Raw genomic sequence first — 288358 nt, 5'->3', positions numbered from 1 at the left:
GAAATTTTCAATTGCCCATAGGGTAGGAGAAATCAGAGGAGATTAAGTTCTGGCAAGAGAGTGCTACTAAGCTACCTTAGCATCTGGGGAGAACCACATGTGGGTGATCAATGAACCAGAGCCCATCTCTGAACCGTCAAAAACACTACAAGAAGTTGAGGTTGTCCTAGGAGATTCGTCAAAAGTATTGAAGATAGGATTAGCACTCCCGACTTTGGAAAAAGAGAAGATGTTTTCCCTCTTGAGGGCAAACCAAGATGCGTTCGCGTGGAAACATGAGGATATGCTAGGGATTGATAGGAATATCATATAGCATCATCTCAATGTCAACCCAGAATGCAAACCTGTGCAGCAGAAGAGGAGAATATTTGCACCAGAGCGCAACCGAGCAGCAACTGAAGAAGTAGAAAAGCTACTGGAAGCTGGTTTCATTAGGGAAGTCTTCTACCTAGATTGGCTAGCAAACGTGGTAATGGTAAAAAAGAGCAATGACAAATGAAGGATGTTTGTTGATTTCACAGACTTGAACCAGGCTTGCCCGAAGGATAGCTTCCCGTTGCCAAGGATTGATCAACTGATAGACTCAACCATTGGGCACAAGCTCTTAAGTTTCATGGATGCATTTTCTGGATACAATTAGATCCTCATGGACGAAGAAGATCAAGAGAAGACCTTGTTTGTCACTAGCCAAGGGTTGTACTGCTACAGAGTTATGCCCTTTGGATTGAAGAACGCAGGGGCCACATACCAAAGATTGGTGAACTGCATGGTCTCTCACCAAATCGGAAGGAATGTGGAAGTATACGTAGACGATATGCTGGTGAAAAGCAAGGACGAAGCCAACCACTTGGACGATTTGAAAGAAACCTTCAGCATACTATGTGAGTACAATATGAAATTAAACCATGCAATGTGTGTTTTTACCGTTTCTTTAAGAAAATTCTTGGGATTCATGGTGTCCCAACGAGGCATAGAGGAAAATCCAGACAAAGTAAAGGCAATAATTGAGCTTAAATCACCAAAAACAGTGAAGGAGGTTCAGAGCTTGACAGGAAAGGTTGCAGCTTTAAACAGATTCGTCTCCAGGGTAAAAGATAAGTGCATGCCATTCTTCAAGATCTTGAAAAAGGCCTTTTAGTGGACTGACGAATGCGAATAAGCCCTTGCAAAATTAAAAGAGTATCTGATGAAGCTACCATTACTAAGTCCCTCCGTGATGGGAAAAGAATTGTACCTCTACTTAGTAGTGTCTAACACTGCAGTAAATTCGGCATTGATCAGAGAAGAAGAAAATGTCTAGAAGTCGGTCTACTATACCAGCCAGGCATTCCAGGGAGCAGAGGCAAATTACCCAAGGATGGAAAAGATAGCTTTCGCATTGGTGGTCGCTTCCAGATACTTCGTCCTTACTTCCAAGCACACTCCATCGTTATCATGACAGACCAACCAATAAGAAAGACGATGAACAAGATAGATGCAGCCGGAAGACTCATCCAATAGGCAATCAATCTGGGCCAATTCGACATCAAATATCGGCCTCGAGTGGCAATAAAAGCCTAAGTACTGGCGGACTTCGTCGCAGAATTCACCTACCCCTACAAGGAAGAAGAACTCCCCATGGAAACATGGATGGTTCAAATAGATGGGTCTGCCTCGAAGAAAGCAGGAGGGGCATGAGTAGTGCTCATATCTCCAGAAAAAGAAACATTGAAGTATGCAGTTAGACTGTAATTCTCTGCAAACAAATAATGAGGCTAAGTATGAAGCATTGCTAACAAGATTAAGTCTAGCAAAAGCTCTCAGAGCAAAGAATCTAATTGTCCAAGTTGATTCTCAGCTTATAATTGGACAGGCGAAGGGAGATTATGAAGTCAAAGAAGAGAGAATGCAGAAGTACCTGAAGATCGTCCAACAACTCTCGCAGCACTTTGACAGCCTAAACTTTGTGCAAATCCCTCGCGCTAAAAACATAGAATCTGACTTCCTAGCTAGATTGGCCTAGTCAGACGACTACAATGTGCCTTCCAAGCTATGTATCGAGATAAGGGGGCAACCAAGCACAGAAGGATGACTCCCATCGTCCGTTATTTGAAAGACAAATGACTCCCAGAAGATTAAACAAAGGTAAGGAAGATACAAATCAGAGCAGCCTGCTTTGTCCTTATTGACAATATACTGTACAAATGAGGTTATTCACTCCCATACTTACGATGTGCTAACTCAGAAGAAGTGAATTATGTGCTCTGCGAGATTCACGAAGGAATTTGTGGAAATCATGTCGGAGCAAGGTCTTTAGCAGGAAAGACACTCAGAGCAGGATACTATTGGCCAACTTTACAGTAGGACGCACATGACCTTGTCAGAGCATGCGATAAGTGTCAACACTTTGTAAATGTTCAGACGAGACCGGGAGAGAAGATGACACCCATATCTTTGCCATGGCCCTTCGCCCAATAGGGGATTGACATTATGGGCCCATTCCCTTTAAAGAAGAAGCAACTTAAATTTCTGATAGTTGCAATTGATTACTTCACAAAATGGGTAGAAGAAAAACCAGTAGCAACGATAACAAAGGCTATAATCACCACCTTTGTGTGGAAAAACATCATCTGCAGGTTTGGAGTCCCATGTGTCATAATATCAAACAATAGAAATCAGTTCGACAATCCCAAGTTTCGAAAATTTTGCCAAGACTTAGGAATCAAGAACCACTACTCTTCTCCATGACATGCTCAAGCTAATGGTCAGAAAAAAGTGATGAATAAAAGCCTGCTCAAAATTATAAAACTCGGCTTGAGGGGGCAAAAGGGGCATGGTCTGAAGAACTACCTAACGTCCTTTGGGCATACAGGATGACCACAAAAGTTCCAACAAGAGAAACGCCATTCAGACTGACATTTGGCACTGAGGCCGTCATACTAGTGGAAATGGGATTGATGAGCTTCCAAGTCAAAACTTATGAAGGTCAGAAGAACTAGCAGGAGCTTAACAACAACTTAGATTTGATTGATGAAGTCAGAGAGGAGGCCATGAAGTGAATGGCCCAACACAAGGAAGCAATGGCCAGATACTACAACAAAAAGGTCAAGGTAAGAAGGTTTAACAAAGGAGACCTCGTCCTCAGGAAACGTCACAGGCAACGAAGGACCCATCCCAAGGAAAACTGGGACCAACCTGGTAAGGCCCCTACAAAGTAATCTGTTACTCCAGAGAAGGCTCCTACTACCTAAAGTCTTTAGATGGCCTAGAACTACCTCGACCATGAAACATAGAACATTTAAAGAAGTAAAACCAGTAAGCAATCTTGTACATTTCAAGTTGCCCAATCTTCATCTCAATATGTACGTTAGTTATTACTTTCGTCATTCATAGATCAATAATACACAAAGAGCATTGTCAATGCGTATTTATCAATAATTATCTGTGAGTTATTTACCAACAAGAGCACGTGTAATATTTAGGAGATCATTCTTGGGAGACGTCCCAAGAATCTCCGTCATTATCACTCCAAATCAAGACCTGTTTATACATAGCCAACATCGTCATAGCCATCAAAGTTGTTAATACACAATTACCAAAGTCGATTAAATCAATAGTTGTTTAAACACAACTATTATGATCGTCATTCAAATATGACCGAACAAAAAATTGGTTAACCTAAAGACGCTCCAATAGCATGACTTTGAGTCGTAAGCACAGTGCAACATCGTCATTCAAACATGACTCAATAAAAAGCTGTTCAAACATAGCTAAAAAATTTGTTGAAACACAACTAACATCGTCATTCAAACATGACTCAATAAAAAGCTTTTCAAACACAGTTAAACATAAAAATTTGTTCAAACGCAGCTAAAAAAGTTGTTGAAACACAACTAATATTGTCATTTAAACAGGACTCAATAAAAAGCTGTTCAAACACAACTAAAGAAATTGTTTGTACGTTTTTAGACCCCTTAAAACAACCATATTAACCTAGTTAATTAGCCAAGTGATTACTTTGTCAAATTAAACAATTCTAGGTTAACACAAATATATCATATCATTGTAAAGTGCGAAAAATAAAGAACACAATGATATGATAACCCAGGAAAACCAAACCAGTAAAAAACCTGGGGAGGATTTAACCTAGCTATCCTCAAGGTAAACCGAATCCACTATGAAAGAATTAAAGTTTACATAATAGCGACTTAGACCACTAACATCCTATTGCTACCTCGAGTAGGAAACTTACTACCACGATCACGTGACAACTCTAAGTCCACAGACTGCTTTTTTCTTGGATTACCAACAAGCACAAGCACTCTTGCTTGTATATCTTTAGGCTCTTGAATCTGCAACTGAATTGATCACAAAGCTGTTGACATCAATCTAGACCTTGATAACCCTAAGTGTGTGTGAAGGCAAACACCTTTAGATCTCACAAGAGATTCACACACACAACATAAAGAGCAACCTCAAAACGTGGCTAGGGTTTTCCCTTTTATACTTAAGACAAAACATAAAACCCTACACGTCAAACGGGCTTGGGCTGAGTTGGAAAATTCTGCAGAAAAACAATCTGCACAAGCTTCGATCGATCAAGTCTAATTTTCGATCAATTGAGCCAGGCATTTTTACACAATAAATCCTGCAGTACACTCGATTCCAACTTTACACTTAAACATACTTTGAGCAAGTCTAAAAACAAGACTAAACGTTTTGATCATGGTTTGGCAATATTACAAAATGAAGTTCTAATACATTTGAACCTAAAGTCTTAGACCCAACATTCTTCAAACACAACTAACGTCATCATTCAAACATGACTCAATAAAAAATTATTCAAATACAGCTAAGCATAAAAAGCTGTTCAAACACAGCTAAACATAAAAAGTTGTTGAAACACAACTAACTTCGTCATTCAAAGATGACTCAATAAAAAGCTGTCAAACATAGCTAAACATAAAAATTTGTTGAAACACAACTAACATTGTCATTCAAATATGACTCAATAAAAAGGTATTCAAACACAACTAAACATAAAAAGCTGTTCAAACACAGCTAAACATAAAAAGTCGTTTAAACACAATGGAAATCATCATTCAAATATGACTCAACAAAAAGCTGTTCAAACACAACTGAACGTAAAAAAAAACTGTTACCATTCAAGCATGACTCAATGAAATCATGAAAAGTTGTTTCAAACACAACTAAAGCATGAAGGTATCCCAAACACAACCACAGTCGTCATACGAACACGATAGAGATTTACTTATAAAAAAAAATTACATGTCAGCAATTCATAAGAAAAGTTGTCATTGTCAGTAAGGAAATGCATGCCCAAAACACATAGCCTAAAGAAATTGTTCAATTGCTTAAAACAATGAGACCATGAAAGATATTGTTTTTATCTTATATAAAAAAAAAAGAACTGGAAAGAAAAAAATATAAGTTACTATTCGTCAGGTACAAGATTTGTAGGAGTTGTGGTCGCGGCCTCTTCTGTTACCTCGGCTGTGGTCGCAGCTTCTTCCATCACATTCTCGGTTATGACTTCGGAGGGATGATCAAGTAATTCATTCTCAACCTCACCCATGACGAGGCCAGAGAGGTCTAAATCCAAGTGATGCTTGGCCATCCATTTCCTAAAGAGTTCAAAGCCCTTCACGTAATACTCACACAACTCGTTTGAGTAAGGGTTAGAGTCCTTGAACTCCTGCACCGCCGTGGCCCCAGCTTTCTGCAACTTCAACTCCATATCACCAATCTGCTTGTCTTTTAGCTTGCAAAAGTCCTTCTCCAATTGTAGGCTCTTCTCCAAAGCTGCCACACGTTCTATGTCATTTTCAGCTTTGACAGTAAGGATGACAACCTTGTTCTTAAGTGTCTCATTCTCAGCAGAGAGGGATTTGATCATAGGCTTAGATGTGGTCACCTTCTTCTCCAAATCCAGAAGCTTCCCAGAGACAAACAAGGACTCCCCCAAAACCTACCAAAAAAAAAAAAAAAATCCCTCTTAGCAAAAGCAAAGTAAAAGAGAAAAGGCAACCTACATTATCAATGTATACCTGCACTAGCTTCTGAATATGAGACGACATCACCTCGTTGGACGACTTCACCATTAAAGGACTTAGGTCATCCACAGAGAGCTCCTCGTGAGCCTTCAGAGCAGCAACATTAGCATCGTCCCAGAAGGTTGGGAGGAAAGACTTGCCAGCCACCTTTTTCTTTTTCTTGGTTTCTTCCCTTAAAGCAATCACCTTCAAAGACAAGGTAGGGGAGGCAGGACGCTTAGCAGGTGAATGGGCAGGAGGAGGAGTCATAACAAGATCATCCTTAGAAGCATCACCCACCTTTAAACGCTTCTTCACCAGGAGACCACTGACGAGGCCACCTCTTGCCTTCTTTTCCTGAGCCTCAGCTAGATTTTGCTTGCTAAATCTGGTCATCAGCCTGAAAGGAAGGAGAAACTATTAAAAAAGAGAGAGAGAAGAAGAAGAAAAAGGAACACTCACTTTTCTTCACTACTTCGCGGTTTTTCCAAACCTTACTAGACGGTTCTGGACCTAAGAAATGGAGGAATAGCGATTGGGGAGAGACGAGTTCGTTAAAGTCTTTAATGGTCTCTAAATATTCCTTCACCTTCTCAATATGAACGTGGTATCTTTTCTTCAGACAAGGGCATTAAGGAATTGCAAAAAAAGTATATTACACATCATCGTCACTCACAAAGAGCAAATAAAAAAGAGAAAGAACAGAAGAGAAAGACGCACCAGACACAGGGATTCCCCAACTATGAAAAAACTTGGGGGCATCGTCCAGGTCCTCACCAGGGATGAACTCCCAACCATTGCCTGAGACAAAAAAGAAATTTGGTTTCCAATTTTGGAGGGAATAAGGATAGTCAAGTATTAACCTAGAAGCCCTATCCCACAGCTTAAACTCATAGTAGCTAAGGTCTTTGGACTTCCTCAGACGGTAAAAATGGAGAAATTCGTCTTTCTTGATGACATCTCCGTCATTGGCGGACATCCACACCACCATACAAGAAATGATGATCCGCCAAGAATTAGGCACTAACTGTGCTAGAGCAAGGTGCAAATACGCAAAAAGTTCTCGAATAAAAGCGTGAACAGGAAGACGAATACTACTAGTGAAATCTGCCTCGTAGAAACAAACTTCATCAGCGTAAGAGTGACAGGCCCTATCCTCGTCACTCGGAATCCTAATCTAAACTTAATCAGGAAATTGAAACCTGTCCCTGATCCGCTTCTCATCTTTCCTTAAGTCGGCACAAGGGATGTTCCAAGCTTTATAAGGAGTAGAAGGGGAAGTAACCTTGGGAACCTTGCGAACATCAGACAAGGATAAAACCATTTCCAACTCAGTGGACCTAACCTCCCTAGACATCTTTAGAAACCTAGCTACTTTAGCAAAACAAGAAACTAGAGTAAACAAATAGGAAAAGACAAACCTATACGGACAGTCCTCCCCCACGAAGAAGCTAACCCACTCAAGACACTCTCCTTCCACAACCTCAAGCAGACAACCTAAACGAGCAAAAAGAAAGGCTACTGAAGGACAATCAACCCTAACAAAAAAATAATCTACCATGGAAGAACAGAAAAAGAGACAGGAGCACGAAGAACTTACTAGGGAACGCAGAACAGAAAAAGGAAGCTTGAAGAAGAAACAAACCCTAAAATGAAAACTGAATAAGGAAAGATTACAAAGGAAAGGAAACAGGAGGGAAAATGTGAAATAAGTTGCCAAAACACGTGCGGGAAAACCGAGAAACGTCTGCACATCAGGCGCATCCTGACCATACACATGGCCATCAATGAATCAAACCGACTCGTCATAAATGCACCATACACGGAATACGAAGCATTAAACGACTATGTTTTCATCTCGTCTAATAGACAAAATTCAAACAAGGGGGCAACTGACGAGTCAGAAATTTATGATTGTCATTTAGCTAAGATCGTTATTAACCAAGAGAAGACGGCACGCATTTACGCTCAGTAATGACAAAACGTAACGGATGGAGCAATGGTCACAGAATGAGCTGTGAATTTCAGACAAAGATTTTGTAACACACTAGCTGTTGAGTATAAATACAGCTATTTATCACCTATTAATGAGGCACACAACTATAAAAGAGAAAGCAACAGAAGTTAAAGGTACACACAAATACTCTACAAAAATAGCTCTTTAGTACATTCTCTCAAAAATCTTTCTCCTTTACTGACTTAAGCATCGGAGGCAGTTTGGCTGACGCCACACCGGCGTGTTACTCTTCCACCCACTTCATTTTGCAGGTTTTCCTTCAATAGAGACAACCCCAATCACAGCGTCGTCCATCCACTACAACGAGGAGCTCAATTGTTGATTTCTTGCATCATCAATACTCACAAACTGTTTTAGTAGCAAATTCTTATTGATTCACATATGGACCCACTACTCACATCATTTTTTTACTTACCAGTAATTACTTATCACATCAATAATTTATATAAAAGTTTTTAGCTCTAGCATTTTCCTCATTTTGGTGACCATAAAAAAATTATATCTTTAAAATATAAAACAAAATATAAAAGCCCAAAAAAAAAAGTTCAACAACAAAAATTACCAATAGTAAAACTAAAAAAAATTAAGTTCAATTAACTAATTTTATCCAAAATAAACAACCCTGCTCTTTAAAAAATTCTAAACAAAAATAATTTTGTTCTTACCCATACAAAAAAAAAAAAAAAAATCTCAGTAGCTAAGTAGTAGCTGAGTTAGAGGTAGAAACCGCCTCACGCAGCCAATAGGAAAACTGCCCCCTAAACTCAAGTTTTGGCTTTGTCCCTGCCAACACTCTTCGTTGAAGTGTACTACAAGGTTGTTTGTAGATACTATATGGAAGAGGAATCCTTTTCAAAATTAAGCAATGTTGATTAGCGCTTTCTAATTGCTTACCAACTATCTATGGCTTTTGTTGTATATGACTATGACTATGTTATCCGTATTCCGCTAGTTGTAAACGTTAAATGTAATATAATAATAATAATAATGTATAAATGTACCATCAATTATTTTTATTAATTTTTTTACTTACCAATAAAAAGAAAAAAGCAAAAAAGTGTTGTTGCTGTTGGCCTAAAAATCAGGTGACTATAGACGAATGGATGGCTCGTTATGTTATTAAAGTTCTTTTTTTAAATTATAAAAGCTAGAGTGGGGGGAAAAAAAAGGGGTGGGGGGGAACAAAATAACAGAGAAATATATGTGTTTAGCATTCAATATTAATTAAAGTTGATTTTGAATTCACATTTGATGAATTTATAAAGATCTGAATAAGGTGGTAAAACTTCAGCGTCTTTTTTATCTAAACATGACGTCTCGAGCTTTCTCTCTCTCTAGCGAAGAAGAAGATACCCTCTATCGTAGCACCAAGAAGATTAAGGAAGGCCATGATCCTCTGCCTGTTGCTTCCCCAGTCCAAAACTAGAATCTCAGCTATAAGGTAAAGTTAGGACATCTCCCTGGTGCCTATGAAAGCGCCTTTAGCCTCGCAGACCTTATGCAAGAAGAAGTTGATTCTGACGTTGAGGAAGATGATCTTGAAGAAGGAACAGTTGCTGTAGCCCTTTCAAAAGAAGAAAAGTCTTGTATCCGATCCCAATAGTTGTATGCACTCATCATAAAACTTTTGGAAGAATTGTGGGTTATCAGTTTCTATCCCAGCGTGTTCGTGAACTTTGGAAGCGCAACAATAGACTTGAACTAGTTGATCTTGGCCAAGAATTTTTCCTAACTCGCTTTTAGTCCAACAAGGATCTCGACCATGTCTTGAAGAATGGCCCTTGGTTTATAGGGCAACATTTTCTGGCCATAAAGGCATGGAGCCTGAATTCAAAGCCACCAAGGCTAACTTTTCGCAGATGGCCATATGGATTCTCCTTCCTCAACTGCCTATTGAATTCTATAACCCTGCAATCCTAAAAAAGAATGGTTTAAATGTAGGACTAATCCTCAAAATTGATGGACACACCACCACAAACTCTAGAGGCCGATTTGCCCGCCTATGTGTCCAAGTTTGTTTAGATAAGCCATTAGTTAAAAAAATCCTCATCGGGAAGTTCAAGCAACTGGTCACTTACGAAGGAATTCACTCCCTCTGTTTTTCATGTGGTCGTTTAGGCCATAAGAAGGAATGTTGTCAATATACCATCAGGGAAGCCCCCAAATCCTTTAGCCAAGTGCAGCAAAATCTTGATAATGCATGCCTTAGTAATACCCAGCCATAACCAACCTCCCACGGCCCCAAACTGCCTTCCATGGAGGCCTCACCGTCTGAGGAAAAGACGGACTCTATAGGACCATGGCTACTGGTGACTAGGAAAAAACCTACTGCCAAGAAACGGCCTACTCCTACAAGCATGTCACTTCAGCCACCAAACCATCCCGTTCCTTCCTCCACACGACAAAGTCCCATCTCTCAATCCAACTCGTCTCCTCATAAAGTAAACGGACTAGAACTAAGTGCCAACAAAAGCAAAAGGAAACTAGTCACCCCAACTAGCCATTTTCAAAAATTGACCGTTATTCCTAAACACAAGCCCTCCAATCTCTCTAAAGGCCCCACGGCCCAGCCCATTAGCCAAAATGGGAAGCAGGCAAGCCCACATGCTTCCTCCCTTCCCCAAAGGCCCAAACAAACCCTATCCTTTTCTCCAATAGCCCATGACTCAGCTAGATGCTCAAATTTAATCTTTTCCTTCCAAGCTCAAGTTGAACCAGCAATGCTGCTCTCCCTAACTGCATCTTCTCCAGCCTCAACCTCTCCACCTGACTTTTGTCTTCTAAATGCCTTGGGCTATCTCGCATGAGAACAAGGCCGTAGAACTGGGGGACTCCATGATTAACAATATACGATGGGACCAATTAACGATCTACAGGTGGACGGATAAAGATCTGATGGAAGCTTGGAGTTTTATCTTCCCATTGACGGAAAAGAGCATGATCAACGGATGCCTTCCTCTGACCGATCTGGCATGGTATTACACCCCAAACCCGTGGTGGCGATTCACTCTAGATCGTCCACCTCTGCTACCCATCGGAAGGAGGACCTCCAACAACTCAAAGATTCTCTTGGTGACCGACTTCTCCGAAGCATCGCTTGACCTAATGGAGAGAGAGCTAGTGCCGTTGGAGATATGTCAGAGGAAATTCTTGACTAGGGAGTTAACTGGAATTCTGATTTAGGGCACCCTCTCACAGCTAAAACTAATCCAAACCGTGGTAGCAACGACAAGCTTCACCATTGGCACTCTGACCAAACAAACTCAACTGAACCTACTAGAACACTCTATCACTCTGATGCCAAGAATTCATGTGGGCAGGGAGGATCTATGATAGGTGGGATGGAATTGGATGAATTCCAAGAGGGCTTTTGCCCTTGAATGTGAGTCCTCTAAACATTATTTATCTCCCAAAATGAATATTTTAATATGGAATTGTAGGGGGGCCATGAAACCCTCCTTCAAAAGCTCTATTCGTGATCTAACTAAGTTTCACTCTCCTAGCATTGTGGTTGTAACTGAGACCCGTATTAGAGGATCTCGAGCTGGAGATATTCTCTGATCCTTGCCCTATGATGGTATCCACACTTCTGACCCTATCGGCTATGTTAAGGGTGTTTGGCTTTTACGGCAAAAAGATATGGCCGACTTGGAGGTTCTTGCGGTCATTGAGCAAGAGATTCACGCCATTGTTAAGGTAAATAATTTTGATCATCCCTGGCTCTTTTCTTCAATATATGGTAGCCCTAGATTTGTTGAATGTAAGATTCTTTGGGAAAATTTGTGTTCTATTTCTACTTTCCACAAACTTCCCTAGGCCATTGTGGGGGATTTTAATGATGTTCTCAACGACTCTGAAAAATTGGGGGGAAATAAATATAACATGACTAGGGCCACAGCTTATAGTGATTGCATGAGTTTTTGCAACATGATTGATCTCGGGTTTTCAAGGCCTATCTACACCTGGACTAATCGCAGATATGCCAATGGGCTTATCCAAACCAAAATTGACCATTGCTGGGCCAACCCTTGTTGGACTATCGCTTACCCTGAGGCAAATGCAACTCATCTTCCTCGGATAAGTTCTGACCATTGCCCTCTCCTTTTAAGCTTATCTAGAGCGAAGCACAACAAGGTTCAAAGACCTTTCAGATTCGGAAAAATGTGGCTCACCCACCCAAAGCTCCCTACTATCGTTGATAGGGCATGGGATTATGCTCCCTCTTTTGCCCAAGCCATCTCCTCATTCACAAACTATGCCACTACCTGGAATAAGGAGATTTTCGATAACTTATTTCCCAAAAGAAAAAAAAAAAATTCTAGCTCGTCTTATAGGGGTTCAAAAAGCCATTGCAGCAAAGCCCTCTCCTTTTCTTCTCTCTCTTGATCAAGAGTTATCTCTGGATATTCTGAAATTCTAAATCAAGAGGACGATTTTTGGGCCCTCAAATCTCACTTAGATTGGCAAATTCAAGGAGACAGAAATATTGCCTTCTTTCATGTAAAAATCGTAAATCGTAGGAAGTTTAACAGAATTGATCGATTGAAAAATCACCTTGGCGAATGGTTGACCAATGAACAGCAAGTGATTGAGCACATTCTTAATGGGTTTCGGGTGCTTTATACAACTTAACATCCCAATTCTGTTATCCACTCAGATTTTGAGGTTGATTGGGCTGTCACACTCGTTGAGGAAGAATCATCCCTACTTTCCTCCAATGTCTCTTCTCTGGAAATCAAGAATGTCATCTTTTCCCCGAAGCCTTTCAAAGCTCTAGGTGTTGATGGCTTGCATGCCGAGTTTTTCCCAACATTTTTGGCCCACCCTTGAGCAATCTGTCACAGAGGAGATAAAAAGCATCTTTGCTTCTGGTGCGATGCCAGCTTACCTAAACCAGACTCTTGTTGTTCTTATTCCTAAGAGGATTAGCTTTGAGCTCCTTGGGCACTTCAGACCGATTAGCTTGTGCACAACAATTTACAAAGCAATGACAAAGATAATCGTCAACAGAATTCGGCCTTTCAATCATCAGCTGGTCTCCCCCTTTCAAACAGCCTTCATTCCTGGCCAGAAAGGCTGTGATAACATGATAATAGCCTAAGAAGTCCTCCATTCCATGGGGGAAAAAAATGGTTGCACTAGTGTTATGGCCTTTAAGATTGACCTTGAGAAGGCTTTTGACAGGTTGGCATGGATCTTCATTAGGGAAGTCCTGATCCACTTCAATTTTCCTTTGAATCTTATAGCTTTAATCATGGAGTGTATCTCAACCTCTTCAGTTGCAATCCTCTTCAATGGAGGCAAGCTTGAGCATTTTCTCTCTTCGCGAGGAATTTGTTAGGGAGACCCTATCTCGCCGTATATCTTAATCCTTTGCCTTGAATACCTCGGGCTTCTCATCCATGAAAAGGTTAATAACAAGGCTTGGAAAGTAGTCAAGGCCTCCAGACTGGTCCGGCTTTTACTCATCTCTTTTTCGCGGATGACCTAATCCTCTTTGGCCAGGCCTCACTCTCCACAGCTAGTGCAATTGATGATGTGCTTAATCATTTTTGCCAGCTCTTTGGGTAGAAGATAACCAATGATAAGTCCCAGATTCTCTTCTCAAAAAACACCCCCTGCAATTCGAGACAACATTTGCAACACCCTAGGTTTTTTGGAAATGTCCAAATTTGATAAATACTTGGGCTTTACCCTTAAATTTTTTGACCATGGTAGCAAGGATTTTGATTTTATTATTCAGAGGACCCAAGAAAATTGGCGGGTTGGCAAGCTAATTTGCTATATTTTGCTGGTAGATGCATCCTAATTCAAACCTCTTCCACTGCAATAGCAAATTATGTGATGTAGGGTGCCCTTCTGCCTAGTAGAGTCTGTCAAGCACTTGATAGGGCAAATCGTAACTTTCTTTGGGGCTCCGCTCCTGAAAAAAGGAAAATGCACATGGTAAATTGGGATATGGTCACTCTCCCTACTGATCATGGAGGTCTTGGTATCCATGCTTCCCATCCTAGGAATCTATCTCTCTTGGCCAAGCTGAACTAGGAAATTACAAATGAAGATAACTCTCCTTGGGTCAGAGTTCTAAGAGAAAAATATCTCTCCAACCATGCAATTAATAACCCTTGGTCCTCCAAAGGGGCTTGCTCTCGTACTTGGGCAGCATGTAAGGCCGCAAAACCTTTCCAGGACAAGGACTAAGGAAAGTCATCAACACGGGTAATTCTACATCCTTTTGGAATGACAATTGGTGCTCTATAGGTCTTGTCAGGTCCATCTGGGTCCCCTCAATGTTTATGAAGAGAATAAAATGGTTTGTGATTTTATTGATTCTAATGGTTGCTGGAATTGGGGAAGCCTCTCCTTCTCCCCGCCCCCCCCCCCAACCTTTTCTTGATATTATCCAAGCCATTCCCACCAACCTCACCTCCCCTCTCGGTGACACAACTGCATGGTCTCTCTCAAGGGATGGCAATTTCAACTTAGCCTCGGCCTATCTTTTAGCTGAAGGGTGAAATGCTTTGAACCCACCTACTTTCACCTCTAACTGGATCTAGAAAATGAAAGCCCCTCAGAAAATAATTATATTCATGTGTCGTTGTTCTCAAAATAGCATCCTAGTCAGAGAAGTCTTGGGTTCAAGGGGTTTTACCTTAGATCAAGCTTGTCCCCTCTGCCATAGTCATGTTGAATCAATGAACCATCTCCTTAGAGAATGCCCTTTTGCTATAAGTTTCTGGAAATAGCTCGGCGTTCCTTTAAACGTCATTCAATTTTTTAGTCTTCCCCTTCTGGACTGGTTGCACCTCAACAGTACCTCCAACATCCTCTCAAGACGTCATCATATGCCATGGAAAGTCATTTTCTATTTTGGTCTTTGGTCTATCTATTGTTCATCAACGGAAGCAGACAACCCCCCTGTTATTAAAGATTGCATTGCGAAAGTTGCAGAATTTTACTTCCTCTCTCAAGGAGCTAATCCTAGAAGTCATAAAAGACACTTGCCTGTCTCTTGGGTCAAACCGAATCCTGGGTGGCACAAGCTTAACACGGATGCCTCTGTTTTGTTGTCTTCAAGCGTTGCGGAGCGGGGGAGGCCTTCTTAGAGATTCATGTGGTACATGGGTGAAAGGCTTCACCAGAAAAATTGGCACTACTAGCTGCCTTTTGGCTAAACTCTGGGCCTTAAAAGATGGTCTTTCTATGGCTAGAAATATGTGTGTTGAAAAACTCATTGTACATGTGGATGCTCTAGAAGTTGTTAACCTACTATCTAACACAAAAGCCACCAATCGGCTAACCCAACCCCTTGTGGATGATTGCAGGAACATTCTCCAAGCTTTCCAAGAGGTCCAGCTGCAGCATTGCTATAGGGAGACCAACAAAGCTGTTGATTTCCTTGCTAAACTAGGCCATAGTCTGTCTGACTCTTTTGTTTACTATGTGACCCCCCCTTCTTTTGGTGTTATGGAGGTCTTATCTAATGATGCTAATGTTGTTTTGTATAACCGAACCACTAGGGTTGTAACTACTGATTTTTATTAATATATCTTTCCTCTCTATTTACCTATGAAGCACGGGTGCGTTTCGGGATTCGGGTGTGGGTGCAGGAGCGGGTGCGGGTGCGGGACTCAGCAATTTTTGAAAAAGTAGGGTGCGGGTGCGGGTGCGGCGGGGTGCGGCGATTAAAAAATTATTAAAAATATTTTTATTTATATTTTTAATATATTGCTAAACATAATTTTTTCACATTATTTAAATATATACCAAATTTAAGAATAATAGGATATGGAAGTGGAAGATTGCTCAAATTTAAGATTGACCAAATTTAAGATTGCAAGTTGAAGAAACACTTCCTGCCAATCCAAGTCCAACAACATGCTCCAGAGACATTCAACAGCACCTATTCTCTCTACTACACCTTTTTTTTTTTGAATTTCGGCCGGTACCGGCCGATTTCGTCTGGTATCGGCATATTTCGGCCGGTATTGGCATATTTCGGCCGGTATCGGTTTGAGCCCGATATGGACCGATTCGGGCCGAATCGGCGCCGTATCGGCGCGAGTCGCGCCGAAAAAATGGTTTTTTTAATGCCTGACGCGGCATGGACGCGCAGGCAGCGACGTCGCCTACGCGTCCCCGCGTCAGGCCGCGTCGGACGCGGGTGCGGCGGCCCAAACGCCGCACCCGTGCTTCCCAGCTATTTACCAAAGAAAAAAGAATAAGGTGGTAGAGCACTGAAGATTATGCAAATCTGACATCTTTCGCTTCAGATTGTAGAATTGAGAATTAAAAACAAAAAAAATCAGATCTTTATAAACATTTTGATAATAGCCTGTGATGTTTAAGTTGCAAAACTTCAATTTTTGAAAATTGAAATTACCACTGAGATCAAATTCTTGCTAGGGCTGCCTAGAGGGGTTCAATTGGACTAACTAGTTGTGTGGTTGAGTGCTTGGGATATTGTCTGAGATTGTGCCGCATGGAGAGGAGCAGTGAACCTGTAGTTTGCGTGCACTGCTTTTAAGTAGGCACTTGTCGTAGATCCACTCGGATAAATTTGTCAAATATATATTTTTGGTTAAGTTAAAAATGAAAATAGTAAATAAGTGTTAACCTCAAACTCAATTTAAAATATTGTGATTATTTTCTAACAAAGTATTCTTGATAGAGTATATTATATTTTCTAAATTAAGTTGTCTATATTTGTTATTTGAAAGTATTTTAAATTTTGTAAGTTAAAAAAAAAACAATGCATTTTATATTCAATTATTAAATAAGACAAGATATTTTGTAAATAATGTAATATGTGGTTGGAACCCAAAACATCACCAAAGTTTACCGAAATGAATTGAAATAATCCAAAAGGGACCAAATAGACCAAAGTGGCCCAAAATGACTGAATGGACCAAAGTGCTATGCTGATATGGCTTATTAGGTTCGTAGCAACTAGCAACTACTACGCTTCAAATTTTAGATATTACAAGCAAATAAAACTGGCACACAACACCTAAAGCAGCAACACCTAAGAAATAACATCAATAGTAGCTACCACCCCTGATAGGACTGACGAATTCAACTTCCCTGGACGAGATCAGCATTGTCGACGAGGTCATTCCCAAAGACGAACCCATCGAATGTCTAAGTCATTGACGAAAATACCCAAATTATTTAATACGGGCAATAATGTCTCGGACAGTTACAAAAACAGTTGTACAGACCGTTGAATGCCTATTGAAGTCCACATTACAAAGCCTAAGGCGTTACCAAGAGAGGCATTAAAGCCACAATAACTACTACAACGGCTACGGGTTGTAATATAAGGTCCTCACCATCGCCAGCACAAGGTACATAGACATTAAGAAATACTACTTGCTTTTTTACTATATTGCTTGATTCTTTCCCTATACTAACTTTGGCATCGGAGGCAGTGTGGCAGGCACCACACCAGTGACCACGATAGGGGAACAACTCATCGATTCCACCTCTGTGGAAGCTAGGGTTCGACTTCATCTGGACACATCCATTGTGACTGACGATTTGTGCTTCATTAGTTTGGCACCGTCTATGGGGATGACATTTTCATACTCAAATTCGAAAACGTGGTTTCTACCAACTTCAATATTCAGATGGAATCTAACCAGGATGCAACGGCTTTAGCTCAGCAAGTCCAAGCTCTTGCAGCCACCATTGAAGAGCTCACCAGGCAGAATTTGGAGATGAGGCTATGGCTTCAACAGGAAGAGAACCGATCCAAAGCCGGTCAGGAAGATGAAGGAGATAGCCATGGAAGAAGTGACCATTGAAGGCCCACTACTCCAGATGAACAGAACTCTGATCTCCTCTGAGAAATGAGAAAGGAGATGGACGAGCTAAGGAATGCCGTCAAAGAAAAGACGGATCGGAGCTTAGATAGGATGGTCAGAGCAACGGACTCTCCTTTCACTACGGCAGTCTTGGAACGCCCGGTGCTGTCAAAATTTCGATTTCCCCAACTTGAACTGTTTGACGGACTTAAGGACCCTCAGGATCACCTCAACACCTTCAAAACGACATTAGGCCTTCAACAGCCTCCTGATGAAATATTGTGTCGTTCCTTCCTTACTACTCTTAAAGGAGCTGCAAGGGAATGGTTCACGAGATTGCCAACTTCGTCCATCGACAACTTTGAACAGCTAAGCAGCGCCTTTCTGCGCCACTTCGTTGGAGGACAACACCTTAAAAGGCCTGCGGACTACCTACTCACTATTAGGCAAGGGGAGAAAGAGACCATGCGGTCGTATGTAAAGCGATTTACTCGAGAAACCCTAGAGGTAGACGACGCCGACGACAAGGTACAGTTGACGACCTTTAAGGCAGAGCTAAAGTCTAGAGAATTTGTGGTTTCACTTGCAAAGAATCCACCTAAGACAATGACGGAGATGCTCCTGAAGGCGCAAAAGTATATGAACGCTGAAGATGCGTTAGCAGCTATAGTGGACGAAGAAAAGACAGGAAAAGAGGGAAGGAAGGAAGACGATCTTAGAGGACAAAAAAGGGAACGTCTAGGTCGTTGACCCGCCAGTTAGACTTCTTGGTGGTCGACTGCCCATCGTCTTACAAAGTGATCATTGGGAGGCCCACACTAAATCGATGGAAGTTGGTCACGTCCACCTACTGCCTAAAAGTAAAATTCCCAACTGAGGACGGTGTTGGTGAGGTGAAAGGAGATCAGGTCTTAGCCAGGGAATGCTACCAGGCTGTGTTAGCAGCAAAGGAGAACCATACGTGGACGATCAAGGAAAAAGAAGAAGATAAAGTGGAAGCATTGGAAATAGTGGAACTGGTCGAGGGAGAAGTAACTTAGATGACCAGAGTAGGGACGACCCTAAGTCCCGAGATAAGGACAAAGCTCGTTCAATTTCTCAGGGACAACCTGGATGTTTTCGCATGGAGTCACGAGGACATGCCCCGCATATCCCCGAGAGTCATCCAGCATAAGCTGAACATAGATCCTGAGAAAAAGCCTATCCAGCAAAAACGCCGAGTCTTCACCCCTGAACGAAACAGGGCAATTACAGACGAGGTCAATAAACTGTTGCTTGCAGGCTTTATTCGGGAGGTCTACTATCTTGATTGGCTCGCCAACGTCGTACTGGTGAAGAAAGCAAATGGGAAATGGAGAATGTGCGTGGATTTCACGAACTTCAACAAAGCTTGCCCAAGGGACAATTTTCCACTGCCGAGAACAGACCAGCTAGTGGACTCTACAGTGGGGCATAAGTTACTAACGTTCATGGACGCCTTCTAGGGGTACAACCAAATAAGAATGGCTGACGAAGATCAGGAAAAAACTTCTTTTGTCACAAGTCAAGGTCTGTATTGTTACAAGGTGATGCCCTTTGGGCTGAAGAATTCAAGAGCAACTTATCAGAGGTTAGTAAACAAGATGTTTAGTAAGAAAATTAACAGGAACATGGAGGTGTATGTGGACGATATGCTCGTCAAGAGTAAAGAAGAACTGGCGCATCTGGACGACCTGAAGGAGACATTTGCCACCCTCAGAGAATACCAGATGAAGTTAGATCCCAACAAGTGCGCCTTTGGTGTAGCCTTAGGGAAATTCCTAGGATTCATGGTGTCCCAAAGAGGAATGAAGCAAACCCGAAGAAAGTACAGGCCATAAGACTGTCAAGGAAGTCTAAAAGCTCACGGGAAGGATTGCGGCTCGTAATAGATTCGTCTCAAAAGAAATGGACAGATGTTTACCCTTCTTCAAGACGCTGAAGTAGGCATTCGCTTGGACAGATGAATGCAAAGCCGCATTTTAGGAACTTAAAAGTTACCTAAGCAATCCACCCCTCTTGAGTCCATCCAAAGAAGTTGAAGACTTATATTTATATCTGGCAGTATCAGCCACGGCCGTAAGCGCAACCTTAATTCGAGAAGAGGGCAAGATGTAGCTCCCGGTCTATTATGTCAGTCAAGCCTTCTAGGGTGCCGAGGCCAAGTACCCGAAGATCGAAAAGATCGCATTCGCATTGATAGTAGCCTTGCGCAAATTGCGACCGTACTTTCAAGCGAACCCCATCTTAGTTATGATGGACCAACCTATCAAGAAGTCCATGGACAAGTCTGAAGCAGCAGGGAGAATGGTCCAGTGGGTAATCGAACTCAGTCAGTTCGACATTAGGTACCAGCCTAAGAGAGCCATTAAGGTACAAGCCCTAGCAGACTTCATCGCTGAGTTCACCCTTCCGAACGAGGACAAGATCACTGAAGGGGCAGAACGGTGGACAGTACATACTAATGGATCGTCAGCCTAAAAGAGGGGGGGGGGAAGTAGGGGTCGTCATAAGCACCCCTGACGGAGAAGTACTCAAATATGGAGTTCAACTGAAATTCTCGGCAACTAATAACGAGGCAGAATACGAAGCGATACTGACAGGGTTGAGGCTTGGAAAAGCACTTGGAGCTAAGAACCTACTAGTCTAGAGTGATTCGAAATTGGTGATCGGGCAGATCAAGGAAGACTATGAAGCAAAGGAGGAAAGAATGCAAAAGTACCTCAGGTTGATGAAGCATTTGATTCAAGAATTTGATAAAGTTGAGTTTCGTACAGATCCCCAGAAGCCAGAATGTCCTTGCGGACGAAGTCGTAAAGATGGCATCATCGGAAGAAGGAGCGGCAAGTACAAACTTGATGCAGGAAACACAGAAACGTCCCAGCATTGAGGAGATCCATACATTTGCAATCCAGGGCGCAGGTAGCTGGATGACACCGATCATAGCCTTCCTCTAGGATGGATGCCTCCCTGAAGACATTGCGGAGGCCAGGAAGGTCAGAAAAAGAGCAGCCAGGTTCACGATCCTGAACGACACACTATACAAGAGAGGTTTTTCCATGCCTTACTTGAAGTATGTGGATGAAGAACAGGCAAAATGTATTCTAGAGGAGATCCATGAAGGAATCTGTGGAGACCATGCAGGCCCCAAGTCACTGGTAAGTAAAGTTATCAGAACAGGTTATTTCTGGCCTACAATGCAGGTAGATGCAAGGGAGCTCGTCAAGAGGTGCGACAAATGTCAAAGGTTCGAGAATGTCCAGCGCCTTCCAGCAGAGAAGCTGACTACAATATCTTCCCCCTGGCCCTTCACACAATGGGGGATCGACATCGTCGGCTCACTGCCCCAAGGTAAAGGATAGGTAAAATTTCTGCTAGTCGCCATTGACTATTTTACAAAGTGGGTCGAAGTAGAAGCACTAGCAACCATCACTGAGGCCAGAATCCAGAACTTCGTCTAGAAAAACATTATTTACAGGTTCGGGATTCCACGAACGATCATATCAGATAATGGGCGGCAGTTCGACAGTCAGAGCTTTAAGGATTTCTGTTCAGGTTTGGGGATCAAGAACTAGTTCTCATCCCCAGGACATCCACAGGCAAATGGACAGACAGAGGTGACGAATCGGACACTGCTCAGGATCATCAAGGTCAAGTTGGACGACGCGAAGGGCGCCTGGTCTGAAAAGTGGCCCAATGTATTGTGGGCTTATAGGACTACAACAAGAACCCTAACAGGAGAAACCCTTTTTAGACTCACCTATGGCACTGAGGCAGTTATCCCGGTCAAGGTGGGAATAACCAGCATGAGGCGAGAAATGTTCCACGAGGAGAGTAATGACGAACAGATACGAGTCAACCTGGATTGTCTAGATGAAGTAAGAGAAAAAGCCTCCGAGAAGATGATGAAGTACCAAAAGAAGATGATTGAATACTACAACAAGAGAGTGAAGCTTAGATGACTTGACATAGGAGACCTCGTCTTATGCAAGGTCACCCCAGCAACCAAAGACACCACCCAAGGAAAGCTCGTGTAACAACCCAAGGAAAAGCGCTAGCCACATCTGCGCTATACCTCAAAAGGACTAGTCACAATTGAGGCTTCTTGTAGTTGTTAATAAAGCCAAGTTCAACCCAGTAAATACTCGATGTGGGACTCATCACACACCCACACACATCACACAATTAATCAAATTGGGGCATCACAGCTCGGCCCCACATGGGAAGGCCCCTACCGGGTCGTCCATTATTCCAGGCAAGGCAGCTACCATCTGGAGACCCTAGACAGACAAAGACTCCCATGACCCTAGAACATCGAGCACTTGAAGAGATACACCAATAGATGTAACAGACGATTGTGTTATTCATTCTCGACAGCAATAAAGAAGAATTATTCAGCCAAATGTTCTAATGAGTGCAGGTTTTTAAATGCAAAAAAAAAAAAAAAGGCTAAGTAATAAGATTCTGTATAGACGGATGTAAATTACTGACGAAGCCAAGAGAGTGACAAGATCCCTAAAAGGGTGTAAGTTACAACAAGCCTCAAAAAACGGCTAAGCAATAAAATTCTGTATAGACGGATGTAATTACTGACGAAGCCAAAAGAGTGACGAGATCCCTAAAAGGGTATAAGTCACAACAAGCCTCAAAAAACGGCTAAGTAATAAGATTCCGCATAGACGGATGTAAATTACTGACGAAGCCAAGAGAGTGACAAGATCCCTAAAAGGGTGTAAGTCACGACAAGCCTAAAAAAATTGCTAAGTAATAAGATTCTGTATAGACGGATGTAAATTATTTTCGAATCCAAGAGATTGACAAGATCCCTAAAAGGTTGCAAGTCACAACAAACCTCAAAAAAGGGCTAAGTAATAAGATTCCACATAAACGGATGAAAATTACGGACGAAGCCAAGAGATTGACAAGTAATAAGGAAGCATGTTCAACAGAAAGCATCTTTGAAAAAGACTCGGGCTAAACCTGAATCCCCACACGAAAACAAATTGTTGACGAAGAAAGGAAAGATCACGACTGAAAATTCTCTGCTAAAGTATTGACGCCAAAAAGGAAAGCACAAACAAGTAAGTACACTATTATCAATTTAAACCTAAGCCCAAAAACAGCGGGCACCATTGTTTCTTCCTTTTCGATTATGACCCATAAAACGCTGGGACGACGATATTGTTCTTAAAATAAGCTTACGAAAAGCCCAAAAACATAAGGGGCACCAAAAAAAGAAAAGAAAAAAGAGAGATTGAAAAGAATTCTTCTAGTAAGTTCAGGAACCAGGCACGGCGTCATCTCTAGCCGGGGCACTCTCGGGAGCATTACTTCTTGGAGTCGTGGACTGAGCAACTTCGTCAACCACCATCTCTTTGTCCACCTCTTCCAAATCTAAGTTCTCCAAGGACACTCCGGTGGGATGCTTAATGAGGTACCTCTTCAGGAGCTCAAAGCCCTTGAAATACCAGCTGAAGAAAACAGGATTAAACTCTCCAGTTTGCTAGAAAGCCTCAATAGCATCAGTAGCGATAGTTTTGATCCTCTCCTTAGCACCCAGAAGTTGCTCGTCCTTCTCCAGGATTAGTTGACGCTCAGCCCTAAGGTCGTCACCTAAGGTCTTGACTTTCTCCTTTAAAGTAGTGGACTCGTCCATAGACTCGATAAGTTTTTTCTTCAGTGTCGAATTCTTTGCCTCCAAAACCTCCATCCTGGATACTAGAGACGCCACCTTGGCCTCCTGAGTAAGGTACTCAGAGATTATATGAAGGCTTTCTCCTAGCACTTTAAAGGAAAATAGAAGCTATCAATGCGGCGAAAAGGAAGAGGAGCGAAACTAAAAGTAGCACGAGGTCTTTACTTGAACAAGTTTATGGACATGACGAGTAGCAATCTCATTGAAAGGCACGTCGGAGAAGACCTTCAAGTCCTCGGTAGAAACGACCCCATATGCCCTTTCCACCACCAGTTTTTCATCATCCCAGACAGAAGGCGAGCGAGAATCCATTTTCTCCTTCCCTCTGTCAGGTAATCGCAACCTTTTTGAAACAGGAGTGGGGATCTCCTCGATTGAGGTGGTTGGAGATGCTGTCCTCGTCGTTTCAGTGCCTGAAATGATGGAAGTGTTAGAGGCCATTGGAGTGACGGAGGGGCCTTTCCCAGTGATGCGCATCGTCCTCTTCCCAAGATTGGGCAGTGGCTCATCCTTCTTTGCCCTCATTTTTGCATACAAATCTTTGTTAAACTTGGTCGTCATCTCTGCAATAAGGAAGACACTTATTTAAAAGAAAAAAGAAAAAATAGCGAGAGATTATGCAAGAATCAACACTGACGAACTTGAAACTTACTCTTTTGCTTCTTTTTCTCCTCAAAGTCAAGGTTGCGCAGGACAAAGGTGGAAGGCTCTAGGCCAAAACAATAGAAGGAGAGAGTCCTTGGATCCACTAAGTCGTCCCAATTTTCAATCGTCTTCGCATACGCGATCGCTTTCTCCACCCGCTCCTTGTATCTACTTTTAAGCTTGGGTCGTCTCTTAACTGCGCAAAAACAAGTAACAAAAGAGTTACCAACTATAAAAGTAAACACAGTAAAGCTCAAATGACGAGAGGAAACAATGACGCACCTAAGGTTAGGGTTCCCCACCGACGAAGTAATCTCGGAAGATCACCCCAAATCCCGCCAGAGGGAGTCTCAAAGTCGTCCCCAGACACAAAGAAAAACCTAGACTTCCAATACCTGAAAGACGAAGGCAAACCCCTGACGACCCTAGTCCTTCTCTCCCAGGGCACCAATTCATAATACCCATATTCCTTAGACTTCTTCAAGCGGTACAGGTAGATGAGCTTGTCTACTTTAAGCATGCCTCCATCCGTAGCAGCCAGCCATATCCTTATACAGTTTATCACTATCCTCCATGAATTGGGCATAAGTTGCCCATGAGCAATACCCAAACGGTCTAGCAGTTCCATGATGAACAGGTGGACAGGAAACCACAACCCACAGACGAAGGCAGACTCATAAAAGCACACCTCCCCAGGAAAGAAATGACAAGCCCGATCCCCATCAGTGGGTAAACGAACCCTAACTCGATCTGGGAACTGGAATATGCTCTTAAACCTACCTAAGGTATCAGCGTCTAACCCACACACCTCCTCGAGGGCATGAAAAGCCCTAACCTCTCGAAGTGTAGAGACGCAGTGTCTTCCTCCACCGGGTCACCGCTAGATGATAGCTCAGTCTCGAGTTCACTAGACCTAACCTCACACATTATTTCCTGCTCTTTCACCAGACTCTTGAACCAATCAATCGATTGACGAAGCAAAGGCAGCAGATCAACCAAGGCAACGTTTAGGCTGTTGCCCTCAAAAACAAAATTCTCGAGGTATGGGAAAACTCCTAAAGACCCCTCTAAATGTGCAAAAAGGAAAGAAATCGAAGGGCAAGATGTCCTGATCTCAGAGCCACTAACCATGGAAAAAACCAAAAGAACCAAGGAAAAAGGTAAAGTCCTACAATCCCAGAAACAAACACGAAAGAAGAAAAAGAGATTAGAAATTCAGCGCGATGTAAGCCTATAAGAAAAAAGAATCAGGAAAGAAGATGGAAGACATACCTCAAAACGGAAAAACAGGAAGCTCCGCCACGCACCGGCCGGAGGAAAATCACAAAGGGAAAGCAGAGGAGAAAACACCCAGAGCAATGATTGGAAACTTGGGAAAGTGAAAAGAAAGCATAGGGAGAGGAACAATTTAAAAACCAAAGCCCAAAAAACTGAAATTCAGCGAGAAACCCAAGGGTCAAGCAAACTGGAGCATTAACTCCACCAATCAAAGTGGGATACATGGCCACGATGCGTGTGGTGCCGCCACTACGCCATTAATGCAGAGCGAAATTCCAAGAGTCATATACAATCAGAGGACCTTTCAAATTCTGTAGCCGTCACTAGCACTTCATGACGACCACAGAATCCGGGGGGCAGCTGATAGGACTAACGAATTCAACTTCCCTGGACGAGATCAGCATTGTCGACGAGGTCATTCCCAGAGATGAACCCATTGAATGTCTAAGTCATTGACGAAAATACCCAAATTATTTAATACGGGCAATAATGTCTCGGACAGTTACAAAAACAATTGTACAGACTGTTGAACACCTATTGAAGTCCACATTACAAAGCCTAAGGCGTTACCAAGGGAGGCATTAAAGCCACAATAACTACTACAACGGCTAGGGGTTGTAAAAGCATATATAAGGTCCTCACCATCGCCAGCACAAGGTACATAGACATTAAGAAATACTACTTTCTTTTTTACTATATTGCTTGATTCTTTCCCTATACTAACTTTGGCATCGGAGGCAGTGTGGTAGGCACCACACCAGTGACCACGATAGGGGAACAACTCATCAATTCCACCTCTATGGAAGCTAGGATTCGACTTCATCTGGACGCATCCATTGTGACTGACGAGTTTGTGCTTCATCAACCCCTATTTAAAAATAAAAATAAAACTTACTTACGGTAACTAATAGGTTTCCCAATTGAATTGATTAAAAAAAATGGTTTCTTAATTGAAAATTATTCTTGAAAAGATAATGCTATTCTTATCTTATTGATTAATGCAGCTAGGTATTTGAATTTAATATATCATTTTTTTTTATAAAAGTTTTGAGAAGAACTATATCTTAGTTTTACTTTTATCCAAAAAAATAAAATTGAGCCATGTTTGCTTTAATTACAAGTTTACCGCTGCTTGTAATTAAAGCGAAGTCGTTAATAGTTTTAAATAGTACTCAAGATCATGGAAATTGAGTATTATTATTATTATTTTTTTTTAAAGAAAAGGAACTCGTTTTTCAAGTTTGCCACCGCTTATAATTTATTGGTTAATATTTACTATTGCAAATGAACTAAGCTATTTGTGAATAGCTCGAGCTCGGCTTCGGGAAAAGCTTAGTTATGTATGTTTGTTTAGAAAACAAGCCAAGTTCTAGCCTTAAGTTTAAGCTCAATTCTTAAACAAGCCAAGCACAAACATAATGATCTATTTGTGAACAAGCTTGTCAACATAAAAGCTCTATTTAACTATATGTAATAATATATTTTTATATGTATACTTATCTAAAAAGATGTTTATATAGCCTTGAAATTGGATTGTTTAAATTTGTCAATAGATTCATATGATATTAAATTATTATTTGTAAATTATTGATGATATAAATAATTAAATAGTCTATTTGTAGTAAAAAATTTATAGAATTATGAAGAGAATTAAGTTAATCAAGTAACTCTTGAACAAACTAGAGCTTGCTTGACAATAAAATAAGCTAAAATTGAATATAAAATCTTTTTAGTAATAAGATGAACTTGATTTATGTTTTTTTTTTAAAAATGAACAAGTTGAACTTTTAATACTATGCTCGAACCTAACAAACTCGATGTTATTATTCAATAATCTAAGTATATATGCATGTAAATTTTCCTTATTGAGACTTTGAACTTTGATCCTGACCTCAAAGGTCCTTGATAGTAATATCCTAGTTTTTAGATAATGATAAGCTTGAACATATTAGGCATAAAGGTTGGCTTGGAAATTAGTATACTGTATTTTTCCGCGTCAATCGGACGGTGGGAATTGATTTGATTCAACAGCCAGAGAGAGTCCCAACCAGAAGATATATATATATTCGCGTTCCTTGTTGGGTCTCTAAACTTTCTCATAGTCTAGGCCATAGCACAGCAAAAGCAGAAGCAAAAAAAGTCATGACTATGGAGAACGGTGAAATTCCCGAAAACGCCAATGAGCGTAAGATGTTTTTTTTCCCCCTCTTTTTATTTTCATCTCCTTAAACCTTCCAAAAAAATCACTGGGTTTTGTCAATTGGGTAACCTCTAAAATTCATTCTTAAATTTTGTTTGTGTTTATGTTTGATATCAGATTGTCCTGGTACCCAATCAGAGTCAGCAGGAAAATCTGACGCTTGTGAAGGTTGTCCTAATCAAGAAGCTTGTGCTACTGCCCCCAAAGGCCCTGATCCAGGTTCTCTCTACTTCTTTCATTTTTTTTTCCCAGTTCTCTAAAATTCTACATTTTTGTTTTGTTTATGTTGTTGTGGTGGTTATTTATGTTCGTGGGTAATGGGTATCTTCCTACATTAGTTAAGTTTCACTGCCTATATACCAAACTAGCATATGATTAAGCAATACTATGTAATTAATTGTCCATTTACTAAGTACACAGAAAAGGAAATCACTACAATGAACTTTTGACAACTTTGGGCAAATTATTTAGAGGTGTGACAATGAGAAGTATTTGTTGGTTAAAAGAAATCTTGAAATTTTATGTTAAAACACAAAGGAGATAGAAGGGTTTATCTTACTCTTAGAAAAGAAAAGGAGGGAATTGAGATGGTGCGCAGAGCGAGCTCGATTAGAAAAGGTGACTTATTTAAGTTCCTGCATTGTTAGTTCTCTTATCCTGGCAGCTAAGCATGGTTTAGTTAGCCCTTGATATTAATATCCATAGAAAGCATGTGGCACAGTGCCAACTTCTTTTTCTTTTCCCTGATAAGGTGTTGGCTGGTGATGAGCATTACATTACTTGATTTACCTGTTTGCCTAAACATACACTTAGCCAAAAAAAAAAAATCACAATTAAAACTAAGTGAAAATTCCAAAAAGAGCATCGCTCTTTGAAATAAAAGAATGGTATACATTTGGATTAAATATTCAACGATGGCATTTCATATATGCATAACATGTTTAAAGTGTAGCTAAATCCGTTTTAGTTTTTATTCTGCAAACGTATTTTATGTCACAGATGTGGTATGCCTTTTGTCTTAATGTCCATACGCTCTTGTTTCTGCAGACTTGGTTGTTATTGCAGAAAGGATGGCCACTGTTAAGCATAAGATACTTGTTTTATCAGGGAAGGGTGGAGTTGGCAAGAGCACATTCTCTGCTCAACTGTCATTCGCCTTAGCAGCTATGGACTTCCAGGTAGGTCTACTTGATGTTGACATTTGTGGCCCGAGCATCCCAAAGATGCTTGGCCTAGAAGGTCAAGAAATCCACCAGAGCAACCTCGGCTGGTCTCCTGTCTATGTTGATTCCAATCTTGGGGTCATGTCAATTGGATTCATGCTTCCTGATCCTGATGAAGCTGTCATATGGAGGGGTCCTCGCAAGAATGGGCTCATCAAGAATTTCCTGAAGGAAGTGTACTGGAATGAACTTGATTTTTTGGTTGTTGATTCTCCTCCTGGGACCTCAGATGAGCACATCTCAATTGTTCAATGCCTTGGGGCTACTGGAATAGATGGTGCAATTATTGTCACCACTCCACAGCAAGTCTCCTTGATTGATGTGAGGAAAGAAATCAATTTCTGCAAAAAGGTTGGTGTTAAGGTTCTTGGGGTTGTTGAGAACATGAGTGGCTTGTCCCAGCCTGTGATGGATTTCAAGTTTATGAGGACGACAGAGACAGGTGAACATATAGATGTTTCGGAGTGGGTTAGGGAATATTTTAGAGAGAAAGCACCAGAACTTCAAGATTTGATTGCTTGCAGTGAAGTGTTTGACAGTAGCAGTGGTGGTGCAGAAAAAATGTGTAGGGAAATGGGTGTGCCTTTTCTTGGGAAGGTGCCATTGGATCCACAGCTTTGCAAGGCAGCTGAAGAAGGTAGATCCTGCTTCATTGCTCAGAAATGCGGGGTGAGCGCTCCTGCACTGAAGATCATCATAGAAGAGCTGATTGAAAATAATGGATTCTCAAGAATGTTGCTAAGTAGTGCATAGGCAAGTTAGCTTCAGCTCATGGTCCTTGTGTGGATCAGAATTTTGTTTGTGTTTTTCTGTCCCCTTTTTATTTCTAATAGCATGGATTCTTTAGTTTGAATTACTAAATATGTATTTGTTCAAAACATGGCTGCTACGTGAATGTAATGATACTTAACCTCTGGGGTTTCTTAGCCATGCGTTGTGCATAGGCCTCTGATATGTTTACAAGTGATGATGCTTTTTAGGGATAATCTATCTCTGATGCACACCCTAAGCATTTGTTCGCACTTCAAAAACAACAGAATTCTCATTTGAGATATATTGGTTCAAGCCAAATTGCATCCTGACCCTATGGGGGTTGTATTTAATGGCCAGTGGCCAATATCAATTCCTGACCAACTGAGGGTAACTAGAGAGGAGTTGAAGCTACTAATTAAGGGATTCAAATCCTCTAGATTTATAAAGGTCCTCTACCAATAGATTTTCTTAAATCCTAATAACTCTTTTATGATATAAGAGTCTAGATTCTGTCATGTCAGCATTCTACTAACAATAATCTTAATTGTTTTGTTTGCAACAACATTATTTTATTATTTTAAAAGTATTGTTAGTGGAATGTTGACATGACAGAATCTAGACCCTTAAATTATAAAAAAGTTGTTAGGATTTAAGAAAATCTATTTGGTAAAGTACCCTAGGAAATCTAACAGATCTGAATCTCTAATTAAGTACTAAGAATGCATACATCTTCACATCACCCTGTTTCAAAGGAAGGACTAAAAATCGTTCTTACTTGCATTCATTGCCATATCAGGACTAAAAAACCCTCTTTCGTAGTGACTTTAGGGCACCAAATGAATTTGTACTCATTATCTAAGGCATTGATCAAAGGTGGGTCAAGCGAATTAACACATTCATTTAAAGGGTTTTTTTATAGATATTGTAGAATTTTAACCTATGACGTCGGCTTTATAATAATTGCTCTTATCATCATAGAGTAATCATCCAAAACATAGAATCCACTGAAGGATAAAACTTAAATATAGGTTTGAGGTGTAGTATATTATGTTTTCAAATTTGATTTAACTATTGAATTGACCAATAAAACATAAATAATATTATCTTTCTTAAGGGTGATTGAATTCAATTCTGTTTTACATTTGAATTTAATTAGTAAATTTAATGTATTACACCTAAGAAAAAATACTTAAGATTTACTCCACTTAAAAATGATTGGGGAGTAATGTAGAACCAACCTCATTCAAAAAATTGAAGTTATTATTTGGCAAGACAAGCTAAGCATAATGTTGATCTACCAAAAAAATAACCAGGAAAATCGTTTACAAATGTCTTTAGTAAGCCGAACATAATTGAAGAATTTGTTTGAACATTCTTGTAATTTTATTTTTGTGCATAAAACAAAAAAAGAAAAGAAAAATCCAAAATTATTAAAATCGATCACAACAACTTAACAAATTTGTTTGAGTTCCGATGGATGCTAAGATATCTCTCATTCCCCAAAATAATAATAAAGTAGTATTCTAGACAAACCGTAAAACCAAGGCACTATAACTATCATTCCTCTAAAGCTATACAATCCAATTTAACTTATCTGCCAACCCGCCAACTTGCTTAGTAATATTACGGAGATGTAAAATGTTTCTCCTTAACCGGTCTTGAGCAAAAAGTACACCAGCCACCAGGTGAAAACACTTATTGATGTACAAAGATACAAAGGAGATACCCTTTTTTTAATGCATTTTCTTCATTCGAAGTACTGCATAGGTTCCTTTTGAAAACCCGTTTTTGGTAAAGAAGTTTTAACTAGTTACATTGTTAAGAGGCACTAGAACATTGCTACGTTACTTTTGAACTCAATACACACATGCAGGAACGTTAACGTATATGCATAAACATGCGGGCAATGAGAAAAGGTTGAAGATTATGATATCTATAGAGAGGAATGAGATCGATCACTTTTTGTGGGAAAGGATATATACTATATAGCAGGCAATAACATACATAAATATGAATTAGCTTAGTTGAAAACCATTGCAAAATCTTTGCTATAACAATTTTCTTCAATAATACTTTCTTGATCATTTGAAACAAGGAAAGAATTTCACTGGAGTTGGAGAGGTTTCCCTCTCTCACACACACACACAAACACTGAAATCTCTCTCTCTTAAACACACATATGCAAGCGTGCACACACACTCCTATAGTTACCATGGTAAAAGCATCCTCATCAATAATGGTAAAAATTTTAGCATTTGCAATTTTAAAACACTACTTTTACAATTTTAACACCTCATTTTACAATATATCAAACATCAAACATTCTATTTTTTTTTTTAATTTTATTTAAATATTCTTTATTTAATATTTTTATATATTTTTTTACGACTTCATTTAATTTTTATTCTTTCTTTAAAATAAAGCGGGCCCTACCTGAATAAAAAAATAATATAAATTTTACAATTTGTGAACAATGCCGTCTCAAATTTGAAATTGTACTATTCATCAATGCTAAATATTATGGCATTTAAAACACTTGATGAAAGTAATTTTTTAGAATTTGATGTGTCAAATGCCAAATATTTGATATTTGACACACTTGATAAGAATCCTCCTAATTGAATTCCATAAAATAAAGCTTTTCATCATCACCATTCCCAGTTGAATCAAGCTTTTGCCCATGAGCCTAGATACTTGTCTAAAATATTCTAATTAGATCTTTTCTCACTGAATTCTGATCAATGCTTAAATAAAAAGCTTCAATTACCCAACCCACTCTAAAATGATATTAATTCAAGCACAATCAACAAAGGAGAAAATATTTAATCAATTAAGCAGGATGGAGAGGAAAAAGGAAGAATAAAGAACTATTGAATCATACCCATCATTATCATCATCACTAACTATGCAACACACTATATAAATTGTCAAAACAGTTCAACTATTCTTAAGATTAATAACAAGCAAACAAAGAAACAGTCTCATAATTTTTCTTAGAAAAGAAAATTATTAAAAACCCTTACATTAACACTAACTTAATTACTAGATTAGCCTGCTATGTCAAAACCCCATTAGGGATCTACAGTTTCTTTATGACCTCATCACCTTCTTCCCGCAGACCTATCATTCATCGGTTTCGTCGCTATGTAAATACTAGCAAGAGACCGATATTTCTGTTTCTTTGGCCGATACTCCTCTCCTTCATCACCAGAGATCTCTTCAATCTTTACTGAACTAGTTGTTTCACTCCTGAGTTCATCAACCTCTTCTTCTGTCTCCGGCTTCTTCATCTTGTTGTTGTTGCTGGTGGTGGTGTCTATGTCGCTTAGCTGCATGAGTTGCTTAACGGCAGTCATGTCGGTCTCCATTAGTGCCTTCTGGGGATTAGTTTTACGTGTAGAAGATGGTGATTCTGCCATTGAAATGCTGAAGAAAATTGGATAAGAAAGGGAGAGATCGATCGGATATGAACAACTATTTCTCTCTCTCTCTCTCTCTATTTTTTTTTAATGGTGTTTGGACGGTTTTGCTTTTAAAGGGTTTTGAGGTTCGTGTTGTTTGAGTTTGATTTGTGAGAGAGAGAAATTGCAATGAAGACGGCTGGAATATATAAATCCGTACCATATTTATAATTATTTATTATTTTTCTTGACTCTATGGTCTCCGTCTTATATTTTTTACACAAAATTATAGACAATTAATCATCGCATTTGATTATCAATGACGGCTTGAATTTGTCTCATTTTTTTTCTTTTTTTGTAAAGGCTAGGATTTGATTTTCAGTATTTATTTGGTGTGTGTATATGTATTATAAAATATGTTGTTATTTAAAATTTTAAATGATGTGATATTATATATACCTTTATAATTGTAATATTTAATATAAACCATAAAATATAACTACCTTTTAAATTGAAAGGCTCTTTTTTTTTTTTGGGACGTTATGGTCCATAAATTTCCTTCCTAACTTGATTTCTTAAAAGGGTCTAAGTCCTTGAACAAGACATAATTTTTTGTATTAAGTGTATTTTTTTAGTAATTTGATAGATACAGTAGAATTTAAACTTATAAAATTCACTTTATAATGATTGCTTTTATCATTACGATCGCCAATTGATTTTTGTCTTTTGGTATATCTAGGGCTTGACTTCCTAAGGGTCTGTGTCCTTGAATAAAACATAATCTTTTGTAGTAAGTGTATTTTATTTATTTATTTGATAGACACGATTTAAATATATACATGATGTCCACTCTATAATGATGACTTTTATCATCATGATTAAGCTAAGACACTAATTATTTTTTGTATAACCAGCCTTCAAATCATAGATCTTTTATTTGACGACAAGAGATTTTACCAGTTGTATTAAGTGTTCTAAAGATTGTATAACACTAATTTATGAGTTGGTTTTATTTTTCATTGAAAACACCAAAAAGTGTATTACAAAGCTTTTGACATTCCTTATGAATATTTGCTTGTTATTTACTCTTTTTATGGCGGGAAGGAAATGGAAATTGTCAAGTTTTTAGATGATTAGAACATTTGTATTGCATCAATTTGTCTAAAATTTTCTATCTATTTTAACATAAAAATCTAATTTTTTATTTTACATAAGTACCCTGCAAAAACACTTATATCAGATTATCTATTATACACTCTAGTTTCTTTACATAATCATTTTTATTCATTTTTTATTATTTCACCTACCCACATCAAAACACACATTCCCTCTGTCATGATGTCACTTTCATTTATGAAATTTCTTTCTCTTTCTCTTTCTCTACTCGTCATTTTTTCTTCTTCTTCCCTTCTTTTTTCACATAAAAACTCCATAAACAAACCTCCAAACTTCACTTCAACACAAACCCATATCAATCCAAATCTATTTTTTGCATTTGTAGACAAATTTGAGGCAAACCTGACCTTTGAACCAACCATCACAGACCCGATTTGGGTCCTTTACGGTATGGTATGAATCTTCACTTTCTCTCTCATGGCAGTGGCAATAGAAGCGTCGTCTTGGGGTTTGGGTTGATTTGGGTTTTTCAAATGGGTTTTCTATTGGGATTTTTTTTGGTTGATTTTGAGTTGGATTTGTGATGAGTTTTTAAGTTTGTTTAAGTTAGTTTGTTTTGGGTTGATTTCTTCTTCTTCCTCCTTCTTTTTCTGGATTGAAGAGTCTAGGGAGAGAGAGAGAGAAAGAGGAAAAAGATTTAAATAATCAAATAGAAAGTTACAATAACCATACATAGTTACTGTAGCAATTTTGTATATGTACAATATTATAGACCCATTGATGTGGGTATTTTTTTTGGAAAAAATGTATAAAATTGGCCATTTTTTATATTGGCGAAAACCACATTTTCGTCCTTATATTTACACGGGATTCTCACTTTAGTCCCTATATTTTATTTTCACCACTTTTAGTCCCTGTTTAGAAAAATGACTTCCATTTTAGTCCTTTTCGTCAGTGCCCTAACGGCACTGACCTACGTGGTAGGCGGAACTATTAAAATAATAATAAAAATTTTTATTTTGGCATTAAAAAATGCCACGTCAACATCTAAATTAAAAAAATTAATTTATTAATTTTAACTAAATAAAAAAATTAAAAATAGAAATAAAAACAAAAAATTACATTAATTGAGATCAAAATGTGTCTTGAACAAGAATAACAAGAACACAAACCCAAAAACCCAGATCTAAGAATACATTCGTCACTCGTGCAAAGATATACAGACTAATCCTTGATGCAAACCTATACTGATAGTAGTGATGCCTCCATTTGTTTTCACACACAGCAAATCCGTTCACACCCTAACCCATCGTCTTATCAAATCATTCAAAACAATTCCTAAGCACAAAAACCCATAATCCCAAATCCCCAATTTCACATCCAAAAACGCCAAAACACAAAATCATGAAATACCCATTTCTCAAAACCCCAAATCACAAACAACCATGATCACCAAAACCCACAAAACAAACAAAAAAGAGGATCACAAACAAAGAGCTCTAACTTATTTCTGGTACCCTCCACCATGAGTATCCAAGTCCTCCTCCATTGCAACAGCGAGAAAGGGTCTGGGAATGTCTTTGACATCGAAGGTGGTGTCCTTCATCATCTTCTCCACATCAGCTTTCTTGAGGACAGTCCAGCAAATTGGAGGGCGGTTGCGACGCTAGTCGCGAGTGTAGTACTTGATGTCGAAGACGGTCTCTGGTTTGAAGTGGGGACCCATGGCTTGACCTTGGTGGAGGCAGGGCTCTCCACGTGGTACTGGGTGGCAGGGAGAATAGCATGTCTGAATTCTAGGTGGGATTGTGGGCCAGTGAACTCCCATGGCTTCTTGATGTAGCGCTTCAGGTTGTCGAAGATGGATGAGGCTGGCTTCTTCGCCATTGGAGGAGAGAGAGAGCAAAGGAAGCAAAGCAGTTGCTTTGGTTTTGTTTTGTAGTTTCTTTTAGATCAAAAGGAACAGTAATGGGAAAATGGAAACAAGACAGGTCGATGCTGTTTTTTCAGTTTTGTAGTTTCTTTCGGATGTGTTCTTAGATCTGGTTTCTGACGTTGTGTTCTTGTTGTTCTTGTTCAAGACACATTTTGATCTCAATTAATGTAATTTTTGGTTTTTATTTTTTTTTATTTAGATGCTGACGTAGCATTTTTTAATGCCAAAATAAAATTTTTTATTATTATTTTAATAGTTCCATCTGCCACATAGGTCAGTGCTGTTAGGGCATTGACGGAAATGACTAAAATGGAAGACGTTTTTCTAAACAGGGACTAAAAGTGATGAAAATAAAAGATAGAGACCAAAGTGGGAATCGCGTGAAAATGTAGAGACAAAAATGTGGTTTTCGCCTTTTATATTTTATAATGACTAGCATGGGCGGCTTGATGCATTTGGGGGCTTAAGACGAAAATTGATTATCTTGTTTTAGATGAATTATGTTGATTTTTTTTCTTTTTTTAGAAATTTTATATACAAAAAAAATTTGACAATATTTTTCATACTTGTTGATGTAGCAAATTGATAGTGGTAAATAAAAGAGTGGTAATACTAAGTTAGTAGTAGACTTAGATGAGAACTAATAAATGTTTGCTAAATCAAATATTATTATTATTCTTTTTTGTAGAAGTGCAACATTCACAGTATTTTTTTACAACAAATCCTAGATTTTAAATTGTTTTTTGTTTTCTATTTGAAAATATCACAATAATTATTTTTTTGTCATCAATAACAGGCTATAACAACTTACTACTCAACATTAGTTGTAAAAGTGTTGTAAAAAATACTGTGGACGTTGGATTTTTCTCTCTTTTTTTATTTTTTTTTTCATCTGGTAAAAAAATATTATTTTATTTATTGATTATAAATAACCTTATTGGTTAAAATTTGGGGGCCTTGTTTTTACTTGGGGGCCTTAGGCAACTGCATCTCTTACTCTAACGTTCAACCGACACTGATGACTAGCTAGTGTAAGTGCTCTTATAATATGCGGTTTATGTAGAAACTGCTTGGGGAAACATGGCCCAGAGATTTTTGAACTTGTTGAGAATTTGCCAGCCGTAATGGCTAATGGTAACAAGCAGACCAATATTTTCAGGTAAGGATGGAGACAACAATTTTGGTAACCATTGCTTTTTCTGGAATAAGATTTAAAAAAAAAAATTAAGGTAACTTTATTATAGGAGAAACTTTTCTAATTAAAATGTTATCACTTCATTTTAAAATGAATTAAATAGATATAAAAATAAGAGAAATGCTATGTCTATAACATTTTCACAATATTTTCACAACAAATCATAGATGACAGGTTGTTACTAGTTGTTATTGTTGGGGAAAAAAATAATCTCAGTGGTAAATTCAAATTTGAACTAATAACAAATAATCACCTATGAATTGTTGTGAAAATGTTGTGGACGTAACACTTCTTTAAAAATAATGATATATAGTTTTTTTTTTTTTTTTTAATCAATGAAATGTTAAAATCTAATCTACTGTTTCAAAATAAATGGATTTTTTTTTAAAACCTCATAATTTGGGTGTTAGTGTTATGGTAAGAATGGAAGTCCACCTCTCCAACCATTTATACATTTTAGTCAAAGTTGGAAAGCTGCGATTTGTTGATCAATAGGAACGAGTGAATCTTTATTCCTTTCTTTTTATACAAATTGAGAACACTTACACTTTTTTTAATGACATTACATGGCCAACTTTGATGCCGAATCTCTCAAACTTCACATGAGCTATAAAGCATCGTCACCTATCCACTGGCAAGCACTTGGTACAAGCCTAAGCTAATTTGAAACATAAAAATAGACATTTAATATTGTAATAACCTCTTAATGGATTCAGGATTGGTTGATACAACAATATCATGTTGGATATATTTCAAAATTTTACTTTTGTGATAAAGCAAAAAAAAACAATACACAGATCTAAAAATAAGCAATAACACAAATAGATGTGATAGGCAAAGGCAATAACCAAATAATGAATATATATATATATAAAGAGAAATCTGCAAATAATTAAACTCACAAACCAAATGCGTGAAGGATGAACAATTCAGATCAAGTCTTGTGTTTGGCACAATCTCCTTAAAGCAGATTTCGCCCCTCACACAATCATTGTAGTGCTTTGAGACTCACGGACGTCTGCCTCTTAGGATAAAATGATCTACAGCACGAAAACAAAGCACACAAAGTCATGCTCTGCGAATTACTCAATGTCTTTTTCTCTCTCTTTGACACAAAATGAATACACAAAAAATTCTCACGGGAGAGTTTTCCTAAAAGTAATTTTTTATGAATGAGGGACTATGTAAAAAATTATACATTACTAAACAGGCACTCTATTTCAGTAATAAATACTGTGCACAGACTAACTGACTCAAAAATTAAAATAATAAAATATTATTATTTGGACAAGTAGGCCCAGTCCACTTATGCCAAAAGCCCAACCTAATGTCCAACTCATGAGTATATAAACTCATATATTATCTATTTCATTTCCTATGTGTGACTCAAGATTTTTTCCACTGTAATAACATCTTCAAGTGAACATAGAAAACATCAATTGCTTATTCACTCCATGTTATTTTCCAACAATCCCCCACATGAACAGAAATTGATAAACACAATGCAAATGATGATGCAGACACAGAGAGAGTAGAAGAAAAGTTACTGTATTGGGAAAAGTAGCTTGTGGCTTTGAATTTTCCTTTGTGAAAGACTATATACTAGCTAACCAGTGAACATGATGTCTTGAACTGTTCAACCGTTTGTGTATACCAAGACAATAGAATTCACACAGCTCATTTTCAGACATATTTCGTTCTTATAGATGTGTTCATTTCGGCCCTGAACATATCCTGGTAAATTCATGAAGTGCTTTAGAGAATTCAACCTTGAAACTCTCATGGAAGCGGCCCACTTCACACTCATATAGGTGATTCTTATTAAGAGTATCCTGCTATATACCACTCGGAATTCCAAGATATAAGAATCATTAAGAGCAAAGCTTACCCTAAACATCGCTTACAGGCATCACTATTTCATTATAGGAACGGGCGGGAGATGTAATCTCCATAGTGATAAAAACTAATCTCCACAATTTTGTTGTCCCTTTGAAAACCTAGATATTGGGATCTCTAGTCAACTAGGTGGGGTTACTATCATGGAAACTTTAGGTTATAGGTTTTAACCCCATTCCCCTCAATAAGCGGTTTAATTGCTTTCTACTCAAAATTTTGATTAACGGATCCGCTATATTCTCTTTCGACTTTATGAAGTCAATGAAAATAATTTCATTAGAGAGCAACTGCCTCACGGTATTATGTCTTCGACGTATATGTCGAGACTTACCGTTGTACATATGACTCTATGCCTTTTATTCTTAGTTAGATGTAAATTTACATCTATAGGTTTTCTCACTGGGCTGTCATCATATTTCTTGAATTTCTCAAGAACTTTCTTAACATAATGTGATTGAGATAAGACAAGTCCATTAGATTTTCTATAAATTTTCATTCCTAGTATCACATCTGCAACACCTAAATCTTTCATGTTGAACTCACTAGTCAACATTCTCTTGGTAGCTTTAATGATATTATTATTACTACCTATAATGAGCATATCATAACATAGACACACACAATGACATAGCCATTTGCAGAATCTTTAATATACACACATTTGTCACACTCATTGATTTTAAACCCATTTGACATCATCGCATTGTCAAATTTCTCATGCCATTGCTTTGGAGTTTTAATTCATAAAGAGATTTAATAAGTCTACACACTTTCTTTTCTTAACTAGAAACAATGAACCCCTCTGGTTGTTCCACATAAATCTCCTCATTCAATTCACCATTCAAGAATTTTGTTTTTACATCCATTTGATGTATCTCTAGGTTATGCAACGCTGCAATAGCTATCAACATCCGAATGGATGTTATTCTTGTAACAGGTGAATATGTGTCAAAATAATCCACACCTTCCTTTTGTTTGTAACCCTTTACAACAAGTCTTGCCTTATACTTGTCAATAGATCCATCAACCTTTAATTTCCTCTTGAATATCCATTTATATCCTAGAGGTTTACAACCTGGTGGAAGATCCACTAGTTCCCATGTATGATTTTGAAGGATGGATTCTATCTCACTATTGATAGCTTCTTTCCAGAAAGGCGCCTCAGGTGTAGAGATAGCTTCCTTGAAGCTTTGAGGTTCATCTTCTAACATATAAGTTAGAAAATCCGGACCAAACGATTTTGACGTTTTAGCCCTCTAACTACGTCTAGGCTCAACCTCATTCCTCTCTTCCATCAACTCTTGATCATGAGAAGTACTAGACGTAGACTCAAAGTTTCTCTTATGAGAACTTGACTCTTGTGTGGATTTGTAAGGAAATATCTCCTCAAAGAATGATGCATTCCTGTATTCAATAATAGTATTGACATGCAGGTCAAGAATGTCAGACTTATAAATTAGAAATTGATATGCAGTACTGTTATGAGCATAACCGATGAAAACACAATCAACGGTTTTTGGTCTCATCTTTATCCTTTTAGGAATAGGAACCACCACTTTTGCCAAACACCCCCACACCTTTAAGAATTTATAGGAATGTACTCTATCTTTTCATAATTCATAGGATGTCTTATTGGTTTTCTTTTAGGCAATTTATTAATAATATAATTGGCAGAAAGAATAGCTTCCACCCACAAGTTCTGTGGTAAATCAGAACTTATCAACATTGCATTCATCATTTCTTTTAAGGTTATATTTTTCCTTTCAGCAACTCCATTTTGCATGAGGTGAATAAGGTGCAGTGGTTTGATGAACAATACCATGATATAAACAGAACTCACCAAAAGGTGATTCATATTCCCCATCTCTATCACTCCTTAGAACCTTAATCTTTTTGTTGAGTTAATTCTCAACCTCATTCTTATATTGCATGAATGCCTCAATTGCCTCATCTTTTCTCCTTAAAAAGTACACATAACAGTATCTAGTGCAATCATCTATGAAAGTGATGAAATATTTCTTACCACCTCTAGTTTGTACAGATTTCATGTCACATACATCACTACATATTAAATCTAGAAGTTTAGTGCTTCTTTCAACTGATTTAAAAGATGTTCTAGCCATCTGAGTTTCCACACAAGTTTCACATTTATGATCAAAATCAATTTCAAATTTAGGCAATAAATTTAAATTGATTAGTCTATGTAAAGTATGATAATTAACATGACCCAATCTACTATGCCATATATTAGATAACTCAAGCATGTAAACAGAAGATTCACCTTTATTATTATCAATAACAGTCATTACATTCATCTTAAATAGGTCATTGCTCAAATATCTTTTGCCCACATACATTCCACTCTTAAAGAGTGAAAATTTATCAGACTCAAAAACCAATTTAAAACCATTTTTGCTCAACAATGAACCAGATACAAGGTTCTTTTGAATTTCTGGCACATGCAGTACATCTTTCAAAGTAAGAAACTTGTTCATAGTCATTTTGAGCACGACCTTTCCAATTACTTCAATCTTAGAGGTTGAGGAATTTCCCATAAAAAATTTTCTTCCATTACCCACAGGATTATATGTAGAAAACATTTTCTTTTCTGAACATACATGACGAGTAGCCCCAGTATCTACCTACCATTTCTTAGTATTTCCTCCTACCAAGTTCACTTCGGAAATCACAACAAAAAATGTTCATGTTGGTTTGAGCCACAGCTGGATTCACAACAATTTTGTTTGATATCTGTGTTCAACAAATTTCAAACAAATTGAATCCTCAAAACCAACCAAATTTAAGAAATAAATAGAAATATTTACTTCCAAATGTTACTGTGCAAAAAGGAAAGTCAAGCCAACTATTATTATTATTATTATTATTATTATTATTATTATTATTATTATTATTATTTCTACACTAAATTGCAGAAATAGAGCAGCACAGTAAACACAAACTAAACATTAGAATCTCAAAACCTGAGTCTTTTGGGTAAATATTGGTAAAAATGAAGTTTTTTGGGTTTATAGTCACTGTTCGAAGTTATTTGGGAAAATGAGGAGAGAGAGTGAATTTCGGCAACAGTGTTGCCGAAATTCGAAGAAAAGTATGAGAGAGAAAATCCAAACTGAGGAGAGAGAAATTTTGAGAATTTCGGCAACAGTGTTGCCGAAATTCCTTCTGCCCAAACCCTGCCCGCTTCACTGAGTGCCCATGCGCGTGAGTGCCAAAAGGAAAAAATAAAAAAGGTTTGTGGCAATCCCATTGCCGAAAATGGAGGGAAAAGAAAAAAAAAAAAAAAAAAAAAAGAGAATTACAGCAATGGGATTGCCGAAATAGGGGGGAAAGAAAAATAAAAAAAAAAAAAAGTGGCCATGTAGTGCCGAAATAGGAAAAAAAAAAAAAGGAAAATTCGCAATGGGTTGCCGAAATAGGGGGAAAAAAAAAAAGTGGCCATGTAGTGCCAAAATAGGAAAAAGAAAAAAGAAAAAAGAGGAAATGTGACAATGGGATTGCCGAAATAGGGGGAAAGAAAAAAAAACAAATGTGGCACTACATAGCCACCTTTTTTTTTTTGCTCTCTCTCCCCTATTTCGGCAACCCCATTGCCAATTTTTTTTTTTTTTTTTTTTTTTTGATTTACCCCCAATTTCGGCAACCCCATTGCCAATTTTCCTTTTTTTTTTTTTTTTTTTTTTTCCTTTCCCCCCTATTTCGGCAACCCCATTGCCAATTTTCTTTTTTCTTTTTTTTTTTCTTTTCTTTCCCCACTATTTCGGCAACCCCATTGCCAATTTTCCTCTTTTTTTTTTTTTTTTTTTTTTTTTTTTTTTTTTTTTTTTTCCCCCTATTTCGGCAACCCCATTGCCAATTTTCTTTTTTTTTTCTTTTTTTTTTTTTTCCTTTCCCCCTATTTCGGCAATCCATTGCCAATTTTCCTTTTTTTTTTCCCCCTATTTCGGCAACCCATTGCGAATTTTCCTTTTTTTTTTTTCCTATTTCGGCACTACATGGCCACTTTTTTTTTTTCTTTTTCTTTTTCTTTCCCCCCTATTTCGGCAATCCCATTGCTGTAATTCTCTTCTTTTTTTTTTTTTTTTCTTTTCCCTCCATTTTCGGCAATGGGATTGCCACAAACCTTTTTTATTTTTTCCTTTTGGCACTCACGCGCATGGGCACTCAGTGAAGCGGGCAGGGTTTGGGCAGAAGGAATTTCGGCAACACTGTTGCCGAAATTCTCAAAATTTCTCTCTCCTCAGTTTGGATTTTCTCTCTCATACTTTTCTTCGAATTTCGGCAACACTGTTGCCGAAATTCACTCTCTCTCCTCATTTTCCCAAATAACTTCGAACAGTGACTATAACCTCAAAAAACTTCATTTTTACCAATATTTACCCAAAAGACTCCTCAAAACCTAGCCAAGCAATAAACCCAAAGAGACAAAATAAATCTAATATTATATAATATATTATAAGTCAACTAAATATCAAAACCAAATAGTGCAGGAACAATTCGCACAGACTAGCAAATATATGGAGCATAGCCAGTCAAACAAAGATTCAAGAAGACAAATATCTTAATATAATATAATATAATATAATAAAACCCGTTGTCAAACATTCAATCAACTTTATCAAATGGCTGGAAAATATCTAAGACATAGTACATATGAGAAAGGTTCTAGTCTAATATAATAATAAAAAAGAAAGAAAGATCAACTAACAAACAGTATGTATAAAGCAAATTTTGCAGCACAAAAATCAATGTAATCAAATGCCAAAAACTATATAAGCGACCGCGGTAAACCGAATACCTAAACTAATAAACACGATTTTCATTTTTTAACCCAGAGAAGAAAATTCACAAATTAACGCAGACACACACAATTATGAATCCTTTCACAGTAATCACAAAATAAATTAAAATATATTTGACAATCTGCTTTAAGACTATTGGATATATTTCAACAATTTACTTTTGTGATAAAGCAAAATGAACAATACACAGATCTAAGAATAAGCAATAACACAAATAGATGTGATAGGCAAAGGCAATAACCAAATACTGAATATATATATATATATATATATAAAGAAAAATTTGCAAATAATTAAAAACTCACAGACCAAATGCGTGAAGGATGAACAATTCAGATCAAGTCTTATGTTTGACACAATCTCCTTAAAGCAGATTTCGCCCCCTCACACAATCACTGTGGTGCTTTGAAACTCACGGATGTCTGCCTTCCAGGATAAAATGATCTACAGCACAAAAAAGAAGCACACAAGATTGTGCTCTGCGAACTACTCAATGTCTTTCTCTCTTTGACACAAAATGAATGCACAAAAAATTCTCACTGTGAGAGTTTTCTTAAAAGTAGTTTTTTATGAATGAGGGACTATGTAAAAAATTATATGTTGCTGAAAAATATTATTATTTGGACAAGTAGGCCCAGGTCACTTATGCCAAAAGCCCAACCCAATGTCCAACTCATGAATATATAAACTCATATGTTATCTCTTTTCTTTCCTATGTGGGACTCAAGATTTTTACCACTTTAATAACATCTTCAAGTGAACATAGAAAATATCAATTCCGTATTCACTTCATGCTATTTTCCAACATATAATTCATCTCATGTGGTCACAGGTCAAAATATGAGGCTGGGAAGACCTCCATCTCATCGAGGACGTGTAGGAACAATCTCAGAAGACATTTGTTTGTGCTTTTTGGGCAGAGAAAACACCAAGAAAATGTTTGAATACTAAATTCAACAAAATAGCGATGTAGCTACTAAAGGCGTCAAATGTTTGAATTGATACCCATGTAAATAGAGGAAAAAGGATCAAGAGTTCCTGAATATGCAAATCTCTATATTCGCTTATATTCAGATCATATTTGTTTGTATATGGGACATACAAAAAGAGTAATAATATTAATGATAGTGTTCGACCTTGGAGCCTTGATTATTTATTGAAACAAGTTTTTTTTTTTTTTTTTGAAGAGTTCTTGAAACAAGTTTAATTGATATACATTGAGTCAAATCAATATTCATGCCCAAACATATGTACATCATAACAATAACATATATGCTAACAGTAGGTAGGCATTATTACTCCCAAGTCCTAACTTTTTGGAAAGGTTGAATCTTGGACTTTACCTACAAATTACAATACATTATTTACATAGAGAGCATTAAATATTTCATGCCTAAACATATGTACATTGATGATGTCGAAAACGTCACCAGTTAGTTGCGAGCACTCTCCATCTGATGAGGGTAAAACTAACATGACGGTCTTGCTGGTATTAAGGCGACGGGCAATATGGCTTAAAGAGGACGGATCTATGGTAGACGGACGGAAAGAATTTATGCATCGCTCTCCAGGCTACCTCAAACCACGCTATGAGATTAGGGCTGACATGGCCTTGAGTGTGATTCACGCAAACGTAAATACGAATAATTCTTGCGCTACACATTAGCCTTAATCAAAGGAATTTTATAAGGAAAGAGTTTTGATCATGAAAGGAAAGAGCTTGGTAATCAAGGAAAAAAGGCCGACTCTACACCCCTATAAATACATCCAAAACCCCCTTGACTAAAGGTACGCACATTTGACTCAACTCTAATACTTTAGGGTTGAAAAGAAATTCTAACTTGACCTTCGGAGGGTTTTTGGCCGGCACCACACCGGTGCTCTCTTTTAGGTCTCTTTGTTTCTGTTTGCAGGTCTGGTTCCAGCTGGAGAGTGCTCGCAACTAACTGGTGACGTTTTCGACATCATCATACATCATAACAATAACATTAGGCATTATTACTCCCAAGTCCTAACTTTTTGGAAATGTTGAATCTTGGACTTTACCTCACAAATTACAATACATTATTTACATAGAGAGCATTAAACATTACCAAGACTTGATCTCTATTCCATATGAGTATATGCTGTGGAAAATTTCAATTTTTATTTTTTTATATATCTTCAAGGACTAAATCTGGCAAATGAGTGGGTCAATCGGGTTTAGGTTGAAATTTGTTGAACTTTTTTTTTTTTTTGAAAGGAAAAGATAGACATCAATTGGGTTTTGGATAAATTTGTTGAGCTAAAATGGTTATTGTTCTTATAACTTTTATCCAAGCTTTAACAGGCTGGGTCAATCTAAAGTGACTCGCATTTTTTCACACCAAAAAAAAAAAACCTTTAATATACTTTATAACCCTTTTTGTGTGTGTATTTATATCAATACAAATAAAAGAACAACAACGAATAAAACTTAGAGGACAAAAGTCGAATAATACATAAACCCTCAGGATTCTAATCCAATGTTTAATTATGATAGTCTACTAGTCTAATAATTCTACAAAAGAAGGAAAAAAAAAAACATATACATGAAACATAAAATAAAGTTACACCTATAAGTGTGCATTTAGATTAGATTTTTCTATAAAGTTTATTTGCTTCTTTGTTGAAAGTTGGCAAAATTATATACTTCAAGTTTTCTTTGAAAAAAGAGGAAGGAAATTTATAATCAGTTTAAAAAACTACTCAATGTTAGCAGTAGCTAGGATGACCGAAATCAGTGTAATAATTAAGTTAAACACTCTGTGCTCAAGAGCTTGATGAACTAACCAAAAACTGTGCCTCTGCAAATTTTGACATTCCTTTCTCGGAGCTTATGAATTTGACATAGGTTAAACATTGTTAGATACCGCTACGCTACTTTTGAACTGATCAATACACACCTGTCCTAAAAAAAATAAAAAAAATTATGATATCCAATGAGAAGAAGGAGATCACTTTGTGTGGAAAAGGGATAGCAGGCAGTAACGTATAGATGTGATTAAACTTAGTTGGCTATGTGAAAATCATTGCTGGCTTCAAATATTTAATTAGTGTGCTATCTATTGAAAAATATTTAATGTGCCATTGATATTCACAAAGAAAAATGTTAAAACTACTACTGATTAATTTTACCATAGAAAGCTTATAAATTTAAAAATGAATTTTAATTCTTCAAGAAAAAAAAAAAAAAAAAAAAAAGAGATTTTAATTCTTTGCAATAACAATTTGTTCAAAGTTCAAACTTCAAAAAAATTCTTCATTTGAAACAAAGAATGAATTTCACGGGAGTTGGAAAAGTCTCTCCATCCTTTGTAATCTATACCTAGCTACTGGAAAACCAAGCAACACAAATATTGGCCTGAACACATTCTTGTGCCCCATCTATGGCAAGTTAAGTTACTCTAACTTGCGTGCACATACACAACATTAAAGTCTCTCTCTCTCTCTTACACGCACGCATGCGTCTGCACACACACAAATTAAAACCCTCTCTGATGTCTCTCTCTTAAATGGTATAAAACTCATAAGTATATTGTTGCCATAGTAAACAAAAAAGAAATAAAGTTCCATACAATAAAACTTCTCCATCACTACAATTACCACATGCAACATTAATTTAAACTTGTCTATGAGCCAGCCTACTTGTCTAGCCTATTCTAATAAGATCTTGTCCCACTGAATTATTATAAATGCTAAGTAAAGCTTAAGTTCTCCAATCCACTCTCTATAATGATATTAAATCACTCAAAGGAACCAATCTAATAAGGAGAAAAATATACAATCAATTAAGCAGGCGGCTATGGAGAGAAAAAGAAAAGAACTGAATCATCGATCTCCATCACCATCACCAACTATGCAACACCCACTATATATGTTGTCAAAAAAGTTAAACTATTATTGAGATTAACAAGCAAACAAAGAAACTATCTCTAATTTTCTTTTCTAAGAAAATTATGAGAACCCTTACATTAACACTAACTCAAATACTAAATTACCTCCTATGTCAAAACCCCATTAAACTAGTTTAAGACCTGATCACCTTCTTCCCATACCTATAGCTTTCATCGGTTTCGTTGCCATGTAAATACTAACAAGAGATCGATATCTTTGTTTCTGTGGCCGATACGCCTCTTCTTTTCCGAAAATCTCTTCAATCTTTGCTGAAGCTTTTTCACTCAGGCGTTGATCAACCTCTCCCTCTTTCTCCGGCTTGTTCCTCTTTTTGTTATCTTTGTTGTTGTTGGTGTTGTTATCTTCATCGCTTAGCTGCATGAGTCGCTGAACCGCAGTCATATCCCTATCCAATAGCACCTTCTGGGGATTAGTTTTACGTGCGGAAGATGATGATTCTGCCATTGAAACGTGAAGATATTGGACAACAAAGCTAAGGAGAGTGGATTTGAACAACTCTCTCTCCCTCTCAGGTTTTCTCTCTCTTTATGAATTTTGGACGGTTTTTGCTTTAAAGGGTTTGGCGTAGAGCGGGTTTTGAGGGTACGTGTTGTTTGAGTTTTGTGTGAGGGATCAAAAAACAAAAGAAACTGCAGCGTTGGTTCTATGAAGACGGCTGGAACATGTATATGTGTACTATTATTTAATTCTTTATTTGCCTTTTATTTAATTTATTACATTTCATTGATTCCTGTGCTCTCAATCCTATATTTATACACAAAAACACAAAATTATAGTCCGTTGATTAATTCAATATGACATCACTGACTTACTTCTTCTATTTGATTATCAATCCGACGGCTTGAATCTGTCCTTTTTTTCCTTTCTTTTTATTTGTTCTTTGTTTAGTAACCGTTAAGTTTTTATTTGGTATCTACGCGTCGGGTATCTATGTGTCGTTTGACATTTTAAAGCAACCACACAAACTTATGGATAGTTTTTTAAAATATAAAAAGTGTTTAATTTTGTTTATTTTAACAAAAACCCCCCACATCAGTTTTTGTAAAAATGTCTAAATACATATAATGGTCTTGTAAATGAACAGTAACCATGCATATATACACGGTTACTGTTTACTATATAAATTTTTTTTTTCTCTCTCCTTACACTCTTTTTCTCATTTCCTTTCTCACCTCACTCTTACGATTACTGTTCATAGTGTTAAAAAAATGAATATTTTATTTGAATAAATGAGTATAATAAACAAACTGATATGGGTGTTTTGTAAAAATAAGTGTGTAAAATAAAAAAAATAAAAAAAGTAAGTTTTAGATGTGTAAAATGGAAAAAAAAAATTGCACATACTGATGTGGATGCTCTAAACCATTACATGGATGCATTTCAAATTAAAAAATAAAAATGATCCATTTCCTATAAGTTTATTTCCTATAAGTGTATGGTCCTTTATGAATTTCCTTCCTAATCTGACCTTCTAAATGGTTCAAGTCCTTGAATTGGACAAATATAATCTCCTACATTTTGTGTACTTTTGACGATTTTTTATTTGAGTAATATTATAGTCACAAACTATTTTACAATATTTTCACAAAATGTTGATGTGGCTAACCTCTTATTAGTTTTCATCTAGGCCCACTATTAATATCACTTTTTCATTTAATTACCAATAATTATTCACCACATCAGTAGTTTGTAAAAAATTTTGTAAAATAATTTGTATCTCTAGCATTATTCTTTTTATTTTACTTTAAAATTTGATAATTACAATAATGAAGGAAGGTGGATTCGAATTTTGATTTTCCTTATAAGAAAGAATAATTAATGTCTTGGACATTGTTTTTTATCCAATTTTTAAATTACTTGTTTTTTTAGGATATTTTTTTATAGGAAAATAAATAATGGGATCCTTATGAAGTTATGATCAGCGATCACTTCTGCAAATGTAATAGTTATGTTTAATTGAACCTAGCTAATACTATAAATTTATTACACATATATATCAACAATTTGTATGGACAAAAGGCATCCTTAACCATATTACAAATTTTCTGGTTGTATTAAGAATTTTTTTTCTATGTTGAAATTTGACTTGGACTAGATGAAACTTTCTCTGGACACAAGGTTGTCTTTTTCTCTCCATGTTATTTTAACAATTAAGTACATACCACCCTATTACATTTCTGATTCCTAAACAACTTATTTTCGAAGCCTATAAGAGATTCTTTATACCTATGGGCTTTATTCCTCTCCTTCAACTCCCTCCTCATAGTGTAATATATGAGATCCATCTCAAGTCTCTTATTTAATTATACAATATTTTATCATTTAAATTAATTGACTCTAACTTATAAAATAATACTGCACAAAATATAATTTTTAAAATTATTTGGGGAGAAATCTCTTATACACGATAAAACATCGACGTGCCTCACATTTCCAAATGATAGAATATTTATGCAATTCGGACCAAAGTATTAGTATGCAAAACCAGTCTTTCAAAGATAACATTGACAATCTTTGACCAGTCAAAAAGTAACTCGTTCTAATTTTCCTGCGATGGACTGTAAAAAGTAGTGGAATTGACTTAAAAGGTCAACCTGTGAAAATCTGAAAGTGCTTCTTAGAAATTAATTCACAATTTCATAAGTTTAGTTTAAACCTGTTGTTGAGAAAAGAACAAAAAACCAATAGAAAAATACGAAGATAGATTCCACCTGTCGGAGCTGTGTTCCTTCTTTTAACAAATACGGCAATTCTGTATCTCTTTTGTGGAGTGGCTCTTACGAACAAAGAGCAACTACCAAGTGTCGCAGTGATTTATCACGGGTAGTAGTACACTTCGAGAAAAGAAGAGGAAAATGATCTATTATTCTCTTGGAAAAAGGTGGTGGTGAGATCATATATAGCAATATGACTTTTCTCCATTTTTTGCTACACATGATTTACTACTAGAACCTAACTTCAACCAATGTAAAAGACTGAGCATATTCTGCAGGTTAATTACGAGAAAAACAATAGAAGAATAAAGAATGGAAGTATACTTAGAAGCATGAATTTGTTGTTTTCTTTAAGATAATATTTGTCTCCACTCAAATGAGTTTTTTTTTTTTTTAAGAAAGCAAATGAGTTTGTTAAAGAGTTATAGGAAAATCATTTCTAGAATATAGGATATAAATAAACTAGGATCTTACAGATTCTACAAATAATAAAACTAAAGACTCCTATGAATTTTTCTAAAATAAACGCAAAAATTTTTTTTTTTTTTTTAAACCGAGTATGAATGATTATAATCAATAAAAAGATATGAAATGTCATTTGTAAAGAAACATAACCTTCGAGTTTTTGTTATGACAGTTACTAACAATTATGAACATAAAACATTAGCTTTGGCTTCTTTTTTTCTTTTTCTTTTTTTGTCATATACTTGTTTGTTGTTAGCGATTTCGATTGAGTGAACCTTTCAGTAAACTTATAAATTTTCAAATATAAATTTCTCCTCATTAATTTGATTGTTACTTGCTTGGGCAACTTCACTCGAGCAAAATATATCTATATTGCAAAACTATATTTTAATGAGTGAAACCCAAAAATATGTCTTTCTTTTATCCAAATTCTTCTTTCATTCTTCCATTTCTAAAGTGAGATCTTCTCACATATTACAATTCACGCACGCTTTTATATATATATATGTATGTATGTATATTTTTTGAGACGATCATAGGCAACTGTACAATACTTCCATTAGTATTTGTACGTGGGTGAAATCCAGGGGACACGATGGAATTGCTACGAGGACTTTGCAATTCCAATCGAAACTATGATAGAACTTAGCTTCTGACAGAATTAGTGGCCTGCTAAAGAAGAAGACCTTCGACCAACCAAAACCATCCAGAATAGGGCAAACATGGAGGATCCAATGGTTATATCAGAAACCATTAGAGAAGAAGATAAGTGAAAATGACAAAGCTGCTATAGAACTTGCCTTGCATACATTCTTTTGTTGAATGAAGAAGTATTTATAAAGCATGGGGGACATGTTTTGTCCAAAAACTAGGCAGTAGACTTGCACGTTGGTTGTCCTCTGAAATCAGCTGAAGGGATGTGTGTTAGGCCGGCAAAACCAAGTTTACAATGCAATGATAAAGTCCATAAAATCTTTCATTTTCCGATTGGAGTTGACAAAACCGATCAATTGGATTTTTCCCTCTCTCTCACTCTCTCTTCATCGCATTTCACTTCCTCGATGTTGTGGTTCCTATTGATTGGTCCGCACTGACCAAGCTGCACCTTATCAAACACAATATATCTGTTCACAATCTTGATCAACCGCATCTTGGTAACTGTAAAGGTTTACCTATTTCTCACGTTTGCTCGATCTCTATCCGTACCCCTTGTTCATCATTACAGTTATTTAATGTTCTACTTCTACATGTACCCTCCATCACTAAATCTTTACATTTTGTCTATCGTTTGAACAAATATAATGGTATCTTCTTTCAATTTATCCCTCACATTTTCTTACCAAGTATCAGGTCACTAAGAGGGTTTTGCTTTGCGTCAAAGAAAAAATGACTGTGATCTCTACAAGCCTCCTTAACCACCTCTTTCAGTTTGAATGCTCATCTCACTGAACTAGAGAACTCTACATCCTGAGATCATAGACTTGGTTATCATCGTCGCCTTGCTTTTCACATTTAAGTTTGGTCTTATAGGAACCTATACCCTCAGATGGCCATTGTTATTTCAAGGAATCTTTTTGGATGGTTATTCAAAATTTCTTTGGTATTATCCTCTGTCTAAAGAATATAATGGTTTTAATGTCTTCCTCCAATTTAAATATCTGCTTAAATAATAAATTTCCAGCACCATAAAAGCATGCAATTCAATAGATATATAGGGGCGGTGAATTTCGTAAGATTCCTCTATTTTTCCAAAAATGTAGTCAAGTTGAAACTCTTCTCCTGTGAACCTTTGACTTGAGGGGCGTATAATATAATGTTGTGAATTTGTGATTGAAGTTTGCATTTTGATATATATATCTTTAATGCTTACAACAAGTGGAAATATAAGGATTGTTCTTCCTTGTGAAAGAACCAGCAGGCAATATGATATGAGTGAGATACACTGTTCTTGGTTTGTATTTGGAATTAATTGTTGATTTGTTGAGATTTATCTTATCTTCTACCTGCTATTATAAATACTATCTCTCTCTTAATTTACATTAACGTCATTTATGTTTTAACTCACACACACAGCACAGCAGATACCCACTTTGCTATCTCAACCATAACTATTACTGTATTAAACATCGTTACCACATTAAATCATGAATACTCTCCAAAACTTTGCTGTTGCTTGCAAGCAATAAAAAATCCGGAAAATTAATTTCTACAATCAATTTTAAAAAAAAAGCCTCAACTTTATTAATATGCAAACAACGAAACAGAGTCTCCAATTATAAAAAGGAAAATTAGTGAAAATCCTCTATACAACAAGTCGTTAATTACTAGATTTCATCACTCTCTCCTAAGCTAAAACCCCATTAGGGGTATTGTAAGATCTCACCTTCTTTTGAAATCTAGCATTCACTGGTTTCGTGGCGGTGTAAATACTAACAAGAGACCGATACCTCCTCTTCTTGGGACGATACACCTCTTCGTCTTCTTTCCCGAAAATCTCTTCGATCAAAGCCGAGGTTATTTCACTTCGACTCTGACTCTGATCATCAACCTCTTCATCGTCTGAGCCCCTCTTGTTGCAGTTTTTTTCATCGTTGTTGCTATCTTCGTCGCTAAGTTGCATGAGTTTCTGAGCCGCGGCCATTTCCAACTCAGTTAGACCCTTCTGGGGATTGGTTTTACTTGTAGAAGATAATGATTCAGCCATTGCAAAATGCTGAAGATATCTCACAAATTGACAACAAAGGACCGGTTCAACTCTCTTTGTGTGTTTCACTATCTATCTATATATGTTGCTTATCTCATATGGTTTTGGAAGAGTGTTTTTTTCTTTAAAAGGGTTTGGCGTAGAGCGCGTTTGAGGGTACGTGTTGTTTGAGTTTCGAAAGAGAGAGGAAGAGAAGAAAAAGAAAGTGCAACGTTGGTTCTATGAAGATGAGTGGAAGATGTAATATTTATATATATATTGTGCTTTATTGCTTTTTTGATAAACTGTTGTGCTTTACTATTAACTTATTCCATTATCATAAATTCCGTAGTCTCATTCTTATTTTATTACATTATTAAAATATTACAATCCGTTGGATCCATTAATTATTACAACATTGACTTCTTTTGGGATTTTGATGATGAATCCAACGGTTACAATGTGTTGTCATTGTTGGTAGTGATATCTTGGTTTTCTTAGGAATGAATGATATTTCATATTTGACAATATGATCTTGTGATCTTGTGGCCCATCGTGTATTTTTTTTTTTTTGATGAACGGCCCATCGTGTATATATTTTGCCTCGTAAGCCAAAGGTCCCACCAGATATTGACTGTTGCCCTCTAATTAGAATTCATCTTCTGTATGTAATTCACTGAACCTTAAGGTAGGGCTCCACTAATATAATTATAAGTAGGATTTTGAGCCGTCGATATGTATAAAATTATTTTATATATATACCTTAAGGTATAAAAAAAGAGTATGTATTGCTTAAAAAAAAAAAAAAAGTAGGTACTTTATCTATAGTCTATAAGGTACACATGTTTCTTGCTTGCCGTGATTTGGGAACTATTTGGTATGATAGTTTAAGCAATATTTTTTAGTTTTTAAACAACATTACATTTATTTTTACATACTTTTTCATCCACACATTTTTAAAAAATACAAATAACGTTATTAGAATAACGTTAACCTTGATTTATAAATTGAGTTATGAGTTATGACTTAAATCACATTGGCCAAGTTTAAGAGGAGAAGAGAAGGGTCAACAAAAATTAGAGTTGACCCAGCTCATACAGATAGCTACGTAGTAATATATATGTTCCTCTTTTTTCATCTAGTCCTTAAGACCAAAGTACGACAACGTTTGATGGAAGACATTTGTGTTAAATTGCTTTTCTTATTAATTTAGTGGGAAGGCTTGGAAAATTGTAGACACGGCTAGCATTGACAGGATTAGGACATCATTAATTAATTAAGAAACAAATTATGAATGTACGATGGAACAAAATTATATGATTTTTTTAAGATAATAAAAAACTTTTAATTTCACAAATCTCAAGGTATACAAGATTAGTTGCACCTAAATATTTAGGTGTTTAAAAAAGAAAAACACCAATAGATTACAAGATTATTGATAAATTCTTACAATCAAATCTTTGTTATGAAATGATTTAGCATTTTTTTTTAGTTTAGGGGTATTTTTATCAGTCAGTGCGAGCGATTTTGTAGAGTAAGAATTTTGATTGGAATTGAGCAAAAGATCTCTCATGTAGAAGCAAATTTCTTCTCCGAATTATTTGTTCGTATCAACTACGATCCCTGACACTCTAATAAACCTCTTTGATAATTTTGTTAATTGAAAATTTGAAGCTTCATTGAAATCTTGTTCAATTAGTCGTGAGTGTGACTAATGGGAAGGGAAATTGATAATATTGTCAGACATCTAGATTTCAGGTAAAGGAAATGGGAAAACCGAAAGAAAACAGTACGAAAAGAACGAAATGTTTACATTTTGAAAACCAAATACTTAATTTGTATATATGTGTAAGCAGCACCAGTTTTCCACAGAAGCATAGGCTGCATGCGAATAGTCCAAGAACCCAAAAAAGGCCAAAACTAAGGCATGATAATGTTAAGACCAGTCAACACATGATTCTTTCCGCTTTCCCTTTTCCCCTTTCCTTCCCATGGACAGTCAAAAGAGAAGTGGAATTGACTTCAATTGGTCAATTGGGCCAAAATATGTACTTCTGCTTCCTAGAAGTTTAACCATGAATTTCACCGTTAAAAAGCTAAATGAATCATGTTGTATAATCACAACAAACAATTAAATGTAATTTTTTTTTTTTTTAACTACTCTCTTTTTTTTTGTAATTATTAACATAACTTATTGTGTCACACAAAAGTGATGATACTCTATTTACAACTTATCATTTTATTAAGTTACAAAAAAATTATGAAAAATTACATATCTAAAATTGCTCGAACAAAAAAGAAATGCTTCATATATAAGAATTGAAAAGAAAAAAATAGAATATCTACTACCAGTGTAACAGGAGCCAATTCCAGCTATTTGAAATTTTCAATTGGACGGGAAGCATGATGAACCAAATTCTTATATCGTTCCATCTGCTTCAGTTCACGCATCAATGACTTTTTACTTACAACTTAGAGAAGATTACTAGGCAGTCCTCTTTTTTTTTTTTTTTTTTTATTAGTTTGTAAAATATGATTATTTTCCCTTTTAACTATTTTTTTCCTGGCTTTATATTAGAAGTTCTTTGATAGTGCAACCTTAAGTATTATGGTAAAGGGCAAAACCGCAAGAGATACGACTTACTATTGACAGTCAACAAGATAGAAACGACTGCTAAACTAAAATGTAGTCATCAATTTAGGGGAAAGAAAAAAACTTTTAAGTATGCAAATCTGTTATGCAAGTTTGTAATGCCAGATTTTGGAAAAGTTTTATGTACAAAGCTCGCCTATTATCAATGTTTCAGAGAGAAAATCAAAAGCTATAAAGTGGCGAAGTTCAGGAACAATATTAAAATTTCAAAAGTTTGGTTGACAAACAAACATTTATCAATTACTTCAAGCATATTTTATAGGTAAAATTTAGACAAAACACTTTAGAGGCGGTTCATTATTTCCACAATTAAATTCAAACCGATAACCATATTGAATTTAATGTTATTGGATAACATTATTTGTATTTTGTTACTCAATGTAACTATGTGTTTAAATTTAATTTAAAAAATCTAATGTATTGCAATTATAGCATTGTGCAATTGCATATAGCATTACCTTGACACTAAGCTGGCCTATTAAGTCTATTTGAAATCTGTTTATTTTGCTGAAACTGAAAACTTTTTGCTGAAAATACTGTATATAAATGTAAATATTAGTTGAAATAGTACACTAAAACCCATATATAGTACCAAAAAATACAGTAAAACCCATCAAAAAATAAGCTAGCCAACAGACGCTAAATGTGTTGCACAAATCATTAACTTGTAGCCATACTCATGCCAATCGTATTACCAAAACGAAGATGACACGCAATTCACAGTGCTGTTTCGAAGGACCCACTGGATACACAATTTAACTTTGACGCAGTTTCATAGTTTTCGAAGGACCCACTGGATGCACAACTTAACTTTGACAAGGTTTCATAGTTTTGTCAATTGTCATCCAAAAACTGTTAGGATTAGTGCCCTTAAATCCTATTGTATGATGCTATGTATGATATTATGTATGACATTATGTATGACTTTATATTGTGATTGATAAAGTTATTTTATTATTATCTAAAATAATGGTAACGTGAATATGAGACATTATCATATAGTCCATGAGATGCATTGTATGTGATTTATGTGAAAAGTCACAGAAGATGTAAATCACAAGTTCTTTGTAAACTCAGAATTTATAGTTCGTAGTCGGTGATAAAATTGGGCATTTCATCTGCGAAGACTATAACATGTCAACTAAGATGATTTGTCTTGATCATGGAAGTGGAAACTTCTAATTGATATGTTTTAAGAGTTAAAACATATTGAACAGGATCGCTGTGAGATTTATTATTCTTCTAACGACTGTCAAATGAATAATAAATCTTACGACTTCTATTTGCATGAACTCTTAATCCTGAGAGAATAATGGACCTGATCATGAAGTGTAGGTTGCTTTGATATATCAGGAGTGAGATCTGAAGTGACGGTCAAAACCTCAGTATGTTGGGCAGCCACATTTAGTGTTGGTGGAACATATATTCTCAATATGGAATTCATAGTCTCTTGATGGAGATATAAAATATTCCCTTGAGATAAGTTTAATGGTTTCAATTATTTAGAGAATTAGGTCTAACCACTTTAGTAAGAAATTACTAAAGTATATATTTATGAAACTGGATTTCATAAATATATAATGAATAACTTTAAAGAATTAAACCGGGTACTCAAGGATAAGATGTAGTAATTTACAAAGTGGCAGTCTACATTTATGACTTTGTGTTACTACGAATATTTTATGAAGGGGTTACGTGTATAATAAAGTCTTGGGATATAATTTATTAATAAGGCCTAGAGTGCAATTATATTTATATAGTGGTATTAAATATAATTAATGGTAACTTTGGACTTGTCAAGAGTTGACGGAAAAGCCCAAGGCCCATTGGAGCTAGTGTCTTATTGGTCCATTTTGGTCTCACTCCAAGCCACACACTAAAACCCAATTGGAAAGGTCCAATAGGCCAATCCAATTAGATAATCAGTTAGTTATAAAGGGAGAAACATACAGAATTTTTTTATTAAAAGAAGAGATTAGAAAAGAAAAAGAAACGGTGTGAGAGAGTGTGAGACACACTTTTATTCTCCCTTTGAAAAACTGATTGAGAGACCACACATCTTGGGCGTAAAGTGGAATTAGAGTGAAGATTAAAAGTGTTCCCAAGAGCTTCTAATCTTTGTTTTGAATTTCTCCACGCTATCTTGTTCTTAAATTCTGAAATTTATGTAGTGCACGTTATCAATCATGAATGAAATAGATCCTAGTTCGTTGCTTCCGCTGTGGGTTTTATATGAGATACAAAACCAGAATTTTTCTCCTTCAAAAACAAGTTCATAGACTGTCAAAATTTTAGTAAATACCAGTTAACTCAATTGGTAAAATCTTTTATCATCTACTATGAGAGATGAGGTTGAATACACCATAAACCATTTAATATTAACTTGAAAATAAATAACAATCATCAAGACAAGACACTAAAGGTTAAAATACTATCACATGATTCATATCTACCTAAACAAAAAATTTGTTAGCATAAAAATAAGACGAATACACATAATGAGACTTCATGCTTATGTTTACATTGTAATAAATTTTCTATTTGCCTACTTTGAATCTTTCCTTTTTTATTTTTTGGGAAGAAGCCTGCTTTGCATCTTAAATCCAGCTTGTAATTGCTGAGAATGACTTCCCAATAACAGAGTATAATTAGCATGTGGATGTCCAGCTTTATATCAATAAACTGAATGACAGAAATAAAATAAAATAAAAAAAATCAATAACATTTAGAACTCCAAATCGAGAAGATACACAACGAAGTCCAAAGTCCAGTGTATGAGACAAACAACACAGACATTTAAACTACACATCCCAACTTAAAGGGAATAAATTATAATTCAATACTCTTTGTAATACAGGTACTGAATTATTTGCCCTAAAACTCATAGGAATGTAATAAAAGAATTGATGAAACCCTATAAAACGAAATAATAATGTGTCAGCCCCATGCCCTTTTGTATCTACATATCCCCAGACCAAAACTTGCATCCCACAAATTCGTGCAACTGCATGAAAGTCTCAACCCACAAAACAAATCTCTCTTCTGCAACACCATAACTATCCCTGGAAATTGTAGTGGCTGAGAAGCAATTAAAGCTTTATTTGTGTTTCCTACTTGTCACAATTCAACCCACAAACCTCTAACACAGGACCATCTCTCGACACAAATGGGTTGATTCGGACCCACATAAGAGTTAGGATCGAGGCCAGCAGAATCGACCAGACCAAAATAATGGTTGGCATCCGATCTTGTTTCCCTAGTAAACCCTTGAGGAAGGGGTAAAGGTGGACAATGACCCAAAAGGCAAAAAATAGCCTACCAAAAAGTGGGCCCCATGAATCATACCCATTATTGATGGCATCTGAGATCCCAACAACCACCCCAACTATGTTTATGATCAACAAAGTTGTGGGAGGGATCAACAATGATGTCCACTTGAAGATGTAAAGCTCAGAAAACTCTCCATCATCTGCCCCTTTAGAGGTAACTGTGAAGTTTGTGCTGACACCACCCAAAACCTTGAGTAGACCTTGGATAAGGGCAAAAAGATGAGATGACACACCTCCAATCACCCAGAACTGCTCATTTCTCCACCAGTCATCGATCCCAACTCCTCCCCACTGCATTTCAAGGATACCAGTTGCAGCTATAGATATGAAAAGGGCCATGAATACTAGACTCGCATAATTGCTAATCTGTAAATACAAAGTTAAGAACCCTGAGTTAGCACAAATATGAGTAGAAAAATAGCAATTAAACCAGCCATGAGACAACTTAATCTTTGATCACAAAATATGTTTAAGGGGTTTAAGTGAAGTAAATAACAAATCAGTCAACCTTATCCATACCAAGAGTACTTTCCAATCGTTTAAATGTGAAACTGTAAGCAAATGGACTAAAATTAAGAATCACAGCCATGCATTAAGCTCTCAACAAAAATTTTATAACAAAATGATGCAATGTGAAACATCCACCCAAGCCCAAGGATCTTCCAAAGTGAGTTGCATAAAATGTTTATGCCTGACAGACAAAAGTAGATTATGATCCAAACAGCATATTTTTTGCACAAGTGAGTAGCAGCCTGTACATCACTACCCAACAAGGTTTAAGATTAAACGATTTTGACTTGGTGCTATAAGTTAATTTTTTATTCTTGAAAAACCTTGGAATCTTGGGATTGAAATTTAAATGCAACCCAAAACATCCATTATATTGTCTTAATTACACTTTTCTGACTTAACAGTTGAGTGAAAAAATGGGCTTTGAGAACAAGAAGGTTCACAACATGATGCAAAGGAGTGTTACCTCAGGAACAATGAACTGTCCAGTGAGAAGACAGATGGCTGGCAGAGTACAGTAAACGATCAAGGGAATGGATGTCCAAGGATACACAACGGAGTTTATATAGGAAAACCGTTCCAACCAATTCAAACCACCCCCATAGCCATACCAGATTGGACAATGCCTGCTCAAGAAAATCTCAACAGATCCAAGGGCCCACCGAAGAACCTGGTGTAGACGATCTGAGAGGTTGATAGGAGCTGACCCCTTGAATGCTGGCCTCTTGGGAATGCAGTACACAGACCGCCAGCCATGGCAGTGCATCTTAAATCCAGTCAAGATATCTTCAGTCACAGAACCGTATATCCAGCCAACCTGTTTGACGTTCAAAAATTTAGGGGCCAATATGATGACAAAAGTAGAATCTGGAGAAGAAAGGTCCTAAAAAAATTTGGAAGATCTTCACTTTTGCTTACCTCCTTTCCCCATTCTGTTTTATCCTCATAACCACAGCTGATGACTTGGATGGCTTCTTTCAAGAGTGATGCAGGACTGACATTCTGAGGAACTCCACCATTTTCCAACACGGTGGAAGCTACAAACACTGGAGACTGCCCATACTTCTTTTCCAATTTCATTTGTGACATATTGGATAATTTCTCAGTGTTTGGTTCTGCAATTGCAACACAGTTTAGTCTTATTGTCTTGATATTCTTCTTTATTATATAACAATATGACACTCAAAATGGCAATCAACTTTGTTAATGAATCCTTACCATCTTTTCCCTCTTCAATATTTTCAAGTGCATGTATCTGTTTTGATGCTTCCCTGTTCTTAGGTTTCTTCTTTTTCTCCTTCTTTGTCTTCGCATTCTTCTTTCTAGAGCCACAACACAGGCAGCACCATTTTGGCCAACAGTTACAGGTTTTGCTAGGGGCCTTCTTCTTGGTAGGTGCGTCAAATCCATAAAGTGCTACCCTTCTGAAAACACATCCAGTTCCGACATATATGGGTCCTTGTAACCCATCTAAGCCTTTCATGTTGATCTGTTTAAATTTGGGAAATTAGACTTCTCAATGACAGAAAAGAAGTGCATAAAAACATGTATTAGACATACAGATATAATACCAACAAGAAGCATATACATACATCAAAGAATACAACGTTCCGATTTGAGTATCTATCATGACGATCAATCCCATCAAATCTTTGAGGAAACTGTACATAGCAAACCTTCTTCCCTGATTGGGGGTCCATCATGAAACACATGGCCTCTCTTAGTGCCTTACTATTGTTTATATAATGATCACAGTCAACGTTCAGAAGATAAGGAGCATTTGAAATAACTGCCGAGACCCGTACCTTCAGAAGTTATAAATAAACAAATATCAAAATTGCAGGCCATGCATTTATTGATAAAAAGTGCATGAAGCAAAAACCAGAAAAGGCAAAAGTATAAAAATCAGAAAGATAAAACTTAAGCCTTACCAGGGCATTCATGGCTCCAGCCTTCTTATGATGGTCAAATCCTGGTCTCTTTTCACGAGAAACATAAATCAGACGAGGTAACTCATTTCCTTCCACATCACAAACACCACTATGGCCGAGGAAAACCTGTAAAAGCAAAATTTTGTTTTTAATTGGCAGAAATCACACCTAATCCTGCCTCCTTTCCCCAGGGTAACTTGAGGTACCAACCACTAGAGATGGTGGTTTTACTCTGGCCCAGTAACAGTTGGACCAACACATCATTACTCCATGAAACCATGAATGAAAAAATTAAGAAACACTGACAATGTGGCATAAAGACCACCTTGGACACAAAGGTATGAGAAAGGCACATAATTAGAATCAAATGGCATCTCAACCAAATTTTCTATTAGTTTATGTATTTCAAAGGGTATACAAGACATGTAGCAGTTTTCAGGTTTCACATTAACAATACTGTCACCCTTGGTAAGAGAAATACCACCTCACCTGAATCATGCCAGGATGGTCCCGCACATTGTTGCCAGGCCATGGAGTCCCATCCTGCATTGTCCAGCCATCCTCAGGAACTTTTTGTGCTGTGGCTACAAGCGCATTTATTTTAACCTTAAATTCTTCATATTCTCTCTGTTACATCAAAAAAGATGAATCAGATAATATCATTCAAGAATCATAATAAGTTACTTGTGACTTATTTTTAGACCAGATTCAAAGAAATAAGGTATACATATATTAAAATTATTTGGTATTCTAGACATTATTTTGAAACTTGAAAATTATTTATATAAGAAACTGCATGAAGAGATATCAATACCTTCATTGCACGTCTTTCTCTGACAAATGCTGGATAAACTTTGTTTTTCAGATAGTCCATCTTCTGTGAAAAATACCATTCTGGGGCCCTTGGCTCAATATTATATTTTTTACAGAAAGGAACCCATTTTCTTGCAAATTCTGATGTCTCAGAAAGTGCTTCAAAAGTAAGCATCGCAGCACCATCATCCGAGACATAGCAAGCAACTTTATCTACTGGATAATCAACCGCAAGAATGGAGAGAACCGTGTTTGCAGTAATTAAAGGAGGCTCTTTCGATGGATCAACTGTACTCACAAAGATGTCTACACTGGCCAACTCAGATGGCTTCCCTTCTTTTTCATACCTGAGTATAAGTTGCAAAAGATGAGTCAACAAATCCAATATGAAAAGTTGAAATGCCAAAATTGGAGGATAAAGAATGTCTGCAGACAAGACTAGAGGTAATGATGACATATGAAAGAAGGAACTAGATAAAACATACTAGCCCATTTACCTCAGTGATAGCCGGTCAAGGTATGTTTCTCGTTCTATTGGGTACCATTTTGGGAACTGATCTAGAATCCATGATACAGCAAACCATATTTCGCATATAACTGACGTCAACCACAAGCCATATGCACTATTAACTGGATGGAGAAGTCTATAATGAAAAAACAACCCAAGGATAACAAGACGAATTATTATAATCAGTCGGTATGGATTTATTTTGCTTGAAGGAATGGGTAACTTCCTTGAAAGTGGTTGCCTGCCTTCATCCATCCTGAAAAATAAATATCAAAATTCATAAGTAGTTGAAAAGGTAAATCAATAAATGAAGAATTCATTACAGAATATAGGAAACATAAACTTATTTTCAAAATAATTTCATAAATGATATTGTAACACCCTCTTAATAGACTACTAATAATTTTAAGCAATCTGTCTGCACCGAGTGCTACATATCAATTATATAAAGGTCATGCACACAGTACTAATGCAGAAAAGACAGTAACAACCAACTTCCCCCCACCCCCCAAAAATATAAGGAATTAATGAAAGATTCATATTAGATTTTATATGTATTTACCTGGATGCAGTCCATGGACTCTAATATTAATATTATTGTAAAGGAGGTTCTAGCAAGAACCTTTCTATCATATCAAGTAACCTTTTTAGGTATTTAAAACAGATGTTTCTTCTCAGTAATCCTAATCGACTTTCTCCTTGGGAAAAAAATGCTCATTACTTAACAGAAAACTTTTAGTTTTGGGTCCAAAGAGAGAACCAACACCATTGTAAACACGAAAAACAAAGAAGAGTCACTTACATGGGCAAATCAGGATCATCATCTAGTTCATTTCCACCGAAGTTTCCCCCATCATTGTCTCCTTGGTGCTGTACAACCTGAAGTCTATCATTCTGCCTTTTCTTCCAGTCCTCCATCCGATCCTTCCAAGCCACACTCCCATACCCATATACTGCAATATCTTTCTTAGGAACCATTGGTCTTGGTTGCACTGTGACACAGATATCAAAAGCACTAAGCTCAATGACTAAGCTAAAATAAATTCTAAACAGCCACTAGACGAAAGATACACAATCAATTACTCAAGGAAAAATGACTTGCATGGTATAGATGGATCAGGAACGGGCATTGGATGGATTCTGTTTCCATGACCCATAAATGGAGGTACAATAAGAGCATGCCGATCAGAAGAAATCTCAGAATCCTATAACAATAAAAGGCACCATTAGAAGCTGTTCATCAGATCACATATTTCCACACATGCACATGAAAATGTGGAGATGCAAGGGCATGTGTACAAGAGAGAGGATTCACACTGATTTACCTCCTCGCCATAGGTCAACAGAGGGATGTCAGGACTAAGGGGAGATGTCTCACGTTCTGAGAATGTGGGGATACCAGACGCATTAGAGTGATAACCACGGCCAGTGTTAAGGCGTGCAGAGAGCATTGCCTCTGCAGCTTCCTGAGGCCCAAGACCATCAAGGTTTCCATAATCAAACTCATTGTCCAAATCATCAATGTCATCTTCTTCCTCGTCACCTTCAACTCTAGGACTCCCTGCAATTGACATCACTAGTTAGAAACTTAAAAATTTGTGGGAATTCAATAAATAAGCAAATAGAAGACTGCAGGACAATCTCACCTTTGAGGCGCTTGTATCTGGTTTTACACTGAGGACAAGCCTGATTGCCCTCTCTTCTCTCATATTCATAGCAAGGTCTGCACACAGGGAAAGCACATTCGTTGCAAGCAACAAAGAGCTCTCCATCCACTGTAAGCTCCACTTCATCCCCACAAATCTGACATATTTGCCCACTCAATTCTTTCACAGACTTTATCTGCAAAGACCCAGAAACCATAAACTCAGTGCTACAAGCACCTAATTACAAAAGGTGAAAAATCTAGCAAGATAATGAAGTTAATGAATCAGTGTACTTCAAGTACAACTTGCTACTTACCAAAACAAACAATAAATAAGAACAAGAAAAGTACAGTCTGCTGAATTTTATAAAATTAACACGCTCCTGAATAAGATTATAAATTTTACAAAAAATTCAACTTAAGTCCAATTAAACAAGGGTGTGTCTGGTAGGGGCATTAAGCTCTTTTAGGGTCCTTAAGCTGAAAGCAGGCTACGGCTGAAATTTGCAGCTTATATGAAAAAAGCTATATAACTCGCTATTCATGCTTTATAAACCCAGAACTTTGAAGCACTATTTACTATAATTAGCCAAACACTCAAAACACTGGACAGCTTTTTAGTTATAAAGCTCTATATCACCACAGCTCTGCTACTAAATCTCTACCGTTAAAGCTCTACTTCCTACAGACAGGCACAAATATTACCATCCTCCCTTCCAACATTTCATAAGCTTATCATTTTTCTAGTGGGCTTAGATTACAGTAATGTACGTGGATCCTGAAGAATAGATTAATGAAATCTCCTATAAAGAAATTTATTTGATGAATCCATCAGCATTTCCAACATACGCAGAAATCCCAACAGCATTCCCAATTATTTCACAATCTTATAGTACACAACTTACCTAACGGTTTCCAGAAATTTTGGAGACACATCAAGAAACATGACAGTCAGAAAGGTCAAACAGTTCATCAGAATGAGAATCTTAAGTTGTTTCCAAAATCAATACCAAATTCAAAGAATTTAACCAAACGGAAAACACCCTTCAGATGCACTTATTTATTCTAACCCAGGTCCAGAAAACCAAATCAATCACCGACAAAAGCTGTAAACAGTTTTTTTTTTATAGAAACAGTGAACCTGAATCAGAAGCATGGATACTCATATTGCATCAAAATACTACTAAGTCAAAATGTGAGCAAGAAATCTAAAACTTCACAAAAGCAAAAATCTCATCAGCCAAATCAGAAGCAAAGGTACTCCTATTGCATCAAAAATCCACCAAAAGCCCCATTTTTTTTCACATTTCTAATAACCCCCAGATTTGAACAAACAAAAAATGCAAATGGGTAATCCAAAAATAGAAAATGAATTAAAAAAACAAGTACTCTTAGCTTCTTACCTTTCCATTCTCATCTGCATTGATCAGAACGAACTCGTTCCTATTGTGAGACCCAGCAACAAGTCTACCCCTTGTGTCCATCACTGATCAAACTCACCACAAAAGCACAGCAAAATCTCGCACACTTCAACAAATGCTACACAAATCCACAAAACCCAACTGAGAAATCAATCTGAAACCGAGTCTGCTTGACCCAACTCAGCCAAAAGATCCAACTTTGCCGTCCTCACCACTATGTTCAACACCCATCACACAAGAAGAAACCCAAACCCCACGTATAGAATAAGCCACCAAAACCAAAAATAAAGAGCAACCCAATTGATAAAATAAATAAAAAATAATAATAAGTGGGTCTATTAATTTTTTTAAAACAAATATATAGAGAGAGCAAACCAACAAAGAAAAAAAAGTCTTTGATTTTGATTCCCTAGCAAGCCAAGTCTGCTCTGTTACCTGGCTGGTCTTAATCTATTATGTGAGTGAGAGACAGAAAGAGAGAGAGAAAGAGCGAGTAATGTATATGTGGAAATGTGGACGCGTAGAGTGAGATCAATTAAAATCAATACAAAGATGATAGAAAAAACTCAAAAGGTTAGAGAGAGAGGGGAGGGTGGGGCCCAGAAAATGTTGGTGGCTTCTGGGATATGCCCCCACCGGAGGGGTTAGTAAAAATGAATATAGAAAAGCTCTTTTCTTTTTTCTTTTTCTAAAAACAAAAAAAAAAAAAGTAATGATTTTTTTTTCCTGCAGAGCTGAGAACTGAGAAACTGTTTTGGGTTACGTTCGGTTTTTGCTTTTGTTTTTGTTTTTGTTTCTAAATGTGGTGTGAGAGAGAGTCTGTGACTGTGTTTGGGAATCTAGTGGGTTTTGGATTTGTTGTTTTTTTGTTGGGACCTTCTGACTCTCTTAACTCACGGTTTTGGTGTGTATAAGCAAAAGTAGGTGTGTGTACGTTGAGTGAGAGAGAGAGAGAGAGTGTGACACTTTGGTTTGTTTGGTATTTGAGAAGAGAGAGAGAGACCTAAGAAGTAGGATCTGCTCACGCGGCTTTAGATCGTGTCTTTACTTTTCTTCACACTCACACCCTCTCTCTCTCTCTCTCTCATCAGTATTCTGTACTAAGATACAGTAGTAAATAGTAACTTAAGCTGTACTTCAACGCGGGTATTTTTTACAGTTCTTGTGTGTCTGTGCGCGCGCGTGTGAGTGAGTGTGATAGGATTTTTTTTTTCTATATTTTATTCTCCGTATTTATTTAGGGTGTTGTATACTTGTATAAGTATTGTATTTTCTTTGCCAGAAAATTTTGTTGGGGAGTGCAGCTTTTTCTGTACTGTCTTTGTTGACTATTTGGAGTGTTGACTATTTTGTGCAATGACACATGTGCCCTCCCATTTTTGTTTTTCTGATCTGGGTCTCGGACTTTTTGATCAAACGGGAAATTATCTAAATTTTAAGTGGGTAATACCATAACTTAGGGATATTACCATAAATTTAATTAGTGAGACTTATAATTATGGTGGGATCACTAATTAAATTTATGGTAGATTCATAATTCATGTAAAAAGAAAGAGTACACTTTATAGTACTCCCAAAATATTCAATAATTTTTCATTTTAAGTTACCACCACTAGGAATCTAGAACTGTACACGAGAATGTTTATAAAAATTTTAAAAAATGACTGTACACGAGAATAATCTAATTGATTATCAAAATTTTAAGATTGATTTATATTGCATTATTCAAACACAAGTTAGATTTGAGTTAATCGCCAAACTATATTAAATATTTAAGTGTTTTTTTCAAATAAATTCGATTTTATTTACAAGTTACTTAACTTATTCTTTTTCTTATATAATTACAACTTTTTTTTTTTTCGCTTTAGTTATTTGAATGAAAAATATCCAAAATGTCATTACTAAGCCTAATGTTGTTTTGGATATTTGATTGGTGTGCATCATATATCCCATCAAAAGATCCAAAGGATTCCTAAAAAAAAAAAAAACCAAAGGATGCCTCTTGAGTTGTGAGAAACCATCTAAATTTTATTAAGATGTCACAATTTAATACTAATTTATGGTAAATTAATGCTTGTGTATATATAGTTATATACATTGATTGTACAAACGTGTAAGAGAGAAATACAACAAATTATCTGTTGTCATCTTGGTTTTTTTACAAGAATTTTTCGTAGTCTTTTATTTTATCAAGAAAAAAAAAACTGTAAAATCAATTATCTTTTAGGTCAATGAAATAAAAAGATCATAAAAGAAGTATAGCAGCCCAAAACTTAATTCCAACTTCACATTTCCACTAACTTGCCAAGAGACTCTTCTTTGTATAACAGAAGAGACAATGAAGACTCTTCATTGTCATCTTAAAATATTAACATAAATTTCTCTCTCCCTTTCATTAATTAGAAAAAAAAAATAACATGTCACATTAGAATACATGAGATTCATAAATACTAAAGAGTTTCTAGTTTTCCATGACCTATTTATTGTGTGTAAAATGTAATCACAATTTGAATCTATACAAAAATTTCAGAATTAGAACTCCTATAAATAAATAAATAAAAATAAACAGACTGCCCTACTTCAGTAAGTTGATCTGTTTATGGGATTTGGCACCATTTAAAATCTTTAAGATATGTGAAGCATAGGTTGAATCATTTTAGCAACCACAGCAAAGACTGGAGATATATGAATAGTGTGTAACTTTCTATAGCTTGAAAGGTTTTACCATAAACATTGAGTTCTGATTTTTGAGCCATCGTTATCAAGAGGTTTCAATTTTCCAACTAATACAATTAGCTTATTTTGTTTTTTATTTTTATTTTAAATAATGTAATGTGTCCAATTGTATGGTAGATGGTAGGTTTCAAATCCTGCCTCAGATAAATATTAAATGTGAACCCTTCTTTATCACCCAATTATATATTAAAATGGTTCCATCAAATTATATTAAATATATAAGATTGAATTGACCAATATGCAGTTATGTAAACAATTGTGGGTCTCAATTGGATTAACAATGAAATATAATATGCTTCAAGTTATGGCCTCAAGTAATTAGGAAGTAGGACAAGACTTTGTAGTAGTTGTTAAAAGCTTTTGCTGAGATGTATACGTTCTCTTCTTCTATTTAAAGGTACATAGAAAACCATAATTTTGGTCATTAAAAAAACCCCCATACTTTGTTAGGTATGGTAAATTCTCTTGGCATGGTTAAGAGTGATTCATACCCATATCTGACTTAATAAGATTAAAAGAATGAGAAAGCTTATCACATTACAAAGCCTTTTGTCACCATTTGAGAAAATAAGTTCTTCTATTACCTAAACATTTTCAATAAACAACTCTTATTGTACAAATTAACCCAAAAAAAAAAAAACATTGTATATATCTTTCTTAACTATTGAGGTAGCATGATATGATTAGATTATATAATAAACATAGCTTCCCATCAATAAATAAATAAATAAAAATAAAAGTAGTTTCAATGATTGTTCTAAATAAAAAATCATTTATTATAATCACAATTTACCATCTTAACAAATCATAAATAAAAAATGCAATGTTCTTTTCTTTTTTCTTTTTTAAATGAATTGAAGTTTGTACCTAATCTTTACTCAATCCAACAAATCTCTGTGATATGAGCGACTCTTCATGTTGATTGCCGTTCTACAAATCTCTTAAACTTCCTTGTCCACCTTTGTCAAATCAAGGTTACATTTTTAAGTAGGATTATGTCATTTGATTTGAGAGCAATATTTGTGTTCCTTCTGGTAGGCTCCCACTCCACATGTCTTTTATATTTTGTCTTGGTTGATAGTGTCAAAGTTGTATGGTTATGGTGTGCCATCATTGCCACATGGACATCAAAGTGTCGGTGGATTAATTAAAATGCGTGCTTGTATATTAAAAAAATATTTTTATTTTATTTTATTTTTCCTTTTCTTAGTTTTGGATGAATAAGAAAGTATGATTATGAAAGTTTGCGTTCCTACCATAAAAAGAGAACTCTGCCTTTTGATTTGGGTTATTTAACTTCCATGATTACACTATGAATGCAAGTTATCAATTTTAATTTAATAAAAATATACAACTTTTACTTTACACTTGGCAATCGGTAACTGGTGTAAATCCTCCTGAATTATTATCATATCAGATACGTGTTACTCTAACTTGTTACAGTATTTTTTAGCCTTTCATTAATCATTTCTGGCTACTTGATTAGCAAAAAGAAAATAAAAGAAACCTTCATGTTACTCAAGAGCCTTTGCACAACGTGAATTGTAAGGAAGGCGGCGATAATGCATGCGAAGAAAATTTAGATGCATTTTGGTACCAACCTTCTACTATAGTCAATCCAAATTTCGAGTTTATGAAAATGACTAAGACCGATTTTTAATCTAATAAGCATACCTCAGGAAAATACGTTGGTTACTCAAAATGATGAAGTTTTTAACTTCTTAAGAGTATATTTTCTTTGAAAATGATTAGCTAAAAAAAAACACCCTTTTTTAGATACATTTTTAAGTGAAAAAATAGGAATGTGAACTTAAATATTTTAATTGAAAGTACAAGAAGATGTCACCTAACCTAAACTCATTTGCAACCCAAACACACACTTAGATTTGATTATTTTTTTTATGAGGCACACTTTGATTGTTAGTACATCTATAATATCTAATAAATTATTGTAAAAAGATAATTTATTATAAAGATGTTAGTAGAAAAAATTGTATAAATTTACGTGCATTTGTTAAAAACTTAAGCATAATTTATGAAACGTTTAAACAAGGGATTGAGTCCTGGTCAATCATGTTTGGGTATTTGTTAAAACTTCTCATCTCTCCTACCATGGTTTATTTATGATTTAAATTATGTTAGATTATCACCAAACGTAGGGCCTAATTATTGCTTAGAAAGTCTCACTAATTGAAACAAGACACGTGGTAGGCCATGTGAAGTTGGGGTCCAGAGACAATTTTAATTAATAAAAAGTTCTAATACGTGTGGGTCAAATGGGTCCTACCCATTTAAGTACTGCACTACTATTCTTATTATTTTGATGATGTGGGGTCCCTTTGAAGCTAAGCCCTTGATAAAGACTTTTGTGGAGCAGAGGAAACAGCTGGCACCCGTGTTTGCTTGGATGGAAAGTGAAGTGGAAACCCACAATATTCCCAGAAAAATCTAGAGAAGAAAATTTTTAGGGTCGTAGGATTGGATTGTTTGGGCAGAAAATGAAAAGTAGACATGCCCGAGATATCTGATTGGTGGACAGGTTTCTAGGGTTACAGCCTAGCACCAGTTCATTCACTAAATTCACTGTTATTGTACTCTATTCGTACGAATCTGTATTGTAATATGAATACTAATATAGCCTTTAGTTGATTCTCAAATAAAAAAAAAATATAGCCTTTAGTCCTCTAAAGTCAGCTTCTCAAACTCAGAGTTTTGATCCAAATTTCCAATTGGAGAAATGGGTTTTTGAATTCTGTGGGTCTAAAACCCATTTCTCTAATTAGGAAGCCCATCTAAATTCTGCAAATAATAAAACTTACTTTTAAATGATTTATTAGTTCAATTTAAGTCTATTGGGCCTTTTTTAATTTTTTTTAAAAACATTTTAAAATGATTTAGTTGGAGTTTCTATAAAATTTACTAAGCACAATTGTTCAAACAAACATACTTGCTTCATTCTTGTTGGGAATTTATATCTTAGCCTGGCCTGGGTTAGAATAAGTTTTTGGTCGAAAAAATTATTTGCATAATTGTTTTGAAAGTTGACAAAACTATATTTGTATATTTTAAAAAAGGAGACTTAAAAGCTATACACAAAAGTGAAAAACTTTAATAACCTAACGAAAAAAGTTAATTCAAGGACATAATAATTGTGCTGATCTATTAGTCAAGAAGGGAATGCTGTAAATTGAAACTTTTGTAGTATTTCTGTGTTCCTCATGAAAAACGCTGTCCTTCTTCTTCTTCTTATTTTTTTTATTAGTATAAACGTTGCCCTTTGTTCAACATTGGTGTTTATAACTTATATTACAACTATATAGTGGTATAATAAGTAATTCATTTTATTAAAAAGCAAAAAAAAAAAAAAAAAAACTCATTTCATAATTAAAAAAGGAATTGATTTGAATATGAACTTATAGAGAAATGGTTCGCGCAAGTCTACTCTCACTCAAATTCACATACAAAATATACGCAATGGAAAATCATCGGATCTATTTCACTCGCAATAGATAGCATGTACTGTGTAAATTTCAGAATTTAAGAACAAAAGAGCGTATCTTGGTGCGGTGAAATTCAAAAATCAAATATTAAAAGTAATCAAGAACACTTTTAATCTTCACTCCAATTCCACCTATGCCCAAGAATTGTGGTCTCCCAATCAGTTTACACGTATGTGTTCAAGGGAGAATAAGAGAGTGACTTACACTCACATACACACCATTTTTATTCACACAAAATTCTGTATGTTTCTCTCCTTATATCTAATTGATTTTTTAATTGGACTAACTTTTTGGGTTATTCCAATTGGGTTTTAGCACGTGGTTTGGAGTGGGACCAAAATAAACAAATAAGACTCTAGCTCCAATAGACCTTGGGCTTATCTGTCAACTTTAGGCTTATCTGTTAACTTTTGACAAGTCCAAAGTTACCATTAATTATATTTAATACCACTATATAAATATAATTGCACTCTAAGCTTTATTAATAAATTATATCCCAAGACTTTATTATACATGCAATCTCTTTATTAAAATATTTGTAGTAATACCCACTTTGAAGATTATTATATCTTAATTTTTGAATACCCAGTTTAATTCTTTAAGTTATTCGCCATGTATTTATGAAATCCAATTTCATATATACATACTTTAGTAATTTCTTACTAAAGTAGTTAGGTCTAACATTCTGAATAACCAAATTCATTAAATTTATCTTAAGAGAATATTTTATATCTCCGTTAAGAGATTATGAATTTCATCTTGAGAATATATGTTCCATCAACATTAAATGCTGCTGCCTAACATACTGAGATTTTGATCGTGACTTTAGATCTCACTCTTGATATATCAAAGTAATCTACATTTCATGATAATGTTCATTATTCTCTTAGAATTGAGAGTTCATGTAAATAGAAGTTATGAGATTTATTATTTATTTGACAGTCGTTAGTAGAATAATAAATCTCACAACAGTCCAGTTCAATATGTCTTAACTCTTAAAACATATCAACTAGAAGTCTCTACTTCCATGATCAAGACAAATCATCTTAGTGGATATGATATAATCTTCACAGATGAAATATCCAATTCCATCACCAACTATGAACTAAAATTATGAGTTTATAAAGAACTTGTGATTTATATCTTCTATGACTAAATCACATAAATCACATACTATGCATCTCATGGACTATATGATAATTTCCAAATATTCATGTTACCATTATTTTAGATAATAACAAAACAACTTTATTAATCATAACATAATATCATACATAATGTCATACAATAGGATTTAAAGGGCACATATCCTAACACTACCCATGAATATTTGAGCATACTGTTAACTCAAGGGTGACTCCATATAGGTCGGGTTGTCCACGGATCGGGTTTGGGCTCTACCCAAACTCGACCCAATCCTGGCGGGTAACAAAATAAAAAAGACATGTTGCCGATTGATAACTTTAACGGGTCAGATTGAGTTGGTTGTTCCACTAGTTGAATTGGTTTCAATCGAAACTGATAGAGGTGGCGACAATCTCGATTTTGTCAAAAAATGAAGAAAGGTCCAATGAGATCTTGTTAAATCCGATGGAAATCTCATCGGATCTAGCAAGATCTCTCAACAGATTGGCAAAAACTTGCCAAATTCAATGGAAAACTCACTAGATTTGAAGAGATTTTACTAGATCTAATAGAAAACTCACTAGAGATCTGGCGAGATATCACCATAGCGAGGAAATATTTTTCGTCACTAAAAATACAGCTTTAGTGACGAAATATGCATTTCGTCACTAATAATGAAAAAAATTATAACACTTAGTGACGAAAAATAAATTTCGTCACTATTGTGATCTAAAAAATGGCCGCCGGGAGAGGGAAACTTTGGCGTGAGTTTAATTAATCTATAGTGACGAAATCTTGTCACTAAAAGTTGAAATTTTTAGTGACAAAATATTTCGTCACTGTAGGTTTTGCACTTACATATTTTTAGTGACGAAATCACAATTCGTCACTAAAAGTATGCTTTAGTGATGAAATATGAGTTTCGTCTCTAAAAACCTTAACAAAGCCTTGGTTCTATAGTGACGAAACTTACATTCGTCACTAAAAACATAAAAACCTGATACCTCTAGCGACGACAAAGTAGGCATTGGCGACAGAAAAGGTTCGTCGCTAAAGACCTAAGTATATTAGGTCACTTAAAGACTTTTGTCCCTTTCTATTCATTTTTAAGATAAGGTTCAACTCCCAAAAGCCTCCTAAAAGCCAAATCCACTGAACCACTAACCTATTTGGACGATTCCCATCGGCGAGACGACGACGCTTCCTATCAGCAACACTTCCTATCAGCGACGCTTCCCATCTTGAGGATCTTGAACCTATTCGTCGCTGATTCTCGAACCCATTCGTCGCCTAATCTCAACGCCAGTGACGCTTCAGCTCTCCAATGTGATGCTTCAACTCCCAATCGAGACGATTCAGACGCCAGTGACGCCCCGATTGCGACGCTTTAGCCCCCGATCGCCGGCGACGCTTTAGTCGCACCATCCAGCGACGCTTCAGTTCGCACCATCCGGCGACGCTTCATCCTTCGCACCATCCAGCGACGTTTCCGGCGACGCTTTCGGGTATTTTTTTTCCCTTTTGAGTTAATTTTTTTGTTAATTTTTGTTTCTAAATGCTTGATGTTAATTTTTCTGCTTGATGTTGATTTTTTTTTCCTTTTTGTTTTTTTTTCTTGTTTGATATTTGTTCTCTGTGGTTGGACGGTTTGTCTAAGTTTGAATAGAGACTGTTCTCATTTTGTACAAATTGTTTTGAATGAGGGCTGTGCTGTTATTGTTTGTGAACTGGAATGGTGGTTGTGGTTGTGGAATGCTGACTGTTATAGCATTTTGGTGACTTTGATGGTACCCTTTTTAGGTTAGCTAAAATTGTTGTGAAATGTTTTTGGGTCTCAGTTTTGGGTCTTCACTTTGATAAAGCCAGAGATGTTTACTCAAAACTTATTAGAGCTTTGGGTCTTCAAATGGGTAATATTTGGTGTAATATTTGAGCTGTATTTAGATTCTGAGAAATTTTCTTTTGGTTTAGGTGAGAAATTTGATTGAGAAATGATAGATAGGTAGTTGTCATTGTGAATAAGAGGAGAAATTATATGGGGTCTGAGAAAAAAATTGTTTGCTATGATGCTGGTGTTAGATTTATGTGGTTTAGTTAGTTTTTAAAAAAAAAAATTTTTTTTCTTTGTTTTATGGTTTAGTTAGTTATTTTAAATTATTGTTTGTGTTCCTCAATTTTCAATTTTGTTTCTCTTTTTGCAGGAAAGCATTTCAACAATAAGTGTCCCTTTGGCAAAAACTAGTGATTGATCACTCCTGATCTGGTACCTTCGCTTCTTTTTATTATTAGAGGATCATTTTCAAGACTAAAGTACTTATAAATTTAACTTTTCTTTTGCAGGCTAAATACACATTGCTTGCAATAACTTTGGATTTATTCTAAAAGTTGTAAGCATAGCTTGAGCAAAGTAAGTAAATTTTAGTTGAAAACCTTATAAAACTCTATACTTGTGATGTTGAAAATTGGTTTAGTGGTGGGTTATTGTATTGGAGCAAGCGGGTGGCTTGCATGGTGTTATAAGGTGGTTTAAATACATATTAAGAGTGTTTTTCAATTCTTGCAAATGTTAGTGAGTATTGTTGATTAGATGTGATGAATAATATTTTATTTCATTTCAATACTTGTAAAACTCTATACTTGTGATATTTGTGATTGGTTTTGTTGTGGTATGTTGTGTTGAAGTAAGCAAGTGGCTTGCATGGTGTTATAAGGTGGTTTAAACTAACATTGGGAGTGTTTTTCATTTCTTGCAAATGTGAATGAGTATTGTTGATTAGATGTGATGAATAGTATTTTATTTGATTTCAATACTTATAAGCATTATAGTTGTGATGTTTATGATTGGTTTTATGGTGGGTTGTTGTGTTGGAGCAAGCGGGTGGTTTTGATGGTGTTATAAGGTGGTTTAAATTCATATTAGAAGTGTTTGAGTGTACAATGTATATTTGTTTAAGTATTAATATATACTTGTGCATTCATGAATGAGAATAGAACTTTATCTAAGTAGCTTATAGACTTAGATGTTAGAATACATTATACATGAGTTGTTTTTATTTTACTAAAGTAGCATTTACCTTATTGTAGTCAAACATGGATAAAAGTTGGATGCCAATGGCTAAGACACTTGATGGCAGATTAAGTCGTCCATATATTGAAGGGGTCAATACATTTATTAATTTTGCAAGATCGGTTGTGGACTTGAGTGGTAATATTCTGTGCCCGTGTATTCACTGTGTGAATTGCTATCGACAATCTCTTCAAATTGTGCATATCCATTTGCTTCATCGTGGGATTATGAAATCTTACATTAATTGGTATAATCATGGAGAACCTCGTGTATTGAACGAGAACATTCATGATAATGAAATGTCGGATGGTGATCATATGGATGGTATTGATGCCTTGGTAGGTGACCGAATTAGAGGGGAACCAAGAAATGTAACCGAAGATGAGGAGGTGCGTCATTTTGACAAACTTGAAGAAAATGCAAAGCGTGAGTTGTATCCGGGTTGCACTGATTATAGTATCTTGAAGTTTGTTATTGAGATGTTGAATGTAAATGTAATGACCAACTTGAGTAATAAGAGACTTGATATGATGCTAGAATTGCTGACAAAGGTTTTACCGAAAGATAACTTGGTTCCAAGGTCAACTTATGAAGCAAAGAAGATATTATGTGACTTGGGCATGTCATATGAGCATATAGATGCATGCAAAAATGATTGTGCACTATTTTGGAAGGAAAATGAAAACCTTGATAAATGTCCGGTGTATGAGACGCCTAGGTAAAAGGATACACGTGCCCAAGGTAAGAAGATTCCTCATAAGGTATTGCGTTACTTCCTGTTAAGGAGGAATGGTTATGATGACGCTCTTACCTATGGGGGTGGTTCGACTTCAAGTTAAAACATTTTTTGGTTAGTACTTTCTTTTAGCAATTGACCCATATTACATAGTGTGACTACTCTTAATGCATTATTAGAAATGTTTCTTATAACATAATTAATATTTTTACTTTACGATTTTAATGTAGTATTGTTTTTATATTTGTGCAGATTTCTTATTGGTGGCTTTTAGGAGATTTACTTTTGGCATTACTTGAAGACATATGAAGACATCTTCTGTTAGTTCTAATTATATTATGCTACACTTTTTGTATTGTTATAAAATATCTTGAGTTATTGTATATGTTGCAAACAGTTATTGTATGGAAGAAGTTTGAACTAGATACTTGTTTTATTTTTTACTTGTGGAATGTATGGATCTTTTTTTATAAATGTGTTGTTGAAATAAATGTATTATTCAAATGTGAGGTTTTAGTAATGTAATAACAGGTTATAGGTTAATATCAAAGCCATGAAAAAAATAAAAATAGAAAATAAGTTTTAGTGACGAAATATTTCGTCACTAAATGTAGCAAAATTTTGTAAGAAATGGTTTTAGTGACGAAAATTTTCGTCGCTATATGTGCATGGGTTCTCTTAAAAATAGTTTTAGTGACAAACTTTTTCATCACTATATGTACCCGAAAATAGTTTTAGTGACGAAATTATTCGTCACTAAATATGATATAATAAACTAAAGTATTTTTAGTGACGAAATATTTTCGTCACTGAATGGTGTTTTTAGCGAGGAAAACATTTAGTGACGAAACGTTTTCGTCTCTAAAAGTTTAAAAAAAAAAATCAAATCAGACTTTTAGTGACGAAATTTTTCGTCACTAGAACTTTTAGTGACGGGGTTTCAGCGACGAAATGAGTTTTGTCACTAAAAGTCTGATTTCGTCACTAAAGGTTCTTAGTGACGAAAAACTGGACTTTTAGTGACGAATTTTTTCGTCACTGAAAATACATTTTGTTGTAGTGATATTTTGGTTGGGTTTTCAGTTAGGTTGGTTTGTTTGAGCTTTGGGTTTTGAAGTTGCCAACTACCATTGCCATCGGATTAGATCGATTTCAATCAGGTCACTTGGGCAGGTTGGTTTGTCGGATCCCTTGGATAGCTCTAGTCGCTTTACTACACTAACTTGGGAAAAAAATTATTTATTATATATAAAATTTAAAAATTTATGATTTTTTATCTTTAAAAAAAATTTGTGACAAACCGAAATTTTTTTAGGCTCAACATAATTAAATTTTGGACAAAGTTTGATGACAAACTTAGTTGTAGACTAAGGTTATAACTCCACTTAATTATTTTATTATTAGAAGTGAATTTTAACAAATTCACCATTAGATTATATTTTCTTCTTATATCCTTCATGTTTGCAAAATTTCAATAAGATCAAAGACCAATAGCAATGTCTTCAATCAAATATTAAAATTTCAAGTTTTTGTAATCTAAAATTATATATAAAAAATAAGTTTATGGATCGAATAGTAAATAATATCCAATTGACATAGATTTTGACATGTGTTTTAAAAATATAAAAAAAAGAACATACAATTTAAAGGTTAGATTTTCAAAATATGTAGTCAAGTTAATTTTGTTTAGCCCTAGGCTACAATTAAATTTATAGCCAAACTTTCTTCCCCTTAACAATATATTAGGCCCTTACAAGCAAAAAGGAAATGCATAAATTTTTTTTTATTGAACTAAAATTTTAAATGAGATGTAGCTTGTAATATTGATAATGAGATTATCATGCAACTATTTCAAAAAAAAAAAAAACTTGTAGGAGGAAATTTTAAGACTTTATGTATTTTTGTTTTTTTTTTGTCAATATATAAAATTGTCTTTTTATTAGATTTTATATAATTTAAGATTCATAATCATAATGATCACCTTCAAAAAATTCTTAAAATTGCTACTGTGATAACTTTTACACTGATCATGAGTTGATCTTTAAGTATATTGTGAATTTTAGTGTGGAAAATAACCTGTCGCTAGCATTATCTACCTGTATTGGAACTACGAAAACTGAAAAAAAGAAGAAATATATATCTCATATTAACATTACCTAGAAACCCAATAAACAAACATTCAAAAATATCAAATTTACTTATGATACCATTGCATTTTGAAAATAAAGTACAACAAACTTGATTAAATTGTAGTATGTTAAAATAAAAATGATAATTACATATCTGGTATTTAGTTAGAGAGACAACTAATAATATTTTAATTCCATGCTAAGGTGGACCACAAAAGCACGCGTAAGTTACGTATAGCTCAGTTCTTAAAATGTATGGTCAGCCAAGCTTAAAGACAAACAAGTGGTTGGTTCTTTAGAGTTTAGTCACATGTTGAACTGCAATTTAGCGATTAGTAAATGGATGTGGCTTTGCGTTGAGTGTACAACCACAATAATAAGATTCTTAAAATAAGAATGTGTCGGTCATATATCCTATTCAGTTCACAAGATTCCCAGCCCAAAAAAAGATTTAAAAAATCAGTGTAGAAGAGTCTCACCTTTAGCGAATATATTTTGAGTTAAAGATTTGATTTTTAAGAATATATATGACGTCAGATTATTTAAAATTTAAATAAGGTAATACTAATTTTTTAAGGAAGGGATTCTTTGTTTGGTTTCTTTTTTTTTTTTCCTCTAAAAAACTTCCTTTTCAATTTTTATTTTTTGTAAAAAATAATTCATTTTTAAATTTATTACATCATATGAATACAATTTTTTTTTTGGTTTCTAACAGTATTTCCTCAAAACTTTCAACTAGTGAATTATCACTGTTCGCCACGGATCATAAAAAATCTGGCAGGAGATTTTTTTGAAAGCTATTAGAGAGTTCCTAGTCAAACCTAAGACAGCTACTTTGAGACCAAGTGCCCAACTATTTGGCCAACTCCATTGGGTTATATGAATACAAATTTACAACTATGAATTATCACTCCAATAAAAAAAAAGCAGCTTATTAGAAATATATTGCTTATAGTAATACGTTAGGACCAAACCATATAATTAATTTCCCTTGCTTCCACTCTCTCATTTTTTCTTTAAATATTTTTTTTCTTAAATTAATTTTAACATGATATCAAAGATTCAAAGTCATCTGTCTCCAACCTTCACTAAATTTCAAGAAGATTGCCAACCATCACTTAAATCAACAATTGACTGCATTTGACCACCACAAGCCGCCATTGAATAACTACTGTTTTCTTATGGACATATCACTTTCCTACTATATTTTTTGCGTAAATTTTCGATTTTGGGATCCATTTATCTATTTGAGGCTCCAAAGAGGGGCAGCGTTACTAATGTTTTAAGGGATTCATTTGATTCCCCTGACATTATATATATATAAAATTTATATCTATACAATATTATTTTAGTAGTTTAATTTACTTTTAAAAATATTTTTGTGTATTCTAACTTAATGAACCCCCTGGCTTTATATATAAAAAAATTATATGTATACAATATTATTTTATTAGTTTAAGTTACTTTTAAAAATATTTTTGTGCATCCTAACTTAAATCTTGCACATTCTAACATAAAATTAGTTCAACCCAAAACTAAATAACATAAATTAGACCATCCCAAAGCCAACCAGTAACATAAATCACAAATCTCTTTCATGAACCTCTTTTCTTTATCTAACTATTGGTATCTCTAATTTTAGAAGTAAATAGTGAGTGTTTGTGAGTTATAAGAATATATATTTTTATTATAAATTTATATATTATTTGTGTGATTGCGTGTCTATACTAACTGTGTACGTTATTTATTTATTTATTTATTTTTGTTATAATATTATTTGTGTAAATGTGTGCATGTATAAGTAAATATAAATTTATATATTATTTGTGTGATTGCGAGTCTATACTGATTGTGTGTGTTATTTATTTATTTTTATTACAATGTTCTTTGTGTGAATGTGTGCATGTATAATAAAATAGAAAAATGCTAACGAATGCCCTTAGTTAATGATCCATTTAAAGAAAGTTTTTATGAGAAAAAAATTAATATTTTGACAGTTTTTTTCATTTCCCATAAAAGCGGTATCAAAAATTCCCAAAAATGGACTGTTAGGCAATGTCTAAGGGTACTTGTTAACATAACCTAATAAAATATAATATAATTTTATATAATTTAATAATTAGAAAATCCAGAGGGTTTGTTATATGTGTGTGTATTGTTATCATGTTATAAGTGCTCAGCTTATTGATTTTTTTGGAAAGGGAGGGTGTGCGAGTTGTTTATTTCAAGAATATGCTGAATAACATTTTGTTATAAATTTAGTGATTAAAAAAATTAGTGATTCGTCAAACATTTCTTTTGAGGGGGGATTCTTCAAACATTTGTTTGATTAAGTAGACACATAGTGTATTATTTATATATGTATGGACATGTGTGACTCTTTGGGCCAATAATTAATACATTAGTGCATGTGGGTTAAGTTTTGTCATTTAGTTTAAAATATTTTTATAAAAACAATGACAAGTTGATAACGGCAATTACATAAAAATACAAAATGTTATAAAAACTTTACAAAATAAAATGGTTACACCTATCTACATTGACAATAAATAATGAAAACTCATAATGATGTCAAAATATGAAACCTTATAGAAAGAAATACTAAAATGTTATGTATTCATGTGATTTTTTTTGTCAATAATTCAATATATTCAAATTCTTTTTTTTTATTAAATTTTGTTTAATTTAAGTTTCTTAATGACCCCTCTGAAAAGAAATCTTGAAACTGCATTGCTCCAAAGTTACCCAACAACTCATTCTTTTGGGGTTCAATATATGCGAAATTTGTCAACCTCCTTACATGCTTCATCGTGACATCTTTTTCTGCCAAACTATACAATTTTCCTTACTTCCGCTCTTTTATTATTCGCTAAATATTTTATTTTCTTACTTTAATTTTAATATGAGGGATATATAAACTATATAAATTTCATAAGCAAATTGATTATGACAAAAATATCACATTCGATCTCTTCTCAAAAAAAAAAAAAAAAAAATCACATTCGATCTAGAATGACATAATCCATATTTTAAGGTGGCATCTATCAAATCTTCACGTCATTTGTGCTTGCATCATCATCCTGGAAAAGAAAAACTCATGAATTGAATTGTCACGCCTCTTATCACAAATTAAACTTAGGTACGAAAGCAATTATAGCTACTGGTCTGTTAGGATAATTAATATTTTCTCAGTTATTAGCATCAAATCAATAACTTTTATTGTCAGACCATATGATATAATTTTCCTCACAGGCATGCACTGGTGTGGCCTAGGCCTAAAAACTTATTGTAACAAATTTAAATATAAATAAATAGAGACTCGAAAAAATTCCATCACAGGTGTCAGATCGCTGGTAATGACGCTGGGCTCTCCTGCTTTATTTGTTTGTATAAAATTTTATATGATTAACCAAAAAGAATAAGAAGAAGAAAAAAAAAAAAAAACCTCACACACTCATAAGTCATAGCCTCTCTCACTAAATTCGAAACACAGGAGAATGAGAGATTACTGTGGGCATAGGAGAATTGGTAAAACTAGTCTACGTACTACAACGAGTTGGAGTAGTAGTTGATATGTGTTGGCCTGTGGCATTGTGTAAGATTGGCAAAACTCCTTAATTTTAACCTTAAAAAATGTGGATCGTTCACGATCACTAAGAGTACAAAGACAACCCTGTATATATATATAAAATAATAATAATAATAATAATAATAATAATAATAATGGAGATAATGGGTTTTTGCATTTTTATTTATTTATTTTGATATCCAATAAAATGTTCTTGTCTGAAATTATTTAGAAAAATGCCTTTGATTTAAAACTCGATTTTCTAAAAATTGAGTTTCAATTTAAAACTCAATTTTTGGACAATCAAGTTATAGCGAACTGAAAATTAAAAAAAAAAATGTGAAATTCGAGTTCCTTGAAAATATTCAAATGGAACTCGAGTTCCATAAATTATTTTTTCTAAGTCCAATTTCACTATAACTTGATTGTCCAAAAATCGAGTTTTACATTTGAAACTCGATCTTCTAAAAATCGAGTTTAAATAAATGGACATTTTCCTAAATAGTTTCAAACATGGGGTATTTTGCTGAATATTTTAAAACAAAATGACAAAAAACCCATTTTCGCCATATAATAATAGATGAAGCTCAGAGAATGTCCAATTAGAATTTCAAATTAGAGTCCAATTTCGCATCATGTGTCCTAAATTATTTATTTTTAGAGAGTTTTGTTTTCTAATTTTAGAATCAAATGTGGGACCACATGATTCTCAAAAAAAATGTGGGACCATATCATAAATATTCATCCAAGTATAAATCACAAAAACCAAAGATTCTAAAATAAATGAATCGTAAAAAAAAGTGCTTCATAATAAAATAAAATAAAATAAGCATGGACAATATATATTTTATACCCAATAAATTCTTACAAGACTTGTTAAAGAGTTAACAAAATATAAAAATGACTATCAACAATATATGAATTATATTATGTATCTTATTGTCTATGCTACTATTTAAGAGGCTTTCCCCGTTTGGACCGGATTTTTTTTTGTTCCAAAATACCCCTACATCCCTAAGTTTAAGTAAAGATAAAACTAAAGGATAGTTTGGTAAAAATATATGTCTAACTTGCACTAAAACATTACCTATAAAATAGAAACACTTTTCCACTAACCCACTTCTTCAAAGTAACTATACGTTTATTATATAAAAAAAATAGAAAAATAAGTTAAACAACCCACATTTGCTATTTTTTTTTCCTTAAAAAAAACCATGTTTATCCAAAAACAAAACAAAATATCCACACAAAAAAAACTACTAATAGTTAAAAAAAAAAAAACTAAACCACTAAATAGATATATGCATTTTTTAAATATAAGTAGATACATTTTTAACTGCCACTAAAATATTACTTACAAAATAAGACCACTCTCTTGATGGTTTTCAAATTGCTCTTCTATTTTTTTTTAAATTAATAATTTGCATCAATTATAATTTGAAATTACTTCATTTTTCAATCACATAAATACCTATGGATGTGATGAGTGTTTTGCGTTTTGAATAAAATAATTTACTCATCACATCCCAAGGTTTTTCGTGATTGAAAAATGTAATAATCTAAAATTATAATGGATTTAAATTATTAAATTTTACAAAAAAAAATAGAGAAGCCTCTGAGTACGCACGTGAGTGCATGGTCAGAGGCTAGTATAATTTTAAGTGTATCTATGCATGTACATGTGGTTACAAACTAGTATATATAATAAGAGGAATTTCAAAAAAAAAATGAGATACATTAATTTTATCACAAAATGATCACATGGTGTCATGCACTGGTTTGGTATCTTTTGTACTTTGCTTCGCAAGAGTGACCTAGCTAAAAAGAAGAATACGATGTAAAGGCCGCATGTTACTATGTTTTAACTGGAAAAGACTTTTACTGACTAATATTTCCCAAGCACGGCATTTTTCATCACTGTGACCATGTGTGTCAACACATGGTCTCATTGTATATGGCTAACATTAACATACATATAAATTCCTGTCGGGTTCGAACTTCGAACTAGTGAAAGGTCTTGTTGTGAAATTTTATTATTAAAAACAAAAAAAATTGTCGGACCAACGAACATTTTGGCAAATAGGGATGGCATGTTTGATCACTGTGAATACAGGACCATATATATATATTGTGAAAAGTAAAAGTGTAAAAGAAATTTGACCCTGAAGTGAAGGGTCATACACTTATTGTAAGGATAAAAAAAGAATTGTGACCTTGTGGCACTAGTGAAGGTCTTTATTGTAAGATGCAAGGATTTTAAAAATATATATATTGTGAAAAGTAAAAGGGTAAAAGAAATTTGACCCTGAAGTGAAGGGTCATACAATTATTGTAAGGATCAAAAAAGGATTGTGACCTTGTGGCACTAGTGAAGGTCTTTATTGTAAGATGCAAGGATTTTAAAAAGTATTATGACAAATTTTGTGTGGCTGCTGGGATTCGAGCCCAGGTCTCCACGGCCACAACGTGGAATTCTCACCACTAAACTACAGCCACTTCTTGTGGAATATGCTTCCTTTAGATATTATATATACATACATATGTACGTACGTACTCCACCTAAGATCACCAGTACCACCCACAATAAATGAGAAGCAGCAATGCAGGTCCACTGGATCAAAATTAAAAGATCCTACTTACAATTAATTTTTTTTTTGGAGAAGCTACTTACAATTTTTTTTTGGAGAAGACCCTACTTACAAAATTTAGAAAAAAGAAATATAAACTATAACTTGGCGGAATGCAATTTTGATATTAGACAGGTTTATTTTTGGGGGTAATGTTGCCTTGAATAAAAAGAGGCAATGTGCAAACACACAACACAACTAGCAAGAGTACTTCCTAGCCCAAAAAGAAAGCAAAACTTATGTATTGATTATTGCCGCATATCCCCTTTTTAGTATACGTTTAGAAACAACTTATTTAGCATTTTGTAGCATGTAAAAACTATATTTGTAATCTAAAAAAGTGAAAAAAATATAAAAAAAAGTGAGGTTTTAAAAAGTTGTATATAAATTAAAAGATAAAAAAGTTGAGTTTATAAGATTTAGCCAAATAAACACTTTATTGACTACAAAATGGAATAATGTACTCATTTGATTTGACGTTTTGGGCCTAAAACGTGTGTTTATCAACCCAAAAAGTGAAAAAGTGTGTTTGGTAAAAAACATTTAAAAGCACGTTTTCTCCCCACACCGTGTGTTTTTTTGCATTTTCATGTGGCTGCCTTTGAACTAGATGCACCATTTTCCTAAATTGCCCACAATTTTTTTTTTTAAGAACCCAACTTTATCCCTCTATTCTAAAGACAAAAAGCACAAAAAACCCAATAACTGAACACAAATTAACATTAGAAAATCAATGTTGCTATTGACCAAACTCTTTGCTGGACTTGCCAAGCCTAACACCTCATCGAACATGCCTCTCTCTCTCTCTCTCTTGAGAACTCTCTTGAATGTCCTCACCCCCCAAATAAGTTTGTTTACCAAATGCTCCATTTAAAAACAAAAAAGAACCTAGTTTCATATTGTACTTTTTGAAATCACTACTCTTTCTTGGACTTGCCAAGCCTAACACCTCGCCGAACATGCCTCCCTCCTCTCCCTCCCTTTCTCTCTCTCTTGAAACCACAACTTTTTCAAAAAGCACAATATCAAAAAATTGAATCAAACTCACCCAATATCAACAAATTGATTCTCCTCAACCTAAAAAATAAGTTAAGACAATGCTATATTTTTTGTTTTTTTTTAACACTTTTTCATGGCTGTTGATACTTGACATGATTTTTTGTAATTTGTATACTGAAAGAGAAGGATGGCAACAACATCAAATAACCAAAACCAAAATTGACATTGATTTATTTTGGACAACTTGTAACTTGGTTTAACAAAATTTGACCCTTAACTTAGGCTACTTTACTATACATTTTTTTTTTAAATTACGAATTTTCTATCATCCAACAAGTCATTTAAGTATGACACATATATACATAACATATCAAACGCATTTGAATAATCAGAACTCCCAATTTATGTCTTAGCCAATATAACAAAATTTAAACAATCTTTACATTACTAAATTTGTAATCAAAACCATCTCAACATACATACGGCCCATACGGGTATAATGACTGGATTGTTTGAAATTTCAAACCCAGATTTGAATTTGTCCAAACTCAATTTCAGCAAGAGTTGTTCAGAATTGGTTCTTTTGGAATTGGACAGACAAAAAACTGTCACCCCTTAATACATCAATGGATATACTTAAATTTAATACAGTAAATAATATAAAACAAACTAGTAGTTGTAAACCACAAAAGAATTATGGCAGTGTTCTTAACAATTAAGGCAGGAGAATTAAAATTCTCATTAATCAATAACTTGTAGCCAGAGCATTGCAGCATGTTGGGAGCTTGGAATGGAATTTCAAGAAATCTCTCTAATATGGAAAAGGTTTCAGGAAAAAATTGTGCAGGAAGAAGTTGTCAAATCCAAATTGCTGGCATAAGCTGAAAAAGGTTTATTGATTTTGTTCTCATGTCTTCCAAACACGAATGGTGCCATCGACGGAAGCAGTTATCATGCAGCTGTCCTTTGGGTGGTAACTCACACTTGTCACCTGCAAAATGAAACCCATACGCTTATAGGCCTAATCCAGTAATCTTTTAGTTGTTTAGCAGAAGAAAAAGATTGATATTAGTAATAAATTTTTAGTGGAATTTAAGCCAGTTACTAACATGACTAGAAGACAAGAAAATAGCTAAATGTGAAAATTCATGACTCTGGAAACTAGTGATTACTACAAATTTTAGATGTCTTGTCAATTTATAGTCAACTAACTGAGGTTTATTTATTTATTTTTTGGATAAGTAAGGAGGATGATTGGGAAAGGGAAAAATACCTGAGGATATTCACAAAAGATCTGCACATTGTCACAAAATTTGTGTCTCTACCATTCAAAATTTTAATTTTTAAATTATATGTATACCATTGGGCTATTAAGATATTTTAGATTGATATGTGTAATCTTTTTTTGATAAATAGATTGATATGCATTATCTAGGACTCCAAGAGCTTGTGACTCTACTTCAACACATTAAGCATCACAGCCACATTGATGTGAGCAAAGAACACGTTTTGGTCACTAAACATTTCAATAAGCTTATCCAACTACCTTCAATAGAACAGTTCAATATCTGCAGAAGGAAAAACCCTTTTGAGGATGTTAGTGGTACGAGTACAGGATATACCATGACCATTGAGCACCATCATATAAAGCGAAAGGCATTTCACAGGAAATGGGGAAAGAGATATGGAATGGGGGAGTACAGATGAATTTACCACTGAGGAATGAGCACGGAAACTTGACACTACAGATGCATCTACCAGATCCCAGAAGTAAATGAAGCCATCCTCAGATCCACCAGTTACATGTGCATCAGTGTTGGTAAGGCAGCAATCCAGTTTGTAGGACTGATATGAGAGCACACAATAGAAATGAAAATATGTCATTAGCTAAAAAAAAATCAATAAGTTATTAACTTACAAAGCTCATTATGGATTCAATTTAGGGTACCTCAAAAGCTCATTATGGATGCACCTTTGAAACATAGGAAGATCTTTAAACCATTATAAGCGTGAGAATAAATGGACAGTAGCTTATCAATGCACATAAAAATAAATGTACAAAACTTTTATGTAAACATCTTTGGTAAATAACCATCATTTCCAAAGAGGACTGCATTTCTTGATTAAATAAATTTAGGAAGGCACCTTGATCAAGTGTAAGAAATGAGAACTAAGAATTTGAATGCTAACCTTACAAGTATGGCCTTTATATTCTTGCAATAGTTCACCAGAAGTTCTGTCATGAGAATGAACCAGTAAAAGGGCAGGCAAAGCAGATAAGATATCTATTGTAAATATATATCATTGCAAATATCAGAAACAGCATAGGAGTTTACCTGTCTAGAAGGCGTAAAGTAGAATCTAAGCAACTGGCTAATATGCAGTTACCATCATTTGACATTGAGATACAGTTGACTGGTTGCCCCAAGTCATCAGATATTTCTCTATATGAAGAGGCAAAAAAAAGTATAAGAAGCTTCAAATATAAATAGACTGAGTTTGATGTACTACAAAAAGGAAATACCAAAAAATTGTAAGGAAAAGCTACATCTTATTCACAAAAAGTAAGACAAACAAACAATGTCCTGATATTAAACAATTCTGCAAGAACGTCAAAATGTGAGTTTTATGAAATTTCCACTAGAGTGCTACGTACCTACCAATACGTATGTCAAATGTTCGAACAGTTCCATCAACACTTCCACCAATAATTTCACTTTTTGTTAAACAGACAGACATAACACTGTCTGAAAATGAATCAATAATCTGCAAATCCAGCAGCGCTATTGAACATTAAGCCAACTTAAAAACGAATAAAGAGCAGCCATGAAAAAATTACTGAAAGAAAAATAAATGTAAACCTGAATTGGCTCAGTGCTGTGAGATCTGCAGTCCCAAGCACGCAATGATTGATCATAGCCTGCTGAAACTACGACAGACGAATACTCATTGAACTTTACAGCATTCACCTGAACCCCAAAAATAAAATAATAAAAATAGTGAAAGTTAGAAAACAAAGCAATGACTAAATTTTTTTTTTTTTGACAAGTAAGAAAGATGTTTATTCAAAAAGCTACTTTATGCAAGAAGCACAAAGCAAACCAAAAATAACAAAGAAAAGAAAGAAACAAAGAAGAAAAGAAAACAAAAAAGAAAATTAATTACAAAGGAGGAGAGAGCAAAGGAACGAAGGGAGAGAATAGAGATCAACTAAATGAAGTAAGCAACTGGTCTCTGGAACTATCCAAGTCCTCAAAAGTCCGCCTATTATGCTCCTTCCACAGACACCATAATAAGCACAACGGAACTAAATTCCAAATGTTAGACGAGTGCTTCCCCAATCAATTCCACCAACCAAAAAGTAGATCAGGAACTGTTCTTGGTAGGACCCATGAAATCCCAAAAGATTTAAAAACAAAACTCCATAACCGATGAACCTTCTCACAATGAAGCAGTAAGCGATCCACAGTCTTCCCACAATGACGACACATAATGCATTAGTCAACAAAATAAAAACCCCTAAGTCTCAACTTATCACCCGTAAGAATCTTATTGTAAAATGAACGGATGTCAAACTCTACATTAGGCTTCAACTTCCATCACATCCGGTCCCCAATATCTGTTGAAGGAATATTGGATACCAATATACAAAGAAAGTCCTCCCCTACAGCCAACTCCCAATCATTAAGATCCTGAATGAAACGAACATCCCAACTTCTCCTTTCCCTTGACCCCAGTCTTGTCAATGAAGACTCAACGGAAGCCTCCCTATCAGTGGCAGTACCATACAATCCTAGGAAAGCCAGTTGGACAGGTTGATCCCAACACCATCCATCTTGCCAAAATCTCACTCTATTCCCCATCCCAACAACGAACTGAGTGTTTTTGCTAAAATCCTCCCAACCCATACACATAACTCTCCATAAACCACACCCATGATTAAAATTTCTACAACAACAAAGCCTTAGTCCCAAAACTATTGAATCAACTATGGATTCTCAACAGACTGATTTGAATCATGCACACACACACACACACACACACACATATTTGATAAGTAATAAACTTCATCGAAAAAAGATGTAAGAAAAATAAAGAGGAAAAAAGCACACAGGCAGTGTGCTAGAGGCAATAAAGAAAAAAACTAAGCAACAAAAAAAGTAAAAAAATCAAGCATATCAGGTAAAGAAATGAAAGTAAAAACACCCGAAGCATTTGCACAATCAAGCAAAGTCTGAAATAGAGAAGTTTCAACTCATAAATTGATCTTTCATTCCCTTCAAAGGTAAGTGTATTCATTTCCCTCCAAATGACCCACATAAGACAGTGAGGGATCATTCTCCAAAGCACCATAGTTTTGAGTCTAATTATTCACATATATTCTTCTTTACCATTCTATAATATCCAAAATCATACTCTTTGTCACCTCCTAAATTAACATATCATTTCTTACTACTTTTATTAGCGTTATTTTAGATCTAATAGTCCTGACTAATATCAAATCACTCTTAGTCACTAATCGCTCTCCTTTGCACACGACCAATATCTTAACCAAACTCCCTCATTTTTACTGTACATCAACGAAGCCGCTCTATCTTCAATAAAAATTTCTTCATCCCATATCCTATTCTTCCTTCTATTTCAACTCATCCATCTTAACATTCTCATGTTATGTTTTAGCTACGCTAATTTTACATCAAAGTCGTCAAACTTAATGTAAAAGATACAACCTCAAAATTACAGGTTTTCTTTCTGATAAACTTGAAAAACAGTTAAAAATAAATAAATAAAAAAAGAAAACAAACCTCGCCATCATGGCCACGAAATTTACGAATAACACGACCCGTTGATACATCCCAGTAAAAGATTTGTCGGTCTCCACCACATGAACACAGCTTCGAATTATCCCTTAAAAAAAAAAAAAAAAAAAAAAGAACAATTAGGGATTGAATTAACAAGAAGTGGTTGAGAGAGAGAGGGAGAGAGAGAGAGAGTACGGGGTGACGTGGACGTCGCGGACTTCACGGGCGTGGGATTTGTAGGTCTTGATGTGGATGCCACGGTGGGGATTCCAGAGGCGTATGGTACGGTCTTTGCCGCAACTCAGACAATAGTTTCCGTCGCTGTTGAATCTCGCCGCTAATACTGCTCCCTCGTGACCTTTCAGCACGTTTGCTTCCTTCCTTGGAACTTCAGATTCGCTCATCTCTCTCTCTCTCTTTCTTTTTAAGGCGGGAAGGGACCTGCTGGCTAAGCTTTACTACTACTACTACTGTGTCTGTGTCTGTGTCTTGCTCCTTAGGCCTAAGGCTTGAGTTCCCCGTTGTTTTTTTGCTTTTTGTAAATTCCATAAAGTTGATTATTTATTTATATTTCAAAGCCATTATTGTAGCAATTCTTTATAGTTGTTAAGTCGACACTTCTTCATTACATATCACAACAATCTTTCGTAACAATCTAGTAGAAAATGTTACCATATACCCCTAACACTCCAAGCTTTTACGGGAAAATACAAAAAATTCCCACAATTTCATCATCGTGCCGGGACACATTATTTAAGTATTTTTAACCTTAAAAAAAAATCCCAAACTTCTAAGTTTTCCAATTTTTTTACACAAAAGTTTGCTATGTTTGGCCAAGGGATTTTGGGGAGGGATTTTATTTAAAGTAATAATTTCGGTATATACAACATTTTTTTTTCCTTTTGTTTTAGGCTACATGGGAGTTTTCTAAAAATTGTTGAGATTTTAAGCATCAATGGACCAAATCTCAAATTCAATTTTGATAGAGAGCATGTTATCGTACAAATTTTACAAACATTAACATTTTCACACCATCACCATTATCCTTTATGATGATGCACGAAAATCGTCAATGAATTGTGGACCCAAAATCGTGCTAATAGACACCTACAGAACAAGGACATAAGGATCAAACAGAAGGCATTGACGTGGTATCGACCAAAAGCCCTCCGAAAATCAAGTTAGTGAATGAGAAATCTCTAAGAACTCTATAGTGAAAGAGCTAGAGATTTTCTGCGTACTTGAGAAAAGAGGAGGTTTGGTACTTATGTAGGGGTGAGTAGCGAATTGAAGTCCCTTTAGAGTAGGGATTTTTCTTATAGGGAAGATCTGATATTTAGGATTTCGAGATTTTAGGGTGTTTTTTTCATATGAGGGAGATATGGGAGAGTAGGGGGTGTGGTGGGCCTTTTTGAGATTGTGGGTTGGGCTTTCTCCTGCCATACTTCGGCCCAAAGGTTCTGGGTAAGAGAGTTAGTATCGGTCTGATTGCAACTCACCTCAATCCAACTTGTGCGCAAACTAGAGCCCCTTTGTTAATACTTTGGTCACATGCCCATGGCAGACGAGATTGTTACAAGAAAGTTATGGCGGACAAGTATAATATAACAACAATAAAGGAAACACGCTTACTGTTAGCTAGGACAAGTAAATAATTCCCAACTAAAATAAAGAAAAGAACATTATGACAATAAAGACATAATATAAGTAAAATGACAGTAATGAAGATGAGATAACATCGATATTAAATTAGTAAGAAAACAAAGAAGAAATGGTTAGTCTGCTGTACTTGGTTGTCTTATGGAGTTGAGACCAAGGAGGGAACCACTTCTTCAATATGGGTAACCTCACAAGAAGGTCCTGCCACGGAAATTACCCACTTTGAGAGAATGACCCTGAATGACTTATGCTTAGAAAAAAAATTTTTAATCATCAATAGAAGGTAGGCTTTAGAGGGAGAGAAGGGATTAGCCTATTGGTGCATGCCTACTTTCTCTATTTTTATTTCTAACTCTCTTTTGCTTCTCTGTCTATCACACCCTTCTTTCTTTTACTTTCGTGTTCTTGTTCTTTTCGTGATTCTAGTTGTGTTGTGTTTTGACTGTGCATGGTGGAGGCTCCTTTTATATTGCATGTCGTGACTGGGTTTTTACCATTTCACCCCTTAACCACTTTTTTCTGGGTGTGGGTGTCCTTCCAGACTACCCACTGGTTTGTCAGCTGCCCAACTACCACCACTTACCTATGCTGGCCGTGCCACATCTCATTACCAGACAAAGAGTCTTATTTTGTTTGCTTGTTCACCGTGGCATTCCCATCAAGATAAAGGTGTGCATTCTCTCTCACTATCCCTCATGGCATGCACCTAGTGATTCTAACTCATCTTTCCCTCTTTTGGGTGGTATGTCATCCTAGCAGGACATTTTCCCCAAAAGAGTTTGAGCGGGAACCCCAGAATAGGCTTCCCCTTTCTCCCCATCGCCAGACCATACCCTCTTTTACTTCTAGCCCATGACCCACCACTCTTGTATTGGTTGGGTACAAGTTGGTGGTGCAAGAACCTTATGCGTGCTCCACCTCCATGTGTGTCCATTGCTTGTCTGCTGCTCATGCGTTTGCTATGACCTGAAGACTCGTTTGTGCATTCTGCTGCTTATTCTTGGCTTCTTGTGGCGTGAATGGATTTCTGAGCCTTTATTCTTTATAGCTTCCTTCCTTCCTAGATTGGGCCTTGCTTGATTATGGGCTTTTCTTCTTTTAACTCGTTCTTTGTTCCTTCCGTGGGTCTGCTAGTACTTCTGCCATGCCATCTTACCATTCATGCTGTGCTATTGTATAGCTCGTGCTTGTTGGGCTTTCTTTTGGGTTTGCTGTATACATTCATTTTGCTTAATTCCAGTGGCTCAGTATTATCATTGGGCTACTATTTATGATGTTTCGGGCAGGGCCGACCCTTCGTTTAGGCGAGATAGGCAATTAAATAAGGCCCTCAAGTGGAAAGGAGGCCCCAAAATTTTAGAAAATAAGAGGAAGTAGGGGGAAACAATTTAGTTTCAAATGAATTACAAAAATCTAGCACATCCTTTTAACCAAAAAACAAAAATTTTGGTAAATCAAACATTATTATCATCTAGACAAATAAAAAATCAACCAGATAAATTACAAATCCGGTCTAAGATATTAACCACAAAACAATCACAAATCACAACAAATAAAATAACTCAAATCCCTAAAAATTTTACCTTTCTCTCTAGTCTCTGCTCTCCGCCTCTCTCTGTCTCTCATTCTCTTTCTCTCCCTTGTTCACATCTGCTCAATAGCTTAAGCAACCAGCAAGGCAGCAAGCTTCCTCTGCCTGGTTTGGACCGCCTCTCTCATTCTTTCTCTGAATCGGTTTCTCTACCTCTCTCACTGTATCAGGTTCAGCCGTTTAGTAGACAGCAGGTATAAAACTATAAATATTTGGGCATTTGACTTGTTATAAGATTGTGCCTGGTTTTGTTTATCAGTTTTGGGCTTTCATTTTTTTTTATAAAGCCTGTTGCTTGCGTTTTTTTTTTTGGGGTTATAGATTAGATAGGATTTGTTTTGTGTTTTTTTGTGGGTGGGTCTTATTAATAAGCCTTGTGTTATAGTTGTACTTAAATTTTTGTTATGCTTGTGCTTAATTTTTTTTTTAAAATTTTAATCTTGTGTTTATATATATATATATATATATATATATATATATATTTTAGTTAGTGGTAATATATTGAATAAGTATTTATCTATGTAGGTTGAGATTGCTAAAAACTTGTTATTGTTCGGTGAAACTATAACAATACTTTTTATATAAATCAGGTTCTATTTCTCATTTGCTCTACACTTGAAAGTTATTTTTTATTTTAATCTTTATAAATTTATTATTTGATTAGAAATGTCTACTAGAAAATATGCATCTGGATATGAAAAACTTAAAAAAGAAAAAAAGAAGAAAAATTAATTGAGTCCCAAAAAGGATGAATGGATAAATTTGTTATTAGTAATAAACAAAATATAACACAAAATTTAGATGAAAATATCACAAATGAGTAAGATCGACAATGTTCCAAGAAAGATTAAGTGGATTAGCTATATTATCAATTGAAAAAGAGATGTTAGAAGAGCTTGAATACAAAAATTTAATTAGTCAATTTGCATCTCAAAAAGCAAGAAAAATAGATTTTAAATGAAATATATTATAATATAAAAATATTAAATAAACATTAATTTAATTAATATATAAGTATAAAAAAGGCCCCATTTTTTGTTTTTGCCTTAGGCCTCATTTTTTATTCTCGCCTTAGGCCCCAAAATGTCTAAGGCCGGCCCTGGTTTTGGGTTTCCTTGGCTCATCCCATTGTTTCTGAGCTTCCTTGGCCCATTTCATCATTTTGGGCGTCCTTGGCCCATCTCCTCTCTTAGGCATCCTTGGCCCATTCCAATTCTTCACTTCCATGGGCCTTTGCTAAGTCTTTTGGGCTTCCTCAGTCCAAATTTCCACATCCTTTTCCTTTGAGGTTTATGGGCTTTTCATCAACCCTTTACTCACTTAATTCATTACTTCGGGCCTCTTTGGCCAATTCTTGCTTGCTTTCTATTTCTCGTAGTGCCCATTAGTTTATTACTTCTCTTTCTAGGCTCCCTTAGGCCCGCTTGCTTTCTTTGAGGCCCATTTGCTATTTTCTAGGCCCTTGATCCATCGTTCCTATCATTCGGGTTTGATAGTTTTCTAACTCAATTTACTAACTCTTTTCCTCTCATATTGTAGGGCTTCTTCCTGCTATTGGGCCTCCTTGCCAAAATGAGCATCAATAGGGGGTTTTTGTACATGATACACAAGATGTTTCCATGTATAGGTATTTGTGAGGATCATGCTAGGCCACATAGGATCCGTTGGCTTTTCACCCCATCGGCCCATGGTCTTCCTTCGCCTGAGGTCCTCCCGTCGGTTCATGGGAGAGGTGCATCTGTTGGGCTTCATGGTGGCATCATTGCATTCATTGTCGTCATTCTGGGACCTTCGTTCATTTTTGTGTAGCTGACGGACCCGTAGGCATCGTCTGCTTTCTTGGCGTGTTAATTTTTTTTGGTCAAAAATACCCCTATCACTTTATATTGCCATAAGACTGATGTTTAATTTACATTGCCACCACCATTACCAGCTTATATCAACACCATTGCTTACGGAAAATGATTCTCTTTATTTTCTTTGAGAAGGAGAGTGTCTATTTTAAGATAAAGATTCTATATTTTACAAATCTAGAGGTGAATATAGAGTCAGGTCATTTAAGGTTAGCATATTTTTTAATTTGGTTACATGAGATTTTAAGTGAGAAATGACACTATTAATTTACACATTTAAATCAATGTATTAAAACTAAAATTTCAACTTGAAAAGAATTCTCTTTGTTTCAACAGCGACTTCGAGTCGACTCCTACCTATACCTTTAGGATCTTTGGAATCTGAAGCTAAGGCCTTGGAGGTGGGTGTGATGTTTGCTTGGGATGTGGGAGTACAAGAAGTAATTTTTGAGTGGATTTGACCATTATTGCTGAGGCTTTGAAGGGGCTGAGTGAACCACTAACAGCTATTAGCAACAATATTGAAGGAATTAAACATAAATTGCAAGATTTTAGACAAGTGTAGGTTTTTCATGTTCGTCGGCAACCGTCTAACACATATCTTGGCTTAATATGCTAGGAATGTTGTTAGTTATGTAACTTGGATAGAGGAAAATCTTAGTATGATTGAATCGATTTGGCTCAAGATGTATTGTTTTTATCTTCTTCTTAATAAAATTTGCAGTTTTTTTTATAAAAAAAAAAAAAAAAAATCGGATCGAATCTTGATAGAATTCACATTGCTATCACCTTTGCAATTATTTCTGCACCATTCTTATACCACTGGTGCCATAGCGTCGTCAGCACTGCCATTCCTAGCACAACCACCACCTTCATCATTAACATCACCATGCTCATAACACCACTGTACATCAAAAACCTCATTTACCATCATAATAATTATTACTTTGTCCATTACACTATTTTACAGCCAATTCGGCATATATAATTATCATTAATGTCATTGTTGTCACTTCTATCACTAATATTTTTGTTTTCCAAAACATTAATCAAATTTTCATTCAGTAGAGAATGAGACACTGTTTATCTTAGTGGTGACTCTTCGAACCAAATAATCAATTTTTATTCAATAAAGATCACAAACATTAGATTATATATATAAAAGCAGAGCTAGGACACAACAAAAATTTACAAAAAATTTCCATTGAAAACAAAAGGATGTCCAATCAGCTAGCTGATTTAAGAAAGGAAATGGGAAAGATGTGCGTTACATTACAGCTTACAAGTTTAAAGGTTAAATATATGGTGCAAAAAGTTGCCGAGGCTTCTCACAAATGCACCACCACTTGACATAAATTCCTAGAAAACTCGATGCAATTTTGGCTTCCTAAGGCTAAAATCTTGATTGATCAATGACAGTTACAGAAACCCATTATCTCCTATTAACTCCTTTTGATTAAGACAATTAAACCCCATTATCATTACAATGGTTAAACTTAATGCAGTCCTTTCCTCTCCCTCATCACTTGCTCTATAAATAGAGATTCTCACTTCTCAACTTTTACATATCTCTCTATCTTTTACTCTCATAGACAAACATATACACAACATTTTCCAATGGCTACCATAAATGTGTTTATGTTATTTTCCCTTGCATGCGTCTTGGCAGTGACAAATGTGACTGCATTAAGGGACGTGTACATTAAACCTGGACATAGGCTTGCAGCAAGGCTTGCAGCAAGGCTTGAAACCAGTGAAGGCTTAGTCCCTTGCTGGAACGCACTATTGGAGCTCAAATCATGCTCAAATGAGATTGTTATTTTCTTCCTCAATGGCCAGACTGATATTGGTCCTGACTGTTGCCGCGCCATTACTATTATAACACATAGCTGCTGGCCTGCCATGCTCACTTCACTCGGTTTTACAGCTGAGGAAGGCAATATTCTAAGAGGCTATTGTGATGCAGCAGCCTCCATTCCATCTGCAGCTCCTTCTCCTTGCTCACCAGCGCCTCGGGCCTAGTCATTGAGGTTAAATATATGCATAAAAGGTCGTACCAAGCGCAAGAAGCTCTATGCAGTTTATCAGTACTGTTTTTTACTTACTACCATATTTAAGATGTCAATGTCCCTCTCTTGCCTTTTGTTTTGGTTTCTTTTACATGGAATTATTTCCAAGGGCAAACTGGGTTTGTCTCTCTATCACGTTCCCTGAAGACATGTTGGGATTTTTGATGTGGTCTATTTTGCCATGTAATAATTAACCACATAATAAAACAAAATTTTTGATAATCTGATGTTTCGTACAATTTCATTAGCTTTTCATTGTACTCCTTTATACTTGTTCTTGCATATATATTTTGAATGGGCCTTTCAACCGAAGGCTAAACTATAATTGGATCCTACCTATTCATAGTAAACATTGACAAGTCCACTGAATCCTCCCTCATGGGTGCCAAAACTCACTTCTTTTGGGCATCAATAATCCAAAACAACTCTTCAACAAATTAATAAATCTTTATTTTGACTAAAAGCTTTTATCAATATATGTAAAACATTTTCACACATTGTCTACCACAATAATTTGCATTGGCTAGTTTCACTCCCAATGTGTCATTAGACCCAAATATCATGTATATTTCATTACTATAAGAGTTATTTGATCAATAACGTTACAGAAAATTCTTTTTCTTTGACACCTAAAAAAAATATAATTATTATATCAATTACCTTCAATTAATTTAAAGTACCTTCCCCTATAAACTAAAGAACTCTCTCCACTCTTTCAATTATATACACAGAATCAAACACGACTATACAAACCACAACACGCGCAGGCAAACTAAGGCTATCAAAAACATGTTCATCTTACTGGTCCTCACAAGCCTCTTGATAAATGTGACTGCATCAAGGGACCTTGCACTAAAATCAGGATTCAACGTTCCAGCAAGCTTGGAAACAAGAGAAGGTTTAGTCAAATGCTTGGTTTTGTTCATGGAGTTGAAGTTTTGCTCAAATGAGCTCTTTCTTCTTGTACTTACAGGCCAGAACAGTCTCAGCGTTGATTGTTGCCAAGTCATAACCACTTTCACCAATAAGTGCTGGCCTTTCATGCTTACTTCCTTTGGTTTCAACACTAAGCAAGGCAATTTACTGCAAGGTAACTGTGATGCAGTGCCTAGGCTTGCTAGTTGCTACAGCTTCTGTTGCTGGATCGTCACAGCTACAATACTCACGTCGGACTATTTAGATGATGAAGAATGAGAAACTATGTCCTCTTGGGGGAAAACTATAATTAGGTACTTCCAGAGTATAGCCGATGAGATACTCTGAACAAATAAAATTAAGTCGCCTAATGCAAATAAAGTACTCAACTGTGGGTTGGTTGGGAAGCCTTTGGTCTTGTCCTTCATGTCATGCCTTTGATGTTTTGTTTACTGTACTGTCCCGCAATAATGCTTCTTGCTAATAGAGTATGTAAATCAGAAATTGTGTCTAATAAAATAGTTATTTTCTTTGTTCTGTGTGTCAAATTAAATGATAATACCCATAAAATTCATCTCATTAGGAAAGTTGCTATTAAAGGAACAAGAGAATCTGTCGTTTTGCCTTTCATAAATTCCATAAAGCTGTTTACTTATTTAATTTTTAGGGCAATCAATACAGTGGTTATTATTATTTTTTAATCCTCAATATAAAAATAGGATTAATATAATTATGTATTTTGAAAATCTAATGACTACAATGTTTGCTTAAAGCTAATGATTACAACTCTCACTACAAGAATTAATATGATTATGTATTTTGAAAATCTAAGGATTGAATTGAATGTTTTTTTATGTTCTTAACACACATATCACATTTTGTGCTAATCAAATGTTATTTACTACTCAATAATCCATAAGCTTGTTTTTTTATGTATAATTTTAGACTACAAAAACTTGAAATTTAAACATTTGATTGATAGTACAGATATTGATTTTTAATTTTCAAGTATAAAATATATAAGAAGAAAATGTAATTCAATAATGAATTTATCAAAATCCACATTCAATAATAAGATATTGAGTGGAGTTGTAGCCACTGACTACTACTAAGAGCATTCACAACAAAGATTTAAAAAAAAAAAATAGCTTTTAACAACTCAAAAAACCACTTTATCCATTTTAACAACTCACTTTTAAATACATCAAACATCAAAGATTCTATTTTAACACACAACATTAAAAAATAATATAAACAACCCAGTTAAATAAATATAATAAATCCAACAAATTCATTTTACCCTAAAATCTCTCTCTCTCTCCCCTCTTTCATCCTCTCTGCCTCCTTTCTCATCCTCTTCGCCTGCTCTATCCCGCTCTTCGTCTCTCTCACGCAACACCATATGAAGTCATTACCACCACCAACCACCACAATCTATTGCCATTACCAGCCACTATCACAAACCACTACCAATACCAACTGCAACAAGTCACTGCCACCATTAATCACAATCCATTGCCACTCAGTAAAACAACCCACAAAACCCACAAAACAAAGGGCAGTACAAAATTAGACACCAATGCTTATCATTCTCTAGAGCAACATATACTTCTTGAGGAAAAGCTCTAGGCACCAAAAATTGGTTACCAACATAGCAACCCCCCCCCCCCCTCCCCCCACAATTTAGCATATTACCCACATAATTCTAATCTTGTCTCACACAAACAAACTAATAGGAGACATTACTATGGCCCTGTTTGGTTTTTTTTTTTAATCACTCATCACTCATCACTCATCACTCAATTTTTGTCACTTATCACCTAAAATACCCCAATTTCCTAATACCCACCCATTTGACAATTGTTTTCACTTCACATCACTCAATTATTTCTACTGTTTTGTGGGACCCACACACTTACCCAAAAAAGACTTTTCTCTCCTTTTTTTTTCCCCCTGACTCTTACATCTTTCTTTCCCTCTCCTTTTCATTTTTTTTTTCCCTTCGTCTTTCTTTGCCTCCCCTGAACTTTTCTCTGCTTTTCTTTTGGACTGTTTTTGGCAAAACAGTCCAAAAATCTCCACATCAGTCTTGCTAGAATAGCATCAATTGACAGTCCACATTGTTTGAAGGTATCTTGCCTCAATTGATGAGGATTGTTCATTGCCAAACCAAATAGGATTTTATTTTATTTTATTTTATATATTTGTTCTCTCTCATGCATAGATTGGTGGATGGGGTTCGAGACGACTTGTTCATTAACGGTGGTGGATGGCTTTCCACGGTGGCCGTTGATTGGTGGGTTTGGTGGTGTGATGGGTTTGTGGTGTTGCTGCTGAAGTGTGGCTGTAACCGACGAAGTGTGGTTGATGGATTTGAGTTTGCTTTTTTTTATTTTTTTTTTATTTTTATGATTGAGAAATTTGGTTTTTTTTTTTTGTGTGGAGATTGTTTGATTGAAAAGTTTGTTGGTATTGTTTGAATTGAAAAGTTTGTTTCTAGATTTGGAAGGATGGAGAAGATGGTGGGTCTGAGCTGATGGTGGTATAGTTTACCAAAAAAAAAAAAAATGCAACCAAACCCAGAAACCCTATGTGAAAAGGAAAGAAAAGAAGAAGAAGAAGAAGAAAAAAAAAAAAAAGACAACCCAAGCCCAGAAACCCAGTGAAAAGGAATGGAAAAAAAAAGAAAAAAGAAAAAAAAACCCTTTGCAACCAAACCTAGAAACCAACGTGAAAAGGAAAGGAAAGAAAAGAAGAAAAGAAGAAGAAGAAGAAGAGAATAGCAGAGAGGTGTGTCCCAGACCCAGCGTGAAAGACAAAAAAAAAAAGAAAAAGAAAAGAAGATAACGTGTGTTGGAGAGAGCAAAAGGTCTGACCGTGGGACTCTCAGTGTGTGTTTAATTACTAAAATGCGATCAAAACTTTGTTTCCATAACTTGAAAACACCTAAAATGTGTTTTCAGTTACCATAACTCATTACTAAAAAATTCAAGAATTAAGTGATGGAAACAAAACTTAAAAACAAAGTTTTTTTTTTTTTTTTTTTGTGGGACTCGTATATTTTGAGTTATGGGTGATGGAAACAGAGTTATGAGTTATGGAAACAACAAATCCAAACAGCCCTTATATGTCTCTCATTCTTAAGTTGACTCCTTCGTTTCAACATAATCTTTCAGAGACTAATACGAGGCGTTACCATATGTATTTCTTAACATTTTTGTTGTTGTTGTTGTTGATAATCTTCAATCTTTATTGAAGATTATGAACAAAAACTTTCGAGGGAAGTAAGAGACAATCTAGCTGCCTTATATGGGCTACTCGATTACACTCTCTTTTAACCCAAGCAAAGGAAAAACTACTAAAAGCCTCAGAAAGACATAATACGTTGGTGATGATATTGCTGATGGACCAATCTGGCGCTGGAAAAAAGGGGGGGGGGGGGGGTGGGAAAGGGAGTCAAAGCAGACCTTAATGTTGCCTGCAAAAATGACTTGGTCCCATGTTTCAGAAAGTGCCAATTGCACAGCCCATAGGATGGTGGTTGCTTCTACTAGAAGTGGAGAGCAGGGAGGAATGATCTTGGTCTAAAATTTAAGAACTTCACCTTTATAGTTGCAGGAGATGACTGCTAGAGCAGCGGCTTTGTTTGATATTGCAATATCTTCATTGACTTTTATCCATTCCTTAGGGGGAGGAGGAGTCCATGACAGCTGAGAGACTACTTGTGCTAGATGAGTTACAAGTGGTTTCTCAACTGCAAACAAGGTTGAGAATTCAACAAACTTTCAGTGGATGTAGGTTACTACAGCTTGGATATCAATCTAAGATCCCTTGTAAAGAAATTGGTTTCTAAGGAACCAAATTTCATCCAAGATAGAAGCCATATTAAGGGGAATAAGCCACTGGTCTTCCTCAGGGCGCTTTAGGTGGATCAAGGATTAGTTTGATGAGGGATTCAGGGGATTGAATTGAGTGTTCCTCAGGCTTTAAGCTGCAATAGCAGGAGTGCCAGAGCACCTTGGCTATGGGGCATTTAATGAAGAGATGAATAGGAGATTCAATTTCATGTTTACGTAAAGCACAACATGAATCCTGTATTAGCATCCTTTGGCAAGGATTCTTCTTAGTTGGGAGTTTATTGGTGCCTATCCTCCAAAGCAGCACCTTCATTCTCTCCAGGGCTTTGAGATTCCATAGTCATTTCCAAGGGAGCTTGGATTAAGGCAGATAGTTATCCAAGTCCAGAGCTGACCAGTATACTGATTTGACTGTGAAGTCACCCTTGTTGTTTGGAGTCCAGATAAGTTTATTAGGCCTCTCTTAACATGACACTTTGAGCCTTTTAAGTCAAATGTTTTTTTAACCAACTTTTGCTATGTTTACTCAAAAAAAAAAAAAAAAAATGCTATGTTTGGAATTTGGACGGGGGATTTTATTAAAGTTAAAATTTGGGGATGAACAAAATTGATTTTCTTTTTGTTTAGATCAAGAAGGGATTTATTTAAAAATTTTGATTAAGTTTTTCAAGCATCCAATGCATCAATTCCCGAATTCAATCTTCACAGGGAGAATACAATCACACAAAATTTAGCAGTATTAACATTTCATGCATCACCATTACTCTTTATATTAACGCAACACGAGATTGTTGGATTATTGTCACCGCCACAACTATCCCATACCAACAAATTGCTTGCGGAAAATGATCCTCTTCATTTTCTTTGAAATAGAAAGTATCGATTTTAAAATGATCCTCTTCCATTCCATCACTATTTTTTTTTAATCTCCAAACGATAGTCAAATTAATTTCCATTTAGTAGAGAATGTGACAATGTACTTTGTTCTCAAAGACTATCATCCAATCATGTTAGTGGCTCTTCTAACCAAATTATCAAACTTTCATTTAGTAAAGATTTCAAACATGAGATTATGTCAATATATGTAATCACTGATGCAAGTTGTGTTAATGAACAAAGGCAAATATTCCATTAAAAAAAAAAAGAAGAGAAAAAGCCAAGCAGAACTTTTTTTTTTTGTTGAGAAGGTAGCCAAGCACAACTTTGATGTCCAATCAGCAGATTTAAACGGTTTTGTAGTCCATAAATGCTTGAAGTCTTGAACTATAATCCTTCCTAAAGCCATAAAAAGAGAGGCAATGGGAAAAATTTTGCGTTACAAGTTTAAGGGCTACATATGTGGTAGAAGAAGTTGCTTAAGCTTCTCACAAATGAGCCATCACTTGACATAAATTTCTAGAAAACTTAGATGCACTTTCAGCTTCCTAAAATCTTGTTAATTTGATCAATGGAAGTTACAGAAACCCATCATCTGCTATTAATTCCATTTGATTAATACAATTAAACCCCATTATCATTATGCAATGGTTAAAGCTCCCTCAATCCTTTCCTCTCCCTCATCACCAGCTCTATAAATGGCCTCCCACTTCTCAACTTCTACGTATCTCTCAGTCTCTCCCTCTCTCTCTTGAACACGTACACACATATCATTTTCCAATGGCTAGCCAAATTGTGTTTATGTTACTGTCCCTTGCATGTCTCTTAGCAGTGACAAATGTGACTGCAACAAGGGATTTGTACATTAAGCCTGGACACAGGCTTGCAGCCAGGCTTGAAACCAGTGAAGGCTTAGTCCCTTGTTGGAATGCTCTATTGGAGCTCAAATCTTGCTCAAATGAAATTGTCACTTTCTTCCTCAATGGCCAAACTGATATTGGCCAAGATTGTTGCCGTGCCATTACTATCATAACACATCATTGCTGGCCTGCCATGCTCACTTCACTCGGTTTCACAGCCAAGGAAGGCAATATTTTAAGAGGTTATTGTGACGCAGAAGCCTTGGTGCCTTCTATAGCTCCTCCTGCTGCCTCACCGCTGCCTCAGGCTTAAACATTGGGGTCAAATATATATAAAAGGTGGTAACACGAAGTTCCGAAGTTCTCAGTTAGGATGTTTCTAGACAGTTTATTAGTCCTTTTCCAGTTACTGTCATGTCCCTCTCTTGCTTTATATTGGTTTGTGTTTACATGGAATATTTCCTGGAGCAAATTGGGTTTGTCTCTTTGTCTTGCTCCATGGGTCCATGTTGGGGTTTTTGATGTGGTCTAGTCTGCTATGTAATAATGAACTGCATAATAAAATTTTTTTCCTGTGACAGCTATATATGCATCTCATGTCTTCAAATATGTTTCATTGGTATATATATGTACACTTAAATTAGACTAAAATCTTTTTGGTAACTCAGAAATTTTTTAGTTCAAAAGAAACAAGGACTAGCAGTAGCAGGTCCAAACAGAATTACAAAGCAGAGCTAGTCACGTCAACTCTAAGCTAAGATCTCAATTGGACAGACTTTCAAGTTTGAAGCTTTAAAGTTTTTAATGACAAAGGGCCGTTGTGAGTATCTATTTTCTCAATGTATATGTATCTCTTTTTCGCTTATGGAGTTACTATTGGCACTAAGAACTTAATTGACCCAAGATCACACCCTTCCCCTACAATACATTTGGTCAATTATTAAGAATCGCATCCATGCACAAGTAGAGCCTAGCAATATTGGTTTGTTTGGGGTTAAAATTTGAGTAGATTTCATTTAAATAACAAATGATCAGACTTATAATACCAATAATGAGTCTAACTAGGACTTAGATAACATCTAACCAGTCAAGAATTATGTAGTTCAATGACACTGCTTGATCTCTTTTATGAAGGAAGATTAAATTTCATATCCCCTTCTCTACTTGTTATAACAAGTGAATTATTAAAAAAAAAAGATATCCAACCAGTGACAAAAGACGAAGAAAAAAGGAAGTGTGAAAGTTGTTGCTAAGCAAGGCATCATAATGTACACGCACTACAAAAACCTCGACCTTTAGGGGCAGTCCAGTATTTTTTCCCCTGAAAACTAGGTTTTAAAGTCACCTTTAATGACCAGTTTATAACCGGTTAATAATGCAAATACAATTTTTTATTTTATTTTAAATTGGCTCTACTAATACACAATGGGTCCGTTTGGATAGAACTTATTTTGCTGAAACTGAAAACTGAAAACTGAAAACACTGTAGCAAATAATTTTTAAATATGTGAATAGTTTTGTGTGACCCATTTTTAATGAAAAAGTTGTTAAAAAGTGAAATTTGTGGGACCCATGAACAGTGCATTTGTGCACTCTTCATGGCTGAAAAGTCCATATATGCTGCTGGGTAAAAAAAAAAAAGCAAAAACGTAGACGCACAAACGGCGGATCCAAACGCCCTCAATATCACAATAAAAAATCTCCAAACTAACGAACTATTACCATAGTCAAATATAATAGTAATGATTGTTATGCCCAAACCAATACATTACAAATGCCTACAATATCATCATCCAAAGAATAAAAACAACCACCCAATCTGAAAGTGCATTTCTGTCCGGGAGACTTGTATCTAATAATGTGCTTGTGGCCTTTGAAATGTTACATTATTTAAAAAGGAAGACTCGAGGGAAGTTGGGTCATATGGCTCTTAAGCTTGATATGAGTAAAGCTTATGATGGGGTGGAGTGAGAATTTTTGGAGAGAACAATGCAACACTTGGGGTTTGGAGATTGATTGGTAAGACTTATTATGTCTTGTATAAAATCTGTCTCTTATTTTGTGCTCCTTAATGGCCAACCTGTAGGATATATCAAGCCAGAACGTGGCTTACGCCAAGGTGATCCAATATCGCCTTACCTTTTCCTTATGTGTGCTATGGGGCTCCAAAGCTTGTAACATAAAGCGGAGTTGAATGGGCACATCGAAGGAGTATCTATTTGTCAGAATGGACCAAGGGTATCTCACTTATTTTTTGTTGATGAGAGTGAATTATTTTGCTAGAAAAAAGAAGAGGAATGTTAGAAAATCCTTGATATTTTGGCAATCTATGAGAGAGGGTCGGGGCAGAAAATAAATAGAGACAAAACTAATATTTTTTTAAGCTCCAACACCACTCTGGATATGTAGATCCGAATCCAAAATATTTTGGGTGTCCTGCTATTCGGTAGTATGAGAAGTATTTGGGTCTGCCGGTCCTTGTAGGGAGAGCCAAGAAACAAAGTTTTATTTATCTAAAGGAAAGGGTGTGGAAAAAACTCCAAGGGTGGAAGGAAAAACTTCTATCATAGGCAGGTAGAGAAGTGTTTATCAAATCAGTCATACAAACAATCCTGATGTATACAATGAGTTGCTTTAAGCTCCCTAAGGGTTTGATTAAGGAATTGGAAGTTATGATACGAAAGTTTTGGTGGGGGTATGGTGGTGGTAATAGGAAGATCCATTGGATTAAATGGGATAGACTTTGTGAAGCTAAGGAGGTTGGTGGATTGGGGTTCAAAGAAATTGAGAAGTTTAATGATGAGAAAAGTATTCTCAGTGCAAGGGATGTGATTCGCAAATGGATGGTTTGGCACATTGGGACTGGGGAAGCAATAAGGATAAAAGGGGACAATTGGTTGCCAGATCAAGCTCGCCGCTATGTCACTTCACCCCTACCCCAATTGGCAGTTGATTCAAAAGTAAGCTCCCTTTATTGGTTAGGACAAATCCATGTGGAATGATGAGGTTGTTAAGCAATTATTTCTACCCCATGAAGCTGATATAATTTTGGGCATCCCCTTGAGCTTTCGGTGCCCCCTGATCACATTGCCTAGTCTCACACACCCTCGGGTATGTTCACTACTAGTGGTGCATATAAATTGCTTGTATCCTATGATTCCATTTCCATTGCAGGTAGCTCAAATCTGGATAACCAAAGGAGGTTTTGGAAGGGTTTTTGGTAGCTTTGGGTTCCAAATAAAGTCAAACATTTTTGTGGAGAGCCTATAATGATCCACTACCAACAATGGAGAATCTGCATTGACGCCATATCACCACTTCTGCTATTTGTGAGCTTTGTAAAGAATGATAGGCCAAGAATGTATTGACCCCCTTGTGATGAATTAATTGATTAATTAGCCAAGTTTATTAATAAATCAAATTAACATGCAATATACGTGGCAACATAAACAAATCACCAACTAAATAAAATACAGTGAAAAATAAAGTTGACAAGGTAATTTGTTTTCGAATGGAAAAAACCTCAAAGGCAAAAACCCCACCGGGTGATTTTAAGGTCATCATTCTCTAAAATTCACTATTATCACAACAAGAGGTTACAAGTAAAAGAATCGCAATACCTTATACCAACCTACAGTTGAACCCTTACCCCAATACCTAATTGGACTTGTTCTGTAGTGACAATCTCTCCTGTTAATACACGGCTCCCAGTACGTGACTAACCAATAGATGCGCGGATCCTAGTACGCGACTTAGTTACCAACTTGAGAAGGATGTTGGCTGCAAAATTCTTCAATTTATCACACGATGAAGATCACGAAATTGCTTGGTGACAAAACCTTACGGTGTACAAACATAGCAGCTTCTTCAAGAGAAAGATGAACTAGGGCATATGTCTCCGATTCACAATATGCTTGTGAAGAACTTTTGCATTGATGTGCATCAGCTGTGACGACCTTTAAAATAATTCTTATATATGTTTAGAATTGTGAGAAAAGAAAGCCTAAACACATACTCACGGATTGGAATGAAATCAAAATTGAAAATTTGATTTTTATAATTCTCGATAGATACCTTATCTGTCGAGCAACTGTCGAGCTTCAGGCTAGAACAGTTTTTTAAATCTCGATAGATACTAGCTGTTGAGTAGCTATCGAGATTTAAAATCCAGCACTTCATCACTTGATTCTTGTACAAGGTTGCATGGTTTTAACACTTAATCTTGAAACCTTGTTCCTTGAAGCATTTAACACATCCTAGATTTACCCAATTACAAATAAAGTGCATTTTGTTAAAGGATTAGCCAATACATGATGACATATGTTCCTAACATGAATCACGCATGTCTTAACAAAGAACGCCCTAATGACCATGTACATGCACTCTAGCTTTGCAAGGAAATTGCTAGTGTGTGGTCATCTCTGGAGTGGTTCCACCAAGCTGTCCTAGTTCAAGCTACTAGTTTCAGCGAGCTTTTATCCAGGTTTATGCAATGCCGAGATGAGTTCAAAGCTGAAATATTTGTTATTGCAGCATGGTGTATCTAAAATAGGCGGAATGCATTGCATTTTGGTGGAAATGCCCAACTTGTAGCTTGCATTTGTAGCAGCACAGGTAGCCTTCTGCAGGAGTATCTGGAAGCCCAAGTTGATGAGGTGGTCCCTCCTTGTCCTCAGTCCTTGCATCAGTGGTGCCCTCTGGCACCTAACACATACAAGGTTAACTTTAATGCAATGGTGTTTCAGTCTTCAAATCTGGCGGGATTAGGTGTGATTGTTTATGACAACTGCAGTGTGCCTATAGGGGCGCTCTCCATGCCCACCTCACTTGTTTAGTCCGTGGCAGAGTTAGAAGCTTTGGCCTGTCAGCGAGCAGTCTAGTTTGCTCTAGAAATTGGTCGAAGGTGATTTAGCCGTAGTCATTGATGCTCTTCTTAATGGTATTGGCAAGCTAGCCAATTATGGGAACATACTAGATGACATTCGTGTGTAGGCCTCTGCCTTTCAATGTGTTGATTTTATTCATGTTAGTTGTGTTTGTAATTTTGTCACTGATGCGTTAGCAAAGAAAGCTAGTACTTTTTTGGGGCTTCAGGCGTGGTTGGAAGACCTACCTGCTGACATTGCTCCTCTTGTTTTACGTGATGTTCATTAATTCTACTTTTGAATAAATCCTAGGCTTCTTGGTCTGGTTTCTTAAAAAAAAAAAACAATAGAACACTTGAAAATAAATGCAGCGATTTTAAAACATCTATTTAGTACTCAAGTTAGTCTTCAACATACCAAAATTACTTCGGGTAGTTTTTTTCTTGATGAGATGCAGTTGATGATCTTTTACGAAATAATTCCCTGTGAAAAATCCAAGGTTGATAACCCCTACAAATCCCATGTGATACTAGGTGAACTCGTACATCTATAGCAAAAAAAATTTGAATGTGCACTTTTTCTACAAGGACATAAGATCCTTCTATCTTGCTGTACTCTATGAAGCACGGGTGTGTTTTCGAATTCAGGTGTGAGTGCAGGACTCGGCAATTTTTGAAAAAGTAGGGTGCAGGTGCGGTGGGGTGCGATAATTAAAAAATTATTATATATATATTTATATATTTTCTATATATTGCTAAGCATACTTTTTCACATTATATAAACATATACCAAATTTAAGAGCAATAGTAGATTATAACTAAAACATGATGTTCATATATTAAATACAACCCACAAGTTTGAAACTAAAACATACCATGATAATATGAAATTTGAATATAACCTACAAGTTTGAAACAAAAAAGAAATAAGAAAAAAGATAATCAACAAGACAATTAAATACAACCCTCATCATCATTATTAAGATCAATAACTTCACTTTTACTTGTAGTAACACTAGTGCTAGCATTCTCAATAACCATGGCCTCCAACTCTGGCTTATCAAGTGTAAGGGTAGCTAGGGCTGTCCAGTGACCTAGAATATCTGACCCGCCTGACCTGAACGGGTGAATTCGAATGCATGTATGGGTCGGTCACGAATGCTGTTTTAAGAGGAACCGATTATTTGGTTCGGGTTTTGGGTTACACAATAAAAAATCCGAATAACCTGAATCGACCGAATACTTGGTAAAATAAACTCATAAAGGAGTCTCCATTGAGTCCACTCAGCCTCAGGCACTCACAACATATAAGTTACCTCATGTGCTTTGGTTAGTGGGTAACGTGTAGTGGAGAGGAACCATTTGATCACACATTTTTGGGCAAAAGTTCCTAATTTCAAATCCAGTCGTTTAAATCAATTCAAGATTCAAATTCAACAGTTATGATTAAACTCTACAGCACTAGCATAGAGACATCATATCACTTATTCAGAGCAATTACAAATCAACTGTTAAAATTAAAACTAATATCACAATCCAACGATCAAAATTAAAGGCAAAATACTTGATTAGATATCTCAATGACTCAACCTCTGAATCTCATATCCCAATCCAATACAATCCAATGGCTTTAAAGTCTCACACGCTCTCTCTCTCTCTCTCTCTCTCACTCTTCATCGAATCAAGTTGATCAACGACCTCAATCTCTCTTTAGTCTTCACCTAATCACCAAATCCACGGCCTCAAAGCTCAGACCTTAGTCTCTCCATCTCAATCTTATATCTCTCACTCTCAGACTCACATGTTCTTTCTCTCTCTCTTTCTCTCTCTCTCTCAAATCCTCAGACACAGATGCTCTATGTCTTTCTAATCTCTTCACCAATTCCATATGAAATCTTCATCACTCTTCATCAGTCTTCAATCTTCACTCTTTAAAGGCTTTGATCTTCGGTCTTCTCATTAATGAACAAACCACACTCTCAAACTCTCAGTTCTCACTTCGCCTCTCTCTACTCCAAGGTCCAAACCCTAGCTTCTCACTACAAGTTGTTCACACCTAGCCACTGCCGTTGCCGCCACCAGCAGTAGCCATTCCTCTCCCTACCACGGATCATATGGGTTGAACCTAGGGTATGTGTTCCCCTTTTCTCATCTTTTTTTTTCCCAGTCTCTTATTGATTATATATGTTATGAAAATCCACTGTTAAAATCAAATAACACCAAGGTTTTATAATTTGAAACCTAACTAGAAATAGTCGAAACCTTAACCATTTACTTTTGTTTTTTGTTCATTTGTTTGATTAATTTTGTTCCTATTTATTTTTTATTCAGGAATTGAAAGTTGTACAAGTGGAGTTTTCAGTCTTCAAACTTGAAATTAACACCCACGGTTTTTTAAGGTATGATTTTTGTTTCCCTTTGTTTTTTGTGTTCATAGTTGGGATTATGTTAAAGACTTAGAGTTGGTGCATGTTACTTAAGCTGTTGTGGATGTGTTCAATATTTTTGCTTTTATTATTTAGTAAAATTTATACTATTAAAGGTCAAATAAACTCCCCAGTTTTATAATTTGAAACACTAACTAAAAAAAATTGAAATCCTAACCATTTTACTTTTTTTGTTCTTTGTTTATTTGTTTGATTAATTTTGTTCCTATTTTAATTTTACTCAGGAATTGAAAGTTGTCCAAGTGGGGTTTTCAGTCTTCAAATTCAAAACTCCAACACCCCTGATTTCTTTAAGGTATGATTTTTGTTTCCCTTTGTGTTTTGTGTTAAAAGTTGGGATTTTGTTCTTTTTTTGTTAGAGTTGATGAATAACTTATGCTGTTGTTGTGGTGGTGGTAGTTGTTGTTTTGCTGTCTTTGTTTAATAAATTTGAGCACCAATGTTTTTTCTTTTATTATTTATTGAAATTTCAAGCATCTTTTTGAGCACTAATCTGGGTTCTATTTAGTTTTATGTAGGATACTGTTTTATGTTTTATGTAGGACACTATTATCTGGATTCAAGCATCGAAGATTTTCCTTTTTGATTTGTGTGATTATTATCATTAATTGTTGTTGTTGTTCTAGTTTGTTGTCTTTGTTTAATAAATTTTGAGCACCAATGTTTCTGCTTTTATTATTTATTGAAATTTCAAGCGTCATTTTGAGCACCAATCTGGGTTCTGTTTAGTTTTATGTAGGATACTGTTTTATGTTTTATGTTAGAGTTTTATATTTTATGTAGAATACTGTTATTTGGATTCAAGCATCAAAGATTTTCCTTTTTGGTTTATGTGATTATTATTATTAAGTGTTGTTGTTGTTGTTCTAGTTTACTAATATCTATATTTGATTTTTTTAGGTCATGGATTCCTCCACTAATGCTCCCTCTGTTTCTACACAAGCTAATGGTTTTACCGCTACACAAGTTGATGGTTCTACTGCCTCCCAAGTTGATGGTGCTACTGCCACCCAAGAGGTTGTTGCTGCAACCCAAGCTGAAGCTACTGATGGTAAATTGCCCCCAGTTCCACCTAGCATAGTGAGTAAGACTGGTACTGGCAATGGTAGGAAAAAATCTTTAACTTGGAATCATTATGAAAAAGTAAAGGGAGATGAGGGTGTCACTATGATTGTATGTAATTATTGTAAAAAATCATATCATGCTGATAGTAAGAGTTGTGGTACTAGTAATTTGTTAGCTCATATGATGAACTGTCCCAAGAACCCTAATAGGGAAGATAAAGGGCAAAAAACCTTAGCTTTTGAACCCAAAAATGATGGAGATCAAGGGTTCCAACTTGTGTCAACAACCTTTTTTGGTGAGGCATTTAGAAAGGCACTAGCTGAAATGATTATAATTGATGAGTTGCCTTTTAGGTGTGTTGAGGGTTATGGGTTTAAGAAATATGTAGCTACCTTACAACCTAAGTTTCATCTAAAGGATATTCCATCTTGTCAAATTGTGGTTAGAGATGTGATTGAAATTTATAATAGTGAGAGAGAGAAGCTAAGGAGATCTTTGAAGGGTTATAGGGTGTGTCTTACTACGGACACATGGACTTCTATTCAAAATTTGAATTATATGTGTCTCACATGTCACTTTATTGATGATGCTTGGAAGTTGCATAAGAGAATTTTAAATTTTTGTCAAGTTGAAGATCATAAGGGGGAGACTATAAGTAAAAAAATTGAGATGTCTTTGCGTGAGTGGGGTATTGATGGCATATTCACTTTGACAGTGGATAATGCTAGCTCCAATTTAACCACAATTGAATTTTTGCAAAGGGTAACAGAATATTGGAATGGGATAGTTTTAGAAAATGAGTTCATGCACATGAAGTGTTGTGCCCATATCCTAAATCTCATTGTTGGGGAGGGTTTGAAAGAAATTGATGTATCTGTTGCTAAGGTGCTTGAAGCTGTGAGATATGTGTAGTCCCCGTCTAATAGAAATCAAACTTTTAGGGGTTTTATGGAGAGGTTATGTATGGATTCCAAGAGTCTTCTTTGTCTAGATGTACCTACTAGGTAGAACTTAACTTACCTTATGTTAAAAACTGCTGAAAAATTTGAGAAAGTATTCTTTAGAATGGACTTTGAAGATGATGGTTATTCATCATACTTTAGGACCAAGGAAGATAGTGGTGGTTTGGGATCTCCTTGTATGAGTGATTTCCAAAATTGTAGGGTATTTGTGACTTTCTTTAGGCTTTTTTACAATGTAACAAAAAAGTTTTCTGGCTCTTTGTATGTTACTTCAAATGCCTTTTTTGATGAGATCTTTGTTATTTAGGAGAGTATTTCTCATTTAGTTAAATCCCAAAATACACTCTTGAAAAACACAGCCACAAACATGCAAACTAAATTTGAGAAGTATTGGGGGGAAAGTGATAAAATTAATCATCTTTTGTATGTGGTTGTGGTTCTTGATCCACGAAAAAAATTGAGGTTTTTGAAATTTTCTTTTTCTGAAATTTATGAGAATGAAGTGGGGAAAGTGATGGTTGATAAGGTGAAAGATCTTTTGATGAAATTTTATACTTTTTACTGTTATGTTAATTCCCCAAATGTGCAAGAACCAAGTGGGAGTGAGAGGACACAAATGGTAGGTGATGTTAGTGATCCATATGCGATGGTTCACTCTTGATATGAGATTTTCTTGGAAGCTGAGCAATCTATAGGTTGTAGTAATGATGTTGAAAAGTATTTGACTGAAAATTGTGATGGTAGAAGGGGTGTGAATTTTGAGGTATTGGGGTGGTGGAAGAACAATTCTAGTAGGTACCCAATGTTGTCCAAAGTAGGTAAGGATGTGCTGGCTGTATCAGTTTCGATTGTTGCATTGGAGTCGGCATTTAGCACCGGAGGTCGCATTGTTGATCCATTTCGAAGTTCTCTCTCTCCTTTCATGGTTCAAAACCTTGTATGTGCACAAAATTGGCTTCAAGCCACAGTACCAATTTCTCATCTCCAATCAAGGGATGAGGTTGAGGCATTGGAGGATAAATTTCATGATTTAGGTAATATATTTAAATTCTGGAACTTATTGTCTATTAATTATTATTGAATGTCTCATGTATTTAAACAAAATTTAATATATTGTATTTATTTCATTTTCTTTTCTAGTTTTAAATCAACAATCATCATCAAGTGCATCAACAAATACCAACTCCAAATTGGGTTTTAGCTCAGGCAAACGACCCTTAATTAGTGTTGAAGATCAATAATTGACTTGGTATGCTATTGCCTTTGATCTCTTACTGTTATAAACTTGCTGCTCTTTCTATTTGGTCTTGTATTTGGTAGTAATGTATTATTTGTTAAATATTTTTTATGTCTTTTGTAGGAGGAATCATTTATTTCGTAAAGGAGGTAGCCTTTTGGGAATATTTTGGAAGCTCTTTTGTAAATTGCTTTTCTAACAATACTAGTCTTAATGCTTATAGAAAAGAAATCCTAGGAATCATATAGGTTTTTCTTTCTATTAGTTATGGACTTATTTTCTTGAGTATTTGTCATTTAATGCTTGGGAAAAACTATTTTTTTTTTGAAATACCTGTGGTATTTCATAATTGTAATTAATTCTATTGCTGAGAATATTGTATAGCCAGCAAGGTTACTGTCTTCTTATGATTTACTGCCTTATAAACTTGTAGTAATCTAATTTCCTTCTCAGTCTATATGACTTACCTATTATATATATATATATATATATATATATATATATATAGATGGAAGGTTTGCAATATAAATCTGTAGCTTATGCTTGATGTGGTTGGCTTATTTGTTGTTGGAAATATTACTTATTGTGTGGTTGTTAGAAATACACATGTTTTGTGTATTGTTTTGCTATTTTGTCCAGGTTATTTGTTGTGTTAATTTTCAGGTAGTCAATGTGGCTGTTTAACAAGTCACAGGTGGTGAAAAAAGGATTTTGTGTACTGTTACTTGTGTTGTGCTCTTTGTCTAGGTTTTACAATATATATTGATATGTTTATTTTGTGTGTTGTGGTGGGGTATTTTGTCCTAAATATTTTATGCTTAACCTGTGGTGAAAATTGGCTTATTTTGTGACTTGTGGTGAGTTATTTTTTCCAGGAAGTTTATGTTCTGAAGGCCTAATAGGTTTATAAGTGAAGTAGTTGCTTAATTTAAGTTTATCTTGAAGGCTAGTTTAAAAAAAAAAAAAAAGGAAAAGGGAGGCCTAATCTGTTTTTTATGGAAAGTTCAAGAAATATGACACCTAACTAATTTTTTAAAACTGCCAAACTCCTTAATTTGGGCCAAAAGGGTTGAAAAAATTGGACTAAACAAAATTTCATAGAAGTCCAAAAATTGGGCCCATCAATGGCCAAAACCTACCTAACTGACAACTCCGACCTGCGCATCCGGTGGCCTGAAGCAACAGGTCCGACTCAACTATTCGATTGAATACCGGTCTAAAATCCAACCACTCGACCCAAACGGGCCGAGTTCGGTTTAGGCCCAAACCCGAATTGGCCTGACCCGTGGACAGGCCTAAGGGTAGCATTCTCAAGAATTCCAACTTCTCCATATATGTTACTGTCATTTCAATAGTCCCCTGCAATATCCCACATCTTTGTTGCTGCATTTACGTACTCCTCATTGCGCCTTGACAAGAGTCGAAGATTAGAATGCACATATACCAAATCCTCAGCACGTGCAGGAGCCATTTTGTTTCTTTTTAAGGAAAGAATGAATTTGTATGTGCTCCAATTTCTCTTAGCACATGAGGATGAACAAGGTTGTCCAAGAAGTGTAAGAGCAAGGGTTTGAAGCGTTGGTAATGAGGAGCCATGGTATTGTCACGAAACCAAAGGTTGTAAGGCCCACGTATCTGTCAAGGCATCTAGTGAAGGAAACCTCCCTCCTGAAAATGCAACAAACTCAACTTTCACCACCCTTAATTCATTCTCATCTTCAAATTATCGCTCCAAACACTTGCTCATTTCCATAGAAATTTCGTGATCCTGATGTGGAACAATGCATTTTGGATTCTCCGAAAGCCATTCAATGGAGTAATACCTAGTTAAAGATAAAATAACAAATATAGATGATGAAACGTGTTTTTTACTAGAAGGAAGAACTAAGGAAAATAGAAAATAAAAGTACTTACTTAGGATTTAAAGAATGAGCCAAGCAATGTAGTGGTGTACAATTTTTAATCCATCGATTAATCAGTATATCATACACTACATTAAAAAATGAGCTATACTTATCATCTTCCAAGCCTTCATGTTGATATATCACTGCCTCCACCTTCTCTATCATTGAATCCCACATTTCATACATAAGAGGAAGACAAGACCTATTTGTGTCAGCTGCTTGTAGCATATCATAAATAGGTGCTGTAAATTCAAGGATATAATTAACAACATCCCACCAACGATCACTTAGAATCATATCTTTCACCTTTTGAGCTTTTCCAACATCATCCTCCCTATAAGAAGCCCATTGGTTACTAATAGCAATGGCTTGAAAGCATCTTTTTATCAACTTCAACATTTTCAGCATTACAACAACCAAAGCAAGTCTAGTATCAGCAACTTGGAGCAGTTTTAATGGACAAAATTCATTAAACATTGCCAACCTCATTGAATGGTTCATGATGAAAACACGTTTGAAGGATGCATCATCAACAATACATGTAATCCAACTACATTCCTCATATGTAACTTCATTCTTTTTAGTGTTTTTTGCTGCACAAATATTCTTCAAAGCTAGATTGAGAGTGTGGACAATACATGGTGTCAAAAATATTTTGGGATACTCACCTTCAATAAGAGTTCCAACAAACTTCATCCCACTAACATTATTAGTGATGACTTGGTCAACTTTTTTATGTCCAATCTCTTTTATAGTATCCTTTGTTGGGAAATTTAGGGTCTGGTTGATAGAATTAACAAGTTTTAAACCCAAGTTGTTAATTAGGTTTATTATGAATAAAACTTGTTAAAATAAACAAACATCAATATCATGTCAAAATCATATAAAGCAAAAAAGTAAATAAGACAAGATATGATGACCCAAGAAAACCAATGAAACAAACTAGTTTCACAGTAAAAAATCTGGGGGAAACCTTCCCGAAGAGCAATTCACTATAGTAAAGAGAAGTTTTAGATCTAGTACAAAACTTTTATCCCTAGACTAATCCCCGTAGATGAACTTACAGTAGAAAACTTCTACCGCTTCAGAATCTCTGACCTCTTTAATGTATGAACGCCACCCTTTTGATGCACAAATCCCAGTACGTGACTAATTCCTTTGCAAGAATCTTAGTACGTGACTCACTTACCAGCTTGAGGAAGAAGAATGTTGGCTGCAAAGTTCTTCACTTCATCAACAATGAAGATTAAGAAACACTTGGTTACAAAACCTTAAGGCGCAAAGACACAATAGCTTCTTTTATAGAGAATAAGGTTTCGGTCACCTTTTGCATGTGTTTTCCTTGTATTCTCATGTGTGACGACCTCTAAAATAAGTCTTATATATGTCTAAGGTTGAGAGAAGAGAAACCCTACACAAATACATAAGCATGGGCCGAAATTAAATCTGAAAAATTGATTTTCGTAATTCTCAATAGATACCTCGATAGATAGCTATCTGTTGAGACCTGTTGTGAGCTATCGAGAAGCTATCGAGCATCCAGAAGGTTTCTCGATCGATCGAAGTAGCTATTGGGAGCTATCTAGTTGCGATAAAGAAAAGCTGAAAAGTCTCGACAGATAGCCTAGCTGTCGAGAGCTATCGAGGAGCTATTAAGATTTAATGAATTAGCACTTCTTCACTTGTTTCTTGGACAAACTTGCATGACTTTAATAATTGAACTTGAAACCATGTTTCTTGAAGTATTAAACACATCTTAGATCTACCCAAATACAAGTGTGTTTTGTCAAAGGATTAGCCAATTATATAAAATTGACATATGTTCCTAACATCAAATCACATATGTCTAAACTTCCTTCAACACCCCATCAATAAAATGTTTGTCTTTGAACTCACTTGACCCATCTATTGCCTTTATAAATACTGGACCCCCATTTGATGTAGCCATAATATTAATAAGAGGCCTCCTTTGTGGATCTGACCATCCATCAAAAACTATACTTACACCATTTGCAAGCCAAGAGTCCTTAATTGGTTTCAAAAGTCTTTCAAATTAGCTCTTTATTTTTGCAAAAGTGTTGTTCTCAAGGCATTGTATCCAGGAGGAATATAACCCGGAATGTTATCGATAGCAACGTATGCATAGGAACTATGATAATTTGGGTTCCTTGCAAAGTGAAACGGAAGTCCACCGGTATAAAACATCCTAACAATTCTACTATCCAATTCGTGTCTAGCATTATTCTAGAATGCTCTCTCTAAAGGAGAATTCGCAATCACCTTCCTCCTCTTACCATCAATTGGATCTGTACTACCACTCCCTTCCTGTCTTCGCCATCATGGGAATGGGTTTTAAAAAAAAAAATTGTTGATTTGGGTTTGGGCAGTGAATCATATGTTGTTGGATAGTTGGAACTATTTGGGTTTAAGGAGGATGAGTGGGTAGTGATAGGTGGTGCCGTGGTGGACGGCAGTAGCTAGGTCAATCTTTATTATGGGTCTTGGTTTTGTTTTGAAATGTTTTTGATTTGGGAATGTTTGAAGTTTGATGTTGGATGGTTGTTTGTTTGGGTTGATTTGTGTTTGATTGTCTTATTGGTCCTTTGTTGAGTTTGAAACCTTATGGCTAGCTTGAGCTTGACAGAGAGAGAGAGAGTTTCTAGCGTGAAGAAGAGAGAGCAAAGAGACAATGCAAAGGAAAAGATGTTTTGGGTTTTTGGTTAAGAGAGGCTTTGATTTATTGGGTTTGGTTTTGGATTAGGATTTTGAGTTGAGAGGTTGATTTTTTTTTTGTCACGATTCTTGATGGTTTTGTGATTTTCGTTTTGTGTTTTCCGTTTTGATTGTTGGATCCATTCAATCATTTTTTTTCCTTGCTAGTTTACTGAGAAATAGACCCATTTCTTTCCTTGTTTCTTTACTAAGAAAGTGATTAGTCAAGAAAGAGAAGAGAGATAGTCAGAGAAAGGGATGAGAGGACTGAGGTTAACGGCGTTAGAGTCTGTTTGTACTTAAAGACTGAAATGATCAGTTTTGTAATCTTTTGGACCTTCTTGGTATTTGTCTAAACCTCAGGGGTAGTTAGGAAAATTTACCCAATACTTTTTATGTGCAAAGAGTGGGTCTTAATATTTGTTACTTAATCGTGTAATTCAGACTCAACGATGTTCCTGTACCAAGGTATTGGGTTCAAGTTTCAAAAAAAAAAAAGGTATTGGGTTCAAAATTTGGATAGAGAAATTTTGCATCTTATGATTTTTTTTTTTGATTTTGAGAAGGTAATTAGTATGTTATGAAATTGAAGGCCCAAAAAGGATAGTTTAGCGAAAAAAGAAAGGGGGATGGTTTTATGACAAAATTTTGATACAGTATGGAGTGGAGATCCAAAAAAGAACCATAAAAAAATTGTGGATCAGATAGAGCCAAGGTGCCTTAAGCCCACTAAAAGCCCACGAACTTAATGTAATCACGAATTTGTTTCAAACCAATTCTGGTTCAATCAAAATCTTTGACTGGCCTCTTTTCAATAATAAAAAAAAAGAACTTTGAATGGACAACGATACAATTTATGTGACTTATGATATTCCTAATAACTCTACTCTAGGATCAACATAGCAACATTGCCTGTAAACTCATTTTCTGTATTAATTTACATATTGATTAATTTTTTTAAAAATGATGCTAATCAATTCATTCATATAAAGGCCTAGAGCTTAAATGTAGATGGTCATTACATATGCTATAACATCTAAACTGTTTAAATTCCTCTTATAAGTTGCTATACCTCTTGGCCTCCCCACTTCTGCACCCGTTCAAGTCTTTTAATTTTTCTCATGCAAAAAATTCGTGTATATATATTACAACCATCCTAGCCCCATTTGAGTACATACCAACAACCATTCTCTCAAATCCCATCTCTCTATCTCTTTCAATCTCATGGCCTACTCTTCTAACTTCTTTCTCACACTTTTTCTAGCATTTTCCATGACTTTCTTAGCCATGGCAAGGCCTCTTAACAATCACTCAAACTTAGCAACTCGCTTACAATTGGACAACCAGACTAACTGTTGGGATTCCTTATTTGAGCTTCAATCATGCACTGGAGAAGTCATAATGTTCTTCCTCAATGGTGAGACCTATCTTGGACCCAATTGTTGTCATGCCATAAGGATTATACATCACGAGTGTTGGCCAGCCATGATGGGTTCACTTGGCTTCACTGAGCAAGAAGGTGATATTCTACTTGGCTTTTGTGACGCTTCTAATGACGATGATGATAATACCATTGCTCAAACATTGCCACCACCCTCACCAATTGAGGGCTAAGAAGACTAGTTTCACTAAATTTATCTCAAGAGTTCCACTTCCTTTATTTGATATCTCTAATAAAAAGTTGTTTGTCTCGTTTGTTTGTTTTTTTTTTTTTTTAAATTTCTAGATTATGGTTTTGGCATTAGTTTTAAGTCGTCTTGTTTGTTACTGATGCTTGTAGCGTTGATCTATCAGAGGTCCTTATATATGGGTATGTAATGTGTAGAGCATCAATTTTCATTGATAATTTCTATTACAGAAACTACTTGTTGGTTTATTATTATATTTTTCCGAGTTAACATCAACTGGCCTATTAGCTCAGCTGGTTAGAGCGTCGTGCTAATAACGCGAAGGTCGCAGGTTCGAGACCTGCATGGGCCATTTTTTTTATTTTTATAAAACCTATATATTTCTAAATTGAGCTGGGCTCCATGCCTACAAATAAATGGGCCAAGTTTGTTTGTTTTTTATTTCCTTCTACTTTAACACATATTGGGCCGAGCTAATGTGACAAAAAAACTCCACTTTCAGACGTGGTTAATAAAATACTTCAATAATTTAACACAAAATATGAACCCTTCTTTGCTTGCTTGAACTCTCTCTGACCCAGAATTTTTAAGTTATACATTTAGCATATTTTTAGGATTCGTTGCCATTGAACGTCAAAATAAAACTTTCAAAGCATGTAACTATCACCTACCGACTCTTTAATTTGTCATCATTCATTTGGTTCCATTATATATATTTGCTCATTTCTATAGTCTTCTTTCCTGGTCTTGGATCAATTAGGATAAGGAATTTTGTCCTTCACAATGAACAAATCTATAAATGCCAGATTTCTACTCAGTTAATTTTTTTTTTTTTTGATGAACTTCTACTCAGTTAACCTACATAATGAAATAGTGGGGTGAAAAAATGAAGTAATCTTTTAGTCATATATTAGTCTCTTTTTTTCTGTGTTCTTTTAAGTGAATTAAAAAAACATATTATCAGATTATGTCAAATGGCAACTTGGTCTAATTTAAAACTTTTGCCATAGTACGTAATATATTATTTTCATCACAATCATTGTGTATACAGTATTCAAATATTGATCACCTAGCAAGACACAAAACTATATGATTTATTTAATTCTAGCAAACTCTTATTAAATACATATCACAAACAAAATCCAGGATCAACATTTCTTAAAAACTTTAATTTCCTTCCAACGAGACTCCATATAATGAATCATTCCTCTGTGCATAGACTCTGCATTTGAAGTAATGTGTTTTTCCCCCCATGTCCAGCAGCCTCATACTTGAGAACCCCATCTATTCACATCCGAGGCATCAACGTCATGGATTACATTTAGCAGGAACCGAAGAGTACAAGGTCATCTGCAAAAAACAGATGGGAGAATGCCGCACCACCTCTAGAGGCTGAGACAGGATCCCAAAACTTTGCTTTGCATTTTTTTGCGAAGATTGCCCCCAAAACCTTCATACATAAAATGAACAGATAGGGAGAGAGGGTGTCCCCCTGCCTTATGGCCCTTAACGGATGGAAAGGCTCTAAAGCTCCTCCATTGAAGAGCATTGATATGGAGGAGCGATAGAGACACAACTCATAATTAGGGAACTCAGGTTGTAGACGACTAAATTTCTTAGTTCGAAATAAATCAAACAATTAAAATAGTTTCACAAATACGAATTTGTATTGATAAATGTGTGGTACAATTCTCTGTAATTACAAAAGAGTGATCCTCTGATTCGATCTCCTTGAAAGATTTATTGATTGGGATTGTGGTAATGTGATTTTGATTTGAACATAAGATATTCTTCAATTTGGCTGAGGAATGGATCGAAGATCTTTGAAACGGAATTACAATGAATCTCTGGCTATGAGCTTGTTAGAAATTCTTTGTTCTTCGTGTTCTTCGTGTGTTCTTCGTGTTTGAAGGTTTGTGGTGGAAATTCTTCGGGGCTTTGGAGGCTTGAATCCGTAGAGCTTCACCAATTTGTGGTTTGTTGAGGTTTCTGAAGGCTTTTGAGCTTGATTCCAGTGAACTTTGAGATCTGGACGAGTAGTTTGGATGATTTTGCTTCGAATGTTGTCTGTATTCGAGGTTGAAGTTCTTGAAATTCTTGAAGGCTTTGGGGTTTGATTCCGGCAGAGCTTCTGGATTTCTGAACTCAAGATATCTTCTTCCTTTTCTCTATCCTGTCTCTCTCTGTGTCCTGTGTGTCCTCTGTCCTCCTAAATGTCTTAGGAATGCTTCTATTTATAGGAGTTTAGGGGTGGGTGAGCGACACGTGGCGGAGTCTGATTGGTGACACTTGTCACAGCTTGATTGGTCCGCTTATGTCATCGCTTACACGTGCTGGATTGCTTGTGTCATCGCTTACACGTGCAGGGCTGCTTGTGTCATCGCTGGCCCATGCTGATGCAGTTTCATGCCATTATTTCAATGACACTTGGCAAATTTCTATTGGAATCTGAATAGTGATGGCAAAACCTAGCAGCAGTACGTGGCGCTTTGTAATTGGTTGTATTTTGTGGACTTGGTAGTATGATGTGTCAGCTTGTAATAGGTCGAGAATTTTCCCTCTCTACACAGGTGATTTGGGAATTTAAAGAGAGCAAGAGTATCCCTTATGAAACTCCACTTAAGGCGGTCATAAGCTTTCTTCAAATCGATCTTAATTGCCATAAACCCTTCTCTACCTTCTTTTTGGACATGGAGCAGATTAGCTCTTGCACAATGATGGCATTGTCCACACCCTTTCTCTTAGGTACAAATGTTGTCTGGAGCGGAGAGACTAAATAGTCCAAGGCAGGTCATATGCGGGCCACAAGGAGTTACGTGATGACCTTGTACATGGTATTACAAAGATTAATGGGCAGGTCATATGAATACATTAAAAAAAAAAAAAAAAATTTAGCAGAAGCCATCTATCGTAGATGTTTGGGACTAGGACTGGACCCCAATAGTAAGAAAGTGAACCATTGTTTAATGTAAATGCTAGGGTTGTAGCCTGAGATCTAGCACCAAACACATGCATGATGCACACCCCATATATACCATTTCGTACGTACCCATATCCTTCAAATAGCCAAACATTGGTAGAATAATCACATCCCTGAAAATCATGAATGGAGAATATAGAGTTAGTAGGTTTGTCTGTTTGTTTGTTTGTTTGTTTTTGTTTTTATTTTTTTTCAATGGCTGGAAAAAAAGTTACTTAGAATTAAAAAGTTTGTTTTTAGTTTTATTAAAGTTTTTTTTTCATCCCTATAGCTAAATGATCAAATTCAAAATTTCTTAAGAGCTAAGCTTGTGAGAGAAACTGTAATTTATATAGGTAAGGACTAAGGATACCATTAAAATGTTGAACTTCAAACTTATGTCATGTTTGAGAAGCTTGAATATTAACCCAGCAAATCAAGGACCATATGCCAAATTCAAGCAGTATGTTTTAATTAAATTTTTAATAAATTTACTTATGTATAAAATTTTTAATTCATTTTCTATAGGTAGAATTATATTTTTGACAACTTTCAGTAAATAAATAAATAAACTTTCAACAAAAGTGAATAGTTCTATAAAATTGATTGTGACTAAATTATAACTTATAAGTAAATAAACGTTTAGCAAACGGAAATAGGCTTAATAAGTTGATCACAAACTAAGTTAAAAAAAAAAAAATTATTATGGTCTCAAATTTTCCTTTTGATGATAACAATATATATAATAAAAAATAAAAAAATGAAAATGAAAAACTAATTCCATGTTTGTAAAATAGTTTTCGGAGGTATCTCATTAAAGAGGTGTTAAGATATGTGCTCTTAAATCCTATTGTATAATGTTATGTATGACATTATGTTGTGATTAATAAAGTTATTTTATTTTTATCTAAAAATAATGGTAACATGAATATTTGGATATTATCATATAGTCCATGAGATGCATAGTATGTGATTTATATGATTTAGTCTCAGAAAATATAAATCACAAGTTCTTTGTAAACTCAGAATTTTAATTTGTAGTCGGTGATGAAATTGAGCATTTTATCTGCGAAGACTATAACATGTCAACTAAGATGATTTGTTTTGATTATGGAAATTGAGATTTTTAGTTGGTATGTTGATATTTTTTAAGAGTTAAAACATATTGAACTAGACCGATGTGAGATTTATTATTCTCCTAATGACTGTCAAATGAATAATAAATCTTACGACTTCTATTTACATGAACTTTAATCCTGAGAGAGTAGTAGACTTGATCATGAAGTGTAGGTTACTTTGATATATCAAAAGTGAGGTCTAAAATCACGATAAAAACCTTAGTATATTAGGCAACCATATTTAGTGTTGATAGAACATATATTCTTAAGATGGAATTCATAGTCTCTTAACGGAGATATACAATATTTATTTGAGATAATTTTAATGAGTTTGGTTATTCAGAGTATTAAATCTAACCACTTTAGTAAGGAGTTACTAAAGTATATATATTTATGAAATTGGATTTCATAAATATATGATGAATAACTTAAATGATTAAACCGGCTACTCAAGAAATTAAAATGTAGTAATCTTTAAGTGGCAGTCTATATTTATGACTTTGTATTACTACGAATATTTTATGAAAGGGTTGCATGTTCAATAAAGTCTTAAGATATAATTTATAAATAAGGCCTAGAGTGCAACTATATTTATATAGTCGTATTAAATATAGTTAATGGTAACTTTGGACTTGTTAAGAGTTGACAGAAAAGCCCAATGCTCATTGGAGCTAGTGTCTTATTGGTACCACTCCAAGCCACACATTAAGACCAATTGGAAAGGCTTAAAAGGCCAGCCCAATTAGATAATTAATTAGATACAAAGGGAGAAACGTACAGAATTTTTAGTAAGTTAACAACACTCTTGTGAAATGGTGTATGTGTGAGTGTATATCATTCTCTCTAATTCTCCATTGAAAACTTATTGAGAGACCACACTTCTTGGGCGCTAGTGGAATTGGAGTGAAGAATAAAAGTGTTCACAAGTGCTTCTGATCTTTATTTTTGAAATTCACCACACGAAGGTATACTCTCTAGTTCTTGAATTCTGAAACTTACATAGTGCATGTTATCAATTGCGAATAAAGTAGATCCGTTAATTTTTTCACTGCGTGTGTTTTCTATGCGATACAAACATGTTTTTAACCTACAAGAGGTCCATTATTTAGAACATGTAGGAAAGATTTAAAGATCAATTGCGTAACTATATTTTTTGATACATTGATAGTTGGAGGTGGAAAAATTTAAATCTTAAATATCTTTATTGAAAATACTAAAAAATACAAATTGAGCTACAAGGTTTTCGGCTGATTAATTACTCGACTATCTTTGAATGGCCTTATCTTACCAAAATTTTCTTTTTTGGACTTCTAAAATGTGTACTGAATAGAGGAGCCATCAATTTCTCCTTGGGGCCCAAACAAAAATTATGATGATGATTAAATATATTTTTATTTTGCATATTATGTATATGCTAGATATATATAGTTGTACATGTACAAACAAAAAATGATTATATAACACAATTCAAACCGCATGTGTGTGTATATATATGTGTGTGTAGGGAAAAAAAAGTCCAAACTACATGTAAGGACTCAATTTAGTACTTAAGCTCCGTTCGAATACTCCCTGCGTTTGGTGTTTTTTGCGTTCTTGGCTTCTTTTTTTATTTATTTATAATTCCAATGCCTCTTGCACTGTTCATGGGATATGAACAGTGCAATAAGGCTTATGAATAGTGCCAAGCGCATGAACAGTAACTTTTTAATTTTTTTTTAATTGTTTTCAGTTTTCAGTTTCTAGCAAAATAAGCGGTATTCAAACGCACACTTAAACCCAAACGGAAAAGGCTTTAATGAATTAGATAATAATTGTAGTGAGCTCAGATGAAAAGAAAATAAGAATACAATTGCACGAAGTAAATTGTCATCGACACAGTCCGAGGAGACTAAATCTTATATATATATATATATATATATATCTTATGACTTTGGTTACAGTTCAGTTCTTGGTGCAACAATGGTTTTTCTCTCCCTAATTTCAAATACCTCATTCTGTAAGGGGATTCCCTTTTCATTATATACCTTTCTTTTCTTCATCTTCACCGTCCACGTGTAGGTCAAGCTATTCGCTTTGATTCTTGTCCCATCAGCACCTTCTTGAAGCCTTTGGGAGTAGCTGTAAGGCTGTTTATCACTGTTCAGGCATCACTTCCACATTAATGCGGCCAGATGATTAGCTGCAAAACATTCAATGCAGTGGTAGTAGCTTTCCCTTAAATATTTTTTAGTTTCCTTTTGTCCTATGCTTCCCTAATGTTTATCCTTATCAATAGAACCCTTTGAGATGTTGTTCTTAAGGGTAGACCAATTCTTCTGACCTCTACGTTACTTAGCCGAGAAGGCACTCTTCCTCAGACTATCTTCCCAAGTATTTCCATCAAAAGATTGTCCGTGATGCTCTAATTTGCACGTCTTCTTTGTTATCTTTTGGTCCTCGGACTAATAGACATCCTCGGATAAGGCCCACGGTCCAATATACACTTATGGACCCTTTACCCCTACACTACATATAAACTTTAAAAAAAAAAAATTGATCAAAATAAGATAGAAAAGAAAGTAGAAATAATGGGACTAATTTAAATAATTTAGAATGTGCTTGGATTGAAGCACTGGATTGACGTGGAGACAAAAACAATAACGGCGAAGCTTATGTTGTTGTTGTTGTTGTCGTCCATTCGACCATTTCTAGTTGGGAACAACATAAAAAGGACAAGCCATGGTCATAGCAATTGTACTAAAGATAAATCAATATAACTATAATGTCAAGATTGTGACTTTAGTCAAAGGCAAGTGAATGATTTTAATTTGAATTGCTTAAGAGAACTACTTTTGAAAAGAAAATAAATTTATAGGTACATATAATTTTAAAAAATTTTAATTGGGAATAGGGCTTGCAAGTGCACTATATACTAAAGTGTAGTATCTTATGTAATGTTTATGCATGCAAATGCAACTGCAACTGCAACTGCAACGTCTTGTTATTTAGTTGTTGATTTCTTGTGGAAAGAGAGACTAAAATAATGTGATAGAAAGTAACCATATCTTTGTCTTTGAGGGGAGGTCTAACAATGTTTGATACTTGAAATAATGCAGAGTCATGTTAGTAATATTTATAACAATTGGTTAAAATTGGGGGCAGGGACGGCTAATAATTTTACATGAGTAATGTTAGTAATATTATAATTTCTTTTATATAATATATCATTAATTACAAAAAAAAAATAATTCACAAATTTATTTATTATATTTTAAAATTTATTAATCACATTTATTATCACATTAGTAAATAAAGATCGTGTAGTAAAATTTGTAATATACATCCCCTGAATCTCATTATATAGAAAAAATATAATTTATTACCCAATAGTAATCCTCACAAGCAACATATGTGCAGGAGGCTAAGAGCTTATAAGTAAGAGGCCGGTAGTTTATAAATGAGCAATGTTACATATATGAATTTTTTTTTCTTCATTATTTACTATGATTTTGAAACCTGGATTGTTTATTGAACCATAAAAGGGACAGATTTAAGGTTTTTAAAGTCGAACCGAGGTTGAACCGGAGTCAAACCGTGATGACATCATAATTAATTTAATAATTATTTAAATATAAATAAATATAGTAAATTTGTAAATATTAGCAAAATTTACTAAAAATATCTTAAAAATTGAAACAAAATACATAAAATAGTACATTATAAGGTTAATAAAAAATAGTACAACATAAATAAGCATAAAAAGAAATTTTTATAATAATCCTTTAAGAGAAATCATTTCAATTAACTAAAAACGACTTTTAAAATAAATTCATAAATTGCATAGGTATTATTCTTAAATAAAAAGTTAATTTAGTAATATTTAATATGTTGAGAAAGATGACATAGAAGTTTAGGAACTATAAATCATGTATATTTAATATAAATTTAATAATTTTGCATATTAGCTCCCAAGAAGAGCACTTGGTCTGTTGGTCATGGCTTAATCTTGCTTACAAGGTGTGAAAGCTCAAGTTCGAATCTTGGCAGCCGCTTTTTTCTTTAATTTTCCCCTATTCCATGATCGGTTGAACCTCAGTTCGTCTGGTTCTCTCAGAACTCATGTACACTCAGTTCTCTATGCTTAAAAACTGAATTTCAGTCCGGTTCTCGGTTTTTCTGTTTGGACCGCTCGGTCCAATCCGGGTTCAAAAACAGTATTATTTACTAAGGTGGTACATAATTTTGACTTACTCAACATTATTTTATATCAACTTATTGTTGATATTGCTTATATTAGGTAACAATCAGATCATGTCAACTTAAGAGTAGTGAAAAATTGTATATCCCTAAATTTACTATTTATAGATTACTTGAGTGTTGTTTTGAGAGTAAAGCTTTGCCCTATTAGTTTGTTAAGGTACAACAATGAAGAAAATGCACCTAATTCAGTTTTGTTGATATCTAAAGGGGTGACTTTGGTTTTAAATACTCCTAGCTAGAGCCATTTCACATTACTTACATGAATACGGATCTCAGTGCAAGGTTTAGTTTTGCTAGTAGGGGTGTGAGGCTTGTCTATATAGTATACCCATAGTTTGTGAACCCCATTGATGAAACTGTATCACTAATCTTGTGGCACATCATAGGGTCTTTATATGACAAGGTTTGATTGATTTAGTGGGAGGGAGATGAACCCTTCTATGACTGTGAGGTTGAAGGGTTGCGAGGCACAAGTTTAATTTGGAGGTTTATGATGAAAAGAAAAAGGCTCAAATGCATTGATGATGCCAAAAATCATCAGTAAGTTGCATAGTCCCCACGTGCTCTAGACAAAACCTTTGCAACAAAGAAAAAGAAGACCTCACAGAGAGTACCGGTGTGATACCAGCCAAATACCATCCGAAAGTTAAGTTAGAGAACTTTCACCGTTCTAGGTGCCAGAGTTGGGGTAAATTATGCGTACCTTGATTTCTGAGGGTTTTAAGTTTTTATAGTAGTGTAGAACTGACCTTTGTTTCTTGGTGAAGAAGATGTTTCCTTGTAGGGAAGATCCTCATAAATACACGTATTTTATAGGATCCTTTCCATATAGAGATTTTGTTGATTAGGGTTAATCATAGGGCGTAAGACATTTCCATTTTGAAATTTCTTGGAGACCACTTAAGCCATGTGGATGCCACATGGCTTTTCCACCTGTCTACTTTGTATCCGTCTACTTGGAATCCGTCCACGATAAAGAGTCCATCCATCTTCTCTTTCTCTTCGTCTAGGCACAATCTTTATTTTGCCCATTGTTTGTCAGTACGTTTAGACCTTCCTTCTCCTTGGCACCATTGCTTTTGGTTGGCTTTATGAATGGATCCATCTATCTCAAATTCTATCCCCTTCAGTTGCCCCCTCACTCTATGGGTCCGTGGCCTATTTTCACAAATGGACCCATAGAGTAATGGTTTAATTATATTCTAGGGAGTTGCGCTTTGATTGACAAGCTAGACTCGAGTCATTACTACAGGAGGGGCACGTGGCACACTCTCAGTGACTGATTACTCGGATCAAAGCGTCCCTTCATCTTTTGCGCCGTTCCCTCTATATATATGTTGCTTCTCCTTTTCATTTTTACTTTCCATAACAAATTTCCAATATCAGAGCGCTATTGTCTCCTACCAAAAATCCTCATACCATTGACTAAGTGTGACCGTTCGCCACGCCGTTTCCGTTGCCTCTTTTTATCATTCAACTGGTAAGTATTCGTTGCCTAATATTGAGTTCTCTTTTTGTTATTCACTTTAAATATTGCACGCTTGTGGCCTATGTAGACCTGTAGAGTCTTAGGGGTTTATCCGTCACGTATAGGTGATAGATGTCTAGTGAGGCGTCGAGTGAACAATCTTCGAAGGAGCGGGCTATGATGAGGTGTATTCATTAGGTTAGGATGACCTCGGCACTTCTTATGATGAAAGGGTTCCGTCTACCAACTCTCCTTCTACGGAGGAGGATAAGGACTTGGACGTGGTCAGATCAGAGGGTGATTTAGATGGGGATTCAAATAGTAAAGACGTATAGTACGCTGAACCTCACATCCAATCCGTCATAGGTCCTGATGGCCTTAGGGAGTTTCTCCTTCTCCCGTTATGGACGGTAAATGACTTCAACTCTAGCATCAAGCAAAAACACTTCGAGACCCTTAGGGAAAGATACCAAATTCCCGTTGGCATCCCTATTCGTTTGCCTCTCAAATCCAAAAAGTGCTACTACTGGGATGCCGAAGACGTTGAGGTGTGCGAGCAGATGTTTAAGGCGGGACTTAGATTCCCTCTAAGTGCTCTTCAATGCCATCTACTTCAATACTTGGGCCTGGTCGTCACCTAGATCTCTTCGAATGCTTGGAGAGTCTTCCTTGGCGCGGATGTTTTATATGGAGTCTTGACTAATGGGGAACGTAAGATGATAATGAAGGAGTTCTTCCACTGCTATTGTCCATAAAAAATCACCTAGTCTAGGGGTATGTATAGTTTCCTACCGAGGAAGTCGATACTTAGGCTAGTGTGCGACACCCCTGATTCAAATAAAAACTGGAAGAGCTGATACTTCTTCATTTAGGGGGACGACTAGATGTGTCACCATGATGATCAGGAGTACATGCCTGTGGACAAAACTTGGGGTATAATGTCCCCATCTGGTCTAAATTTTGTTTCTTATTATTTGTGTCATGTGTTGGCCTAACTGTCCTTTTTTTGTAGCCTGAGACTGTACAGAGGTGACTTTTGAGCAATAGAGTTTTTTTGGAAAAGATCTTTAGGATCGAGTTGGTAGAGAGGACGTGGGCAAAATTTGTTACCTTGGACATAATCCACTGGTATTGTGACGGTCCTGAGCCTACCGCAGTTGCCCGTCACTACAATAGTCAAGCACGCAGACGTGAGTTCGTTGCCCATTACTTTTTCTTTTATATAGTAGTTTGCCTAACTCTTTCGTTCCGTCCATTTTGATGTAGAAATGGAAGACGGAAAGAGGAGGGCTTTCATCAAGCAACAGGCTGCTACGCGGAAGAAGCAGGAGGGAAGCTTGCTTCCCAAGGGAACGGGTTTGGCCAACCTGTCCACAAAGAGGAAACCATTGGACAAGATCGACCATCTCCCAAAAAAACCCAAGGTGGCGGTGGGGTCAGCCGTTGTGGAGAATCCTGACCCAAACAAGCTGCCTCATATGTCTGGTCCAAGGAAGGGCAAAGGCCTTATGACTGATCAGGGTCCCGTTACTGAAAAGCACCTCGTCCTCCTCTGTGAGGACTCGTGGTATGCACTCAAGCAACTTTCGTCTATCATCAAAGATGATGACTACGAGGACTTGGGCAACCATGCAACCGAGGCTATGGGGGAGACTTGCCTTTTCAGCCTTGCACAGGTATGTATATCCATCCTTTTCCTTTCCATCACGTTGTTTTTGTTTTTCTAACCTTTGTTTTTGATTCTTGCAAGGGGTGCTCATGATGAAGGGTCTAATGGACCGTTGCCTGTCTCAGGAGATGGTGGTAAAATGTGTGAGGCCGAAGGTAAAGGCGACAGAGGCGGAGTTGGAGGAGCTGAAGGCCTCGAAGGTCGTCTAGGAAAACAAGCTTGATCTGACGAAAAAACTGCTGGACGAGGCGGAGGCACAGATGGAGGCACCAAAAAAAGTACTTAAGGACAAGGAAGATGAAATCTCTAAGTCCAAGAAGCAGCTCCGTCAAGCTAAGGAGGATGCGATAAAGGAATACCATGACCCCGACGCTCTTTTAACCGAGCTAGGTAGTTCTTTTGTCGATGGCTTCGATGACTGACTCCGTCAGGTCAAGGCCTCCTTCCCGGATCTAGACTTGTCACATATCAATGTTGATACTAAAGGCCAGACCCCAACCTGTCCAATAGACTCCGAAGGCACCAACGATCTTTTGCGGATGATTCCACTCCCTACCCTTAAGGTGACGAGGAGGCTGCTCCTCATAATGATCAGGCTAATTCCGTTGAGGAGGAGTCCCGTCCACTTGAAGGGAACCAGACGGTTGAAAAGAAGGACGGAGAGACCCCGGCTGACTAGCAATAGACTCTATTTTTTGTTAACTTGGTTTACTTTAGAACCATGTATCTAGACCCCAGCTAAACATGTAATAGAGACTCACATGTTTATTTATTTATTTATTTGCTGAGGTGGTAAGCTTTTATTTAAGTAACATTATTTCTACTTAAACTCTTTGTTGACTTCATTTTTTATTTTTATTGTGTAACAATAATAGAGTCAAACGGTGTAAACAAATTTGTATCGTAATTAAGTAAGAAAATGCACCTAACTATAGAATAAGATGTGTCCATATATAAAGGGGTTACTCTAGTTTTTAAATACTACTAGAGAGAGAGAGAGAGGGAGAGTATTTTCACATTACTTACATGAATACGGATTTCAATGCAAGGACCAGTTTTGCTAATAGGACTGAGGCTTGTCTGTAGAATACACCCACAGTTTGTGAACTCCATCGATGAAACTATAACGCTGATCTTCTGGCACGTCATAGGGCTTTTGTATGATAAGATTTGATTGATTTAGTGGGAGGGAGATGAACCCTTCTGTGAGGTTTAAGGGTTGCGAGGCACAAGTTTGGAAGTTTATGATGAAAAGAAAAAGGCTCAAATGCATTAATAGTGGTAACAAAACCATATTGAAGGACATATTTGAAGAAAGTGAGAAAAAAAAAAAAATTCAAAGGAGAGAAATGTGCATGAAAAAAATTGGAGCTGTGGTTCCTAATTTATTGTAGTTTTTTGCGTGGGTAGAAGTCAAAAGTGGCTTGAGTTAAAACTTTTTTTTTTTTTTTTGAGAAAGGAGTTAAAAGTTGAAAGGTGATATACACCTGTAGGGAGTAAAAGGACCCAAGTGGCCATATGGGCCTTTGGGCTGTAACATGGAGGGCCGACCTGCTCCAGGGTTAAACTCTATGAGTTGGCCCATACGCCGAGGGTCTGAGGATACAGCCGAGGACGAGCTTCTCCTCGGAAAAGCCCTAGAGAATTCAAAATTTCATTATGAAGGTCAAAGCACAACTCTGGAGAGACCAGTGGTTAAAAGGGGACATCCTGAATCTTCTAGATGCACCAGTATTAAAGAAAAGATCAAGAATAAAGGCTGCCACCTCCGCATTAAAGGCTCTGCACCTACCTCTCTGGCCGCATTAATGGGGAGGTGACCCCTGAACAGTGAGGTGGAAACTTCTAGTCACTGTTCAAAAAGTATCAGGGAAGGAAGTATAAAAGGGGGGTAAAGGCCAAAGAAAAGGGGGATCGTGAAACTAAGAAAGAAATTAAGAACTTGTAATTTTGAAGGAAGAAAGAGAAATAATAAAGAAGTAGTCCTCGGCTCGAGTCCGAGGAGATCCATTTTGTCATTATCATTCGTTATTTATTTGTGTTTGCTTATAAAAGCCTGTTATCAAGCTCCCAGCATTTCTAACCTAGGTTTCAAGCCCACACTCTACAAATCTTATTGTTTAAGGCTCATTGGGCCTGAGCCCGTGATTGTCTTTGGGTCCAGGTGCAATTGTGCACTTACAACACCCACTACATGGAATGATGGATTACGTATTCAGCTATTTTTTTCTTTTGATTAATAGGATAATATATATAAAAGACTAACACGAAATTAATTAATTAAATATACTGTCCTGGGTCAAGCCCAACTTATCAAAACGCAAAAGAGAAACAATAACAAGAGGAGGGGAATCAAATTCGGCTATGGATTGTTTTTCACGTCAGGCGTAGAGAATCAAGCCGAACCGAACTTTTCTTGTGCAGAGAGACACAGAGAAATTACCATTTGTATCAAAACTTAAATGGTTAAGTAGTTGAGAAATAATGAATTTAATTATTTAACTATTAGTTTTGTGGAGTGATAAGCCCAGGAGTACATATTTATGTATCTATTAGGCCAGAGGTCTAATCCGAGAACATTAAATAGTCCGAGAATGGTAAAATATCTTTTTAAGGGTCCATATTGGTAAGTAAAGGGGTGAAGTCTGATTAGGATCGTCCAAGAGGGTGGTTTGAGGAGAAATACATCCTCGGCTGAGCAAAGTAGAGGTCAGGAGGTGTGGTTTGCCACCCAGAATCAATTTTCCAAGAGATCATGTGGGTAAGGATATACATGGTAAGAGAACAGGACAAGGAAAGACTGTTAAATATGTAAAGGGAAAGCTACTATCACCGCATTGAATACTCTGCAGCTAACTCTCTGGCCGCATTAATGAGGAGGCAATGTCTGTGCATCAGTGTGCAGCCTTACAGCTACTCCCAAAAGTTTAAGGGAGGTGCTAATGGGACAAATATCCATACTAACAATCTGATCCATACGTGGAGGATAGAGAGAGGGGGAAAGGGTGGTATAAAAGGTGGAGGAAACCTTCAGAAAAGGGGATCGAAGAAAAATGGATAGGAAACACAGAAGGCCAAAGAACAATATATGTAATCTAACTTCAAGTGAGATATACAGAAGAATTAGCCTCCTCGGATTGAGTCTGATGACGATTTTCCTTACATAAGTTTGTATCATCTTTACTTCTTGGTCATCTTGGCCCATAGCAATTGATAGACAAATTCATTAGAACCCAAATTCCAAACTCACTCTCTACAAATTCATTGTATTGGGTTTTTTGGGCCTATCCCCTTCCTATTTTGGACTTAGGTGCAAAATGTGTCCTTACAAATTTTAATAAATTATTTAAGTATAAATTTTGAAGTGTTCATTTTAACCCTGTTATTTTGGTATAAATTTTCCCATCACATGATTGAAAATATGGTTAGCCCAACCTCTTGAGCAAAACCATTGATTAGACAATATCTTTGTAGATGACTATAACGTATGCTTAAATTTTAAATTGTTGATGGCTTAAAATTACACTATTATCTTAGTTTTGGTAGACCACATTACATTAATCAATTTCATGTTTAATTATACCTAAATATGTGAGTTTGAAAGATTTCTAAAAAAATATAATTATTACGTGTAGTTTTCTCTTGTAGGAGATTAAAACCATTCAACTAATCATACAAACAAGAAATCCAAGAGTCAAAATTAATTGGAGCATGATTTTTGAAGTACTAAATAAGTCAAAAAATGTGTGAATAAAAAAGGAAGAAAGAAATTCCTTCAAATCAAAATTGGAAAAATACAGATATGGAAATATCCTACACTGTTTTGGTGTTTTTTGCAATAACTTCTTGTAAAGATGTCCGATTGATATGATTCTTGTGGCCACGAAAAGAAGACTCGAAGATCTGCAACTTTGTAGTTTACAACAAATTCTAGAAATTTTATTTTGAAGGTCAAAAGTGGGCTGGAAGTTGACAGCGAATAAAATTCTGAAAATCAAAGGATTCTCATCCTAAATTTGAGGGATTTGGATCCGGCGTTTTGCGTTGTTGAGTTTCACGTTTCAGCTTTTTTTTTAAGCCGCAGTTGTTGACTTTTCTCCTGTGAACAATGCACCCGTGCACTATTCACGGGACCCACAAACTTCACTTTTCAGCAACTTTTTCATTAAAAATTGGTCTCACGGCACTATTCACACATTTAAAAATTATTTTACTACAATGTTTTCAGTTTTCAGCAATAAGCTCCATCCAAACGGACCCTTAATCTCTCTTGCAACATGCCAATTGAATGATTTGCTCAATCACTCATATTCAATTTACTTTATACCTTGTTTGAGTACTTTATGGTTTTATCTTCCAATTAGGAGAGTTAGCTCTCTACCCTAATTGAGTAAAAAAATAATCCAAATTCATATGGTAAAATATTCGGTGGATCCTTGAATCCCTAGTGTTTACTCTTAAATTTATTTTTCTCAATCACTCATATTCAACATTATCTTGTTCTATCTGTGGGTGGAGAGACAAACAAACAACTATTTTGATTTACTACTTAATAATAGAGGTTTTCATATTAGTGTTAGTCATTCCAATATGGATCGACTTGGATTTGCATTATTTTAATCGGAACATAAATGTTTGAGTTGGGTGTCCTTGTTGTAGTCTCATGTCTAAATGACTATTTAATTTAATTTTTACGTTGAAAAAGAAATTATTGTGAATTTAGGGAATTCATAGTATTTGCAAAAGTTATTTATAAAATTTAAAATAATGTCAAATTTTTATTTTGATAAATAATTGATTTAAAATATATTATAAACAATTATTTTATATATTCTCATTTTTTTATAATATTTCTTAACATTGAATGAGTAAGCGTTTTATTTTTCAAAATATAAATTTTTTTTTATTTTGTTGAAGGCAATATATTTTTTCATTTTTTGAATTCTAAAAACTTTTTTGATTCTTGTTAGGACCCACCCAAGCTTAATTCCGATCCTGTTTGCGAGTACATACTCCCCAGCCAAGTGCCATTTTGGCGCACAAAATTTCCCGCTCATTCAATTTCTCATTTGTACGTTTAACATATATATATTTTTAAATTTGATGCCATTAGACATAAAAGGTAAAACTTTTAAAGTACGAACCCAGTTGAGTTGGCTGAGTGGTTGTGCGCTTAGTTTTAAAGTGATTGTCTTGAGTTTGACTAGGAACTCTTCAATTCAAGTTTGGCTACTAGCATTTTAAAAAAACTTCTTGAGCCATTGATTTACCTTGTTATCGACCCACTCATCACAAACAGTGATTAATTTCTGGTTGAAATTAAATTTTGAGGAAATACTGTGGAAATCCAAAAAAAAAAAAAAAAAAAACTTTTAAAGCATGTAAATTAATTACATCACCTACCACCATTGAGCACTCTTGGCATAATAGTTACTTTACAAGTATAAGTCCTTGTAAAGTGAGGTAAGGATCAGAATTCAAGTTTCTAAGAGAGAGTTTCACATATATATATACACTTTTAAATTAAGCTAAAATATAATTTTATCCCAAATAATCATAAAAAACTATATCACCTACCAACTCTTTTGTCATCATTCATTTGGTTACATTATGAACATTTGCTTATCTCTAGAAAGACAAAGTGTATAACATACCCCTAAAGATTGGAGGTCTTTTGGTCTTTTGATTGTTTGCTCCTTTGTTAGAAAAATGCTAATGTGTCTGTTAATTAAGTGACATCTAAACTTGCAACATTTGTTTAGTTGGTCTAATCAAACGATGCCACACCATTTTTATTAGTACATATAAATTAAATAGCCTTAAAAACATATTATCACATGATGTTGATTGGCAAAAGGTCCAATTCAAAACTATAGTATGTATTATTTTCATCCTTGATTCATCAGCCATCATCCATTGCTCATCATAATCATTGTGTATATAGAATCAATAATTCATCATCTAGCAAGGAACAAAATTATATAATTTATTTAATTAAAGAAAACTCTTATTAAATACATGTCACAAACATAATCAATGATTAACATTTCTTAAAAACTTTGATTTCCTTCCATCGAGACTCCATGTAACATGATTCATTATTTTGTGCATAGACCCCATATTTGAAGTAATGTGATATCCCCCCATATTCTATATATGTCATACACAAGAACCCCATCTATATATACTTTCACGTTCGAGGCATCAACATCATGGATTACATTTAGCTAGAACATTCTATTGTATATGTTTGGGACTTGGACGAGACCCTTATAGTAAGAGAGTGATTGAGTGAACCATTGTACACTCTAAGCATTAGGGTTGTGGCTTGAGAGCTTGCATCAAACACTTGCATAATGCACACGCCGATGTACCATTTGGTACATACCCATGTCCTTCAAATTGCCAAACACCAGAAGAATAATTATATCCTTGAAGATCATGAATGGTGATTAGAGAGTTACATAATAAGGGATATGATTAGGGACAACTTCACAAAAAATTTGCCATAAGGTTTGAGTAGCCATTATAGTTGCAAGTAAATTTCCATTCAGATGAGAGTAAGTTAATAAAAGAAAAATGATATTTAAAAGGACAAACTAATTTTTATATTTGAAATAAAGTGGCTCATATGTATGACTTTCTCCAAATATATCTAAAGCATTACATCGGGAGGAAAAAAAAAACACCTTACTGTCTAAAACATTAAGGATATATATATTGCATGCTATGTATGTAGTATGTATGCTATTACACGATGAAGGAATATGTTTCACATTTTAACCTAAATGATATGTGGATGATACCAAATAAAGATAAAGATAATTTTGTTTTTTGTGATTTTATGTGATGCAAAAAAAGGATAACACATGCTGAAAATTTTGTAGATGATACATGGACATGTTATCTGCTGTAAGTAATTCGAGACCACCGCTTCATAGTTGTATCCTTCTCCCCCTATATATAACTACGCACATCTCTATCATTGATTTCAGGACCAGCACCAGTTTATCTCACTGGATGAGAAGGTTTGAACTTCGATCCAAGATTTATTTATCATTACTAGTTTAGTACTAATTTATTCATTTTATTGTTGAGCACTCCATAAGGCTATAGGCTTTTCCTTTCTGTGGATCTGTTTCATGTGCTAGACTGTACTGCCTCACTAGTAATTAGGAGGTAATCTTGGTTAGAGCGGTGGGAGCGAACTTGGGCCCAGCTGATCAGGTCCATACCGATATAAGTAGGTGAAACAAACCCTTCAATGTGTAACTTAAAATTTACCAAATTTTCCAATCAACATCCTAAAATTAGATTAGTTTATAATTCTCACTCTAATATCCAAATTCATGTTTAAATTAACAAATTAATTAGTGAAGTAATATTTAATAAGGTGTTTAGAGTGAAGACTAGACAAATTTTCATAATTCATTAATATGGAAATTGTATTTTATATATATATATATATATATATATATATATATATATATATATTGATTTATATGATAAGGTGGACATTGCAAATTTATCTTGAATTGAAGTAGTGATTGCAAAATTTGGTAAAACATATTATACCAAAATTTGCAAATTAATTATCTATATCTCTAAAATGTTTTTATTTTTTATTTTAATAATTTGATAATTTGGGTGAAGAGATCTGAACTCAAGAGGTACAACAAGTTGAGTTACAAAATTTTCAGTTAAAATGTTTTTAATTCCAAACAAAAAAGGAGAGAAAATTATTCTGGGAGAAATAGCTTGATGATAAGTCAAAGTACATTATTCATTTTGTTCCTTCTTGCTTTGCTAGCTAGGCATGCAAGTCATGTCCTCACATCAAGGAAAAAAAGTGCCACAATCTTGCACCCAAAATCAGTCACATTTTCTCAAAACTCTGAGGTGTTTCCAACGAGACTCCATGTGATATGAGTCATTAAATTGTGCATAGACACCACATTTGAAGGCATGAGATGTGCCCCCACGACTTTTTGCCTCCAATTTTGAGATATCCATCAATGTAAACCTTCAGTTTTGCAGCATCAACATCATGGATAACATTTAGCTTGAACCGCCTGTTGTAAATGTTTGGCACTAGGACTGCACCCGTGCTGTAGTGCACTAGGGACCCATTGTACACTCTAAGCATTAGTGTAGTGGCTCGAGGAGGAGTTGCTCCAAATACTTTGCATAAAGTTCACACCTGATGTCCCATTTGGAACATATATATCCATGTCCTTCAAATTGCCAAGTACCAGACGAATAACCATAACCCTAAGAGTAATTAGCATAAATTAATATTCTGGTTTCTAAGGAATGAAGGGTGCTGGGAAACAGGAAACTCAATCCAAATCTATGGCATGTGAACAACAGAAAAAGAAATAGCAAAAGAGATCAAAGCAAACACACAAAAAAGTGCGTGTGCTTGTGTGTGTGTGTGTGTGAACTTAGGGTTATATATGAACTTACGTTTATGGGTTGTTATAGTTTTATTATGGTAGTTGCAATAGATTTATTTATTTATATATAATATCATAATTACAATTGGGAAGAGTGGTTTGAATCTTGGAAATTTTTGTTGGAAATACCAATTAAGAGGTGTTAATTGTGTTACAAATTAAGTTATTGACATGTATATATTGTAAAAAAAAAAAAATTAAAGCAAGAAAACAAAGAAAAGAAGATTAATTAAATATTGAATCAAACGAAATTGAGTTTAAGGGAAATTAGGAATTCTACATGGTATAACGTGTATTCTTACCTGTATGGCAATCTCAGTACGAAATTTAGTTTGACTAGTAGGAAAGTGAGGTTTGTATTTTGAGTAAATCCAGCATTTATAAAACTATAATGCTAGTTTAAAGGCACATCATAGGGCCTCTGAATGTGATAGTATATACGATTGATTTAGTGGTAGGGAAACAAAACCTGAAGTAGCATCAACAGGTTTTACAGCCAAGGCTTTGTGTGTGATGATAAGTTGACGAATGATAGTAGGAAAAGGCTAGTAGTACTAGTGATTGAAAGAAAGAAGCCATGTATAATGTATTCTTTCGAAGGAAGAAGGGGAGTGTACTGAAGTGGGTGATTTTGGGAAATTTTTTTTTTTTTTTTTGATGAGAAAGCTGAATTCATTCAATACGAAATTGGAGTACAACAAGGAAGAATACAAATAAAGGATTCAGTACATTCAAGATGGTTGAGATGTTGTAATACAATTAAGGTGTAAGAGGTGTTGCACCATTGGAGGAGAGACTCCTTTCCACACCTGACTAATACCATTATGCCTAGAGTACTGAGTAAGGTCATGCGCTACCTTATTGTAACCCCTTTTCAAGTGCTTAAAAATCCAGCTTCTAAAAAAATCCATGAGGTTTAAGATACCTTGGCATAGGTGCCCCAAGCCCCCATCCGTATTTAGAGCTTGCAAACTTTGGATAGCAATGAGAGAATCTGATTCGATGATAACTTGGGATAGCTCTAATTCCCTGGCAAGCAGAACCCCTTCTTGAATTGCTATAAACTCAGTTTCAAGACTCGTGTATTGGCCAAGGAGCATTTTGCTAAGCGCTGTCACTGCTTCTCCTTTACAGTTTTTGATTACAACCCCAATGACCTTCTACCATCCTCCGATGAAGCTCCATCCACATTTATTTTATGGAACTCTGCAACCATCTTAACCCTTCAGATGTATGTTTCCCATTGAGAGAGGCAATAGCTTCTTTTTGTACAGATATTAATCTCTTTGCATGATGCCAAACCTGGTTGGAGGAGTGGGCTTTGTCTTCAAAACACTTATGGTTTCTGTTATACCAGATGGACCAGGCAGTAACAATAAAGAGCTCCAGGTCTCAAGTAGTTCCTTCATTGAGGATTCTCAAAGCAGCTTCAGAAAAATCCATATACTCTTCATTCAATTTCACTAGGCAGTCTTCCCATTTGATCCAAACTTGCTTAGCTGAATTATACAGAAGCAAAGAATGAGCAATAGATTCCGCCTCCTGGTTACACATTGGGCACAACACATCAACGTTTACTCCTCTTCGGCATAAGTTTAATTTAGTTGGAAGTGCATCCATGCACGCACGCCAAGCAAAGATTCTGATTTTTGTCGGGATCTTTAGATGCCACAAGCTTTACCATAAAGGTGCTCTTGCATCTCCACTAGAACACTCCCCATTCTCGTTGGTCTCTACAACTTTGAGAGCAATGTAGTAAGCACTTTTGACAATAAATTCTCCTCTTTTATTGCCAACCCAAATAATTTTATCTTCAGGCAAATTGTAACTCAACAGCATGTTAATAATGGTATTAGCTTCGAAAGGAAGAAACAAAAACCTTACCAAGTCAACGTTCCACCTTCTTGTTTCAGCATCTATTAAGGTAGAAACCATCGGGAAGTCATCAAGAGGACGAGCAGGAGAAATAACTTTATAAGTAGAGGGAGTAGGGAGCCATCTATCCTCCCAAATATGAATACGTCTTCCATTACTAACCCTCCACCGGGACCCTTTTCTTATGACATCTAAACTGTTAAAGATACTTTACCAAGCAGACAACGGGTTGCAGCCCAGTTTTGAGTTTAGTACGTCACCATGTGGATAGTACTTGGCTTTGTAAATGCGTGCAACCAGCGAGTGTGGGTTTGAAAGCAATCTCCACCCTTGCTTAGCAAGCATGGCCAAATTGAAAGCCTGGAGATTTCGGAACCCCATGACACCATTCAACTTTGATTTACACATACGTTTCCAGCTAACCCAAGCAATTCTATTTTCCTGTTGCTTTTGCCCCCACCAAAACTTTCTCATCACTCCTTCTATCTCCTCACAAAGGCCTTTTGGAAGCTGAAAACAGCTCATGGTATAAGTTGGGATGGCTTGGGCCACTGCCTTTATAAGGATCTCTCTTCCCCTAATGGATAAGAGTCTTTCTTTCCACCCCATCAGTTTTTTTCAACTCTTTCTTTTACCTCAGCAAAAACCTCTTTTTTCGACTTCCCAATAATTGAGGGAAGGCCAAGGTATTTTCCATGTCTTGTATCCTGCATTGGTCCCAATATCTCCATAACTTCACCCCTAGTGTCATTTGAGGTGTTTTGGCTGAAAAACACTGAGGATTTGTCCACATTAATTTTCTGACCGAAAGCTGCCTCATAAAGATTAAGAATCTCTAAAAGCTTTTGGCTCTCCTACCTGCTAGCTTTGCAAAAAAGGAGGCTATCGTCTGCGAAAAAGAGATGTGTGACCATAGGACATCCTTTGCATATTGACACACCATTGAGCATTTTATTCCTAGCCGCCTCATTGATCAAAGCTGAAAAACCATCTGCACATAATAGAAAGAGATAAGGTGACAGGGGGTCACCTTGCCGTAGCCCCCTGGTTGGAATAATACTTCCAAAAGCTACTCCATTAATTAGCATAGAGTAAGTCACAGTTGTAATGCAATGCATAATAAGGTTGACCCATCTTTCATGAAAACCCATATGCTCCATAATTTTTTCAATAAAACTCCGTTCAACCCTATCATATGCTTTACTCATGTCAAGCTTAACCGCCATATTGCACTCCTTCCCCCCCCCCCCCCCTTTTATTATCAAGATAGTGCAAAAGCTCAAAAGCAACCAAAACATTATCCGATATGAGACGCTCAGAAAGAAAAGCACTTTGGTTTTCCGAAATAATTTGGGGTAGGATTGTTTTAAGACGGTTCGCTAAGACTTTTGAGATTAGCTTATAAATAACATTGCACAAACTGATAGGTCTAAATTCAGTCATCTTGCTAGGATTTTTTGTTTTAGGGACAAGAGTTATATTGGTTCTATTAATTTCAGCCATAGACAAGTTTGAGTTTAACACATTTAGAACCATACCAACTACATCATTACCAACAATGTCCCAATACTTTTGAAAAAAGATTGTAGGCATACCGTCCGGCCCAGGGGCTTTGGTGGGGTGCATTTGATGGAGTGCAGCTTCGACCTCTTCCCTTGTGAAGTCCCTAATCAGGCTTTGATTCATCTCCTTAGTTACTTTGGTGGGGATTGTGCTTATTACCTTAGCAATCCTAGATGGGAAAGAAGTAGTGTAAAGCTTCTCAAAGTATGAAATGACAGTGTTAGCAATTCCTTCAGTAGTTTCACACCACCTACCTTCCTCATCCCACAAACCAATTATCGTATTCTTTTTTCTTCTTTCTGATGCCTTAGAGTGGAAATACTTTGTATTTCGATCACTAAGTCCCAACCATTGTGTCTTGGCCCTCTGATGCCACATTATCTCTTCATTATCCAGCAATTCATTAATTTTTTTTCTGAGTTTATCAGCTTCGTTTCCCCTGCTATCGTCCCTATCTTGGAAAACAAGCTCACTTAGTGCTCTTCGTTTGTTTTAAATTTGCTTAGGGATCAGCCCAAACACAGTTTTATTCCATTGGGTTAAGTCAGAAGCACACTGCCTTAGACCTTCAGCCATACCACTCGGATTGCTTAGATTTTCCTTATCTCTCCAACTAGCTTTTATCACATTTCTGCATTCTTCTCTCCTAGCCACATAGCTTTAAAATGAAACCGATGCTTCCTCGTGGGCCATAGGGCAAAAGAATTAGAGATCAGGAGGGCGCAATGATCAGAAGTGGAGTCCACAATATGATGAACCCGGGCATCCTTAAAATAATCAATCCATCCTATGGTAGCTAAAGCCCGGTCCAACCTTAGATACGTTCTATCATCCCCTTCCCTCATATTGCACCATGTATAATCTGGGCCTAAAAATCCCAAATCTCTAAAGCCGCATTCGTCAATAGTAGCAACAAAATCATCAATCTGTTTTTGAGGGCGTCTAGCTCCCCCAAATTTTTCTCTTGCTGAAGATATCTCATTAAAATCACCAAAACAAATCCATGGCAACTGAGATTTCCTATGCAGTGCTCTTAATTGTTCCCAAGATTCTTTCCTTCGATGCATTTCTGGATGCCCATAAAATCTTGTAATTCTCCATTTGAAACCTGACTGTGATTCCACAACCATTGCATCAATGTAATTCCCAACATACCCCACAATCTCTAACTTAATATCTTTTTTCCACAGTATTGCCAATCCCCCACTTTTATCTGACTTTGGGATTATTAAACCATTACTGAAACCAGCTTTTCCTTTAATTTTTTCCATACCTTTTTTATTCAGCTTCGTCTCTGATAAAAAGACGATGTTGGGATCCCACCGTTACACAATCTCACACAGCGCTCTCACTGACCGGAGGTTCCCAAGCCCCTGGCAGTTTTAGCCAAGGGCGATCATTGCTCCCGGCGGTGTTGCTTAATAGCCACCGCCGATATCTTAGTTGCTTCTTTTTCATCAGAGAGAAGTGCTTCACAAAATCTCTTCTGAACTCTTCCTTCGCTGTCTTCCAAGACTTCAATATCTCTAGCCCTTTTCTTACCTCCAGTGTAGACTTGGGCTTCCTCATTTTCACGTTGGCTCTTGCCCATTTCCCTTGCCACTTTTTTCAAGCTACATTTGATCTTGGCCTTTCTTCCTTTGTCTGAGCCCAAAACTTAGGCTTTGTTTTTTATTTCCTCAATTGCTCCACTCATTGGCCTCATTGGGCTTATATTTCCACTAATTTTGTTGTTGGGCTTTTGGGATAGGCCCGCTACTGAAAACTCTTCCTCGTTGCTTTCAGACAAATTCCTGACTAGATCAGGTTTGGTTCGGTTCTGCTCTTCTTATGTCCCCTTTTTTGCGCCAGAAACTTCTCCACTTTCTCCATGTTGTACCATCCACCCTGCATATTCGGCTTACTGATATCTGTCATTTCTGCATTCCTATTTTCAAGGCCCTGATCCCACGTTCTAACCTCGTTTCCACCGCCATCATTTTGGGTTCAGCAGTTTCTTCCTCCATTGATTCTTGGCTTCTGCTGCTTGTGGGTTTTGCTTTATCGGCACTAAATTTACTCAAACCGCCTGCCTTCATCTACTCACCATATTGTCGAGTATTTTGCTGCTCCTCTAAATTTTGTGTGCAATGTTTGTCATCGTGTCCAAGCTTCCCACAAATGAAACAGAAAATGGTGAGCCTCTCATACTTAAAATTGACCCAGAACCTTTCACCTTCTGCATTTGTGATATGGGCTCCCTTTCTTAGTGAACTTTGAATTGGAAGGTTTACTCTTATCCTCATAAATTTGGCTTGGTCAGCTTGCCATGATCGTTTATCAACTTCTATGACTTCACCAAGTTTACTTCCTATTTCTTTCCCTACTTCCTTAGACAGAAATTCAAAGGGCAAACCCCATACTTGAACCCAAAACGGGCTGTGAGTGAAGGTGATGTTTGCTATGGTCATCCCTTTCTTCCATCTGCTTAAGAGAAGAAGGTTGTTTTCAAAATTCCATGGACCACTTCTCTCCACCCATTCCATCTGATACTTGGAGTTGAACTTGAATTGGAGAATGTTGTTTCCCACCTCTACAATTCTTAACGCAGATCCCATCTTCCACGCTGACTTTAAAGTATTTTTGAGTGTCCGCTGGTTTTGTTGACGTTTAGACAGCAATCGTCCAAACAGACTGAGGTGACATTCCTCAAGGAGCTCTGGCCTACTTACTGCATTAATAGGGATGTCTTCTTCTTCTTCCTTAGTCAACTGTAGCTTTTTGAGTCCCTCCATTACCACTTGATCCATTTTGGCTTTTGGGGATTTTCTAGAGGCAGCTTTCACCACGGCTATGAGAGTGCCGAGAGAGAGGTCCCTAGAATAGAATTCAGGGGAGAAAAAGAGCTCTTACTGTGGAGAGAGAGAAAAACTCCTACATGGGAGAGAAAAACCGACTTTTTTGATTTTTTTTTGGGAATGTTAAAATTGCTTGAACATGCTAGCTACATAAATATACTTTCCAAGCCCAATGAAATATTGAGAACCACCAAGAAAAGATTGTAACTACTTCTTGTACTTTTGTACTTTTGAATGTGACTCGATCTTAGTTTTTTTCTTTTCAGAAAATTGAGACCATAATATAAAATACTAAAAGCAGTTAGAGGAAACAAAGTGGCCATTTGGATAGTTTATTTTTTACCAGCTTATTTTATTATTTAGCTTATTTTTGTTACTATTTATAAATCTCACTGCACTTTTTTGGTACTATTCATAAGTCTTATTGTATTATTTCAGTTAACTTTTATATTTATTTACAGTACTTTAAATAAAAAGCTTTTAGTTTCAACAAAATAAGCGGATCAAACAGAACAAAATTTAAAACAAATGAGACGAGACATGAAAATTAATGGCAAACTGGAGCAGGTGATATTGATACCATACATCATACAATAACAACGAAGAGAGAGAGAGAGAGAGAGAGAGAGAGAGGGGGGGGGGGGAGGGAGAGTATTCTCAATTTAATCAAATAGTGACATCCATATATGTCCAATTTGTTTGTATATTATTAGAATATTCTACAAATTTTCTAGAATTTTTCATGGTTATTTTAGCTTGCCTTGACTCACTCTTTCCTTTCTCTGTAATGTGTATATATATTAATGGTAACCTTAGTAACATAAAATAAATATATGGTTATCTTCCATTTACCATTCCTTTCAACACAAAATAAGAACTACCATTTTTGTTGTCTTTAATAGGATTCAAGAAGCCCATTGCCGAACATCACATGTATTTGCCACCATCAACCACCAATTGGCCTAGCATAACCAATAATCGGCCAGACATGTGATACTTAAATCGTGCAAATTAGGCTATTTGAGTGTTTGTGGTGTGGGCATACATTGAGTCCCACGTCGTAGATCTTAGATTTATAAGTAATTACGATTAAGTTTTAATTATAACTTAATTAGTTATTTTAAGATTGTATTGCATGTAGATGTAGTTCTACATTGTCAACTTCCTCCTTAATTAAGCTTATGGCAATTGTTTATGTATCTCCTTCATGGTCTTCTGGCCAATCGATCTTGTACACTTGTATTTGGAATCTTGCGCATTTTTCGATCTTGTCTACTCTTATATCTCTTAATGTTTGGAAGCCTGCACAAATTCTCACAATGGGTGATGCTTGCTACTTCAATGTTTTTGTTGACGATGTTTCTCATTACATATGTATTACTTCTTTTCCTTTCGGCCTTTGGCTCATTTTTTTGTCTTTTGATAGATAGAGTCCACAACATAAAATACTAAAAGCAGTTAGAGGAAATAAAATTTCAACACATGAGACATGAAAATTGATTGCAGCTGGAGCAGGTGAAGTAGATGCCAAAATAGAGAGACGCAGGAGGTATTTTCAATTAAACCAAATGGGCATATTCATACACGTCCAAATACGACAACCTTTCATATTGACAAAATACATTTTGCTGTAATATCTACACCTTATAATTTTCGAACGTCCCTCTGATGTTCTTTTCATACCTCCTATGAGACAAACTTTCACAATTTAAGCATGACATTGTAGAAATCATTGAGGTGGACCAGGCAAGGTCAAATTAGAAAGGGTTGATTCACTGAGTTTTGTTCGAATAGATCCACCAAACTCTTGGAAAAGTTTTTCTATCAAGAACTCGTATATATGGTGTCAATAATCATACCACACTATATAAACTTGGGGAGAGAAAACGATTATATGGTAACATTTAGGGAAAAACTTTGGTATAATTTCTTAGGTGTTATACCATATGTTCTCTAATTGAATTTAACCAAACAGTTTATCAAAAATAGTGTTGCCTTTTCTAATGACAATAAAATTTATCCATGTGGTTCATGGTCAGATTAGTTTGGGAACTTTAAATGCACCATTTAGAAAACTGTATCTAAGTTTTACCTATGTAATAATGACACAAAAATTAACAGCGGCTAAATATAATAATAATAATAATAACAACAACAAATAAAGAAAACCAATGCAGGCCACTAGCAGTGTGAAAAGCAAAGCACATTGACAGCCAGTTAAATTTCATTGCAATAGGAAAGGTGAAATAGATACCATAAAGCATAGCGATGAGTTACTTAACCAAAGAGGACACCGATGTGTCCAAGATAACAAAATTTCATGATTCCCCTGCCTTAAACTTATAGAAATATCCAGGAGTCAATTCTCGAGAAGGCTAGCAGCCAAGACATAATTAATCTACTGTGACAAGGAGTTAGCCACATCAATTACAAACCGATACTTCACATCAGATTTGGCAAGCCTTTCCATAGCCATGTTGATGTCTCCCATTTTGATCAGCTCAATGTCTGAGGCAATACCATGCTCTGCACAGAAGTCTAGCATCTCTTGTGTCTCTTTAATCCCTCCTACATCACTTCCTCCAACAAGTTTACGCCCTGAAAAAGCAAATTGTAAAAAACAAGATTGATCCAAGGCAATTGTCAAACCCATGTTGTTGTACTGAACTGTTTTTCCTTGATGCTTAATGAAATTTCTCGTTTGTCCAAAAAAATTTGTCAAACCCAAAAGGGGAACAATCCATATAAAGTTCTCATAAATGAAAAAGCAATTTTCAAACTTAGGTACAAATCCTTAGTTGCTATACCTTAGGTTCTCCAATCTAATTCAACCATGTGATTAACCACAAGGTTGAATTTAATTGTCCTCAAATAAGAAAACACTATCTTTTCTACATTGCTCAATACAACCATGTAGTTGAATTCAATTGGAGAACCTAAGGTACACCACTTAAGGAACTGTACCTATGTTCTATATTTCTTATTAGTACTTGCATTGAGGGCTTGTTGTGGCTTACCCAAAACTAAAGGAAAGATGGGCAGCTCAAGGGGCTTCTCAGGCAAACCCACAGTGATCAGCTTCCCATTCAGCTTCAGCAGACTAATCAGCGGAGCCAGAGGGTGAACTGCAGACACTGTGTCAATGATGTAATCCAAAGTATTGATTGCTGCCTGCAAAGTGAAAGCACAAAAGAAAAGAATATTAAGAATAATTAATTCTCAGACAATTCTAACATATGGATTAATGAGACATGTTTATTATTGTGCAACAACAAGATCATCATAATGACATCGATTTGCAGAAAACTTCAAAAGGTGCCTTAATCTATTGCAGCAGCTTAAGCTAAATACTTGAAACCAGGTATCAATCCACACCATCCTCAAAGTTGGACTACCCCGTTGTGCAGCCTAACCTCTTGATCCAAACTCATAAGAACCTAGACAAACTTTGATTTCCTTTTAACTTTTCAGGTTAATCAGCATACCTTCATTTTTGCAGGGTCACTGGAAACAAGAAATGAATCAGCCCCAAGCCTATTGATTGCCTCATCCTCCTTTTTTGGGGAAGTGCTAATGACAGTAACTTTCAACCCAAAGGCCTTACCAATTTTCACTGCAACATGGCCAAGACCACCAAGTCCTGCAACACCCAAATGCTTGCCAGGCTCAGTCATTCCATAATATTTCATTGGGCTGTATACTGTGATCCCAGCACAGAGAAGTGGAGCCCCAGCATCAGGGGGTAAGTTTTCAGGAAAGCGTAGTACGTAGTGCTCATCAACAACCACAATGTCAGAATAACCACCATATGTCTTTGTCCCATCTTGAGAATAAGAGTTATAGGTTAAAACCATTTGAGGGCAGTAATTCTCCAAGTCCTGTTGGCAACTCTCACATCTCTTGCAGGAGTCCACTAGGACACCAACTCCAACTCGGTCACCCACTTTGAATTTCTTCACATTCTTCCCAGTTTTGGTTACAATACCAACAATTTCATGCCTGCAATATAACAAGTAAATATCTTATATATATAAAGGTTCCTCCAACATATGCACTGCCAAAATTTCTCCTATTTTACTACTGGTTTGTCCAAAACTGATTATACTTTGGCAAGTGCAACTGCAGCAGTGTGCGTGTGCACTTGCAAGCACTGCATACTAAAAAGAAAAGCCACAAGTCAAGTTCCGAAATGGCATTTAACATGAATAAAACTTTTTAATGGATTAATTTTCAATCTGGCAGCTTAGGGAACACATCAATACATAACTCTAAAAAGTTTTTACACCAGAGACAATTCTATCATATGTTTAATGGATGGGTGTGCCAAACTCAACTGGACTATCAGCTTTGTTCAGAGCCAAGATTTAACTTTTAAAGGTAAAGAATGAGAAAGAATTGTTATCTTTTTCTTTTTTCTAAAAACTATTTGGGAACCATGGAAATGTATGGATCGAAGATGTGTATCCCTTATGATAGTGGAAGCTCTGATACCAATTTGTTGGAATTTAGGGCTAGTGGAACCGCATTCACACAAATAAGAAATAAAAACATTCCCAAATGACAACAATATTTAACATGGCTATGTGAACTCTACGCCTTCATCCACGGACAATGCCAACCAAAAATATGTTCGAAGTAAACCCAAACCAGGTAAAAAATCAGGGTTTCAATAATGTGTTTTTTCTTGTTTTTCACTGTCATCTAAAAAAACAGTAGAACACTTCCTCAATCATAGTTGGCTTGGCTGATTCATGGAAAACATCTTCCATTAAATAATATCAGTTGGTTGCCAATTGTTTGAAGAAAACATAAAGAAGGTTTCTGGACGCTTGAATGAATAGATAATTCAAACTAAAGGTCAAAGCTGGCATTATGAAATAATTTTGGAAAGTAAATTGATAGAGTTGGTAGCCTGCTGAAAATACTTACACCCATAGCAACAAATCACAGAAAATATAGCTTAAGAAAAAAAGAAGGAGCTAGTAGCATCTAATCCTTAGAAAATGGCATGCATTCTATTGATGATTAGAGAATACTGCTCATCTACCACCCAAATGCAAACCCTCAGCTGCCAAGCATTGAGTCAAATAACAAGCCAACAAGTATCCTAATTCAAGCCTTGGCAAAATAAACTTCTAGAGTTTGTACAGAATCTCTCAGGTTGCAGAGAAAATGTTCCAAGAACTTTCTGAATGAAAAATTTTCCAGAATTTGACTGGAGATTAAAGTAGTTCCCTTGCTATTCATAACAAGTGTCTGCAGCCACCTATAAAGACCTCAAAACAGTGAGATAGTGGGCGGTAGTATCAAGGCTAGATGATTGGGTACTCAAACATGACCAACCATGTAGTAAACCCGATGAAGAGATGGCTTTCCTGGATTGGTGGAAATATTATAGTGGAAAATGCCACCATGAGTCTCACTTTGTATTGGATACAAAGGGCATTGCTCTAGAGCTGGTTCTTGAGAATTGGCATGTGCATCATTTCAGCAGAGGAATGATGTAAAAAAAAACTGGAATTGATCATTGTCAGATTGCAAAAGCATTTAGAATGCTCTTGCTAACCAGGCGGCTTGTAATTGAATGATGTAAAGATTGGTAAACATATGAATTTGCAAAAGCAATTTTGTTAACACAACCTGGGTAGGCTTTTTGAATTTGGTTTAAGAATTTCACGGCATAACACTGGATCATAGTGCTGGCTACAGGACGTCCTATCATTTTCTCCTGTAGACATAATAGGTTGCATTGTAGCATAACAACCTAGGTAGATTAAAAAAAGGGGCAATTAAAGCAGTTTATGGATGCAAATTGACAATTTATCACACTTCATGCTTCAACCACGCTACTAAACTCAATAACAGTGCATTGCTGCATTGCACAGAGAACAAGTAATTAGTACTCTCCATTAGGAATTCACTCATAGTCACATTTTCTATTATTTTATTTATGCAAGCAAATGTAATTTATGGTATTGCCATGCACTGGCTACTTCACCAGATTTTGCTGAAGTGATGTAGCTATAATTAATAAAGAGCAAAATGCATAAACAAAATTAACCTTCCAAAAAATAACATTTAACTCTTTCTAGATGGTTAATAGTTAATAACACTAAGCATAACCTCCTCCACATGGCAAAATTGGACCAACCTGATAACCCAAAGAAAAATACCCAACCTGAACAATAAATTTTTTGATTCGAAGCAAAAACAGGTTGACCCAACAAGACCAACCAGTGCCTGGCCTGTTTTTAAAAATGTTTAAAAAAAAAGACTCAGAGTATACACTCTTGATAATGCCAGCGCTCATTCCCCAGTTACGCATTATATTGAGAACAGGTCTCTTATTTCCTAATTTAATGATGGTCTTTCTTAGCAATCTGGATGGATACGAAACAGGTGCCCTAGCAAACCACCATACAGTAGAATATGACTTTAGTGTGCTTTTATTCAAAAATGAGAAACTGGGATTTTTGCACCATATATATATATTTTTTAATTTGGATTAAATTACAAAGATATGGCAAAGGGTAGATCAATGTGTGGATTTTGCAGGTAAACTACTGCAAGTAACCACTGTCTTTGCTTTGTTTAATTTTCATATCCAGATAAGGGATGAATCAGTGTCAAGTGTCAACAAAATTTTAACTAGAAATAAACAACTTTTTGGCTCATTTTTTTAACTTTCATAGAATTCAATAACAACATAAAATTCAAGAATGAGATTTCATTAAATTCTAACAAAAACATGCATGAATTATTATAACAAGTGGTAACTACGTACAAACAAAATTATCTATCTCAAATCAATTGGGACGAATATAATTTTGGTTAGCAATGTTGTGATTTGTATACTCCAACATTAGACATCATAAATCATAAATAAGTTCCATGAAAACTACTCTATCCAAAAAAAAAAAAAAGTTACATGAAACCTACACAACCAAATGATACATGTAAAACACTAAAATCTGTTTTAGCTCTGTATACCGAATAATACCTTCTACTTAACCAAAGAACCTTTTTTTTTTTATACCTTCATGAAGTAGTCCTTTAGAAGTCAAATTTACATCCCTGTAAAAGAATATAACTATTCTCAAATAACACATATAAAAAATACGAATAAGTCCAATATCATACAGAAAATTTTCCACCACAGACCACTGTCAAGCACACTGGAAAAGTAACATACAAAGCATCATCCCCTAAACTGTGAATTGACAAACATCTTAAGAAAAATCACGGTTTTTTGTGAGAGATGTATCATACCCAGGAACAACAGGATACATTGTGAACCCCCACTCATTCTTGACATTGTGCAAGTCAGAGTGGCAAATCCCACAGTAGAGTATTTTTATTGTGACATCACCATCTCCAGTTTCCCTGCCAATAATACAATAAAAAGAAAGAAAGAAAAAAAAGGCTCGAGTAAGTAAATAATAAAACTAGCACTATTACCAACTCAATCTTAAATTATCCATCCTTAAACTAAATAAACAAACATTAACAATAGAGTATTTTAGAAAAGAATTGCTAAAAACAAGGATGCCATTTGCCATTAAACCAAGGGTATTCTAGTTATTAAACTGATCTTCTTTTAGTCTCTGTTTGTTTTCTGCTATTGTTTCTTTAATCCCCCCAACAATATGACTATAGCACAAAATAGTGAAAATACAAAAGAAGATGAAAAGTACAAATAGAGCTATCATAGGGCCATAAAGCACAAAGTCAGCTAAAAAACAAATATTAGTCCCTCAACCATATATATATATTATTGTGTTAACCATTCTTTTCAACGATTAGGCAAATCCATGTCTTACTTTATGGTATTTTTTTATACGTTAAAAAGAAATCAAACTGAGCAATATTATATGCACAAAACACAAGGTACACATCAGCTCCAGAGGTTTTTGTTGATGTTATTGTAAAGGAGCAAACCCGGCTAACTATTGCGTAATCTCTCTCTTGTTTTCAATATATTGTCTATGCGGATTATCGAAAGAAATCTACGTATCATGTATGCAATACAAAAGAGATGGCTAAAATGGTTCATGGATATCTGAAATACTGCATGGCAATAAAAACCCAGTACCCTGATCTAAGAAAAGATTTCTTCTTCTTTTTTTATATAAATATTTTTTCTCATTATGAGAAAATGGAAATGGATTTACAAAAGAGAACCAAAAACAAGAAAAAAAAAAAAGAAAAAGAAATAAAGCTACCTTCTGGAGAAATGAAAAGGGGAAAGAAGCCCAGAAGAATCTTTTGCAGCCCACCCAAAAGCCTTTTGTGGGTGTTCTTCTTCTGGTGATTTTGCCATTCTCTCCTTCTTGTCCACTCAAGCTTTCCTTTTGATGCTGTTTTCCAGTCTCTCCAATGACTTGTGCCCACTAACAACAAAGCACTGAGCATATATAAAGAGTGGAGTACGGAGAACGCCTCCCTCGTCTCACATTTATGGGGACGCTCGTTAGATTTATAGGGGATGTATTAATGTGAGAGGGGGAGCATTTAAAAAATTTTCATATATATATATATATATATATATATATATATATATATAATTTCCTAATGCAGCAATATTTCTATTTTTACAAATTTCTATTTAAAAAATAGTGAGGGTAAATTAAATTTGTGTAACTTTTTTATTAGATGTTTAATTATTTTTAGAGAAATGCTATTTCATAATATTTTTACAATATATCTTACTTGCCAGGTTGTCATTTCACAACTAATCTTTATGTGTGAGATTGTTACTGGTTGTTACGAGTAAACAAAAAAATAATTTCAGTGGTAGATTCAAATAAGAAACAATAACTTTCCAATTTTGATTTATTGTGAAAATATTGTGAATGTAACACTTCTCTTATAAAATTTTTATAGGTAAACATCAAACAATGATATACAAAATTTAATTAATTTTTTTATATAAAAAATATATTTTTTATGCTAAATTCAAGAAGGGTAAAGTTTCTCTCCAATTAAATTAAAACACTTTGATAAATTTAATTTAATTTTTCTTGAAAATGACAACATTGTTGGTGGTTTATTAGTAAATACATCAAGGTATTTAAATTTAATTAAGAAACTCAATTTTCTTATAATTAAGGTATATATCTAATACTTATCAATACAAAAAATAAAAATTGTGGTTGGTTAAAAAAAAAAAAAGGATGAAACACAAATTGTATCTCTAAGTTTGATTGAAATTCATTTCAGTCTTCTAATTTTATTTTCATTCAATTGAATACTCTAAATTTTAAACTTATTCAATTTAGGTTCTCCATCTAATCTTATTAAAAATTTTCCATTAAAAAAATATTTTTTTCTCACATAAAAAATCTATAAAATTAAAAAAATATTTTATAGATTTTTATAGTGAGAGCCTTTTTATTCAAGTAATCTTTTTTTTCTTTAGTTGATTTCACACTTAAAAACAAATTTTAAACAGAGTTGGACAAAATACATGAATTGAATAGATTTGAAACTTAGAAAACTTAATTGAACAAAAGTAATACTAAAAAACTGAAATGAATTTCAATCAAACTTAAAGAATGCAATTTGTATTTTAATCAAAAACAAAATGAAATTGAAGGGTTAAAATTGTGTATTAGTAACTAAATTTGAAATTTAAAAAACTTAATTGAACAAAAGTAAGACTAAAAAACTGAAATGAATTTTAATCAAACTTAAATAATGCAATTTGTATTTTAATAAAAAAAACAAAACGTCATTGAAGGGTTAACATTGTTTGTTAGTAACTTCAAGTAGGTAAGCTAATAATACCAAGAAGAGAGAATGGTTCTTCTACTTCCCTTAATTATGGTACATTGGTACTACAATTCTTCTATATCACTTTTTTTTTTATAGAAATAATTACAATATGCTACTAACTCCGTAGTTCGAATTTTTTTCCTCCTAAACCCCCAAACACTTTGTATATGAGAAGGTGTCAATTCAACTATAAGGCCTTTAACATTCTTCTATATCATTTCATTTGTTACTCTTGCCATAATTTAGTGAAGAAACAAATTGTGAGTGGTAAACATAATTTTCATATAGACATAAAACTTTTTCTTAGTCATTCACAAATTATGGCAAAAATTTGTTTTCCTAGACTATCTCATTTTAATACTTTGGAAATTTTAATTCTAAAGTATTTTGTCAATTTGGTTTAATTTTGGGGTCATATATATATATATATATATATTATGGACGAACTGACAAATTCAAATATTATAAGTAGAACAAAAAACTGTTTTTTCATTCAGAAAAAAAGGAAATAACAAATTAATTTTGTGCCAAACTGTAAAGGAGGTGACGGTTGGGAGAGTAAATGTGGTTTTAAAGACTGAGAGTACCACCAATTTGCAACCATGTTAGGTAATTTAATTAAGGGCTCTGTCAGACAGGTTGGTGGTGATTTGTGATATTTTGATTTTGATTTAATTTTCTTATGTACCATTTTTTATTTTTTTTTTATAAATAATATCTCATTTTTTAAGGTTAATTATATATATATATATATATATATATATATATGTATGTATGTATGTATTTTTTTGTTTTGGTTATTTTGATTTGATGGTTTAAAATAAACAATTATGAAATGAACAACATAAATTTAAATGATATTATGGGTGTGTCTGAATACTGCTTATTACTGAAAACTAAAAATTGAAAACGCTGTAATAAAATAATTTTTAAATATGTGAATAGTGCAGTGAGACCCAGTTTTAAAGTTGTTTTTAGTGAAAAAAGTACTTGCGGGTCCTATGAACAGTACACAGGACCCATATCTAAAGATGTGAAACGCAGGTGCAAGTACTTTTCAGCACTACCCAAACATACATTATATTTAGGGGTTGTTTGAGATCCACTTATTTGCTAAAATTGAAATTTTTTTGCTAAAAGTACTGTGGATAAAGATAAAAGTTAGTTGAAATAGTACAGTAGGACTCATGAATAGTACCAAAAAGTACAGTGAGGCCATGAATAATAGTAAAAATAAGCTAAATAATAAAATAAGTTAGCATATTTCATCCATGCTAAACACACACTTTACTAAAAATTAATTCATATTATTATCTTTAAGGAAAATAAACTAACGAAAATAAAACATACAAGATCAACAAGATTTTTGAGCTAATCCCGCCGTTTAAATAAATGTGGTTTTAAAGGCTGAGATTACCACCAAATTGCAACCATGTTAGGTTCGTAATTAAGGGCTCTGTCAGACAGGCTGGTGGTGATTTATAATATTTTGATTTTAATTTTTTTTTAATTTTTTTATGTACCATTTTTTATCTTTTTTATAAATAATATCTCATTTTTAAAGGTTAATTATATTATATATACTAGTCTCTGAGTAGGCTCTTCTATTTTTTAGATAAAAGTTAATTTAGAGTATTTATTATAATTTAAAATTACTATATTTTTTAATTACCAAAAAAAAAAACCTTAGGTGTGTAATGAGTATTATGTGTGGTGAAATAATTTTTCATTACATCCTAGATTTTTTTTTTATGAATTGAAAAATGTAGTAATCCTAAATTATAATAAATGCTCTAAATTAACTCTTGGAGGCTAGTATATACGTATTTTTTTTAAAATGAGTAGAAGACATAAGAGGGAACAATAAGGATACACCGTCGTTCCTTCTCCAAAAATATATCTAAGTCTCTAAGTTTCCTAATGAGAAACCAAAATTGAAAGGTTAATTTAATTAATCAGAAACATAATTATGTTCAACACAGATTTGCTTGAGACACATTAAGAAACTACAAATAAACTTACTACTACTAAGTAAGCCGGTTACCCCAACAGAAACATTATTGGAATCAACCAAATAGCTTTCTGAATGTAACTCTAAAAATAAAGTGAAACCCAATCAAATGCAACTTAATCTTCTCTGTTGTAGGAGATCGCACTAGTAGGGTTCTTCCAACTGTAAACTTGATCCTTGAAATATAAAATTAAAGAGCAGAATATATAACATTCTTAAATAAGAATTTTTTTTTTTTAGTAATTCCACCAAAGCTCATATAGCGCACATGCTAAGTACATCACCCAATTTAATAAATTTTTTTTTTCATTATATTAAACTGGTCAAATACTTCACTTCCTCTTGTCAAAATTGTTAATACAATCATATTACAAAAGAAGTTGGTTTTATATAGGAATGTAAGGGGCAAGTCAGTGTTAATCTTTTGAATGATACTAGAAGTTTTTTTTAGTGGTCCTATTTTTTTTTTAATCTGTATTTAATTATTTTATGTATATAATTATTATTTTAAAATTTTAATTTATAAGTGAATAAATCAATTTGAAAATTAATGGGAGAGTGGTCCTATTTTTTAGGTAATGTTTTAGTGAGAGTTAGAGTTGCATTTTTTCTAGATTGTCCTTTAGTTTACTTAAACATAGGACGGGTTGTTTAACTTATTTTTCTATTTTAAAAAAAAAAAAACAATAAACGTATAGTTACTTTGAAGAAGTGGGTTAGTGGAAGAGTGTTCCTGTTTTGTAGGCAATATTTTAGTGCAAGTTAGACATGTATTTTTACCAGATTGTCCTTTAATTTTGTCTCTACTTAAACATAGGATTGTAGGGGCATTTTTGAACTAAAAAATGAAGAATCCAAATAGGGGAAGCCCCTTAAATAATAGTATAGATAAAATATTGATAGATAACTTCAAGTAAAGTAAAGTAACGTTAAAGACCTAAAGCAATGGAGCACATCTCCTCCTAAACTTATGGCCACGATGGTCGTACTCCTAAAACTAAGACACCACTAACACTAATAACACAATCCAAATACAAATCAAATACTAACAACTTCCTACTCGCACAAATCCCTATCTTAACAAATACCTATAAACATGATAATTCTCGATAAACATGAAACAACTAATAAATAAACATTAATATTATTTCCTAACAAATTAACATACGTAACATTCCTTCGCCACTGAAATCAGCCTTTGTCCTCAAGGGCTTAATCTAAAATTTATTGTTTGATCTTTCTGGGTTGCTTCTCACACGCTAGATAACTTCTTGGATGAGAAAAGTCGAGGTGGTACAACTTTTGGTTCAACAAAAATGTCTTCAACCTGATCAAAATATTGCTCCATGAAAACTAAAACTCCAACAATTAGTCTAATGGACCCACAATTCCAAATACATGTACGTCTCATTCCTCCCCCCTTAAAAAAGTCCCTTGTCCATAAGTAATTGATCATTTATATTTCGATCATTAATCGAATTTTCAAAATTACATTTAAAAAAAAAGGAAAAAAAGAGAGAGAGAGTTAACGTGATACATATAAAAAAAAGTAGAACTCAAAGAAAGTCATTCATAAACCAAAGAAAAGAAAACAAAGAGGAACTTGCAAAAAATAGAACCTAAAAATTTGTTGGAGCCTTTGACAATAAATGTCTTTAATCGAAGAAAAAGAAAGGAGGATGTAGAGCTAAACTAAATATCTTCAATCTGAAGAAGCATAAGAGATAGAAAGTGAGATAAAAACTGCAAAATGTACATGAGTTTATGGGTTTTAAAGTGTAGGAGTTTTAATTTACATATTTATCCTCGTTAGTTGAAAACTTGTAAGTGAATATGATGAGAGTACTTTAAGCATCCAAAATGTGGAATCCAAACAGAAGAAACCCCTTAAATGGTAGTATAGATAATGCAAACTCCAAACTCAAATCAACCTTTGTTTGAAGATAAATTCTCTCCTTATCAAAGACGGATCTTTAACTCAAGATACAGCTCAATTTCACTTGCTATATTTCAAATATTTAATTTCTAATTCTCCAGGGTAAATAGTAAGAACACAGTTTTTTTTTTTCAACATATATGTATACCTATACATTAGATACAAAGAATGGAGATCTCAAAAATAAAAGTACAAAGAGATCTCAATTACCTAAACGTAGAGCAGATTTTAAATATTATATTGACATCAATTCCAATGATCTCTCAATTACTTAGAGCAACCACATCAGCTCTTGTATAAGTGTGTATAATAAAAAAAATGCTCAAATTTACACATTTTTGATCATAAACAACCCACATCAGCTCATGCATAACTGTGTATATTTTAGAGGCTCCTTCAAATTGCTACAGTACCGTGTAAATTTACACGGGTACTGTAGCTCAGTTATCCAATTTTTTAATAATTTTTCGTTCGCTCGTTTTTTTCTCTCTCTTCTCTCAGTTAACTGCTCATCCCCACGCACAAACAAATCCACACAGATACACTTGCTAAAAAAAAAAGAAAAAAAAGACAGATACACAAATACGGAGCTCGTGGATCGTGGATGGTGGATCGGAGCTCGGGACGGAGTGTTGATGGTGGATCAAAGCTCGGGACGGAGTGTTGATGGTAGATCGGAGTGTGGATCGTGGGTCGGAGCTCGGATCGGAGCTGTGGATGGTGGATCGGAGCTCGGATCGGAGTGTGGATCGTGGGTCGGAACTTGGATCGGAGTTGTGGATGGTGGATCGGAGCTTGGATCGGAGTGTGGATGGTGGATCTGTGGTGGATCGTCGGATCGGAGCTCGTCGCTCGTCGCTGTGGTGGATCGTCGGATCGGAGCTCGTCGCTCGTCGCTCGTCGCTGTGGTGGATCGTCGGATCGAAGCTCGTCGGAGCTGTGGTGGATCGTCGGATCGGAGCTCGTGGCTCGGAGCTGTGGTGGATCGTCGGATCGAAGCTCGTCGGAGCTGTGGTGGATCGTCAGATCGGAGCTCGTGGCTCGGAGTTGTGGTGGATCGTCGGATCGGAGCTCGTCGGAGCTGTGGTGGATTGTTGGTCGGAGCTGTGGTCTGGAAAATGGGTACAGAGAGAGAGAGAGAGAGAGAGAGAGAGAGAGAGAGAGAGAGCAATTTCAGATGGGAGAGAGAGAATGAGGCGGGTACGTATATAGGTAGTTAAAAGAGAAATAATAAAATATTTGATAAAGTTGATTATTTAATTAAAAGTTGGTTAAAATAAATAAACTGATGTAGGTAGTGATAGTGTAAAATAGAAAAGGTAGATTTTTTGTGTAAAATAGAGGAAATTTTTAAAAGAGCTGATGTGGTTGCTCTTATGGATGTAATTCACATATTCATCGATGTGACTGTGGATTCTGGTTTAAAAAAAGGAAGGAAAAAAAAAACAATTGTAATCTCTCTAATTGTTAAATTAACACGAAAAATAAAAAAATTAAACGCCAAAAAATATACAATGATGGTAAAAAAAACTTTCTTAAAAAGAAAAAAATACAAAGAAAGAAAAAAAAAAATTGAGTAAGGAGAAGGATATGAACGGATGGAAACTTGGAGTTGGGCAATTTGATAAGGGAGTATTGGGATGTAAATTGTGGTAACTATTTTTATTTTCAAATTAAAAATGGGTGTGTGGATAACATTGAAACTACCGGTAAGTGGTAACTGCTAAATGATGATACAGGCAAGGAGAAACTAATTGGAAATGGAACGTGCTATAAATTTAGCTAAAATTTAGGAGTTTTTAAATTAGCAATTGGTGGAAGGGTGTTCATATTTTATTGACAATATTTTAATGCAAGTTAGACATGTATTTTTACCAGACTATCCTTTAGTTTTGTCTCCACTTAAACCTAGAGGTGTAAGGATATTTTGGAACAAAAAAAAATCCAGTCTAAATAGGAAAAGCCCCTTAAATAGTAGTATAGATATGTATATATGTATGTATGTATGTATGTATGTATGTATGTATGTATTTTTTTGGTATTTTGATTTGATGGTTTAAAATAAACAATTATGAAATGAACAACATAAATTCAAATGATATTATCTTTAACTAAAAAATTAATTCAAATTATTATTTTCAAGGAAAATAAACTAACGAAAATAAAACATACAAGACCAACAAGATTTTTAAGATAGTTTGCTAACCCTATAGTTTGAATTAATGTGGTTTTAAAGGCTGAGAGTACCACCAATTTGCAACCATGTTAGGTAATTAAGGGCTCTGTCAGATAGGCTGGTGGTGATTTGTAATATTTTGATTTTGATTTTATTTTATTTTTTTTATGTACCTTTTAAAATTTTTTTATAAATAATATCTCATTTTTTAAGGTTAATTGTATTATATATATATGTATGTATGTATACACGTACGTACGTATGTATATTTTTTTTTGGGTATTTTGATTGATGGTTTAAAATAAACAATTATGAAATGAACAACATAAATTCAAATGATATTATATTTAACTAAAAAATTAATTCAAATTATTATTTTTAAGGAAAATAAACTAACGAAAATAAAACATATAAGATCAATAAGACTTTTGAGATAGTTTGCTAATCCGGAAGTTTGAACATTTTTTTCTCCTAAACCTTCAAGCACTTTATGTATGAAGAGGTGACAATTAAATTACAAGATTGATAGGCCAAAAATGTATTGACCACTTGTGATGAATTAACCAATTAATTAGCCAAGTGAATTAATTAGGTTCAATTACATGGAATGAGCGTGGTAGCAAAAACAAATCACCAAATAACTAAATATGCAGCGGAAATTAAATAACACAGTGATTTGTTTACGAATGGGAAAAACTTACACAGCAAAAACTCCACCGGGTGATTTTAAGATCACCACTCTCGAGAATTCACTATTGTCAAAACAAGCCGTTACAAGTAAATGAATCTTAGTACCTTCTACCAATTTACAGTGGAACCCTTACCCCAATACCCAATTGGACTTGTTCTGTAGTAACAATCTCTCCTTGTATTGCATGGCTCCCAGTACGTGACTAACTAATGATGCGTGGATCCTAGCACGCGGTTTACTCTTTTACATGAATCCCAATGCGTGACTAACTCCACAGTAACCCTTTGATTGTTGTAGTTGATTTGCAGCGGCTTCACATAAAAACACCAATAAGATCTTCAATATTGGTGCAAGAGACTTTGTTTGGTTATAAAACCCAAAGGCATACAAGAAACGCAGCAAGAACTCTTTATTTTGTAGAAGGAGGTTAGGATTTCAAAAAGAAAACCTTATGAAGCTCTCTAGGGTTAGGTTTTTCTTTTTCCACCTCCTTTTAAATTGGAGTTTAATTGGCTCTCCTATTCTAAATAGATTTACACAAACTTTAGGCTTTACTAGTCCAATAAGGATTATACAAACCCATAAACAAATAGCCTTTTAGAATAAAAACGTTGCTGGCTATAATCTAAATCCCATAAACTCGATAGATTGAGACATCTGTCGAGCTTTAATGAATCTCGACAGATCGAGATTTAACCACTTGTAATGATCATTTTAAACCTACTTAGATATACCCAAATACAAGTAAAGTGCGTTTTGTCAAAGGATATGCTAATTACATAAAAATATGTCCCTAACAAAGACTCTTGACTAATCATGAAGTAGATAATAAGTTATTACAATATCTGTCGTAGTATATACTCGTAAGATCAAACTTTAAAAGAAAACATTAAGTTCGTGATTTTAAAAGACCTGGAAATCTTGTTAGCAAGTTTAGTCCCTCTTCCAAGAGCATCAGCACATTTATCCGTTAAAAAAAAAATATATTAAAACTTCAACTCTTGAAATTCTAAGCACCAAATCTTTGCAATAAATCTCAAGAGAAGAGAGTGTGAGACCATCCACTATAATTTTAATGCGAGTTGGACAGATAATATATGACTACTAATTAATACCACACTTTGCACTTGTAATTTGTTATAGCCATTGCTTTTGTTATTTTTGTAATTTTTTTTTGTTTCTCTCAGTGTCTTTGATTATACAATCAACTAATCGCTAACTTGTGCAATGCACGAAAAAATTATTAATTTTGAAAAAAAAAATTCAACAATGAGAAAATAGACATTCTAAAAAAAAAAATACAATAATTAATTGAAATTAATCCAAATAAATAATTAATCAACCAAAAATATAACTTTTAATAAGAAAACAAAAAATCACATGAACCTAAATAAAAAGCATTTAAGGTGAAGAATTAAGATCAACCTACTGAAATGCAAATCCTAAAAACCCCAAGACTTAAAACTTCAAAATTTATAGAATTCCCAAATTCTACTTCATAACCAAACCAAATTCAACAAAATTATATATAACATACAAAATAAAAATTTATCGTTCCCTAGGTTAGAAGACATAGGTTGCATCTTTGATTTCTCTCCAAAAAAATAGAGATGCTTTTATTAGTCATGTACAATAATAAAAAATAATTAGTAGAAATTTCAACCCAAAAATCAAACGCACAATTATCAACGTGAGTCTTTTTTTTCAACGTTAGTTTTTTTTTTTTTTGACTCCTATCATACTTTTTGTTTTTATATAAATTATTAATGTTTGAGTTTGAGTTTAAGTTGGACTTGTTAGAAAGATCAAGTTTCACTCCTTGTTAAGTTTTGATTAAACAAAAATATCTTTATTTAAAAAAAATGATAATGATGAGTTTGAGTTTGAGTTTAAGTTGAACTTATTAGAAAGATAGAGTTTCACTCCTGGTTAAATTTGAATTAAAAAAATAATTTTATTTAAATAAAATGATAATTTTGTTTAAATATTATGCTGACGTGAAAAATTGTGAGAGTTTCAGAGGTTTCGGTTATATATATATAACTAGTCGCTAACCCGTGCGCTGCACCAAAAAACTATTAATTCTGAAGAAAAAAAATATCCAACAATGAGTAAATAAAAATTCTGAAAAAAATAATTAATTGAAATTAATCTAAATAAATAATTAATCAACCAAAAATATAGCTTTTAATAAGAACACAAAAAATCACATGAACCTAAATAAAAAACATTTATGGTGAAGAATTAAGATCAACCTACTGATACGCAAATACCAAAAACCTCAAAATTTAAAATTTCAAAATTTATAGAATCCCCAAATTTTACTTCAGAACCAAACCAAATTCAACAAATTTATATGTAACATACCAAATAAAAATTTATCATTCCCTAGGCTGGAAGACATAGGTTACATTTTTAATTTTTCTCTAAAAGAATAGAAATGTTTTATCTACCATGTACAATTTTAAAAAAAAAATTAGTATAAATTTCAACCCAAAAACCAAACCCACGATTATCAACATGAGTCTATTTTTTTTCAACGTTATTCATTTTTTTTTTTGAGTCCTATCATAATTTTTGTTTTTATATAAATTATCAACGTTTGAGTTTAAGTTTAAGTTGGACTTGTTAGAGAGATAGAGTTTCACTCCTTGTTATGTTTTGATTAAACAAAAATAATTTAAAAAAAAATGATAATGATGACTTTGAGTTTATGTTAGACTTATTAGAAAGATAGAGTTTCACTCCAAGTTAAATTTAAACAAATAATAATAATTTTATTTAAATATTGTGCTGACATGGAAAATTGTGAGAGCTTTAGAGGTTTCGGTTTATTATTATTATTATTATTATTAATGGGTGGAGATTTGATTTTAAAAATAAAATAAAATTTGAGAAGAGACACAAATGTGCACACACATGCACACAGAGTCTTTTGGCTGAATATTGTAAAAAACGAAATTTTTTGTTGTTAAAGGTACTGTTCAAAGTTATTTGCGGAATTGAGGAAAGAGCCTGAATTTCAGCAACCGCATTGCCGAAATTGCAAAAAAAAGTAGAGAGAGAAAAATTGAATTTCAACAACTTGGTTACCGAAATTCTTGTCCTGCCCAACCTCTACCCGTGAAGTGCCCCATACCCATGCATGCTAGGGGAGTGCCCAAATGGTTTACCAATTGTGGCAACCAAGTTGCCGAAATTATAGGGAATGGAGGAGCGAGAAAATATGAATTGTGGAAACCAAGTTGTTGAAAATGGAGGGGGGGGGGGGGAAGAGAAAACCAATTGTGACAACCAAGTTGCCGAAAATGGGAGGAAAAAGAAGAAGAAGAGAATTGTGGCAACCAAGTTGCCGAAAATTGAGGAAAAAAGAAGAAGAGAAAACCAATTGTGCCAACCAAGTTGCCAAAGATGGGAGAATAAAAGAAAAAAAAGAAGAAGAAGAGGAAACCAATTGTGGCAACCAAGTTTCCGAAAATGGGAGGAAAAAAAAAAAAAGAGAATTGTGGCAACTAAGTTGCCGAAAATGGAGGGGGAAAAAAAAAAAAAAAAAGAGAAAACCAATTGTGGCTACCAAGTTGCCCAAAATGGAGAAAAAGAAAGTGTGAATTTTGAAGATTAATAGTAATGGCAATGAAGTTGCCAAAAATTGAAGGAAAAAAAAATTGTAGCAATTGATTTGTGGCAACGGAGTTTTCGAAAATTGGAGGAGAGAGAAAGAGAGATAATTGTCTGGATAAAAAAAAATATATATTTGGATGAGTCACTCACATAATCTCATCTTTTCCTTTCTTCTTTTCCAAAGTGAATATATTCTTTGTTCATTTCCAATAAAACCTAAGCTACTGATATCACGTATATGAGTCTTTTGACCGAAACAGTGATTTAGGCAATGTCATGTTCTTTCATTTGTCCTATTAAACAAAAAATATAGGTTCAAGTACATTGATTCTTGTTCTAAGAAAAGTACATAGATTCTTCTTCAGATTCTTGTTCATGCATGAGAGAAATTTATGGAAGAAAAAATGATTGATGTGCACAGTGTAAAAAAAGAGTCCTGTTAATGTATGCCTTAAGGACATATATTAACAAATCCATTTTAGGAAAATTTTTTATCAAGAATTGAAAAAACTGTCAAATGTTTTTCAATTCCCGATAAAACTTTTTCCAAAAATGGTATACTATTGTGTTCCCTTAGGGCACACATTAGTAAAATCCAAAAAAACTGAGAATTTTGTAGAGATTCTTTGCAGGATTCTATGCAGAGATTTATAAACGATTGATGTGCACACTATAAACAAAAAACAAATACACTGAGATTTTTGCAGAGATTCTATCCCATCTTGGTCTGTGTTGTATTTGATCAATTCGCGTATCTAGTAATACATTTTAAAATCTAAGAATTTAACTTATACGAAACTTGCATCCTATTTAAACAACACTAATGTTACTTTAGTTTCCACAGTTCTTATTTTCTACTCTTTTTCCCCTAAAAATTTTATCAGTCTTCTTCTCCGCTCTTATTCCCCTCATAATTTTATCAATTATTTTCAATTCATGCGTGCCATACATTCTACAAAAAACTATAAGGAATAGCACTTGCAAATACCTATCCGTTCTTTATCTCTTACAAGGTGAGTTACATCTCTTAAGTAGTTACTTTTCTTTTTATAATATTCATGTTGATATGTTAATGGGGCATAGCTAAGCATGAAAATCTTGTTTTTGTTAAATTATTTGTTCATGAAAATCTTGTTTTTGTATTATGTGTTTTGCAACATGATCTGATTTGGATGATATATTTTAAATTATTAGTTCATGAATTCTTGCCTAAAATTTCATATAGCAAAAATATATTTTAAAATTGACATAAATTTTCCTTAAAGAAATTCTTACTCTGTTATAATAATAACGAAATTTGTACGATATTAGAAATATTTATCTATTATCATATGAATGCATGAGAAATATAATTTGTCTTGTTTTAGAACAAGCAAAATAAGAGCTACATAAAATAATTTACGTAACCATAACAGATTATTCTAAATAATTTTAACTACTATGATGGACAATAATAAATTATCAGTCAACCTGGTCTGTTTAATAGAATTCTCTCAGCTCTAGCAATTTAAACATAAAATATTTTTAATAGATTAGCTTCTTGTATTGCATTTTAATGGTTGTGTAGTGTTAATATATTGATACTACTTTTATGTTTTAGTGTGAATAGTAGAAAAGTTGTTCATTTTTCTCATCCATTTTGATGGAATAATTAAACATGGCAAAAATGGGATTTATTACGAAGGGTCACCTCCTTCTATGCTTCCATTAAGTTGGGGTGTGACATTTGAAGATCTATGTGACAGAGTAGCATCCACGCTTTATATAAACAGAGAAGATTCAAAACTTACTATTTGGTATAAATTTCATTTTCAATGTCATCCTCATCTTGTGAATTGCTAGCAAGTTTTGGTAGAAGATGATAATGGTGTCAATGCAATATTCGATATGTTAGGCTACCAATATGGTTCTGTAGGTGCAGAGTTGTACGTGGGTGTGGAGCCCATAAGAAGCCACCGAGATGTTTTTCCCATTCGATATGCCAACGAAGGACCGAGTGCATCGTTTAGTTATTCACATGGCGGACACTTTCATGATCCATATGCCACTCATATTGGTCATTATTTTGAAGTCGTGGCTCGTTCCCCAATCAACATTGGTGGTGCTGACTATCATGCTCCTTATTCCCATGTTGCAACTGAGGACCAACATGCTCCTTATTGGCCAATGAACACTAGTGATGCTGACTATGATAACCCAACTGATCATGTTGCACCAGAGTTTGAAACTCAGTATGACCAAACCACCACTCAGAGAGCTGCTAATGATGCCAATGATACACACCGCATAGCTGCTACTACTGAAAATGCGGTTCATAAATTATCAAAAAGGATGCAGGCCATGGATAATGATGACCATCTTGATAACGACGAGGTCCGTGATGATGTTGGAGATGAACAGGAGCTTCCCAATGAACCTAATCATGAAAGCAGTCCAGCAATGGCGTTTCACCAACCTTTATCACTAAGCTTTTCACAGAACACGTGGAATAATATGATTGATCCAACCCCACTATTTGAAAAGTCCATTCAGAGTACTTGGGACCCTACCCAAGAGTTTTATGTGGGCTTGCTTTTTGCTGATAAGGATGAACTACAAGTTGTTGTTAAACAATATCACATCAAGAGGAACCAAACATTAGTGTAAAAGAGTCAAATCCAACATGTTGGTTTGTACGTTGCAAACATTGTTCTTGACGTCTTCGAGCATACTTCTGGGCTACACATGGGTTCTTTGAGGTTAGGAAATATAATGGTACGCACACATGTATGGAATCCACGCTCACACAAGATCACGAGCAATTAGACATCCATATTATTGAGAAAGAGTTGAGGGATATTGTCAAAAATGATTCAAACATAAGGATTTCTTCGCTTCAACAGAGTCTTTACAATAAGTACTAATACTGGCTTTCTTATTTTAAGGTGTGAGAGGCGAAACAAAAGGCAATTGGTGGAGCATTTGGTGATTGGGACAAATCTTACCAATTATTGCCAAAATGGTTGAAAGCTTTAACTGATTCAAACCCAGTCAGCAGGGTTATTTGGAGAACAGTACTTGCTATTGTGCCATATTTGAGAGAGTGTTCTGGGCTTTTGGTCCATCAATTGAAGGTTTTCAACATTGTAGGCCAGTGATTAGTATAGATGGAACTTTCCTATATGGTAAGTATAGAGGTAAGTTATTGATTGCATCAACGTGGGATGGTGACAATAGACTTTTTCCACTTGCCTTTGCCATTGTGGAGGAGGAATCTAATGATAGTTGGTATTGGTTTTTGCATTGTATTCAGAATAATGTCACTAATCGAAATGAGTTATGTGTCATATCTGATCGTCACCCTAGTATAATGTCAGTGATACGGGTTATATGTGAATCGACACGTTAATATCATCGTTTTTGCCTTTGCCATGTGGCTAGCAATTTCAATCAAAAAATTGGGAATAAAAATTTGAAGGCTATGGTAATGTGGGCATGCATGGATCAGCTACGAAGGTATCAAATAACTAGGGATATAATTACTCAATTAAATGCAGATGGTGATAAGTATTTAAGGGAATTACTGATGCAGAGGTGGACATTAGCACACGATGGTGGACATTGTTATGGGACAATGACCATAAATTTGTCTGAAAGCTTCAATGGTATTCTAAAGAGTTCTAGAAATCTGTCCATGATTGTGTTAGTCAAGGTTACATACTACCGTTGTGTAGCCTACTTTGCCGATCGATATACTAAGGCATGAGCAGAGGTTACAGCCGGTGAACTCATTACAGCCTATGCAAAGAATAAATTCAATAAATGGGCAAAAAAAAAGACACCAAAGCATTCAGTTACTGTGTTCAGTCATGAAGATGGTCTGTTTGAAGCAACATTTTTAATAATAATAATAATAATAATAATAGTTTTAGCAAAAATAATCATACACACAATAATTAGTATTAACTATAATATAACCATATATAGTATTTACAATATATTAGCGTATAATATTTACAAAGCATATAATTAAGTTTTATACCAACCATTTTAAAAGAAAAAGAAACACAAATGTACAATTCATTGTACTAAATAATAATAATAATAATAATAATAATAATAATAATAATAATAATAATAATAATAATACACATACATATCTTTATTATAAACCAACAAACATATTATACAATATACTTTTTCCAAGTAATAGGTGTAATAATTTATAACAACAAAGTAAAATTGATTATAAAAATATCACAATCATGCAAATTATTACAATTTTTGTGGTCATATACTAATAATAACAATAAATAATATTAAATAATTTCAAAATTAACAAAACACATACATAAATTTAATTAGAGAATTGAGATGCTTACCATAATTGTGATACTAATTGAAAGAGTGAGAATTATAGAGTGATACTTGCAAACAAATAAAATAAAATAAAATACAATCAGATACTAATAAATAACACAAAATAACAACAATACTAAAAATGCTTGTAGTCTTAACCATAAAAAATTCATTAATCTAAAATTTGAATAATAACAACAACAATAATCATAATCATAATTATAGGCATACAAACAATATTAACTACAACAATACATAATATTTTACAATGTATTAGCTTCTAATATTTACAAAGCATATATTTATACAATAATAATAAATCTGTTAATTTCTAGAGCTGTAAGTTAATAAGTAAAGCAAAAAAACTTACATTAACCCAAAACTTACAATCCTTAATGCACACTAAAGCAAAGTAGAAGAGTAACTGAAGAATGGGAGGATGTAATTTTGTGAGGAGATGCAATCCTTTAGCAAGGGTACTTGCCTTATATCCAAGTAGAGAATAAGAATAAGAATAAGAGGAAGATGTGAGATGATTGGTTGATTGACTCCTCGTAGCTTTTACAATACGAAATGAAAGAAGACATACACACATAAAAACTGTTGAAGGATAGGAATATGTGTACTATATATATACAGTGTGCACATCAATTGTTTATAAATCTTTGTAAAGAATCTCTACAAAATTCTTAGTTTTTTTTTTTTTTTTTTTTTAAGATTTTACTAACATGTGCCCTAAGGGCACTTAATAGTATATCATTTTTGAAAAAAGTTTTATCGAGAATTGAAATTTTTTTTTTACAGTTTTTTTCAATTCTAGATAAAAGTTTTCCTAAAACGGATTTGTTAATATATACCCCTAGGACATACATTAACTGGACCCATTTTTTTACACTGTGCACATCAGTCATTTTTTCTTCCATAAATTTCTCTCATGCATGGACAAGAATCTGAAGAAGAATCTATGTACTTTTCTTAGAACAAGAATCAATGTACTTGATTCTATATTATTTGTTTAATAGGACAAATGAAAGAACATGACATTGCCTAAATTACTGCTTCGGTCAAAAGACTCCTATACGTGATATCAGTAGCTTAGGTTTTATTGGAAATGAACAAAGAATATATTCACTTTGGAAAAGAAGAAAGGAAAAGATGAGGTGATGTGAGTGACTCGTCCAAATATTTTTTTTATCCAGACAATTATCTCTCTTTCTCTCTCCTCCAATTTTCGGAAACTCCATTGCCACAAATCAATTGCCATTTTTTTTTCCTTCAATTTTCGGCAACTTCATTGCCATTACTATTAATCTTCAAAATTCACTCTTTTTTTTCTCTATTTTTTTCCTTCCATTTTCGGCAACTTGGTTGCCACAATTGGTTTTTTTTTTTTTTTCCCCCTCCATTTTCAGCAACTTGGTTGCCACAATTCTCTCTCTCTCTCTCTCTCTCTTTTTCTTTCCTTTTTTTTCCTCCTATTTTCGGCAACTTGGTTGCAACAATTCTCATTTTTTTTCTTTCTTTTTTCCTCCCATTTTCAGCAACTTGGTTGCCACAATTGGTTTTCTCTTCTTCTTTTTTTCCTCCATTTTTGGCAACTTGGTTGCCACAATTCTTTTTTTTTTTTTCCTCCATTTTCGGCAACTTGGTTGCCACAATTCTCTTTTCTTTTTTCTCCTCCCATTTTCGGCAACTTGGTTGCCACAATTGGTTTTCTTTTCTTATTTTTCCCCCTCCATTTTCGGCAACTTGGTTGCCACAATTCATATTTTCTCTCTCCTCCATTCCCTACAATTTCGGCAACTTGGTTGCCACAATTGGTAAACCATTCGGGCACTCCCCTAGCATGCATAGGTATGGGGCACTTCACGGGCAGAGGTTGGGTAGGACAAGAATTTCAGTAACCAAGTTGCTGAAATTCAATTTTTCTCTCTCCACTTTTTCTTGCAATTTCGGCAACATGGTTGCTGAAATTCAATCCCTTTCCTCAATTTCACAAATAACTTTGAACAGTACCTATAACAATAATAAACTTTGTTTTCAGCAATATTATGCACACAGGTACACCCTTGATTAATACTAATAAGTAAATGTGGATCATAACATCGGAACGAGAAAGTATCTTTTATATCCGCCTAATATCTGTGTGACTCACATACTTGTTAGAGGTCAACTTTATGATATAGTTTTCATACTAAAAAAAAGATAATTACAACTTACCAACTTGTGGTTTGGCTAAAATTTAAGTTGTCTACTTGTAGTTTGAAATTTGACACCTTTACCCACCTGAGGTTAGCTTAGATAGGATTCTATTATCTATCTCTGTTAAAAATGGGGTTAAATATATATTTTTGCTCTCTTTTATGTCTCTCTCATCTCCAAACATAAAAAAATAAAAAAATAAATAAAAGAATAATTTTTGCCTCTCTTTTATGTCTCTCTCATCTTCAAACATAAAAAAATAAAAAATAAAATAAAAGAATAAGAGAATACAAGATCAATAAGTGATGATTTTGTAAAAATTATGAACAAACATTACCACCACAATAAAAGTTTCTATCAATAATCATCTCTAGCAAACAAACATTACTAAAAAATTATCATTTTCACTTTCTATTAAATTACTAGTCTTTGAACTTTCATAGTCCAAAACAACCAAACTTAATAGAGAGTAGCTAAGTAGTTTAGTAATACAAAAAGGGTAAAGTGGGGACGCAGGTATTGCTAAATTGAAATCAATCTCTCTTAGATTTATTTCTTTGTTTTCTTCCTTCTACTCATTGAAAGCAATAGAACAGAGAGGCCCTTTGTATGGAATTTTATATATATTTAAATTGAAAGTTTTTTGGGATTTGCAAAGTAGTGACCGACAGGTGGAGGTCAACGATTGGCTCTTGGAACTGGGCTTCACTGTGTCGTTTGCACATGATGGTCTCTTTCTCTCTCTCTCTCTCTCAGTGTGTGCAATGAGATTTGAAAATTCTTGTTTATGGCATTGGTGACCTTAAGGAGGGCACAATTGATTCAGTCTTATTTGTGATTATGATTATTTTTTGGGTATGTGTTGGTATAGACTTTGTGGTGGGATAGACTTTTCTCATGCTCTAGCAGTGATGTTGCGATAAGAGGACTGGCTTTTATTTATTTATCTATTGGCCTTCTCTCATACCGTTGGTGATGTTGCAGAAAAAAGAGAAGGGTAGATTAGAGACAAAGAATATGAGATTGAGTTGCTTTTATTTTTAATCGTTGGATCATTTGCTTGCCGAGTGTCATTGTTCAAAATAAAAACTAGAGAAAAATGGAGGGTTTTATATGGGAGGGGAGTAGGACCCGAATTTCAAAGAGAATTTAAAGCACATCCAACTTTCTTCACAGCTGATACTAATTCCAACATTGATTGTTTCTCCCTTGGGTATGACTAGTGGTGTGCATGAGTCGGGATGGGTCGGGTTGAGGGAGTTTTTTGACCCAACCCACCATGGTGGGTTAAAAAAAATTCGACCTAACCTAACCCATCACATATGTCCAACCTAACCCAACCCAACCCAAATGAGTCGGATTGGGTCGGGTTGAACCCATAAGTTGGACATATATATTTTAAATTGAACCTATATATATATTTTTATTAATTATATAATATATTTAAATATATATTAAAGAAAGTAATAGGATTTTATATTATATATGTTTGTAGGAATTGATGAAGTGCTCTACAACTGAGTTTTAACTTAAAAAAAATATTTATTAAATATATAAAATATTTTAAATATATATTAAAATATGGGTGGGTCGGGTCAGGTTTGGCAAGTTTGTAATTTTATGACCCAAACCCAACTCGACCCGCTACAAAATTTTTTTTTATAACCCAACCTAACCCAACCCACTAAGCCCTAAATACCAACCCAACCCGGCGGGTTGGGTTGGGTCGGGTCGGTGGGTTTTCTGCACACCCCTAGGTATGACTGTTTGTTCTTGCTTCTTAATTTTTACGAAGCATCACTTTTTGATACTGTTTTATCTTATTATTTTATGTTTTTTTTTTTTTTTTAAGTTTTAAGAGGAGTGAGTAAAAATACATACTTAATCACATTTTTAACAGAGGTAAGTAATAGAACCCTAATTGAAGTAATCACAGGTGGGTAAAGTACCAAATTTCAAACCATAAGTAGGTAATTTAAGTTTTGATCAAATTACAGGTGGGTAAATTGTAATTAGTAAAAAAACAAAAAAAAAACCCAGGGGTTTTGGGGGCTGGGGGTGGTTTAAATTTTAGTTAATGAGGCACAAATAATTGGTAGGTTACACACTTACACATGAAAAATACCTAGTAATTATGACCTTTTCACCAACAAAGAGACTCAGAGTTGGCCCATGACAATGCTTGTTCCCACTTCCATATTTATGGTATGAGCCATAACGCATAACCTCCAAGCTATCAGAACCCCCATGATAGAAATAGCCATTTACTCGTAGTTTATTACCTTTTTTTTTTTTTTTTTCTCTGAAGAGTGTAATTTATTTTGTATTTATATATAAAAGATTTTTTCCCTTTTAAAGCAATGCAGCTGTAATTTATTGCTTTTAAATATACTATTCTCTCTGAAGAGTGTAATTTATTTTGTATTTATATATAAAAGATTTTTTTCCTTTTAAAGCAATGCAGCTGTAATTTATTGCTTTTAAATATACTATTGAGCGAGTAATTGGATTAAAAATTTTGACAGAAAATTTATTTTTTATATATTAAAAAATGAGAAATATATAATTTTTGTTAATACATCAATAGTTTGGGGGTGGGGACACTGAATTGAACCCTTCAAGGTTCTTGGCATAAAAATTTAATTATACTAGAAAAAGTTAAGTTTAAAAAACTGTACATAAATAAATAAATTAAAAAAATTTATAATTAATAAAAAAACACTAAAACTCACCTTGAATTAGAAAAGAAAATGTTTAGTAAAAGAAAGTAAGACTTATATGTAAGAGACGAAATCTACTAGGGTTTGTTACCAAAAATATATCTACTAGTGTTAAAAAGCTCTAAAAAAAAAGAGCAAGAAATGAAAAATGTAGGAACCTGAATGAATTAAGGGAAAGTGACAAAAAAAAAAGTGATAGGAAGCTTTTATAGAGTAAATAATTAATTTTGAAAATTAAGTTGTTAACTTAATAACTTGTGCTTTTGTAGAGTAAATAACTAAGTTTTAAATTTTTTTTGGGAAGCAACTAAGTTTAAAAATTAAGCTGTTAACTTGCAAGTCATTAGCAATATAATATTAAAAAAAATTGAGAAAAATTAGCAATATAAATTTCAATTACCTAATAGGATTCTATTTTGTATACGTGGAATTTCAAACCAAATTCTTTTATTAGTTATTGAAAGATGTTACGTTCACAATATTTTTACAATATTTTCACAACAAATCACAGGTGGTTAGTTGTTATTGGTTCAAATTTGAACCTAACACGAAAATTACTTTTTTGCCCCAACAATAATAACCAGTAACAACTTATCACTTAGAATTTGTTGTAAAAATATTGTGATCATATCATTTTTTTTATTTTATTTTTTTTTTTCAAAATGGAAAGAAAACTGTGCGAAAAACGGAAGCACACGGAGTAGACAAAAATGCCTCAGCGCAAAGTGCGCATGGGTTTTGTTCATGCCCCACTGTCTGTGCATTTTTCTTTCTTTCTTTTTTTTGCCTATGATTTTTGTCTGCGAAAAACGGAAGCAGATGGAGTAGACAAAAATGCCTCAGCGCAAAGTGCGCATGGGTTTTTTTGTTCATGCCCCATTGTCCGTGCATTTTTCTTTCTTTCTTTTTTTGCCTATGATTTTTATCTCTGTTATACTACCATTTGTCTCTTTTTATTTTATTTTATTTTTTTATACTGCGTCAGTTTGCTTTTTCTTTATTTATTTTTTTTTCATCTTTTTTGGTTTTTGTCTTTTCTTATACTTCTCATCCCCCCCTTTTCATCTTCCTTTCGCTTGTTCTCTTTTAAAAAAATTGTGTCCATATACAATTATTAGATAAAAAAATGTATTACTTTTGTTTTATTTAATAGGGATATAATTATAAATTTATACCAACTTCAATTCCCACCAAACAAATGATTTTTCTTTCCTCTCACTTTCTATTCTCCCAACCAAAAACAAATGAGAGAAAATTAAATCTCTTCTATCCTCTCACTTTTCAATCAATTTGTCATTTCGTATCATCCCACTTTTCAACTCCTCCAACCAAATGGACCCTAAATACCATGGTTTAAAAAACCAGATCGAGGCAAAACCAGATTTGCCTCTGGTTCCCAATTTAACCCGGTTTTTAATTGGTTTTGACCAGTTATTGAGGTTTTTTTTTGGGTTAGACTGGTGGTCGGTTTCCAGTTCAACTGGTCAGACCAGACGGTCCAGTCTGACTTTTAAAACTATGCTAAATACCTCACATCAACATCATGACTCTCAATAATATAGCTTCCTAGCTAGAGAATATATTTGCACTAAGTTTGTCTCCTCTCTTTCAAACAAAATGGCAACAAAGTCTACATATATTTGATTTTTTTGTATTGCTTAATGCTGTTATGACTTCTTTTTCTTATTAAGGACAATGCTCTCATTAATTTCATTTAATATTTTCCCTCAAGATTCAACATAATGTTCTCTTATTATAGTTTTAGGCTCAATTTGTTAAAATATTATAGTAGAAGTGATAACTACATCTGCTTAGTTTTTAAAAAATCTAGTCTAGTCTCGATTGAGGTTTCTTGTATAGTTGTTTATATAGCCTAGATTGACCTAGTATACTCAACAAACACCTACACAATACATATATACCCATCTAATTCAATTCATTAATATATAATCAATCTAGGGCATCGTACCCAAAGTTAAAATCTTGACACCATTAAGCCAGTCAAATTGAAAACAACTTGTATATTATTTGATGAAGCCGAAAATTGACCTCGTCCGTATTCTTCTCGTCAATGTCAATGGACGAGCTCCGGTACTTGTTGTCAAGAAAAGAAAGGCAAAGGAAGTCTTACCGGCGTGGCGCCAGTTGAGAATGCTCTGATGCTAAAGTAAGCTAAATGGCTCTCAAAGAATTCTCTCACAGGTGTATCTCCAGTTTTTCTTATATCTTTTACCTGAGTTGCATTCCCTTTTTATAGTTTACTTCGTGTTGGTGTAGTTTTGTCTGTTAATGCTCCTGAAGGCGTTTTTCTCTTGAAGGAAACATAGCATTAATTGACAATGAAGATTCTATTTAAAGTGTAACGGATGGCCATTGGGTCATCATTGCCTTTGTAACTATTCCGGCGCACTTAGTTCTTGTTAGCTATCCTGATGGCATTTATTTACGCCTTCAATGTATGTGGGCTTATACTGATGGGGTCTTGCCCCTACACTCGTTCCTGACTTAGATGTGGTTGTGGTCGTCTTTAAGCTAGACGACCTTCACTTGATACTCGTCAGTTGCTCGCCCATTCTGTGGTCGTCAAGAACTTGGATTATCTTAGGAATGTGATCAGACGAGACGATTCGTATCTTCTCGATTCCCAAAATCTGGCTCTTGTTTTAAATGCGAAACAATTACTCTTCAAGAAACGAACACGTGTTGGTCTTCTATTCGTGGCGTGTGTGTAACTTCCTTGATTTTGGCATGCCTTAATTCCAATTTTTCCTTTTACCCACTATGGGTATTTTGAACTTTTAGCTTGGGATAGGAAATCTAGGATTGTTAGAGGTTTTCCTTTGTCCTTTCATGATTGGAAATCACGATACTTTTTTTTTTTATTTAAAATTTCTGGAATAGGTTGGAAAACCTTATCTGGTGATTTTATGGGGAAATCCCAAGATTACTACAAAAATGGGAAGTCCTAGCACTTGGTGCGTATTTCCATTGTCTTTTTTTTCTTTTCTTTCATATCGTGATTGTTCGTCTAATGATGTTTTCCTTTTGATTCTTTGCAGCTCTTGATCGTCCTGACCTAGTAGATAAACATTGTCATTAGGTTCGTGCTGCCCTGGCCTTCGGCTGTGAAATTAAGGATTTTGACGACCTCGTCGATCCTTATCATCTGTTTGACTACTGTTTAGGTCCCGAGCCTTCGAAGTATGTATTAAAAAAGATTTGTCGAGAGGAAAAGAGTAAGATTGTTTGGTCATAAGTTTTTAAAACTCCTTTGTCTTTATTAGCTTCGTCTATACTTTGCCTGATTTCTTACTTGCTTCTTTTTCTTTTAGTAGAGATGGCCACTAGATATAGCAAAGAAGCATGCCCGTGTTGGAAAATCACGTGTTTGTATCGCATACAAAACATACGCAGTGAAAATTTAATGGATCTACTTCATACACAATCGATAACATGTACTATATAAGTTTTAAAATTTAAGAACAAGAGAATGTACCTTGGAGCGATGGATTTCAAAAACCGAAGATCAAAATCATTTGGGAACACTTTCAATCTTCACTCCAATTCCATTAACGCCCAAGATGTGTGGTCTCTCAATCAGTTTACTAAGGGAGAATGTCAAAGTGTCTAACACTTCTTACACCACTTGGTAATAGTGTTATTTCAATTCTCTCTAGAAAATTCTGTATGTTTCTCCCTTTGTATCTAACTAATTATCTAATTGGGCTGGCCTTTTGGGCCTTTCCAATTGGGCTTAAAAGTGTGGCTTGGAGTGAGACCAAAAGGGACCAATAAGACACTAGCTCCAATGGGCTTTGGGCTTTTCTGTCAACTCTTGACAAGTCCAAAGTTACCATTAACTATATTTAATACCACTATATAAATATAATTGCACTCTAGGCCTTATTTATAAATTATATCCCAAGATTTTATTGTACATGCAACCTTTCATAAAATATTCGTAGTAACATAAAGTCATGAATGTAGACTGCCACTTTGTAAATTACTACATCTTATCTTTGAGTACCTGGTTTAATCCTTTAAGTTATTCATTATATATTTATGAAATCAAATTCCATAAACATATACTTTAGTAACTCCTTACTAAAGTGGTTAGGCCTAATTCTCTGAATAACAAACCCATTAAACTTATCTCAAGAGAATATTTTGTATCTCCGTTAAGAGACTATGAATTCTATCTTGTGAATATATGTTCTATCAACACTAAATGTGGTTGCCCAACATACTGAGGTTTTGACCATAACTATAGATTTCACTCTTGATATATCAAAGCAACCTACATCTCATGATCAAGTCCATTATTCTCTTAGGATTAAGAGTTCATGCAAATATAAGTCGTGAGTTTATTATTCATTTGACAATCGTTGGAAGAATAATAAATCTCACAGTGGTCTAGTTTAATATGTCTTAACTCTTAAAACATATCAACATACTAACTAGAAGTCTCCACTTCCATGATTAAGACAAATCATCTTAGTTTATGTTATAGTCTTCGCAGATGAAACACCCAATTTTATCACCAACTACGAACTACATTTTGAGTTTAGAAGGAACTTGTAATTTACATATTCTGTGACTAAATCACATACAATGCATTTCATAGACTAAGATAATGTCCCATTAGTTCATTTATAAATAGTCTCATATAATTAAATAATTTAATTATTTATGACATGCTAATAAATTGGATTTTAGGGCATCAACCCCAACAGCCCGCATTAAGAATTTGAAAAATGAGCCCTTATCCAATCTGATTGCTAATTCAAAGAAGAGAAAATTGGGCGAAGAGAAAGGTGAGACTGTTGCTCTTCCACATGTTCATATTGCCCCTTCTTTTCCAACTCCATCCTTAGAAGTGACTGCTTTCACCCCTCCAACTACCCATGCTAAAGGAAAACGCAAGGTTGGGAGGAGCATTTGGGAAGACCCTGCTACTGCTCTGGGCTGTGCTCACAACATGATTACTGACGATGAACTCAAGGGTTTGTCGTCCATGAGCTAGTCAGCCGTCATATCCATAAATTATTACAGGTATGTGGTTTTTCTCTTTCAGCATCCCTTTGGTATTTTTTTGTACAAATACGTGTGCATGGTCTCTCTTCTTATTTGCTTGTTTCTATTAAGTCCTTAGGGAGTCATTGCCCATCCCAACTAACTATTTGAATACAAAGGAGAAGGTTGTGGTGGCTAACTCAAAGGTGGAATTCGTTGAGGTTGAATGCTCCAAGTTGAGGAAAGATCTAAGTGCCACTATGAATGAGAAGAACGGCTCGAATGAGAAAATAAGGGACCTTACCAAGGTCTTGCGTGTAGAGAAAGCACTTGTCATCCAGAAGGATGAAGAGATTCAAGCCGCCCTCCTAAAAGCTGATGCAGAGAGAGAAAATCATCCAGAAATTCAAGCAGTCAGATGAGTTCTCAGATCTTCAGTTTATACAGTACTTCAAAGGGTTTGAGCTTCTGCGTTGGTGGACAATGAAGCATCACAGCTTGGTCGTGGACTTCTCCAATTTAGACTTTGAGAAGATTGACATTGAGGTACTTGTAGACGAAGCCAAGGAGCAAGAAGAAATTGAAACTGGTGTGGCGATGGAGAAAGATTTAGTTGGGCAGGACGTCGCTGAAGCAAAGGATACTGACGAGCTTGCTATCCCTCCTCCGTAGTATATTCATTGTTTTTTTTCCCTCTATTTGGAAAGCAAAGGTTACCCCTTTGTTTTGGGGTTTTATTTTTGAAGAACGATGGTTGCCTCCTTGTTTTAGGGCTTGAGTTTTTTTGGTTTATTGCCTCTTGGTTTTGAGGCTTTTGTTTTGGACAAACTTTTCGCTACTAACTTGTTGGTTTGCTCATGCTATAACATAAGCTTACCTGTTTATAACATTCAGGCTCTGCGAATTAAACTTGTAGTTTTTTATTGCTTAGATTGTGCTTCTTATCACTTGATTCATAAGTTGAACTCGTCATGTATATTGACTGAGTCTTTTATCTTTGTGATTTAAACTTAAAGTCTTTATCACTTGTCTTGGATTTGAAACTTCGTCATTTATATTGATGGAGCTTTTAACCTCGTGATTTTAACTTAAAATTTTTTGCACTTGATTTGGATTTTAAACTTCGTCATTTAGATTGATGGAGCTTTTATCCTCGTGATTTAAACTTAAGGTTTTTATCACTTGATTTGGATTTTTAACTTTGTCATTTATATTGACAGAGCTTTTATCCTCGTGATTTAAACTTTAAGTTTTTATCACTTAGTTATGATTTAAGCTCATCTTTGATGCTGACAGAGATTTTATCATAGTTGTCGTGCTTTGAACTTATCTTTTCGATAAAGGAGATTTTCACCATGGAGTGTTTGACATCTAATCGTTTGAAAAATAGCTCTGCAGACGTTTTTTCTGTTTTATTCATCCTTGTTTATAAAAAAAGGGGTTACAAGGATAATACTTCACAAAAAAACAGAAAGTATTGAATATGAGGTACTGAAAATAGAACAAATGCATGAAAACAATGAAATCCCGCTTATCTGTTGATGAATAAATGAGGTGTTCCAAATTCTGGAACTTATTAGTGCTGAAGGTCCGTTCCCTCACTGATAGTACTTTTTAAGGTGCTTTGCATTCCAAGGACGAGGCAAAGGTTTCCCATTTGCATCCTCCAGGTATTAGCTTCCTCTTCTTGAATAATGGACGACCTTGTATGGACCTTTCTAGTTGGGGCCTAGCTTCCCTTTGTTTCGATCTTTGGTGGCTTGTGAAACCTTCCGCAAAACCATATCTCTAGGATTGAAACACTTCAGCTTTATCTTGTGATTATAGTACTTGGTCATCCTTTCCAGATATAGGGCCATTCTCTGAGTTGCGACATCCCTGACCTTGGGTAAGCAATCTAGAGCTAGCTAAAGGCCCTTGTCATTGCTGCACTCATCATAACATGTTCTTCTGAGACTTGACACTCTAACTTCCTCAAGAATCACTACTTCAGTTCCAAACGCTAGCTTGAAGGGTGTCTCGCATGTTGGTGTTCTCATCGTCGTTCTGTAGGCCTATAAAACTCTTGGAAGCTCTTCAGGCCATGCTCCTTTTGCCCCCTTAAGTCAAGTTTTAATTTGCTTAAGCAAAGTATGATTTGTAACTTCAGTTTGGCTGTTTTCTTGTGGGTGTCTAGGGGAAGAATAATAATTCCTTATCCCTAGCTCCTTGCAGAAATCCCTGAACTTGTGGCTGTCAAATTGTCGTCCATTGTCAGAGATGATAACTCGTGGAATCCTGAACCGACAGACGAAGTTTTTTCCACACGAAGTGTCATATCTTGGTCTCCGTTATTACTGCTAAAGGCTCTACTTCCACCCATTTAGGGAAATAGTCAATAGCAACGATAAGAAATTTTACCTGCATATTACTAGAGGGTAGGGGGCCCAGTATATCGATTCCCCATATGGAGAATGGCCATGGTGATGCGATGTTCGTCAAGTGTTCTGCTGGGACATGTTGCACGTTTCCAAACTGTTGGCACTTGTCACATTTCTAAACGATCTGAGCTTTATCTTTTTGCATGGTTGGCCAGAAATATCCTACACGGACAACTTGTCCAACGAGTGACCATGGCCTAAAGTGATTTCTGCAAACTCCTTCGTGGATCTCACTTAGTACATACATAGCATCTTCTGGATTGAGGCACTTCAAGTAGGGTTGTGAAAATCCTCTCTTGTAGAGCTCGTCGTTTAGGATTGTGAACCTGGATGACCTCATTTTGACTTTTCTGGCTTCCGAGGGATTTGCAGGGAGGTTGCCATTCCTGATGTACGTGATTATTGGATCCATTAAGCTCCCTCCAGATTGGATGTAGCTCACGTCAAATCCCTCAATGCTCACAATGTGCTGCACTTCCATGTACAACCCAGGTCGTCCTTCATTGGTGTCTGACGATGCTAGCTGAGCAACTTCGTTTGCTTCCAAGTTTTCCTCCCTTGGTACCTGAGTGATCTTGACATCATCAAAGTTAGAAACTAACTGATTAGTTAGCATTAAGTACCTTTTCATTCTATCCTCTTTGGCCTTGTACTCGTTGGTTACCTGCCCTATTACAAGTTTTGAATTTGGATTCAACTTTAAGTTTCTTACGCCCAAGGCTTTTGTAATTCTTAAGCCCGTCAAGACAGTTTTGTACTCCGCTTCATTATTCGTTGCTGGGAACTGAAGTTGGACTCTGTATTTGAGGATATCTTTCTTAGGGGATAGGAGGATCACTCCTACCCCTCCAATGCCTGATGTTGATGACCAATCTGTATACACTATCCAGTGATCTAACTTTGGATCTTGATCAGTCATAGTGAACTCAGTGACGAAGCCAGCCAGTGCTTGGGCCTTGGTCGCCGTTCTAGGCCTATAATCGACGTCAAATTGACTCAATTCTATTGCCCATTAGACCATTCTTCCCATTGCATCTGGCCTACCTATGGGGTCATCATGGGGTTGCTTAATTCCACTTGCATTTTGGTAAGAGAATGTTATTTCGTCACTCTCTAATCGTTGGTACTTTGTGGATGGATGCTTGATGTGAACACTGTTAATCTGCCTCTAGTAAGTCTTCTTTAAAGACTTTTATGACCCCCTTGATACTGGTCCCCCTGTTATCATCCTTATTTCACCTACGACCAACTTTGGATGATCCCGTCCATCATCCTTGGTATCGTCATGAGGCTTGTCGCCAGTCCGTGACTGGGGCTGGTGGTCCCGTTTGATGAACTTTTGGAGTTTCCCCCATTGAATAAGTTCTTCAATCTGCTCTTTTAGGTCACGACATTCATCAGTGTAGTGGCCGTGATCTTTATGAAAACAAAAGCACTTCTTCGAGTCACATTTCCTAAAGGACGTACTTAGCGATTTGGGCTATTTCAGGCTTGGTTCATCCTTAACCTACATCAGGATTTTGTTTGTAGGCATCACTAATTGGGTGAAGTTCATCTTCTTCTTCAGGGGATCTAAGCTGCTCTTGCTTGCCTTAGTTTCTAAGGAAAGGTCTTTTCGATCCTTCTTTTTACCCTGGGGATCACTAAATTCTTCCTTTTTCCGCCTTCCCGTTAGTTCTTTCGCGGTAAGGGCTTCCTCTCCGTTCATATACTTCTGAGCTTTGAACAAGAGATCCGTCATAGAAGTCGGTGGCATCTTTCTTAATGAGAAGATGAGGTCGGGGTCGATAAGCCCAGCCTGGAAAGTCGTCATTATTACTTGGTCATCGGCTTCGTCAATCTCAAGCATGGCCTTGTTGAAACGCTTCACATAGTCCCTTAGGCTTTCCTCTTCCTGTTGCCTCACTGCTAGCAAGTAAGAGGTTGGCCTTTTGTGACGTTGCCCCCCAATGAAATGGTGAACAAATGAGTCATTGAGCTGTTCAAAATTCGCTATTGAGGATGCTGGTAGCTTACTGAACCATACTCTAGCTACCCCTTTGAGGGTAGCAGTGAAAGATCTGCATATAACTTCGTCTAGGGTCTATTGGAGGTTCAAGATAGTCTTAAAGGCCCCTATGTGGTCGAGAGGGTCCTTCGTGCCATCGTAAAACTCCAGATGTGGTAGACAAAACTTTGGAGGCAAGGGGCACTCCAACACATTGACTGTGAAAGGTGAATCTGTTTGTTTGAGCATGCCATCAAGGTTCATTGTTGTCTTCCCCTTCTTGGCATTCTTTACCTCGTCTAGCTCCCTTCGTAAGCTCTTCATCATTTGATCGTTGTCATGTGTAGACTGCCTAGTGTATTCTGTTGTATTCTTTCCTTTGCTGTTTTCAAGGCTGCTAACTTCCTCGTCATGTCTGCTACGACTACGTCGATGGTGCGAAGCATTGCTGCCCTCTGGACGGGCTCGGTGTTTCAGCTCTTTGTTCTGCTTCATTAGCTCTTGTACATTTGTTGTCAGAGCCTGGAACTGTTGAGCCATCACCACAGGATTTGGGGGTTGTGCTGGTGTGGAGTCCATCGAGCGGCAGGAGCTTTATCGGTAGGAGCACAGTGGTTTGAAAAAGAATCAACTCGTGTTTCCCACAGACAGCGCCAAACTGATGAAGCCGAAAATTGACCTCGACAGTATGTTCCTCGTTAATGTCGATGGACGAGTTCTAGTACCTGTTGTCAAGAAAAGAAAGGCAAAGGAAGTCTCATCGGCGTGGCGCCAGTCGAGAATACTCTGATGCTAAAGTCAGCTAAATGGCTTTCAAATAATTCTCTCACAAGTGTATCTCTAGTTTTTCATATATCTTTTTACTTGAGTTGCACTCCCTTTTTATAGTTTGCTTCGTGTTGGTGTAGTTTTGTCTGTTAATGCTCCTCTTGGCGTTTTTCTCCTGAAGGAAACGCAGCATTAATTGACAATGAAGGTTCTATTTAAAGTGTAACGGACGGCCGTTGGGTCATCATTGCCTTTGTAACTGTTCCGGTGCACTTATTCCTTGTTAGCTGTCCTGATGACATTTATTTATGCCTTCAATGTATGTGGGCTTATACTGACGGGGTCTTGCCCCTACACTCGTCCCCGACTTAGATGTGGCTGTGGTTGTCTTTAAGCTAGACGACCTTCACTTGATTTTCGTCATTAGTCTTTATTTACTCAAATATTAGGAAGTGCCATACACTAATTAAAACTTAAAAGGGTGTCACAAGCAGCTTTGAATGGGAAACAGATCCATCAAAAGTTACAAACCCCACCTTTAAACTAACTCTAATCCGAATCCTACAAGAAGAAACAAAGAAATACTAAATCCAATTCACTTGATCTGGAATCCAAGATTGTAAATTTTTCTTGGGGCATCATCGTCCAATTCACTATTTGATGATGAAACACAAGGCAACTTCTCACATTCATACTGTATACCATCAAAAATCAAACTATAAAGACGCTTATAGAATATTGCAACCCTTAAGAATTCCATGAACCATCCAGACCCATCTTGTTGCAACCAACCTGATAGATATGAGCTCATGATCAATCCAGCAACACGCCACTTCCTTTCCTTAACATATCTTTCTAAGGCTTCAGCCATTTGATTTCCTGCCACAAGCTTTTTGTTCTTGATGATTAAGTTCTCAATGTGCCATCCTAAAACAACAGCATCTTCCAATATTGCAGAGCTAACAGTAGGATGCATAGCATCACCAGCCACTGTGATATTCCCTCTGCTCAAGTTTCCAAGTATTTCGTCCCATGGAAATATAAACAACAGGGGAGCACACGTCTTGAAAGATCTTTCTACTGGACAACTCTCAAGTAGGATGTGGGGAAGTCCTTGGCGAAGTTATCAATAACTTCTCTTTTTATCTGCTCAGGATCGTGTGCGATGTCCTCATTATTTTCTAATAGTTTACATTTTTTGGACAATTGGTAAATTATCAAAGATACTAACTCTCCATAATTGGTAACAAATTGGTGGAGCCGACTAATAACGCAATATACAATTTAATTGTCAAATTTGACTCAATCAATAATCCAATTGATGTTGCCCATCATTTTTTTCTTGTTTTTTGTTTTTAGAGTATCAAATAGCTATAATCATGGACTCAAAAATGGTAATATTTGATTGATGGACATTGGCCTAAATTTATAAAAGTTATGAGGCGACAATGGCCCACTACCACTATTTAGCAAAAAAAAAAAAAAATTAGCAATCTACCACTATTTTATAAATATGTAAGGATCTACCACTTTTTTGAAACTCGAGTTTACTATGAAACTCGAGTTCCAAAAACTCGAGTTCTTTGAGAAAATATACTCTGAAAAATTTTGAAAATTTTGTCATAGTACTCGAGTTCCATAAACTCAAGTACAATGGAAAACTCGATTTTGCCAAACTCAAATACTCAAAAAGTGGTAGATCTCTACATATTTCTAAAACAGTGGTAGATTGCAACATAGTTTGCAAAAATTTGCTATTTGGCTATTTTCGCCTAAATTATGATCCAATTATGTTATATTAATTTCTCAAACTTTTCATTATTCTTCCATGCGAGACTTCCACTCACATGTGTATAGTGTATACTCACATAAACGTAAATATGATCCAAAGTTCTAGTAGGTATATTTTTCTTGGGGTGTGGCAGCCGGGGGGAAGGGGGGTGTGGGGCTAAAAATCCTTGCATAAAGTTAATGTGAGGTTGGGAAAACTGGCATAGTCACTTGAATTCAAGACAAGGTAGCTGTTTTGAATTAAGGACATGTAATAAGGTGGAATAAAAAAGCATAACCTATTGTGGATTTGTTGATGAGAAACCAGTAGAGCTCTTTATCATTGAGGGGAATAAATAAAACCAGCCCTTTTGCCAATAGTTACAAATTGTTGTAATTCATGGTTAAGCCCATGGCATTCAGGAAATATGGCCAACTCACACATGGCCCATCTGTTTACATTAATAGGAGTGGTGAGTCCTAACCAACGTGCCACCATAGAGTGCACCCCATCACACCCTATCAAAGTCTGCAACATTCAAGTGTAGTCTCTATTGATCAAAATAGTTTCCTAAAAAAAAGTAATAAATATAGTATTATTTTTCTAATTAAGAAGTGAGTCTCAACATGGTTTAAGGTTTCACTCATAATAAGTTTAGGATTTATGTGGTACTTTAGTAATATAAGGATTTTTTTTATTTGTATATAAAAAAAAAAGTTGTTAGAGAGTGGTGCTTAGTATCAATAAGTCTAGGCACACAATTTTTCACATTTTTTTTTTTTAAATTTTACAATTGCTACATTGTTTGTCATTATTAGTGTATGATAAAAATTGTGTTAGTAATAGACTATGTAGAAGTGTTGTTACTTTAATCACTATTAGCAAACTTAGTAAATAGTGAAAGGAGCTATCCCTCCCCAGTATTGTGCTTAATATATATAATTCTTATTTACCTTTGCTTTGATGCTAGATGTGAATGATATCATAGAATGAGCCTTCTTCTGCCTGGTTTACAATGGACTCGAGCTTTGAAGAGTAACGGATGGTGTCCATTGGCAATTCTTTTGCCAGAGCTTCCAGTAAGGCTTTACGATGTATTATTCTAGCTAGTTTCATGTCCACTCCTGCATTACCATCAGAGGATAGTAATGGGTTAAGCTTGGGGTAACTTGGGAATGTGTAGGGAACATGGATCAGAATCAAAAGAAAGTGAAAACATGAAGGGTACGGTTCAAGTAACATACTAATCAGATTTGGCGAAAGCGACCTGTTGAGTTGCTCCGGTATCAACACTTGTTATGTTACCCCTATTGTAGAAACACAGAAAAAAAAAAAAAAATCCAATATAGATTGTTGCATTTTGAAATCAAATAAACCTTAACTGTGATACGTATATGATCATATATTTTGAGGACATAATGTATCTCCACTTTATGATATTAATTTTATAAGAGTATGGAGACTACATTTATCTGCCTTTTGGATTTGTGTTTTTTTTGCGTGGTAGAAGTATATTCTTTTAAAAAAACTTCAAAGTGATTTTTTAAAACCAAAATTGAAAAAGTTGTACATAAGTTAATAAGCAATAAGCTAAAAAACAAAGTTAGTCCAAACTTATAAATGTGTGAGCGTGTGTGTGCAAGCGTGCAAAGTAAGCAAAATGTCTTCAAACTACAAAGGAAGTCTTGAACTCCCAATGCTTTAACCCTTACTCTCTTCAATGCTACTGCTGTTGCCAAACCCGCTATACCTGCCCCTACTATCACCACATCTTGCTCCTCCTCTCTCTCTCTCTCTCTCTCTCTCAAGTATCTATATTTATGCACCTAAGAAATTTCAAAGACAAGCTCACGACATTATTTTTATTAGAACCAAACCCTTTTTTTAAAAATTGTCGTGTTTCAGTTGTGTAAAACTGTGTAATATACTACTTATGTGCAATAAATATTTTCTTTTAAACGTGTATAAAATCGGAAGCTCATGTGAAATGACTATTTGAAAGGTATGGTCAATTAATGAGCACAAATTTGCATGTAGAATCGACTAGTCAAAAAAGTTGGATGGTTGTGCATTACCTTCAAATTTTTCCTTGTAGAAGCGACTATTCAAAAATACATCACATTGTCTGTACTGGAACTCCCAAGTTTTCTAATTGAAGATTGAGAAGGAAGAAGAAAATGACAATCCGTTCAATTCTACAGAGACTGATATATGTGACAACACCATCACATAAACCTCAAAAGTAAAACTTTGATTAAGAAATTCAAAACAAGTGAGGGGCGCCCTCAATCATCAGAAAACCCTGAAAATGTAAAAGGAAAAATCTAAATGCCACTTAATACAGCAAACGCTCACTTCCACTATGGAGTTGGTGGCTTGGCCAATGCTAGGTTTAGTAATAAATTTCTACAATTAGTGAAATATCTTTCTTGCATAACAATTCATTGAATATGCATTCAGGTATTTTCAGCAAGGCTATGCGGTAAAGTAATGAAGAGCACATTGTGTTTCTCCTGCAGGAGCAATTTCGAAAAGCATACACCAATTGGTGCCTTTGTACTTTATCACACTGAACACATTGTAAAGAAGCGACGTTTTAAGTTCTCTATTGAATCATTGATTACTGCAATAAAGGTTAAAAGGTATACTAAAAATAGGAAAATTCTCAGGTGAGACAGGCTTATACACCCCATGTCTCACTGACATGTGGGACCCACGCGCCTGATTTTTGTCAATGAATTTTGACTTATATGACATTTGCTTTAATTTACTCACAAAAAGTTATATTCAAAACCTGTTGTATTGGTAAAGAATAAAATTTGGTTACAAATTTAGTTGTAGCTTCAAGTTACAATAAAGACAGACCTAGAATTTCAAGTTAGAGAGAACCGAAGTATAAGCAAAAAGAAAAGAAAAGAAAAACTCTAAATAGGCATCCATATAGTATTAACACATTATAAATACACAAAATCATTATTTTTTAAGACATTAACATGCAGTCATCTAAAAAAAAAAAAATAATGTTGTTTTTTAATACTACGCTGTCTAATTTTTTTTTTTAAGGTTAGAGCATTCACAGTAATGGTGTTAAAAAATTTAGCTTTTAGCACTTCAAAAAGCTACTTTATTTATATTACTACTTCACTTTACAATACACACAACATCAAATGTTCTATTTTTTTTACCACTTCATTTAAAATAATATAAACAACTCTTTAAAATAATAAAGGAATAGAGAATTTAAGTTTTTTAATTGATGAAAGAGAGATAATTTTAATAAGATATTGTATATTTATTTTTAACAACTTACTACAGTCAACTTGTATTTATACTAGTTTATTAGTTGCAAAATATCCAATAACACATGGTTTTTTGGTGGTAAAATAGCTTTTTTTACTAAAATAAAATCACCATTATGAATACTTTTATTGTTTTTTTATTTATTTATTTATTTATAAGTTTTTGGGTTGAATAGTTGCTAGTTGGCCTAGATTGACTAGGCTTATTGGGGAAGAGAGGGACTTAAGGTTTTGGAAGGGAGGGCCCAACTACAAAAATGAAAAATATAATAAGTAAAAACAAAATTTGGGTTAGGGGGGCCAGGCCCCCTTAGGCCCATCTGGGTTTGTCCTTGGGCTACAACTTCCTCTAAAAAATTAACATTTCTACCAATGGCGGTGCCACCTTATGGTCAGGGTGGTCCTAGGACTGACCTAACCTTAAAAAAAAAAAAAATTATATATAATAAGAACTAAAATCTGGAAAAAAAAAATTATGATAAAACCACTACAGGTTGGGTAGTGACTTCATTCATTCGACTAAGCACACTGCCCAATATAACACAATTTTCAACATTTTATTATTTTTCTTCATCAGACATATATTACTTCTCATTTTTACTTATTTTTTCTTATTTATTCTTAACCACACATGTCTTCTGTCTTATCAATTTTTACACCTCATACTTTTAAATTTTATCACATCTTCATCTACACTTTTACATTTATGTTTTGCCTTCCTCCATGTTCGTAACTTCTGTGTTTTCTATTAGTACTAGTGCGGCAGTGCCTCTTCTCAAGTTTTGAGTCTCATATTTCTCAATATGATTTTTTTTAGTTATATAGGTACCTTTGTTTATTTCATTTCTTTTCATTTTTTTTTCCTTTTGAGGTTTTTTGGTTTACGAAATACAAATTTGTTTTGGTTTTAAGAACAATATTTTTTTTAAAGCACAAACTTCATGCTGGCTGACTCTTGAATTTTGGCTAGTATTTACCGAAACACCTCGAAACACCTAAAATAGACCGGAATGACCCAATATTTTTTCTGAAGTGGAATAGGGTGGATTACTGTTCCGGTTTGTTTACTGGCATGATATTTTCCAGCCGTTACGGCTAGAGCGGAATGTAATTAATAATATTAAATCAAACCTAATTACTTAAAGGCTAAAAAGAAATAAGATTGTGTAATTTATGCTTCCTAAGGAATACTTTAAACAAAATTCCTGGAGCCGCCACTGATTTCTGCATATTTTGAAAAATCTAATCGTTGAATTGCATAATTTTTATGCTCTTAACACACATGTTAAATTTTGGATAAATTAGATGTTATTTACTATATGATTTATAAACATTTTTTATGCATACTTTTATACTACAAAAACTTGTAATTTAAAAAATTGATTGATGATATAGCTATTGATCTTTGATTTTTTGGAATATTGAATACATGGAGGATATTAAAAAAAAAAATGTAATCCAATGGTAGATTTGTCAAAATTCACTTTCAATAAGAAGATTTTGAGTGAAGTTATAGTCTGAAACTATAACTGAATTTGTAGCCAAACTTTGTTTATGGTAAATTACTGGTTATTGAATCATTAATTTTTAGGTTTATTTGTTTGTCAAAATATCAGGAGTTGGTGGATCTTAAAAGGATTTTTTTAGTTATGTATGGTTGGAGGCGTGGGGCTATTGATTCTTTGGCATAATTACCAAATATATATATATATATTTTTGAAAATTTAACTAAGATAAAATTCTACTCTAATATAATCTATGAGTATATGTGTGAAACTTACTCATATAGACTTGAATCCCGACCTTTACCATTCCTCCCACACCCCTAATCACTTATACATGTAGAGTGACCATCATACCAAAATGGCGCGGTAATAAATTTGATATCACCAAGCCAATGTAGGTAGCCATTGAATAATTTGAATTTAAAGCATCCTTGGTTAACATTGCTTTAACTACTTCTGTAAATGCTATGGTATTTGGACGAAAGAACTACCAACTCATTTCTCATGTTTATGTAAAATGAGTGTCAAAAGAGAAAAGCCTAGTAAGAAGAGTACCAATTAATTTCAAGCAGTTTGATGCCTTATAAAGAACCTAAACGAAGGATTACCTAGAAAATTCTTAAGGTATGTTTGGTACACTGAATATAGATTATATTAGGAATAATAATTTTTATTACTGGAAATAGAAAACATTGTAATGGAATAACTATTACTATTCATAAGTTTGGTTGTTATATATGCATGAAAAGCTTGTAAAAGATGATGTATAAGGAAACTTTATATTTTTGGAAATATATTAATTTTAAAACATATTATATACACTAAGGAATAACTATTACATCCATTCTAAAGAAGAATAGTTATTCTTCAATTTAAAGAATAGTTATTCCAATGTAATAACTAATCCATGTAATAAAGATGCAACAAAATAACCGAATTGATATTACACATAAATAACTATTCCATTACAGGAGAAATTACAGTGTACCAAACGTACCCTTAATATTGGGTTTTAGTGGGTTCAGGTTGGATGCTAACAAGTCCTAATTAATACTTTTGTCAATCTACATTATTAAGAGAAGTGTTATGTCTACAACATTTTTTCAATACTTTCATAACAAATTATATGTGGTAAATTGTTACTGATTCTAATTTGAATTCATCTCTTAAATTACTTTTTTACCTACCCGTAACAGTTAGTAATAATCTGTCACGTAAGATTTGTTGTGAAGATATTGTAGACATCACATTTCTCCATTATTAATGGCATTACAAGATAGGTTTGAACTACATATAAACATAGTCATGTTTGCAAGTTTATTTAACCACCTAATATTAGAAAAATTACGAAATACCCTCCAAATAAAGTTAATGGGGTACTCCACAGTCCACCATTAAAGGTAAGTTAATTAATATACAAATTAAGTTTTATTGATTTTATTTTTTAGTTTCCGCTTTGTAAATTGGGATTCAGTTTTTTATTTTTATTTTTTAATTTTGTAAATGACATTACTAATTTTTATTGTTGTAGGTAAAAGGCACAAGTAGCAATTTGATGCAAAAATCATTCGGCGTGAGACAAAAATCATTATTTTGTAATGAGCAATTGATAAATTGGATAGAATGTAAATTTTACATCAATATTTGTACTTATACGGTATTAGTGAAACTTTGTGGTGTATTTGAATAAATAACATCTTCTTTTTATCATGTATACTCTTTAATATTTGGAGTAATGTGTATTTACAATTTAAATATGAGCTAGTATTTGAAATCAAGATAGTAGAATAAATGTTAATTTTTTTAAAATCAATTATAGGGAAAAAGACTTTTTATAATTAAAAAAAAAAGTTTTTTGAAACTTTTAGTAGTGTTTTGAAAAACAATGCAATGCATACTTTATTGCAGTGTTTGTCAAAAAAAATGCTGCAAAACAAAAACTTTATTGCATCATTTTTAAAAAGTGCCACAATAGGGAAATTGATACGTAACTCTGGCAGCGGTCACTAAAGTGTTGGCAAAAAATGTTGCAAAACATTTTGCAACATTTTGTGGCTTTTAGCATTGGTTTTTGGTTTCTGCAATAGAACCAATTTCTTGTAGTAGGCTGCAATGCACATGTGACTATGTGAACAACAATACTTGTATCGTTAGTCATTTTTTGTTATTTCATGATATCCATACATGGCACCAGTTTACCATCTATCGTTGTGTATGACTAGAATGTTAGGAATATAGACGAATTTTCAAATTTAGGAAATGCAAAAAAACAGAAGAAAAATAAAACATACAGAAATGCAATCACATGACACAAGAAATCACGCAGTTTTGTAATTTACCTTTGTCTATAGAGTTGTAATGCTTTCACTATTTTCAGGGATATTATTCAAGGCAACAATATTTATATTTAACACATCAAATCCACAACGGCTTATAAACAAGCCAAAAAACTATAGCACTTCTATATCGGGCTGAGTCATAATTCGCATCAAATGCAAAACTAAACTCCACACAAGTTAACCCAATAGAAAATTGAATCCAAATATCTAGAGTAAGTGGTTAAGGTTGAGTATTATATTTTAATCGATCAACTTTTTTAGTGCAGTCACATGAGTCTGTTGAAGTTCTTATTTATTTATTTGCTTTTATTACTTTCTAATGTGGTGAAACCCAATGTATTCCTTCTTAATGAAAGCGTGATGGAATCCATTAACAAAAAGGCTTGAAAATTCATAATCTTTCCCAAATGGAGAGAAATAAACCAATTATCAAGCTTGATCTTTTTATGTTTTCTTTAATGCAATATTGTTTTAATTTAATTATGATTAGGAAGGTCTTGTTCAAATATTCCTCTAGCTAGTGTTGTAAAAAGTATATCCAATATCCACATACTCTTAGTTACACTTTATACCATAAACTTTGAATTTTCATCTAATATAACAAAACCTTGACATCGGGGTCCCAATTGTAACAAGGGTCGTAGTTTAGGGTGTAAAACGTTCACTTGAAAAATTTAGGGTGCAAAGTGTAGTCTAGGGTATAATTTAAGGTGGTAAAGTATAATTTCCTCGTTAAATTATGACAGTATCAACACAATATATCTTATTTTTTCAAAAAAATTTCTCTGCTTTTTTTCCTATTGGAATTGTTCTATTGGATTTTTTACAAAAATTTTTACTTTATTTTATTAAGGACAAAGAGTTGCAATCATTATGTAAAAAGCTTTATTCATCACTTTTTCATGGGAACAATTACATATTTCTGTTGTGCTACTTCAAAGCTATATTTAAAATTTTGAATTTGATTATGCATTGAATATTTGACTTGATCACATCACATTTGATATGTTTTAATTTTACATAGTTGGGAGAAGGAATTTGACTTTAGTGTGAGTTTTATTTTTCCCTTTCTTTTTATTTTTATTTTTATTTTGGATGGTAGTTTTGTTGAGTTTACTAATTGATTCATAAAGAGAATATAATTCAAATGACTATTCATCTACTACTAAATCCATTCATTTACTTCTTAATTAATTCTTTTAGGTAATTACCTTTGATCCTTTTTAATTCACATTTGTTGTAGCCAATTAATAATCTTATAAAAAAATTTTGGGGTCATATCATATATAAATAAATAAATATCTTTAAAATCATATTTAGGTTATACCTGATTATATATCTTTATAAATATATAAATAAAGATAGAAAAATTATTTTTGATTGTATGGCAGAAAAGATTTGGGTTTGAAAAAGTTTGTTGAAAACTAGAAGAATAATTGCCAAATTTCAAATAATATTTAAGGATATAGAAAATGTTATAAATAACTTTTATTAAAAAATTAATATTTTCGCTTACTTACCTTTTGAAATATTCCAGAGAAAAATTGTATTGTTTTCATTTAGATATGACAAAACTTATATATATTATATTTGTTATTGCCCCTATAATAAATGAAAATATGACTATGAAATACATTACTATTTATTAAATTAGTCTAAATTGCAAAAAAATAAATTTAATAAGACTACTTAAAAAATATTATGATGTGTAACACATGGGTCCGCAACCAGTTATAATACTCACTCTTACAGTAACAACACAACTTAGTTATAATCTTTAAGAGACTGATCATGTTTATTACATGTATTTTCTAATTAATCTATTAGATCAAAAATTAGTGGCAGCTAGGGTTTGATTTCCGGTGAGCATTTATAACTAATATAAATATATTTTCATGTACACTTGTGAACATAAGTAGATACACATATTACAAACACACACTTGGGCCACAGCTAATGGCAAAAGGCTTGTTCTTTGAGCAATCAATTCCCCAACTTGCTGGCCCAAACTAACAGTATCTTCCAGTGTTGCACATTCTCTTATTATAATTTTGGGCTTAATTTGCCAAAATACTTTAGTAAAAGTGTTAACCATGTATGCCTAGTTTTTCAAATGACTAGTCTAGTCTTAATTGAGGTTCTTTGTACAACTGGTTATATAGTTTAGATTGACCCAATATATTCAGTACATACCTACACAATATATACTCAACTAATTCAATTCAATATCCGATCAATTTGGGGGCATCAATCCAAAGTTAATTATGATCCTAATACCATTAACCCAGTCAAATAGAAAATCAACTTGTATATTATTTAATGCTGTTACACAATTATTATACACTACTTAAAACTTAAAAGGGTGTCATAAGCAGCTTTGAATGGGAAACAGATCCATCAAAAGTTTCAAACTCCACCCTTAAACTAACTCTTAATCTGAATCCCATAACAAGAAACAAAGAAATACTAAATTCAATTCACTTGATCTGGGATCCTAGCTAGTCAATTTTTCTTGGGTCATTGTCCAATTCACTATTTGATGATGAAACACATGGCAACTTCCCACAATCATAATGTATACAATCAAATATCAAACTGTACAGACGCCTATAGAATATTGCATCCCTTAAGAATTTCATGAACCATCCAGACCCATTTTGTTGCACCCAACCTGCTAGATATGAGCTCATGATCAACCCAGCAACACGCCACTTCCTTTCCTTAACATATCTTTCTAAGGCTTCAGCCACTTGATTTCCTGCCACAAGCTTTTTGTTCTTGATGATTATGTTCCCAATGTGTCTGCCTAAAACAACTGCATCTTCCAATGCTGAGCAACCACCTTGTCCTAGGTCGGGTGTCATGGGATGCATAGCATCACCAGCCACTGTGATATTCCCTTTGCTGAGGTTTCCAATTATTACGTCCCATGGAAATCTAAACATCAGGGGAGCCCATGTCACTGTTGAAAGATCTGAATGCTGGACAACTCTCAAGTACGATGTGGGGAAGTTCTTGGCAAAGTTACTAATAACTTCTTTTTTTATTAGCTCAGGGTCATGTGCGATATCGTCGCCTGAAATGATAAAGATTGTTAGAATAATAGTTAAATAATTAATATTCACTATATTCTAATAGTTTAAATATTTGGAACAATTAGTAATTTATCCAAGATTAGTTTAATATTTGGAACAATCGGTAATTTATGAAAGATACCCACTCCTTTTGCTTGGTAACAAATTAATAGAAGTGACTAATAATGACTTCATTGCCAATTTTGATTCAATCAATCCAATTGATGCTGCCCATAGTTTTTTTAAGAGTATCAAATAACTATTCTAGTAAATATGGACACAATTTTTATTTTTATTTTTCGAATCATGGACACAAAAAATGACAAAATTTGATTGATGGGCAATAACCTAAATTTATAGGTTATGACCCAATTGTGTTAAATTAATTTCTTCTGTGTGAGATTTTCACTCACACTTGTATACCCATGTAGAGGTAGATATGGTCTAAACTTTTAGTAGGTTTATTTTGCTTGAGGGAGGGGCTTGAAATTCAGGACAAGGTAGCTAGTATAAGTTTGTGCTTAACAATATTTATGGACTCAATTTCGAAAACCTTTGACAATATTTATATTGGTGCCAATATAAGATAAGTATTAAGGTGGAATGAAAAGGCTTAACCTCTTAAGGATTCGCTGGTGAGATTTGTGAGAAACCAGTAGAGCTCTTTATCATTGAGAGGAATAAAGCCCGCCCTCTTGCCTATAGTTACAAATTGTTGTGCTTCATGGTTCAGCCCATGGCCTTCAGGAAATATGGCCAACCCACGCACGGCCCATCGGCCTGAATTAACAGGAGTGGTGAGTCTTAACCAATGTGCCACCACAGAGTGCACCCCATCACACCCTATCAGCGCCTGTAACATTCATTTTTTTTTTTTTGGAACAGGTAAGAAAACATTCAAATTAGAGAAAAGAAAATTTGACAAGTAAGAACGTAAATGTAACCTTTACTAATTAGTAAGTTTAATGTTTGACTTACTGTGAGTTTCGGAATTATAAAGATTTATGTGGTAATGTAAGAAATTTTTTTATTTGTATAAAATAAGTTTTTTGGGGAGTGGTGCTAAGTATCAATATGTCTAGGCACATAATTTTTTTAACAATTGCTACCCTGTTGGTAATGATTAGTGTATGTTAAAAATTATGTCAGTGGTAAGCTCATGTGAGAGAAAGCAATGTTGCTTTAATCACTTCTAGTCAACTTAGTGAAAAACATTTTCGTTATATAGCACTGCGCTGGCCGTATATAATTCCTATTTACCTTTGCTTTGATGCTAACTCCATTTTCCAGGTGAATGATAGCATAGGATGTGCCTTCTTCTACCTGATTTACAATGGAGTTAAGCTTGGAAGAGTAACGGATGGTTTCCACGGGCAATTCCTCTGCCAGAGCTTCCAGTAAGGCTTTACGATGTACTATTCTAAGTTCATGTCCATTCCTGCGTCACCACCCAAGGGTAATAATGAACTTGGGAATGTGCAGGGAAGATGGATCTGAATCAAAACAAAGTGAAAACATGAAGGGAGTGGTTCAAGTAACATACTTATCAGGTTTGGCGGAAGGGACCTGTTGAGTTGCTCCGGTATCAACATTTGTTACGTTCCTCCTATTTTATAGAAACATAGGAAAAAAATTAGCAAAAATATAATTTGAAGTAACAGCTAATTTGATTTTTACATTTTGATAACAGTCAATTTGGTTAATGTTATTTTTAATTTACAATCAATTTAGTCACATAATGAAATATGCCTACGTAGCAAACAAATTGTACACTTGGCACACTTAAACTTAGGTGTCAAGTAAAATAATGTTAAACAAATTTATTTGATATTTAAATAATGTCACGTTAGTATTTAAATTTAAAAAATAAATAAAATTTTCACTTTAAAGAAGGAAAAATATTTGTAAAAACGTTCCTATTTTTGGGCATTTTTTTAGCAGCCAAACACACCAACACCAAAACACAAAAATCATATTTACCAATCACCAACTACCCAGCAATCCAAACGCAGCATCATCTTTGTAACAACATGTTAGGTCTAATCCCTTCTCTTTATCTCCGGTCTCTTTTCTCTTTTTATTCACCTATAACCGCTTAGAGAAAAACAAAACCTTTGCCTTGGAAGCCAGCTCCTCAAATTGAACCATAAACAACTAGGAAGAAGAAAACCATTTGATGTAATGTTTTGAATCCCTTCGTCCATCAAATTGGTCAAGCCTTACCTTTTTGTTGTTAATTTATGAGATGAGAAAGTATAGGACCACAAAGTTAAGCAAATAACTCATTTATGTCAAAGATGTATCCCTCTGCTACACGATGTGGGTATTTTGTTATGATTAGGTTTTTTTTGCTTGAAATCTAACTTCTTTCATAGCTTGTAAATATTTCTTTTTGAAAATCTACCATTTCCACTGAAATACGTGGACCCACTCGAGCAATCTGACTTGTGCTCTCTTCAATCTTTACCATTTCTTCGGATTTCCTCTTTGGACAATTTTATTTTTTTCCTTCCTATATTTTGAATCGCAACAGTTTGCAAAGTCAATCCAAGAAGCTATATGAGTTACCGGCAAATCTAATAAAGTTAATGCTTTCTGACCTTCAATTCTTCAATTCAAATTATAATTTTAAATTGAGAAATTAATTTTTCTGGGTTGATGTTGTTCTTCTAAGTTTAGGTTCTTCTGTTCTTTATTTTTTTTTTGGGGGGTTTATGATTTTTATTTTTTGTTCAAATTTTCTTTTCTTTTCTCCTTTAAAATTAATAATTTAATTTTTGTTTATTTTTCAATTTAAATGCTGATATGACATTTTTTAAATGTGAAATAAATTCGTTTAATATTGTCTTTATTTGTCATGTAAGCTTAAGTGTGCCAAGTGTACCATCCGTTTGCCATATAGATTATAGACATATTTCGTTTGTGAGATAATGGCATGACTAAATTGACTAATACTAAAATATAGGAATTAAATTGACTATGATCCCACAATATAGGGACTAAAATAATGTTTTTGCCAAATAAAAAAAGTAAACATAGATTGTTACCTCCCTCCCCAAAAAAAAAATATAAATCTTTACTGTGATAAGTATATGATCATTTATTTTTGGACAAAGTATTTCTACTTTATCACATTAATTTTATAAGATTATGGAGATGAGGTTTATGTGTTTAAGACAATTAGCAAGGCTTAAATTGAACATAAATAAAAAAAATTTAAAAACTAAATAAACAAAGCTAATCCAAGTTAACACATGCGTATGTGTACACGTAAACTGCCAAGTGAGCAAAATGTCTTCATAAAGAATAAAAATTCATTATGATACAGTAAATGAATAATTCTAGCCACCCCAAATTTCAGAGCTTGTTGAGTTTCGTGATTGTGAGTGGTGGGCTCATTTTGCCCATATAAACCTACTACATTTCGTTGACCATTTACTCGACAAGTTGTGAAATTGAGAGTAAAAATTGTTGTGTCCATAGTAATATTAATTTCAAATAGCATTAAAAAAACACATAATTGTTATATGAAATGAAAGTGGTGGAAGTAAAGTACTTTCTGCAAGGGGCATAAGTAGTGGTGAGCTTGTGAGATACGCCGAGGGCATCAAGGGCAAGCCAAGCATTTGGGTGAAGACCTAAGGCTGCACCTATGGCTCTTAGCCCATCTGATTTCTCTAATACCAATGCTCCAACCCCAACTCTCTTCAAGGCCACTGCCGTTGCTAAACCTGCTATTCCTGCCCCCACTATCACCACATCTTGCTCCTCCATCTCTCTCTCTCTCTCAATTAATCTCAAAAGCATGAATACAAGTGGGAGGTCTAGAAGTGTTCTATATATATATATATATATATATATATATAAAATTTGTATTGGACCCAAACCCTTTTTTATAAAATGAGCAGAATAGGAAGCTCATGTGAAAGGGAGTGGAGGACTATTGGAAAGGGTCTAAAAACAATATCATATACTGTCAACTAAAAGTTGCGTGTACAAATTTGCTTATAGAGGCGACTAGTCAAAAAAGTTGGATGGTTAAGCATTACCCTCTACTAATCGATAAAGAGTGAAAGACATCACAGATTCACATGTATTGTCCGTACTTGAACTCGTCCAAGTCTTTCTAAAGAAACTTTTATGACAACACCATCACATTTTTTGCGTTTTTCTATATTTATGCACAGCAAAGTCGGTACCAGTATCGACCGTGTATCGTGTATGACATTTTGACTACACTAGTAGGAATTAATGGATTGGGTACGCAAACAATTACGTAAAAGAAAGCCAATTTTCATTTGGGTTATTGAAAAATAGGTCCAGTTAATAAGTAGTTTAAGGACACACACTAATCATCTATTTTAAAAATCTTTTTATGAAAAATTGAAAATATTGTCAAATTAATTAGTTATTTTTTTCATAAAAAGTTTCTTAAAATAGTTTACTAATATGTGTCCTTAAAGCATACATTAATTAAAAACCCTTGAAATATATATAACTTAAATAGAAATTGGCTTTCTTTGATGTAATTGATTGCGTACCCTATCCATTCCTAGTAGTGTAGCCAAAAGAAAGCGAATTTCTATTTAGTTTATATATATTTGTGTGTGTTTTATTAACGCGTGTCATTAGAGCATATATTAGTAATCATTAGAGAATAAATTTTTCCTATAAGTAGATGATTAATGTGTTCCCTAAGGGCATATCTCTGCACTTTAATGAATTAGCTTATGTACTAATTAATAGGCTATGCCAAGCGTTGTTGTTGGTGAAAGCTAAATATATTTATTCCAAATCTATATATATAATAATAGGTAAAGCAGAGAGAAAATCTAATTAAATTTCAAATTAGAGTCTAATTTTGTGCCATGTGTCTGTAGAGAGCGAAAATTTCCGACCTATCACAAGCTAACATATCATATTACCAAGTCCACAAAATACAACCAATTACAAAGCGCCACGTATTGCTATTAGGTTTTACTATCACTATTCAGAAACTAATAGAAATTTGCCAAGTGTCATTGAAATAGAGGCATGAAACGCATCAGCATGCATAAGCGATGACACAAGCAATCTAGCACGTATAAGCGATGACATAAGCGGACCAATCAGTCTATGACATGTGTTACCAATTAGACTCCGCCACGTGTCGCTCACCTACCCTCCTATAAATAGAAGCCTTCTTAGGAGGGACCAAGCCATCTAGAGCACAAGCAGCATCAAAGAAGATTCAGAAGTACTGAAGCTCTGCCGGAATCAAGCCTTGAAGCCTTCAGGAACTCTAAGAACTTCAACCTCGAATACAAATAACATTCAAAGCAAAATCATCCAAACTACTTGTCTAGATCAGAAGCACAAGCAACATCAAAGAAGATTCAGAAGTACTGAAGCTCTGCCGGAATCAAGCCCTGAAGCCTCTAGGAACTTCAAGAACTTCAACCTCGAATACAAACAACATTCGAAGCAAAATCATCCAAACTACTTGTCTAGATCTCAAAGTTCACTAGAATCAAGCTCGAAAGCCTCCAGAAACCTTAACAAACCATAAATCAACGAAGCTTTACGGATTCAAGCCTCTAAAGCACCGAAGAATTTCCACCACAAACCTTCGAAGACAAAGAACGTATCAAGAACGCGAAGAACACAAGGAAAAAAGAATTTCTAACAAGCTTGTAGCCAGAGATTCATTGTAATTTCGTTTCAAATATCGTCGATCCATTCTTCAGCCAAATTGAAGTATATTCGGTGTTCGAATCAAAATTATATTACCACAATTTCAATTAACAAATCTTTCAAGGAGATCGAATCAGAGGATCACTCTTTTGTAATTACAGAGAATTGTACCATACATATTCATCAATACAAATTCGCATTTGTGAAACTATTTTACTTGTTTGATTTATTTCAAACTAAGAATTTAGTCGTCAACAGTGTCTTATCTAATCTAAATTTTAGAATTTTGTGCCAAGTGAGTTAATTTAGTGTAAAAATTGAATTTCAATTAGAATTTAATTTTGCGCCACGTGTTTCATCTAATCTAAAATTTTAAATTTTTGTGCGAAATTAGTTAATTTAGTGTAGAAAACAAGGAGTGCAATATAATTAACCATAAAAAAAACAGAATCATATAACTAAAAAAAATTAAAATTTATAAGTCATATATATATATATATAAATATAAATAAGTAAAGTTTAGAGAAAATTGAATTAGAATTTGAAATTATAATCCAGTTTTGCGTCATGTGTCTAAATTTATGTGGGAATTTCACCATAATTATCCACTTAAGCTTGTGCCATGTGTCTACTTAAGTTTTTAATCTTTGTCTCAAGTGAGTTAATGTATGCAAAATACTAAGAATCTAATATATATTAATGAACTATAAAATTTAAAAAAGAAACCAAAAAATCACATGTACTCAATAAAAACCACCAAATGTTTCTCAATAAATAAATAAAATAAAAATCACAACATAACAAAAATCACCACATGTTCTATCTTATTAAAAATTAGAAAAAAAGATCATAAGTAATATTAAATTTAGGTAAGAATTTTAATATGTGACTAATTATGTTTACTTAAAAAAATAATTTGACTAATTATCTATATTTTATGATAAAAATTGTGTTTAATTTTAAATGTATCTATATGTATGCATGAATGCATGTGTTACATGCTTAAAAAAAATTAATTTGACTAAATATTTATATTTTTATAATAAAAATTTTGTTTAATTTTAAATGCATCCATGCGTTTGTATGGAGTTACATGCTAGTGTTAATAGTAGCTACGGTACACTGCAATTTATTGTCAATATTGGAAGCTAAAATTATTTATTTTTAGATTAATTAAATATTTCAAGAAAAAGTTTTATATTTTTTAAAGGATAATTATGACAAAAAATAGATATATTTGAAGTTTAGAGGTTGAATCCATATATAATATTAAATAAATATAAAAAATTTGAAAAACTTAGTAACCTTAATTTAAAATTATCCACTAAAATTTAAATAATTTTCAAAAATATTTACACAAGTTAGAAAAAGAAAGATAATATTCTTAATACTTCAAGTACGTGGCAAAATTGCTAAACAAATACATAATTTCAAATTTATAGAAAAATATATTTTCTATTTTGAGAGAAGATTAATTACAATAAAACTTTACAATATAAAACTATGAATATATTAATTATAATAAAAATTAAAAAAAAAATTTATTTATTTTATTTATATATGCCAACGGGTACTTTTAGATATTTCGAGTGGAGATGTTCAAAGTTTAATTCGACTGCTAAACTTTGAACATACCTATTCTTTATCATAATTATCCTTTAAAAAAAATTAAATTTTTTCTTGATATATTTAATTAATCTAATAATAAATAATTTTAGATTCCAATACTGACAATAAAGTGTGGTGTTCTGTATAGCCAGCACAACCAATTTTTTTAGAAGGTAAAAATCTTAGAGAAGAAACTACAGGTACTAGCCTGCTATCCATATTTTGAATACATATTTTTTAGCTTTCATTATTAACAACAAAGCTTGGTGTAGCCAAGTGGTTGATGTAAGTTAACTTACCCACCTAAAGAGGTTCTATTCTTGTTGAAAACACAACCAATTTTGGAGTCTTTGTTTATAAGGCTTTTTTTATGTGTATTTGTGCAAGGTGTTTTTACTTAAATGAGGAGAGATAGTAAAATTTAGTATTGGTGTTTCTAAAATAAGAAAAAGAAGAGAGAGAAGAAAAAAAAAAAGCGGAGAGAAATTGTTCAATTTTTTGTAATAGAATTGCTGAAATACTTTTCCCCTAGCCCACAAAAACTGTTGACCAATCCCCCGACCCGTTAGTTTTAATTTCTAAGAGTATCCCCATCAGTTTGTGCATAAATGTTCAAAATGGAAAAAGTGACTAATTTTACACATTTTGAGTATACCCACATCAGTGGGTGTAAACTTGTGTATAAATGCAAATTGCTACAGTAACTGTGCAAATATGCACAGTTACTATAACATGTGCATATAATATCTTAATAATTTTTTCTCTCTCCTCTCTGCACAGCTCTCTCTTTCTCTCATCTCATCATTCTAGCATGCTCTAGCTTCCGTCGATTGCCACCGCCGTCGATGAGAACGAGGTTGAGCAAGCTGAGTCGCCGGACGAGTTCGTTGCTTGCAACACGAACGGAGTTCTCCGACGGGTGCGCATCCTTTGCCAAACATTGCTCAGATTGCGGCAACACCATAGTCCCATATCCACTTAGCATGAGCGCCACTTGCAGCGACCAATCCTACAAAATTCGCTGCGTCGCGGCAGCTAGCGGCGACATGCTAGTGTTCGACCAACTCAACAACACTTACCCAATCGCATCCATCAACCCCTTCGCCCAACGCTTCGTGATCAAGCTCGCCACCCTGGTCTCCAATGCCACCTGCGTCACCTCCGATCTTGTCTACCAGGGTCTCCAGCTCAATAGCTTGCTTTGTGAACTTGGACCTGAGTTTGGGAATGGACCGGTGGGGTCAATTGGGTTTGGAGATTCAATGGGTGTAGCCGAGAGAACCAGTTCGTGAGAGATGTGGGCTAAATATTTAATTTGAATAAATGTGTATAATAGACAAACTGATGTGGGTGTTCCATAAAAATGAAAGTGTAAAATAGAAAAAAGTAGGTTTTAGATGTACAAAATGGAAAAAAATTTGCACAGACTGATGCGGTTGCTCTAAGTAGTTTCTTTCATTTGTATTGCATTTAGGGAAATAAACTTAAGTATTTTTTTATTTTTATGAATTGTAACTAAGTTTTATCCTAAAGTATTACTCCCTTCGTCTCACTTTATTTGTCCTGTTTGAAAAGTCAAATTTTTTAAGGGAACGTCATTTATTGTCTTGTTTGCCTTATAAAAATATATAAGTTTACAAAATTACCCTTAAATAAATTTATCAGTTTTTTTTTAAAAGAGTTATTTTTAATGAGGTAACTAAAAAGGTGCCCCAATTAGATTGATTTTTTAAATATTTGTTAGTTTTCTTTTCAAATAGTTTTGAAAATAAGGTAGGGGTATAACAGGAACATTAGTAAATTGATAACTTTTATTTTTAGAAACAAAACAATATTTTGGAACATCCTAAAACGAAATAGAGGACAAACAAACTGGGACAGAGGGAGTATATTGCTTTGATGACTTGCCATTGAATTTGATATTACTTTATTCTTCTTGTCTACTTCTCTGGTTAATTTAATATTTTTTATGGTACTTATTATTGTTTACTTGTAGTAGTGAATATGTCCATATTTCCATTCTATTTCACTCCTTAAATCATTTTTTATTTAGTGCATTTTCTTTTGTTGATAATTTGTTAATACATGGTGTTAATTCGAATTTTCACAGAAAAAAAATTTGGTTTGTATATATTCCCCCCTCCCCTAGATATCCTTGCTCCATCCTTAGGTTCTTCTAGGCGAGAAGTATATTTGGCTTATTGAAAATTGGTATGGATATATGGACTTGGTACTTGGTTGTTAAGGTTAAGTATTTTATTGTAATCAAAGTTGTCAAAATCGGGATATACGTAGGATCGTGAGAGGTAGATGGGATCGTAGATTGTAGGATTGGATCTGAATCGTAAGATCCTACATTATTTAAGCAAAAAACAAAAAGTACGCATTGGTATGTTAAATAATCACATAAATTATACATTCATTGATATAATTACCATACACCACTACATCCATTTATAAGCACCATTTAAAGAGGCCAAAAACCTCAAAACGTGACATTCTATTGGGATATTTTTTTTTTTATTTTGGTCCAACTGACACTCTACATTAAAGTGGAAAAACTTGGTCTATTGGGATTTTATTCTTCATTTGGGTTCAACTGAGCCTTCTGTCAAGGTAAAGAAGATTACAAGAAATCAAGGTCATTTGGGATCCTTAGAATTGTACGATCCTACTGATCATGAACAATCGCAAAAATCCTTAAAATATTCGGACAATTTTGGACAGATAGGATCGTAAAATCGTAGAATCAAGATCGAGATTTTAATAACCATGAATGTATTTGATTATCATTTTTAGTGCTGTCACACATAAGTCCGTTAAAGAGGTTTCTTTTTTGTTGCAGTGGGACCTAATATATTCTTTTTTATTGAAAGCACGATGGCACACATGAAGAAAAGGTTTGAAAATTTCTAATCTTTCCCAAATGGAGTGGAATATTCAGATTATAATGCTCTTTCAATTTGATTATGACTTCTATGGTCTCGTACGAATATTATATACTTAGTGTTGTAGAAAGCATATCCAATATCTACTTACATCACCTAAAGGAGCTCTAAAACTTATAATAATCACTCATATTTACAACAAAATCAAAACTTTAGTTCCAAAACAGAATTATTAGTTATGAACCTTTTATACACTAATCAAGATTATTATTTTTATTAAAAAAATCAAGATTATTATACGTATCTTCTTAATAATCAATTATATCTAAAATTAGTTGCTGCCTGCAATGATATTCGAAGAGGATTTATAATTATGATAAATATGTCTTCAAACACTTGCGAACATATGAAGACACACATATTACAAACACAGACATTATATATATATATATATATACTGTTTATTTGTTAGAATCTTTTTGCATATGAATAAGTTGTATTGCACTTATAATTCTCATGTAAAATTCTTATGAAATAATTTTTAGTAATTACATAAATCTCAAATACAAATTATATTGTTTTTGTGCAACTCACAAAATAATTAAATTATATCATGTTAAAATCATATAGTATTCAATTGTACAAAAAAAGTTTAAAGTATAACTTGATAACAACATCAGATTATACAATTTATTATATATTGTGACATCAAGAATTTGAAAAGTGCACACATTTTTTATGAAAATTACTAAATTATTATATTAAAATTTGAGCACTTTAAGTTTTAGAAATGTATTTTTTTATTATTTACGATTTAGGGTATGTTTGGATACTGCTTTTTGCTGAAAATTGAAAATAGAAAACACTGTAATAAAATAATTTTTAAATGTGTGAATAGTATCGTGGGACCCATTTTTAATTAAAGTTTTGTTGAAAAAAGAGGTTTGTGGATCCCGTGAACAATGCACGGGACCCACGCAAAAAACGCTAGACGCTTGTCGCTATCCAAACATTCACTTAGTATCAAAATTAACAGTTTGGTTGACAATTATCCACCTTATACTATAAAAGTATTTACAATGTGAATCATAAATAATGAGAGGTTTTGTAATTTGCATGTCCAATTTGCACTCTAATTCATATGGTAAGTGGTTTTAATATATTGTTCTTAAATTAGGGAGTTATATATAAAGTTTTGAAGTTCAAAAATTACGCTCCAAAGATTTAACCAAATGATAAGATGAGTAGTTCTGGGATGTCACTCAACCTAAGGTAGTAGTCCTAGCAGATGTCACTCAATGTGACCAAGTCACATGCTTGATTGTTAGAAGGAATTACTCAATTCTAAGGCAAGGACACTTGCAAAAAATGTTCTAAATAAAAAATCTTGGACTTCTTCTGATTTCTTATTGAAATTTATAAGTGAATACATTGAATGTGAAATAAATACTTACAATTAGAAGTGTTCGCAGTGTAGTGTGGTTTTGGGCCATGTTTAGCATCACCCTTTACAGTGTGGTTTAGCCAAAACTATAACTGCACCGCACCTTATTTTTGCGGTCACATGTGTGGTGCGGTGCGGTTTAAAGTTTAGCCAAAATCATAACCGTACCGCACCTCATTTTTGCGGTCACATATGTGATGCGATGTATAAGATGAGGTTTGAATGATTTGAAGTTGGTATATTTTTCAAATTTTGGGCTTTTTCTATCCAGCCCAAAACTAATTTTTCCCTTTATTTTGGTCCAAGTTTTAAACTATTGAGCAAGTTTTTCTTTATTTTAGGCTAGCTTTCCTAATCAACACTTGTTAGAGTTATCAAACTATTTTTTTTTAAAACTAGGATTATTAAACTATTAATAATATATTTAATATTAAAAATAATTAGATATATTAATATATATAGAGGGTGCGGTGCGGTGTGGTGCGGTTTTCTTATTATAAAACCGCAATCTGCACTATACCATGTGGTGTGGTGCGGTGCACAATTACTTGCGGTGCGGTTATGCCATTTTGCGGGTGGTTTTGGTGCGGTTTGGTGAACACCCCTACTTACAAGTAAATGCTTGATTACTTCCAATACAGATAACAACTCCGTAAACTGACTTCGCATTGTAGGGAAATTAACACGAAATTCCGAACCTGTGAGAAACAAAAAATAGATAAAACACACACCAAAGAAAAATAATCACACGCACAAGACAGTATTGACGTGGTTCGGCAATTTTTTTACATCCACGGAGTTGCAGGAATTTTACTATTATCATAGAAAAATGCGAAGTATGGCTATAGTCTTTTTCTCTCTCACAAAACAATAACAGAAAAAAAAAAAAAAAAAACCCTAATCACCAAATAGTCTAGCTCACATACTTGAGCTGTTATAGTAACCGTTCCACAAATCTCTCTTCAATTCAAATTTGAATTTGAATATGTAATTACTCCTATAATCTCTCTCCTTAAAATCTCTCTATTCTGTAATTAACCACTCCTATAATTCCTCTTCTTGTATAGCTATATATTGATGTAAATTCTTTTGTAAAGATGGAGAAAATATAATACAAGTTTTCAGTTTTTATACTAAGTACTGCTGCACTTCTATATGTCGGCAAAGTAGAAAAAACATTTGAATAAAAAACATAAAAGCAATAAGTTAGTGATCCAATTGGCTCATGCTTGGTAATGATGTTGAAGTGAATTGGAGTGAAGGACAAAAAAAAAAAAAAAAAATTCACACACGATATCATATAAAAAAAAAAATCACAAAATGGTCTTGCACCTATCAGCTCTGGTGAAAGAGACTTCTTGAGTTGCTCCAGTATTGACATTTGTTATGTATGCCCTATTTTAATATGAACAAGGTTACACAATTTAAATTTAGAAAAAATAAAAATAAAAAAGTTAAGTAGTGTGTATGTGTGCAAGCACAAAGGGGTATTTAGAATACAAAAAACTATAGAATGACTAACTTGATAAATGGAACTGAACTTTTTAAATTTCAGGTGCTAAAATAGAAGAATTTGATCCGAATTTTAGAAATCAAATGCATAATTTTATTTATTTTTCTCAACTTATTGAAGATTTAAACTAAGACTAACATGAACTGCAATTTTGAATATAGTTCAAACCCATCCTATTGTTTCATAATCTCTAGAGGTAAGACATAGGACGCCTGCAGCGTTGTAATAACAGTTCTAATTTCTGTGATTACATAGTTCACCATACGTACTCTGCTCAACCTAAGATTGACCTTAGATTTTGTTCTAGAAAATAATCAGTAGAATTGTAAATAATTTTCTGAAATACTTTTTGTTTTGGGTTTAAAAGTTGATACATAGTTTTATAGACTTTTATAATAAAATTTGTAGTAACCCTATTATCATTCTACTCTATATGATACTCAAATTACAGAAGTCAACTACATCTTGGTGAAGTACCCAAACTTACTATGACAATCCTGTCTGTGTTGCAACATATTATCAATGCAGTGTACGATTGTTTCTATCCAAGATTTCCACTTTATGAAATGCATGCACCTAGCTGGCTTCAGAAAATGCTAATTGTTCAAAGTTCCAAAATTTGTTCTACACACGCATGTCAGCTAAATGTGTATCAACATTTGATCTCAAAGATCTTCTAAGAATAAAAAATAGGGTAAACATAGATACAGTTTCTTAATTAGGTGTTATCCCTAAATTCCCCTATTATAAATTCAATAAAGTGGTTTCATTGACCAATGGGCTACAATCTTCATTGTTAAATTTAATTGTTATTAGGAAAGAGCTATGTGGTTGAATTTAGTTAGGTAACCTAATAAGGAACTATACTTAAGTTTTAGCGTTAACAAATATATACGATTAATAACAAAAACCAAAGTTATAGGGAGCATAAACTCACACAAACTCTTCTGAGAATGACAAATATAGGTCATTGTAAGAAGAAAAAGATTGAAAGAATTCCAACATTACCTTTTGCAAGGAGTATAAAGATTGATGAGCTTGTGAGAGACACCAAGGGCATCCATAGCAAACCAAGCATTAGGGTAAAGACTTAATGTTGCACCAGTGGCACGCAGCTCTTCTAATATTTCTATCACCAAAGCTCGAATTCCAACTCACTTCAAGGCTACAGCAGTTGCTAAACTTGTTATCCCTACCCCTACTATGACCACATCCTCTTCCTCCATCTTTATCACACACTGCCTCAAACACAGTACATTGAGTGTCTCAATGGATTACTTGTATTAATTTTGCAACCATTGAAGATCATGAATAACCATGACATTTTATTAAAATCTTTTATCTTTACTAAGAAAATTTTAACTCTAGATCAAGACTTTTAACTGAAATGTGAATTACTATGGAATATCTTTCTTGCCCACCAAATGAAAAGTAGTTGACTCTATATCCTCAAAGTAAAATGCAAAGCCACTAGTAATATAATTCTGCTGAGTTTGAAATTGAAAACCTAACAGACTTAAAACTATCCTCCCCTTAGTTGTTTCCAAAAGCCAAAGTGCTTTTCAAGCAGGCAGAGTCATTACCGACAACATTCTTATGGCCTTTGAAACACTCCACTACATGAAACACCGTTAGAATGGCAACTCAGGCTATATGACTTTGAAGCTAGAGAAAGGCGTACTATCGCGTTGAATGGATTTACTTGGAGTTGTTGATGAAACGAATTGGTTTTAATGACAGATGGGTTGATGGAATGTATTACTACTATTAGCTACTCCATTTTAATCAATGGTGAACAATCCCAAGTCATCCAACCATCAGGAGGCATTTGTCATGAAGACCAGTTCTCCCCTTACTTGTTCCTAATGTGTACAGAAGGCTTCCATAGCTTAATGTACCAAGCATTTGAAGCTGGTCAAATATGGGTGTTTCTATTTGCAAAATAGGCCCTAGATTGACACATCTATTTTTGGCCAATGATAGCTTGATTTTTTGCAAATCCTCCCTATCCAAGTGTCATAAAATTCAAGACTTGCTTACCTGCTACGAATAGGCCTTGAGCCAAAAATTGATTAGGAGCAAGACTTTCCTCTTCTTTAGCAAAGCCACACCCCCGAAAACGATCAACCAGATTAAAAATTCTCTTGGGGTGGAAAAGGTTAAGCAATACGAAAAGTACTTTGGACTACCAGCTCTAGTTGGTAAGAACAAGAAAGCGAGTTTAATGTACATCAAGGAGAGGGTATGGGCTAAGCTACAAGGCTGGAAGGAACAACTTCTTTCTTAAGCAGGTCATGAAGTGCTTCTTAAGGCCGTTATTTAAGCAATCCCGACCTTTGCCATTAGTTGTTTCAAGCTTCCTATCACTGTATGCAATGACATTGAAGTCTTGATAAGGAAGTTTTGGTTGGGGGCAAAGAGGCGGTCAAAGGAAAAGTCATTGGAAAAAATGGAGCTCTCTATGTCAGCCCAAACATTTGGGAGGTATGGGTTTCCAAGAACTTTAGAAATTCAATGATGTTATGCTAGCTAAGCAGGTCTGGCTTACTAGATAGCAAAAACTCCCTGTTCCACTAATTCTTTAAAGCTAAAAGTTTCCCCAATGGGTCGATTTTGGATGCTAAGGAAGGTAATGGATCCTTTGAATGGAGGAATATTCTTAAGGGAAGGGATATGATTCATAAAGGGGTACAATGGAGAGTGGGAAATGGCCCTGCCATTTGGATTTACCATGACAACTGGCTCCCAGACCCTCATAATAAAAACGTTTTGTCACCTCTAAATTTTTTTATTGTGATGCATCGGTTTCTATTTTGATTGACAAGGAACGGCGTTGCTGGATCGAGGAGGCAGTGGACAACATTTTCCTGCCTCACAAAGCCTCTCTAATCAAATTAATCCCCGTAAGCCTTAGTGACTGCGATGACAAACTCATTTGGCCTCTCAATCTGGATGGTGAATACTCAGTGAGATCAGGTTATAGATTGATGTTGGAAGAAGAGATGAACGCTATTCCAAGTTCCTCTAACCTGTCCCAATCAAAGAAGACACGGAAAGAGTTATGGAGCATTATAGTCCCTAACAGAATCAAGACTATAATGTGGTGAGCAAGCCTTAATGCTCTGCCTTCACGGGTGAATGTGATGAAACGGAAAGTCCTAACTGATGCTGTCTGTCAAAGCTGTGGAGCGAATCAAGAAACAACTCTCCATGCTCTTTGGATGTGTCATGCATTAGCTGAGGTCTGGACTAGGCACTTTGGCTGCCTGATGAGAGAATCCAGGTACTGTTCGAATTTCTTAGATGTTTTTCAGCTCTACCTGAAGAAAAGGGACCCTCTAATCTATTTGCAATAACCACTTCAATGATTTGGACTCAAAGGAATAAATGTAGAGTGGGTAAAGTAACATCTCCATTGGGGTCGATTAGTACACTAGCTCTAGACTTCTTACAGGAATTCCAGCGAGCAAATCTCTCCCTGACGAAGATCTCCTTAGCTCCACCCATCACCAAATGGAATCCGTTACCAACGAAATGGGAAAAACACCAACTTTGATGGGGCTATCTTTAAAGAGAATAATTCAGCAGGTTTGGGTGGCATTATTCGTGATGGCAAAGGTCTTGTTATGGCTGCATTTACACAAGTTATTCCACTACCTATTTCGATAAAGATGGTGGAAGTGTTAGCGGCACATAGAACTCTTTATTTTGCAAGGAAGCTTGAATTTGATCAAGTAATCATTGAAGGTGACTTGGAAATCATCATCAAGGCTTTAAATAGCGAAGATTTTTCCTCCTCAAGTTTTGGCCATATCCTTTGTGACATCAAGCAGTCCACCGCAAACTTCAGGAAATCAGTTTTCTATCATACTCGTAGGCAGGGTAACAGAGTAGCTCATAAACTTGCTAGATTAGCTTGTAATTTTTCTCCTTTTCGTGTTTGGATGGGGACTATTCCCCCCAAATACCATTGATGTTTATTTTTTTGAAGTTCCTTAATAATACTTAACTCCCCCTCCTTTTCTTGGGGTGGATTCTCAACCAAAAAAAAAACATTGGTTTTGTGCAACCCACAAAATAATTAAAATAAACATTTTAAAATCATATAGTATTCAATTGTACATCAAAATTTTAAAGTATAACTTGATAACAACATCAAATTATAGAGTTTGTTATATAATTGTGACATCATGAATTTGAAAAGTGCACACATTTTTATGAAAATTACTAAATTATTGCATTAAAATTTGAGCACTTTACGTTTATGATTTTATTTATTTATTTATGATTTAGAATCAAAATTAACAGTTTGTGCGTGTCATCCTTGCACAAATTAAAAGTTTAGAATCAAAATTAACTAGGCTGTAGAAACTCTATTATCTTCTTCGGAATGATATCTCTCTCCCTCTGATAACACTGTTATCAGTAGGGCTTGCTGGTTTTATTTTTCGAGGGTTTAGGGAAACACATTCTTCTCTTTCTTTCCTCCTTCCTACTTTTCTCTCTATCCTTGTCTTTATTCCCAATTATGGATGAAGTTCTCAGTGAATGGAAAAACTATCCCTCACGGATGAGGAAGGTGCCAAACTTAGCCTGACAAAATCCAAAAATCTGAGAAGAAAAGAATATGTTCTTGCAGCAAAGTTTCTAACAAAACGTGCACTAAATGTGGATGTCATTGGGAGAACCCTCAAACCACTATGGAGGGCCAGGAACGAATTTAAGATCAGGGATGTTGATGACCATACTCTATTATTCGTTTTCGAACTTGAGACAGATGCAGAAAGAGTACTAGCTCAAGAACCGTGGTCGTTCGATAAGCATCTTATCCTTCTACAACGATATGACTATTCGTTTTCGGCCAAACATTTACGTTTTACAAAGATTACTTTTTGGGTGCAAATACATGGTTTACCTCTGAGATTGCTTGACTCAGAGACAGCCATTGAACTAGGAGAAACCCTTGGGGAAGTATTACTTGACGAAGCAGAAAAGGAGATGGTGGGTGGGGATTTTGTAAGGGTTAGGGTGAGAATAGATGTCTCAAAGCCATTAAGTAGAGGTCAAAGAGTGATTTTGGATGAAGGAACCAAGAATTGGGTCTCTTTTAAGTATGAAAAGCTTACAACCTTCTGCTACTGGTGCGGCATGGTAACCCACGATGAGAAAGAGTGTGAAAAACGGCTTGCTGGGAAAGGTTCAAATCTACAGGCATAGCAGGAATATGGAGCATGGTTAAGGGTTGTTCCGTTCAATCCAGGAAGATCTCCTTACACGACGGTATCAGGTATGGGTGATGGGCTTGGAGGTGTCACTAAGCAGTCGTTTGGGAGGAAGAATAGGGTGGCAGAGGAGCTAGAGCTAGTGGCATCTCAGGGCAGACCTACTCCGGCAGAGGATAGTAACGCTCATTCCAACGTGGACAGCCCTCGTGCTTCTCACATGGAAACAGCAGATTTGGTGGAGGATTTTATGCAGAATTTAAACCCACCATTATCTCCAATTATACGGGTAATTAATTCCATCCCAAATTCATCCCCATCTGATAACCGTACTCAAGTTTTCGAAAATTAAATTGAAGAAATTGATTCGGCTTTGAATAAGTTTGACTCCCACTCAATATCTACAACTGATATGCCATCTGTCACCTCCACATAGTCAAAACCCGGTGAAATTAATTCTGAAATAAGTACAGATTTTATAGGAGTTGAGGCACAAAGCAACTCTCCCCACGTGACCACTCAAGTTACCCCACATGATACTACTACTCTATGCATGTGGAAGCGACTAGCCCGAAATAACATGTTACCTGAGAACCCTACCCAATACTTTGTTTTACACAAAAGAAACTAGGAGCTTGAGGAGGAAGTCCATCCGGAGTTACCAAAGAAGAAGATCTTGGTTTCGAAAGATGAGAGCACAGAAATTTCAATGGCGGAGGCTGCTTTGCAGTCTTGCCAAGAACCATAAGCATCATAGTGTGGAACTGCTGCAGGCTTGGGAACCTGCGGACAGAAAAAGAGTTTGAAGTAGTGATTCGAGCAAAAGATCCCTCCACCCTGTTTATAGCCGAAACGTGGACGGATGAAGCAAGGCTAAAGCAGATTAAATGGAAAATTGAATTTGATAATTTATTTTTTGTTGAAGGAAATAATAGAGGTGGGGGTCTAGCACCCTTTTGGCGAAATTCAATCAACTTGCATGTTGATTCTTTCTCACAAAATCATTTAGATTCGATCATCAATAAGGGGAAGGAGGAGGCTTGGCGATTCACAGGTTTTTATGGTGAACCTATGACGCACAAACGGTTTGAGTCATGGAATAAACTTCGACAACTTCACAAAAAATTTAATATCCCTTGGCTGTGTGCCGGGTATTTTAATGAGATAATGAGAACCTCTGAGAAATTGGGAGGAAGTAGTAGGAACCAAGCATAGATGCTTTCGGGATGTAGTGGATGAGTATGGTTTTATTGATCTCAGTTTTGCAGGCCCCTGGTATATATGACAGAAACATTTTTCTGCAGGTCATTCAATATGGGAGAGACTTGATCGTGCCTTGGCTACTAACGATTGGTTGTTGAGATTTACAGGTACAAAAGTCCACCACCTAAAGTCAAAGTCTTCAGATCATAGTCCTTTATGGATTAATATGATGGGTCTAGAAGCTCAACTTGTAAAAAAACATTTAGGTTCGAAGAGGCGTGGCTGTCCGACCATACATGTTCCGAAGTTGTTGAAGCAAGGGAGGTGGACGATCCAGCAATAAAAGTCATCAGAAAAATTGAAAGGTGTGGCTGTGAACTAAAAAATTGGGAGAGGGACCACTTCGGCAACATTAGAAATACTTTAAAGGAAAAAAGGAAAGAGTTGGCTGAAGCAGAGGAGGAGGCGATGCGCACAGGACAAAATTTCAAAATACAAGAATTAAAGAATGAGATTTCAGTGTTGGTGGACAAGGAAAATAGGCTTTGGCTTCAAAGATCAAAGGTGCTATGGGTTACCCAGGGTGGCTGGAATTCAAAATATTTTCACAAGCCGGGCTACTCAAAGATGGCGAAAAAATACCATTCAGAGGCTTCGGTCAACAAGTGGGCAGTGGAGTTCAAGCAGTGATGAGATAGCCGAGATACTTATTGGCTATTTTCAGGAGTTGTATACTTCGGCCAACTAGGCACTCTGTGATGCAGCCACAAAGTCCATTGAGAAGGTGATAAACTCAGATTTGAACAATCAGCTGGCACAAGATTTCACTGCATGGGAAGTTCATAAAGCAATTAAAGAAATGGCACCCCTCAAAACCCCAGTACCAGACGGAATGCCTCCTCTATTTTACCAACACTACTGGGGTACAATTGGTAATGATATTACTCGATCTATATTACATTTTCTCAATACCGCATATCTTCCTGAAAATCTCAACCACACTTTTATTACACTCATCCCAAAAAAAAACTCCCTTGAATTTGCTTCAAATTTTAGACCCATTAGCCTTTGTAATGTTTTATATAAAATATTTTCAAAGTTTTTGGCCAATAAAATCGAAAAAATTCTCCAAAGATCATTTCTGAACATCAAAGTGCTTTTACAAAAAGTAGATTAATTTTCGACAATATTCTAGTTGCTTTTGAATCTCTCCGTAGTATGCAGAAACATGTGGGCAAGGAAAGCTATATGGCTATCAAATTAGACATGAGCAAAGCTTATGACAGGGTAGAATGGTCATATCTTGAATTAGTCATGAGACGTGTGGGCTTTACTGAAAGATGGATAAAACTGATGATGATTTGTGTCAAGACGGTTTCTTATTCCATCTTGGTGAATGAAGAGGCAAAAGGGATGATAAAACCAACTCGAGATATCCGTCAAGGAGATCCATTGTCACCATTCCTTTTTCTGCTAGCACAGAAGGATTAAATGGTCTCATCACTAAAGCAGAGGAGAAAGGTGATATCAAGGATTATGCCCTATGCAGAAATAGCCCAAGACTAACCCATCTCTTTTTTGCAGATGATAGTCTATTATTTTGTAGGGCAACAATCCGGGAATGCCAACAAGTTTTGAATATACTCGAAACTTATGGAAGGTGTTCAGGCCAACAAATCAATAAGGCAAAAACCACTATCTTTTTCAATAAGTCCACCTCAGTGGGAGTAAAAAACTAGATCAAATCTGCCTTGGAAGTATCAGAGATCTTACAATACGAGAAGTATTTGGGATTATCATCTTTGGTGGGAAAAAACAAAAAGGCCAGTTTCAACTATATTAAGGAGAGAGTTTGGAAAAAAATTCAAGGGTGGAAGGAAAAGCTTCTGTCTCAAGCGGGTAGAGAAATCCTTATCAAGGTTGTGGCCCAAGCAATACCAACCTACACAATGAGCTGCTTCAAACTTCCTTTGGGACTCTGTGGAGATATTGAGAGTCTCATAAGAAAGTTTTGGTGGGGCCAAAAAAGTGATAGAAGGAAGGTACATTGGGTCAAGTGGGATACCTTTTGTAAGCCAAAGTCGGAAGGAGGCATGGGGTTTAAAGATTTGGCAAATTTCAATGATGCCCTCTTAGAAAAACAAGCATGGCGACTACTTCTCCAAAAAAACTCCCTATTTTATAGAGTTTTTAAGGCGAGGTTATTACATGGATAAAGAATAGAAAAATCCGGAGCTGCTGGCCTCAGTGATGTGGACGATTTGGCATCGCAGAAACCAGGTTCGCACCTCTCCAAAGGATTTCCCACTAGCACAGGTTGCACCAACAGCAACTCAAGCATTAGCAATCTTCCAACAAGCCAATATCGATGATGCTGCGCATTTCAGAGGCCCTCCTCAAAGCCAGATTCGATGGTTACCATCGACAGAGGGGGAAATAAAAGTTAACTTCAACGGAGCTTAGTTTAGAGATATGGGCAAAGTAGGTATAGGAGTTGTTACCAAAACAGCAGAGGACAAGCACTGGCTTCCCTATCCGAGCAAGCAAGCCTTCCTTTCTCTTCAAACATAACTGAAGCAATAGCAGCTGCTAGAGCTATTTCTTTTGCACAGGGGCTTGGCTTCACTTCATTTATATTAGAGGGGGACTCCGCAAATATTATTAAAACTCTGAAGTCGGAGGAGGTATCTTTATCCTTCTTTGCTCATATTCTCTGTTCAGCGAAAGCCATGATAGCACGTAGCAATGTTGGTTTTTCTCATGTTGGTTGAATGGGTAATATGGTAGCACATAACCTAGCTCAATATGCTAGACAAGTTAGAGATTTCTCGGTTTGGATGGAGAATGTTCCTCCACACCTTTCTCATGTACTCTGTGCCGATTACGCACTACAAAAAACGCGCTTTTAAGCCGTGTTTTTGTAAAACGCAGCTATAGGGTCAGCTTTGAACCGCGTTTCTACAAAACGCAGCTCCACCCTCGATGTATAGTTGCGTTTTAAAAATGTGGCTATAGACCTCCCCTGAAGCTGCGTTTTTAAGTGTTGAAGCTGCGTTTAAATGGGTAGGACTGAAGCCGCGTTTTTAAAAACGTGGCTCTCCACCCCATTTTTCCGGAAATTTTTATTTTATTCAATTTCTTTGGAGTTGCGTTTAAGAAATGCAGCTTAAGAGATGCGTTTAAGAAATGCAGCTTAAGAGATGCTTAGAGCTGCGTTTAATTAAATGCAGCTCTAAGCATCTGTGGAGCTACGTTTAATAAACGCAGCTTTCTTAGTATAAAATTAAAATAAAAAAACCCTAAACTACTCTCTGATCTCTAAATCGATCTCTCACCTTTTTAAGCCAACCTCCCTCCATCTCTCTCGGCACTCACTTTGTCTCGGTCTCTCTCACTACTTCCTCTCTCTTAGATTGGCATGGAGATGATGCTTGGAGTTCGGCCCGTGGTGAAGGAGATCGGCATGTGGTAGAGGTGTGGAGATCGGCCTGTGGTGGGTTTTTGGTTTAGTGTGTGGTGGCTAATGTGGGTTGAGATCGATGAATTGATCGGTGGGTTGGCTTGGTGGCAGGGGGTTTGCGGTGGAGATTGTGGTGGAGGTCAGAGATTGGTGGTGGAGATTTCAATGGGTTTGATCCTTTGTAAATTTTTTTTTCCTATGGGTTTGATTCTTGGATGGTTTTGGTATGGGTTTGATGGCAATGGGTTTTGGTCCTGGTGTGGTAGGTGTTTGGCTTGGTGGCAATGGGTTGTGTTGTGTTTGGATAGGTGGTGGTGGTAGTGGGTTGATTTGGGTGGTTCAACAGTGGTGGGGTGGTGGGTTTGGGTGGTGGTGCTATTGTTGATGATGGTGGTGGCAGGTGGTGGTGGTGTTGTTGATGGATTCTTCCCCAAATTAATTAGTGAGGACTAATGCTTAGTTGAGTTGAGCTGAGTTGCAATGCTTTGAAGAAATAATATGTTGTCAAATAGTTAGTACCGACTCTGTTTACCTTTCGCGTACTTCGCTTATCACTGAGCTTGTGACTTTTTCATTAGAAAGTATTAACTTTCATTACTGTGTTGCTTAGTGAGTTTTAATAGTTTAAATTTTTTGTAGGTCCATGAACGACAAGATACTGGAGAGGTTGATGCCCTCAGTAAAGGTACCAAATTTTGGAAAATTAAAACATTTAGTTTGGAATTAATTGAGTTACTTATGTAATCCCCACTCCCCAGATTCCTTAAATGAAAGTTATTTCTGGAGGTGGTTTGGTATCATTATACATGGGCCGGTGTTAGCATCATAGTACATGTTCTTGCTTTCCCCTTACTATATCTGTTGTAGTTTAAATGTTAATTGATGATATTAATGTTGTATTTTTTTATTTTTTTGTTTTGGAAGGGTCATCCTGTTAACCTAATGTTCTCCCTTTCTATATATTGTTTTCTATCCCAGGAGATAATAATTATGTGGATGACAGACTTTTGTATGCTCTTGGTCAGCTCTTGCTTCAGCGGCACCACATAATGGGCAGAGCCATAGGGTAAAAACTCTAGCAAATAGCCTTCCTATTTGATTTTATAATTTTATTTGTAAATTTTTTGGTTTTACTTGCGCCATGTTGGCATGGAGTCATCATCATTTTGTGCAGCCTCATTGACAACAAAGTATGCATATGCATTTTATTTGGCATGATTTACACAGAGACACATGCAAGCACACACACACTTGAGTGGTAAATTTCAAGCGCAGTTTCATATCCCATGGTTCTGGAGTCGTCACTTAGATTAATTGATTGTTTGTTTGTTTGCTTTGTTGCATATTGTCATCTATATTAGTTAAGGCATGATCCCTTCCTTTGAAATAGATAATAGAAAATAGATTTGATACCAAATCTGATGGTAAATATATGAGATATCATTGTTTGATTAACCATAACTGATCATATCAGTGCAATTAAAAGGAATTTATTGAAGGCCAAAGTGCTAAAAGACCCCCTTAGATTTGGGTCAATTTCAAACTGATCAAAGAGAGAGGGGGGGGGGGGGGGGGAATTTAGGTGGCAGTATTTGCTTTTGTAATCAACATTTTTATCATGATTCAATGGTAGATCTTAGCAAAAAATATTGTAATTTGATTCAAAATTATATTCCTTTAATTTTCTTTTGTTTCTTATTAACCAAGCTTATATTTTATTTTAAAATTTATTTTCAAAGGAATTTTTATTAAATTATAATTCTCTTGAGTATTTCATTACATTTTTGTTTTAAAATGATATTAAAATTGAGTTTTTTAATTAAGTTCTACCAAAAAAAAAATTATAATAAAGTGTCACATGCAGTGCACATGATTGAATGAGATGAAGGGGTCAATTTTGTCATCATGGGTCAATAGCACAAAATTGAAAAAGAAAAAAAAAAGGCACAAAATTGAAATTTGAGGGGGTCTGTTTGAAATTGACCCAAATCATAAGGGGTCTTTTTGCAATTTTTTTTTTTGATAAGTCCTATTGTAATTTGGCCTTAGTTAAATGCTATGAGCAACACTTAAGGAGTTTTGTGTAATATTGGTTGGGAGCCCAATGGACCATATTGTAAACCTTCTGGTGATATTTCTATCATCACCAACTAATTTGCAATGTCGGCTTAGTACAGTACCTTATTGGTTAGTGATGAGTAGGATTTGTGAAGATGATGTACAAGATCCCGATAAGACTTGAAACCAAATTTAGAGTATGACAAGCACAAAGAGGTCACCACCAGTTTTCTTCATCCATGTTCTTATTTTTCTGATAAACATAGCATGCACAAAGGGTCACTTCTTGAATTTGGAAATAAATATTCATATTGTTTACATTTCTGTCACTGGCAGGTTCCTATCTTATGTTGGTGTAGAGAATTTATGGTTTTAGAATAGGTTTTGTTGTGTACTCTCAAAGTCTTAACTTTTCACATTTTGTGTAGAATGTTGTTTCAGAACTATGCTTCTTTGGCCAACCCCCCATTTGTACTTTTTTTTTAATGAACTCCCATATATTTTTCTAATACCTTTTTGTCTTCCATGTCTGCTATCGAATTTGGAATTGCTGCGTGTTAGATTCTTTAATAAGTTCTGTTGCTTGATAATGGACTTAGGTTTGGTTTGAATCAAAGCCCACCTAAATGGGTGAGATGTGTCTCTCAAAATTTTATGGCTGGAATATATATCATTTTATTGATATGAATCAAAATTTACATTTGATAGAAAAATAACATCAAAAGTTTTGGTCATAGATACTATCCAAGAATTATAGCACTTTGGTCCTAGTTTTATTCTAAAAAAGTAAAATTACAAGATAAAGCTCAGTTTAAGAACCAATGATTCAAGATTGAAGGTTAAGTTTTGAAATAGGAAGATGTTAAGTATCCACCTCAGCTGGTGAATTGATTCTCTACAAAATGGAGGCCATGCTCATGTGATGTAGTAATTATCCAAATATGTCACAAATAAGAAAACATCATGTTACTATTGAAAAAAATGGAGAGTTTTGAACATACAAACTTTTTATTTGCCCTAATTTAAGCTAGCATATTCATTGTGTTCATCCCACATCATCGAATATAAACATTTTGGCATACCTTAATCAACCAAAATTTAGATCTAGCCGAGTTCGGTTCAAGGTTTATCATGCCTAATTCCACATTCAAAAATATACATTTCAGCTCTTTAGACTACATTTAATTTAATTTTCCCCAAATATTTCATTAGAACCCCTTATCTTATGAATTACATCTTATGTTATCTCCCTTTTCTGCCCAACTAAGTTAGTGTTGAAGACTCGAGAGTTGAACACAATAACTTCACGTTGCTTCAATAAAATTCCAGGTAAATCTGGCAAGAAATTGGGTGGGCTAGACAAGTTAATCACGCAAAAAGTTGGACGGATCCGAGCAGCAAATTTTTGATCATTTTGATGTTCAAATGCCAAAGTTGTTAGGCTTATTTGCTGCTGTGGGCTGCTTTTGCTGTAAAAAGTCCCTAATTTCTGCAACTTATTAATTGTCAAAATTGTTCTCTCTAATTTGCTTTTTGGTAGGAGATGACCGGATGAGAGGGGTGAAGCCTTGAGAGATTGGTCGAACATCTAGTTTCCAACTCCAAAAGAAAGGCCCATTATAGTGAAGATGGTGATTGATGAGTGTTATCATCGAAGCCTGAAGTCGATTGCCATTACCTTTTTTTTTTTTTGCTAAAATCATAAGCATTCAAGCTATTATTTATTTATTGAAGGTAATCAAGATAAAAATTGGACAAATTGTTCATTAAAAGTAAGTTATTTCAAGAAAAATATTTATTTTTTGTGATGTTGGGAACTTGTTTATTTTGGCAATTTTTGTGTTAGGAACTTGTTTATGGAACTTGTGTTGGGAAGTTGTGATGTTGGGATTAGTTGTATTGTGTTGGGAACTTGTGATAGCAGGGAAAAATTCTTCAGTTGTGATAACAGGGAAAAGAAAGAAAAAAAAAGAGGCAAAAAAAAGAAAAAAGCTATAGCCGCGTTTTAAAAACGCGGCTATATTTTCTAGGCTTTGGTCGACAAACATAGTTGAAAGAGGGCCTATAGCCGCATTTTTTATAAATGCAGCTATAGTTCGTAGCCTATAACCACGGTTATAAACGTGGCTCAAGCGGGTTTGTAGCTACGTTTTTCAAAAATATGACTATAGACCCGAAGCCTATAGCCGTGGTTAAAAAACGCGGCTTTAGGTCTGATCTTTAGCTGCGGTTATAAAAACGCGGCTACAAACTTGTAGGGGTTGTTACTGCGCCGCTTAGGCCTGGGTTGTAAACGCGGCTCTAGAAAACGCGGCTATAGCTTATAGCCGCATTTTCGGGGTCTATAGCCACGTTTTTGAAACGCAGCTATAGACCCCTTTTTTGTAGTGATGGCTGATTTGTTTTTCTAATAAAGTTCAAGTCTTGATTCTCAAAAAAAAAAAAAAAAATTAACAGTTTGGTTGACAATTATCCACCTTATACTATAAGTGTATTTACAATGTGAATCATAATTAATGAGAGGTTTTGTAATCTGCATGTCCAATTTGGACTCCAATTCAGATGGTAAGGGGTTATAATAAATTGTTCTTGAATTTGGGAGTTAAATATAAACTTTTTGAGATTTAGAAATTACGCTCTAAGATTTAACCAAATGATAAGATGAATAGTTCTAGGATGCCACTCAACCTGAGGTAATGGATGTCATTGAACGTGACCAAGTCACACACTTGATTGTTAGGAGGAATAACTCAACTCCAAGGTAAGGACACTTGCAAAAAAATTTCTAAATAAAAACTCTTAGAATTCTTTTGATTTCTTATTGAAATTTATAGGTGAATACATTGAATGTGAAATACATGCTTACAACTAAATGCTTGATAACATCCAATACAGATGACAACTCCTTAGACTGACTTCACATCACATCAAATTTATTAGGCTGAAACAACTATCAACAAGACTTATAATTAACTTTGAATGAATACTAAAGACAAATAGACTAATAAATAAATGGCACTTGTCGCCTATGTAGCTGCCACATAAATTGCCACTACACTCCCACTTCACTTGATCCGGGATTTTAGTTAGTAAATTTTTCTTGGGTCATTGTCCAATTCATTATTTGATGATGAAACACAAGGCAGCTTCCCACAATCATACTGCTTATCATTAGACATCAAACTAGAAAAATATCTATAGAATATTGAATCCCTTAAGAACTTCATAAACCATCCAGACCCATCTTGCTGCACCCAGCCCGCTAGATATGCGACCACGATCAACTTAGCAACACGCCACTTCCTTTCCTTAACGTATCTTTCTAAGGCTTCAGCAACTTGATCTCCTGCCACAATCTTTTTGTTCTTGATGATTAAATTCCCAATGTGTCTACCTAAAACAACAGCATCTTCCAATGCTGAGCAACCACCTTGTGCTAGGTCAGGTGTCATAGGATGCATAGCATCACCAGCCACTGTGATATTCCCTTTGCTCACGTTTCCAAGTATTACGTCCCATGGAAATCTAAACAACAGGGGAGCCCAAGTCACTGTTGAAAGATCTGAATGCTGGACAACTCTCAAGTATGATGTAGGGAAGTTCTTGGCAAAGTTACTAATAACTTCTTTTTTTATCATCTCAGGGTCGTGTGGGATATCCTCACCTGGATTGATAAAGATTGTTAGAATTTGTAATAGTCAAAATTATTGAATTCAGTTTAAGTTTTTGGGAGAACCAATGATTTATCAAAAATACTCACTCCTTTTAATTGGTAATAGATTGGTGAGGTGACTAATCATGCAATTTACAAATTCATTGCCAATTTTGACTCAATCAATCTAATTGATGTTGCCCATCATTTCTTTGTTTTTAGAGTATCAAATAGCTGTAAACATGGACAAAAAAATGAAAATATTTGATTGATGGGCATTAAGTAGAGATCACTTAATCTAAAAGTTTAAGCCTATTAAGTTATGACACAATTATTTTATATTAATTCCTCAAGCTTTTATTTATTTATTTATTTTCTCTCAATGTGAGGCTTCACTCATGCTTGTATACTCATGTTTTGGTAAATATGACTCTTCCAGTAGGATTATTTTGTTTAGGGGTGGGGTAGCCAACTTGTATTAATGATCATAGTAGAAAGTTTACGTGAGGTTGGGAAAACTGGCATAGTCACTTAAAATGCAAGTCAAGGTAGCTAGTCAGAATTTGTACTCAATAATATGGACTCAATGTTGAAAACCTTTGACAAGATTAGTATCAATATAAGAGATAAGGTATGAAGGTGGAATGAAAAGGCTTAACCTTTTGAGGATTTGCCTGTGATAAACCAGTAGACCTCTTTATCATTGAGGGCAGCAAAGGCAGCTCTTTTGCCAATAGTTACAAATTGTTGGAAGTCAACGTCTAACCCATGGCCTTCAGGAAATATGGCCAACCCACGCACTGCCCATCGGCCTGAATCGACAGGCATGGTCAGTCCTAACCAACGGGCCACCATAGAGTGAACCCCATCACACCCTATCAGAGCCTGTAACATGCAAAATTGAGAAACAAATTTAGCAATTAGGCATGTAAAGTGTAACCTCTACTAATTAAGAGGTATAATATGGGCCCATAGTTGAGGCTATAAGGTGGATCTCAATATGAGCTTATTATACTCAATGACATTGTAGTCTCTTTCCTATAAAACAAGGATTAAGGGTTTTTTTTTTTTTTTTTGGTAAATAAAAAATGGTTAGGAGAGGGGCAACTATTATGACTTCTCTACCTCACTGTTACATTAATAGCCCCTAATCACTTTTAGGCTCAGACTTCATTTATAATAAAATATAAAGAGCACTAACTTGTCGCTGGTGGGAAAGCCGTGGCTCGAATCTAAGAGCTTTGCATATTAAAGTCTTGTTGGCCTAAGGCCCCTTCTACTAGGCCACCAAACCCATTAGAAAGGTTTAAGGTTTGACTCATGGTAAGTTTAGGGTTTATAAAGATTTATTTGGTAATAGGATTATAAAGAAAAGTTTTTACTTATAAGGATTTATGTGGTAATATAAGGAATTTTTTACTTGTATAAAATAACTTTTTTGAGGGATTGTGCTTACATCAATGAGTCTAGGCACACAATTTTTAACATTTTTTTTTTCAATTGCTTTTTTTTTTTTCCTCATGATTAGTGCAAAATAAAAATTGTATTAATGGTAGACAATTTATTAAGGAAAAAAGTTATCCTTAACAATGTGCTTAGTATATAATTCACCTTTGCTTTGATGCTAACTCCATTTTCCATGTGAATGATAGCATAGGATGAGCCTTCTTCTGCCTGCAGGCCTACAATGGACTCGAGCTTGGAAGAGAAACGGATGGTGTCCACTGGCAATTCTTCTGCCAGAGCTTCCAATAAAGCTTTACGATGTATTGGTCTAGATTCATGTCCATGCCTGCGCCACCACAAGAGAGAAATAATGGGTCAAGCTTAGTGAACTAGGGGATGGATCTGAAGGTGAAAACATGAAAGATACGGTTTAAGTAACATACTTATCAGGTTGGGGGAAAGCGATCTGTTGAGTTGCTCCGGTATCAATATCTGTTACGTTTGCCCTATTATAGAAACAAAGGAAAAATAAATAAAATAATACTGATCAAAATCTTAATTGTTATATGACCATGTCCATGTCCATGTGACCATGTCCATATATGGACATGGTCATATATTTTCTAGACATAATATATTTCCACTTATTCATATTAATTTTATAAGAGTATGGAATGAAGATGAGATTTATGCGCTCTTTGGATTAATTTTATTTATTTATTTATCAGAGAAAGTGCAGTTATACTTTAATAATTAAAAAAAAAAAAAAAGCTTTAAGTATATTTTTGGAAGGCAAGCTTCAAAATATTGTAGATAAATAATAAAGCTAGAAGCGGGCATCTCCAATAGATTAGCTATATCCATTTTTTGGAAAGAAAACCCCACTGTTCACACTCCAACAAATTCTCTAAACACAAAACTTTTCTAAATATTTTTTGAAATTGCTACAGTAGTTCTCTTAGTCTAGAGAATACTGTAGCAATTCCAAATCATTATTTTATCTTAAAAAAATACACGGCTGAATAAAAAAAATATTCTTTCTCTTTCCTCCTCTCTTCTTTGTTTATCTGTCTCTCTCTCAAATGAATTAAACGGTAACACAAACACAATCTAAAATCAAAATAGAAACAACAGATCAAGAACAGGGAAAAAGACAAATTTAATTAAAACAAAAAATCTAAAATCAAAACAAAAACAACAGATCAAGAACATGAAAGCCTATTTAAGCTCCATTGGAACAACAAAGTGAATCAGAACAAGAAAAAAAGAAGAAGATGAAGGCCAACTCTCTCTGCCGGCTGTGTGTGTGAGTGAAGTGAGATGAAGAAAAATAAAATAAAAAACAATAATGCAAATATAGAGGAGAAGTCAAAAGATCATGGTCGACTATGTGTGTGAAGTGAGCCTAAGATGAAAGAAAATAAAAGTAGAAATAAAAGTCAAAAGATCATGCTAAAGAGTATTCTAAAATTAAGTAGAAATAGAAAAAGTAAAAAATGAGAGAGAGAGAGAGAGAGAGAGAGAGAGAGAGAGAGAGAGAGAGAGAGAGAGAGAGAGACCCGGAATGAACTAGAAAAAGAAAAAGAAGGGTAGATAGAGATAGGAGTGGGATATGTGTGTGGTGGAGAAAAAACCAAGAGAGAAAAAAAACGTATAGATGAAATTAAGAAAGGAAAAATAATATAAAAAATAAGAAATGGTAATTAAAAAATGCTATTACAATATTTTCACAATAAATCTTAAGTAATAGATTGTTATTAGCTAATATTGGTGAGTAAAAAAAAATTTAGCAGTGTGTTCAAATTAAAACTAGTAACAACTTTCTATATAAAATTTTGATGCGATTCTTGTGAAAGTATTACGAAAAATATTGTGAATATAATACTTTTTATTGAAAAATATAATTGTTTAGAATGAATATAAAAAAAATAAATGATGATAAAAAGAATAAATAATGAAAAAAGAAATAATGTTTAAATGAGATTAAGAAAAAAATAAAACATTTATTAAAAATATATTTAAAAAAATAAATAAGTAAAAATTAAATACCAGTATAAGAATGGAGATAAACGATGCTAAAACAAACAAAAGCTAATCCAAACTTACAACAGCTTTGTATTTTATTTTTTTAATAACTTTTTCTCTAACTTTTCATATCACTCTCACATCAGACTCTCTCTCTCCTCCTATACCTACTCCATTCAACAAATCATCAATTAAATCAAGTTCAAAACCATATTATCAAACCCATATATAAATTTATGTGAACCATCAAAGAAGAGGAAGCGCTCAAGAAGAAGAAGAAGAAGAAGAAGAAGAGTAGTGGCTACAGGCTACAGCAGTAGCACAAGAAGAAGCAGCGGCTACAGCTGTAGCACAAGAAGAAGCATTGATAGCGCGAAGCAGATGAAGGAAACAGAGGTCCTACCATGGAGGTTCGCCTTTGTGGTGGTCATGTGAGCTTGCCATGACCATAGAGGCTCAGCAATGAAAGTTTTGTGGTGCTCAAGAGATAAGAGAGCTTAGAAATGAGAGAGAACGTAAAGAGAGAAGAGAGATAAGTGAGACTGTGAGAACAAATAAAGTTAAAAAAATAATAATAAATGATTATTTAAATAAAAATGGTATATAATAGTCGGTAGATAATCTGTGAGTCTTTTGTAAAAATAACTGTCTAAAAAAAGAAATATATAAATTTTTATGCTAAAATAAAATGAAATATTTAAACGGACTAACGTGAATGCTTGCGAGAGTGTGTGCAAATAAAAGTGAGCAAAATGTCTTCAAAGGAAGTCTAAAAATTTCATGAAGAAATTTAAAATGGCATAGAAACACATAATTGTTATCTGAAATGGAAAAAGGAAACTCATGAAATGAAAATGGTGCGAAACTACAGTACATTCTCAACGGGGGATAAGTAGTGGCGGTGAGCTTGTGAGCTACGCCGAGGGCTTCAAGGGCAAGCCAAGCATTTTGGTGAAGACCTATGGCTGCACCTGTGGCTCTTAGCCCTTCTGATTTCTCCAACACCAATGCTTTAACCCCTACTCGCTTCAAGGCTATTGCTGTTGCCAAACCCGCTATACCTGCCCCTACTATCACCACATCATGCTCCTCCATCTCTGTCTCTCTCTCTTGCTGAATCTCTCTCTCTCTCTCAAATAACCTCAAGCATGAATGAAAATGGGGTCTGAGGGTTATATATATATATATATATATATATATGAATCCAGTTAATAAATGACCTTTAGATATATATTAATAAATTTAATTTTGAAAAATTTTTATCAAGATTTAAAAAAATTGTCAAGATTTAAAAAAATTGTCAAAATTTTTTTAATTTTTAATAAAATTTTTTAAAAAATGGTATGCTGCACATATTAGTAAAATTTTATAGAGAGAGAGAGAGAGAGAGAGAGAGAGAGTACCCGCAGTCTTAAAAAAAAGAAAAGAAAAAAAAGAAGAAGGTGTATTTGCACGTAGAAGAGAGTGGTCAAAAATGACAAGTCAAAAAAATGACTGGTCAGAAATGATTTCTCATTTAAAAAACCAAAAGAGTAGTCAAAAAAGTTGGAACGCCAAGTTGGAACCCTTTTAACCAAAAAGAAAAAAAACTTATGTTGCATCAATAAAAAAAAAAAAAAAAAAACTTATTTCACCATATTCGTGGCATATTGTAACTAAAACCGTACGTCATTCATTTGACATTTGAGAAAGTATCTTATAAGATACTCTCAGAAATTTAGACTAGATGGCGATCTGTCATATGGTGATTTGAAACTTCGAATCTGCATTCATTGGAAGCGTTATCAGGCCAGGCCACCAGCGACCAGCCGCCAGCCATCTTGCCATTGTGGGGTGGGGGGGTTTGTTTCTTGCTGTCGCTAGAACACGTGCCTCATTATCTGCTTGTGACACCTTTGTCAAGTCACAAATTTGTATTATATTGGTAGGATCACTAGGATGTGATGATAATTAGAAATAGTTGGTTTGTTTTGCGTTAAAAAAAAAAATTCAAAAAAAGAAGATACTCTCTCCAGTCCACATCAGCACATCTATTTGGTAGGACTAACCAATAATAGTGGGACACATATACTAAATTCAATATACAATACCCTCAAAATTTTTAATACCCTCCTCCTCCCTCATTTCGTCGGAAGTTGCCTGAAACACCGCCTGAATCGAAGGACCACTCCCACATTGCAATTTTCTACCCTTTCAGCCACCACCACCGTTTCTCACTGTCACTCAACAAACTCAAATTTGGTATCGTAACAGTTGTTAATCATGTGATAGCTAGTTTAAGGGGTTGGTTGGATTTGACTTTTTGCTGCTCATGTTTTTGTTCTTGGCTTGCTGGTCTACTTGTTTGATCTTAACTCAAAATTTCTCTTTTAGATTATCTGTCTGAAATCCATGTGCATAAATTTTAGACCTTCGTGCATAAATCTCGGCTCATCTTCTGCAACTCTTGAAGATGTGAATCTAATTTGACTGGTCACACAAAAATTGCAAATTTCAACACTTCTTGAGATCTGTAAGCATTTTGGATTTTTTATTCGGGTCTGTGTTTGTAGTAGCTCATTTTTATTTTTGATGGTTTATGATCTTAAAGTCTACAATTTATGGTACTTAGTTTTTTTTTTGGTTTCTCAATTATTGATAGAATCAAATAGATTTAAGTAGCTCAAGCTAAAAGTTGGTTTGAGGGAAACTTTGGATATTAGCGACCAGTTTAAAAATAACATGTTTTAAGATTTGATCATTTCTGAAACCTAAAAATGCACGTTTGTGCATATAGGTGAACAAAGAATAATTTAGGGGTGGACTTTGACTATGAATTAATCTTATTAGGAAAAAGTTTTTTATTCCTACCTTTATACACACCTAGCATCTCCAAATTTTGCAGACGAGCAACATTTCACACCTTAATGGTGTCCTTAACTCACTAGTCTAATATAAATGTCCCAATATGATTTCAACAAATTAATTTTGGAGAAGGCTGGATGTAAGAAATCACCTTTTGTTTTTTCCCTAGATGTTATATTTAATTTTCTCAATATTATGACTTTATACGTACATATCATTTGTGTCTTTTCATTCATGTAGTGATTATAATTTTTTTTAAACAATAAATATTTCAGATTTATCAAGGCAACAAAGGGGAATGAAGCAATGGAAGTATGAGCTCAATGTCGATTTTCATTTTAGTTGGCTTGTACAGTTTCTTTTGCACATTGGGTGTCTGGTAGCGTAGCAGTTTTGGAAAGGGTGACTTAATAGCCTTGGAGATCACCAAATAGAGGCTGCATCAACCTTTCCATCTCAACTAAGAAGGCTTTCCAACTCAACTAAGAAGGCTTTCCAACTCAACTAAGAAACCTGTTCAAAACCTAACTGCTTGCGAAAATTTGCCAGCCAACTTCATCTCAATTCCAACCTTTTTCTAAGATGTTCAAAACCGCTACAAGGACTTCATGTTTTTTTTTTGGTGAAGTTTATTGATGTAGGGATTTTTTTTGTTGAATGGATGAAATATTCCATCTTAGCAACATGGAAAAATGTAGCGCGTTTATTGCAACTTTCATGTGTGATTCACTTATTTGGTGACAATGTATATTAATGTAGTAATTTTTTAGTTGAAAGAATGAAATATACCTTCTTAGCAACATGGAAGAAGGTAGCATGTATATTACAACTTAAGTAAAGATGGCTTATGTATATATGTATACTGCATTTTCAAGTTTAAAAAGTGAGACCATAAAATGAGTAATTTGTTTGAGATTGTTGGAAAGAGTTCATAAAGATGAGTATTTTAATTTCCCTGTGCTTGTCTTTTCTTCATTACTCAAAGTGAGGTCATGTTAGTATTAGTTAATTGATTTGTATAAGTTAACTTGTACAGTATTTGGGAAAAGAGTAAACATATATAATTGTATAAGAGTTACATTAACATCATTTATATGATCAATGTTTATGAAGAGGAATAAAATGAGCACGACGGGTCTAAGTGGTGGATGTAACGACACGGGGATGACGGATTGATTATCAACAGCCAGGGAGCTCGGATCTACAGAGGACGGATAAATATAGCATATTAGTCATTGGTTCCATTAATTCTAGAATAGGGTTCTCACTTTACGACTAAGTTTGGTATGGCTTTGCTTGATCTCCGCAGAAACGTGCATAAGAAGAATCCTTGCGTCACACGTTTAAGCCTTGATCAAGGGACTCCTACAAGGAAAAGAATTTTGGGAGGTGTGTAAAAGGAAAGAGTTCTAATTCTATAAAGAAAGGACTTTATGAATAAAGCACGGAGGTAAAAACCCAACACTACTATAAATACCTAAAAACCCTCATAAATTGAGGTACGCATTATTAACTCGACTCTGGCATTTTAGGGTTAAAAAAACTTTAACTTGACCTTTGGAAGGTTTTTGGCCGGCGCCACATCAATGCTCTCTATTAGGTCTTTTCTTTTCGTTTTGTAGGTGTTGGTTCGATTTGGGAGTGTTTGCAACTTACTGGTGATTTTTTCGGCATCATCAGTTGGCGCCGTCTGTGGGAAAATATTTAGCCTTTGTTCTATCCTTGAGACAAAAAGTTGCATGGTACTCACTCGATCGATGGCAATAACCAATAATCAAGGCGACGAGCCGCACGCCACAGCTCTAGAAAGGCAAGTCCAAATACTTGCGGCGGCGATTGAACACCTAACCAAGCAGAATCATGATCTAGAAGAGCAACTGCAACAAAGGAATGTGCACCCGAGCGCACCAGAGGAAGACCATGAAGGTGCTAGCGCGGATGGGAGGAACGCGGAAGGGCCTGAGGGTAGCAACGCTCCTAGTAGACCGGAGCGGCAGGACACTAATCGGCCATCCATCTCGGTCACCTTACCAACTCACATAGCAGCTGAGATGCAGGAGATGAGGGAATAGATGGATGTGATGATGAACGCCCTTAGAGGTCAAATCTCCAGCGACCTAGATGACTTAGTCCATAGAACAGATTCACCTTTTACAGCGCTCGTAAATTCGTGCCCCCTTCCCCCAAAATTTCACATGCCTTAAGTGGAGAACTACGATGGATCCAAGGACCCATTAGATCACTTGGAATCTTTCAAGACCCTAATGCATCTTTAAGGTGTACCAAATGAAATCATGTGTAGGGCTTTTCCCACCACCTTGAAAGGACCTGCGAGGGACTGGTACAGTAGGCTAATGCCTAATTCCATCGGCACTTTTAAGGAATTAGGCACACAGTTCGTATCACATTTTATTGGAAGTCACCATCATAAGAAGTCTACCGTGTGTCTGATGAACATTAGGCAACGAGAAGACGAGACTCTAAGATCATACATAGCTTGCTTTAACAAGGAAGCCCTCTCAATAAACGAGGCAGATGACAAAATACTTGTAGCAGCATTCACAAACGGGCTGTGGAAAGGTAAGTTCCTGTTTTCTCTGTATAAAAATGACCCAAAGACTATGTCCGAAGTGTTTTACAGGGCAACAAAGTACATGAACACAGAGGATGCCTTGCTGGCCCGAGAGGATAAACCTAGAAAAAGGGAAAGGCAGGAGGATACACGGCCGGACAAAGGATGAAAGATGGCAAGAACTGGAGAGTGACGGGAAGATCGATGACCCAAATTGCCGGCATGAAGATTCACGAACTTCATCCCTCTCACAGCCCCAATCGACCAAGTGTTAATGCAAATCAAAGATGAAGGAACCCTGACGTTTCTTGGCAAGCTGAAGGAGATTCGAACAAGAGGCCAAAAGATAGATACTGCCATTTTCATGGCGATCATGGCCATGATATGGCGGACTGTTATAACTTAAAACAGCAAATTGAAGCCCTCATTAGGCAAGGAAGGTTGCAGAGGTTTGTGAGGAAGGAGAGGACGGATCAACACTAGGAACAAAATCCCCAATGGGAGAACGAGCATCCCAGATCACCTATAGGAGACATACGGATGATTATAGGGGGCACTACTTCTGCAGGGTCGTCCAAAAAGGCCAGAAAGACCTATTTGCGGGCGGTTCAAAGCGTCCAGTTGATAGGTTCCTCACTGAAAGTGACGCGACGAGATAATCCCAGCATTGGGTTTTTAGAAGAAGATGCGCGACGCCTTCACCACCCACATGACGACGCGCTCATCGTCAGCATACGGGCAGCGGACTACAACATGCATCGAGTTTTGGTGGACAATGGAAGCTCAGCGGATATCCTCTACTACCTTACGTTCCAACAAATGGGGATCGGTAGAGAACGACTAGTCCCAACGAATGCGCCCCTTGTTGGCTTCGGAGGGACAAGGGTCTATCCTTTAGGAGTCGTCACGTTATCTATAACGGTTGAGTTACCCACAGCAAGTAACCAAGGATGTTGCTTTCCTTGTGGTTGACTGCTCTTCTGCTTATAATGACATCCTTGGACGACCCACTCTCAATGCATGGAAGGCTGTCACCTCAACCTACCATCTAATGGTCAAATTCCCCACCGAATACAGAGTTGGAGAGCTGTGCGAAAATCAGGTGGCTGCCCGGGAATGCTACATCACCATGATGGAAAGGGATGACCACCTACAAGCAATGAGCGTTGAGGAATAGCGAACGATGGCAGAACTGGTGGAAAAGTTAGAAGAAGTACACCTGGATGATTCTAGACCTGAACGGACCACAAGAATCGGCACCTTGGCCAGCCAAACAGTCCGACAAGTGCTCACATTATTCCTCAAAGAAAACCAAGACATTTTTGCATGGAGTCATGAAGACATGCCGGGGATAGACCCGTCAGTCATAGTTCACAGATTGAAAGTGTCACCCTCTTTCTCCCCTGTCAAACAGAAGAAACGAGTGTTCGCCCTTGAACACGATCAAGCCATAGCAAAAGAAGTACGGAGCTACAAGAAGCGGACTTCATACGCGAGGTGTACTACCCTGATTGGTTGGAGAATGTAGTAATGGTCAAGAAGGCAAATGGGAAATGGAGAATGTGTGTTGACTTCACAGATCTAAATAGGGCCTGCCCTAAGGATAGTTACCCACTCCCACGTATTGACACCCTAGTAAACTCCACCGCAAGACATGAACTCTTGAGCTTCATGGATGCCCTCTCCAGCTATAACCAAATTAAATTGGACAAGGTTGATCAGGAGAAAACCTCGTTCGTCACAAGTCAGGGGCTTTTTTGCTACAAAGTGATGCCTTTTGGGCTTAAAAACACAAGAGCTACATATCAGAGATTGATGAACAAGATGTTCACGCACCAAATTGACAGAAACATGCAGGTTTACGTAGATGATATGTTGGTAAAAAGCGTGCGGGAGTTTGAACACCTGAGGGACCTCTAGGAGACTTTCGATATTCTTCGGACATATAAAATGAAGCTGAATTCGAGCAAATGCGGGTTCGGAGTAACCGCAGGAAAATTCTTGGGATTTATGGTATCCCAATGGGGCATTGAAGTCAACCCAGAGAAGGTAAGGGCGATCATGGAATTATCTCCTTTAAGGACGGTAAAGGAAGTACAAAGCTTGACTAGCAAGATCGCAGCCTTGAATAAATTTGTATCAAGAGCGACGGACAAATGCCTCCCATTCTTCCGCACACTAAAGAGATCATTTGAATGGACAGACGAGTGCCAAAAGGCATTTGAAGAGTTAAAGGTGTATCTCTCCGCTCTGCCGTTGCTCAGCCCATCTATGCCGGGGGAAGAATTGTTCATATACCTTGCCGTCTCCTCTGCAGGAGTCAGTACAGCTCTCATTAGAGAAGAAGGAAAGGTACAAAAGTCTGTGTACTTTATAAGCTGAGCACTGAGAGGAGCAGAAGAGAGGTACCCTCAGATGGAAAAACTTGCATTTACTTTAGTAACCGCATCTCAGAAACTCAAACCATACTTTCAAGCGCATACCATAAATGTCCAGACAAATAAACTCATATGAAGAGCAATGAGTAGTCCCGAAGCTACTGGACGGATGGCGTTATGGGCAATCGAGCTGAGTGAATTCGATATCTGATATCAACCACTGGCAGCCGTGAAAGGATAGATATTGGTAGACTTCATTGCTGAATTCACTATCACAAAAGATCAGGGGGCAGAAGAGACGCCCATATGGAGAGTCCATACAGACGGATCTTCCAATAAACATGCTGGAGGTGTTGGAGTTGTACTCCACACCCCGAAAAGGAGACAAGATCGAATGCATGATCTGTCTGGACTTCGCTACTACCAACAATGAGGCGGAATACGAGGCCTTGATAACGGGACTGGACCTTGCGATAGCAGCAGGAGCTAAGAGTATGGTCGTCTACTCCGATTCTCAAATCGTAACCAGTCAAGTTAATGGGAGCTATGACTGCAAGAATAAAAGGATGAGAAGGTATCTTGAGAAAGTGAAGGGTCGAACGAATAACCTCCAAGCCAAGATGGTCCAAATCCCAAGGGAGGAGAACCAAGAAGCCGACCGACTCGCAAAAGCAGCGTCGGCCGAACCCATGATCACCGCTAAACAGGTATTGTCTTTCATCCAGCTCTCATCATTATTAGATGACATTAGCATGCAGGAGGTAAGCAATGAGTGTTGTTGGACAGCTCCAATAGTGGCGTATCTCAAGGAAGGTAAGCTACTCGATAACAAAGAGGACGCAAGAAAGTTGAAGATTAAAGTTGCCCGATTCGTTTTTCTTAAAGACGTCCTATATAAAAGAGGATTCTCCCAACCATATCTAAGATACCTCGGCCACGAAGAAACGGACTATGTGATGAGGGAGGTCCATAAAGGAGTCTGTGGAAACCATTCTGGATTAAGGTCCTTAGTGCACAAGCTACTCCGAGCAGGATACTACTGGTCGACAATGCAGAAGGATGCCCACACATATGTTAAGGCCTGCGACAAGTGCCACAATTTGGAAATTTCATAAGACAACTTACGGAAGAACTTACCCCTATGACGGCCCTATGGCCGTTTGCACAATGGGGGTTAGACATCATAGGTCCGTTCCCGACAGCAGTGAGGCAACTAAAGTTCTTAATGGTTGGTATTGACTACTTCACCAAATGAGTGGAAGCAGAGGCTCTTGCCACTATCATGGAGAAGAATATCCGTGGTTTTGTATGGAAAAGTATTATTTGCAGATATGGAATTCCAAGGGCATTGGTTTCGGACAACGGGAAACAATTTGACAACAACACGTTCAGAGACTTTTGTTCCCAACTTAGGATCAAAAATCACTACTCGTCACCCGCCCACCCGTAGGCCAACGGACAGGTTGAAGTCACAAACCGGTCCTTGCTTAAGATTATCAAGACCCTGCTCGAGGGGGCAAAGGGCATATGGCCGAACAAATTACCAAGTGTTTTATGGGTGTACAGGACAACATCGAGAACACCGACAGGGGAAACACTATTTCGATTGGCGTATGGTAGTGAGGCTCTCATACCGTCAGAGGTAGGATTAACAAGCTACCATGTGGAGAACTACGATAAGAGCAAGAATGATGAAGCTTTGCGTGTACAGCTCGACCTTGTGGACAAAGTCAGGGCCACAGCTGTGCAAAGATTAGCGCGATACCAAGACCTGATGGCGAAACATTACAACTCCAAGGTTAGGCACAAGGAGTTCCAGGTGGGAGATTTGGTCTTAAGAAAAGTACCTGGCGCTTCAAAGGATGCCTCCCAAGGAAAACTGGGTCCTAACTGGGAAGGACCATACAGGATCACTTCATGGCATAGGAAGGGAACGTACTACTTAGAGACACTAGATGGAAGAAAGTTGAGCCATCCATGGAACACAGAGCACCTGAAAAAATACTACCAGTAGACAAAGGGCAAAGGCAACAGCAACGTTTACCTCCTCATTTCCAGTTTAATTTTTAGTCATAATTTTTACTTCCTACTTCCTAAAGACAAAGTTTTTTTTATTATTTTCTATGAACAATATAGTCTACCAGTCCGTTATAATAAGAGGAGTTTTATTCAGAGCGTATGGAATATGTTTTGCTCAAAATCTACCAAGTCCACATAGTGGACGGATCATCCAAAAAGGATGAAAATATGTTAAGTCCACATAGTGGATGGGTCATCCAAGAAGGATGATAGAAAATCAAGTCCACATAGTGGACGGGTCATCCAAGAAGGATGACAGAATATCAAGTCCATATAGTAGACGGACCATCCAAAAAGGATGAAAATATGTTAAGTCGACATAGTGGATGGGTCATCCAAGAAGGATGACAGAATATCAAGTCCACATAGTGGACGGATCCAAAAATGATGAAAATATATTAAGTCCACATAGTGGACGGGTCATCCAAGAAGGATGACAGATATCAAGTCCACATAGTAGACGGATCATCCAAAAGGATGAAAATATGTTAAGTCCACATAGTGGACGGGTCATCCAAGGAGGATGACAGAATATCAAGTCCACATAGTGGACAAATCATACAAAAAGGATGAAATATACATATAGTCCACACAGTGGACGGATCATCCAAAAGGATAAAAATGCATCAAGTCCACCATGTGGACTGGTCATCTAAGAAATATAAAAATATAGTGAGTCGACATAATGAACGGATTGCCCGATGAAAAATTAAAAAACCAACAAGATTATAAAAAGAGTCAGCCATACATATTACCAAAACAAAGTTAACAAAAGGCAACAGTTGAAACAGGATAAATTGTTTTTGTTCACTACAAAATATACATTAGTCCTGAACTACGACGGTATCTTCATTGGCCTCAGGACCTTCTGGCAACAGCTGGCGGGTGTTGGCTTCGACGGTTTCTTCTTCAGCTTTTGTGACCCCGTTATCACCAGGACCTTCGCCAAAAAGCTCCTCCGTCCCTTCAGAGTCGACGGGGCGAGCAGGGGTCTGGGCCTCGGCGTTGATATTGATGTGAGCTTGGTTCAGGTCAGGAAATGAGGCCTTCACCTGACGGAGACAATCGTCAAACCCGTCACTAAAGGAGGAACCAAGCTCGGCCAGAAGGGAGTTGGAGTCGCGGTATTCCCTAACAGCTTCAACTTTTGCTTGATGAATGTTGTCGTCGTTAGCTTTTACCGTCTCCCTCAGCAACTCTACCTCTTTCTCCAAGTTCTCACGAGCCTACTCGGATATTTTCAATTTTTCCTCATGACGGACCCTCCAAAGTTTTAATTCGTCCAGTTCCCCCGCTGTCGCCTTTGCCTTTGCATGAACCCGCTCAAGAGCTCTCTCATGGGCAAGACAACGGTCCATCAAGCCTTTGGCCATAAGGACCCCCTGCACCAATATCAATAAGTTAGTTCAAAGTATAAAGGAATAAGACGGAGCAAATATATGACGAGTAATGACCTGAGTTAAGCTGAACACATGTTTCCCCCATAGCTTCAGTAGCATAGTTTCCGAGATCTTCATAGTCTTCCTCTGTGATTATAGATCCGATCCGACGGAGAGCATACTGGGGATCTTCCTGAAGTAGGATGGGTGGTTTTTCCTTGACGGGGTCGGGATTGGTCATCAAACCCTTACCCTTGCCTATTCCTAGCTTGGGAGGCAACCTTACCACGTCGGACCCTTGACTGGCAGGTAACCCCATTACCAGCTTCTGTTTTTTACTATGACGATCCCACTTTTCAGTGGAAGGTCTCTTTGTAGCCGGGAGAGACGAACCCGTTTTAGGAGGAAGATCACCTCCTTGTTTTTTCTTGGTTGCTTGCTGTTTCATAATGGCCCTTCTCCTTACATCCTCCATTTCTGCAAAAGAAGACGGTTAAAAAGTAGTATAAGTAAAATAACGATAGAAGGATTAAAAAACTTACGTTTGCGTACTCCTGCGTCGTATCAACGAGCTGCAGTTGTAGGTTCAGGACCGTCACAATACCAGTGCAGCGTGTCTAAGGTGACGAGCTTTGTCCAAGTCCTCTCCGACAACTTAGTTTTTTGAAAGATTTTCTCCAAAAAGCCGAACTGCTCTGTTGTAATAGGTGGACGGTCCCTCACAAAAAAAAAAAACGCTAAGAATAAATCCATAAAAAGAAGGGGTGACGATTAAGAATAAGACGGGCTCATACTGGACGAGGGCATTATCCCCCAAGTTTTATCTACTGGCATGTGTCCATCGTCACTCGGACGACTCATCCAATTATCTCCCCGAAGGAAGAAGTATCGACCCTTCCAGTTGCGATTGGAGTCTAGGGTCTCGGACACTAGCCTAAGCACCGTCCGTCTCGGACACTTGGTAATCTCAGACGAACGGTAACAATGAAAGAACTCTTCCACTGTTAACCATCTCGCCCCATCAGACATTACACAGTACAAAACTTCAACGCTCAGGAAAACCCTCCAAGCATTTGATGAGATTTGAGTGACGGTCAGTCCCAGGTATTGAAGAAGACGATAGTGTAAGGCACTTAGAGGAAAACGCAGGCTAGCTTTTAGCATCTGCTTGTAAACTCCGATGTCTTCAAGACCGTCGTAATAACATTTCTCTGATTTAAAGGGAAAACGGATGGGTATGGTGTCGGGTATTTGATACTTTTTCCTTAGTGTATTGAAGTGCGTTGGTTTGATGGAGGAAACGAAGTCGTTCACCGTCCATAAGGGGAGCAGGATGAATTCTCTTAAACCATCAAGGCCTATGACGGATTGGATCAGTGGATCTATACCATCTAGATCGTCGTTCGAGTCATACTCTGACTCGTCCTCATCCTGCCCTTCATCTTCCACATGGGAAGGAGAGCTGGCTGACGGTTCCCTCTCCTCGCTAGAGGTGTCTTGGTCTGCTTGACCTGACGGAAACACCTCTTTGTAGCCCGCTCCCTCGCGAACATAAGATTGACTACTTGACGCCTTACTAGACATCTACAGATGATGGGTAAAGGAAACCTAAGACTCTAGATCTGTACCGACGATGGACCAACAAACAAAATAAAGAACAAAAACTAAGTAAAAAAGGCACTCACAGGTGGACGGCAAGGAAATGCGACGGACGAGCTAAGAGAACGCTGAATCTTAACTTCTAGAGGCGACGAATCACACAATATGGACGGTTGCGCTCTGATCAACAAAAAATTTTCCAAAGTGTAAAAATGAAAACGGTGGACAATATATATAGAGGCAACGACGCGGTAAACGAAGGGGTGCATCGATTCTAACAAACAACCAGTAAAGTACCACCACGTGTTCCTGGCGCAATTATGATATTGTTCCAGCCTGTCCGTCAATACACACCTATCAAATGTCAAAATTAACTTTCATTCCTTGAAACCGACATGAAAAGTTGACCGTCTCAAGGAATGAGGGGGCAACTGAAGAGGAATAAAATGAGCACGATGGGTCTACATGGTGGATGTGACGACACGGGGATGACGGATTGATTGTCAATAGCTAGGGAGCTCGGATCTATAGAGGATGGATAAATATAGCATATTAGTCATTGGTTCCATTAATTCTAGAATAGGGTTCTCACTTTACGACTAAGTCTGGTATGGCTTTGCTTGATCTCCGCAGAAACGTGCATAAGAAGAATCCTTGCATCACATTTTAAGCCTTGATCAAGGGACTCCTACAAGGCAAAGAATTCTGGGAGGTGTGTAAAAGGAAAGAGTTCTAATTTTATAAGGAAAGGACTTTATGAATAAAGTCCGGAGGTAAAAACCCAACACTACTATAAATACCTAAAAACCCTCATAAATCGAGGTACGCATTATTAACTCGACTCTGACATTGTAGGGTTAAAAAAACTCCAACTTGACCTTTGGAGGGTTTTTGGCCGGCACTACACCGGTGCTCTCTGTTAGGTCTTCTCTTTTCGTTTTGTAGGTGTTGTTTCGATTTGGGAGTGCTTGCAGCTTACTGGTGATTTTTTCGGCATCATCAGTTTAAGTTGAAGTTACTCAAACACTTACAATAGAATCCAACACGATTGAATTACTTTATAAGTAAATTACAAAAACTTTCTAACAAGCTACTACAAGTCAACTCAAACATGCACATATAAATTCCAACACCTTTGAATCATTTCATAAATAAATTACAAAAATTGTTCGAAAAGCTACTAGCCGTGCTATGCAATATTTTAGTTGAAAGAGAAAATTGTAAACCTTGGATACAACTAATGGTGCATTTTCTATCATGTCAAAAGCTTGGGTATGTGAAATTGAGTTGAAGAATTGTAAAGCCTCCATTCCTTGACATGGATGCGCCAACTGCAGAACAGATCATCATCAATGACACCACCATGTTTTTGACTCAACAACATTAACATTCTAATCTCCAATCCTCCTATTAGTACTTGCTTCCTCCTGTGTGTCCAGGCAGACCATAAGACCTACAACTAGAATGCAAAATAGCAAGCCATGATTAAATATATTACACTCCCATGCCATTAGCTGACAAAAAATTAACTCAAACAAAAGCATCCTATGAAATTATTTACACCACAGTATCAAGGAAACTAGAGCAAGCAAAGCAAAGGCAGATATATCATGATGCAATAAACAAGAAACATAATTTAATCAGACAAAATAGCTCCTTAGACTTCATCTTAAACTATTAAGATATAAACTTTCACTTTGAGATTAACTGGGGATACTCCATTGACTCATCTCAGACACCAAATTAATTTAACAAGCAAATTAGGAAATATAAATGATAATAATAATAATAATAATAATAATAATAATAATAATAATCTATATCTATATCTATATAATAACTAATAGCCGAAATGTTTGACTTTTTGTTGACTGCGTTTTATTGTGCCACAAGGCTACACAAATTATTTTCACATTTAGATTTAAAAGCACCAAAACATTGTGTCTTTTCGTTTGGTAGAATAAGAGAAACAAACACTTCTTTTTGGCTCTAGGTAGTTACAAATTATGCACCTTTCACGTTCGTTCCCCCCAAAAAAAAAAAAAAAACGAGTACACTTCTTTCTTATCTTATTTTTTTTCCCTATACACCTCTCTCTCTCTCTCTCTCTCCCCCCCTCTCTCTAATAATTTATTTTTTGCACAGCTTTGACACATTTCTCTATACAAGTTTTCCTCCATTTGCCAAAAATATCATAAGACTCTCCAATGGGACCTACGACCATCTCTTCAAGGTACAGAATTGGAACACTGTAAGTTGCATGTTTCACTTTTAATTTTGGTGAAAAACAAGAAAAATAAATATTAAATAAAGGTTTTTTTTTGTTTTTGTTTTGTTTCTGTCTTAATTTTTTTGATTCATTTGTAGAACCAAGTGCAAGAATGGTGGACATAACAAGCACGGCTGTGGCCATATCAAGTAAGTTTATCAAGATTTGATTTTTTCTAACCACTGGTTTTTTTTTTTTTGTTCATTTGGAATTCTGTTCTTTAATTTCTTAAATTTGAGTCCTAATTGATTCACATAACTTCACGTATAGGATCACTGTCTCCTCAAAATATCAAAGACTGCCACTCTTGTAAGAGTCTCTCCTTTATTTGTCTTTCTCTCTGATTTCTTCTTCTTTTTTTAATTGAATTTGATCGGTCTAATTTACATTGTTATTTTAGATTTTTCAGTGATATATATGGGCCGCAAAGCCACATGGCAGATAAGGATACAACAGTCAAGTTATTAGAATAATTATAGTAGTTTAACCCTTTCAAGTGGCAGTAGTTTTCTCTATCATAAAAAACAAAAAAGTAGCAGTAGTTTTTTGCTTTTTTTGTTGATAGGATCAAGTAGCAGTAGTTGGATTTGAAATAAACTCATTCTATTTTGTAGAGCAGATAAGGTGATTATGTTGGTTGTCATTATTCATTAGGATGTTATTATATCATTAGCCAATTGTTTCGGTTATTTTAATTCTAATTAGTTTGCTATTTAAATTATTTTCAATCGGATTTAATCCATACCATGGCTGCATATTATACAAAAAAGTGTTGAAATAAAGATCATTAGAAAATTTAAACCGACACTATCTCTTTTCTCTCATTGAGGAGATTAGTCATCTCAAATTGATCAAAATCCTATATTCTTTTCGGTTGCTAAGGAAATTTTGCATGCAGGTTACTCATATGCAGTCAACAGCGAATTTTGATAGAGGAGGTACAATACTTGTCCTAATTTATCTGTTGGTAAATGTATGATATAACACATAAAGTTGTTAATCTATGCATGTTTGATGTCCTTTTTTGAGTCTTCATCATCATTGTTGCTAGTGCTGCTTATTACAAATCCAGTGATGAGAATCAACAAGCATTCAAGGATTTATTGCATGTTACAGTTGGGCCTATTACAAGAGCAAGATCCAAGAAGATCAAAGAAGCACTTAATGGGCTGATTCAAGAGATTTGGGTTGATTCTAACGCAGGATATTCCAAGCTTGGCCCAAAGGAAGATGAAAGCGTAATGAATTTAATTCAAGCTATTTAGGGCTGATCTGGCTTAATTGCGAGTGATTTATGATGTGAATTAATGGCTGCTTGACTTTCCAGCTATATATCAGTTAAGGCAGATTTTTTCCTATTTTGGATCTGCTAATTTCAAATCAAATCAATTCAACTTTTATTTTGGGTTTTATTGTTTAGTACGTTTTTTTAAGTGCATTTAATGCTTTTTAGGTCAAATTTGATTCCTGATATGGTAAAGTATCAATTATGAATTATTTAAGAATATATTTTCTTGTCTGCCAAGTTTTATTGAGCCCTTAAATAGGCTCTGAAGCCTGTAAACGTTTTTTAGAATATTATTGAATAAAAATCAGAAAAGGTGAGGCTTTTCTCTCTTTCGGTTCTTCAAGAACTGTGAACTTATCAAGAATTCTTCTTTGTGGCGTTCAAACTTTATACCTTTGGTTCGTGATTCTTTATAATCATTGGGTCAAGGTCAACTTATACCTTTGGTTCGCGTTTCGATTATAAACGTTGGGTCAGGGTTTCTATCATAAATCTGAATTTTAGCTTTCCTGGGCAAGTATTCCAATATTTTTCTTGGGTCTCAAAGCGTGTCGATTGAGGTTCGCATCATCCAGTGCCCCTTTTCTTTTTGTTTTCATTGGTGGATAGGATTTTCTTTTTTGTAAATTTATGGTTTTCATTTGGTAAAAGTTTGGGTTTTAATTATTACCAAAATGAGTGGATGAAAAACGATTCTCTTTCTTTGAATTGTGATCACCTTTATTTGCAAAAGAAACTCTGAATTCCACTATTGGCTACAACCTACTAAATCTTCTAATTGTTGATGTATGCTCCAAGATCTCATGTTTTACTTCATTGGTAGATAGGATTTTACTTTTTGAGAATTTATGTATTTCATTTGTTATAAGTTTGGGCTTTAAGTTTTCCCAAAATGAGTGGATTTAAAATTGTTCTCTTTCTTTGAATTTGTTTTCAATACCATCAGATTTATTGGTAATTGTAGTGTCAAAGCTATTCATATATTTTTGTATTTTACTTTGCAATTACCAGTTCTATTTAATGCCTATGATTATGTTTGATGATAAGTTAGAATGAAAGTTTTTAACTTTGAATGTAAAAGTATAACTTTATATAGGTTCTCAAAAAATATAATTGGGAAACTTTTTTTACAACAATAGAAAGGGGAATTTGAACCATATTTATCCTATAAAGTAAAGCAACTAAATTATGCAATAAACGTATAAATATAATGCATTTTGGCTAAATTTTGATGCGTCTTGGGATGATATAATTATGTAATTTGATTTATATTATCAAGATGTAATCTACAATTTTACATTGAAATTTATTTACAATGTTCTACTCATACCAAAAGAATATGTTCTGCAGAGTGCAAAGGCAGATATTAATGTGAAGAAGGTTTTCTTTTCAATAGCAAAGAATATTAAATGAAGGCTTGCGAATACTGATTCCAAGATTGAGGTATGTGGGCATCAATAACTTACCCCATCAGTAATTTGACAATTTCAAGCACACTTTGCAATTTTGTGTTGGTATATTGCGTGTCATATAGTTAGGGAAACAACCTATATTAAAATCATAATTCTTAATATTTACCCAACGTTGACATCTAATTATGAATTTCTATTAAATGATCATGACCTAAATGGATTATATAGTCATTATGTGATTCATTCTAAATTATGAAACAATCCATATTTAAAATAAACAATTTTTTTTTAACATACTTATCATTGCATAGATGTTCACTAAAGGCCTCTAATAGGTAAATTGATTTCTGATTCTTATATGATTTGTCTTCTTTTGTTTTTGTACAGACAAATCTCCAGTGTTAAATACTCTAAAACATTGAAAGAGAAAATCAACTAACTTATCTAAAACATTGATAGAAGGTGTGATTTGCAAATTGTCTCAGTCTCCATTTATGAATGTTGAGAAAGAAGACATTTGAGGTCTCCCGCTTAGGCAATTGAACTATTGCATGCTATTTTAGGAGACATAATTTAAGAAAAAAGTATTACATGAAAGTTTCATTTCATGTTTGTTATACAACTTCCTTATTTAAAGCATTAACATTCTTAATTTATGTTTTAGTGTCAATTCAAATGTCCTTTTATATAATATAATCTATATTTTCTTTGTCTACTTAAATAAGGAAAACAAACACTATTCAACTAAGAGAGATGCTCGTGCATTGCATAGGTAAGAGACTAGTCATATACTATATATAATAGCAGAAGTCTTTTCCTGCAATTAAGGTGTTGCTATATAGGAAAAATGCACATCTAAAATTTTGTCACCTTCACATTTAAAAAATGACTAACCTCTGAGCATGCGCGAGGCTCTTCTATTTTTTTTGGTAAAAATTAATAATATGCATCAATTATGTATTGGGATTATTACATTTTTCAATCACAAAAATATCTAAGAGTGTGATGAGTGTTATGTATGGAGAAAGGTTAATAATTTTAATATTTGGTACAAACGCATAACACTCATCACACCCCTAGGTATTTTTGTAATTGAAAAATGTATTAATCCCAATTTATAAAGAATGCAAATTATTAATTTTTACCAAAAAAAAAAAAGAACCTCTGAGCACGCGCGTGAACGTGTGCTTAGAGGCTAGTTTTTATAAATTATTTGAGTAGTAGGCTATTAGTGCAGTGGCAGGAAACATGACTACTCTAGTATCAATTGTTGACTTGGATGTTTATAAAAACTTCTTTGTTTAATTAACTTTTGACCATATTTGATTTTCCTAAATTATGATTTTTAATTAAATAGTTTAATTTTTTTGATAAAAAAGTAATATATTGTCAAGAGTCTTGCACCAAAAAAGAAAAAAAAATTGAAGTTCAATTTGAATTTGAAAACCAAAAGAGAGTGATCTTATTTTATAGGCAATGTTTTTGCAAGAGTTAAAAGATGTAGTTTTGCCAAATTATCCTTTAGTTTTATCTTTACTTAAACCTAGGAAAATAGGGTTATTTTGGAACCAAAAAATCCGGTCTAAGTAGAGAACTCTTAAATAGTCTACTAGCCTCATTACACGCACTTCACGCATGCAATGAGGCTTTTTTTTTTTAAGTGGTAGTAGCAAAAAAAAAACTATGTTTTTTTTTAATTTTATATATATAATTTTTATTTTGAGAATTTAATTTATAAATGGATAAATAAATTTGAAAATGAACAGGAGAGTGACCATATTTTTTAGGCAATGTTTTAGTGGAAGTTTGGGTTGTTTATTTACCGGATTGTCCTTTAGTTTTGTCTCTATTTAAACATAGGGATTGAGGAGTATTTTATAACAAAAAAAAATTCGATCCAAACAAGGAAAACCCCTTTAATAGTGGTATAGATACTATTATTTAAGGGGCTTCCTCTATTTAGACCGGATTTTTTTTGTTCCAAAATACCCTTACACCTTAGATTTAAGTAGAGACAAAACTAAAGGATAGTTTGGTAAAAATACATGTCTAACCTGCACTAAAACATTGCCTATAAAATAGAAACACTTTTCCACTAACCCACTTCTTCAAAGTAATTGTACATTTATTTTAAAAAAAAAAAAAGTTAAACAATCCATGTTGCTGCTATTTTTTCCTTAAAAAAATCACCCCATGTTTATCCAAAAACAAAACTAAATATAAAAAAAATAGTTATAAAAAAAAACTAAACTAAATAGATATATACACTTATATTTTTGATAAGTATATACATCTTTAACTCCCTCTAAAATGTTACCTAGAAAGCAAATTCACTCGCTTGATGGTTTTCAAATTACTCTTTTATTTTATTTTATTTTATTTTATTTGTAAAGGTTAATAATTTGCATCACACTCCTAGATTTTTTTGTGATTGAAACATGTAGTAATCTCAAATTATAATAGATTCAAATTATATTGTTTGGCAACGTTAACCCACCGTGTGATAACCTCTCACTCTCTCAAGAAAAATAACCAGTTAAAATACAATTAAAAGGCTTGCAATACTCCAAAAGCCATCAACCGTTCCCTCTCCAGACTTAGAACACCGCTACAAGCACATGGAGAAATAAAAATCTATAGGCATCAATACCGTTAGGCTATATATCTACCACCATCAGATCGACAGAACCAGCTCCAATACGTTTTTCTCCATTTTTTAAGATTTAGGTATGGTATGTTACTTTTTATTGAGTTTTTTTGTTAGATACGTTTAGATTTGATCTTCGTTTTGATTCCCTTTTGTTTCGGGTTTTTGGGTTCTACATGAAAAATGTTTGTTTTCTCAATTTTCTTTTGTTTTTCTCTTTTGTTTTTTTTTTTTTCCCTATTCGGTTTGATTTTAGTTTTGTACTTACCATGCGTACTCTCTCTTAGTCAGATGTCAACCTGGAAATTTGGAAGGAATAGATACACTGAAAGGCTTTAGATGGTTGGGATACAAAAAAATAAATAAAAATAAAATTGAACAACTAAGTAATTCCAACAAATATCATATTAGATCGCAACCCATTATAGAAAATCCACACAATCAATAATTTAAACCAGAGAAAAAGGAAGTCATGAAGTGAATTTCTTGCAGATTAAGTTCGACCAAAGAAAGAATACTCTAAATCTTTTGGGAATAAAGACCAAATATAAGTATAAAAGACCTCAACTCAGTTGAAGTGAATTCAGACAAAGGAAACTCTGAATCTTTTGGGCATGAAGAAGCATCAAATAGGAGCATTACTAATGAAAAAAATGAGATACAAAACCCAACTACAAAAATAACTAGAACCCCAAATCCAAAAATAAACACTCATATTTCTATCTTCAACTAAACAAATCTCAAAAACCCAATGAAATTATGAAACTGAGTCAATGTAATTGATAAAAGAAATAAACCCTAGGAAAAAAAAGAAAAAAAAAGAGTACCTGAAAGCACTAATTAAATCTCAAATTGGTAAAAATAAAGCTCTAATTGCCAAGTAAGAATCAAACCTAATCATAAAAAATGAAAAATAAAATAATGCCTAAATCAATGAACAAAATTTAGAAGAAATCCATGTGAAAATCAAAACGTCAACAAAGAAAAATGCAGATCAATAAGAGTGGTGGATTGGGTTCCATTAACTTTCTTTTTGGGACCTGAATTTGAAGCAAAGAAATAGAAAGAAAATGTGTAATACAACCAAGAAAGTCAATACCGTACCGGAGGCTGTACCGGTTTGGCCACCGGTATGATATATTTCGGATACCGGACAATACCGGTGTACCATTTCGGGTTTACCGCTATTTTATATATTTAATATATATATATATATATATATATATATATATATATACACACACACATGTACACACAAAGTCTCTATTTACACACGCATACACACACAGACTCTCCAACTTTTTGTCTCATTAATACCTTCCCTTTCAACTATTGTGTACTGATTGATAGAGCAACCTAAAGATCAACTGGAGATTAGAATTGATGCATGTAAAACAATTAAAAAAGAAGAAAATGGAACTCTTAGTTCAAACACCAAATCCAAATTAAGTAAAATAATGGAAGAGATTAAAGGTTAGGTGAAATAATGAAATTATCTACAAAATACTTTCATTATTGATTATTTTAGAGACAAAAATTGCCACAATTACACCAAAAAAAAAAACCCCCCGCATTTTGTGTTTCGGACCGGTACAGCTGGTATTTTTTCGGGTACAAAATAGAAGTATATTGGTACTAGTGCACTGGCTAGTACGGTACGTACCAGCCGGTACCGGTACAATATCGACCACCCTAAATGCAACTATTAGAAAGAAAAGGGTAAGAGATATATTGTTTTCTACTAGAGATGATGGCTAGAGATTAATAAGTGTTAGAGGTAGCGAAATTGAATGTTACAATACTAAAGTGGGTGTTGGCCAGAGATGGTGGCGATATTAAGGGCCTATTTTGTTTAGAGCAGTTTTGGATCATATCACTCAAAACTCATAACCAAGTTATCAAAACACGTGGGACCCACACAAATTTTTTTGTTTGACTTGGTTTTCAACCTTTGTTTCCATTACTCAATTTTCTAATTTTTGAGTGATGGGTTATGGAAACTGAAAACACATTTTAGGTGTTTTCAAGTTATAGAAATAGAGTTATGATGACATTTTTGTAATTAATCCCACATACCCAACTGCAATGTTTGACAAACGGACTTTTTTTTTGGGCGAAATCCAGCCGCAATGTTTGACAAACTTTGGGATTTTTTTTTTTTGGGTGAAACCCAGTTGAAGTTGAAAACTGGGTTTGAGTTAAGGTGCCAAACAGGGGGTTTGGGAAATTTGGGTATTTTAAATGATGAGTGATGAAAATTGAGTGATGACAAATTACAAACCAAACAAGCCCTAAGTTTTGGGGAAATGGAATTCTATAATCACAAGTTTGAGAACTCTCTAATGCTGTTTATGTCACTTTGATTCCAAAAAAAAAAAGTGGTGGTGTCAGTATTAATGATTTTTACCATATTACCTTGGAAAGTTGAAGATTGGCAAATCTCTTATTTGGTGTTTATTGCCAATGTATGTCTTGATTGCAAACTTGATAGCAGTGTTTTTGGAGTAATTGCCTAATTGGTAAGCTAGGCACAGAAATGTTATATGATTATTTTAACCATGGATATTTCATATATCTATTAGAAAGACATGATTTTGGTGAAAATGGAGGAAGTGGGTTTGAATTTCTATTAGGAAAATATGGTACTCTATCAAGGTTAACAAAAGCAAGTTGAAGGAGGAAGGATCACTCTTATCAAAAATACATTATATATCTAGACTACCAATGTATTTCTTTAAAAAAAAATTATGTATTTCTTTCAAATTTTTTTATAAATATATTTTATTTCAATTTTGATGATCCCTATTCATGTTGCTAATAGATCAAAAATTAATAAGAGAACTTAAGGGGGCCTGGATGAACCAAACAACTTTCGTTTAGTGGCCTATGGATTGGTGTGTTCCTCATTAAACTTGGGAGGATTGTGCTGCATAAGTTAAGTACATTTAATCAACCTCTTCTAGGGAAATGATTGTAGGTTTTGAATATAGAGGGATTGAGGCATCTCATTAAGTAAAATATGGAAATCATTCAGAGGGGGCAATAGATGCAGCCAGGGAGTGACATGCAGCCAGGGAGTGACATTGGGTAGGTGTATGGCAGAGTACTAATGAATGTTGGAATATTTTTCTCAATATAGCCATTTTTTATCAGTATTGTATGTGCAATGGTAGCTTCTGAATTAGTTGACCATCTTATAATTCCGATTTCAGCACTTACAATTTCTTTTAATAGATTATTAAACAATCCAATACCCATACCACCCATGTACTTCCGAGCTTCAATAGGAACTCTATCAAACCACATAACTTTTCTGATTTTCATCATCTTCCTTAACGTGTCCTTCAACTGTCCCAATTTTTCATTCGAACCTATGATTTCAATAGAATTAATAAGTTCTCCCCAATTTCTTGCATGAATTAAATAAAAAAATATTGTCAAAATAGCTTCTTCAAAATAGTTTTCTTTAGGGAGGTGTTACCACATAAGAAAAAATGCCCATCTAACTTTTAGCCACATTCACAATTAAAAAATGATAAATTATATTGTTTCACGATCTAAACACTGTTTGATAATTTCTTAGTATAAAAAAGTAACCAATTAAAATGAAATTAAAAAAAGGCTTGCAATACTATAAAAAAAATACATGCGATACAGAGAAATAGAAGGAGAAAAAAAAAACTTGCAATACAGAGATGGAGAAGGAGATAGAGTTCGTATGGCCAGCCATCACCATTATTTTCCCACCACCGTCGGTTCCCTTCCTAGACTTAAACCAACGGAACCAGAGGGAATGATTATAATTATGCATTGTTTCAAGGCAAAACAATTGAGGAGGCTAGATACATGGTTGTAGAAGTTGTCCAAGCAATAACTATGCATTGTTACAGTAAGTTTTATTAGCAAAGAAACTTAAAAAAAATAAAAATAAAAAACCTTCTTTTTTCTTGCAAAATGATTTGCTACAATTATTGGTCACCAATTTTCTATTATTGTTCCATAGGTTCATTGGTTCTCTACTATTATGACATTCTACACCAACAATTCTTCTGCTTATGACAAGATATGTTGAGTCTCTCTCTACTTCTAATAGAACGCAAAAAAACAAAAAAAGACATGATATGATATGGACATTTAGTACTAGATTTTGTAATTTTTCAAAGTACAAGATTTTTTGATGCACCTATGCAAAATAATTGCAGTGGTGTTGGTGGTGAATATGAATTTAGCATGGCATAAAAAATTAAAAATGTGACGCTTTTGATGTATGCTAAACTCATTGATTTAATTATGTTCAGGTTTTATTTCATAACTCTTGCCTTCAAAAGACTATTTCAACATGATTGCGATTATATTGCATTAAAGGCTAATTTGTTTGGCTCCAAGTAATTGTGAAAAGGCATGTCTGTTTTATTTCAATGTAATTTGTCAGGTTCCTCTGTAAATACCACCAAAGTTTGGGTTGTGATGACTAAGAGTGAAGCTGTTGGAAAATGTTGGACCAGTTCTAGGAATAATGAATGCTAGCTGACCTAAGAATTTTTAATCTTATGTGATAGGGATACCAACGGAAGAGATTAAGTTTCATTCACCCAATAAAATATGATCTAAGTTTCAAGTATCATATATTTAATTCACTTTCAAGTTTCAAATAAATGTTGTTAGGACAACTTTTAATTGAAAATTATTTTGCATGTACTTTAGTTGTTTATTTGGCCTTTTTTGTTTTATTTAAATACAAAAGGAAAATCTTTATTGACAGGGATGCCGAGGGAAGAGATTAAGTTTCATTCACCCAGTAAAATATGATCCAAGTTACAAGTATCATATATTTAATTTACTTTCAAGTTTCAAATATATGTTGTTAGGACAACTTTTAATTGAAAATTATTTTGCATGTACTTTAGTTGTTTATTTGGCCTTTTTTTTTTTTTTCAATACAAAAGGAAAATCATTATTGACAGGGATGCCAAGGGAAGAGATTAAGTTTCATTCACCCAGTAAAATATGATCCAAGTCACAAGTATCATATATTTAATTTACTTTCAAGTTTCAAATATATGTTGTTAGGACAACTTTTAATTGAAAATTATTTTGCATGTACTTTAGTTGTTTATTTGGCCTTTTTTGTTTTATTTCAATACAAAAGGAAAATCATTATTGACAGGGATGCCAAGGGAAGAGATTAAGTTTCATTCACCCAGTAAAATATGATCCAAGTCACAAGTATCATATATTTAATTTACTTTCAAGTTTCAAATATATGTGGTTAGGACAACTTTTAATTCAAAATTATTTTGCATGTACTTTAGTTGTTTATTTGGCCTTTTTTGTTTTATTTTAATACAAAAGGAAAATCTTTATTGACAGGGATGCCAAGGGAAGAGATTAAGTTTCATTCACCCAGTAAAATATGATCCAAGTCACAAGTATCATATATTTAATTTACTTTCAAGTTTCAAATATATGTGGTTAGGACAACTATTAATTCAAAATTATTTTGCATGTACTTTAGTTGCTTATTTGGCCTTTTTTGTTTTATTTTAATACAAAAGGAAAATCTTTATTGATCATGCAAATATAGATATTAGCTTATTGGCAGAATTGCATGCATCTTAACATTCACTTGATTAGGACCTACTACAAATTAGAATTGTTCTTAAATCTGTTCTCTGTAGCATGCAGTTAATTCCTTTATTTCTAGATTCCTTCACGTCATACTTTCTAGAATTAGCTAATGACATTTGATCCAGTACAAAATAAATGTTATAAATTTTATGAATAACCACAGTATGGAAGTCTCTATTGCATGAGGTAAATGTTCTTTCCGATGACTATCATATTAGCTGCAAATTACTACAGCTATTATATTGTTACGTTAAACCAATTTTTTTTGGCTGAAATAGTTAAATTACCTAAAGATTATAATATATGCCAGTTATAAATGGCCATTATAGTTTGCTGTTGCATTCATTAATTTTTTTAATGCTTAAATGATCAAGGATTATAATATATTACAAATTATTGAAGGAGACTTTAACTTTCACTCATATATGTTTAAGGTCTGTTACCATTCTACAACAGTCCCTTATTGTATTTTTGGATTTAATCCTTCCTCAAGCCAGTTGTTGGATTAATTACTTATCAGAATATGTGCACCATATGTACCCACCTTTAAGCTATTATTTGTAAAAGAATGATTTTAAAAGACTAAGATGGAATACATAATTAGTGATCATACCAAAGCTTTGCAGGGTGTAAAAGCATCTACACACACTTGGTGAATATTGATAATTACTCAAATTCTTTATATGTGTGTGTAAAATAACATTACATTGTTTTAATACTACCTCGGTCTGGCTTTTATGATTATATTGTTATTCTTAAAACTTTGTTGTTTAGCATTTGATATCAATACTATGCTTGCAACACCCTTTTTTTTTTTTTTGGGTTTGGTTTATTTAAAAGATATGTAACTAAAATCTTTCTTAAATATTCAGTGATTTGTCATTCACAATACAATGTCCAGATAAATGGAAAGCTAATATCAAGAATCAGGTTAGGTGGGAAAGGATATTTATTACTTAGTTGCTACTTGCTGGTCCTTTTAGTTTTCAAAATCTGTGGTGAATGTGAGAGCATGTTTATTTCAGGTGGAGATTTCATCTGGTGTAGCAGTTGCTGCTGCAATAAAGGTGGTAAAAGAAGGCTTAGTGATAGAAAACTCATTGTTGTAAGTCTTATTCCGTTCTTCAAATTAATATGGAATCTCTATTGCATGTTTTTGTATTATGATAGTTAGCTTAAGTTAATTTAATCAAGCTTCACTTCAAAATCACTTTAAATATAAGAGGACTTCTTTTTATATTCCTACTGATGGTAACATAGATTTTCAAAAGGTTTTTGATCTACTCTTGGAAATTTCTGAAACTGAAAAGTTAATCCCAGATAAGATGGTGAAGACATTTTTCATGTTTAGCAATATGGGATTCCAGTAGAAAGGGGATAAGATATTTCTGAAGATCGTGTTTTGCATTGCTAAATGTGGTTTCATCTTTGGAGGATTTAGTTAAGTCAGTTCCAAAGCCAGAGGAGTTGATGGAGTTAGAAATTTTTGGAGAAGATTACCATGATCTATTGTATTTGATTGATAGCTTAAAAGTCTTCATTATTAGAAAACAGACATCAAGGATTTATTGTTGTCAGCAACATGCTTATTGTGATATTATTCGTGAACTTGCTTAGGAGTTAGGAGTGAAGCTATATATATATATATTTTGAATCTAAAGAAATTGTTGAGTCTGATTTTAGAACATTGAGTTAATAAATTAGTCAAGTAACAATCCTCCAATTAAAGTGGTATATTTTAGTTTCTTCTTCATCATGCAGTTTTGTAGCTTGATGAGAGTACAATTTTTGTGTATACTGGTTATTGAAAGTTAATCTATAATTTATATAAGATATTATCAACTTCTTTGTAAGCTAAACTATTATTTTCTTGCAAGTTAAAATAATCAAAACTCATAATAAAACAATATGTGAAAAAAAAATACTTGCACTTATTAAAAAATAAAAAATAAAAAAGATGTTACACTCATATTGCTTTGGAAACTATATAAATGCATTTGTTACATATTATAAATCTTATTTTTAATTGTGAATCTAACTATTTATGAGGTTTGAAAAAATTAACTTCAAGAGAAAAGTTCATTTCCCATCACTTTAAGATTTATATTTTGTTTGCTTTAAAAATCCCATGCAAGCATGGGTTACAAACTAGTAATAATAATAATCCGCCCCTTTTTGTTTTCCTCTAAACTCGTTGATAATCAAACATTTAAAGCCACAAGACGATAACAAAAAAGAACCAATTAAAAAAAAACTAGAGCTCCTATTGCAATTAGCAAACTTAGGAGAAAAGAAAAACAAAGATACAATCTTTACATATGAAACCCACTAGTTTATCAAAAATTGAATTAAGCCCAACTCAAAAAACAAGAATCTAACTAAGTCCAATCAATCAGACTCGTTATATATATATATATAACTCAAACTTGCAATATCAAACAGATATCTTTTATAGACACCCACCTAACCAGCTTGAAAGACTCAAGTACTTTGGGTAAATTAGGTTTGGAGGGACTTTTTGGTATTCTTGTACTTCAACTTATTCACTAGTGGACCATTTGACTTGAAGGGTAGTAGAGAGGTTTTTTGCTGAGTTCTTCTTTTTTGTCTTCAATAACACATCACCTTGTTAAGGTTTGCTATTCTTCTACCCACTATCCTTTCCATTTTAGCATTACACTTATTTGTTCATCTATGCAATTGTTGAATGCTTTGATAGATTAATTTGCTAATCACGTATATTCCGCATTGTGTTAAGCATAAAATTAATCAAGTCATAATTAAGAATTGAGGGTCTGAACAAGCTATAGAATTTTACACTATTTGAGCTTTCATTCTCGAATTAGGGTGTTAATTATAAACTTTTGAGCTATAGAATTCACACTTCAAATATCCCTATTTTTTTAGGATATGGATAGCTACACTTAACCCAATAGACAAATATTGGCATCCACCTTAATTTGTTGTGACAATAAGGCAGCTTAGTACTGTAATAGTCTAATAGAGTGACTCAATCTAGCAAGGCTAAATAGAGTACAAAACGCATGTCAGGCTTAATTATCTCACCAAGAAAAACTTAGTTTTTCAGTTCCCTGCATGAGGAGACACAAGGCAGCTTCCCACAATCATAATGTATAACATCCAATACCTTATTGTGAAGAAGCCTATAGAACATCACATCCCTTAAAAATTTCATGAACCATCCAGACCCACCTAATTGCACCCACCCTGACAAATATGAGGTAGCAATTAACCCAGCCGCACGCCACCTCCTTTTCTGAGCATATTTTGTTAAAGCTTGGGCCACCTCTAATGGCACAAGCCTTGATCTTTGAGCAATCAATTCCCCAAATTGCTGGCCCAAAACAACAGCATCTTCCAATGCTGCACATTCATTTTGGCCTATATCAGGAGTCATAGGGTGCATAGCATCACCTGCCACTGTAATATTGCCCTTGCTTACATTTCCAAATATTATATCCCATGGAAACCTATGCAATAGTGGAGCCCATGTTATAGTGGATAGGTCAGAGTGCTGCACTATCACTGTGTACAATTGAGGCAAGTCTTGGGCAAACTTATCAATCACTTCTTTTTGGATCACTTTTGGGTCCCTTGCCATATCTTTACCTACAATGCAAAATGTTAGAACATGTAAGAATGTATTATGGGCCCAAGGCCCCAAACTCATTGTCTAGGTCTTTAAGCTTATATAAATGCCTCATCTGTACATTTTTAGATGAGAAATACAGAAATTACGCTTACTCATTACGTAAAAGATTTTAGTTACGAACTTGAGTGTGGTGTTAAGCTTGAAATTATGCTAGGGAATGCTTCAGCTTACTATCAAGCAATTGTATAGACATCACAATACAAGCTATCGGTGTTCACACCTAAAATATAACACCTGGATATTACATTCGCGCTAGTAAATTAAAATTGATGTACAAGTTAAATCTCTCTAAAATCAAAATTCATAAATGATTATAAAGTTCATTGTCTTAAAAAAAAAATTTTCATTGGCTTCCAAAAAAAAAATTTCATTCAATTATTAATTTATCCAAGAAGTGCAAGATTTATTAGTTTAAAATTCATTTTAGATTAGGGCAACATGTGTAATTGGTTTATCAACTAGTTCTCCCAACTTATCTTTTTTATATAGAAATCATATTTAGCATTAAGAAAGGCATACCTATTAAAGTAGCTTTGCCAGTGAGAAACCAATAAAGCTCTTTATCATTGAGAGGAACAAAGCCAGCCCTTTTGGCACCAGCAGTTACAAATTGTTGGAAGTCATGGTTTAACCCATGACCTTGAGGAAACCTAGCCAACCCACGCACTGCCCATCTGCCTGAATTGATAGGCACGGTGAGTCCTAAACAACGTGCTGCCACCACTGAGTGTACCCCGTCACACCCTATCAAAGCCTTTGATTGATTTCCAAATTGGAAAAAAAGAACGGTAATGAGAAAGTATAACAACTTAGAGAACGCTAATATGAGATAGATAAATAGTTTTACTAAAACACTAGAAACCAAGAATTACTCGTATTTATAAAGAGGAATGATTTCGTCAAACCCAACCATGTGCACACTATGGTGTAAAAGAGTGTGCATTGTTTGATGTGATCCAAGTAATAATTAACCCTTTATAACATAATATGTAATATCAACTAAATAAGTTCATACTAACACGTATTAATATAATACAACTTTCAACTTTTTGAGAATTTTTCAAGTTAAATTTTTTGTATATTATGTTTTTGTTTGGTACCTTTTAGTTTTCGGTAGCTTATTTGTTTATATATATATATATATATATATATATATATATATATATATATATATAAAAGCCAAAAATTAGTTTCTTATTTTTATAAAAAAAATTAAAAATTTTGTTAATTTTAAAAAAATCAATTGAGACAAAAAGGAAATAACGAACAGCCAATAGGCACTTATATGTATATAGAATTAGAAATATTACTATGTTACATATAGATAAACCCGTAAATTTATATATCCACACAATCAATCAAATATACATGTTTTTGGCTTACCAAATTTTCTTGGGACATTATATTTGAATATTTTTAAAATGTAACACGATGAAGAAATAAATTAATATAATTCATCATTAATTTATATTTGAATTAATGTTTTAATATAATATTTTCAATAATAATCTATTGGTTAAACCAATGACTCAATGATATTCATACTCGATGCAAAATTTTGTTTAATAACTATGGAAATAGGAGCATAACATATTTCACTACATTTTTCACAATCCAATGACAAGGTGTGATTAAAACAATATCACTTTCATATAAAACTACTAATAACACTATTTTTATTATGCATCAATCTCAACACACTGCATTAATAGTTGTGAAAAATTCTGAAACTTTTATCTCTTAACTTTTTGATAAAGTCCACCTTTGTTATTCATAGATATATGGTAGCAATTAAAAATGCATCTTGTTAATTAACATACACATAAGAGTCAAGAGACTCTTATAATTCAATTGGTATGTCTTGATGTCTCTAATAGAAATGTCCAAGGATCAAATCCCCCATCTCCTTCCCGAATATAGAATATAAAAATTAAAAAAACTTTTTCAAGGTGCAAGGTACCATGTTAGACTTTTTCTTTTTTCTTTTTTGTTTCTTCCTACTGTAATATTTGCATAATGTATTTGAAAGTTGAACTGACAAGTTAGTGGTAGTTACTTTTGCTCTGATAGTGGTTCCATCTTCCATTTGAATGAGAGCAATCGATGACCCTTTTTGTGCTTTGGTTCTGATGGAGGTGAGCTTGGAAGAGAAACGGATGGTATCCTTTGGCAATTCCTCTGCCAAAGCTTCCAATAAGGCTTTACGGTGCACCACTCTAAGTACTGCTCCACTTCTATATATCAGAGTAGAAAAAACATTTGAATAAAAGACATAAAAGCAAAAAGTCAGTGATCCAATTGGCTCATGCCTGGTAATGATGTTGAACTGAATTGGAGTGAAGGACAAAAAAGAAAATTTTCACACACGATATCTTGTAAAAAAATCACAAAATGGTCCTGCACCTATCAGCTCGGGTGAAAGAGACTTCTCGAGTTGCTCCAGTATCGACATTTGTTATGTATGCCCTATTATAATATGAACAGTGTTACACAATTTTAATTTGGAAAAAATAAAAAAAGGTTAAGTAGTGTGTGTGTATATATATATATATGTATACAGGCATGTGTGTGTGTGTGCATGTGTGCTAGCACAAGGGGGCGTTTAGAATACAGAAGACTATAGAGTGACTGACTTGATAAATGGAACTGAACTTTTTAAATTTCAGGTAGTAAAATAGAAGAATTTGATCCGAATTTTAATGAAGATTTAAACTAAGACCTACATGAACTGCTATTTTGAATATAGTTCAAACCCATCCTATTGATTCATAATCTCTAGAGGTAAGACATAGGGTACCTGCAGCATTGTAATAATTGTTCTGATTTCCGGGATTACATTAGTTCACCATACGTACTCTGCTCAACCTAAGATTGACCTTAAATTTTGTTCTAGCAAAATAATCAGCAGCATCGTAAATAATTTTCTTAATTACTTTGTTCTTTTAGGTTTAAAAGTTGATACATAGTTTTATAGACTCTTATAATAAAGTTTGTAGTAACCCTATTATCATTCTACTCTATATGATACTCTAATCAAAGAAGTCGACTACATCTTGGTGATGAAGTACCCAAACTTACTATGACAACCTTATCTGTGTTACAACATATTATCAATGCGGTGTATGATTGTTTCTGTCCAAGATTTCCACTTTATGAAATGCATGCACCTAGCTAGCTGCAGAAAATGCTAACTGTTCAAAGTTCCAAAATTTGTTCTACATACACACGTCAGCTAAATGTGTTTTAACATTTGATCTCAAAGATCTTCTAAGAATAACAAATAATTAAGGTAAAACATAGATACAGTTTCTTAATTAGATGGTATCCCTAAATTCCCTTATTACAAATTCATTAAAGTAGTTTCATTGACCAATGAGCTACAATCTTCATTGTTAAATTTAATTGTTATTAGAAAAGAACTATATGGTTGAATTTAGTTAGGGAACCTAAAACACAACACTCAAAGAACTATACCTAAGTTTTAGCGTTAATAAATATTTACAATTAATAACAAAAACCAGAGTTATAGGGAGCATAAACTCACACAAACTCTTCTGAGAATGACAAAAATAGGTTATTGTAAGAAGAAAAAGATTGAAAGAATTCCAACATTACCTTTTGCAAGGAGTATAAAGATTGATAAGCTTGTGAGAGACACCAAGGGCATCCATAGCAAACCAAGCATTAGGGTAAAGACTTAATGTTGCACCGGTGGCACGTAACCCTTCTGATTTTTCTATCACCAAAGCTCGAATTCCGACTCTCTTTAAGGCTACTGCAGTTGCTAAACCTGCTATCCCTGCCCCTACTATCACCACATCCTCTTCCTCCATCTTTATCGCACACTACCTCAAACACAATACATTGAGGGTCACAATTCACACATTAATTTTACAACCATTGAAGATCATAAATAAAACATTTTATTAAAATCTTTTATCTTTACCAAGAAAATTTTAACTCTAGATCAAGACTTTTAACTGAAATGTGAATTACTATGGAATAACTTTCTTGCCCACCAAATGAAAAGTAGTTGACTCTATATCCTTTAAGTAAAATGCAAAGCCACTAGTAATATAATTCTGCTGAGTTTAAAATTGAAAACCTAATTTTGAATTAAAAGGGCAAACAAGTTTAAATGGCATGTTAGAAGGTTTGGGAACCACCAAGGGGCAAAGAGAAATTGGAAATGACTCTATGTAAGTTTTGGAAGTGATTATTTGAAAGTTTAGACTAAAAAAAAATTAAAGGTATACGGTGTAGGACAGTGTTTGAAGAAGGAGTACGGAATAATTTCTCCAAAAAAATGTGACACTATAGTTATAGCTGTATACCTTTTAATTTACAAATAGAAACTTGCGCTCTATATATAATTTAAAATACCCGTAGTCTCACTCTTGCCCTTTTTAAGTATATAAATTTTTTTAATGGCCTTTAAAATGAGAAAAATGCTAGAATTACAAATTTTTTATAAATTGCTGATATAGTGAGTGACTATTAGTAAGCAAAAAAGTAATGTAAGTGATAACTAGACGCAAATCAATAAGAATTAATTTAGACCTCAACAGTTTGTAAAAATGTTATAAATAAGTTTTTGGTTGTAGGCTTGTAGCATTACTCTTAAAAGAATAAATGATATTTTCTAGGGCAAAGTGTAATTTTATAAAACAAAATTGCTAAAATTAGTGGAAAAATAATGTTTTTTTGTGACATGGCAGATAAATATATAAATTTTAATTGAGTTAATCATGGTATAATATAATATCGTTACGCGTTTCTGTTTGCTTTCATGCTTTGGCTTTGTGCTAATGCAAATTCTTGATGTGAGCATCATGCTTGCAACCAATTAAGAGTATATATCCCCTCTCCTTTGCATATACGCAGAGAAAGATGCTTAATCTTCAAAAGGTATTTGATATTTCCATCCGAATAAATCTTTCTTATTCAGTTGAGCCATAATATTGATTATATATATATATATAATAAAAAACACTGAGAACAATATTCTTTTAAACACCAAAGAATATAAACACCAATAAAAGCACCCAGTCGGTATTATATTTAAACATAGGCATCGGTCAAAGGTTACCAAATAACAATATTTATTTATTTTGGCATTGGATGCAAATGCTTAATTACTATATTTGACATAGGTGTTTTATAGCCAGAGAGAAAAAAAGAAAAAAAAAATAACGTGGGTTCAACTTATGATTTCAAACTTGAAATTTTGGGTTGAACTGGCTCACATCTTTAGTTATAAAACACGCGTGTAACAAACAGTGCTCATATATTACAGCGTCTCATGCAAGCATGGCAGAGGAAATGGCAAGAGTTTTTCCCCAAAGGGCTGAATCCGCTTCTATGTTGAGGAGAATACCAGAAAAGAATGCTCCAACAAATTAATTAAATTAAAACGATTGCTTGGATGGGGCTTGGAAAGAATATTGATCTTCCCCCAAAACCAAATCCTAGTACGACATTTTTGGTGGAGGCAATAGATAGTTTTTCCTAGTCAAAGACAGGTCACCCTTTAAGTCTCATTTTCATCTTAATAATTGTTATTTGGACAAATTTAGTTACAAAATTAGCTGTAGTATTAAATTACAACCTTCTTTAATAAAATAAATGTTACTATATATATTAAGAATCTAACTGTTGAATTGCACCAACGCACACCCTTGGTTTGGTGCAGTGGTCACTTAATAATATGTTTGTGGGGAGTAGAGGGCAAGGGCAGAGCTCAAGTTTTCAGAAGGGGGTTTCACACATATATACACTTAGATTATACTATAATAGAATTTCTATTTTTGTATAATAATAATAATAATAATAATAATAATAATAATAATAATAACTGTTGAATTGCATGTTCTTTACACTCTTAAGAGTTAAGACACGTCAAATTTTCTGTCAATCGGATATTATTTACTATATGATTTATAAGCTTATATTTTATCCATAATTTTAAACTACAAAAACTTGTAGTTTAAACAATTCATTGATCTTTAATTTATAGAAATTTTGCAAGTATAAAGGATATAAGAAGAAAATGTAATCTAATGGTAGATTTGCAAGCATAAATGTAATCAATTTTCTACTACAAGGTTTTTAAGTATTTTCTAAGTAATCAATTAATTAGATGGTAACTTGGTCTCCTCTAACTAACAAATCATAGCATGGACTACTTTTTAGGTTTTATATCTTTTCAAGCAACATATCGCAAATGCACCTCAAGAGTCAAGATCTTGCAAGTCCTATAGCGCCAATTTGGAGTTTGAATATGTCGATAAGCTAGGCTGAACGGAAGAATTAATTCAACAAAGTCCCTTCATGGGCAAATTGCAAGAGAAAATATTCTAGCATTTTTATATCAGATAAGCTACAACGCAAATTGCAAGTCAATATTCCGAAATGGTATACTATCTATCTTCATGAGTATAATACAAAGGCAGCTCTCATGCTTCATGATCTCTTTTGATTCCTCATCGCTTGTTTTAACTTTAACACTTTGTTCTTTGTTCAACGTCGACCATTGGAAATATGATGTCCTAGAAATTCCTTTGATTAAGATTGTCTAGGCAGATTTAATGTTGAAAGTCATGTATATACTTAGTTCTCATTAAGATTATCTAATCCTCATTGACTCTTAAATTTGTGATCTTTCTAGTCAAGAAAATAATTATCCTCATCTACTTTTAAAATAGGACTGTCCTCTTCAAAGTGATGAAGATGGTATAATAAATGGAATCTATCACCGTACACTCTTGGCATGGTGGAGCTAGCAGTGATTACTTTACAAATATAAATTCTTGTAGAGTGTTAGAGGTAAAAGAGGTTCAAGTTTCTATAAGGAAATTTTACATACATATACACTTGAATTAAGTTAAAACAGAATTCTATTTGAAAAAAAAAATAAATTAAAAAAAAATCTTAATTGATGTGGCTTATATATATATGTACACACACATTTAAATTTATGAAAAACAAAATACTATCATGAAATTGATGAATTAATCTTTTTCCATTTCAAAGCAAATGGACAGCTATCCTCTTAACATACATTTTCTTTTATTGACTAAAAGTACGATACACAGTGGAATTAGCTACAACCTTTATTTGTTTCATCTTAACAATCAACGGAAGTAGTTTTCATTTGACTTTTATTTATTTATTTATTTTTATATATCCGTTCAACAGTTCAGCAACACCACAAACCCACCTCAAGTGTCGAGATCATGCATCCCCCAACACTTATTTGGAGTTGGGCTCCTACCCCGGCTTCCTCTCATAAAAATATACAGGGGGTTTATTAATTTTTCGGTTTGTAATTGTTAGGTTTTTAAGTTATGTTGGTTAATTTCTATGTTAAAATAAGTGTTTATGAGAGTTGTATTCAAATAATTTAATTGAGTTGATCGAGTCAAGAGGCAACTTGAAGAAATCAAGAATCAAAAGACTTGCTCGAGTAAACTCAAAACAAAAGGTTCATGCGACTCTCACTTGACATTTACTCGACCGAATAGAAACTCAAACAAAAAGTTTGCTCAACCAGCTCTTGAGCAAAATTGCAATAATAGTAAACTGATATTGTTAAACCCACATTTTAACCTACTTTTGCTGAAATAATTGTTGCACGAATTTTAGAGGAAAGGGGTTGTCATACTACAATCCATGTGAGAGCCTAATTTTCTTGAGCCAAAACTTTAGAAAACCTTCTCCCTCAAGTACTCTCCTTTTGACTTTGAGTTCCTTACAAAGTTTCTCATTCAAGCCACATATTTACATAACTTTTACAACTAAGTTCTTTTATGTGTTCCTCCAAAGAGTTCTTTAATGTACGTGAGTGTCAGAATTGAAGTTGCGGATGAGTTTGTTTGTGAAGGGGGTTTCATAGAAGAATTTCTGAGTTCTAAGAACACTATGGTGGGAGGCAAATGGCTTGTGTTGCTGAGGTTTCAAGGGGAGTTAATTAATTAATTTATCTATAAATGTTTTGTAATTTTAGATTGCTGTAATTATTCATTCTATAATAATATTTCTTATGGGGTTGATTATCCCCAAAATGGTTTTGCTTTTGAAAAGTTATTCAAAAGTATATTTCGATCATCACCAACTCTTTGCTTACCATTACTTTTAGTCTTTTATTGCTTTTGCATTACAAATATTTTGTAAGTTTAGATTATCATAACTATTTTTTTATATTAAAATTTCTTTTGGGGTTGATCACCCCCAAAGTTGTTTTTGTCTTTAAAAAAGTTATTCAAAACTTTTTCATTTCATCCAACTCTTTGCTTACCATTATTGCTTTTATTGCTTTTGGAATTTGGATTACAAATATTTTGTAAGTTTAGATTATTGTAACTATTTCTTTTATACTATTTTTTTTTTTGGAGTGACCCTAAAATGGTTTTTGTCTTTTTAAAAGTTATTCAAAAGTTTTCAACTTCATCACCAAATTTTTAAGTACTTTTAATAATGTCTTTATTGCTTTTGGATTGTGGTGACATACTTGCAGTTGATTTTTATTGTTGTTACACCATCTGGTTGATCGCTAACTCCAGCCTTAAGCAACATTTTTTTAGTATTTGTGCTCTGTACTTTCTTTTTGAGTTCTCATGTAGTACTTTTTTTTACCCCTAGTAAGGTATTTTTCCTTTTTTGAGAATCTAGTAAGGTATTTTTTCAAGAATCAATTGTACTAGTAATTGTAGAGAAGAATTTTTTGTAATTTGAAGATTGCATTCATTTTTATGATGACTATCCAAATTGCGGTTCAACTAACCACATTTCTGGAGTCAAAAGGGTACAGAAACTACCAGTGATAATGAACTAGTAATAAATTGAAAAGTACATTTTGTACAAATTAATTTCATGATAAGCTAATTAGGCCTTTTGTGTGAGTATATATATAAAAGAAAGAAGTTAAATACGAAAAGTAGGGCTTGGCTTGGCTGGAATTAGAAATTGAATGATCAATTACATGAAAGACTAAACAGCCTTCCATCCCTTACCTTTCCAACTTTCTTTTCTTTTCTCTCAATCAAACACAAACGTATTGGTTTGTTGTCCAATCTTCAATCTACCTTTCGATCGGGTCCCTTTGTTTTTTGTTCCTCAATAAAGTACATATTATTCAGGAACAAAATATATATATATATATATATATATATATATATATATATATATATATATATATATCTACACACACACATAATGCAGACATATTGTTCATCAAGTAATCAACCCTATTGTCTACATCAGGGCATGGTCTTCTTATTGTTGTCATAAACTCATAATTAATTGATCATTACTTTTTTTTCCCCTTCTTCCAGTTATGATAATGCAAGAAATAGATGGAGTACATACCTCTGTGATCGGGTTGATGGGTGTTATACATTAGTAATAATATTGCCTCCATGCTCCATACATTTTTGTACTCGTGTGTATGTTTATTACTACGTACAAGAGCCAGCACAGTGTTGCGCACTCCACGGCCTAAGAACCTTAACTAGGCAAGAAGAATGATTGAAAGAGAAAGGAGAAGAGTTAAGAGACACCCACTAGTATACCACCATTTCTGTATGTAAATAACAATGACATTCCTCATAAAGTAGTCATGCATAACACATGACTTAGGTAGGAAGTAACGTTCCAAACGTTACAATTTTTTTATAAAAAAAAATTTAGCAGAACGGTACACCTAATTAGCTTCCAACTTATAAGATTTATAATTTATGGCGATTTTTTTATCATCATAAACCCTTATTAAGAATAAGAATTTTTATTTTTATCTTCCCTACAAATTAATTCTAATATTTTTATTCAGTGAATGTGAATGACTGGTGGGAATTAGAGAAACTTTACAAATACTCCTGCAGTCCTACCTAAAAGAGAGAAAAAAAAAAATAATATATATATATATATAGAGAGAGAGAGAGAGAGAGAGATATAATAACCAAATGAGTTATTATTACATAATTTTAGAGCCCGTTTTCAACTACATGAATTATTATTATTATATAAAATGCTTAATTTGTATATTTTACATTATAGATAATATCTCTAATTAAAATGATCAATAAAAAAATCTCTAATTTTTTTTTTTTGTAATTCCTTATTTATTGATGAAGAGGGTGATTTGAACTCAAGTAATTAAATAATCTTTTCTAATACTTGCATAAATAAGGTTTTGCTAAAATAGCTAAAGGCCTTGTAGTTGAATTGGCACATCCCCACGTACAAAGTGTTTGGGAGTTTAGGAAGGAAAGGGTTCGAGCTGCGGGGTTAGCAGTATGTTGTAATTATTTCTCCAAAAAAAATTTTTTTTTGCTAAAATAATTAATTCCAAACTTAAGATTAAAAATCATTTGTATTTGTACACCTAAAACAAATTCCATTTTTGGTATTGATTTTATTTAAATTGTTAACACCCTAACTTATACAACTTGAGTAATGTCTTTAATTATACTGTGTTTTAGCCTTTACGAACACATATATTAATATTACGCATGAAAAAATAATAAATTTAATAATTAAAACTTTTGAAAACAAAATTAAGCCAAAATCCCAATTCATTAAGGGAAAAAAAATCCAAAATTCCAAACTTAAAAAAAAAAGTTAATTAAATATAGACTTACATAGGAATTTGGACCGATGAATCTAATTTACCCAAATATTATCTATGATCTAAAATGATATATCAGGAATTCTAAATTGAATTTAGTTAGGCCAAAGACCTTGTAGCTGAATTGACACATTCACATGCACAAAGTGCTTGGCAGTCGAGGAGGAAAGAGTTCGAGCTGCGGGGTTAGCAGTTTATTGTAATTATCTCTCAAAACAAAAATTTAATTAGGCTTTCGATAAAAAACATAGTTATGAAAATTTCACAGGAACCTTAACTTAAATTATATTGTGGGGGAGTTGGGTCCAGGAGTACATATTTATATGCATATTGGGCCGGAGGCCCAATCCCAAAACATTAAGTAATCCAAGGATGGATAAACATCTTACTAAGGGTCAATGTTAGTTTATAGAGAAGCGAAGTCTGATTGTGATCACCCGAGAAGTTGGTCCGATGAGGAATATATCCTCAGATCAGCTAAGCGGAGGTATCTAAAGAAAAAGCTGCTGCCACCGCATTGAATGTTCTACAACTAACTCTCTGGGCGCATTAATGAGGAAGTGATACCTGAGTGGCAAGGCTCAGCCTTATAGCTATCTTCAAAAGTTTCAAGAAGGAGCTGATGGGCCAAGTATCTTGCCCGGTAATCTGATCCATATGCAGAGGGTAGAAAGAGGAGAAAGTGAAGTATAAAAGGAAGAGGAAAGCCCCAAGATAAGGGGATCGAGAAAGAAAGAAAGGAAACACTGTAGACATAAGAATAATATCTGTAATTTGTCTTTGAGAAAGAGAAATATAAGATTCAGTCTCCTCAGCTTGAGTTCGAGGACAATTTTTGTTACATAAACTATCCCATCTGTGTCATATTGTGATCTAGCACTGTCTTTGTTATCTAAACTCACTAAAATCCAAATTTCTAACCCACTCTCTACAAATTCATTGTATTGGGTTTTTTGAGCCTATTCATTTCCTGTTTTTAGGCTTAAGTGCAAATTGTGTCCTTACATATATGATCTAAAAGGATATAGGAGGAATTTTGCATACTAAGAGATTAACATAAAGCACAAACATAATGTTAAAATATAAAAATAGATAAATAATGATAAAGTCTTAACATCAATAAGTAAAAGTAACTTGAAATCAAATTGCATTATAGCACATGAAAGATATGTTCTAAACTAGATTTTTCATAGTGATAATCAATTGAAAAAATCAAAACATTTACAAACTAAATACATAGAATAACCAAAACCTAGAACACACAAAATAGTTCAAAGTTGAGAATTTAGAAAAAAAAAAAAAAAAAAAACTGACCTAAGAGAAACCAATAACTTAAATAGGTGTCCATTGTTTTGCTTCTTTATAGTAGAAAATTTTGATAATAGATTTTTAGTTGGGATATAAATTAAAATTTTGAAACTTAGATGCATGTTACATGTTTTGTTAAAACACTTATGATTACTTTATCAAAAGAAATTGATAAGAACAAATAAGTTGTTGTGTCTATTAACTAAAATTTAGATGTATGTTGTATATTTTGTTAAAAACACTTATTGTTACTTTATTTAAAGAAATTGATAATAATAAATAAATTGTTGTCTCTATCAACTGAAGCTTAGATATGCTTTGCTAAAACACTTATTGTTATTTTATTTAAAGAAACTAATAAGAACAAATAAGTTGTTATCTCTGTCTAAAAACTGTTTTTATCCAATATATTTATGTAATTTGGTAAAGTTACTTGGCGCAGCTATAATTGGTTGAATTTTTTATTCCCATAAATTATTTTGCTAATGAATAGTAGGTCCCAAGAGAATCACTGTTCATTGGCAAACAATTTTTTGTTGATGAAAAGTGATTTAGAGAGACTATTGGAATAACTTTTGTAGATTTACTCTCCAAATTTTGAGTTTCTAAAGCTTGTTGGAGATGCTTTTAATCACGTGATTTGCATATAGAAAACGCCATTACTGCCAGTGTCATGTACGTATCACGTGATTGAACCTCTAGGTAAGGAGTTATAATTGTTCAGATTGAAAATCCAATGAAGAAATGATTAAATTGACAGTGTGTCAAAGTTGAGGAGTATTCAGCCAAAAAAAAAGGTTGAGGAGTGAAATTTGATGAATTCCCTAAAAGTTAGCAACACGTGTTACGTGAGTTTCACTCACTAGATTCTGAATACAATGTTTTAGCTAGAAATGGTGAAACTGAAGCTAATCAACTCATTAGGAAATAATAATAAAAAAACCCAAATCACATACTTACTTACTCCTATCTTATAGTTTAAAAATAGAACGAAATTAAAATGAGTTTTTAATATTTCATCATACAGAGTACAGCCTAATGCGTGTGTTAGAGATTGTCACTACTCTTTGGATAATCACAAAGCCAAAAGAAATCCTACTTGGATTAATATTGGAATGGATAACTAATGTTATTGTTAAGCACACAATAATTTTGACAAGAATTGACATGGGCATTGTGATATGACATCACCTTTAGCTCTTCTGCCGCGAATACCACTTTTATAATAATGCATCAACCAACATAGAGAATGCCAACAAACATTAAATATATTACAAAATAAATATATATAAATTTGACCATATTGCTTCTGTTCCAGAATAATTGTTGTTTATTATTGGCCATTAATTGATTTTGGTATAGATAATTTTTTCTTTAAATGTCAGGACAAGAGAAGCAACACCACCACGCACTCTTAATGTACTAGTCACTCTACAAGTATAAATGCGTATGGGGTGCGGGGGCCAAGAGGCAGAGTTCAAGTCTCTAAGATAGAACTTTATACACATATACACTTAGATTATGCTAAAGTAGAAATTTTATCTTTGTAAAAAAAAAAAGACAAGATAAGAAACATGTGTGTCACTTTATATATATGTGTGTATGTGTGTTTAGAGATTTGAATTCTGACTCTTACCCTCACACTCCACAAATACTTATATTTGTAAAGTGACTATCGCACTAAAAATGTGTAGTAGTATGCATGTAACTTATTTTACCTTGGGGTGAGATTTCCTCCTATTAAATTCTCCAATTTTTTTCTATTTTTTCAAGAAAAGTTCTAAATCTTGTTTTAAAAATCAAATAAATGACATGTGATGCATATCAGACTAAAAATGGAAGGAAATCCGAAATTTAATTGGTGTAATTCCTTTTCTCGTCACTCTTTTTGGAATTTTTTTTTTATTTAATTTATTAAGAACTAAAGCATGCTTATACTTAAACTTGGCTCAAGCACTCCAGTGTAATAGAACCGATACGATTCGAACATATGGAAAAAGTAAAAACACGTGTTTACATCGTGTTGTAGACTTATTTGTTCCAAAAAATATAAATATGCATAATACAAAATAATAAAATACGAAAAAAAAACGGGTGTCAAACGAAGCTTGGACCGTGGAACTCGAAACCCCCACAAGCCCACATTCCCAACACATTTCATTATTTCTACCATAACTATTCTTTCACCCATCTAAAAAGCTAAAGTAAACCCCCACCCTATCATTCACTTTCACTCTCTCTCTCTCATTCTCATTCTCATTCTGTCCGTCCATCTCTCAAACCCAGCTTCTGTGACACCCATAGAGAATTTAGAAAAACTGAAACCAATAGCCAAACCAAATCAAAACAATGACCGCTTCATAGGTCAACCAAAAAAAAAAAAAAAAAGAAAACACATTCACACCAAAACAAAACACAAAATCTTAAACAACTTTCATTTGTGGAATATACCCCAATTTGTCCCCAACACACAAAAAAAATCCTTTCACACCTCAAAAAAAAAAAAAAAATCAATCAATCAATCTCGTTGAAGCTTCAGAACCCAGTTCAGCTCTTCCTTACACAAACCCAGATCTATGTTTTCAATCCTCAATACGATATCGTTTAGTTTCAGATCCAATTTGTAAGTTCAAAAAAAAAAAACAATGGATATAGATGATTTCAGAACGGTTCTAGAGAGTTCAGGTGTGGATGTATGGACGTTTATAGAGACGGCGATTTCGGTGGCGTCTATGGATTATGGTAGCGAGTTGAAGCAACGGAGAGATGGGATCGTTGAGAGGCTCTACGCTGCGACGGCGTCGTTTCAGTCTCGCTGTCAGAATTGCGATGAAGATGACGGTGATAACGGTAACGCCGTTAATATCAATCGGAGACAACAGAATAGTAATAGTATTGGTGATGAAGCGAAGACGGCGACGGCGGCGGTGAGAGATGACGACGGCAGCGAGGATTTGGATCCGTATTGTGGTTTGTTCGAAGATCAGCAAAAGAGGATTCTCGAAATTAAAGAACATCTCGAAGATCCTGAACAGGTTTGGTTTTTTATTTATATAAATTTAGTATGTTTTTGTTTTTGTTTTTGGTTTTTAATGTTTTAATTGTGTGCAACAGACTGAGGAATCGTTGGTTGAATTGCTTCAAACTCTAGCTGATATGGATATTACATTCCAAGAGCTTAAGGTAAATTTCATTATGTAACATTCTTTCTTTTCTTTTTTCTTTTTTTCCAATTTTTGTAGTGTTAGATTTGTAATTATTTTAATTTTTCCATTTTAGGAGACTGATATAGGGAGGCATGTGAATCGATTGAGAAAGAATTCATCGAATGATGTGAGAAGATTGGTGAAGCTGCTAGTCAGGTCTTGAAGAATAACCAATTTTTTTTTTTTTTTTTAAGTCATTGGATAATGAGATGTGAAGAATAAAGGGGTTTTCGCTGAATTGGTTTATTTTTGTTTGTGTGTTGTTAGGAAGTGGAAGGATATTGTGGATGAATGGGTGAAGTTGAATCAACCTGGGGAACGCACATCCTCTGCTTTAATGGGTAACCCTGTTTGTACTTATTTGGAATGAATTTAATTTCAGTTTCTCTTTTGGGTAAGTAAATGAGTGCAAATTGCATTCTAGAAAGTAAGTTAAAATTGGTAATTGTTGTTGTTGGCAGCTGATGGAGACTCACCTCAGCAGAAAGTAACTCAAAATGGTTATCACCAGGTTGAAGAAATCTTTTATTTTTTGTTGGAACAGTTTGTTTAGGTGTTGTACGGTTCCCCTGTTAAATTCAAACGCTTACTGCATTTGTCATTGCAGTTCAAACATTGTTATATTTTGAAGGACAATTAATTGGGGAATGTAACGTATAGCATCTAAGGAACTGTATTTAAGTTTTCTTCTTTATTTTTGTAATTTTTGAACCAACTAATTTGCTTTGTCTGGGAGAAGAAAAAAAAACTGTTGGAAAATGGGTTTTGTTTTAGAGGTTTCTAATATTCTGTTCTTTTGTAGGTTCCTGATTTTGCTTACTCTCCAAATCCACACAGTGAGTAGTAGAATCAGATTCCAAGTTCAACTTTTGAGCTTTGTGTGTGTGTGTTTTTGTTTTGAGTTTGAATGATCCAACTTGCTTGCACAGATGGGAGTTCTGGGTCAGATAAGAATAATTCAGAATCCGAGCCAAAGCCGAAAGTTATTCCTCGGAAAGAAGCTCCTCCTCCTAGAGCAGCACCTGTATCTGCCTCGGCACATCAAAATGTATGAATACCAAATTAAGAGTCTCTAGCTCCAATTTGGTTGATTATCATTTGCATCAAATATGAGAAACTAAACTCAATTGCATCAAATAGTTTAGTTTAGCTCAATTGAATGGGAGGTGTAGGTTTTCCCATGATGCTCCCTAATAGTATGAAGTTTGAGATATTTTTAATTTCTTGCCAACCAATTGGATTGTGAATGTTATTTAACTGAATTTGAATCACTTCATTGGGATTTTGCAGAGACAAAGAGAACAACAACAAAAGGATGTTGACTCTGAAAAACTGGCTTCGGCAAGAAAAAGGCTTCAAGAGAATTACAAAGAAGCTGAAAATGGTTCACTTATTTTCATTTCTGCTTCTACTGTAATTTTACTGGATTCATCAATTTGGGCTTATGCTGAAGTTGTTTGTGTTTGTGTTTTACTTTGGTGAAGCCAAAAGGCAAAGAACGATTCAGGTGATGGACATCCATGAGATCCCAAAACCCAAGAATGCCTTCTTTGGAAAGAACAAAGGTGGTAGTGGTGGTAGTTCACATGGGAAGCACTGGTGACTGAATACGGCAAATCATACATACTAAAGGGTACATGAGGGAGGCTGGAAAGGCCAAAACGGGTTGTGCCTCTTACATTGTTTTTTGGAGTTAAGAAAACAAAAACAGTAACACTTTTTTTTTGTTAATTTACTTAATAACAAAAATTAAATTGACTTATTTGGGAATAGTGATTTCAAAGTGTTAAAAAGTTTGAGGTTTTCAGTAGCGGGAAACTCTAGCCAGGCACATACACTCACACCCAAATCCACAACAATCTTAAGTGCCAATATGTTATTGGCGCACCAAATTCACATTTTCACGCTTTCACCAAGTACAAGGGGTGGTCTCTTGTGTTAGTGTTGAAATCCAATTATATGTTGACATTGAAGTATATTGGGTGAGTTTAGGTGGATTACTAATTAGTGTGGTTATTGGAGCATTGGAAAAGGGATGTAGCGTAGCTTGGTAACAAGCACGTTTGTTTTGTTGGGTACAAAATGTCAGAGTTTAGATTTTCAAATCTTGTTATATCGATTTAAAAAAGAAAAAAGAAAAAAAAAAAAAAGCCTTAATGATTAGTCTTTAATGGTGTTGTATCATAAGTTCCTTAGTTAAATTTGACCTGTAAGTTATTGATCAATATAGCTCAACAATCCGGCTTATTGATCAATGCAACATAATCGTGTGACATATTGATTAATTAGTCAATGCCCATCCATGCGTATAATTATAGTCACGTGGATAAATCTAATCGAAGAACAAGTGGCATATATTTAGACAGTTTTTGGTTGGTGTGAAAGAGATGATAGAAAAGGTGAAAAGGTAAATGAAGGATAGATGAGATGGGGACCATTTTTCTCATTTGGTTGAAGAGAACTGAGAGAGGATGGAAAATTGTCAAGTGAGGAAGTTAACATTTTTTGTCCGTTTGAATTGAGTGCAAAAGGGGAGAGAAATTATGGTCCTCAATTCTCCGCTTGCACTGTCATCAAGTCGGGTCACTTTGCTTCGCCTTGTTGCCATTTGCATTGACCATATGAATGATGCGAGCTCTACTTGCCAAGCTTATATGGGTTTCGTAGGAGACATTGAAATCCATTTTACCTTCTTTAACTCTTCTTTTTTTCTCCCAAGGGTCAGTTTTGGTTTTTGGTTTTGTATTTTTGGGTTATAACGTTTTATTTTTTATATTAAATGAAATTATATAATAAGGACGTAATAATATTTTGTACAAATTATAACTCTATTCTTTTCGTTTTTTCTTTCAACCAAACGATAGTTTCTTTCATACTTTCACTCTTTTTATCATTTTTATCAAACATGTGGAAGAAAAAAAAATTATATTCCTTTCATTTTTCTATCCTTTCAATATTTTCCATCCTTTACTTTATCATTCCTTCAACCAAAAATATCCGGGTCAGTAATATATATCTCCTTAAGGATTTATACGTATTTTAATACCCCCTTAAAAAAAAAAATTCTTTTCCTTTTAATTTGGATTGGGAGGAGGGGCGGTACAGAGTGAAAATCAGAAAATGAAGGTTTGTTTATATTTTTTAAAGGAAAAGAAAAAAAAAAATCCCTTAGAAGCCTCATAATAGTGTGGCTAGAACTTCAATATTATTAGGCTACAAAGATGGTTAAAAAGAGCATCTTTACGCAAAGTTTGGACAACTACCACATAATCCGGAATGGATAAGATGGAAGATCTGTCTATTGTTTTTTTTTTTTTTTCTTATAAATATTTTGGTACCCAATGAATTTAGTCTATTGCAGCTCAGATGAGATGATTGATGATACAAATGGTGCCAACCTATAAGTCAATTGACCTTTAAAGCAAGTGAAGGGTCAAGGTTTTGGGTGGTGGTGGTGGGGCTTTGTTTGTGTAATGGGGTTTGGTTGGAGCTGCTCTGGCTTCAATTATTATAAGTTAGTATTTGATTTATTTATTTATCTAATAAAGTTTATAATATTGGGATTGAAGGTTCCAAGAAATTGAGATTGAAGTTTAAAAAGTCAAAAGAGGCTGGTTAGTGGTTATGATATATAAATAAATAAATAAAATGTGTTTATTTAAAAGGGTGATATCACAGGAGGGGTCTTGGATTTGTTAAGATCCTTGAAAGCTTGAAATGGAAATGCACAGCACAGCACAGCACAGCACAGCGAACAGAGAATATTTGAGGCTGACGCATGATATTTAAAAGACAGCTCTCCCAAAGTGACAACAATACATTACATTTGCTTAGCCTTCATGAGCTCATGTGATTAATGGTCCATCTTAAACATATGTTTTCAGTTTTTAAGCTAAATTACACATATTTTCACACACGTTTTTACTCACACGTATTTTCAAAAAATACAAACCATGTTACTAGAACAATATTACCAAACGAGCTCCTAAGTGTCTAGTGGATGTTTATGAGTTAGGTCATTTGAATTTCGATCAATTTTGCTTCCAAAAAAAAAAAAATTGATCAAATTTGTATTATTGAGATTATACTGTTAGTTTATTATTATCAATTTATCAAAGTTTATATATTTATTTATTTATTTTTATATCTTAGCCTTACAAAAGTTTTGAGGACGGGGGATTTGATATATTTTTTCATGGGAATTAGGGAAGATCAAGTAATTTTATTGAACTACAAAATTGTTGATTTATTTTGAATTTTATAATATATTTTATTTTTTAAAAAAAAGTTAATGAAAATAAACTCATTTTAAATTACTTCAATGCAAGTTTTGCTAAAAAAAACTACTCCGTGGATATTGCTTGATTTTTCTAACTAGACATGCTAAGTTACATCAGTTGAAAATGAGGGTTTTAATGAGTGGGAGTTTTACCTCATTTGGGCAACAGGCTCATTTTAGCAATACAAATTGAAATATGTAGGGGCGGGTTTTGGATCCTAGGCCCAAAAGGTAAATGGATTAAGGCCCAAGAGCCCCAATACAATGAATTTGTAGAGAGTGGGCTAAAAACTAGGCTTCAATGAACTATACAATACTTACAAGGAATTGAAAATGGTAGGAAAGCCATGAAAACAAGTTTTATGCAAAGAAAGTCTTCCTTAGCTAAGTCCGAAGAAAGTAGTTCTTGATTATTTTATTCTTAGACTTGGATACAATTTCAGTTCTCAATGCTATAGTGTTTTCTTTACAAATTCTCCCCTCTCTTCTACAATGGGATTTTCCTTCCTTATATTACCCTTCTTCACTCCATCTTAGCCATCCACGTGTTGATTAGATGTTTAGCTTTTACCCTTATCCCATCAGCACATTCCTGAAGTTTTTAAAGGTAGCTGTAAGGCTGAATATCACTGTTTAGGTATTACTTCCACATTAATGCAGCCAGAGAGTTAGCTACAAAGAATTCAATGCAGTGGCAGCAGCTTTCCCTTAGATATTTCTTGCTTTCCCATTATCTTATCCCTTCCTGATGCTTATCCTTACCAGTAGAACTGCCCAGAACGTTGCTCTTGATGGTAGGTCCACCCTTCTGACCTTTGCTCCATTAAGTGAGGTGGCATTTGTCCTCGAACCTCCTTCCTAGAACCTTATGACCAAACCCCTTTCTTCATTCACTAATGTGCATTTCCACGATAACATTTACCCGTCTTCAAACAGGGTCCACAGCCCAATATACATTTCTGGGCCTGTCATCCCTACAATAACCCTCCGAAATTCTCCTCTTTTGCTCCTCGGAAAAAAGGAGGATTTCGATATTACAATAATTATTCTACTCTTCTCATACGCTACCTCTGTTTGTGCAGGTGTCTTTTCAACTGCCCAAAGCACGCTCTTGACGCTTCGGCATTCGGGACTCGCCTTTATTAAATTTTTACGGCTCCATATCTCCCACGTTCTACTGTACGATGAAGATCCAACGGCTAAGGATTTTTTTGGAACTTGGGCAGGAATTCTCCTGCCTGCCTTTCCCTTTGATACATATATTGCTTGAAGACCTCATTCGCTTCACTTTTTGCACTCTTAAATATCAAGAACCAGTCCGAGGAAACCTTCTCCCCTTCTGTAAGTCTTTTCAGTATTCTCACTTATTTTATCTTCTATTTTCTTTATCTAGAGCCCTTTCCTCCTCGGCTCCCTTAATTTCTTCTCGCCTTCCTTCTACTTCCAACTTTTCTTAAACATGGGTAGATTTGCTTACCTAATAGACACCCCAGAGGGTATAGAGAGCTTCAAAACTCAATATCGAATCCCACTAGGGGTTTTGATTAGGTACTGTAAATAGGGGGAATGGCATGCCCAAAGGTAGGAGGGAGAAGTTGCAATCCCTATGATTTCTTTTTTAGAGGGAGGGATGAGAATCCCTATGGGTAGAGTAACTAGAGATTATCTAATAGCTCATAAGCTTTCCCCCACCTAATGCACCCCCAACATGTTTAGGATTTCAAGTAGTGTAGATGCCCTTAACGAGAGAATGAATGTAAACCTATCCCACCATGATATCAACTGGATTTACAACCTGCACAAACTAACAGGGCAAGGGTATTATCTGAAAACTAGAGTCCCCGAGGTTAGGCTGATATCGTGTCTCCCTGAGTCCAACAATGGTATGGACTAGGATTACTTAATCATCTGAGGGGAATGGCATGATGGACTTCATTGCCCAACACGAGAGGGTACACCAAGTGGGGTACTTAGGTTTAGGTTCATTGTTTTAACAATAACCCCTTCATTACTAATGTTTCCATGTTTATTTCCTTTATTTTTATTTGCAAGTGGTCTCTTTACTTTATGCACACTATTTCCTAACAACACTTTTGGTTTTTGGTGAATTTGCAAATAAACGTGCTGCTATTCCAAACCTGAACCTTGTCAACGAGCCTGATTTGACGAATATACTCCAAGCTGAAATCTTTGTCCACACTGATGTGCAATTAAGAGCGGCCTGCCTCATCCTCGGCTACAACCCACTCTCGTCTAGTTTCCAGGCGCCCAAGTGCGTGATCAACGTGAGAGACCCGTGCTTGCACCAAATTAATATTGTAGTCCTTGGTATCCTCGTCACCGGTCCCGTTTCAGAGGGTGTATAGCAAGTAGAGCTGCCTTTTTTGTGTGTAGCTGAGGAAGAAGAAGCTCATTCCCAAGCAACTATTAAGGAAGAAGAAGAAAAATTAGTTGAAATCTCAAGATCCGAGGATGATTTCGAGATTTTAACCAACCTCTACCTTCGAAACCCCCTATTGCTGACCTTAGCCATCTCCCTCTAGCTTAAGTAAGCCATACTCAAGAAGATTTCACCCTCCCTGACGCCATGGTGATACAACGTAAAAGCATATCAAGTTTACTATATCTGCTTGAGTCCCACGCTGGGGGTAATGTGCCAGAAAAGGCTATTCAGAGCAAGCCCCCCACCCTTCCCTCTACTCAGACTGCCCAACCCGATCCTGCTGATAAGAAGAGGAAGGGGGACTAAAAGGGAAATGAGGTGGCGGAGGAAGGAAGGGGCCTTCCTTCCAAGGAGGCTAAGCTCTAGAGGGGAGGCAAGGTGGCCAAAATTACCCATACCCGATCCTCAAGTGAAGGATCAAGGGGCCTGATCGCCAAGTCAAGGTACCAACTCGGAACCCTTTTCTGATGCTGGACGAAGCTCCCCTTCCAACAAGTACCTCCATAAGGGACTTCCAGCATAGGAAGGCTGAGTATGTGGCCAATGCTGTGGAGCAGGCCCTTCTCTTGCTCGGAGATATGGCTGACCTTAAGTCCATGAAGAAACAAGAGGTGTTTCTCACTCTTAAGAGGGACCTTGCCCTGGTAAGTCTTTCACATGACTATCTTTTACTTAAAGTTGTAATTGTTTTTTCTAACTATTGTATTTTGTCCTTGAAAGGTTGTCCAAGCTGCGCACAGGGCCGAGGAGCTGGTGAATAGCTCCCACAGGCAGATGAAAGAGGAGAAGGGCAGGCGCATCACTGCTATGGACGCCTTCAATGTAGCAAAAAAAAGGACTCAAGAGTTAAACAACAAGCTAACAGTGGCAGATCGAGACAAAAAGAGCGCCGAGTCTGCCCTAGAAGGAGTTGAAAGGCAAGCAGAGAGTCAACGCAAATAGCTATGCCAGATCGAGGACCAGCTATCTGCAGCTAGGGAGCAGATTCGGGTCCTGAAGAAGAAGTTGGAAGAGACTAAGAAGGCTAGGGACCAGGCCCAACAGGATGACTATGAAATGGAGGTCGCAGAGACTGAGGAAGCACTCAGGGCTGAGGTCTCGGGGGGTGTGTAGAACATATTGCCTCCAAGTGTGGAATGAGGCCCTCAACCAGACCGAGGTTAAGGTCTCATATGTCCTTAGAAGAGCAAAGAATGTATAATATCCTCCAGAGATCCTTGCTTCAAGCTCCTCGGATCCTTAGGCCGACATTGTTTCTAAAAGGGCAGATGATGATAAGGACAGCCCTGCCAAGGTTCTCCCCTCTTCCAACAGCCCTCCAAAGGAAGTAGAACAAGCTAAGGTGGCTGAGAAGGAAAAAGATACAACCAAAGGAGCAATCCTTGAAGCTACCAAGCCTCTAGCCGTACCCAAGGACCCATCTAAGGGTAAAAAAGCCTCTCAAAACCTTGAGATTGTTCTAGCTACTCTTCCTATACCTGCCAAGGAGGACCCCAAGGGCAAAGGTCCAGCCTCCATAGCAGCTAAAACTGCCAAGCCCACCAAGGCCCTAGGAAAAGACAGTCCTCCACTGAAGATCAAATAGGGCTTAGGTTAAAGTGTATAAATCTTTTGTTTTTATGTAAATGTAGTTTTTATCTTTAAAGTTGTACTTATTTTGCCCCTTCTTCAAGGCTTTACCTTAATGACAGTTCTAAATTTTCTATTATACATGTGGTACTCGTGCAAATCCTAACATAACCTATGTTTTACTTTACACTTAATTGACATAAGAATGGGATATAACTGCATCTGACTTAAAATTTGCATATATCCTTGACTTCAACAATCATTTGTTCAAGTGATGGTATAACTGCCTCAATTTACATAATCAACCTCAGATCAAGCCAAGCTTTCCAAAGATGCAATCTTCAACAAAATATGATTTTAACTTAAAAGACATACCTTCATATGCTCAGACTAAGTTATTAACTTGACAATAAGTGCTTTAGGCCTTTCCTTTTAACCTTGGATAATAGTAGACCATGCAGTTGCTTGCAGTTTTCCCTGCTCATTCATTTAATAGAATATCATAATAGTGATAGATGTTAATTTACCCACAGCATACGGTCCGAAGAATTAATCGTGTCCATGGTTTTGTTTAACACCTAGGGAGCTACTGAATAGTGTTAATTTACCCAAGGCATATGGTCCGAGGAACCCAATATGACCGAGGTTCTGTTTAACATCTGAATGATTGCTTAGAGAGCATTAATTTACCCAAGGTATGTGGTCCGAGGAGCCAGGCATGACCATGGTTTTGTTTAATACTTAAACAAGTAATAAGGAATATCAATTTACCCAAGGTATGTGATCTGGGGAGCCAGGCATGACTAAATTTTTGTTTGATACTTAAACAAATAATAAGGAATATCAATTTACCCAAGGTATGTGGTCCGAGGAGCCAGACATGACCAAGATTCTGTTTGATACTTAAACAAATAATAAAGAATATCAATTTACCAAAGGTATGTGATCCGAGGAACCAAGCATGACCAAGGTTCTGTTTGATACTTAAACAAATAATAAGGAATATTAATTTACCCAAGGTATGTGGTCCGAGGAGCCAAGCATAACCAAGGTTCTGTTTGATACTCCAATAAGTAATAAACACAACACATAACATCAGAAATAAGAACATGGCAGAGTTGCATTTCATTAATATTAATACCTTTGGAGGTTATTTACATTCCAAAGATGTGGTATGACATTTTCATCTAAATCTTCTAGGAAATAAGCCCCTGTACCAACTACCGAGGTGATACGGTATGGCCCTTCCCAATTGGGCCCTAGCTTTCCCTATGCTGGTTTTTTGCAATACCCACAATCTTCCTTAATACAAGATCTCCAGGGGCTAACAGTCTTAATTTCACACTTGAGTCATACCCTTGTTTGAGTTTCTGTTGATAATATGCTAAATAAACCATAACAATTTCCCTCCGTTCTTCAATTAAGTCCAGACCCCTTTCTAGTAGGTTGTCATTGCTATCTAAAGTGGATAAACTTGTCCTTAACGTTGGGAATCCAGCCTCTAGAGGAATCACAACCTCAGCCCCATAAGTCATTGAAAATTGTGTCTCCCCTGTTGATCTACGAGGGGTATTCTGATGTCCAAAGAACATATGGCAGCTCTTCCATCCATTTATTCATTGTATCATCCAGTCTATTCTTGAGTCCATTTACAATGACCTTATTGATAGCCTCGGCCTGTCCATTCCCTTGTAGACAAGTTAGGTTAGAGTACCTATTCTTAATGCCCAATTCACAACAGTACCTCCTGAAGGCTTTGCTATCAAATTGAAGCCCATTGTCCGAGATGAGGGTATAAGGGATCCCAAACCGAGTGATAATATTTTTTTCGCACAAATTTCTTAGCATCCACATTCCTGATATTTGCCAATGGCTCAGTTTCAACCCACTTGGTGAAGTAATTAGTGCCGACCAACAACCATCTCTTATTTCCAGCTGCCCTAAGGAAGGGCCCCATAATATCCAAGCCTCATTGAGCAAAAGGCCAAAGGCTAGATAGAGGATTGAGAACACCCCCTGGTTGATGAATATTTGAAGCAAATCTCTGACACTAGTCACACTTCTTAACGTACTCTTGTGCTTCCCTTTGCATATTTGGCCACCGATACCTTTGAGTAATGGCCTTGTGAGACAGTGATCTACCCCCTGTATAATTTCCACAAATCCCTTTGTGTAACTCTTCTAAGAGTGGTTCTACTGCCTTAGGATGGACGCATAGCAATAGGGCCCAGAAAAAGAGCGCTTGTATAACTTTTGATCATCGGAAAACCAAAAACAAGGAGCTTTTCTCCGCACTTTATTAGCTTCCTCTTTCTCCTCGAGTAAGATGTCATCCTTAAAAAACAACACAATAGGATCCGTTCAACTAGGTCTCACCCTAATTTGGTGAATATGGACCTTCTCCTCCTTCATCTCGGTGGGCCTACATAGATCCTCGACCAAGATGACCCGAGGCAAAATTTGTGCTAAGGAGGTCGCGAGGGTGGCAAGAGAATCAACATGCGTATTTCTACTTCTAGGGGATTTGCTGTAAGGAAAAAGAGTTAAAACTTGGTTGCAAGTGCTTAACTTGGTTCAAGTATTCCTGCATTTTCAAACCCCTAGCTTCTAGTTCTCCCTTTACTTGGCCTATAACCAATCTCGAGTCTAAAAATACCTCCAATGTTTTTCCTCCCATCTTTTGAACCATAGCCATTCCTACCAACAAGGCCTT

At 34.9% G+C, this 288358-nt stretch overlaps 16 protein-coding genes, 2 non-coding genes and 3 pseudogenes across 18 annotated transcripts in view; 9 read left to right on the top strand and 12 right to left on the bottom strand.

The window, feature by feature from the left end:
* Positions 1-2002, top strand: part of LOC142625217 (uncharacterized) — a 2418-nt gene extending 416 nt beyond the window's left edge. The window contains exons 1-4 of the mRNA XM_075798908.1: positions 1-22; positions 314-469; positions 641-1087; positions 1721-2002. The exon at positions 1-22 is cut by the window's left edge and continues 416 nt beyond it. Of these exons, the coding sequence (XP_075655023.1) occupies positions 1-22; positions 314-469; positions 641-1087; positions 1721-2002 (907 nt within the window). The remainder of the gene's footprint in view (positions 23-313; positions 470-640; positions 1088-1720) is intronic.
* Positions 2003-17900: 15898 nt separating this feature from the next.
* LOC142625216 (uncharacterized) lies at positions 17901-18605 on the top strand. Its single transcript, XM_075798907.1, has one exon. It carries the CDS (start codon positions 17901-17903, stop codon positions 18603-18605), a length of 705 nt encoding a protein of 234 aa, XP_075655022.1.
* Positions 18606-20129: 1524 nt separating this feature from the next.
* LOC142625215 (uncharacterized) lies at positions 20130-21835 on the top strand. The gene is made up of 5 exons (XM_075798906.1): positions 20130-20327; positions 20651-20795; positions 20850-21031; positions 21077-21224; positions 21462-21835. The coding sequence occupies exons 1-5, from the start codon at positions 20130-20132 to the stop codon at positions 21833-21835; spliced, it is 1047 nt and encodes a 348-aa protein (XP_075655021.1).
* Positions 21836-27516: 5681 nt separating this feature from the next.
* LOC142623407 (cytosolic Fe-S cluster assembly factor NBP35-like) lies at positions 27517-29900 on the top strand. The gene is made up of 3 exons (XM_075796814.1): positions 27517-27676; positions 27809-27910; positions 28739-29900. Exons 1-3 carry the CDS (start codon positions 27634-27636, stop codon positions 29665-29667), a joined length of 1074 nt encoding a protein of 357 aa, XP_075652929.1. The 5' UTR covers positions 27517-27633; the 3' UTR covers positions 29668-29900.
* A 29283-nt stretch (positions 29901-59183) lies between these two features.
* On the bottom strand, positions 59184-67161 carry LOC142623261 (cellulose synthase A catalytic subunit 2 [UDP-forming]-like). The gene is made up of 14 exons (XM_075796651.1): positions 66622-67161; positions 65220-65415; positions 64899-65134; positions 64676-64778; positions 64376-64565; positions 63563-63829; positions 63067-63412; positions 62742-62879; positions 62253-62378; positions 61914-62126; positions 61540-61810; positions 61240-61436; positions 60788-61138; positions 59184-60177 (listed from the first exon to the last, which is right to left on the bottom strand). Exons 1-14 carry the CDS (start codon positions 66700-66702, stop codon positions 59593-59595), a joined length of 3300 nt encoding a protein of 1099 aa, XP_075652766.1. The 5' UTR covers positions 66703-67161; the 3' UTR covers positions 59184-59592.
* An 18763-nt stretch (positions 67162-85924) lies between these two features.
* Positions 85925-85996, bottom strand: TRNAH-GUG (transfer RNA histidin (anticodon GUG)). The gene has a single exon. It is a non-coding gene; the product is annotated as a tRNA-His (tRNA).
* A 1623-nt stretch (positions 85997-87619) lies between these two features.
* Positions 87620-92497, bottom strand: LOC142623595 (uncharacterized). The gene is made up of 8 exons (XM_075797034.1): positions 92124-92497; positions 91932-92034; positions 89988-90095; positions 89783-89892; positions 89463-89570; positions 89317-89362; positions 88840-88971; positions 87620-88117 (listed from the first exon to the last, which is right to left on the bottom strand). Exons 1-8 carry the CDS (start codon positions 92330-92332, stop codon positions 88034-88036), a joined length of 900 nt encoding a protein of 299 aa, XP_075653149.1. The 5' UTR covers positions 92333-92497; the 3' UTR covers positions 87620-88033.
* Positions 92498-98648: 6151 nt separating this feature from the next.
* LOC142625214 (egg cell-secreted protein 1.2-like) lies at positions 98649-99053 on the top strand. Its single transcript, XM_075798905.1, has one exon. The coding sequence runs from the start codon at positions 98649-98651 to the stop codon at positions 99051-99053; it is 405 nt and encodes a 134-aa protein (XP_075655020.1).
* A 23033-nt stretch (positions 99054-122086) lies between these two features.
* Positions 122087-122413, top strand: LOC142625213 (egg cell-secreted protein 1.1-like). Its single transcript, XM_075798904.1, has one exon. It carries the CDS (start codon positions 122087-122089, stop codon positions 122411-122413), a length of 327 nt encoding a protein of 108 aa, XP_075655019.1.
* A 292-nt stretch (positions 122414-122705) lies between these two features.
* TRNAI-AAU (transfer RNA isoleucine (anticodon AAU)) lies at positions 122706-122779 on the top strand. The gene has a single exon. It is a non-coding gene; the product is annotated as a tRNA-Ile (tRNA).
* A 796-nt stretch (positions 122780-123575) lies between these two features.
* LOC142625212 (citrate-binding protein-like) lies at positions 123576-135153 on the bottom strand (annotated as a pseudogene).
* Positions 135154-141752: 6599 nt separating this feature from the next.
* On the bottom strand, positions 141753-143436 carry LOC142625211 (citrate-binding protein-like; annotated as a pseudogene).
* Positions 143437-146397: 2961 nt separating this feature from the next.
* LOC142625210 (uncharacterized) lies at positions 146398-147045 on the bottom strand. Its single transcript, XM_075798902.1, has one exon. It carries the CDS (start codon positions 147043-147045, stop codon positions 146398-146400), a length of 648 nt encoding a protein of 215 aa, XP_075655017.1.
* An 807-nt stretch (positions 147046-147852) lies between these two features.
* LOC142625209 (uncharacterized protein At4g02000-like) lies at positions 147853-148563 on the bottom strand. Its single transcript, XM_075798901.1, has one exon. The coding sequence runs from the start codon at positions 148561-148563 to the stop codon at positions 147853-147855; it is 711 nt and encodes a 236-aa protein (XP_075655016.1).
* Positions 148564-150801: 2238 nt separating this feature from the next.
* LOC142625733 (putative cinnamyl alcohol dehydrogenase 9) lies at positions 150802-157057 on the bottom strand. The gene is made up of 5 exons (XM_075799437.1): positions 156834-157057; positions 155881-155994; positions 152097-152610; positions 151629-151782; positions 150802-151209 (listed from the first exon to the last, which is right to left on the bottom strand). Exons 1-5 carry the CDS (start codon positions 156929-156931, stop codon positions 151010-151012), a joined length of 1080 nt encoding a protein of 359 aa, XP_075655552.1. The 5' UTR covers positions 156932-157057; the 3' UTR covers positions 150802-151009.
* Positions 157058-188863: 31806 nt separating this feature from the next.
* LOC142625208 (monooxygenase 2-like) lies at positions 188864-191155 on the bottom strand (annotated as a pseudogene).
* Positions 191156-199475: 8320 nt separating this feature from the next.
* On the bottom strand, positions 199476-204098 carry LOC142623914 (monooxygenase 2-like). Its single transcript, XM_075797394.1, has 5 exons — positions 203813-204098; positions 201800-201862; positions 201517-201694; positions 200875-201109; positions 199476-200258 (listed from the first exon to the last, which is right to left on the bottom strand). The coding sequence occupies exons 1-5, from the start codon at positions 204061-204063 to the stop codon at positions 199681-199683; spliced, it is 1305 nt and encodes a 434-aa protein (XP_075653509.1). The 5' UTR covers positions 204064-204098; the 3' UTR covers positions 199476-199680.
* A 24009-nt stretch (positions 204099-228107) lies between these two features.
* On the bottom strand, positions 228108-233619 carry LOC142623492 (monooxygenase 2-like). The gene is made up of 5 exons (XM_075796921.1): positions 233323-233619; positions 230867-230929; positions 230589-230769; positions 229637-229862; positions 228108-228989 (listed from the first exon to the last, which is right to left on the bottom strand). The coding sequence occupies exons 1-5, from the start codon at positions 233541-233543 to the stop codon at positions 228412-228414; spliced, it is 1269 nt and encodes a 422-aa protein (XP_075653036.1). The 5' UTR covers positions 233544-233619; the 3' UTR covers positions 228108-228411.
* Positions 233620-261619: 28000 nt separating this feature from the next.
* On the bottom strand, positions 261620-266067 carry LOC142623601 (monooxygenase 2-like). Its single transcript, XM_075797040.1, has 5 exons — positions 265832-266067; positions 264620-264682; positions 264273-264450; positions 262736-262970; positions 261620-262173 (listed from the first exon to the last, which is right to left on the bottom strand). The coding sequence occupies exons 1-5, from the start codon at positions 266047-266049 to the stop codon at positions 261620-261622; spliced, it is 1248 nt and encodes a 415-aa protein (XP_075653155.1). The 5' UTR covers positions 266050-266067.
* A 10269-nt stretch (positions 266068-276336) lies between these two features.
* Positions 276337-279116, top strand: LOC142624583 (putative mediator of RNA polymerase II transcription subunit 26c). Its single transcript, XM_075798195.1, has 9 exons — positions 276337-277183; positions 277263-277331; positions 277428-277510; positions 277622-277695; positions 277816-277865; positions 278157-278190; positions 278284-278402; positions 278645-278738; positions 278839-279116. The coding sequence occupies exons 1-9, from the start codon at positions 276794-276796 to the stop codon at positions 278955-278957; spliced, it is 1032 nt and encodes a 343-aa protein (XP_075654310.1). The 5' UTR covers positions 276337-276793; the 3' UTR covers positions 278958-279116.
* Positions 279117-282365: 3249 nt separating this feature from the next.
* Positions 282366-285734, top strand: LOC142626388 (uncharacterized). Its single transcript, XM_075800213.1, has 2 exons — positions 282366-284720; positions 284797-285734. Exons 1-2 carry the CDS (start codon positions 284544-284546, stop codon positions 285016-285018), a joined length of 399 nt encoding a protein of 132 aa, XP_075656328.1. The 5' UTR covers positions 282366-284543; the 3' UTR covers positions 285019-285734.
* Positions 285735-288358: the final 2624 nt, after the last annotated feature.

The sequence above is a fragment of the Castanea sativa genome, chromosome 2, assembly GCF_040712315.1.
Source record: "Castanea sativa cultivar Marrone di Chiusa Pesio chromosome 2, ASM4071231v1".
NCBI lineage: Eukaryota > Viridiplantae > Streptophyta > Magnoliopsida > Fagales > Fagaceae > Castanea > Castanea sativa.
The sequence above is the reverse complement of the archived record's forward strand: the minus strand, read 5'-3'. Positions and strand labels throughout refer to the sequence as shown.

What these genes read in the sequence shown, in the direction of transcription:
- LOC142625216 (XM_075798907.1), top strand. Translation starts at nt 17,901, where the DNA reads ATGAGAAAGGAGATGGACGAGCTAAGGAATGCCGTCAAAGAAAAGACG.
- LOC142625215 (XM_075798906.1), top strand. Translation starts at nt 20,130, where the DNA reads ATGGACCAACCTATCAAGAAGTCCATGGACAAGTCTGAAGCAGCAGGG. An exon ending in ATGCAGGCCCCAAGTCACTG is followed by an intron (nt 21,032 to 21,076) that starts GTAAGTAAAGTT and finishes CCTACAATGCAG; the next exon opens with GTAGATGCAAGGGAGCTCGT. An exon ending in CGTCGGCTCACTGCCCCAAG is followed by an intron (nt 21,225 to 21,461) that starts GTAAAGGATAGG and finishes TCTCATCCCCAG; the next exon opens with GACATCCACAGGCAAATGGA.
- LOC142623407 (XM_075796814.1), top strand. Translation starts at nt 27,634, where the DNA reads ATGACTATGGAGAACGGTGAAATTCCCGAAAACGCCAATGAGC. An exon ending in TCCCGAAAACGCCAATGAGC is followed by an intron (nt 27,677 to 27,808) that starts GTAAGATGTTTT and finishes GTTTGATATCAG; the next exon opens with ATTGTCCTGGTACCCAATCA. An exon ending in CCCCAAAGGCCCTGATCCAG is followed by an intron (nt 27,911 to 28,738) that starts GTTCTCTCTACT and finishes TTGTTTCTGCAG; the next exon opens with ACTTGGTTGTTATTGCAGAA.
- LOC142623261 (XM_075796651.1), bottom strand. Translation starts at nt 66,702, where the DNA reads ATGGACACAAGGGGTAGACTTGTTGCTGGGTCTCACAATAGGAACGAG. An exon ending in GGAACGTTGTATTCTTTGAT is followed by an intron (nt 61,811 to 61,913) that starts GTATGTATATGC and finishes AAATTTAAACAG; the next exon opens with ATCAACATGAAAGGCTTAGA. An exon ending in GACAGTTCATTGTTCCTGAG is followed by an intron (nt 60,178 to 60,787) that starts GTAACACTCCTT and finishes TTGTATTTACAG; the next exon opens with ATTAGCAATTATGCGAGTCT.
- LOC142623595 (XM_075797034.1), bottom strand. Translation starts at nt 92,332, where the DNA reads ATGAGCGAATCTGAAGTTCCAAGGAAGGAAGCAAACGTGCTGAAAGGT. An exon ending in CGCGACGTCCACGTCACCCC is followed by an intron (nt 92,035 to 92,123) that starts GTACTCTCTCTC and finishes TTTTTTTTTAAG; the next exon opens with GGATAATTCGAAGCTGTGTT. An exon ending in TCCGTGCTCATTCCTCAGTG is followed by an intron (nt 88,118 to 88,839) that starts GTAAATTCATCT and finishes TTCATTTTGCAG; the next exon opens with GTGACAAGTGTGAGTTACCA.
- LOC142625214 (XM_075798905.1), top strand. Translation starts at nt 98,649, where the DNA reads ATGGCTACCATAAATGTGTTTATGTTATTTTCCCTTGCATGCGTCTTG.
- LOC142625213 (XM_075798904.1), top strand. Translation starts at nt 122,087, where the DNA reads ATGGCAAGGCCTCTTAACAATCACTCAAACTTAGCAACTCGCTTACAA.
- LOC142625210 (XM_075798902.1), bottom strand. Translation starts at nt 147,045, where the DNA reads ATGGAAAAAATTAAAGGAAAAGCTGGTTTCAGTAATGGTTTAATAATC.
- LOC142625209 (XM_075798901.1), bottom strand. Translation starts at nt 148,563, where the DNA reads ATGGATCAAGTGGTAATGGAGGGACTCAAAAAGCTACAGTTGACTAAG.
- LOC142625733 (XM_075799437.1), bottom strand. Translation starts at nt 156,931, where the DNA reads ATGGCAAAATCACCAGAAGAAGAACACCCACAAAAGGCTTTTGGGTGG. An exon ending in CCTTTTCATTTCTCCAGAAG is followed by an intron (nt 155,995 to 156,833) that starts GTAGCTTTATTT and finishes TATTATTGGCAG; the next exon opens with GGAAACTGGAGATGGTGATG. An exon ending in GTGACCCTGCAAAAATGAAG is followed by an intron (nt 151,783 to 152,096) that starts GTATGCTGATTA and finishes TTCACTTTGCAG; the next exon opens with GCAGCAATCAATACTTTGGA.
- LOC142623914 (XM_075797394.1), bottom strand. Translation starts at nt 204,063, where the DNA reads ATGCTTTTGAGATTAATTGAGAGAGAGAGAGAGATGGAGGAGCAAGAT. An exon ending in ACTTATGCCCCTTGCAGAAA is followed by an intron (nt 201,863 to 203,812) that starts GTACTTTACTTC and finishes TCTATAAAATAG; the next exon opens with GAGGAACGTAACAAATGTTG. An exon ending in CCTTCCGCCAAACCTGATAA is followed by an intron (nt 201,695 to 201,799) that starts GTATGTTACTTG and finishes GTGGTGACGCAG; the next exon opens with GAATGGACATGAACTTAGAA.
- LOC142623492 (XM_075796921.1), bottom strand. Translation starts at nt 233,543, where the DNA reads ATGGAGGAGCATGATGTGGTGATAGTAGGGGCAGGTATAGCGGGTTTG. An exon ending in ACTTATCCCCCGTTGAGAAT is followed by an intron (nt 230,930 to 233,322) that starts GTACTGTAGTTT and finishes TTTCTATAATAG; the next exon opens with GGCAAACGTAACAGATATTG. An exon ending in CACAGGCAAATCCTCAAAAG is followed by an intron (nt 228,990 to 229,636) that starts GTTAAGCCTTTT and finishes TTATCAATCCAG; the next exon opens with GTGAGGATATCCCACACGAC.
- LOC142623601 (XM_075797040.1), bottom strand. Translation starts at nt 266,049, where the DNA reads ATGGAGGAAGAGGATGTGGTGATAGTAGGGGCAGGGATAGCAGGTTTA. An exon ending in TCTTTCACCCGAGCTGATAG is followed by an intron (nt 264,451 to 264,619) that starts GTGCAGGACCAT and finishes TCTGATATATAG; the next exon opens with AAGTGGAGCAGTACTTAGAG. An exon ending in GAACCACTATCAGAGCAAAA is followed by an intron (nt 262,971 to 264,272) that starts GTAACTACCACT and finishes AATCAATCAAAG; the next exon opens with GCTTTGATAGGGTGTGACGG.
- LOC142624583 (XM_075798195.1), top strand. Translation starts at nt 276,794, where the DNA reads ATGGATATAGATGATTTCAGAACGGTTCTAGAGAGTTCAGGTGTGGAT. An exon ending in ATCTCGAAGATCCTGAACAG is followed by an intron (nt 277,184 to 277,262) that starts GTTTGGTTTTTT and finishes TGTGTGCAACAG; the next exon opens with ACTGAGGAATCGTTGGTTGA. An exon ending in TTACATTCCAAGAGCTTAAG is followed by an intron (nt 277,332 to 277,427) that starts GTAAATTTCATT and finishes TTTCCATTTTAG; the next exon opens with GAGACTGATATAGGGAGGCA.
- LOC142626388 (XM_075800213.1), top strand. Translation starts at nt 284,544, where the DNA reads ATGCTGGACGAAGCTCCCCTTCCAACAAGTACCTCCATAAGGGACTTC. An exon ending in TTAAGAGGGACCTTGCCCTG is followed by an intron (nt 284,721 to 284,796) that starts GTAAGTCTTTCA and finishes TGTCCTTGAAAG; the next exon opens with GTTGTCCAAGCTGCGCACAG.